Below are 249900 nucleotides of genomic sequence, written 5' to 3'. Positions count from 1 at the left end.
TGAGACACTCGGACTAGGGCCATATGGTGATGGCTAGCCGACTGGGTCAGGGCATCTCCAAAATGCCAGGTCTTGTGAGATGTTCCTGGTAAAACCTAGCAGAATTGGTTCCAGGAAGGAGTGATTCAGTGGTGTCATGGGTCACCAGTCCGAGAGCCTATGCTGACCCCTGTCCACCAGCTATAATGGGCACATGAACATCAGAACTGGACCATGGATCAAGAAGAAGGAGGCCTGGTCTGATGAATCATGTTTTATTCATGTTTCATCATGTGGACACCCGGGTTCATGTAGGTCTCTTATCTGGAGAAGAGATAACACCAGGATACACTATGGGAAGAAGGGAAGCCAGCAGAGGCAGTGTGGTGCTCTGGGCAGTGTGATGCTCTGGGCAGTGTGATGCTCTGGGCAGTGTGATACTCTGGGCAGTGTGATGCTCTGGGCAGTGTGATGCTCTGGGCAGTGTGATGCTCTGGGCAGTGTGATACTCTGGGCAGTGTTCTGGGAATCCTTGAATCCTGGCATTGATGTGAATGTTACTTTGAACATTCCTGAACAGTTTTTGCAGTGTGACAGGGTGCAGGCTTAGATGGTGTGTTTTATCAGAGACCTGTGAATGCCTGTTTTTATTGTGTTCATGTTCAGCATTGAATTTTTTCATGATGTCACACTCCATAGTGCTGGTTAATGGCTTGTATGAAAGCACACACTCAGGACACACTCTTATTTGTAAGTATTTCTGTTTTTAGAGTACTAGACTACAATGTCCACTACTACTAAACATCAAACCCATTTCTGCTCTCTGAAATGCTCCAAGTGTTCTGTTCATAAACATCTCAAACGTGGTGTTTGGGGTAAGGGGTGTTCTGGGTAAGCTTCTCCAACAGAGGGAAAACACACATCTCACACTGAAAGTCGTGACTCAGACTCACAGAGAAAAATAAAATCATTCATTCCTTTATACTGATTGGAAATCTCCGATAAGTCAATTTCCATTCTGCTGAAGATATCTAACTGTAAAAAGAGTTAAAAAGCTGACGTCGAGTCAAGACAAAGCCTGAGCGTGTCACACCATGAAACTTGGGATTGGTGTCAGGGCGGTCATGTAGTCGAGCAGCTGCGATCCTGTGGAGCGTCAGTAAATTAAGGACAAAAAAGATGAAGAAGATGATGATGATGTATAATTATTTGTATTAGTATTAAAGTAATAGTACTAGCATTATCTGAGTTTTACTAGCTCTAGCTCTGTACACAGCACTCTTCTTTAAGCTGCAAATTAATGGCCTGCTTCTAAGTGCAGCCAGGAACAGCATGTGTTGTTCGTAACATATTCCTGCCTGAAGCAACAAACAGTATTAGTTTTTTAACACACGTGAATCACGACATAAACAACACCTACTGCTGTCAGAGCGGCCCGGTCAGAGCGGCCCGGTCAGCATGGCGCTATTACTTCTGCCGGAAGTTATACCCATAATAGTTTTTTACGTCCTCAGGAAAAAAGGTGGATCAGGACGGATGGTTTTATTGTGATGGATATTAAGAGCAAGTAATTATTTATGTACAGATCATATCATGTATGTAGCTTCTCAAACCAATATCTCTTTTTATATATATATATATTTCTAAACAAATGGTTAAGATTTTTTTTTTGTTTTCAACACTGATATTTATAAAGAAAATAAACATAAACTAAACATGTAAAAAAAAATATTTTATTTTATTTGATTTATTTTTTATATATATTTTTCCAGAAAATGTCCTGAATTTTAACAACAGTAAAACAGATCAGAAAATTAAAAAAATAAAAATATCTACAATTTCATTCTTGTTAACTAATCGTTAAAAGTTTTTTGTGCATTTTTTTTTTCCTTTTTTCATGCTATTAATATTCATCTTTATTAAAAGACATAAATTGCATTTTTATCCACATGACACATTCTCATTATAATTTGAAAATAAATAAATAAATAAATAAATAAATAAATATTTGGTTATTTAATTTTTTTAATAGGATGTGATTCTTATTGGATGAAAGTGTCATAAACAGATAGATATTTTTTCTTTCAGTGTATTGTCCTCTTATCTCTCTGATCCTCTGCTCTTATTTATGAGCTTTTTTTGCCACATTATTCTCTTTTGTGTATTACCTCGTCTTTACGAAGCTTGTCTAGTTTAATGGTTTAAGACAGAATCTGAATGTGTGTGTGTGTGTGTGTGTGTGTGTGTTTGTAGGTGTGTGTATGTATATGTGTGTGAATGTGTGTGTTTGTAGGTGTGTGTATGTGAGTATGTGTGTGCGTTTGTGTGTATGTGTATGTGTGTGTTTGTGTGTTTGTGTGTATGTGTATGTGCGTATTTGTACGTGTGTGTTTGTGTGTGTGTATGTATGTGTGTGTGTTTGTGTGTGTCTGTATGTGTGTGTGTATGTATGATGTTTGTGTGTGTATGTGTGTGTGTATGTGCGTTTTTGTATATGTGTGTATATATGTATATGTATGAGTGAATGTGAATGTATGTGTGTGTGTGTGTGTGTGTGTGTGTATGTATGTATGTGTGTATGAATGTATGTATGTTTGTGTGTGTGTGTATATATGTATGATGTTTGTGTGTGTGTGTGTGTGTGTATGATGTGTGTGTGCGTATATATATATATATATGATGTTTGTGTGTGTGTGTGTGTATGATGTGTGTGTGTGTGTGTTTGTGTGTGTATATATGTATGATGTTTGTGTGTGTGTGTGTGTGTGTATGATGTGTGTGTGTTTGTGTGTTTATATATGTATGATGTTTGTTTGTGTGTGTGTGTGTGTATGATGTGTGTGTGTGTGTGTTTGTCTGTGTGTATATATGTATGATGTTTGTGTGTGTGTGTGTGTGTGTGTATGATGTGTGTGTGTGTGTTTGTCTGTGTGTATATATGTATGATGTTTGTGTGTGTGTGTGTGTGTGTATATGTATGATGTTTGTGTGTGTGTGTGTGTGTTTGTATGTGTGTGTCTGTATATGTATGATGTTTGTGTGTGTTTGTGTGTGTGTGTGTGTGTTTGTGTGTGTGTGTGTGTGTATATGTATGATGTTTGTGTGTGTGTGTGTGTGTGTTTGTGTGTGTGTGTGTATATGTATGATGTTTGTGTGTGTTTGTGTGTGTGTGTGTGTTTGTATGTGTGTGTGTATATGTATGATGTTTGTGTGTGTTTGTGTGTGTGTGTGTTTGTAAGTGTGTGTGTGTATATGTATGATGTTTGTGTGTGTTTGTGTGTGTGTGTGTGTTTGTATGTGTGTGTGTGTATATATGTATGATGTTTGTGTGTGTTTGTGTGTGTGTGTGTGTGTGTTTGTGTGTGTGTGTGTGTTTGTGTGTGTGTGTGTGTGTGTATATGTGTGTGTGTTGGAGGTTTCTTTTGTGTGTCTTTCAGTAGTGACATTAAAATTGTGGATACCATCATTATTTTATTTATTTAAATAAAAAAATATATATTTAAATTATTTTTTCATCAAGGTGAACAAGCAAATTTCAATCTACTTACATGAGAAGGCAAAAAGAAAAATGTTTCAGAATTGACTTGAAAATGATGGAAACATTATTTCTTTTTTATTTTATTTTAACTGTTTGTTTATTTACTTATTATTTTTATTAAGAGCAACAAGCTTATTTCAACCAATGTGTATCATTAATAAGTTTCATCATTAGCATGAAAAGTATGGACAACCTCTTATTTCATTTATTTATTTTTTATTAAGGTGAACAAGCACATTTCAACCTTAGTATTAGTAATTACGCAAAAAAAGTATATTTTATTAAAATATATATATAATATAATATATATTTTAGACGTTAAACTCTCAGTAGAAAAGACCTGAGATTCAGATCTGAATTTCATCTGATCGAAGTGCGCTGTGTTTAAAACCAAGCTGCTTCACTTCCATGAAATTCAGCCATGCTTGCTCTGTTGACTCTTCCTCTTTTTTTTTATTTTACCTGAGGCACTGCACTCTTTTTTGACTTGAAAGACTAAATAAGACAGGCTCACTGCTGCTCTGCTCTTCCTGACCTCTATATTTGGGCTTTCTTCAGACTGGTGTCTGCATTTCCAAGCCTGCCATGTCTTCCCCAGCTCATCTCCATGACGCCTGCCATTATTACCGTCTGCTCTTCCTGTCTGTAATTTTCCAGCATGGCCGTCAGTCAGCTAGCAAAACCAGCAAGGGCTAATAAAAGCGTGAGCTCACAACTCTACGGCCGATCCACATCCTATCTTGCAAGTCAGAGAAGTAGAAAATTGTGTTCATCAGAACCTAATGATGTAAAGAAAGCATACTGGTGCACAAACCAGCGGACTTGACAGTAATTTTGAATGCATTCGTGTAATTCGGAAGCTAAAGCATGCTTTGTTTGAATAAATTTATTTGACGCCAAGTAACTACAACGAAAATATAAAAAAATCCACAGAAACACTGATTACTTCAACGCAAAACGTTTCCATTCTAAACCCGTGCTGTGAAACGAGACGTTTGTTTCCTCTTCAGCTCTAGGGTTGTGTGCTCTGTGGCTCCCAGAGAAGGACTCTAATTAGAAATCCTGTTTTTATCATAGTGTCAACGTTTTCACCCCTTTGATGGCAACATCTAAGAGGAGCCCTCGTGATAGGTAACCTCTCACCAGCAATTACATCCATCTCTAAATTAAAGACACCTTCCCTGATGCCCCTCTTTATACCGGGCCGGTTATAAAAAGTCGTCGAAGGACTATTTCCTCACGAATCTGTTCCTGAATCTGAAAATTAAAAAATTAGAGGGCAATCTGGGAAAAAGCAAATAGGAAACCATTTAAATGGATGATAGGACTTGTGGAAAAACATCTGGAAGTACAAAAGGTTTAGATAAGAAGAAGAGCTCATGGGTGAAATCAAGCGCCTTTAGATAGATATGAAGAAAATGCGCCTCATCTGCTTCCTTCTGTCTTTATTAAGTCATGAAATGCCTTGTTGAACATCTGGAACATCTTCTGACAGACATTAAGACGAAGAAACATCAAGGGATACCAAGCAATACCCTGGGATAGATTCTTGTCTGTCTCTAAATCTCTTTTTGACCTAAAGAGACATTTTTATAAGCAAGACTATGAAAAATATTTTTCATGATCTGGGGTCATATCTCCTCAACAATGTTTTTGTTTTCCCGTGTCTTCACTCTGAGCCGCACTGAAGCGTTATTATCAGATATGGGCTAGATATTTATCCTATAGTGTGTTTTTAATGAAGTCTCTCAGGAAGCTTAACTATTTGTTGACAAAACCATGAGGGGAAACCCTTGTGTCGATTTCACTGTAATGCCTGCAGATTAGTTATGACTAAATGCCACAGACGTCCTTTAATAGCCTCTTATCCCCTTAAGCAAAGAACAAATTGAATAGTCCTGAAACTGCTCCACAATTCACGAGATGCCTGCGCGGTTGCCCGCAAAGGAATTAGCCACCTTGCTTGTGTGCTTAGTCGAGTGTCTGTTTGCGCAATTGTTATGATTGGGATTCCGTGCACAGATGTTTTCGCTCTCTGAGCTGTTGACGGTATTCACAAAAGAAGAGGGACAGCTTCTCAAACAGCAGCCAAAGCACATGCACCAGGACAATGTCAGTGTGTATATATCCTGTGCTTTGAAATGTCTACCCTACTGCTTTGTCTCCTTTGACAGATCCAAGTAAAGACTTCAAACCCTCAGTTTCCAGTTACTAAGAAGGAAATGCAAAAAGGGACACTCTGCGCTCAAAGAGGACAGGCTTCTAAAAAGGGACAGTGGGTTAGCAGCGGCGGGATTTTGTGCTTTTGTGATATCGCAGAACTTTCTTTGAATTCTTCTGTTTAAAAAACATGCACCTTTATGCTTAGACCCCCCCCCCCACACACACACACTCAAACACTTTGCTTCACCGTATATGAACTATTGCACATGTCCATCATCTCTAGTTTATATTCTACAACGTCATTTCAGCATCCTTAAACCTTTAAGACTTTTAACAGCTCAATAAAAACATTTTGAAAAGCGTGAGCACCAGAATAAGCACTAAATTTATTTATTTATTCCTGTATTTATTTATTTTTGTTTACTCACGGTCACACTGTTGTCAGCCATATGCCCAATTGACATTTTCATAAAGCATTCTATTGTATGGAAATCAACAGGAAACGTGACTGTACAGCTTTGTACCTCATGTTAATCAAATAGCTTTAAGCAACCTTATTAAGTACATAAACATAACTATTAGCCATCTGTTGGCTAGCCTCGCTTGCACCCATTCATCCACGCACACACACACACACACTGATAGGTTTCCTCCATATATATTAACTATCAGGTACTGTCACGTTGCTACCTTTAGTGTTAATAATCAGTATAAATGAATGTAGCTGTTATTCCACTAAAAATTCATCTTTGGTCGTTTATCTTTTTATTAGTGATTGTAACAAAATATCTGCATATCATAAGCTATAACAGATATCATCTACCAGATCCATCTTTGCATACGTAGACACGGTCCGAAACATAAATATCGTTACACTCTTTATTTACAATAAAAAATAGACATATATCAGACTCTGTATGATTGTGAAAATCTGTATATACAAAAGGGGGGTGATGCATCCTCTGTGTGTTGACAAAAATCAGAGTTAAGTGCCAACTTCCTAATAGTATTTACAATACAGTAATGTACTGCAACCATCAAATGCCAAGTTCCATAGAGAAACATTTATATCTACTCTGCGATGTTGACACACACAACTGGAGATGGAAAGAAATAAGAACAATAAAAAAAAATTCCCATTCCATATCCATTTCTGCTGGTGACGTTTTTCTATGTTCTTTCAGACACGCTCCCGCTTCCCAGAAACATTCGGGAAATAATCCTTGAATCCTTATTGAGCATCTCAGTGTCTCTGGCATGTATGGAGGCTTCGTGAGGCCTTGCTGTGATCTCCTTTCTGCATCCTGCAGCTCAGACCTTCTCCGCAGTCACAGCGCTGGAAGAGCTCCAGAGCATGAGTACCTTTCCTCTTGTGCTTGGTGCACACCTGACCCTCTTTCAGCACTGGCTTACATATCCTGGACCAAAAGTGGCGGGCACAGCACAGACCCTCCAAGCAATCTGAAGATCTCAGGCAGGTAGCTCCTTCCATACCTGAAGCAATGCACACACACACACAAGTCAGACTTCCTGCTACACAGAGTTGAAAGAGTAGGTCATTTGATTGTAATAATGGGTTTTACCTTTAAGGATTAGAGGTGCACCTTGAGTTGCTGCTGCTGCTTTGGATTGCTGGACCACAGTAGCGTTCTCCTGATGTAGCGTGCTGATGGGCACAAGCTTTTCTACTCCAGCTTGGAGAACCAGGTCTGGGTCGTTTGCTTGACACACTCCTGTGATAGATGTTATAGGATCATTAAAGTTTCTGATTTACTGATGATACATGATGACAAGAAACAAGAAACACTGTTTTGTTTGTTTGTTTATATACGTTATATATATGTTTATATATATATATATATATGTTAGTAATAAAGTCCTCTTACCGTTGCTACAGTGGTTGCCTGGGCAGCACATGGCGTCCCGAATGCAGCGCTTTCGGCGCTTCCTGCACTGAAGGCACGCGCCACGGGACAGTAAGCAGAATTCCTCGCGGCCGCACTCAGGGTCAGCTGTGCACACGAGTGGCTAGAAGAGGAGAGAGAAAGAAAAAAGTAAACATCAAGACAAACACGGGCTAATTGCGCACAACAACAAACTCGTGCAAACTGATGCAACTTACCTGCGCTGTATCGATAGCTAAGTTCTGCTCCCCGCCGTCCACCGGCAGCACATCTGGGTTGGCGGTGCCCGCAGCTGGACCGAACTTGATGGCGTTGGAGTTGTGTAAAACAACGCTCGCGGCTGCAGACGTGATCAGAGTGAGGCACCAGGCGGAAAACGCCACGAGCGACATCATAGCTGATATTCCTTCAAAGCAACAGGCTTCAGAAAATTCCTCTCTGGAGATCTCTGAGGGTTTCCAGGCTGCCGGTCTGCAGCTCGTGACGCTTCATTTATACCCCAGGTTCGATGTTTGCGTTCCCCGCCCCTCGCCGTAAGTCACAAAGGGAGGTGGAGGACGAGGAGGAGGAGGACGGGGAGGGGGGATGAAATTTCAAAAGCGCCGCTGCCGGTGTGTTTGGTGTGTTTGGCAGGGCAGGGCGCGCATTGTGGCCTTTAAGCCTCGCGCCGTGTTTGTGCGCGAGCTCACATCAAACGCAGCGCGCGGCGCTCTGTTAGCCGAGCTGTTATCCCTGCTTTAACTGGAATTAACGCGATGTGTATTGGGCAGCATTCTAATCAGCCGGGATTATTGTGGAAGTTGGACGCATTGTGCATCCCCGAAAAGTGCGTTTATAGCTTACTTCACCCTCGTTTGCACTGCATCTCTCACTTAAATAGCCTACATCAGTAAATATGGGCTTCATTACACCCAGATTTAGTAGGTTGTTATTATTTATGTAGAGGATCTTGCATTGTGTATGAAATGATATGAGACAATAAGACAGTAGCCTTCTTAGTAGATTTCTCTTCTTCTTCTTCTTCTTCTTCTTCTTCTTCTTCTCTCTTTCTGCTTCTTCTTCCATTAGCCATATTGTGATGGAGGGACTTTGAAATGCAGTCGATAAAACAAAAGTAAGCAAAGATCAAAGGCGGAATGCAAATGAGAAGGCGGGGAAAGTTTACCGAATTAATTATCATTCAGTCTGCGCTCGCGAGTAAATAGTGGCTGATTAACACTGAGGTAAGTAAGTGGTCCTGGGCTTGTGAAGCTCAACTCTACAGACAAGAGGGCTGGCATTTATTTAAACTGTTTGTGTTATCTTAAAGGCAAGGGGGATGAGAGGGGAAAAAAGAAATCACACACATCTCTGTCTTCTGTGTAAAGCTAATTGGTTTCAAAACGGTGGATTTAATGAATGTGTCAATTGAGTTTTTAGACATGGATCAACAGGAGTGACGTACAGATGTCTTATTTGATATGACGTCATCAAATCAGGCTTGCTTTCTGAACAAAAAAGTGGGATCACAGACATATAAACTCTACAGCCTAAAGTTCTGAAAGTTCACCTGATCTTTACATCTATATGTTTGCTTAATGAACATTTCATTCCGGATTTAGTTCCTCTTCGCTGTTATCATAAGCTCCGCTCTTCTGAGAAGGCTTTCTGGAAAGACTTTGAAGCAAGGCTGTGGGGATTTGTGATCATTAGTGAGATCTGATGCTGGATGAGAAGGTCTGGGGTTCAGTCAGCGTTCCAGTTCATCCTAAAGATGTTCAGTGGGGTTGAAGTCCAGGCTGTGTGCAGGACACTCGAGTTCTTTGACTTTGACATGGAAGCTCACTTTCAGTGCTTGTCATGCTGGAACATGTTTGGCCCCATTAGTTCCAGTGAAGGGAAATTGTTATGCTGCAGCATATAAAGACATTCTATACAATCTTGTGCTTCCTGAGGTTACGAGTGTGATGTCAGGTGTATACAGTAGCATATCATACAGCCATTACTCATGTTGTATTTTTGTTATACTACTCTTTTTAATTATCATCACCAAACATGCTCCTTAACACTTTCCTTTGACTATTAAATATTTATCTTATTTCATTCAGCTCGATAAAATTTGTCATTGGCATAATATCCTGTTTATTTCTCTAAGTCTCCGGATGAGACGCTTCTTGATTAAGGATTTAACAGTTTCACAGTGTGCTGAATACTGTGGGATAACCTTCCACGGCGAAGCCCTTTGATGTGGCCGACACAGAGGTCACTCATAACTGCCGACGGCAGGACAAACGCTCAATACACTTCATTAGATGCGAACTGGCAGCTTTTCGTCCTCGCACTCTTTGGGCTTTGTTTTAACTGGACAGCACAAAGCTCAGTGTAAAATGGAGGTTGTAAGCGGTCTTTGATGAACACACACATCAAACAAACCCTGAGCGCTGAGTCTTAATCTGGCTTTATCTAAAAACACCCTTATCACAACAGGCCACTTTTAGCGGCTTTCTTTCTGTGCTAAGAGTCATTGTTAATTATATAACGACAAATTCTGATTTTAAATGCCTGGATGTGGCTTAGAGCTTGTCTACATCTGCCAAGAAACAGCACACAAAACAGCTGCCTACATGCCTTTTTGGTGTAAATGCTAAATTAGAGATAAAGTTTCAGTTTCATTGAATATGCAGAAAAAAAAAATATTGTTTTATGGAGGAAGCCAAATCTTTTCAGGCGAAAATAGCTGTTTAATGCCAGCTTATTAAAACTGGTGCTAGAAGTCATTACATCAAAGTTTCAAAATTTTGATATTCCCTGTAATCATTTATATATCAAAACACATTACATGAATTAAGAACATTCACATTTTGAAGATATTCTCTCAGAACAAACAATAGATTGATTGAATGACTTTCTATAGACAGACAACACATATTCTTTACATATTTAGAAGATGCTATAATTTCAAAAAAGAACCCAAACTGAAGCCCTGGTACTGAGGAAACAGACACAAACACAATCAAGGTTTCTGATGGAATGATCAGATCAGATGGAAAATCAATAACATCTGCCGGAAAAAGCACTAGATTTGCTGTTCAGATTCTTTTGATTTTAAATGACGTCTATAATAAACTAGAGGTGAATTTAGCGCAGGAACGAGATGTTCGGCTGGTTTCAACCCAGCATCATGGCATCATTGTGGTGACATTATGTAGAGGATTCGCTCACTGTGTCGTGTACTTGGCAGCTGGGTGAACTCCCTGGATGAACACGCTACACAAGTCTATGATTAATCATTAGTAGTTAGGTGTGCCCAAGCTGATTCATTCAAACCCCAATGACCAGAAATGTCCAGGAGGAAATTGTCTTGAAATTTTAATAAGGCCACCTGCAGCCCTCTAAATGCAATGAACATTCCAAGAGCTTGTATTGTGGTTTCGTCTTTGTGTGACTCTCAGATGTCATCTTTTAAACTATAGTAAGAAGTGATGTTTGTTTGTTTTTTCCGAATCTCAAGAAGACCAGACCTAGACCTGTCTGCATTCTCCAACTCAAACCCAGACTATTTAATTGGTGTTGGAACTCTTCATGGAGTATCTAAGCATCGTCATTAAGCACATCAAAATATTAGGTACGCTAAGATGCATTTTTGGATGCAGCCCTCCATTGTTCTGCTTTCAGGAACTTGATGCCCGTGTACTCAGTCTAAAACCGTCTCTCTGATGAAGCTCCAGGACCAGTATCTTTGCTGACATGAAGGCACGCCGTTGACGGAGAGATTGTCCATGTTTGGAGTGCTGTGCAGATTGGCTCTCTCACCGCTCTAATGGACCCCAGAAGTTCTGCTTAATATAAACTGACTGGCACGTCACAGTTTGGAGACAAATAACTCAAGCATTTAATTCACCGTCTTCAGTGTAGAATAGGAAGAAAAGAACAAAATACTGGAATTGTGAAATTTAGAAGTGGAATATAACAATAACCAATCTCTCACGAGCATTTTGCATTTCGTTAATCAAACTCATTCATGTGTCAAATCCTGAACCTCCTGAAATGGTCCTCACAGATTATTTCTTTAATATATTAGGATAAGATATACAATTCAAGCAGGAGATTAGAGATGAATGATGTCATCTGCACCTCCAGTAATTACGCCTTTTGATGTCTGAGACAGTGCCTTTTTGGGGAACGGTCGTTTTTCAAGTTTATCTATGTCGGAGAGGGCAGGGAAGATAGCTGTTTACAAACCATTATCACTCACTGATATGAGTCAGAGTTAAGCCAAAGCTCAGTGTTTAGCCCTGTGAGGTCATGATGAGCTTCTTACCAAGTGGAAAGACGTGATCACGGAGCAGCAATACGGTCCTGATAGGACAGACAGAACAGCAGAATGGTAAATTAAGACTACTAGGTCCAAATATTCTTGATGCTTTTATTGTAAGAAAAAGGCATATAAATCGCTGAACTTTAAAAAAGCCACAAACGAGTAAGGATTACATATTTGAGGTGTTCAACTAGTCATGCAGCATCAGTACCAACGTAGGGTCTATATTGAATGCCATTGAATTAAGGCACTTCCCATAATGCCAGAAAAACAACAAACAAACAGGAAAAAAAAAACAATAAGCACAAACTGTCCATCGTGAAGTTTTGGACACAAGTTTTTTTGTTTTGTTTTTTTGCACAAAAAACATTTCTACAAAGTACCATACAGATAAAACATATTCCAAAGAAATTAAATAACAAAGCCAGCTTTACTCTGACATTTTTTTTCTTCTACAAGTATCACAAAAATATCAGCACTGAATATGTACATAAATATTTACCTCTGGTCCTACAATAAATAAAAATCCCTAATTTGTTTTCCAGCACAGTAGTTTGTGTTCAAGCTATTGTCAGCCTTCAGGCAGTCGTCTAGCCATCAATGATTGTGGTTATGGAGTCGGCATGGACAGCGATAAGGTCAGGGCGGATCGTATAGCAGCATATAAGCGATGATTGTTTGCTGATTTGTTTGTCTTTCTCTTTATGCACTCGTTCGCATCAGGTAGCTTGTGTTTTGTCACAGACTGCCCTCTGGTGGTGTAAACCTGCAGACGCTGACCCTTGCCTAAGACACGTTCAGTATAAGAGTGGATTTTATTTTTAAAGAATACAGAAATGTGAGCTTTTGTTATGAATAATCATCCGGCTATAAGCATGGAGGAGAAGCATTACAGTGGAAGGGCATTTCAGATGTCATATTAAAGACATTTTCCCCCTTGCAACATTTATTATCTATGATTTTACTGTATAATGAGACTTTCCAAATATATAACAACCATACACACACAATCATGATATACTGTTACACTGGTTAAGAAACTAAAGTTCAGAGAAGCAAGTGAACAGCATGACCTCCGCTAGAAAATTCTGTCCCATCCAATCATGTCATTAAGTTTAACTCATGCTCTGTCCAATCAGCAAAAGGCAAATAGAGCAGAAGTGTAAAGGTGTATGAATGGACAGAAAGAGAAGGAGGAATAATGAGATGTGATAAAGCTATCAGAGTGTGTCTTCAAAACTCAGCACGCAGGGTGTTAATGGAACTGGGGCATCCCAATGGGGACAGCATTGGGGAAGGCATCATGGTGACCCAGAGCTGGACTCTCTTTCTTTTTTTTTGTTTAATTTTGCCACCGTGAGCAGCAGTCTCTAAACTCACTCAACACAACCATGTCCTGAAGGTCCTGACTGACAGTCAGACGGGTAAATCGGATCAGAAATCCGTGTCCCAGCCTGAGTTGTCGTCGGGTGGCGGGTCCTCGTTGTCCTCAGGGAAACTGTCAAAGTTACTGGTGTCGGTGGGGGATGACACCTGAGTGAGAAAAGCACAACTCTAATAAGAATGTTTAAGTAAATTCATTAAGTATAATTGTGTTGCATCCATTCATCCGTCCATCCATCCATCCAAATAAACATATATCCATCAATCCATCCATCTATTTATCCATCCATCTATCCATATAAACATATAAAATATATCCATAAATCCATCCACCAAATCATCCATCCATACATCCATATATCCATCCATCCATTCATTCATGCATGCCTTGATAAATCCATTAATCCACCCATCCATCCATCCATCCATCCAACTATCCATCCATCACTTCATTTATCCATCAATCCATGCCTCCATATGTCCATCCAGCTATTCATTCACCTATGCATTGATAAGTCCATCCATCCATCCATCCATCCATCCATCCATCCATCCATCCATGCCTCCATATGTCCATACTTGCATATGTCCATCCATCCATTCATTCACCCATGCATTGATAACTCCGTCCATCCATCCATTAATCCATCCATCCATCCAAACATCCGAACATGCATCCATATTAATATATATCCATTAATACGGCCATCAGTGCAGCCATATGTCCATCCATCGATCCATCCATCCATCCATTCATCTATCCATTCATCCATCCATCCTTAAAAACATATACCCATCAATTCATCCATTTATGCATTAAGCCCATCAGTCAATCCATCCATACATCCATTTACTCATCTATCCATCCATCCACACATTCATCATTAGTAGAAACAGAAGAAACTTACTTCAGGTATAATAGGAGGAGTAAGAGTCCCTTTACGCAACCCTTCCCAGTTAAAGCCTTCAAACCATCTGTGTTTAGGAGATAAAATGATCAGGGATAAGATGAGAATTGTTATTTACTATTATTTATTATTTATTAAATACCATTATTATTGCACACCACACCATTTTGCATACTACTTACTTGTGCTTTTGGATGTCCTTCACCCCATTTTTTAAGTTTCCGAGTCTCTCAGATGGATTGTCCCTGTATAAAACATGAAATAAATTAAAAATGAATTAAAATGGATCACTAGACAAGAGTAACATAAAAACCAGTGTTAATTAACCAACATAGCCAGTGTTAACTAAGGGTTACACAACTACTCCTTTTCCTAAGGACATGACTATCTGAGATTTTAATTCATGCAACAAAGAAATGTGCTTCATTGAATTTCAGGCTACACAGTTAACAAAGAAAAGTAAACAAACCCGCAATAAATAAAAATTATGCAAACTAATACACTATTTTGTCGTACAAATGATTAAAGCGCACTTGATGAGCTCATGGCTTGGCTGAAATGATTTATTCTGGAGGACATGGTGTCTACCGCAGCATCTGAAAGGGTTTTGTTTTTAAAAAATCTTTAGTCACGTCCGAAATCGAGTCCAGATCGGTTTATTTGAGCTGGAATGTTCTGCTGACCCGACTGGACTGGAATTGGATAGTGATGTGAAACTGGTGGCTTTACAATCGCTCTTTTGCACATCACTGGTCATAATGGATTTTTACTGATTTTACTTAGCCACAGCGCAGTGATTTAATTGAAATTTTATTTAGCCTTTAAGGACAACAGCAGGAGAAATTCCTTCAGGAGTGTGAGAGAAAAAAAAACACAGTCTGGCACTGACCTCTCCACTCCATGCAAAGTGATATCAAAATGTTTTGAAGCCAATTAAAAAGACTTTTCCAGCACCGTCTTAGTGTTCAGTTTACAATGTGCCTGTATCTTCTTACTGGTTTTTCCACCAGCCCACCTGCTGACATCCCCACAGTGATGACTAATGAATGTATTAGTTAATAACTCATTAATTAACTAGTCTATACAACCCCTGCTATTAACACAGCACAACACTTTAAAAATCTCCTACCTGCATAGCTTCTTTATTAGATTGGCAGCGTTTTTGGTGATCTTCTTTGGGAATTCGATCATGTCAATACCTCTTAAGATTATATTGTACGTCTTCATTGGATCTGGCCCTGAGAACGGCGGGCTGCAAAATGGAATGACAAAAAGTTTTAAAGAAAATCTTATATTTATTTGATTTTGTCTAAATTTCTAGCTGCACACTGGGCACTTTACATGGCTAAGACAATCTTCTGTCCTAGCTCTGTGGTGGTGTTTTGTGTTGAACTTTGTTGTTGTATGTTTATGTAGCACCAGGTCCTGGAGAAACGTTGTTTCATTTCACTATGTACTGCATCAGCTATTTGTGGTTGAAATGACAATAAAGCTTCTTGAATCTTGAAATCTTGAATCTATGCATCTATGCATCCATATAACTACATCCATCCATTCATATAATTCATACATCCCTCTACCATCCATCCATCCATCCATCCATTTAACCTTATATCTATCAATCAATCCACCCATTCATATAATCCATCCAACCTTCTATCCATCCATCCATTTATCAATCCATCCATCCATTTAATCTTATATTTATCAATCCATTTATCCATTCACATAATCCATTCATCTCTCTATTATCAATTCATCCATCTATACATCAAACCATCCACCCATTTAGCCTTATACCCATCAATCAATCCATCCATCCATCCATCCATCAATCCATCCATATAACCACATATTTATCCATGTATCCATCCATATATCCATATAGTCATCTATCCCTCCATCCATCCATCCATCCATCCATATTTAATATGCATTATATACTGTATATGGATATCTTTAATCTAATAAAAATCTCTTATTTATTAGATTTTGTCTAAACTTCTCTTTAAACACCCAATTATTTTTTTTTTTTACCTGCCAGTCAGGAGTTCATACATGAGGATACCAAGTGACCAGTAATCTGCTGAGATGTCATGACCTTTATTGAGAATAATTTCTGGGGCTACATATTCCGGTGTTCCACAGAAAGTCCATGTCTTCTTCCCGAATCCAATCTTTTTGGCAAAACCAAAGTCCACCTGCAATGAAACCGAATGATGTGAAACCCCTCAGATTCATCATCATTATATTCAGCGTAAGATCATAAAGGTGTCAGAGATGGCATCTCACCAGCTTGGCATAGCCTCTGTGATCTAGGATGAGATTTTCCGGCTTGAGATCTCGGTAAATTATTCCTTTGGAATGCAAATAAGCGAAGGCTTCTACTACACAGGCTGTGTAAAAGCGGGTCGTGGAGTCTTCGAAAGATCCTCTGGAGATGATGAATAAGGTAAAAATGTCAGAATTTGGACTAAGACATGTCGTACTGCAGTGACGTAGAGCTGTAATGGAGCTGGTTACCTGTCTCTAAGAATGGTCCAGAGTTCTCCTCCCAAACAGGCTTCCATCAGCATATAGAGATATTTGCTGTCTTTAAATGTCCTGTATAATCTGAATTAGCAAAGTGTATAAGAGTTATTTAGCAGTCATAATGTTCTAACTCCAGTGTAAGTGTAAATGTAATAGTAAAGGATGTTGCTTGGATTGTTCACTACCTCACTATAAAGTCTGAATGAGCCTCCTGCATGATGTGCTTCTCGGAGCGGATGTGTTCCTGTTGCCGCGTGTCCACTATGTGGCGCTTTTTCAGAATCTTCATGGCAAATGTTTTGGTCTCCTCGCTTTTGAGCTGCACCTGGAGGGAAAAGTCAACAAGAGATAAGAGGACAAGCGAATAAGATCTTGTTGAAAGTCCAAAAAAACCCAAACAAACACATCAATAGTCTATTGGATGGATTTTAATCTTAAATCGTAAAATCAAATTTTGAATAAAAATAGGATAAACTCATTAAAATGATAGAATTCTCCCAACAGCCAGTAAGAATTTTGTCTGATAATTTTTAAATACTCATCAATTTACATATCATTAGCAGCTAATTTGATTTTTTTCCCTCTTCTTTCTATTACCTATTTCACCGTTTGAAATATCTGCCACCTCATTGGCTAATTATTGTACAGAACAAATTCTTGGTGTAGTACAACAACACCAGCTGCTAGATGTTAAGGAGATTATTATTATCTGGCAGCTTTACAGGAATATAAAAAACCCAGGATATAAGTGATAAATTTATCTCTAAGGAGCAAGAGGTGATGGTGGTGAGGAAAATCTCCTTGTGGGCTGAGGAAGAAACCTTGAGAGGAACCAGGCTTAAAAAAAGGAATCCTGCTAAGTACAGTGGAACCTCGGTATAGGCATTGAATCTGTTCTGGAGGCGAGTTTTTAAGGTGAAAATGTGTATTGTGAAAGATTTTCCCATCAGAAATAATGTAAATGCAGATAATCCGTTCCAGCCACCCAAAAATATGACCAATATGAGCAATAGGAAGCGTATGTAAACTGTATGGCTGCTTACAAAGAACTGACCCAAGCCAAGCATTCCATGTCAAGGCTCCTCACAGGAAGTCGTGCCACCAAGCTTGGGATAAAAATAGAACAGACCGCCCACACCACCAATCTGTCAACAAAAAAATACCCCAAAAATCACCTAGCTTTTGAATGCATGACGAAGGTATCATTGGTATTGTGGGTTGAGTCTTTCCTAACAGCTTTCACTGACTGAAAAAAAATTTGGCTTCACTTGGCTTTTTTCCACTGATGCTAATGATTTTTGAACGGCTCCCAGACGTACATGCAACTTAGCCAGCGTTTGATTCAAGTCAAAAATGCTTTGTATGCCGATGCTACAAAGGTGAAGAGTGCTACAGGTGAAGAGTGATGGCGTTCATATGCCAAGGTTCCACTGTATTCAATGTAACAGAACATCATGATATCATTAAACTATATCGACGTTGAAGCTTGCTGGGCAAAAATGAGTTGGTCGACCGCAGCATGACTTGCTGGACTGTTTCATCTGGACATACAGCAGTCTTATGTGGCGCTCTTGTTGTTCACGTTGTTTGAACCCAGGGTTACCACTTCCGTGTACTAAACTTAGTTTTGGGAACCTGAACACAGCTGGACAAGAGTGCTCAGATATTTCACATATTGTACACGTCAGGGGTCATTTGATCGCTCTACTCGAGGCACAAGATCTGGCACGTTTGGCAGAAGGCCACTTGTTTTTAGCATCGAGCTACACGGCTTAAAATAGTTTTGGTGCATGGGGATTCCTCTTTAGGCCAGACTACTAGGCTTTTCCTTTTCCTTACGATGCCGCAACAGGAATCTGTAGCTCTGCATTGCGACATGCTCCCTGACTTGCTCAACTCCAGCCTCTGGACATATAGTACAGTTAGTATAGGCTTATTCTGGAGGACTTTTCTACACATTTTTCTGCTTTTCTATTTTCTAGAAAAAATATCCCGCTATAGTTTTAACACTTTAATTTAATAAATAAATTTATAAATAGTTGTGTAGATTGTACTGCAGGAAATACCTAATGTTTATGTTAAAGCACTGGACGTTTTAACGCTCTTATATTTTAAAATGTTTCTACATGGTTATTACCCTACTTAAGAATTCACACAATAGGTTTTAAGGTTAAAGATCTGGAGATGGAGAGAGTTGTTTTTGCATCACGGATCTCTTTCTGTGCTGCTTTATGTATATTATTAATCAAGATCTATTTGCCAATTTCATAACCCAATTTCAATATAACCCAATTTCAGAACAGTTTCAGTTTCTAGCTGTAAAAGAGACCAAATCATCATATATATATATATATAACAATTAACTGATTGTTTGTGGTTGTCCCCATGGTGCTGGATGATTTTAGGGATTGTACACATGTGGAACATCCTACTTATAATCCAGTAGAACAGGAAGTGGTCACAGGTACCAATACAGCTGATGATTAAGAGTAATTGTAATGAGTTTGGTTTGCAATGATTTCTACTATTCTTTATAGGGTGCCAATACTTTTGTCACACATGTTTTTTGAAAAGTGAAATACCATTAGTATTATTATTATTATTATTATTATTATTATTATTATTATTATTATTTGTTTTATGAAAGATATTCCTCCTGGTGTTGGAGCAGAACATCCTCACAAGTAAGATCTATTAACACAGGTCTAAACTCGTACTGGAAAGTTACCCTGAATAGAGCTGTAATTTTTCCTAGACCTGACCTGGGCAGCACGCCTGCATCCCTGCTGCTGTACATCTCAAAATAACACACTCAGAAAAAAAAACCCAAACACAAATATATTAATTTGTAGTAAAGTATATAGAAGTATTGTGTTAATTGTTTCTATAGTTTTATACAGAAATAACGATACAGTAAATATAGCAGACATAAATAACAGAAAGAACATTTATAAACATCTGGTTTTCTGGCCATCCTACCAGCTCGACTCGTCCGAATCCTCCCACCCCTAAGGTGTCGATGATGTTGAAGTCCACCAGCTTCAGGTTGGAGAAGAAGGCATTTTCTGCCTCGTATCTGCATTTTTTAAAGTGAAAAAAGGGGAACTTCTTAGAGGTTTGAACAGAGTACGTAACAGGGAATGTGAGCGGAGCAGGAACGGAGGCAGGCAAACTGTTGATTCGCCCTCTCGCTCTCCGCTCCCGCACTGGAACAGGAAGAAGGTCCCGCATTCTGCCTTCCTCTTGGTCCAGCCAAAAGATGTAATAATACAGAACGGTCAAATGGATCCCTCTCAGAAGGCAAAGCAACACTGCTTCGGTGATCTTATAGACCTTGCTCGTGGGAAGCGCTTGCTTCTTAAGTTTATGAGAAGGTTCGGCAGAGTGTTCGCAACAGCCCGAGCTCAAACGTTGAGTTACAGCGCCATGTACAGTTTACATTTTGAACGGTACACAGCAATGTTGCCTGTGTATGGAGAACGAAAGACTTGTCCAGATCCCTGAAGTCTCCCTGCATGAAGCTCAGCCTCTGATCACTCGAGTCTCTCTAATTATCAAAGTGAATCAAAAGCCGGTTAAATGACCGAGTTCAGAGAAGTCTAATCTAAAGCAGCGAATATGTCCTCCCTCAAGGCTGTATCACTGACCAGGGCTGCAAGTGTCCTCTCAGTGATAGAGCCAGTAAATAGTGCGAGAGCAGTCCTTAATGCTTAAAGGTCAGTCGGCATGCCAAAACACTGTCCATGTGTGCCTCTCTATGAGCAGCAGCCTCCACCAGCTCTGTCTGTCTCTTGAGTATTTTTAGCCTGTGAACATGGGTCAAGGTTATTCCAGTTAGCAAGCCTTCTACACCTCTGCCCTTTCTGCAAACAACTCCTGTCAATCATCACTTAACGTTCACTTTCCACCAACATGGGGCTCATGCTTTTGTCCACACTGGTCTCTGGAACTGGAACTCTGTTTGGGTAGAACAGCTGTAATATGGTGCTGCTGAAAACAGAATTTGAATAAATATGAAGATAACATTTAGACTAAACAGATATTGTGTTAAAGTGAATACAAATAACAGGAGCACTGTTTTTAATTTATTTTTTAGTTTATTTTAAGCTCGCCATCGAGTTGCCAGTGGGACAGGGATCCTGCGGGATGCAACAAAAAATGTTGTGCACTTTGACCTGAGGCAGGGACAGACATGAGAGACACAAGCAGGACAAACACACACTATGGTCAGATATGTAGCAGTTTAAATAACTTGACTAGTTTATATTTTGGGGAAAAATAGCCAGCTTAATGTGTTAGCTGTAGTCTCTTTGGCTGCTCCTTTGGCACAGGCTATACGCCGGATTCCCTTCCTGATGCAAGCCTTCCCAATTTAGCCGTGCTTTGGCTTGGCACTGGGAGAGCACCGTCTTGTGCAACCCTGGTGTCTGGGGTTTAGTTTCCCAGGAACTGAACCCAGGCTACGGTGGTGAACACATCAAAGCCTAACCACAAGTCCTCCAGGGAACCTGCATAAATTTAATGTGGATTTGAGATAAATTATTGAATTAGTTTGATGAACTGAAGAAAAAGTGATGCTTTGTTAGAGCCAGAATTCACTCTGGATCTAACCCTGATTACAGATACATATGAATAATTGGGCCACTAAACAGATACAGATAACTATAGCACAATTATGATAAGCGTAGTGCTACACCTACACCTGAGGTTCTTTGGGGTTCTATATAGAGCCCTGGGGGTCTGTATTTGGCCAATAGAACATTCATTCATTCATTCATTCATTGTCTATACCCACTTATTCCTAGGATTCCTAGGGTCAAGGGGGTCTGCTGGAGCCTATCCCAGTGCACATAGGGTGAAAGGCAGGGGTACACCCTGGACAGGTCCAATAGAACATTTTCCCAGAAAAACGTTTCTACGCTATATTGCCAAAAGTTGTTTTTTGAGACAAAAAGGTTTTCTATGGGGTTGAGGTCAGGAGGCCAGTCAAGTTCCTCCACACCAAACTTGCTCATCCATGTCTTTATGGACCTTGCTTTGGTCACTGGTGCACAGTCATGTTGGAACAGGAAGGGGTCATCCCCAAACTGTTCCCACAAAGAGCATAAAATTGTCCAAAATGTCTTGGTATGAAGCTGAAGCATTAAGAGTTCCTTTCACTGGAACTAAGGGGCGGAGCCCAACCCCTGAAAAACAACACCTGAACTCAATGATTTGGAGGGGTGTCCCAATACTTTTGCCAATATAGTATATGTAAAAACCTTGGAGAACAGTGAAGTTTTTATATTAAAAGGGGTTTGGAGAGATCAGAATTCAGACCCAAGACATAAGTGCTATTAAACATTTGGGTATGTGGTAGCTTAGTGCTTAAGGCATTGGCCTACTGATCAGAAGGTTGTAAGTTTGAATTTTAGATCCACCAAACTGCCACTTCTGGGCCCCTGAGCAAGACCCTTAACTTACAATTGTATAAAATGAGATAAAAAAAGATAAGTTTCTATTGTCCATCCAGGGCACAATCACACACCCCTCCAGACTACAGATAAGTTAGAGATATCAATGAGCCTATGTCTTTGGACTGGGGGAGGAAACCGGAGAACCAAGAGGAGACCCCTGAAGTACAGGGAGAAGATGCAAACTCAGGGTGGAGGCAGGAATTGAATCCACAACTCTGGGTGCGAGGCGAACAAGCTAACCAAAAAAGATTCTTTTTTATGTAAGAAATTAAACCTTTGACCTTTGAGCAGAGCAGATGATTATTTGGTCAGCTTGTCCTTCAAACCATGACCATGTTCTTTCATAGATGTGCAAATAGAATTAACCACAACATTAGCTTTGATAAAGGCTTAGAGTTTAATCAAAATCACAGTTTTCTATTTAGTTGTTTATTAATTTATGTTAACTTATTTTTTTTAATCAAATGCGGTATATTTAAATGCAGTGGCATGCTTACCTGTGCTAGAAAATGCATTTAGGCAAATATTAGGATGAAGCATTTAACAGCACATGCCTAGTAAGCATTTTGCCAACTAATTATAAGTTATAATTAGTCTTGCCTGTGAATATGACTCTCAGGATGCTAATAAAGAATGAATGCTAACAGGAGACAGATTTCATACATTTTTTAATTCAGTAAAAAGTTTCCTAAGGTCTTGACTGGACTAGTTCAGAGTGGCGGGAACGAGTGTGGTAAAGGATCTCCAGATGAGTGAAAACACCTCAGGGATCCCCAGCGTTATCTGACCACAGCAGAGGAACACAGCATCAGCAAAATGCTTCTGGTTCGAGACACGCGGTAATATTTCATTAGAGGTAAATAATTTCTGGATGACATGAGCAAATCCACTCCACACTGTAAGACGGGTGTACTGTGCCTGCCTTGCGTTTTAGGTAGGTGACACGAGTAATTCTGATGCATATAGTCATTCCTCGGTTATCATCATTCCTGGTTTGTTTCCTGTCGCCATGGATACCAGCGAGGCCTGCTGAAAGTGTCAGCTTGCATGGGGAATCTCTGAAGTCCATAAGAGGGAAGAGGACCACCGTCATATGTTCCAGGTTGTAAATGGATGACAGCTGATATGTAAGACGAGGGCTGTGCAGAGCTCTGATACTGATTTTCCACTGAGCTGGCAGACTGTATGTGTAACAGCTTGAAGTAAACAAGTCCAACTCCATCACAACGAGTGAGGGGAAACCTATACCTGTTTATTAACCTGATATTTGATGGAGCTTTACATTTCTCAGCATTCAGTCTGTTTTAATACGTTTATTAACATGAAATGGATTATAGTTTAGAAGATGTTCATGATGTAATACTCAATCCAGATTGCATATAGGTCACTCACACACACACACACACACACACACCACTTCTGCTCACTACCATTTTTTTCTGTCCAGAGGATTACTTGAATGACCTCTAACCTTTCAGAGAGCCACTGCACAATGCCGTCGCATTCCGTCGTACTGACATGGCCGTTTCTCGATATTTCCACCTCTGAGGAAGCAGCTGTAAAAATAAGCACTAAGTCCAAAATCCAGTATAAACACAGCCAGCTTCATCAGGGGTCAGTGATTAGCTAAAGCTCGTCCAGGTGCAGGGCTTGGCCTCATGCTCGAAGATGATCAGAAGAGAGAGGGAAAGGCCCCTTGACCTGAGAAGAATGGCTTAATCCTCGGTCAGCACATGCTGTTTTATTATTATTTGTTTTTATTAATATATTTATGAATTGAATTAAAGTGAGATGAAGCGTAGAAGGTGGACGCTTGGCCAGCTTATCCTTCAAAAAATGTTCTTGTTACAGAACACATTAATTTTACTGAATTTTCACAAATAAAAAACATTTGATCGATGAAGTCTAGCTTGGTGTCATTATAAATGTAGGTGTTTTGCATATTATAACCTTTGAACTATACATGGACACTTGACCATCACAGCTGTATGTCTTGTGGACATCTCATTCCAGATTTAGTTCCTCTTTGCTGTTTTAAAATCATCCACTTTTCTAAGAAGGCTTCCACTAGAATAGATTTGGAGTGTGGCTGTAGGGATTTCTGCTCATTCAGCCACAAGAACATTAAGAACATCTATTTATATACCTGCCTATCTATCTATCTATCTATCTATCTATCTATCTATCTATCTATCTATCTGTCTGTCTGTCTGTCTGTCTCTCTGTCTGTCTGTCTCTCTGTCTGTCTGTCTGTTTGTCTACCCATCCATCTGTCTGTCTGCTTATCCACCTGCTTGCCTATCTATCTATCTATCTATCTATCTATCTATCTATCTATCTATCTATCTATCTATCTATCTATCTATCTATCTATCCTCATTCCTGAGGGAAACAGCTGTTCAGAGTGTTTTTGTTCCACAGCCCTGACTCTGTAACTATAGACTGATTAAAAGAGTTGGAATTGTTCTCCACTTCACTCTCCTCCTCATTACACCAACCTTGCATTGATTATTTTCCTAAAATAGTACACCCCTTCAGATTTTCTTCCTTATACAACATGACTTTGTGAACTGGCTGTCGCAGAGAGAGTAATAAAACAGAAGATTTTATTAGAGCAGGAAAAGTCAAGCATAAAAATAGCTCAATGTGCATAACTGTCCATCAAGGCTGTGTTTCTGTTTCCTGTCACATTAATACTGAGAATTTAGAAGAAGAACTCTGTATCTGTGTGAACATGTTATGTACAAGTTATAGATTTTAAGAAAATAACATGTTGAACAGATATTTCTTTAAGCACAACAACTGGACGTGAGCTCATGTCCTTGAAGATATGAGCTCATAGCCAGCCAACCACAAATCAAGTGCTAGGTCACATGGTTAGAAGATCCACTAGCTTTTGGAGGTTGCTGTATATAGACTCTGTTTCTGACAGGAGAATCTCTTAAGGAACCGGGAGGAGGGTTCTGTGTTCATCTGTGTCTGTGTCTTTTATCTACAACTTGAGCACATAAAGATATACTGCTGAAATCATCAGAACAAACAGAGCTTCAACATCATGAGCAGGACACTGGAGTCAATGTAGGACTAAATCAGTGGACAAGTGGTCTGTCCGTCTGTCCATCTATCTATCTATCCATCTATCCATCCATCTGCCTTACTATCTGTCATCTATCTATCTATCTATCTATCTATCTATCTATCTATCTATCTATCTATCTATCTATCTATCTATCTATCTATCCATCCATCTGTCTATGAGCCCAATCAAAAAAGCATCATTTGGCTTGAAATATCTCTTATTTGATTTAGAGAAATGAAAAAACAGCTATGAAAATGTGTCTGCAAGTTTTGACACACATTTAGATTTGGAGTCCAGATATTACATAGTTATCCAGACACCATGTATTGTACTGATGATCCCTATCTGTAAATACCTAGCATGTATTAGTGCACTACGTCCAGCAGGTGGCAGTAGAGACATGCTAAACCAGCTGTACTCTCCTAGATGACTGAAGCTTAGAGCTGCTACTCTATAAATACCTGAATCTATACTTGTTTATTAACACCGGTGGCCTTTACATTCTACTATTTATCTGAAGTGTACCAGGATTAGTGCAGGGGAAGCTGATATATTGACCCCACAGGCTATTATCTGCTTTGGAAAGTCATTTTGTGCGGCACAGCAAACAAAAATGAAAAGAGCATGTATAATTTATTCAGATTTATTCATTTGGCTGATTAGGCTCTTTAAGGTCATGGCTTTAAGGCTTTGCATTTTAAGGTTCTCTTAAGTAACACAATGTTTTAGCATTATTTAAATCAGAAGTCATTTAACTACAAACTGATGATTGTTTAAATGCATAATAGACATGCGCTAGCTGTTTCTGACCAAAAAATCTGAATAAATTAACTATTACAGCGCATTAATTGATGTTAATACCTTGGTGAAAACTCTACATCACTAAATTATGGAGCTTTCTCCAGTTTCAGTTTTTCACTTTACAACCTCAGACATGTTAATAAAGGTGATTATTTGGTACATATATATATATATATATATATGTACCAAATAATCACCTTTATTAACATGTCTGTGCTCTGACCACAACTTCCTAATACATATGTCAGATATGACACAGCACCCTGGAGTAAAGAGGGTTGAGGCTCTCGCTCAGGGGCAGTGCAGAGATCATGTGGTCAGTAACCCAGAACCACCGATCCTCTTTTTTTTTTTTTAAGGATGAACATCACACATAGTGACAGCTTTACAGTGTGAGATTTTGGTTTGTACTTTTAGGTGAACACAGACCAGTTCATTCCCACCATATGGCAAAGCTCATAATGAAACCCATGCAATGTCTGCTGTGTGTCTCTGCCCAGTTTTCACACATCCAGGACAGAACATCGCTAATTCCCCCTGGCCAAGCACAAAGGTAACTGATCTGGGTCTCCTCTATATTCAGACAACGATCCGAGAATCGCCCAAGCGGTAACATGAGGTCATCGCCGAGCTTTCCCGAAAGTACTGGATGTGGAATTCTAAACCACACTGACAGGTGGATGTGGGTGTGGATGTGGGCGTGTCTGTGTGGAAATGATTCACTGGAAACAAACCCAGTGGTGGTAGTCTGTGACACCCTGTAAACATGAAACCTACAACAATGACAACGCTGTTCAAAAAGGAAAACGCAGGCGTGTGTCCTGGTAACTAATGAACCGAATGAAAGATAATCAGCAGCGCTCCTGAAGGCTGTCTAAACACTCATGGGTACGAGCGCTGAAGCAGCAGCGTGTTCATTAACACAAGCATATTGCACTCACTGCATGCATCACTCCAGCTCTCGCACAACACTGAGCTGGTTAATGAGACAAGAGGAGCTGAATAGACACACACACACACAAACACACACACACACACACACACAGACAAACAGAGAGCCGGCTCTGATGACCACTACGGCAACTCATCTGAAGAGTAAAAGGAGAAATGATATGATAAGCAGCTATGATTACGTACATTTGGGATTAGTTTACATATAAATGTTACAGTATAAGCTTCTTGGCAGAATTTAAATATTTTTTGCTCTTTTTGTTCTGTCTTGACAGTTTACATACAGTATACACTAAAGTAAAAAAAAGTATACCAAAAGTATTGGGACACCCCTCCAAATCACTGAATTTAGGTGTTGTTTTTCAGGGGTTGGGCTCCGCCCCTTAGTTCCAGTGAAAGGAACTCTTAATGCTTCAGCTTCATACCAAGACATTTTGGGCAATTTCATGCTCTTTGTGGGAACAGTTTGGGGATGACCCCTTCCTGTTCCAACATGACTGCACACCAGTGACCAAAGCAAGGTCCATAAAGACATGGATGAGTGAGTTTGGTGTGGAGGAACTTGACTGTCCTGCACAGAGTCCTGACCTCAACCCCATAGAACACCTTTGGGATGAATTAGAGTGGAGACTGTGAACCAGACCTTCTCATCCAACATCAGAGGAACGGTCAAAAATTCCCATAAACACACTCCTTGTGGAACCTTGTGGAAAGCCTTCCCAGAAGAGTTGAAGCTGTTATAGCTGCAAAGGGCGGGACAACTCCATATTACATTCATGTGCATGTAAAACCCAAAACTTTTGTGTAAGACATTACTGTTTTTAATATTATTGGATTATTTTATATGACATTTTCAATCACTGTAAACAAATCAATTATTTTATCACTGAATATCTGTTATCTACATTAATCAGGACTCTGTTGGCTTTCAGTATCTTGCCAGAATGATGAGAAAGGGGTGGAGTTTGACCAAATAATTCACACATCACCACAATAACACTGGAGCTCAAGCCTCAAGATTTATCAATGATCACTTTCTCAAATTTGAGTCATTTACAGTTAAATAAATCACAAATATTATATAATCCATCATATAGTCATATAATCCAATATGTTAAGAAAATTTTAGCCACTGGTAAAAAGAATGCACCTGTCCCCTGAAATGACCCCTAGCTGACCTGGCTGTCCCCTCCATGCACACTTCCATGGCTTTGGCGATTGTTTTGAGACTTTAGTACGTTCCATCAACATTCAACGATCAGGTTTCGACCTGGAATCATGAGCCACTACATTTAGTGACATCAAATCTGAGCTAAACCATATCTAGTGATTATTTCACTGAGAGGAAACATGGCCAATGCTGTTAAGCTGAAAGAATGAGAAGAAAAAGTTGGAATATAGATGGATATTGAGAGAGAGATCTCCTGAGATGGAGACGATGCTCTGCAATGACCAACTCTAACCACAAGGGGGAGCATTTGCACCAATTTCCACACCTTTATAACGTGAAATTATATAGGAAATTCAAAATCATGATTAAATGATCAGTCTCTAAAACAATGCTGCATGGTTTTTAACAACAAACAACAAAAACAGAGTTAAGACTTAAAGCTCCAGTGGCTCTGTGGCTTCAAAACAAAGTATTGGAGAAACCCAGTAGAAATGGATCCAAATATTGGAGACACAATGTTTATTTTATTTATTTTTTGATTATCATTATTGTTTTATTATGTTAGAAAGCTTACAAGAAAGGTTAATATAGCTGAGCCTAGAGTTTGTGTATCAGTTCTTGGAATCTCAAGTTATCAAACAGTAAAGAAGTTTCCAGAACAATCAGAACACTTTCATATGGTCATGTACAGCATTCATACATTCTTACTAACAGCCTGGTCAGGGTTACGCTGGGTTACATAAAGCTACATGTCTTTCTATTTTGGGAAACAGAACCAAATAATCTTTCTACAACATTTCTTTGGACCAGAGGAGGAAAGCGGAGTACCCAGAGGAAACCCTCAAGCATGAGGAGAACATGCAAAGACACTCAGAGGCAGGATTAGTACCCCTAACCACAAAGGTGCGAGGTGATATTAGATATTTTTCACATATCTACTGCAGAATAAACGTAAAACTTACTTCGCTTTGGCTCCAGCGTCCTCGTAGCCTTTGTTGGAGACGTCATCCAGACCTCCAATCAAATGCTTAAATGAACTGCAAAATTCCAAACAAGGAAACATGAGTACAATGAAACAGCACAGAGAACAATTTCATTTCTCAGTTGTTTTGTCAAGTTGTTTACATAATTGTGCAACATGAAGCATACGGCACATGCCATCAGGGATAAAACAGGTAGATATTATTCAGCACAGGTCTTAATTTGGCTTTATGCTAAATTAAACCTGCAGCTCAACTGAATTCCCAAATTCAAGAAGAATTTCAAGATGTTGAAACAGCTTTAAGAAAAACCACAGGTTTTTGGAAGGAGTCTCCAGTGCCAGGGCTTTTTAGCTGTACATTAAGTAGCTTAAAATTTTCCAGCAATGGGGAAGTCCTCAGGACAGGGTTGTGGATTTTCTAAACATGAGAAAACAACAAACTAAAGTAGAAACAACTGATTATAGCTGCTGTGACAGATGCAATAACAGGAAATAACCTGATTCTCAGATGTTCTGCAACATTAAACCAAACTAGACTAGACACAATGTACAGCATGCCAGTTTTTAATAAATGGGGCTGCGGTATAAGAGGAATAAAATATTTCAATTCAATTGAATTATATTTATGTAGCACTTTTAACAATGGAAACTGTCACTGTGTTCCATTATAAAGTTATTCTTAATGAGAGAGTAAAGTCCAAAACTTCCTGAGAAGATATAAGGAAGAAACCTCAAGAGGAACCAGACCCAAAAGGGAACTCATCCTCATCCACATCAGATAGTCTGATTATTATTTTCTTTCTGTAACTGTTTACTATATGATCAAAACCAGGAAATTCAACCAGGTTTTAACACAAACTGTTGACTGAGAAAGACTTGAGTGTTTGTATCAAGTGCCATCCTCATGGTTTCTATCATAATTGGCAACATCCACAGTATCTCCAGGCTGTCCACATCCTCAGCAGCCTCCAAGTGATGAGACTCCAAACAGTAGTAGGGTATCAGGGTGGATCCGGCAGGCCCAGAGAGCAGAAGAAGTCAGAAGATAGTCCTGTTGTCTCAGGAGGTCAAATCCATTAGAAAGCCTTGACCCAGTGACCACAGCAGTCTCTAGACCTACAAAGAGCCTGTGCTGCACAGTTCCAACAACACACTGTAATGACCGCAGAAGAGCATTGGATGCAATAAATGCATCTGCGTTTTCGTAAAAAGACAACATTAGATTTCAATCTTGCTGTTCTTTTATTTTTGAAGCCCTCCACAAATATAAACACATTTATTTATTTACTTATTTTTTTGTGTAGAAAAGATCCATCTTTCAGTTAAATGAAAGATAAAAAGGATTCATTTAAAACTGACAGCGTGTCAAATGAATCGTCTTCAAAATGCTTTTATTAAATTCATATTAAACTAGGATATTACTTTTTTTCTTCTCCTTCTAACTGTCCTTGTGGAATTAAGGTACTGACCGAATAATAGGTCAACAGCATGAGCTGCTTACTTAAATAAGTCCTTAAAATGACAACAAAATGACCCATAATGGTGATTGAAAACGGTTCATGCACTTAAAATCAGATAATCCGTCATTGCCCTTTTCAGGAGCAGCGAGAGATTACGCAGAAGCCAAACCCTGGAGATAAACAGTGGCCATGTGTATGACAAGCTGAAAATACTCTTCATTTCCTTTGATGCTGGAACCATTTATCAGAGTTTGGGAAGTCTCGTGTATCTGGAAGGAATTTTTTTTTTGTGTTCCTGCCATCTGTTCCACTCCACACCATTATGTGCATCAGTGTAATCTTTGGAGTCTGTGTTTGTAATAATATATTTATATATATTTTTTATAAGGAAAGATATCATTCCAGTCATGAAGACATACTGTACATCATGCACCAATCACATTCAAACCACCTGCCTAACATTGTGTAGATCCACCAAGACAGCTCTGATCCCTCAAGGCATGGACTCTGAAGATGTGCTGTGGTTATGAGGCACCAAGACGTTAGCAGCAGATCCTTTAATGCTGTAAGTTGTGGTGTGAAGCTTCCATGGATCAGACATGTTTGTCCATCGAGCTCTGATGAATTTGCAGGCCACACCTCATGTTCCTCAAACTATTCCAACACTTTTTGCAGCGCGGCAGGAAGCATTATCCTGCTGAAAGTTGGTCTGCACAACGTTTAGGTAGATGCTACATGTAAAAGGAACATCTACATAAATCCCAGGATGCAAAGTTTCCCAGAGGCATCATACTACCTCCAGTGGCTTGCCTTCTTCCTATGATGCATCCTAGTGTCATCTCCTCCACCAGAAGATGGTTCATCAGAGCAGGCCATCTTCTTCTGTTGCTCCATGGTCCAGTTCTCATGCTCACATGCCCATTGTTTGTCCATGCTTTTGGAAGTGGACAGGGACACTGACCAGTCTGTAGCTACTCAGCTCCATACACAGCGATGCACTGTGTGTTGTGTCACCTTTCTATCATTAACCTTTTAATTAATTTGTGCTACACTAGCTCTCCTGTTGGACCGAAACAAAACATTTATACAGAATGTCTTATTCATGTCAATGATTTAAATGTTATGGTTGATGGGAGTGATGCCCTGTACCACTATTTTTCTAATACTAATTTTGTTTTAGATGTTTATTTTATGCCATCTGCAACTTCCTGGTGGTCCAGCGGCATGATCCTGCACTCTCATTGCTGCGTCCCGGGCTCAATTCCCAGGCAGGAAATCAACCCAGCCACTGAGGGGTTAACTCTCAGTGCCATTCCCAAGCCTGGATAAAATGGTAAGGTTGAGTCAGAAAGGGAATCCTGTGCCAAATAAAATATGTGGACCAAATAATCCAAATCTCCAGAAGAACTGTGTCAGATTCTCCAAGATATACTACAATCCAATCTACAAGCCAATTTCCATATAAAATGACACCACATATAATATCAGAGACTACTGATGTCCAGATTAGCTTATCACACCAAATACTGACTTTGTTTAGTTGGATTAGCTGTTATGCTTTTTATCCAAGTTTTATTTTATGTAGAAAGTGTTTAAATTTATCTTTACTTTACTAACAGACTTTTCACAGCACTGTGTATCAGAAATACGGGTCATCACCCAGGCAGAATGTCAAAATGATCAATCAAAATCAAGCAAACTCAGCGCGGAGCTTTGAGCCAAAAAGGTTTGTGTGACATGGCAACATGCATTCTGCCGAAAAATAGAAAAAAATGTTATTCCTCTTCGATTTTATGGGCATCAAACATGAGTAAAGCTATCGGAGAAAATAGTTACACGTGTCTTCACTGGCAGAAGGATAAAAGAAGAATTCCAGTGCTTGGAATTTCTTTAATTTAAATGTTTTTCCTAAAAAAATGGATTTTTTAAAATTTGAAAAAAAAATGCAAAAAAAGAAAAGAAAAAGTAAAAAAGAAAAAATAAATCATTTTAAAAAAACATGTCCGAAAAGCATTTTTTTGGCCTCAACAATCACAAAAAAACCTAATTAATTAAATTCAATTCAATGAAAAAAGTTTAAAAGAAGTAACCTGTGCTTTGAAGTTCATTAATTCAGGTGTTTTTTATAAAAGAAAAATAAATAAATAAATAAATAAATAAATAGTAATAATAATAATAATAATAATAATAATTGGGGGGAAAATATAAAAATTGAAGAAAAAAAAATCTGGAACATTTTTTTAAAAACATTTTTCACACTGTGAAAAACTTATCCAAAAAGCTTTTTTTAGCCTCAACAATTACAAAACTTTAAATGAATTAAATGAAATTAAATTTAAAAAAGGTTAAAAGAAGTAACCTGTGCTTGGAAGTTGGTTAATTCAAGTGTTTTTTCAAAAAGATATTTGAAAAATGTTTTGAAAAATTTGAAAACAAATAATAATAAAAATTAAAAAAATAAATAAAAATTAAAAACATTTAAAAAAAACTAAATTAACTAATTTAAATTAAATTTATTAAACTAAATTTTATAAGCAAAAAAACTGCTACAAGGGAAAGTATTTCAAGCTTTTATAGGAAAATAATTCATGTTGGTGGACTCTTTATGGCAGGATGCATCACCCCACTCAGGAGTGGATTATTTTCCCATAACAGCACATCACACCCTGCTCTATTTAATTGAATTCTCCTTAGTCCACTCTTGCCAAGATATCAGGATCAGATCAAGCCTTGAGAAGTGGCTGTACTGCTAACAACTAAACCTCATTGTAGGCAATACATTTGAAAGTAGAAGTTATTTTTATACTAAGAACAATTTTCCAAATTATTTGCTCAATGACATATTTTGCAAGACTGATATTAAGAAAATGACAGGTGTAAATTTTTGGATTTGTTATTATCTTTTATAGGCTCAGGTCAGGTACTGCTGGATGAGTTCACGTTGTATTCTTATGAAGCACCGAGTAACACGAGTAAAATATTATCTGTAAATGTAGGTCAGGAACACGACGTCTGAAGTCTATTCACTATTCACTATTCATCTTCTGAGATATTGAGTTTATTATTATTTTAGAGGAAACAATAAGCAGGCTCACTGAGGTTCCATACGCACTAGATGCCAGACTTGAGAGCTGAGGTGCGACTGTGCTTTATATCAGCACACTGTGGACATGTACAGACTCAACATCTCTCAGACTTCCCACGGTTCTGACATCAGACCAGATCTACAGACCAATTCCGCTCATGCTGAGGAATCACCTCAGGGCTAAAATGCCAACACAGATATACAGCGTCCAGAATAAAAGAATTGTACTAGCCAGTGGGAGCACATTTCATCGCTGCTCTGCTGTACAGTAGACGTTCATGCTCCACGTGGGTGGTGGGGTTGAGTATTTTTAGTAGCACACACCCCAGAGTCAGACACACTAGGGATGGTTTTTTTTTTTGTATCCCTGGAGATTTAAAACCTGGAGATCTATGATACACTATATTGCCAAAAGTATTCGCTCACCTGCCTTGACTCGCATATGAACTTAAGTGACATCCCATTCCTAATCCATAGGGTTCAATATGACGTCGGTCCACCCTTTGCAGCTATAACAGCTTCAACTCTTCTGGGAAGGCTGTCCACAAGGTTTAGGAGTGTGTTTATGGGAATTTTTGACCATTCTTCCAGAAGCGCATTTGTGAGGTCACACACTGATGTTGGACGAGAAGGTCTGGCTCACGGTCTCCCCTCTAATTCATCCCAAAGGTGTTCTATCGGGTTGAGGTCAGGACTCTGTGCAGGCCAGTCAAGTTCCTCCACACCAGACTCTGTCATCCATGTCTTTATGGACCTTGCTTTGGTCACTGGTGCACAGTCATGTTGGAAGAGGAAGGGGCCAGCTCCAAACTGTTCCCACAAAGTTGGGAGCATGGAATTGTCCAAAATGTCTTGGTATGCTGAAGCATTCAGAGTTCCTTTCACTGGAACTAAGGGGCCAAGCCCAGCTCCTGAAAAACAACCCCACACCATAATCCCCCCTCCACCAAACTTTACACTTGGCACAATGCAGTCAGACAAGTACCGTTCTCCTGGCAACCGCCAAACCCAGACTCGTCCATCAGATTGCCAGATGGAGAAGCGCGATTCGTCACTCCAGAGAACGCGTCTCCACTGCTCTAGAGTCCAGTGGCGGCGTGCTTTACACCACTGCATCCGACGCTTTGCATTGCACTTGGTGATGTATGGCTTGAATGCAGCTGCTCGGCCATGGAAACCCATTCCATGAAGCTCTCTGCGCACTGTTCTTGAGCTCATCTGAAGGCCACATGAAGTTTGGAGGTCTGTAGCGATTGACTCTGCAGAAAGTTGGCGACCTCTTCGCACTATGCGCCTCAGCATCCGCTGACCCCGCTCCGTCAGTTTACGTGGCCTACCACTTCGTGGCTGAGTTGCTGTCGTTCCCAAACACTTCCACGTTCTTATAATACAGCTGACAGTTGACTGTGGAATATTTAGGAGCGAGGAAATTTCATGACTGGATTTGTTGCACAGGTGGCATCCTATCACAGTTCCACGCTGGAATTCACTGAGCTCCTGAGAGCGACCCATTCTTTCACATATGTTTGTAAAAACAGTCTGCATGTCTAGGTGCTTGATTTTATACACCTGTGGCCATGGAAGTGATTGGAACACCTGATTCTGATTATTTGGATGGGTGAGCAAATACTTTTGGCAATATGTGTATGTGAGGTATTTCATTAAAAGTGGTCGTACTCTCTCTCTACACAAGGACACATTCTTTCTGTGTTTTGAGAAGGTGTAGTTTGGCCTTTATACTTTCTAATGAAGTCCCAGTGGCATTGAGAGCACAGACGTGAACACACTGAGAGACGAACAGAAGGACTGAACTCACTCTCTGTCAATGACCAGGCAGGTGACGGCCCCGGCGGCGATGACGTTGGCAGTCCTGATGTCTTCTCTGCGGAAACAGAAAACGACAACGCGTCAGTCACATGCCGTCAAACCTGTTCAACACTCTCGATTAATTTATGAGCCGGAGTGGCGTGCGGATATCACTTCATTAGAGCACAGAGAAATACGTGGTCATGTGATCCTGCCGGGAGGAGATGGTTTTATGTACCACCATGATCCTGGAGGAACGTGTGTACTGAAAATGACAATAAAAGCTTCTTAATAAATAATAGAAAAATTCATAAAATGGGGATTTTTAACAAAGAAAGACAACCAAAAAGGAATTTATGATTCATGAAAGTCGTTAAATTATATAATAAAATAATACTTAGTCCATAAATTTCCACCTTTATTCTAAAATTGTATTTTGTCTTTTCTTGCTATATTATATTAGACTGATAATATTTTTTTTAGAATTTATTCATTAACAGAGACTTCAAAACACTTCTATAATCCGCTCAGGATAAATGCATCTGCCAAAATACCATTAATGCATATATAAAAACGTTATTTATATATTATTAACCTTTACCTCATAAATGGTTAACACGGTTCATGCGTTCAAGCCAACATAATAATTTAGACAAGTCATCCATCATTCTCTGAGCACAGGCGGTAGAGCAGCAGTAATATCGGTGAAATTACTCTGTATAGTTCGCCTCGGTGTCACTGAAGTCCTCCTCGCTGCAGGAGCCGAGCTCAGATTTAAAACAGAAAGCAGAAGAAGACTGAAGCAGACCTTTGAGATCCTCCATCACTGAGATGCTTTGTGGGATTGTGCTAAAGTGTGGAGCTCTGGGTTTAAGGGAAATGTACAGAGAGGAGGAGAGTACTCTGGAACAAGTTCTGGACTCAGAGATCTCTTCGAGCAGCTGCACTCTGCTAATGCACTGAATACAGGTGGGTATACACACACACACACACACACACACACACACACACACATGAAACCCTGCAAGGATTTAAGCCAATGTGAGTCTAGATAAAATCTTCTACACTTTAAAAATATATGTGAAGACAAAAAAATGAAGTGTCATGACCATAATGATGTCCAGACTGCATGTACAGTAAACAGTGACACTCCAATGTGGTTTAATGAGTTCTTGATTGCTGTAATATTTGAAATACAGTGAAGTGTAATGGTGGTATTTGCTATCAGAGCCGGATCCTGGACTGCTCCATGACTCTGGACTCTGGACTCTTGTCAGTACAGAAGAACTTCAATACTTCATCACAGTCATTAGTGTAAGTGCACTTAATCCCCATCCCCATGAAAGTCGTTATTTCTCCATCGGGAATTGGAATAACTGCATCCCTAACTGCAGGTAAGATTTTACAAAGCGATTTTACTATGAGCAATCTCAAAGCGTGTCTCCTGGTGCTGCTAAAAATTCACTATGCAATTCGAAGCCCTTTCCAGCCAGGGAGAAATAAAAAATGATTTTGTTTTTTTTTCATTATTTTTGGAAGCAGTACCATGTAGAATATTTTACATATCTTAAAATCTTTACTTCTCTCAAAATGTTGACATCTCAAAATAAAAAAAATTGAATTTATTATCTCAAATATTCATTATATCACAATTCTGGCATTATTTTTCAGAAAACTGACATCTTAAATTCTGACTTATTTTAAAAATTGTCTTATCTGAAATGTTCATCATCTAACAGTTATTGCACTATTTCAGAATTTTGACACCTCAGAATCCTTACTTATCTCAAAATTATGATTTATTATCAGTATCTATCAAAAGTGGTCCAAGGAAGGAACAGTGGTGAACCGGAGACAGGGTCATGGGTGGTCAAGGCTCCTTGATGCACGTGGGGAGTGAAGGCTGGCCCGTGTGATCTGATCCAACAGACGAGCTACTGTTGCTCAAATTACTGAAGAAGTCCAGTGCAGGACGGGTCAGGGCTGATTTGGAGGCAAAAGGGGGACCAACACAATATTAGGCAGGTGATCATAATGTTATGCCTGGTCAGTGTATCTCAAAATTCTGTCATTATTTGAAACATGTTGACTACCCAAAATTCTGACACCTCAGAATTTGACTTGGTATACAGCACATGAGATGAATCTTATCTAGCCAATAACTCAAAGCTGTTTAGCAGGAGAACCTCATTAACTAGCTTAGAGAACACAAAACCTTTTTCTACACACAATCCACCAAACAAATCCTCAGTTAGCTTCATCACTCCCATTCCTATTGTGAGTGTGACGTCAAGCCAAATGATCAATATCTCAATCAAAAGTCAGTGGCTATCTCCTACTGACCAAAAATACGAGGTCACTGTGCATTCATAATGAGATATGAAATAAAAATGAGATCGCTCAGAACTCAGAATATGAGATAATAAGTCTGCTGCTGAAGCCAAAAATACAGAAAATAAAATGAATTTCTTCTCCTTTTTCTTCCTGGTCTTTGAGACAAACTGAGTAGAGATACTGGATCTCACGTCTCAATCGGTATGACATATAAAATATGGTATTCATAAAAAAATGGTGTGTACATTTACACGTACGAAGAATAACTCACATAAACCTCCTCTTGATGGATTTCAAATGCACAGATTTTGCATAGATTACTGCATATAAACATAATAAACAACATAAACAGAAAAAAACAGGTTTGTCCATTTACAGGGCACAAAAACGTGCAACTTTCATATATTCCATCCTGATTTCATTGTTTTCAATCCATTTATAGATATCAGGATGAAGATGGTGGCTCAGGTCAGCTTACCATCAGCTAGATTTCATCTCCCATTCACTCACATACACACCCATTCACACACTACCAGTGACTTAGAGATGATTTAGAGATCAACTTACAGCTTTGAAAGGAGGAAGAAACCAGAGAGCCTGGAGGAAACATCTGAAGAACATCCTAGTTCCAACATGCAAGGTGTGAAGCAAACATGCTAACCAAGAAGTGACAACACCACCCTTTTATTAATCCCCATTATTAATATTATACATAATTAGCCGGCCCGGGTTCGAGACCTGGCTAACTCGCTCTCATTGCCGCGGCCTGGGTTCGAGACCCAGTGTTGCATCAGAAAATGGCATCCGGTGACCTGGTGACCTGACCAAAACACGTGGACCAGATGATCTGCCATGGAGACTCAGAACAGGGGTTCATTTTGTCCTCTCATCTCCATGTCCTTTTATGGAGTTTTGTGGGTGTCACCAAATGCAAATGAGCTGTGTCACTGTATGGAACACACCCTTTACCCCTCCACACAACCCCCCACATCTTCTACCATCATTACCAGGAGACTGAAAAACAGCACATGATCCCAGAGGTTATTAAAATAACAATTACAAGTGTAAAGCCTTCACTTTATATTCGTACACATGCTTTAGCTGTTGTGTATTTTACAAAAACCTATTAACATGATTGTCAGTAGATTTATAAGATAAACGTAAACAGAATTATGGAAACTTGGAGCATCACGGATGTGTCCGTTATATATATACCAGCAGATATCTTCACCCAGATGGCAAGACAATCAGCATCTGGATGGGCTTCTTAATAATTCATAAGGAAAACACCAGGAATTGAATCATGATGGCTGTAATTATGTTAATCGTGTCGTGAATCAGCTTTTAATTCTCTTGTTCCGTACAGACGGGAATTACAGGATGATGGAACAAACCTTGTGGTTTATGAGAACCAGTTATTGTTTGGGCTCAAATTAAGAGATGGAAGGTTTTTTTCTACATGAATTATTTGCCATTGCACAAACACACACATACTTTCATCACATGACTGACCAGCATGTTAAGTTTGTTTGGTTCAAGCTGACAGCATGGCTGTGTAACAACACTGCCGGTTGTGTGAAAACGCCTGGAACACACCCACATAAGTGTTTGTGTGTAACTCTTGCCAGTTGTACGCCAAATGCCAGGGTTTTATCTCCTGATTATTTCACTGTAGCTCAATTCATTTTGTTATATGTTATAAAAGCTTCTCCTTTTCTGTTGAACTAACTACAGAATTGAGAATTTGCCTTTGAATTGAAGAAATTTGCATCGGTGTACAAAGTGTTTTCGGCTTAGACCTAGAAAAAAGGACCTGGCGGTATGCTCCGGTACTCTGATATTCTTTAGTTAGTTCAAAAGTTTATAGAAAAGGAGAAAATCCAGACAACCACAGAACGCTCAGGAGGTCATTCCTACAAGTGGCCATCAAACTCTATAACTCCTCCCCTTTCAGTATGGAGCAGAGCTAACACAATCAACAGTGACTGTATTACTGTGCTATTATATACACTATCCCAATTTCACAATATGTACAACACGTATGTTAATATCTGACCATGTGCAATATCACATATTATATCACGTGCAACATCATCTTAATTCTCAAGCACCTTTTTTTTGGTACATTTTGTCTATGTAGAATATTTCATTTATATTTATTTCCCTTGTGTAATCTGAAGCAGTCTCTGGAAAAAGAATTTCCTTCAGAATCAAAAACTAAAGTTCTAGCTTATCTTATCAACTTCCTGCTCAAGGGACATTTTTGTTGCTTTCTGCAAGATTCCAGTCCTGATCCTGTACCAGATGCCATGTGAAATTTCATTATTTCAAATAAACAAACAAATAAATAAATAAACAAATAAATAATTTGTGTGCTCATGCTAACCAAAAAGTGACCACACCACCCTATTATTAATCCCCATTATTAATATTATACATTATTAGTCTTCTGGTGGTCCAGTGGCAGGATCCTGTGCCGTCATTGCCATCAATTAATCAATCAAATAATCAATTAATGTCAATTGCAATTGTCGTTAATTGATTAATTAATTGATTGGTTAATAATAAATAAATAAATAAACTTCTTTTGTGCATAATAGTATTAATAATAATAATAATAATAATAATAATAATAATAATAATAATAATAATAATAATTATTATTATTATTATTATTATTATTATTATAATAAACAAACAAACAATAATACTATTTTATTTTAAAATTAAGGACACTTTCCATTCCAAGCTCATAGACACCAACAAGAACACCAATAAACAACAACAAACAAACAACAGATGAAATGAAGACAAAATGAGATGAAGATAAAACAAAAGATTTCACCTGTTAGGGGAGGAGCCAAAGTACTGAAGTGTGAAATGTGTATAAATTTGTGGTTTTAAAAGTCGAGGTAATATGATGGAGATAATCAAGAGGTTCTGGGGAATATGATGACGGCAAAAGGAAAAAAAACGTGAGATGTGAGGATGGAGGATCTCAGATAGGTAGATAAGGAAAAGCAAGGCTATGGAGCGCTGTAATGGTCAGAAGCAGGATTTTTTACTGGATCCTGTATGTGTTCTGTTCCTCCTGAACACCATATTCCCAACATATTCACATTCAGTTACTATTTTAGTGTGTAACCATGGTAACAAAACAGGAAACAACCATCCCTCTATGTCCAGTCTCAATCCAGTGCTGCTTTTTTTATGAGATAAAGTCAATAGAGTTCACTGATTAGTTGCTGGCAGAAGGACAGGAGGATAAAAAAGCATTAATCCAGGAAGAAGACACGGATGAACACATCATATGTACCTTCAACATGCTGGAGATAAAAAAGCAGCTGTGAATTCCTGGCCTCTATCAAAGATTCGAGATTTCGAGATATCGAGATTGCGTTTGTGGTCATCAATCTGCCATCTAGAGACATGTCTATTTTTTTAATGTGTGAGGACGTTCCTGAAGCTCTGCTGCATCACGCTGGTCCTCTCGTGGTATTACGTTTCACATCATCAAACAGCAAGAGTGTAAAAACTTAAGACTCACTGTGGTACACGTTACCCAGCCTTCATCATACATGGAATTTCCTTCACATGATGGTCAATATGCTACAAAGCCAATAAATCAAACCCTGTAGAAAGCCGTAACCTTGTCGCTGATCATTTCAGAGGTTTAAAACTAAGCAAAGTGAAAGAGCAGGAAGAAAAAAAAAGAAGAAGAGAGACTGAGCTGAACAGCAGCATGCATCAGTGATCTGTTAAACGTCTGGCCCGGGTCAGAAGATACCACAGCACCAGACCATCAAGAAAAGGTCAAAGCTGTCAATCTGCCTGGAAATAAATGCATGTGGTGTGAGAAGAGAAGTGGAAGACTGAGTAGCACAGTAACCGAGACCTCACACGGTCGGAATCCGTGTCCTTCAGAGCTGGGGAGGAAAGCGCGCCTACAACAAACCAATCTTAATAAAAGTCCTTGAGGTTATTCATAGATCTAAATCCATTAACAGAGGAACAGCTGTACATAGTCTTCAGAAAACAGTGACCTTTGCTGCGGTCATTAGAGATTTATGATGTCATAATTACTTTAGCTCAAACCTTTTACAGCCTTTTCGTCCCTGCTTGCCTCTTCACGCCTTATCTCACCAGCTCTAAGTGACCCGATAGCGTTTAAGATGAAAGACTCGAGTGTCGGACCCAACGAGTACGACAGAGCGTGATTTGGTTTGCTAACAAACACGCTAACAAAACCGTTTGCTAATTAGCACAGACGCAGAAAGGTGAGATCAAAGCCAGAGGGATCAAGAAGAGACGTTTGGAAGAGTAACACCGTTTCAGCCTTAAACGAATACACCACATGGCCTATTAGCGTTCCTCGTCAGTGCCAGGAAGCTTAAGATGACATCAAAGAGCTGGAAATTTAACAAGACACCAGTTTTACATACAGAGAGAAAAGTCAACAGGATTATACTGTATTTACACTCACAGACCTCAACTGTTGGGTAGTTTTCCATCATGGGGAAGAAGAACAGAACCTTAAGCTTTGTTTTATTTTATTATGTAGAGCCTGATGTTATGTAGACTGCTGTAGTGTAAGTGATAACAGGAACTTTACATCATAACAACAATACACTATAAACCTATAAATTCTAAAAAGCATTACGGTGGCTAAGTTGCACAAAACACAATAACAAATCCAAAAACACAAGGAGAATTCAGACAAAGTGGAAAAGTTCGGTATAGTTTGTGAACAGAATTCTTCCCTCTGATTGGACAAGACATTGGTCACCCAGGATCTACAGAAAGTAGGGAATTGTGTATCTAATTTTATTTCTTGCACATGTGCGGAGTTCTGCCTTCACTTTAAACCATTTATTAACAAACATATTTATCTTTATAAGAAAATGGAGTTCAATCAGCGCTACTGTGAGGAAGGACGTTCATATGGTGTGATTTTGGATATACTGATAGCGTATCATGGAGTAAAGTTTATCTCTAAAAACACACCAGGAATGTTCCAGAAGACCAAACTATTCCAGATGAAAGGATGTAAGGAGCGCTATAAGAGCAGAGCTGTGTTCATACACACACCAATCCACTTTCTACTGCTGCAGATACTGCTGGACTTCCTGTAGATCCTGAGTGACCCATGTCTCGTCCAATCAGAGGGAAGAATTCCATTTGCAAAACTTATACCTACCTTTTCCACTTTGTCTGAATCTTCCTTGTGTTTTTGGATTTGTTATTGTGTTTTGCACTTCTCGGACACCGTAAAGCATGATGTCATGATGACATTTTCATAAATAAAAGTCTTTAGAAGAAGTCTATGCTAACTCAAATAACAGGAATCTGAAGCTGTGTCTCAAATGACGTACTACACACTAAGCACTTACACTGTGGACTATGTACCCTAGTGTCTAATGGAGGAATTTTAGAACAGGAAGCCATTTCTCACTCGATGGCGGATGATGTCAAAAAACAAACAAACAAAATGTATGGTAAAATTTTAACATAAATCATGTTAAAAATTAGATCCAGTTTATTTAAAAGATACGCTGATCAGGCATAACATTATGACCACCTGCCTAATATTGTGTTGGTCACCCTTTTTCTGCTAAAACAGCCCTGACCCGTCCTGCCCTGTGTATTCTGACCCCTTTCTATCAGAACCAGCATTAACTTATTCAGCAGTTTGAGCAACAGTAGCTCGTCTGTCGGATCGGATCACACGGTCCAGCCTTCTCTCCCCACGTGCATCAATGAGCCTCGGCCGCCCATGACCCTGTCGCCGGTTCACCACTGTTCCTTCCTTGGACCACTTTTGATAGATACTGACCACTGCAGACCGGGAACACCCCACAAGAGCTGCAGTTTTGGAGATGCTCTGATCCAGTGGTCTAGACATCACAATTTGGCCCTTTTGGTCAAACTCGCTCAAATCCTTACACTTGTCCATTTTTCCTGCTTCTAACATCAACTTTGAGGACAAAATGTTGACTTGCTGCCTAATATATCCCACCCACTAACAGGTGCCATGATGAGGAGATACTCAGTCTTATTCACTTCAACTCTCAGTGCTCACAGTGTTATACCTGATCGGTGTATTTGTAAGACGTCTTGTTCAACGGATTGTCTTCAGCCATCTTGAAAAATGCGCCTGGTAGCCCCACCCCTTTTCTGGTTTGAGTGCATGAAGTGTCCAACATTCCAGGCTTTGTTTTTTCAGTTGAATAATAGTGCATCGTCCTGGTTCTTGAATTGCATTCCTTCTTTTTGGAATTGTCGTTAATGACGTTTATGCATTTCACACCTAGGCCTTCACTGGTGTTCTTCCTGAATTAATCCACCTCTATACCATCATTATGACGCCACCATAGATGTCGCTAGGCTATTTTCTACTCAGTTCTCCTAAAATTCTGTGATTCTCCATAAACTCTACACAAATTGGTGATCTCGTCAGTCCCCTTTAAATTTCATATGAAAATGGCGGCAGATTTCGGCTCCTCCCCGTCTTTCAGCGCGTTCTTCAATCCACAGACCGCGGCGTCGCAGAGCGAGGATCAGAGGACAAGTGTGTGTGTGTGTGTGTGTGTGTGTGTGTGTGAGAGAGATCTGGAAGACTCGTATTTGGCTTGTTCAGTACTCAAATGTTATACACATCTATGCAATACAGTGGAATGCTGCAGTAAGTTTACCATCCTACCCTGTTAGTCAAACCTTTATTTTATTTTATTTTATTTATTTTTTTTACCATTGTACCCTCATTGGGGGCTGAGCCCCCCTTAAATGAAAATTCTAGACTCGCCCCTGGACATCACGGCAATAGATACTAATAAAAGTTAAATAACAAAGTAAAAAAGAAATTAGTCTACAGTATTTCACACCTCACAAGGAATAGTCCATTTTATTACAGTTAATTTTTTCAAAAAGACATTTTTGATGCCGTATGCAGCAAACTGCAATCTCTGGAGGACGCAGCATCCGAAATGAGACATAGAGAATATAGAAACACTGTATATGGGCGGGTCGCTGCCTCTGACTACTCCAATTATCCAATCAAAGGATGGGAAATTGCTGATGTAATCATATGCCTGCTAGATGGCCCCAGAGACGCCAACTCGAAATCTGATTGGTTAATGGAACAATTTCATTGCCACTTATTTTAAGCTCCAGGCGCCTGCATTATTGATTCTGAAGGCCTTAAGGCAGACTTTCACTCTGGGAACACATGATGTCATCCACTGTCTGAAATATGATTGGATAAATACTCTTATCATAAATATACACTACTGGAAGCAGCGCAACTGAGAGAAAAGCTATGAAATGTAGAGAATAGACTATTGGGAATAATTTAATACACATTCATGGAAAAATATATTAAAATGCAAGTCAGTGATTCAGATCACCGCTGTTTAGGCCAGCAGAGAAGGACTTACTGACCCTGACGGTCCACCACTGCGTGAGAGACACATCTGACTTAAACAACCACGTAACAAACACTGAGCTCCCATTTGATCCTAATTCTGATGTTTGGTTTGATCTGAAGCTCTTGACCTGTATCTGCCACACGACTGGCTGCACATGAAGATCCAAACTTCTCATGCAATATGAATAAAAAAAGCGAAATAAAATCGTCACTCCAGAAAACAGGATTCCCAGACATGACTGCAGCAAAGCATCATAACAAGCTTTTCATAATCAACTTCCCATCATCCTTTGCAGAGTCGACAGAACAAATGTCAGATCTCCCACATGCTCCTTCACCCACATGTGCCCTGGTTCTGGTTCAGAGCTCACTTTTTCATCTTAAGAGATTAAAGCCGAGATTGAGAGAAGCTCATCGTCTCACATATGAACAAACACACACACACACACACACACACACAGAGGAGTAAACAGGTTTCAATAAAAACGAGAAGATACTACTACTGGTACTGTTATCCTACTACTGGTTGCCATAGTAACATTTTTTTAGTGCAACTAGCTTTCCACAAATCTTAGCACTTAAACAGAACATTCTAGAAGGAGATCTGGTGTTTGTTAAGATCTAAAATTCCACTGTAAGTCTTCAGAGTTCAGGGTTTGAAAGGTTTCGATTAAATTTCACCTAATCAGTACCAGAATCAGAACCAGAATCAGCTTTATTCCCACGTACTCTGGGTTTCACATGTACAAGGCATATCAGTGCACAAAGCAAGAGAGCTTTAAATATACACAACCTTGAGAATAAACATAAAAATATTAAAGAAAATCTAAGAAACCTAAACAAAAAATACAGCTCTCAGAGAAACCAGTGTTCCCAGTGTTCCTGTTACTCATGATATGGTATGATAACACCACTGAGACATCGTGTTAGCAGACTCATCCGCGTCGTGTTCAGTCCCTGGGTGCATCACTGCACCACACAACCACCGAAGGGCTGATCAAAATAAAGTTAAAAGCAGTCATTATCCGTGTTTACCAAAATCCTTCCCCAAATCCATTACTGCAACGGCATCGCTCAGGCATCATTAAACTGATTACCCGTGTTGCTACGAGCACACGCACGCACAACCCTCGTCTTCCACTAGGTGTCCCTGCTACGTTTCCTCTTCACCGTACTGAGAATCACGTTCCATAAAGAGAAAACACGGATGAGTCCATTTCACTGATCTCCTGCGACTGAGGTGACATTCGTTATGTAAAAGGGTTATCTGGACAGATCGAACAAGCAGATTTCACATAATTAAATAAAAAAATGTTCATCAAATCTCTACCACTAAAACAGATTTCTACACTTTACTTAAAATATGATGATGAATACTTCAAAAATGAAATATTTTTTGCATTAACGTGTTTTAAACATGCTTTTCCATGAGTACAAGTGATAAAAAATGTGCATTTTGGTCCACTTTCCTCAATAAAATATTAAAAATATTCAATAATCAAGCGTGCTTTTCTCACAGATCAACACAACGCTTGTCACAATTGTTTAAACCATCATCGAAACTGAGAAGAGCTTTTATTGTACGTTCAGGTCCTCCTGGGAAGTTTGTGTTTACGAGTCGTAATTACGACATCAAGTGCATTCGAGTCATCAAGTCAGAGCGTCTTACTTAACTACAAAAATAAACTCTGAGCTCCAGAGCTTCGCACTCGTAATTATGACTTTGTGACGGTTTTTCAACTAAATATGAGAAATATGACATAAATATGACAAAACAGACATTTATCTATTTTTTCACAATTATATTATAATATTATGCTACTGACTGGTGAAGTACAATCCTGTTATGCAAATTATAGCTTGAATGGACTGTAAATGATGATTAAAATAAAATCATACATCAGAATAATCATCCTTTGTCACAAGTCTCTAATAATCACAAACTCTATTTCATAAAAGACACAATTCCATCCCTTTGTGTCTGTTAGCTTTTTTGTTGATCATCTAACTACTGCTTATTTTTTTGGACACCGAGCATTTTTGGAGCCTGATAGAGGATAGCCTGTCCTCAAAGTTGATGTTAGAAGCAGGAAAAATGGACAAGTGTAAGGATTTGAGCGAGTTTGACCAAAAGGGCCAAATTGTGATGGCTAGACCACTGGATCAGAGCATCTCCCAAACTGCAGCTCTTGTGGGGTGTTCCCGGTCTGCAGTGGTCAGTATCTATCAAAAGTGGTCCAAGGAAGGAACAGTGGTGAACCGGCAACAGGGTCATGGCCAGTCAAGGCTCATTGATGCACGTGGGGAGAGAAGGCTGACCCATGTGATCCGATCCAACAGACGAGCTACTGTTGATCAAATTGCTGAAGAAGTTAATGCTGGTTCTGATAGAAAGGGGTCAGAATACACAGTGCAGGACGGGTCAGGGCTGTTTTAGGAGCAAAAGGGGGACCAACACAATATTAGGCAGGTGGTCATAATGGCATGCCTGATCGGTGTAGATAGATAGATAGATAGATAGATAGATAGATAGATAGATAGATAGATAGATAGATAGATAGATAGATAGATAGATAGATAGATAGATAGATAGATAGATAGATAGATCTTATTGACCCCATGAGGGAAATTCTTGACACATGGTTTATATTAAAGAACTGTTTAGCAGCAGTTGCATCAGTTCTTCTCATGACATCCTTAATATCCGTAATGCATGGAGTTCCTGAATGTTATTTAACCTCATTTACTCATTCTCAATCCTGTTACTCATTTAAGTGTAAAAAATGGCTCACCATCAGCAAAGAATAGCGGTTTTCATAAACCAGAGAGACGTTTGAAATGCTTACACACAACTTTATTTTTCAGGGCTAAAATTCCCTCTATTGATAAATTCCTCTAGAAATGACAGGAGTCCGACTCTCCTGACCTGCTCATCTGTCCAGATCTTTTAATAAGCAGTTCCTCTTTTAGTCCCATGCCCTTAGTGCCATCAATATACCCTCCTCACTGTGAGCTTCTAGTCAGGACAAAGACCTTATGTTTTCCCTCTGTGTTTGCGCTCTTTCTGAGAACATCTAAAAGCTTCGATAGTTCAGGTCATTATTTCTGCAGTTAAACAATCCATACAGCTCCAACCTTGAAGACATGATTGCTGTTAATTGTGAAAGGCTGACAGGAAGCTACAGAATTATGGTGTATCCAGTCGATCTATACAATCCAGTACCATCCACAGTTAAGGCTTTTTTTTTAGCAATGATTGATATGGGGAGCAGGTTCAAATTGTAATAAAATTGTATACACCCTCTACCCCTAACTAACTACCGCACCCTACTCCAACCACTAGCCTCTATTCATGTTCGATCTCTTTCTAAAAACACAAAAGCTCAGATTAGATCATCATTTCTCCAGTTAAACAATCCAAACACCCCAAACCTTGAGGAAACTATCCTACTAAACACTTGATTGCTGTTAGTTCTGAAAGGCTGACTCGGTCATTAGCAGGAAGCTACAGGATTACGGTTTATTCAGTCAATCCAGCTCTACAGTACACTCCTGATGATCTGTCGGAGTCGTCATGAGGTGTTTTGGGAGCACTCGGAAATCCCAAATCCCACATTATCGTTCCGACACGAGGTGCTTGTGCTATAAATGTTGTGAGAATGTACAGGTGTTGATCAGGTGTTCAGGACTGGGACTGCGTGATGACAAGCAATTATCCGTCCTAATTATAGTTAGCAGTTAGCGTTTAGCGTTTCTCATGATGAATGCAGATGATGTTTGTGGCATTCCTGAGAAAAAAAAGAGAGTTTTTCTGCCTAGATGATGCAAGTTTGACAATGTATACTTTACAAAATGATTAAATAATAATCATTTTGCACACACACACATACACACACATACACACACACACACACACACACACACTATGGACAATTTACAGATGTCGATCAACCTATGACATGTCTTTGGCCTAGGTGAGGAAACCGGAGTACATAGAAGAAACCCCTGATGGAGAACATTCAAAACTACACACACACACACACAGACACACACAAACACACACACACACACACACACAGGAGCCAAACCTCCAAACCTGGAGGGGTAAGACAAATCCGTTTGCCACTAAATCACCATATCCTTCTACTTAAAAAATAAATATATTTCACAAAAAACAACAACATAGAAATGTTTTTTTTTGTTAAATAATTGTTATTTTATTTACTTTCTAAACTTAGATCGGTGTCTGTATAGCGACGACGTGATTATGAATTCCTCATTGCAAGCTTATTACTCTTTAAGCTGAGATCAATTTAAAATCAATTTTTTGCTAGTAAACAGATTCTAAAATTTTAAAATGCATGCAAAAAAAAGAGAGATATGTTTCAATCGAGGTAAATGTGCAGTTTTCATGTTAACACTCCACGTTTCAGCATGTCAAGGCTTTTCCCCAAGCTGCCACTCATATTTATTTCATCTCCCTGACACCTCTCTCTGCGGGGGTTATGACGTGACGTACATGTTCACTTACCCTTGAAGAGCTTTCTCTCCAAACCAGTCCCCTTTCCCCAAGCCACGCAGATGAACGATGTCATTGGGCGAATCCTCTCTGGTAACGTTCACCTGTTATCACACATCACAACATTTTACTACAGTCCTGAAGATCTGAATTACGGCGTGAAGAACGTCAAATCTCAGGAAGTACACGGTCTGTGAAAGAATCCGTACCTTTCCTTTACTGATGATGAAGAAGGTGTCTCCTCGAGCGCCCTGTCTGATGATGTATTCTCCATCACTGTAGTGAGTCTGAGGACAGAGAGAAGGAGAAGGAGAAGGAGAAGGAGAAGGAGAGAGAGAGTGTAAGTGTTAGACATTGACATGCTTAACACACCACCTCACACACATTCCAGAGCTCGGTGTCCTGCCACACAACCTTATAAACCTTTTAACAGCTTTACTGCAAATATCATCCTGATGTTAAACCTTAAGTAGTCCATTAACACAGAATAATAACAAGCAACCTCAAAGCCGGGAGGCTTGAACGTACGCAGGAGTCAAACTTTACTTCATCGAAAACATCCAAAACAGATACGCGGTTAAAGGTTAGTCTGTTCGGTTCGTCCATTTTATTTTTCAGTTCGTCAAGTTTTATTTTTTTTATATAAACAAGCATACAGAGGAGGACAGGGCAAACTACGGCATGTGAAGAAAATGACTGATACAGTGGAACCTCAGAATTTTCACCTTAAGAATTGAAATTAGCATCAGATTACAAAGCTTTTTCGGCATTCGAACGAACCAAATTGAATGCCGGCTAAGTTGCGTGTACGTCCGGGAGCCGTTCAAAATTTGTTAGCGTCAGTGGAAAGCCAAGCAAAGCGAATTTTACTCTTTTTTTTTCAGTCAGTGAAAGCTATGTGAAAGATTCAAAAAAGCTCAAAAGCTAGGTGATTTTTGGGGTGTTTTTTTGTTGACAGATTGGTGGCGTGGGCGGTCTGTTCTATTTTTAGCCCAAGCTTGGTGGCATGACTTCCTGTGAGGAGCCTTGACATGGAATGCTTGGCTTGGGTCAGTTCTTTGTAAGCAGCCAGTTTACATACGCTTCATATTGGGAATATTGGTCATATTTTTGAGACCTGGAACGGATTATCTGCATTTACATTATTTCTGATGGGAAAATTCATTTCTATACAAATTTTCACCTTAAGAACTTGCCTCCAGAACAGATTAAATTCTATTTTATATGAATAAGTGTAAATATTGCTACACACCGCTCAGATGTTTCACTAAATACTAGACCTGAGGAGGGATCAAAAGTTTTGGCTTCTTCATGTTAATTGAACTCAAGCTACTGGATGAGTTTCACCTAAAATTCATTCCTCAGAAAGTTTTTAATCCTGCTCAGGGTCATGGTGGATCTCTGGAGCCTGTGGTGAGAAAACAGACAATAGGATGAGATGGCAACGCACCCACACACACAGACACACACACACACCATTCTATCTTCATACCCTTGTAACCTTCCCCCTAACATTATTATTAATGCTGCTCATTATTGCTGTTACAACTAAACCCTAAACCCTAACCTCACTCCTCACTCTAAAATAACTGTATATATATATATATATATATATATATAAATCAGTGACTAGTGCATATATTTAATTATACACCCATTATCCACTTTAATAGGAACACCTCTACCCCTTCTCATTCATCCAATTAATTATTCAATCTGCCTGTGGATAAAAACCATGTAGATACAAGTCATGAGCTTTAGCTGAGGTTCACATCAGAAAAAATGAAAAAGAGAGAAGGTAATAAAAAATGGAGTGTTTGGAGGTAGATGTAGAGGAAGTAGAAATAATTTTTTTAAAAAGAGAGAGAGAGTGTTTGGAGGTAGATGGATTAGTTTGAATATTCCAGAAACACACAAAAGACGGTCCAAACATACAAAAATAAAATAAAACCACTTCAGTGAGCATCAGTTCTGTGCATGGAAACACCTGGAGAGGTCAGAGGTGAATGACCAGACCACTTTGACAGGAAGCCTATAATAACTCAAATAAGCAACCATGCTGAAAAGAACGTCAAATCTTCATGGGCACATGAGCTACAACAGCAGAAGATCACACCAGGTTCCACTCCGGCAGCCAAGAACAAGAATCTGAGGCTTTTATAAGCACAGATTCACCCAAACTCTGCTGACTAAACTGTTCCTGCATATTTCTGCGGCTCGTCTGTGACCGACGTACTTCTTCTAATGACACAGAGCCTCGGAACATCAAACAGATCACGCAGTACATCATCACCTAGAGCAGGGGTAGGCAAGTTCGGTCCTAGAGAGCCGCAGTCCTGCAGATTTCAGCTCCAGCCCTAAAAAAAAACCTCACCTGCCTGTAGCCTTGGTAATCCTGAAGAACTTGATTAGCTTGTTCAGGTGTGTTTGATTAGGGATGGAGCTGAACTCTGCAGGATTACGGCTCTCTAAGACCGAACTTGCCTACCCCTGACCTAGAGTAAGTTTTATCCTTAAGCCAGTAGCCATTTGTTCGGGGTATAAAAACAGCATTGTGTGCTAAGACATGACTGCAGAGATGGAACATTTGCCACTTTTCTGTTTTGTGCATATTTTTCTAAATAAAAGCTCTTTCAAGTTTTAAGTTAGCAGCACAGGGGTGGGGGGGGGGTCATAGCTGGAGGTAGCAGAGCTGAAAATGTTGAGGTTGAGGGGTGTGACACGGTTGGACAGGATTAGGAACAAGTCCATCAGAGGGACAGCTCATGTTGGACGTTTGGGGGACAAAGTTAGGGAGGTCAGATTAAGATGGTTTGGACATGTTCAGAGGAGGGAGAGTGAGGATATTGGTAGGAGAATGTTGGACATGGAGCTGCCAGGCAGGAGGAAAAGAGGCCAAAGAGGAGGAATATGGATGGAATAAATGAGGATATGAAGTTGGTGGGTGTAAGTGTTGAGGATGCAGAAGATAGGGATAGGTGGGGAGAGATCGCTGTGGCCACCCCTGAAGGGAAAAACCCAAAGAAGAAGAAGACTTAAAAGACATAGCCTGAAAGATTCCCGTAGCACATCAAGCCATCCGTCGAGCAGCATAAGGGTCAGCGGCTTACTCCATCTTCATCTGAGTGATTACCCGGTGTGTGCTGAGGTCAGCAGCTGGTGAGCTCCAGCGTGAAAGGGTTTACTGGTGGAAGAGCAGCTCAGCAAGATGAATTCTTCCCAAAAGGGATCCTATTATTATCTGTTGCACTGCAAGCGGTTCTGCTTACGGAAAACCAAACGCGTGAAGATGTCGGAAAGACGTAATGCCTGATACAGGAATATTATAGATAATAATTTACTCGCATCACGGAATATTAATGCCTTGTTGCTGTTTAGACGCTTGTGGAGGTGGATACAGGTGTGGGTGAATGTTCTGTCTTTAATAATAATATTAATAATAATAATATAAGCCAAATCCTACAAGGTCAGCTGACCAACAAACAGAGAACAAAACAGGAACTATGGTCAAACCCACAAAAACAAGTCGCACCAAACAAAATTCAAGCGAAAACAGATGAGTCTAATCACGACCCGTGAGAGTACAGTATACAGGGGCGGAGCCAGGACATAGGTCGTCACAACCCGTGAGAGTACAGTATACAGGGGCGGAGCCAGGACATAGGTCGTCACAACCCGTGAGAGTACAGTATACAGGGGCTCCTGTATACTGTACTCTCACGGGTTGTGATTAGACTCATCTGTTTTAGACTGTTTTAGGGTTGTGATTAGACTATGGGCAGAGTTAGGATCCGAATCAAAACAATACTTCGAAGGCAACGTAAACAAAACACGCGAACAATATGGAAACGATCGCCACAGCAACAAGTTCTATTAATAGTCTATTTATGTTTATTCTGTTTTCATCGTTTGAAAATGAAAGAAAAGCTGACTGCGTATGAAACCAATAGTGTCCCTGTCTGGAGTTTTTTCAGACATCGCTGGCTAATACAGAAGTGTTAATACTGAGGTTTCGCTAGTCATCATCCTGGCAGATGAAGCAAAGCTGCTATTATTACTGAACTGCACTTCAGTGCCTCACACATCAGATGGAAAATGCTGACCTTCCGACTGGCTCTGCTCCGTCCAGAGCCCAGGGCAGTATGGGAACAGCGTGTAGTACCCTCCCACTCCTGCACTCCAGCACATGTGTCTGAGATGGAAGCCAAACATCTTGTCCTTCTGCAGAGTTCGAAATCCTCTTCAGGGGCTGATTTATTTAACACGGCTCGGGCGGCTGGGGCACGCTGAACGTGAGCGTGGATGTTTATGTTAGATGAACGATCTCGGCATGGAAGAAGACTTCGCTCGGGCTCACGCTTTTATTTTTAGAAGGTGTGAGTTTATATGAAGCTGTATTTACCAAACAGCCTGGAATCACAGATCTAGCCACAAAGGGTAAATGCAGCTGAATAGCTTTCTCCTGTTTTTTTTCTCGCAGATTGAAGACATCACGTCTGGGTAAAAGCTATTAAAAGGCCAGAGGAAAAACAAAAAAAATCAATGTCGATCCAAAGGTCACTGCAGAACTCTGTCAAAGTTTTCTAGATTAGAACAAACTACGCTTGAAAAATACGACTAACTGAACGACACAATCCTGAAATTAGATCTTTCGAATTTCAGTTAGGTTTTGATTTTATGTTGAAAAATGAAAAGACTTCCAGGGTTCTTTCCTGTGTGACCCGGCAAAGCTCGAACATTCGGCTTTAAAGAGTAAAAATGATTTCCAAAAAATGATGACCAGGAAGTTCTGAAGTAGGAACTCTTCCATACGCAAACTGAAAATCTTAAAGAAAAAAAGGCTGCTTGAATAATAGAGGGGGGGGGAAATCATTCAGAGAGAAGGTGAAAATGTGATGTTGGAGCTACTGACAAGGTGCAAATGAAATGTTGAGTCTCTGACTGACCGAGCTGCTCAGAGCGGTCATGTCCTGTCATTTCTGAAGGCTTGTGTGTATCAGTTCTTCCTGCAGGTCTTTGACAGGAGTTGCCAGGAGAAACCAGAAACCCGGACGAGTGAACTCACAATTTTGAGGATTTATCTTTGAATACTACTACAGACTCGTTGGAATAACGATGCAGACACCAGCGCAGGCAACTAACTGAAATAATTACACATCAACAAACAAATGTTTGGTGTTTGTTATTGCAGATGAACTTGAAACTCTGACCCAGAAATTTTTTTTTAGATTAAAAATAAGGAATGGAAAATAAGATTTTATTTTATTTTGTAATATTATACATTTTTATATTTAAATTTTTAAAAAATAATATTATACATTTTTATATTCATTTCGTTTATATATATATATATATATATATATATATATATATATATATATATATATATATATATATATATATATATATATATATTTAAATTCATATTTTATCTATTAGACTTGCTTGTAATAGAAGGGATAAAATATTATAATATAAAAATGTAATAAAATAAAAATTATGTCGATTTATTTCTTTATTTAATTTCAACTGGCAGCTTTAATTTACATCCATTGAATTATGGTCCATAATTAATGAATTAATAAAACAAAAAATGCCTCAAGTAATATATGTATATACATGTATATATATTTTTAATAATTATTATTATTATTATTATAAAAATAATAATAATAATTATTATTATTATTATTATTATTAATTCTTTGTATTAAAATTTTCTCACTTATCTCTCTTCTCTTTTGGAAAAAAAGAAAAATATTTCAACAAAACAACAAGGAGCTGCTTTTTATTTAGTGTTTCATCTTGCCTTGGTGATCTCTTTGTGAGTGTCTCCCTGACTCATCCCTACACTCACACTCACACCGTTTTAACTGAGGTCATCTCTTAACGATCGGCTTGAATGATTCCTCAGACCAGTGCGGTCAGACATTTTTTTTTTACTTTTGCTCCTATGTACAAGTCAGTCATCTTCTTTTTTTTTGCTTGGAAGAGGTTTGAAAATGATAATAATTTAAGAAACTGCCATCATACTGTATTACCCCTGAGTCAGGCAGTCAGTGTAAAGAAAGCTGTCAGTCTTTCACTTTCTGTATAATAAAACGCATACTAATGTGAATGTTCCGATTTTTTTTCACACACTATTGAGGTTTTCTCTACATTTCGTTACCATGGCAACATTTCAAATAACATTTCTGGGAAATTATAAATCCTGTTCCCGGGTCGAACGATTCCTCAGATCGATCCTATAGCTCATGTGGTCCGATAGTTTGCTTGTTGCTTGCTACTGCAGTGTGAATGCTGGGTTAAGGAGAAACGGTCAGTTTGTTAAAGATCATGTAGGGGATGTTATACTGTGATCGAGCTGCTGGACAGAAAAACAGATATGAAGCCTCAGGCATCTGATTAGCTGATAGTTCTCTCTGTTGTGGTCAAGGAGGTGATTCTGACCTTTGACAAGGGCCAAATTATGATGGCTATGTGGGGTTTCCCGGTCTGCAGTGGTCAGTATCTATCAAAAGTGCTCCAAGGAAGGAACAGTGGTGAACCGGTGACAGGGTCATGGGTGGTCAAGGCTCATTGATGCACGTGGGGAGTGAAGGCTGGGCCATGTGATCCGATCCAACAGATGAGCTACTATGCATAATGTTATGCCTGATCAGTGTAGTTTTTATTTTTGTTTCTTTGCATTTTTCCACCAGACTCACCTCACCTACACTCACCTGTTCTGTGTTATTTGATTAGCCATATTATTACAGCTCCATTATTTCCCCGTGTCTTTATTTAGCTCCTGGGTCTCGTGCTAGTGTTTGCTTTGCTAGAGTTATTACTACATTACATTATTCATTCTTGTAATTAAAGTAATTCTGCATTCGCCTTCTCCATCTCCGTATACAAGCGTTTAAAAGATAAAGCAAAATTTTAAATCAATTTTAAAGCATTATTTATTCCAGCTGTCAAAATGTCTCTCTTTTTCAAAAGAATCCTTTACATATAATTTTTTTTCTTTACTTTTTGCATTTTAAAAGGCTCGGATTTGTGCATGAAAAATTCAGCCAAAAGGAACTTCTGGTCAAATAAATAAATAAATAAATAAATAAATAAATAAATAAATAAATAAAGATGTCTCTGTGTGAAGCCTTTTAAGGAGAGAATGTTTCTCCATATTCACACGCTTTCATAGATCCAAGATTATAACGAAACCTAAAAGTGAAATAAGATGAAAAAAAATAAGGCACCCAGGAAGACAATCCCAGGAATATCAGTGATTATAGTCTCCAGGTTCCAGGTAAGTCATGCTGCATCCCTGGAGCTCTCCATCCTACTTCCCTCCATGAGTTTTAGGTCATGCTTCATCTCCTCTCAATACACGAGCGGCTCGAGTTTACTGAAGCAGTCTAGATTAAAGGAGTTTATCAAGATACAGTGGGAAAAAAAAGCAAAAGTAGAACAGAGTGAAGTGATTCAGAGTCAGTGTGGAACTGACTCAAAGTCTAAAACGAATCTTCTTTCTTTCTTTCTTTCTTTCTTTCTTTCTTTCTTTGTATTTATTTATTTATTTATTTGTCTGTCAATTCTTTTTTATTTTATTTTATTTTATTTTATTTTATTTTATTTTATTTTATTTTATTTTATTTTATTTTATTTTATTTTATTTTATTTTATTCTTTCTTTCTTACTTTCTCAATGCACTCAAAAATGATTCTGCTTTACATCAATGTTTAAATGACATAACCGGCCCATTTTTTGCCATCACGTTAACCTATTTATCTATATTTTGTTACCATGGCAACATTTCAAACGACAAATTCCGTTCCCAACGCGAAACAATACGGAAGAGCTAATCCGAGCGACGTGATCATAATTAATATTAATCCCCCTGGCAATCAGACGCATTTCCATATCACACCAAATAACAAACAGCTCCTTTCCTCGATCTTTCCGCGAGGGTCGATATTGTTTCGGTTGCTAAAAGAAATTAGCATACAGAGTGTTGGAGTGTCGGAGAAGGGCAGAGAGATGGCCACTCATGAGTGGATTTGCATCATTAATAACCTCACTCATCTCAAGTGGATCTGGGATCCTGTGGTTCAGGGGGAAAACTTTCTCATGAATGTTTTCTTCTTTGAACAAAATGAATCGTAGATTAGAAGCGCTTTTCTTTAGGCTCTTTGTGCACGGTATGTTTGAAAGCTAAACTACTCATTTAACAGATTGATTGAATAATAGTATAAATATTAAACAAATTTCATATTTCCTATAGCAACTGTCCCAAAATTGCTACCAAAATATTATTTCTGGCTCAAATCAAATCCAAATACATTGGTTAGAAAGCTAAAAATTCTCTTTAATTCCTTTTGTTTTCACTCGTTCATTTCATACTGATGAAGTTCATTAATGATTATGCTCAAACCTGCGCCGTGTCATGAATCTCCCCCTCACGCTGCTGCGAGCCGAGCTGCACGGCGGCCCACAGCACTGCTGCGCTCAGTTCTGCTTCTGCTTTTGTTCCACGTTTTCATTCTTTCGTTCACATAGCCATGTGATTTTGTTTTGATTCATGTCTGATCTCTACTTGTCGGACTTGTCATTGCCTGATTTGCTCATGTAGCTCAATTAAGCTCACCTGGGTTCAGCCTCTTGTATGGGACGTGGTACCCTAGCGGTTAAGGTGTTGGATTAATGCATGGAAGGTTGTGAGTTTAAATCCCAGGACCACCAAACTGCCTCTGCTGGGCCCCTGAGAAAGGCCCATACTCCGCTGTATAAATGAGGTGAATGTAAGTCACTCTGGATTTCTGAGTTTCTGTCTATTCTGTCTTGTGAAGTATAAGTTCTGTCTTCTCTCTAATCACGACGTCTCAGGAAACCTCTTATTCTGTGTAAGAAATTCCTACTGTTGACCACAGCCTGATCGTTTGCCTGCTGTTTTTTTTTTTTTTGCCTTTGCCTTTGCTCTATTTTTTTGCATTTATCTGCTTCTGGGTTTGTATTTAAAGCTCTCCTGCATCCTTTTGTGTCCTCACAGCCTGCCTCTGTTCCTGTGTGGTTATGATAAAGGTTAAGGATAAAGAAGAATTAAGAAATAAAGAAATTAAGATTCAAGATTCTTTACCCTCACATACTGTACATATTATATGCGTTTCCTGTGCCACATTGCTATAATAAAAGATTGAAAAATAAATGTAAATAGAATAAAATAAATTATTAGCACTCTGGGGTACGAAAGAAAAAAACATGCTTTCTTTACTCATTTAATTTTTTTTTAAAAGAAGCAAAAAAAAGTGTGTTTTGTTGTGTTTATGTTCAGCATTGAATGTTTTTGTCATGTTTCACTCCACAGTGAGGGTTTTTGTGAAAGGAGAACATTCAAACCCCCAAACTCGGAGATACTAAAAAACCCTGCAACGTAAACGTGACAAATAAAGGCTTCTTCTTCAGATCATGTGCAAGAAAATCCATTGAGCTCTTCAGGCTCTTCAGGAGTCGAGGAATCTGCTGCACCAAGTGTGCAGCATCAAGGTTCTGACATTTACTGGATTTGAGTGTGAAGCCATGCTGAAATGGTGGTGAGCATCGGCTCATAGAATAATTACTACAACACTATATATGAAAGAAATAAAGATGAGAACAGCGAAGCAGAACAGTTCACCTCAATAAATCCCAATCCCATCGTTTTGCTAAAGGTGCCTGCTCACCTTAACGGCCCCAAAATAGAACCCTCTCCTGAGACAGCCCGTCTCTAGCGCTTCGAGCACCGCTGATGCTACGGCTTTAACCATCCAGGCTTCGGCAGCATGACTCAATCTTGACGCGAAGCCTCCGAGCCATAACCCGAACACAAAGGCACAGGAATGTGAAAATATCATTAGGTATGAATTCGTGAATGAGCTGGAGAAGTGAAAAAAAGCTAGCGGTCGAATAGAAAATGTGGTTTTGCGCGTAGCGACACGGTTGGTCACGCGGAAATTGCTTCACTTGCTCACAGTCAGATTGTAATGGAGTGGAAAGGAAGTGCAGCGCACGTAATTCAAACCAATGTGCCTGGTGCTGTTCCGAACGTGACTGTGAGGAAGATGATGATGATGATGATGATGCATGCTGGGAAAACACAATGCATTTGTAATCTGGACCGCTCTGATGTAGGAGAAATGAAACACGATGTTCCTGATAAACAGTCGAGGAGAGAGCGGTGTAATGAAGAGCAACATGATGCTGAGTTACCATTACAGCCTCAGGCTGTCTGCCTGTTTTCTTTCTTTCTTTCTTTCTTTCTTTCTTTCTTTCTTTCTTTCTTTCTTTCAAACACCACTGATGCTACAGCTTTAGCCATCCAGGCTTCGACAGCATGACTCAATCTTGACGCTTTTTTTCTTCAGTTTCAGCAAATACCTCGTTTACTTCCGTGTTTTAACGTGTTTGCTTTTTTAATTGTCTCGTCTCCGTCCCTGAATCCTGTACAGTCACTGCATGTTGCCCTCATCAGTCTCACCAGTTTACGTCCTGATTCAGGTGTCTGTTACACAGAATACACAGAAGTCTTCGATCTTGCTGGTTTAACTGGTTCTGACTGGTTGCTGACGTGGCTATTGCCTCTCTCTTTTTTTTAATTCTGAAAGCCTGATATTTTATCCGCACTTGCATCCTTATTTTATCTCTCTAAAAAAAAAAAACTTTCAACAAAGACCATCTTATCAAAAAAAATCATTGATTTAACTTCTTAATTCTTGAAAAAAAAAATTCTGATAAGAAGTTAAATGAAAGAAAAAAATAGAAGATTAAATTTGTCAAAGTTGAATCAAGGACTTTTTTTTTTAACAAGATGGTCTTCATCCAGGAATTGAAATGAAATCTTATCCGATTCCTGAAGCTTTGCATTTTTTCATTTGAATCTTATTGATATTATAGTATAATTTATTAGATCCTGGTTACACACACACACACACACACACACACACACACACACACAGACACACAGACACACACTAAACGCCTGTTTGGATTCTGGAAACACTTCTCCTCATTTCTAACATCAGCTCTGGTGATGTCGATGTTTTAGTTAAGGGAATTATGTTATATATTTTGACCAGACTGCTTTGGCGTGGTTTGCTGAGCTAATCACCAGATTTGGGGACATGCTGATATTAAATACGAGGCTAAAATCTATTAATGAAGCTATTAGGATTACACAATGCATTACACCATGAAGAATAACAGATAAATCATGTTGGGTTAAACCAAGTTATATGATTTCTGGGCTATTTTTGAATTCTGGAGTGAACCCATTCTGATATGTTCAAATATAGCAAATTATCTATATCTATTTATATATCTTCATCTTCTGTTCCGTATCCGTGATTCCCAAGAGAATGCAAATCTACAGTAATGAGTATTTACAGTATGTGATGCGATCATTTCTGCACTGGATCACTGGTTAAAGCGCTTGGCTGTGATCAGGTCAGGGAATAAGCCACAGTTGGACCCTTGAGCAAGACTCTTAACCCAGGGGCTGAACTAATGATCCTACAGAGAGAATGGAGTTTGTCCTAGGGGACTCAGGCACAAGGCATGGGACACAATGGACATTTAATGATATGGGACACATTTTAAAGTGATACTCATAGTTTTGCTGTAACAACTTTTTTTTTGGAAACGTCAATTGCCAGTGGAAAAGCTCTCTAGTGAATTTCCTTTGCGCAATACAGTAAAACCTCGGTATAGGTATTTAATCTGTTCTGGAGGCAAGTTCTTAAGGTGAAAATTTGTATTGTGAAGCAAATTTTCCCATCAGAAATAATGTAACTGCAGATAATCCATTCCAGCTCCCAAAAATATGACCAATATTCCCAACTTGAAGCGTAGGTAAACTGTTTTACAAAGAACTGACCCAAGCCAAGCATTCCATGTCAAGGCTCCTCACAGGAAGTCGTGCCACCAAGCTTGGGCTAAAAATAGAACAGACCGCCCACGCCACCAATCTGTCAACAAAAAAACACCCCAAAAAATCACCTAGCTTTTGAACGCATGTTGAAGACAATGTCAGGATCGTGGGTCGACTCTTTCCAAACAGCTTTCACTGACTGAAAAAAAAATTCAGAAACATTCGTAAACTCGCTTCATTTGGCTTTCCACTGACGCTAACAAGTTCTGAACGGCTCCCAGACGTACCTACAACTTAGCCGATGTTCAGTTCAGTTTGGTTCATTCGCATGCTGAAAATCCTTCATATGCCAATGCTAATTTCTTGTAAAATTTCAACTCTTAAGACGAAAATTCTTAAGGGAGGGCATTCGTATGCCGAGGTTCCGTTGTATTTTAACATTTCCAGTTTGTCCAGTCACCCAAAAAGGCTTTGTAAAAATGGAGCTTGTATTGCTTCCAATAGAAATGGAGCAGAATATGGCCTGTGCCCAATAACAGTTTAATCTAAAAGACTTGAAACCTACCAGGTATAATATCAGCACATGGCTATAATTCAGTTAGTTTCAGGCCCTAATTGATGTTCTCAGTCTTTTGTAATCTGGTAAATTATGTTAATTTAATGTCTTTCTATCATCCTTTAATTTTTTTTTTATTTTCCTGTGGTTTCATTTGAAGCGACGTGTAGCACTTTTATGTTTGGGGCAGAAACGTCCTAGATTGGGGAAAGGGGACTTTTATTTTATTTTTTAAGGCCTACTGACGTATAAGAGCCAAGTCAGGAAGTAGCACATGGCATGAATGTTAGGAATTATCTGTGTTTTGAGAACTGGTTCCAGATTGTTGGTTTTAATCTTTTCATTTGAAATTGCTTTGGAATTAATTTCCCATCCAGTTCCAGGATTGAACTTGGGATTGGTGTTTATGGTTGGACTTTCATCACGTTTGGTGGTGGGAATTTTTCCTCCTTTATTTTGGACTGTTTTCATTTTTGAGGCTCCAGGAGTAAGGACTTGAATAGAAGGACAATACATCTCATGTACTGTGACTGACCAAGGCTTTTTAAGAAAGTGTTTGTTTTTCTGATTTGATTTCGGTATCGGTACGTACTCTTCTAGCGTATATAGTATATAGTTTGCTCTTCCAAACATTCCTGCGTTCTTCTGCTGTATTTTTAGAGATGGCAAACTAATCTTTACTCCATGATACGCTATCAGTATATCAAAAATCACGCCATATGAGCGTCCTTCCTCACAGTAGCGCTGAATGAACTCCATTTTCTTACAAATATCAATATATATGTTTTTTAAAGTTGCACTATGGAAAAAAATGGTTTAAAGTGAAGGCAGATCTCCACACATGTACAAGAAATAAAGTTAGATACACAATTTTCTACTTCCTGTATCTCCTGAGTGACCGATGTCTCGTCCAATCACAGGGAAGAATTCCAATTTCCGCTTTGTCTGAATTATTGTGTTTCCGGATTTGTTGTTTTGTTTTCAGATCCTTTGTCTGTCTGTTCCTTTGTGTCTGTTTGGTGTCCCATATAAACCTTAATAACCTGCTGCCTGATTTGAGAGCATTACAGCATTATTCTCTAATGAATTCCGATGTAGCTTCTTTAGTCCTTGTTCCTGAATGGATAAAAGACGATGGATGATCGTTGTCACTCACAAAATATAACAGGAAGTTGTTTATCAGAGCGACTTCACTAGATAAATCTCCACTGCTGTTCCTCAGAGAAAACATTAACGTGTGGTTTATGTATTTTTATTTCACTTTAATAAAGAGCTTAGTGCTTATTGTTAATGCAGTTTCCACTTTAATTTGACCTTGTTAACAGATAATTAAGAAAGAAAATCCTGACTAAATGATTGCAGCTACAGCCGAAAAGTGAACATCTTCTGAACACTGCGATGGCATTACACACAAGACACGCAAGTATATCTGGCCACAATGATCGTATTGTTAATCAATGAAAGGGACAAGCCTTCCTGCCAACCCTCACACATTTATAGTATGTCGGAGCTCCAGGAACTAACATTATAATAGTATAAATAGTATAAGATAGTACAAGTTGTCCCTCCATGTAACAGGATCTCTGTGGTGGTAGTCACAATCACCCTCGTGAAGCAAATCAGACCCACATACAGTAAAAAAATAAAAGCAATGCTTTATTAACAAAACTAAAACAGAATTAGACAGAAAACTGGACAATGTGAGTAACAAACATAGCTATAACATGGAAACCTGGAAACAATGACGTTTGACCGAACAACAAACAAAATGACTTACAAAGACATACAAAAGGGCTGGTGTGTATATATAGGACAAAATATCAGGGTAAATATGGAACAATACACAGGTTAAGGTGAAACTGTCCCAGTAGCTCCTGACATTCCACAAGAGCGTTATTTTACTTCACATTAATAACAGGCGACGATCCAGATCAACATGTTAATATAGAATTCTCCAATATTAAGAGGCACAGCATGATCAGAAGTGGCAAGCCCCGCCCCCTTTCCCCATTTTCACATGCTTGTGGTATTCCTTCACTTCCTGTTCATCTTCGGAAATTCGTCAGTGTATGTTAGCTAACATTACAGTAGGGTCCAGAAGTCTAAAAAAGACAGCATTAAAAGAAAATCTGGGATTTCATTTTCACTTCAATCTGTCTGAAATGAAAAAATGTTCGAGATGTTGTGGAATTTTTAGATCTCTAGGTCTTAAATGAGTGCAATTGCCCATGCTTTGCACAAAAGGTCAGATTTTCCTCATGCGTAATCTCTTCTAGTGAAGCATGTGTACGACTAACACTCCGGATGGATTTGGTCGGAAACACAAAATCTTAATCCTAATAAAGATAACCCAGTCTTCATCACAGAGTCAAATCCAACACGTCACTGGTTTTTTGAAAGATTTTTTGCTCTCCTGTACAGCTCTCAGCAGCATGACCAGTGAAAAACGCCGTCCATGTGGACGATAAACAGCTGATTTGTACAAGGATCATGTCAAAAATGCTTTTTACTGCACGTTATTGCAGAACCACCTCATAATCCACCATCCAGCTGAGTTCTTGTGATTGTAAACCGTTCCCAGCTGCACAACTGATAATACTGAAATGCAGGAAATGCTTGTGTCTATCGGTTTTGTCAGATAACATTCTTTATCGAGGTTTTTTTAATAGTAAATCATGACCAGGGAAAAAAGCCAAATTTCTAATCTATTTATTTTTTTATTTTTCAGTCTGTACAACGTGTGCAAGAAAAAGAAACTGCCATTGACGTAGTTCTGGAGAGGAAACTTGTAAGACTGCCTGATTTGATAATGTTGAATTTGTGCGTGTGTGTGTGTGTGTGTGTGTGTGTGTGGAGGGACATGTTATTGGGGAAATTGTGTGTTGTATAGTTTCTGATAACTGAGTGAAGAGGAATTTGTGTAGCAATAAGCTTGCTTTTGTTTACTGACATACCAGTGTTGTGTTGTGGTGCACATGCAATAAATTGGTGAAAATATACATTAATAAAATATATACATGCATACATATAGAAATGCACTATATGTATTTATTTTAATTATTATTTTATTATTAATAAAAATGTATTATTTTTATTTACAGCATATATATTTTAAATTATTTTATAATAATTATATTATAACATTTAATTACATTATTACAAAATATATTATATATTTTTAATGATATATATTTTTATTTATTTATTTTTTATTTATGTTTGATATATTTACACACACACACACACATACACACACACACATATGTATATATATATATATATTTTGTATATATATTTTGAACGAGCATCTGTGTGTGTGTATGTGTTGACTTCAGGAAAGCACATACCTCTTCCAAGACATCCGCGAGTTTGCTGAGTATTTCTTCTGCAAGGCCTTGGAATGTGGGAACGCTGCATAAAGGAGACACGAAAACACAAGTCTGAGTATGAAACACATGTGAAACGGACCATAGAGAGCCAGCAAAACTCACTCTGACCTGGTTTTCTATCGAAATCATCTGTGTTTCCAAGCATATTTATTTCACAGTTATTTTAAAATGCTACAACTATTTGTTTTTGCCTGATATTAAGGGCATGGAAATGTCACAACAGTTGCAGGAAAAGAAACATCAGTTAAAAAGAAGAAGAAGAAGAAGAAGAAGAAGAAGAAGAAGAAGAAGAAGAAGAAGAAGAACTTTAAAAAAAAAGTCAGAAACAAATGAAGAAAATATCACTTCAGTTGACAAGATAAAAAACATTTTAGGATCAGAAAGAGAAGATAAAACCTTTAAAAGTAGCTTGTGTTCCTTATTTGCATAATTGTTATACTATTTCATGAAAGAATTTCTTCACAATGCAAATCAGAATCTGGTCCTGCTCCGGAGATGTGGGCAAGAGAGCTAAGAAACGTTGACATCTGGAAGAAATAAAATGTGCAACAAAGGATGAAAGAATCTTTTCGTCAGCGTATTTAATATAATATTTATATTCCGTAGAGTGGAAATTCTTCCATATTTGGTGGAGGAGCTTATCGGATAGATTTAACTGTTTATTTCAGTAATTAATAATGTGTGAAGTTGTAAGATCTGGGGTTTGGTTAATATTTGCGTATTTTATGAGAAGATTTATTGACTTCAACGTAAACCCCATGTACTTGTCACTAATGTTGTACATACAGGGTTAAAACAAAAAAAAGTTCAGCCACATAATTCTTTTTTTCCACTGAACACTCCAGGATTGCGTTCTGCCTCGAGTGGATCGTCCAACTTATTATGTACGATAACAAGTGGAAAAATCTCCCCTACACTTTACATGCACATTTATTTATATATATATATATATATATATATATATATATAAAAATGACATGTTGTTATTATATAATGATGTAACACGCAAGGGAAGAAAAATCACGCATGGACACGCCCCGCCTTCCTAATTCGCTAGAGGTCAAGATCAATGAATGGATTAGTCTCGGATAAGCCGGATGAATTTGCAGAAACCGTCGGCGGTAATCAGCACCTCCTCTCTGTGTATATATAACACGTATTCTGATTTCCCATGAGACTGAAGGAAAGGGGAAATCTCCCATAAAAAATGACTGAGGGTAATGAGACAGGTCCTGATCTGTGTGACGTTGAAGTACTTTCCAAAGACGAATCTAATCACAGCTGAACAAATAACGCTGAGAGAAGAGATCATCTAGCACAGGTTTCTGTTTCTAAATCAAACCATCTATGTGTTTAATAATTGTATTAAGGACTATTCTAATGTTTTCCAGTTACAAGAAATCCCTTTGGTCTTTTATACAGCAATTTATTGATTATTTACACATCTGATGTGTTTAGCGTTAGGGCAGCACAGTGATTTAGTGGTTAGCACTGTTACCGCATAGCAAGAAGGTCCTGGGTTCAAATCGCAGGTTTGAACAGCCAGGGGCCTTTCTGTGTGGAGTCTGCATGTTCTCCCCGTGCCTGTGTGGGTTTACTCTGGGTACCCCGGTTCCCCCCCACAGTCCATGTACATTAGATGGATTGGTAGTTCTAAATTGCCTGTGTGTGTGGCTGTCTGTCTATATGTGATGGACTGGCAACCTGTCCAGGGTGTACCCCTGCCTTTTGCTCAATGTGTGCTGGGATAGGCTCCAGCAGATCCCCGTGACCCTAATTAGGAATAAAGCGGATATAGACAATGGATGGGTGTGTTTAGAGTTAGTTGTGATCATCCATGACTTAGTTAACTGGAAACAGTTACTCGCTCATTTTCTCTTGAATAGATTCAATAAAAATATACAAGTACAAATATTCAAATATAACAACCTAAAGGAGTCTCATAACATTGTATTGTATTACGAGGCGGTGTTAGCTCAAGTGGCTATGGATCGTTAACCAGAAGATCTGGGTTCAAGCCCCTTCACTGCCAAGCTGCCACCAATGGGCCCTTGAGTAAGGCCCCCAACCCTCCCTGCTCCAGGGGTGCTCTGACCCCAACCCCCAAGGATGGGATATGCGAAGAAAGAATTTCCCTGTGCAGTATTGTATATGTGACAAATAAAGGCTACATAACTTATTGGCCACATAACATTAAAAACAAGCTCATTAATGCAGACCTCTCTCCAAGCTGCTGTTACAGAAAACAAATCAACCTTCTGACCAATCCGATTCAAGAACAGAACCTCGCTTTGGGTGGTATAAAATTATAGGACACAGCTCTGTAATTATCTTCCACCACTAGAATATCCTGTACAATACACTGCTCCGCTTGAGTGCACACATTTCCAGTGAACCTCATTTGTTTGGAATAACAAGAGCAATAAATCAAGGCAATATCTTTTGTATTTATTAGCAGCAGAAATGCCAATCATTTCAACGTGAAGGTTGTCACTAATAACTGCAGTAAGAGATAATAAGCAGATAATATAATGAAAACAAATCATCAGTGTCAGTTTATATGGTAATCTCGCTCATTTCTTCGCTAATAATTGTGCCATTCCATCAGGTAAGGCTGGCACTTAGTGTCCTGGGGTAATACACTATAGCCAAAAGTATGGCCACCTGACCATCATGTGCATAACTGTGCAGGAGATCTTCTGCACCAGTCTGAGGATGTTCAGTGGAGTTGAGGTCAGGTCTCGGTGCAGGAGATCTGCACCAGTCAAAAGATGCTCAGTGGGATTGAGGTCAAGGCAGAAGATCTTCTGCACCAAGCCCTGACCTCAACCCCACTGAACATCTTCAGGATGAACCAGAACACCTACTGCACCCCAGGCCTGCTCTCCTACCATCAGACCCTGATCTCACTAATGCTCTTGTGGCTGAATGACCACAAATCTCCAGAGCCGCAATCCAACAGCTAGTGGAAAACCTTCCCAGAAAAGTGGAGCTGATTATAACAGCAGGAGGACTAAATCTGGAATGGGACGTTCCACAAGCACATGCCAGAGAGATTGTTCATTTTTAACTCGTACTGATGGTGTGCTGGACTTTGTGGAGATTTTATTTTGGGTTTCTAATAGTCTGTTTCTAATAATCCCACTTTATTTCACTGTTCTATAAGATTGAGATCTGGCCATTTTGTGGTCCAAAATGCTTGCTGAACAAGTCTTTCTCTCTCTCTCTCTCTCTCTTTTACATACACACACGCACACACACACACACACACACACAGCCCTGAACACTCTACAGTCCAGACCTTTTACACTAAATGACCAGACCACTTTTACACTAAATGACCTTCATCCAGGTGACCAGCTTGCTGATATTAAACAATAAAGCATTCCTTTTTTTGTTAGAGGAGTTTTATATCATCATGATATTTTAAGACTATTTCATCTCTAGTCTGCTCACTGGACTTGTTGACTTTTCCTTTAAACAAATCCAGATCATCGATTTAATCGTCTACCTAAATGACCTGAAAAAGCTGCTAAGTGCTTCCGTGTCATCCCACGGTCGATCGCAGCAGAAAGAGCTAGAACAAAGCAACAGCTTTAGACATTGATTTCTGTTTCAGGACCTGCTGAGTGTTGTGGAGCTCCAAAGGCTGGCATTAAATACCTAAATAATGAGCTTAAAGAATAAACTATTAAAATATCAGATAAAGGACAAAAAGTGATTTTTTTAAAAATGCTTAAAAATGCAGAAAATTTTTTTCACGTTCATCTACAGCAGGTATTATTATTATTATTATTATTATTATTATTATTATTATTATTATATTAATATATTATTATCAATGACGAATGAATTCTCTTTTCTGATTGGTCAGAAGATGATTTATTTTCTACACAGCAGCCCTGACAGTCTATAAAATCACAGGTTTTTTATTAATGTGAAACATGTAAACTGATTTTATTATTTATTTAATTTTTCTATTGTTGCTATGGTGACGTTTTACCCAAGGAGACATTTATCTAGAAATAAGCCTCTCTACATTTAGGTCTTATATAAAAAGCTCTACCTTGAACTTTGCCACCAGAAAGTCTTTATGACTGAGAACTTGTGGTTGTGGTTTCTCGAAAGAAAGAAAAAAGAAAAAACATGACATGCCACACTTCTTTGTTGTATTAACTTCAACAGATAGAGAAAAGTGAGAAAGGCTGGGTTAGGGAATGAGCTTTTCCTGACTGTAGCTGCTGTAGTGCAAGTGATAACAGATGCAGATGTTCCCCAACATGAAATGTAGCTATAAACAGATATAATGTACACTATGTTGTGTTTTTAATGATGAGTTGACTGATTTGCTGTGATATAAGAGGAATTAAACATTTCATGCCATTCTGTTATTGGAAAATAATCAACATTGGGTTGAAAGAGTAGCTCCATTAAGCATCGTCTTTGTATTAGGGCTTTTCACACTTTGAAACATTTCCCTGGATGATTATAAACTCAGAATAAACACCATCCTGGGTTATCTTGTTCGAAGTTTCATAGTGCTCATACTTAACACTGAATCCTGACTCTTCATAATCTGACCTTTCACACTCTTCATTCCTAAACCCTAGTGCAACCTTCTCATTTGCATATTTTGCACACCTTCAACAACCCTGATTGCATACAGTGCAAAATCCAGCGTGTGACTGCTTTAAATAACGGCTCGTCTCACAGGTTCACATCACTGTGGAAAAAAAGTTCAGATCTGCCTTCCTGCACCTGAGCAGGTATCCTTCACAACTTTCTGATCTTTTAAAAGTTTTCAGTGTGATGTATTTCCCCCTCGCTACAGCGTACACTTCCGTGAGGTTCAGTGTTTTGCCATCTAACTCCACCGAGCTGTTTTTGTGTGTTATGAGTTATGTTGTGTCTCCAGTTTCTGACTGGGTTTCTGTCGCTAAGCATCTAGCCGTAACACTACATCGTTTCAGATTGTACTCATTTGCCACCGCAAGCCACACTCCAGAGCAGTTCCCAGCACACACACACACACACACACATGTTGCCAATCTTTTTGCAGACCTTCGGTCTCGAATTTAATTTCGGGATAACAAAAAATTCACAGAGAGATCTGGCAAATTCTGTGGATGTGAATCGATAATCACAATGGTTCCTGATAAAAGAAACCGCCTTGAATGATATTGCAGTGTCTGAGATCCAGATTTTGGTCTCTCTTTTTTAATAGACAAGCCCATTAATATAAAAAAAACTCAATCATTACTGCTTTATTTTTTTTCGGGGGGTTCAGAGGTCAGGATCAGGATGTGAAGGTGTTGAAAATCTTGCTCTTGCTTTAGCAGCAGAAACAAAATTTCACTTAAATTCAATTTGCTTTTTAAAATCTGGCTCGGGGATCGAAGAACAAAACTCACATTCATCTTAGACGCCACCCTTCAGACTCTGAGCATTTACTATCTGGTGATAAAACCTGATAAAAACAATGTGTTCAAATTCTGTGTTATTTTTTATTTCTGTATATTTCTGTGTATTTTATGCCAGCAGCAGAAACCCACCTTTTGAGGAACTCCATGTACTCGGCATGTTTGATGAGTCCTGTCCTCATCATGATGGTCTGGAAACATTGGCGGTCAATGGCCCAGAGCTTCACGTTAGTGAGAGCTGAGAAACACAATCAAACAAGAAGAATTAGATTTAACGTGAGAACATATTTTATATGCATATTTTATACCTGTAAAAAGTCTGCTGTCTTTATTCTAGCATTTAATCCAAAAGTACTAGACACTACATTTTATCCATATAAGCACCTGTCTAGCCTAAAGGGCTTTATTGCTTTTTAAAGAAGACAGACATGCCCTATACTGCATTTCTCTTATACAGTGGAACCTTGACATAGAAATTAAATTCATCCTAGAGGCGAGTTCTTGTATTGATTTGTATTGAAACGAATTTTCCCATCAGAAATAATGTAAATGCAGATAATCCGTTCCAGCTGCCCAAAAATATGACCAATATGACCAATATGAAGTGTAGGTAAACTGTATGGCTGCTTACAAAGAACTGACCCAAGCCAAGCATTCCATGTCAAGGCTCCTCACAGGAAGTCATGCCACCAAGCTAGGGCTAAAAAAAGAACAGACCGCCCACACCACCAATCTGTCAACAAAAAAACACCCCAAAAATCACCTAGCATTTGAACACATGTTGAAGGCAACGTTGGTATCATGGGTTGACTCTTTCACACAGCTTTCACTGACTGAAAAAAAATCATAAAATTCTTAAACTGGCTTCAGTTGGCTTCACTTGGCTTTCCGCTGACGCTAACAAGTTTCAGATGGCTCCTGGACATATGCGCAACTTAACCGCTGTTCGGCTCAGTTCGTTTTGTTCATATGCCGAAAATGCTGCCGAGGTTCCACTGTATTAGATTTTTGCTTCAGGTTATTTAAAAAATTCTGCTGTTAAGCCCATACCAGTTGAATAATTCTTCAAAGCTGAGTTTTGCTCATGCTGGTGATGGTGAATAGAAAATCACAAGAGGAGTTCGACTCCATGATGAATAGCCTTATCTGCCTCAAAACAATCCAAAGTCGGATTCTCGCTCACAGCCGAACTGTCATAATTCACTTACGTCTACCATAAATCATTGCGCTGTCTGGAATGTTAGCAGAGCCCAAAGAATTTTGGTGAATTTATCTGTCGTGCCCGTGACACGAAATAGTCTGTAGCCTTGTTTCTAGGCAATAATAAGCCACTCAGACATGCTGTTAAGATCAAAATTATTTTCTGAAGAAAACAGTTGGAGTCTTCTGCCAAGACAGCTCCGCAGGTTGCACCTGGATGGAAGATTAGCCATGTGGAGCTTGTTTTGGTCAAAAGCCCCGCTTTTTTTTATTACGCACTGCTTAAATGCAGCCATCAAAATACAAGTTCTGGAAAAAGCAATATGTCAAAATATTTCACACTGAATATGAATAAATATGATCTCACATACTATATATACTGTATAATCTTCATTATTGTCATTTTCTTTCTTTATCTTTACTTTAAGCCTTCCTTTATCCATCATGTTAAATTGTTAACTGTTAAATATGATCAGAAATTGTTGCACATGAAAAAATAAAAAATAAATAAAAATAAAATTACAACAGATAGTAGTTTTAATGTTCTTTTGTTTTCAAGTGGGTTTCAAGGTGACGATGTAGAATCTAACGAGCCAGGCAGCATGATGTACAGGAAGGATGTAGAGGTTGATTTACATCCATAATGATCAACCTAGTGACTAGAAAAAAACTCAACCAATGTGGAGGAAGAAGAAGAAGAAAAAGAATGCCCTCTTCTGAGATAGTTGGATTACAAATCAGTTCTCTATCAGGAATACAGAGAAAATAAACGAAACCTTTTTGTCGAACCATGTGTTGAAAGGATAAAGAGTGTATTCTAGAACTAGTGTATATTTATGAGTCTTAGCATGAGCTCAGGACTGGCTTTATGATCACAGCAGGAATCCAGGTGAAGCAGGAAGAGCTTTTTTTTCTCTGAATTGAATTTAGGATCTGTTGGTGCTCTCAAATGCCAGACCAGACGTCTGCAATCCGATGTCAGTGGATTGAACCAAGCAGAGTGGCAGAGCCAGTGAATATATGAAAAGAAAATTCTGTAGTCCTTTGAATAAACAGTGGATTTAAGTGGTTAAGGCTCTGGGTTGTTGATTGGAGAATTAGGGTTCAAGCTCCAATGTTGAGCAAGGTCCTTAACCCTCTCTGCTCCAGGGGCACTGTATCATAGCTGCCCCTGTGCTCAGACCTCAGCTGGGATATGCAAAGAAAAAAAGTCCACTGTAGCAATAATTAAGGCTTCTTGCCCTCAGTTCTTCTTTTTCTTTTTAAACACTTAAACCAGTGATGAGGTAGCTGAAGGTAGCTCACTGGACCAGAGTTATGGAGCTACATTAGATCAGAATTTAACCAGCGTTTCATTTTCTCTCTGGTCTGGTTAATGAACTGTCATTATGGTGTGATTCTGGATATTGGGATTGTAAATTAGGATATGGGAATAAACAAGGAAATGTGCCATCCATCCATCCATTTTCTATACTGCTTCTCCTGCACAGGGTTTGCGGAGAACCTGGAGCATATCCCAGAGCACAGGGCGGGTTCAACCTATTGCAGGGCGCAATCACACACACACACACACTCAAACACACACACTCAAACACAACAGACAGTTTAAAGATCCTAATATGTCCACCACATATCTTTGGACTGGGAAAGCAAACCAGAGGACCCTGAGGAAACCCCCAAATAATAGGGAGAACATGTATACTCCACACCCAGGATGGATGGGTAATGACCCGCAACTGCTAACATCTGAATAGACGTCTGTGCTATAGGTGTAGAAGAGTGGAGGAAGCAACCATCTGAAGAAGGATTTCAGATACAAGGCAATTATCATGTTCAGTGAATCAAATAACCACAGCCTTCTTCCTTCATGATCCACAAAGACAATTTGCTCCAGTCTGGATATCATCAAGCTGGTCAAGCATCGACCATGAAGTTAGACAGTGATCATTTTTATTTTATTTTTTTAGAAGACATGTCCAGGAAATGACTCAGTAACATGAGTACTGCAAGTGCCCCATAAATGAGCAAGACTGATGTCTTTTGATCTCTCTGTCTGATATGCAGGTCAGATCAGTGGAGACTACCTCTCATTCTGACCTTCTCAACAGCCTCGCCTGGACTGAGACACTCACTCTTAATAGAACTGAACACAGACGTTATCCATCTTGTTTCATCTCAGCAGCCTAGAGCACCAAAGTCCAAAAAGACATTCAGTGATAAGGATGTCCAAATACCAAATAGTAAATCATTTAATTTCAGGGATGCCATGTGGTTTTTTTCAGGAACACCATTCATTCAGTTATCCAACCAATCATGTGGTAGCTGTAGAATGCATATAATCAAGTGGACACACACTGAGATTTTCACACTGGATTGTTACTACTATTTCTATTATTACTATTCTGTGGGCCGGTGGAAATGCCCTGATGAGAGACATCATCTCCAACACACTTGTCTGAGCTACTGTTTCTGACAGAAACAGTAACTCTTTACAACAATGGTGAACAGAAAGGCATCTCAAAATGAAGTAGATGGGCTCCAACCATCAGAAAACCATATTGTCTTCCATTTTTGTCAACAAAGAACCAAAATATGAGACTTCACTCAGCACAGGCTTACAGAATCTGTACAAGTGAAACGAATCTCAATTTCTGAGTCCAGAGACTGACCCGTCCGTGTATCAACAGTCCAGGCTGGTGGAGGTGGTGTGATGGCGGGGGGAATGGTTTGGGCTCCGTAATATCAACCAATCATCACTTGCTTTTTGAGTATTGATGCTGACCATGTGCATCTCTTCATGTTTCCATCTTCTAGTATGATAATGCACCATCATAACCACTCATAACAAAAAATAACCACTCCACAGCATCACAGATCCTTCAGTTTGATGCTAAACCTAACTTTCTTATAATAAAGTGCTATTTTTGGTCTCATCTGTCCATCAAAACCGGTTGTGCTACCTTGATTTATGAAGGTCAACATGCTGATTGCTGATGCTGTCTCATTTCATTTGCACAGTCTCTAATCATCCCATTCCTATTCCTCTTGCTCACGAATTATTAAAAGAAATTGAGCTGTGTATCACCTCATGTATAAACCCCAGTACAAAAGGAAGATTTACAGTCAGGTGAACCTGAGAGAAATACAAATGAGAACATGCTTCAGCGATGGATCATAAGAATGCAGGGGGTGCCAATAACTGTGATTTTCTTAAAATATATATACACTTTATACCACTCACATTGTTTACCTCTTTACAATTTGTATTTCCCAGACACCTTTATCCAGAGCAACATACAGTTTTGTCTCATTTTATACCACTGAACAATTGAGGGTTAAGGGTCTTGCTCAGGGGCCCAGCAGTGGCAGTTTGGTGACCTGGGATTCAAATTCACAACCTTCTGATCGGTAGTCCAGCACTTTAACCACTACACTACTTCATTCCCAATGACCAATAGTACCTGTCAAGAGGTGGGATATTTTAGGCAGTAAGTAAACAGTCATTTCTCAGAGTTGGTGTGTTGGAAGTAAGAAAAATGGGCAAGCATAAAGATCTGAAAGACTTTGACAAGAGCCAAATAGTAATGGCTAGACCACTGGGTCTGAGCATCTTCAAAACAGCAGGTCTTGTGGGATATACAGTATACTCCTGGTATATGATGGTTATAGCCAAAAGAGGTCCAAGAATAGGGCCATGATCCCCGAAGGTTCATGCACATGGGTAGTGAAGCCTGTTCCGATCCCACAAGTTCCGGTTGTAGGAATTGCTGTTATAGAAAGTAGTCAGAACACACGGTGCATCACAGGGGGACTTACACAATATCATGTTATTGCCTGATCAGTGTATATCATATATTTAGTATCAGTTACATTAATATCATGATGAAAGACTTTCTTACTATACAAAGTTGAAGCTGAAACATTTAAAAGATTTTTTTCTATCAATAAGCGGTCAGTCACCACCCCCATACTGAATGGACAGGCAATTAGAGAGGCACTCGAGCCCAGCGAGATTGTCCACACGGCTGGAGCAATAGCATACTCACTCTGCCACATGCTTATTTTCTTTTTTGCTGTTGTGATCACTGACAGCAGCTTTGACAGCAAAGACGCCTAGAATCAGCATCTTCTTTGATGGCTCTGAACTAATGACTATCATCTCGAATGGAGAAGTGGAGGAGAAACGCAAGAATCGAGGAATGTGAATCCTGGAAAATCTCTCTATTATATTTTTTGACGCTAAAGCTATGGCAGTAGAGGAAGAAGCTAAGTGAACTGGGCAGCTGTGAAAGGATCACATAAACACACTATAGTTTGTTCAATGATTTGTACAATGTATGAGTGTCTAGAAATATTTCAGTACCGGTCAATCAGTGTCCACTTTATATTCTGCTTTCCTTAATGCCTCTTTAATAAGGAAAGACAATTTGTGAAAGGCTAGCATGGATGTGGTCATTTAAAGGTTACACTATAATAGACATGACCAGAGTGTCTTCCTGATTAGCTACAGGCATACACATGTCCAGTCTTGGCATCAGGTCATCAACAAGAGCAGAAACAGCATTGTTTTACTTCCAAAGACAATCGACTGAAACAGCAGTTTTGAAAGGTGTATTTATTAGCAGTGTAACAACACGGCGTATCATATTGTATTGTTTGATTCTAAGCAGACGGGCAGGAGGGATTCAATAAGTAAATCCAGTTAGCTTTTTTTAGTGTATTAGCTTATTACAAACAGAAAAGGCTGTGGTCAATCCTTCAAATCCTTAAGTGTTTTTACCAGACGCCAGAAAATGGAATTTGCGCCTGTTTTGTTGTGTCCATGTTCAGCATTTCATGTTCCATTCCAGCCCTGTGATGGACTGCCGACCTGTCCAGGGTGTAGAAAATGGATGGATGGATGGATGGATGTTCCACTCCACAGTGGTGCATCATGGCTCATAAGAAAGTAAACACTTTGGGAATTTAAGAATTTGTAGTATCATAACTAGATACTCAGTTTGTTTCCACCTGCTAGGGGCAATAAATTCAGTCAATAAGTTCCAAAAAAAAAAAAAAAACACAAAACATTTTTTTTCCCACCAAATCAGTAAACGGTGATCTCAAAACCATTTCCGCTCTCTGAGATGTTCTTGCTCATTAAAATTTGAAGGTGTTAGCTTCAAACACTAAAATTCTGTGAAAGGTTATCCGAGCAGAGATAAAAAAATGTCTCATACCGACAGCCAGCTAATGAAAGCTTGAGTAGTTTCATATCAGATTTGCAGCATTAAAATAATTAGTTTCTTTATCCTGACTGAAAATGTCCCATGAGTCGAATTCCGAAAAGTGTTTTTTGTATGGAATCACTGACCTCTTGGTCAATTAGGACACTGACACTGACAAAAAGTTGGGTATGAAAACATGTTGAATCAGAATTTTAGCTAATATTTATGTATCCCAAGCAAAGATCACTTCTAAAACTTTTAGTATGCCGGAAAACCTTCTGGAAACACATCCCCAGTTAACATGGAAGTGGAACCAGGAACTCCAAGATTGCGTTAAGGTTCTGCAAGGTTCTGTTTCTACACAAACCTCTCTAAAATGATTCCCGTGCCAAATATCCACTCAGGTCTTGATCATTTATTTTCCCCTCAGCACAGCTGAAGGTCCCGAGAAATCACAGAGCTATCAGAAATCAATTACTGTGTTATTTTAGTCTAGTATTAACCCTTCATGAGGATCCAAATATTCAGCCTTACATACACAAAGTGTGGGAGAACAGTCTGGATCCACATGTAGAACTAATATCCTCAGCAAAAAAATTAAAATATTCAGAATAAACCAAAAGAAGAATCAAAAGCAAAAAACAAAACAGACCAAGCTAAAAACAAAAGACTGACAAAATAGACTGACAAAAGCAAGGAACAGATGGAGTGGTGTGAGAGACTGTTAACAAGGACAGGAAGCAACGACCAAATAAGGAACATCGGAAGCTCGAGAAAGGGTATGAATGCTTGTGGAGACCGTGGGAAGACACAAAGATGTGAACTAGAATAGACGTCTCACTTAAGGAAATCATTCAGCCAAAAATGTGTCACATGACATCTGTACACACTCGAGCAAATAACTGAACACTGAAAGCGACTCAATTGAGGAATCATGCAGATTTTATAAAAGTGAAATTCATTTTAATTCATGTTCATGAGCTCATTCAGAACAGTCCAGATGTAGCTTAGTGTCCAGTTTCTGATCCAACCAAAATCATCAAAATATTTTATTCTTCCTGTTGCTTTCAATGTGTAACATGATAATGGATAAGTTTCTAGAATAAAGATTTTTCTGCTTTTTGTGGTATTGTTTTAAATTCTTGTGACATTTTATTTTACACTTTTATTAAGAGTCCCAATATTTTTTTAGACACTGTATCCAGATATTGCCAAAAGGCAGCATGGAGAAAATAATATAAATCATCTGAGCTGTCCAAATTTTTTTTACTTCTTGTTGCCAAGAAATATGTGAAGCAGAATGGACATTATATTTAGTATTGTTGAAAAATAAACTTTCTTATTTTCTGGCATTATGCATTGTTAAGTTAAGTAGACTTTATTTGTCACATATACATTACTGCACAGTGAAATTCTTTTTTCACATATCCCATTATTGGGGGTTGGGGTCAGAGTGCAGGGTCAGGGTGGGTTGAGGGCCTTGCTCAAGGGCCCAACGGTGGCAGCTTGGCAGAGCTGGGGCTTGAACCCTGGTCCTCTGATCAACAACCCAGAGCCTTAACCAGTTGAGTCACACCCCAACTTATTAGGAAATTGGGGTCAGAGCACAGGGTCAGTCATGATACGGCACCACTGAAGCAGGGAGGGCCTTGCTCAAGGACGTAGCTTGGCAGTATTGGGGCTCGAACCCCCGACCTTCTGATCGGTCCGTGTGAGCCACCAATTCCCTACATAAAACTACCTGATTAACGAACAGACATAAAATAAAACATATTACTGAAGGTCAGTTTGTTTTCTTTGATTCAAGAAATTGTTAACTGGTTTATAATGTAATAAATAAAGTATAGAAAATGAACACAAATCATTTCGGATTTTATTCCTTCTTAACAGAGGAAAACATGGATCACATAACAATATTAAACGTTCTTGAGGATATCTGGCCTGCATGGGAGGGCTGCAAGAAGAAAGGCTTCTGTTAGGGAATAGAAGGTTCATACAAAGACACCTGAAGCAACAAACTGGTAGAAAGTTTGGTTGTCAGATAAAACCAAACCAACACCATCTCAACTGTGAAGCACAGCCATGGAAGCATCAATTTGTGGAGATATTTCTCATCTGGAGAGACTGACGAGCTCGTCAAGATTGAGAAGAAAATGAATGAAATAAATAAAGATTCTGGGAAAGGAACCTGAAGAAATCTGCAAGATGTGGAAATGGGACAAGAATTTCTACTCCAACAAGACAACGATCCCAACATAAAGCTAATTTATCATTAATTTTGTTACCAGTCCAAAGTGTGAGTTATTTACTGCTTTATGAATACAAAGACCAAGTGTATGTGACCGCACTGTGTGTTCTGACCGCACTGTGTGTTCTGACCTCACTGTGTTCTGACCTCACTGTGTGTTCTGACCTCACTGTGTTCTGATCTCACTGTGTGTTCTGACCGCACTGTGTGTTCTGACCGCACTGTGTGTTCTGACCTCACTGTGTGTTCTGACCTCACTGTGTTCTGACCTCACTGTGTGTTCTGACCTCACTGTGTCCTGATCTCACTGTGTGTTCTGACCTCACTGTGTTCTGATCTCACTGTGTTCTGACCTCACTGTGTGTTCTGACCTCACTGTGTCCTGATCTCACTGTGTGTTCTGACCTCACTGTGTCCTGATCTCACTGTGTGTTCTGACCTCACTGTGTTCTGACCTCACTGTGTTCTGACCTCACTGTGTGTTCTGACCTCACTGTGTCCTGATCTCACTGTGTGTTCTGACCGCACTGTGTGTTCTGACCGCACTGTGTGTTCTGACCTCACTGTGTCCTGATCTCACTGTGTGTTCTGACCTCACTGTGTTCTGATCTCACTGTGTTCTGACCTCACTGTGTCCTGACCTCACTGTGTGTTCTGACCTCACTGTGTGTTCTGACCGCACTGTGTTCTGACCTCACTGTGTGTCCTGACCTCACTGTGTTCTGACCTCACAGTGTGTTCTGACTGCACTGTGTTCTGACCTCACTGTGTGTCCTGACCTCACTGTGTTCTGACCTCACTGTGTGTTCTGACTGCACTGTGTTCTGACCTCACTGTGTTCTGACCTCACTGTGTGTCCTGACCTCACTGTGTTCTGACCTCACTGTGTGTTCTGACTGCACTGTGTTCTGACCTCACAGTGTGTCCTGACCTCACTGTGTGTTCTGACCTCACAGTGTGTCCTGACCTCACTGTGTGTTCTGACTTCACTGTGTGTCCTGACCTCACTGTGTGTTCTGACCTCACTGTGTGTTCTGACTTCACTGTGTATTCTGACCTCACTGTGTGTCCTGACCTCACTGTGTGTCCTGACCTCACTGTGTATTCTGACCTCACTGTGTGTCCTGACCTCACTATGTGTTCTGACCTCACTGTGTGTTCTGACCTCACTGTGTTCTGACCTCACTGTGTGTTCTGACCTCACTGTGTGTCCTGACCTCACTGTGTGTTCTGACCTCACTGTGTGTCCTGACCTCACTGTGTGTTCTGACCTCACTGTGTGTTCTGACCTCACTGTGTGTCCTGACCTCACTGTGTGTTCTGACCTCACTGTGTGTCCTGACCTCACTGTGTGTTCTGACCTCACTGTGTGTTCTGACCTCACTGTGTCCTGATCTCACTGTGTTCTGACCTCACTGTGTGTCCTGACCTCACTGTGTGTTCTGACTTCACTGTGTGTCCTGACCTCACTGTGTGTTCTGACCTCACTGTGTTCTGACTGCACTGTGTGTTCTGACCTCACTGTGTTCTGACCTCACTGTGTGTCCTGACCTCACTGTGTGTTCTGACCTCACTGTGTTCTGACCTCACTGTGTTCTGACCTCACTGTGTGTTCTGACCTCACTGTGTTCTGACCTCACTGTGTGTTCTGACCTCACTGTGTGTTCTGACTGGACTGTGTGTTCTGACCTCACTGTGTTCTGACCTCACTGTGTTCTGATCTCACTGTGTTCTGACCTCACTGTGTGTTCTGACCTCACTGTGTTCTGACCTCACTGTGTGTTCTGATCTCACTGTGTGTTCTGACTGCACTGTGTTCTGACCTCACTGTGTGTTCTGACCTCACTGTGTTCTGACCTCACTGTGTGTTCTGACCTCACTGTGTTCTGACCTCACTGTGTGTTCTGACCTCACTGTGTTCTGACCTCACTGTGTTCTGACCTCACTGTGTTCTGACCTCACAGTGTGTCGTGACCTCACTGTGTTCTGACTGCACTGTGTTCTGACCTCACAGTGTGTCCTGACCTCACTGTGTGTTCTGACCTCACTGTGTTCTGACCTCACTGTGTTCTGACCTCACTGTGTGTCCTGACCTCACTGTGTTCTGACCTCACTGTGTTCTGTTCTCACTGTGTGTTCTGACCTCACTGTGTTCTGACCTCACTGTGTTCTGATCTCACTGTGTGTTCTGACCTCACTGTGTGTCCTGACCTCACTGTGTGTTCTGACCTTACTGTGTTCTGACCTCACTGTGTTCAGATCTCACTGTGTGTCCTGACCTCACTGTGTGTTCTGACGTTACTGTGTTCTGACCTCACTGTGTGTTCTGACCTCACTGTGTGTCCTGACCTCACTGTGTGTTCTGACCTCACTGTGTTCTGACCTCACTGTGTTCTGACCTCACAGTGTGTCCTGACCTCACTGTGTGTTCTGACCTCACTGTGTTCTGACCTCACTGTGTTCTGACCTCACTGTGTTCTGTTCTCACTGTGTGTTCTGACCTCACTGTGTTCTGACCTCACTGTGTTCTGACCTCACTGTGTGTTCTGACCTCACTGTGTGTCCTGACCTCACTGTGTGTCCTGACCTCACTGTGTGTTCTGACCTCACTGTGTGTCCTGACCTCACTGTGTGTTCTGACCTCACTGTGTGTCCTGACCTCACTGTGTGTTCTGACCTCACTGTGTGTTCTGACCTCACTGTGTTCTGACCTCACTGTGTGTTCTGACCTCACTGTGTTCTGACCTCACTGTGTTCTGACCTCACTGTGTGTTCTGACCTCACTGTGTGTCCTGACCTCACTGTGTGTTCTGATCTCACTGTGTGTTCTGACCTCACTGTGTTCTGACCTCACTGTGTGTCCTGACCTAACTGTGTTCTGATCTCACTGTGTGTTCTGACCTCACTGTGTTCTGACCTCACTGTGTTCTGACCTCACTGTGTGTCCTGATCTCACTGTGTTCTGACCTCACTGTGTGTTCTGACCTCACTGTGTGTTCTGACCTCACTGTGTTCTGACCTCACTGTGTTCTGATCTCACTGTGTTCTGACCTCACTGTGTGTTCTGACCTCACTGTGTGTCCTGACCTCACTGTGTTCTGACCTCACTGTGTTCTGATCTCACTGTGTGTTCTGACCTCACTGTGTTCTGACCTCACTGTGTGTCCTGACCTAACTGTGTTCTGACCTCACTGTGTTCTGATCTCACTGTGTGTTCTGACCTCACTGTGTTCTGACCTCACTGTGTGTTCTGACCTCACTGTGTTCTGACCTCACTGTGTGTTCTGACCTCACTGTGTTCTGACCTCACTGTGTGTTCTGACCTCACTGTGTGTTCTGACCTCACTGTGTTCTGACCTCACTGTGTTCTGATCTCACTGTGTTCTGACCTCACTGTGTGTTCTGACCTCACTGTGTCCTGACCTCACTGTGTGTCCTGACCTCACTGTGTGTTCTGACCTTACTGTGTTCTGACCTCACTGTGTTCTGATCTCACTGTGTGTTCTGACCTCACTGTGTGTTCTGACCTCACTGTGTTCTGACCTCACTGTGTTCTGACCTCACTGTGTTCTGACCTCACTGTGTGTTCTGACTGCACTGTGTTCTGACCTCACTGTGTCCTGACCTCACTGTGTGTTCTGACCTCACTGTGTTCTGACCTCACTGTGTGTTCTGACCTCACTGTGTTCTGACCTCACTGTGTGTTCTGACCTCACTGTGTTCTGACCTCACTGTGTTCTGATCTCACTGTGTGTTCTGACCTCACTGTGTGTCCTGACCTCACTGTGTGTTCTGACCTCACTGTGTTCTGACCTCACTGTGTTCTGACGTCACTGTGTTCTGATCTCACTGTGTGTTCTGACTGCACTGTGTTCTGACCTCACAGTGTGTCGTGACCTCACTGTGTTCTGACTGCACTGTGTGTTCTGACCTCACTGTGTTCTGACCTCACTGTGTTCTGATCTCACTGTGTGTCCTGACCTCACTGTGTTCTGACCTCACTGTGTTCTGACCTCACTGTGTTCTGACCTCACTGTGTGTTCTGACCTCAATGTGTGTTCTGACCTCAATGTGTTCTGACTGCACTGTGTGTTCTGACCTCACTGTGTTCTGACCTCACTGTGTGTTCTGACTGCACTGTGTTCTGACCTCACTGTGTTCTGACCTCACTGTGTGTTCTGACCTCACTGTGTTCTGACCTCACTGTGTTCTGATCTCACTGTGTTCTGACCTCACTGTGTTCTGACCTCACTGTGTTCTGATCTCACTGTGTTCTGACCTCACTGTGTGTTCTGATCTCACTGTGTGTTCTGACCTCACTGTGTTCTGATCTCACTGTGTGTCCTGACCTCACTGTGTTCTGACCTCACTGTGTTCTGACTGCACTGTGTTCTGACCTCACAGTGTGTCCTGACCTCACTGTGTTCTGACCTCACTGTGTGTCCTGACCTCACTGTGTTCTGACCTCACTGTGTGTTCTGACCTCACTGTGTGTTCTGACCTCACTGTGTGTTCTGACCTCACTGTGTTCTGACTGCACTGTGTTCTGACCTCACTGTGTTCTGACCTCACTGTGTTCTGACCTCACTGTGTGTCCTGACCTCACTGTGTTCTGACCTCACTGTGTTCTGACCTCACTGTGTGTCCTGACTGCACTGTGTTCTGACCTCACTGTGTTCTGACCTCACTGTGTGTCCTGACCTCACTGTGTTCTGACCTCACTGTGTGTTCTGACTGCACTGTGTTCTGACGTCACTGTGTGTTCTGACCTCACTGTATGTCCTGACCTCACTGTGTTCTGACCTCACTGTGTTCTGACCGCACTGTGTTCTGACCTCACTGTGTGTCCTGACCTCACTGTGTTCTGACCTCACTGTGTGTCCTGACCTAACTGTGTCCTGACCTCACTGTGTTCTGACCTCACTGTGTGTCCTGACCTAACTGTGTTCTGACCTCACTGTGTGTCCTGACCTAACTGTGTCCTGACCTCACTGTGTTCTGACCTCACTGTGTTCTGATCTCACTGTGTGTTCTGACCTCACTGTGTTCTGACCTCACTGTGTTCTGACCTCACTGTGTGTTCTGACCTCACTGTGTTCTGACCTCACTGTGTTCTGATCTCACTGTGTTCTGACCTCACTGTGTGTTCTGACCTCACTGTGTGTTCTGACCTCACTGTGTGTTCTGACCTCACTGTGTGTTCTGACCTCACTGTGTTCTGACCTCACTGTGTGTTCTGACTGCACTGTGTGTTCTGACCTCACTGTGTGTTCTGACCTCACTGTGTGTTCTGACCTCACTGTGTTCTGACTGCACTGTGTGTTCTGACCTCACTGTGTTCTGACCTCACTGTGTGTTCTGACCTCACTGTGTGTTCTGACCTCACTGTGTTCTGACCTCACTGTGTGTTCTGACCTCACTGTGTGTTCTGACCTCACTGTGTTCTGACCTCACTGTGTTCTGACCTCACTGTGTGTTCTGACCTCACTGTGTTCTGACCTCACTGTGTGTTCTGACCTCACTGTGTTCTGACTGCACTGTGTGTCCTGACCTCACTGTGTTCTGACTGCACTGTGTGTCCTGACCTCACTGTGTTCTGACCTCACTGTGTGTCCTGACCTCACTGTGTTCTGACTGCACTGTGTTCTGACTGCACTGTGTTCTGACCTCACTGTGTTCTGACTGCACTGTGTTCTGACTGCACTGTGTTCTGACCTCACTGTGTTCTGACCTCACTGTGTGTTCTGACCTCACTGTGTTCTGACTGCACTGTGTTCTGACCTCACAGTGTGTCCTGACCTCACTGTGTTCTGACCTCACTGTGTTCTGACCTCACTGTGTGTTCTGACCTCACTGTGTTCTGACCTCACTGTGTTCTGACCTCACAGTGTGTCCTGACCTCACTGTGTTCTGACCTCACTGTGTTCTGACCTCACTGTGTGTTCTGACCTCAATGTGTTCTGACCTCACTGTGTTCTGACCTCACTGTGTTCTGACTGCACTGTGTGTTCTGACCTCACTGTGTTCTGACCTCACTGTGTGTCCTGACCTCACTGTGTTCTGACTGCACTGTGTGTTCTGACCTCACTGTGTTCTGACCTCACTGTGTGTTCTGACCTCACTGTGTTCTGACCTCACTGTGTGTTCTGACCTCACTGTGTGTTCTGACCTCACTGTGTTCTGACCTCACTGTGTGTTCTGACCTCACTGTGTGTTCTGACCTCACTGTGTTCTGACCTCACTGTGTGTTCTGACCTCACTGTGTTCTGACTGCACTGTGTGTTCTGACCTCACTGTGTGTTCTGACCTCACTGTGTGTTCTGACCTCACTGTGTGTTCTGACTGCACTGTGTGTTCTGACCTCACTGTGTGTTCTGACCTCACTGTGTTCTGACTGCACTGTGTGTTCTGACCTCACTGTGTGTTCTGACCTCACTGTGTGTCCTGACCTCACTGTGTGTTCTGACCTCACTGTGTGTTCTGACCTCACTGTGTTCTGACCTCACTGTGTGTTCTGACCTCACTGTGTTCTGACTGCACTGTGTGTCCTGACCTCACTGTGTTCTGACCTCACTGTGTGTCCTGACCTCACTGTGTGTTCTGACCTCACTGTGTGTTCTGACCTCACTGTGTGTTCTGACCTCACTGTGTTCTGACTGCACTGTGTGTTCTGACCTCACTGTGTTCTGACCTCACTGTGTGTTCTGACCTCACTGTGTTCTGACTGCACTGTGTGTTCTGACTGCACTGTGTGTTCTGACCTCACTGTGTGTTCTGACCTCACTGTGTTCTGACTGCACTGTGTGTCCTGACTGCACTGTGTGTTCTGACCTCACTGTGTGTTCTGACCTCACTGTGTGTCCTGACCTCACTGTGTGTTCTGACCTCACTGTGTGTTCTGACCTCACAGTGTGTTCTGACCTCACTGTGTGTTCTGACCTCACTGTGTTCTGACTGCACTGTGTGTTCTGACTGCACTGTGTGTTCTGACCTCACTGTGTTCTGACTGCACTGTGTGTTCTGACCTCACTGTGTTCTGACTGCACTGTGTGTTCTGACCTCACTGTGTTCTGACCTCACTGTGTTCTGACCTTAATCTGTGTTCTGACCTCACTGTGTTCTGACTGCACTGTGTGTTCTGACCTCACTGTGTTCTGACCTCACTGTGTTCTGACCTTAATCTGTGTTCTGACCTCACTGTGTTCTGACTGCACTGTGTGTTCTGACCTCACTGTGTTCTGACCTTAATCTGTGTTCTGACCTCACTGTGTTCTGACCTCACTGTGTGTTCTGACCTCACTGTGTTCTGACTGCACTGTGTGTCCTGACTGCACTGTGTGTTCTGACCTCACTGTGTGTTCTGACCTCACTGTGTTCTGACTGCACTGTGTGTCCTGACTGCACTGTGTGTTCTGACCTCACTGTGTGTTCTGACCTCACTGTGTTCTGACCTCACTGTGTGTTCTGACCTCACTGTGTGTTCTGACCTCACTGTGTTCTGACTGCACTGTGTGTTCTGACCTCACTGTGTTCTGACCTCACTGTGTTCTGACCTTAATCTGTGTTCTGACCTCACTGTGTTCTGACCTTAATCTGTGTTCTGACCTCACTGTGTTCTGACTGCACTGTGTGTTCTGACCTCACTGTGTTCTGACCTCACTGTGTTCTGACCTTAATCTGTGTTCTGACCTCACTGTGTTCTGACCTCACTGTGTTCTGACCTCACTGTATTCTGACCTTAATCTGTGTTCTGACCTCACTGTATGCAGTAACATTTAGCTTTTCCCCCCTTATTTTCACAATCCTGGAGGCTAGGTGTAATGGAGTTAGCATGTACTCTACGTAATTATTTAATCATTGGAAAAGTCACAGGCCACTGCTCATATGTCTTGAAGAGTTTATTTGTTACTTCAGTAGATGAGAAATTTAACTACATCCCTAACCTGGAAATATTCAGTCATCTCTACAAGCCTGAGCTCCAACCATTTCCAGCCAACTACTGATAGATTCCTGCTCATGGATTTCTGACTTAATCCACCAGCTTTATACAGAGCATGACTCCAGATAGTTGATTAACACAATCCACCAACCGTCCACTCAGTGGTCACAGCTATAATGAATCTGAACTCCAAAATGGCGAGAATGATTAGCAACACAATAACGTAGCTGGCAGATGCTCACCATCATCATCCAGGCTAATAAATATTCAACACCAGGACATCATCTCAGATCTGTTATCAAACAGGTGACTGGAACGCAGGATCAATCACAGCCATTTACGGCATGTTGAGAGACACTGCCAAAGCAGGAAAAACAAAGGCTACACGCAGTGACCAGAGAACGATCGCTCAACTTCAATTAAGTTTCATCTCATTATCGATCAGAGTCTCTTAATGTTACTGTCACTGGAATCAGATGAGACGTGAGAAAAAGAGGGGAGAATTTTACAGCTGGGAAATTCTGATGATCATCAGGTCAGATTCAACTGTAGAAAGAGAGAGAGAGAGAGAGAGAGAGAGAGAAAGAAAGAAAGAAAGAAAGAAAGAAAGAAAGAAAGACTTTATTTAGAAAGATTTTTATTTTAAGTCAAAAGCTATTTTCCTGAAATATATCATGATCATGACATCGAAGTCTATTGAGGTAACAGTTTCTAAGCAGGAAATGGAGTTTCTGTGGTGAAAACAGATGAGTGGAGCACAGTGTGACATCCCAGTGCCTTACAGGAAATGTTAGAACTCTTGGAACGATGCTCGACCAATCAAATTATTGATCTGGAACCAAACCAGTTGAACCAAACTGAAACAGGAAGCCATTCGTAAAATAACTAGAAGAAGGTGAAATTTTGCTCGGATAACGATTACAAAATGTAAGAAAACATTATTACGGCTAAAATAAAAGAGGTCTGAGACGTTAGATAGAAAAGTTTTCAGCTCCACCCTTGTTAAAACCATTACACACAAATGTCTGATATGTGGTAGTGCAATGAGGCTAATCCTCATCGTTTAGCAAACCTAGCAATACAAGACATGATAATGTAATATTTCGCTAACAAGATCTTTAATCCTCTGTTCCGCTACTGCAAATACTTAGCAATGGAAGTCCTGCTATCTATTTATATTTATTTGTCAATATTACTAGCATGGCAAACAAGATTAGCAAGCATGTGGTGTGGGAGCTTAAATAAGAACTGTAGAGAGTATTACAGAAGCTAAAATTCGTTTTAATTTAATTTGAATTTATTGTTTTTATGTAAGCTGTAAACTCTCTAAGCGTTGCTTCATAATTCAAGCAGAAATAAAAGAAAGAAGAGTTAGCATGCGTTGCTATATTTTTGTTTCTATAGAGAGAAGAAAGATGTGAGACCTCCTTTCGGATTAGATTCTGAGGTTCTGCTACAGTACGCTTCGTAAAAATTGCTAACTGTAATAAAAAACTTTAAAAAATCTCTTTTATATCAAGTATACTGTAGAGGGCATATAAAAGAGGATTTGTTTTAATAAGAAAAAATTGACTCAAGCTGCACTTGGAAGGTTATTCAGATCCTATTATTCAAAAAAATAGTGGCTGCCTTAATATAGTCACTGCAATAGATGCTTCCAGTTTTCCAATTAAACAGCAAACAGGAGTCGGATACACTTCAGGCAGATTACAAAGATCCCTTGAGATCAGCCGCTCGCTGTGCAGAGAAATCAGACTCCATGAAGTGAGTTAAGCAAGATACTGAGTTAAAGATGATGATTCTCTGAAGGACCGGTAACTGATTCACTTCTTCTGTGATTTGAATATTACTTGTGAGCGACTTCACGTTAGACTGCATCATTTACACTGTAGCTGTGGCCCAAATAGCGTACTATACACTATGCACTAGAGTGTCGTTAGCCATCTTGAAAACATTTTCTCATCCAGATACCCTCCAAAGTGCCTGGAAGCCCCACCCCTTTTCCACTACATAAGCAAAGCTGCAAGAATTAAGCATACAAAGTGTCCAATATCTTCCATGTACTTGAAGTGCACTTCTTGTTAGTTAGTTAGATAGATAGATAGATAGATAGATAGATAGATAGATAGATAGATAGATAGATAGATAGATAGATAGATAGATAGATAGATAGATAGATAGATAGATAGATAGATAGATAGATAGATAGATAGATACTTTATTCATCCCAAAGGGAAATTCACAGTTTCCAGCAGTATCCACAAACACAGGTAATAGATAAAATAGGGAGGAATATAACAAAAATACTAAAATACCCAAATTAGGGTACAAAAATATACCAAAAAAATATATCAAATAACAAAAATATAAAATATCAAATGTTGGAACAAAACAGTGCATAAATGTTCTGTGCGATTTGAGACACCTTCATAACTCATGCTCTAACAAAACGAGAAATAGTCAATAGGTCTGAATCTGCTTACTATTGCAGCAGCAGTGTGAAAGTGTGACGAAACTGTGCACCAAGGTTTTAGGATTACGATCGTCGAGGGTCTCATGTGTTGCATCATCTGCTATAGTTTCAGACCCACAGTACATGCTAATATATTGGTCTTGGGAAAACTGGAAGATTGTAACGAAAGCCTGCGAGCTGAACCTCAAACTATTTCTGGATATTTGCAATAACTGGGAATGACAGGCTAAGCTAATCTGAGACTAGCGCTGTTTCTGTGGAGGTGTGTATATAAATGAATTCACAGTAAAGCTGCAGCTTTTCATTAACATAATCAATTACAGTGGGACCTCGGCAGAGGAATTTAATTCATACTGGAGGCAAGTTCTTAGGGTGAAAATTTGTATTGTGACTTTTCCAATAAGAAATAATGTAAATGCAGATAATCCATTCCAGCCAACCAAAAATATTCCCAATATGAAGTGTATGTAAACTGTACGGCTGCTTACAAAGCACTGACCCAAGCCAAGCATTCCATGTCAAAGCTCCTCACAGGAAGTCGTGCCACCAAGCTTGGGCTAAAAATAGAACAAACCGCCCACACCACCAATCTGTCAACAAAAAAACACCCTAAAAAATCACCTAGCTTTTGAACGCATGCTGACGGTAAGGTTGGTATCATGGGTTGACTCACACAGCTTTCACTGACTGAAAATACATTTATAAAGTTCGTAAACTTGCTTCAGTTGGCTTCATTTGGCTTTCCACTGATGCTAAAGTGTTTTGAACGGCTCCCGGACATAAGTGCAACTTAGCCGGCGCTTGGTTCGGTTTGGTTTGCTCATATGCTTTAAAATTCCTTTTATGCCGATGCAAATTTCTTGCAAAATTACAATTCTTAGGGTGAAAATCTGTAAGTGAGGGCATTCATATGCTGAGGTTCCACTGTAGGCAAAATTAATGACATGATTTCTTTTTTTTTTCTTTTTGGGCAGAATGGCTTAGCGGTTAGAACAATAGCTGCATGCGTCCAGGGCTGGGGGTTTGATTCTTGCCTCTGCTCTTTTGAATGTTTTCCCTGTGCTTTGGGGTTTCCTCCCTCAGTCCAAAGACATGTGCTGTAGGCTGAGTGGTATCTAAACTGTATCTGTACTGTAAGTGTGTGTGCAGTGTGTCCAATGTGTCCCCCACCTTTTGTACCGTGTCCCCTGGATAGACTCCAGTTTTCCTGGTTCCAGGAAACCTTTGTAGGATAACTGCTGCAGAAAATTAGAATTGACTATTAATATATATATATATATATATATATATATATATATATATATATATATATATATATATATACACTATATTGCCAAAAGTATTCGCTCACCTGCCTTGACTCGCATATGAACTTAAGTGCCATCCCATTCCTAATCCATAGGGTTCAATATGACGTCGGTCCACCCTTTGCAGCTATAACAGCTTCAACTCTTCTGGGAAGGCTGTCCACAAAGTTTAGGAGTGTGTTTATGGGAATTTTTGACCATTCTTCCAGAAGCGCATTTGTGAGGTCACACACTGATGTTGGACGAGAAGGCCTGGCTCTCAGTCTCCGCTCTAATTCATCCCAAAGGTGTTCTATCGGGTTGAGGTCAGGACTCTGTGCAGGCCAGTCAAGTTCCTCCACACCAGACTCTGTCATCCATGTCTTTATGGACCTTGCTTTGTGCACTGGTGCACAGTCATGTTGGAAGAGGAAGGGGCCAGCTCCAAACTGTTCCCACAAAGTTGGGAGCATGGAATTGTCCAAAATGTCTTGGTATGCTGAAGCATTCAGAGTTCCTTTCACTGGAACTAAGGGGCCAAGCCCAGCTCCTGAAAAACAACCCCACACTATAATCCCCCCTCCACCAAACTTTGGCACAATGCAGTCAGACAAGTACCATTCTCCTGGCAACCGCCAAACCCAGACTCGTCCATCAGATTGCCAGATGGAGAAGCGCGATTCGTCACTCCAGAGAACGCGTCTCCACTGCTCTAGAGTCCAGTGGCGGCGTGCTTTACACCACTGCATCCGACACTTTGCATTGCACTTGGTGATGTATGGCTTGGATGCAGCTGCTCGGCCATGGAAACCCATTCCATGAAGCTCTCTGCGCACTGTTCTTGAGCTAATCTGAAGGCCACATGAAGTTTGGAGGTCTGTAGCGATTGACTCTGCAGAAAGTTGGCGACCTCTTCGCACTATGCGCCTCAGCATCCGCTGACCCCGCTCCGTCAGTTTACGTGGCCTACCACTTCGTGGCTGAGTTGCTGTCGTTCCCAAACACTTCCACGTTCTTATAATACAGCTGACAGTTGACTGTGGAATATTTAGGAGCGAGGAAATTTCACGACTGGATTTGTTGCACAGGTGGCATCCTATCACAGTTCCACGCTGGAATTCACTGAGCTCCTGAGAGCGACCCATTCTTTCACAAATGTTTGTAAAAACAGTCTGCATGTCTAGGTGCTTGATTTTATACACCTGTGGCCATGGAAGTGATTGGAACACCTGATTCTGATTATTTGGATGGGTGAGCGAATACTTTTGGCAATATAGTGTATATGCATGCATTATTTTTTTTCTTCAATCACCTTGAGTCAGTTTATCACAATTGGACATATTTTATGATCTGTATTTTGATTCCAGTTCTTCCATTTTCACTACGATAACAATATCTGAACTCTGATATCTTCGTCGTAACCAAGCCAGCAGTCTACATGCTTCTGCCATCAAGTCATACAAAAAAATACCACAAGATTTACATGAATGTCAATCAACACCATATGTGTCCACTTCCATGTGCAGATCAGGACACAAAATATGAACGAGTGCTTCAGGCAATACTCTAAATCAGATCAGTGCATCCTCAATTGTTTAAATCATTATGTATGCATATTTATTTTCAATAATTCTTATGAGTTATTGAACAAATGTGTGCGAAAACACACAAGAAATGGAAATATAAACTGCTCAAAAGCTGTTGTGATGATCAGATCCTCCCTCTCATGCAGAGCTTGCCAAAGTGAACCGCAGAGGATTGGCAGCAGCAATAGATGTGCTTTCTCGACTAAACAGACATCTAAGAATTATATTTCATGCCAAGGCAAGCACTACATTTGGTGGACTTACTGGATGTCAAAGTCGATTTGAAGTAAATTAAATAAAAAGGAGGGAAAAAAAGACAGAAATGTTGCGTCTATGGAAACTGAGAATGTTCTTTTCAGTGAAAAAAAAAAGCAATTCAACTCTTCAGCTGATTTGAGTTACAGAGACAGAAATGTATTAGGAAATACTGATAAGGGCATTAGGATTGATGTATATTGAAAATCTCTGCTGTAAGAAAACATATAAGTATATTTTTTCCAATGTTTTTCTTTATACTACTTGCTAATCTTGCCTTTGCATCCATCTGCAGTAGTAGTGGTCATTTCAATCCGAGTGAAAGTTTTGATCCTATTCACTAAAATAGATTAAGATTTGTTTATCGATTCTTTCAGTAAGCACTTTAATCATTACACCAGTAGTTGGCGCCAGTGAGTGTCTTTTAAGATCTCGTGAGCAAGTCATTGTTTCATTCACTCAATTCAAATGGAAAGATTTCCAAAGGCAAGTTTTAATATTATGTTTTACACTGGTTAGCCATAACACTGTGAGCAGTGACCGTATCTATCAAAAGTGGTTCAAGGAAGGAACAGCGGTGAACTGGCGACAGGGTCATGGGTGTTCAAGGCTCATTGATGCACGTGGGGAGCGAAGGCTGGCTTGTGTGATCTGATCCAGCAGACGAGCTACTGTTGCTCAAATGCTCAAGTTCTGATAGAAAGGTGTCAGAATACACAGTGCATGCTGCCTGTTTTGGCAGCAAAAGGCGGACCAACACAATATTAGGCAGGTGGTCATAATGTTATGTCTGGTCAGTGTATACTGAATCATTTGTCAGTGATTCAGACTCAACACAAAGTCTCCTTTAGAAAGGGGCGTATTCTTTAACAACTCCAACCAATGACATGCTCCTTCACAGCCCACACTCTACTACAGTCAGGGGAAAAGCTGCCAAAGCAGTCACAGGTTTTAAATGAGTACATTACTTAAACGATTTGTTGAAAAACACTGATTTGTTCATGAACTAGAAAGTGTGGTTTGTTCAGCTGTGCGTGAATAGTGTTGGGGGATAAGTTCAGTGAGTGTGAGTGCAAAATCAACTCTCATCATAGAGAGGCCATTGTCTTCTCTAATAAAATGCAGCGATGTTTAGGAAGAATGCTCCCAGATGAAGAAAATAGATCTCACGAGCAAACAAAAACAGCAGACATGCCCTCAGGAGGATGTGAGGGGAAAAAAATCCACTTCCCCTCACTATACTCGCTCTTCAGTGGTGATTTAGTTTAGATGGATGGATCGGCTAGGTGGTTACGGCTGAAATGACCATATAAGGCGTTTATTTGTACTAAATTATACACTGCGTTTCAGGTCACAAGAACAGACGGTCGTATTAATGAGTGTTCATCAGAGCAGAGCACATTTCTAGGAAACCTTTTCGAGGAGATCTTAAATTGCTGTAAAATTTGCAGCGGGACGTTTCTCTCCACTGAGCTGCTGTGGCATTTCCATGGTAAAAAATATATATACATATAAAACTATATATATATAAAAAAACAGGATCTCTGCCTCCTGGAAATATGAATACCTGATTCAAACGTTTCAGCTGTCAAATAAGCCCTTAACTCTCTGTCCATCTCTGCTACACACAAAAAAACCCACAAAACCATACAATAATTTTCTGCATTCAGCATTTAATCCAGTGGATAACATGAAAATGAGAAATGTCCATATCTGTCCTAATAGCCGTGTAAGAGATGGAGGATGGATTGTAATTAGTCAGGCTTTGTGTCAATCCCATCAAAGAGAGAACTACACCTTTCATCTCCAGCACCAAAATGCGTCCTCCAGGTCACCATGGCAGCTAAATGACTCGCTAAAGAACTGACTGAGCTTTTTATACCTCCATTCAATTGTCATTCAAAAAGAGAGATGATTAACCCTTTAACACTATTTGGTCTGGATTAGTTTTGTATGAGGAGATGTAATTATTGATGAAGGAGCTCAGAGTATAGTCGACTGCTTGATTTTCCCCAGGAGGATATGGTGACCAAGTGGTTAGCATGATTGTCTTGCACCAGGAGGGTTGAAGGTTCAATTCTAGCCTTCACCCTGTGTTTTTGTCCTCCAGATACTCAAGTGTCCTCCCCCAGTCCAAAGTCATTTATGGTAGGCTGATTGACATCTCTAAACTGTCTCTAGTTGTGATTGTGACCTGTGTCCCTCACCTTCTGTCCCATGGGATAGACTCCATGATCCCCAGTGTAGGATATATACATGCACATTTTCTTCAGTATAAAGACTGACTTGTTTGATCTTCTCCTGCTACAGTAGACAAGCATGAGATGTGGGTGTGCTGGTGGACCAGTATGGATTGTTGTTTCCTGGTCCCCAACATGGGATGTGGGTGTGCTGGTGAGCCAGTATGGTTTGCTGGTTTGCTGGTCTCTAGCATGGGATGTGAGTGTGCTGGTGGACCAACTTCACTAGTTCCATTTTCCTTGAGTGCAGCATGACTATGACTATGCTGGTCCACCAGTCTGACGCAACATGGAATTCAGACTATTTTAAACAGGATTTTTTTTAGGCAGGTTTTTGAGTTCCTAGCATAGCTAAACACTACATATATGTTTCAACCAATAACACTATATTTATGCTAATGGTCAAGAACAACTTGGGCTTAGACTGTATATATGAAAATCCTGTCTGTATAAGTCTTGAATCATCATAATTCCTAGTGATAAATTTCATAAGATTACATGACTCGCCCAAACAATGAAGGCTGTGTGGGAATGTCTTTGTTTTCTGATTGTGGTGTGAAGCTGGAACAGAAAAGAGACATTGTGTGGTTTTGGTGCTGCAAGGCAAAACATGTCATTGGTGAAAAGGGCAAAGATACCCCTGCTGGGAGCACAACTGGTGGAAATTAAAACACATATGTGAACTTAGACCTTTGTGTGCATGGGAGAATTTGTAAAACAGGCCCCACAGAGCCACATATGATGTGTGGGTTGAGAATAGTTCACATATTTTAACATAGATCTTCTGACCTGTTGGCACTGAAACATAGCAAAACAAAAGAAAATACTGTATATCAGAGCAAGGAAACAGCAGACTTAATTGAAAAACTAGTTCACTGTACAAAAGGACTTTACTCCACAAGACTTCGGTTCTGTTTATGTTCCTTGTTGTTCTCTGTTTGTTTACTTTGCCATGTTTTTTTGTTTTTATTCACGTCTTGTCTCCGTACCTGTCTTGTTACTGGTTGTGATTAGTCTGTGTATTTAAACTCTTTTGTGTCAAGTATCAGTGTTGTTTTCTCGCCAACGCTCAGTACCAAGCCTTGTTTCTCGTTTCTTGTTTCTATGTCACCTGTTTCATGTTTAGATCTCGTTTTCTGGATCTGTTTCTGTTTCCTGCCTGCTGTCTTCTCACCCTGCTTGTCTATGCCTGTCTTCTTTCTGACTTTGCCTAGTGTTTTTTTTGTTCACCAGTGTGTCAGAGGTCTCAGTAACTCAGTTCAATGACAGAATGGATGGATGGACGGACGGACGGATGAACAATGTGCTTTCAGCTAATGTATCAAACTCATAGTACAAAATTCCTTACGCAAAACAAGTTATAATTTTTTCATTTTCTCCCTACTTTAGGTTTTATGACATGTTCTGTAAAATAAAATGCAGATCTCTTTGGATTTTCATCTCTCTAGAGTTCACACATGATGGTGTGAAGAAAAAAAAAAACATCCAGTGAGCAGACGTTCTGTGGGTGGAAAAGCCTTGTTGATGAGAGATGGAGAGAGGTCAGAGGAGAATAGCCAGATGGGGATTGAACAGACAGGAAGTCAATGGTAACTCAAAGTGACACTCTTTACAACCATGGTAAGAAGAAATGCATCTCAGAAATCAGGAATCAGCCATGCGGCCCCATCCGTGAGCTACTCATAGAATCTCAATCACAGCATGCCGAAAGTGCAGAGAGCAGATCTGAGCACAAAGCTGAGCATTTCAATCACTTTCGAAAAGACCTGCAGCAGGCTTCTTACTGATGATAACATGAACAAAGCAGAATCACATTCCTGGTGGTGACTGAGTTGGTAAAATAAACATAGCACTTCAGACTGTTTATGGTACACATCTTTCTTTCTACATGTTCACCTGAGGAATACGTTACTCAGTGTTCGCCTGCCTCAAGTCATGATTAAAGGTGTTTTCTTTGGACCACACTAGTCTACCTTCATGTGTTGGTTTGATGCTCCAAATCTGGCTATCTACTATGTGGGCTTTTAAGTGCAGACTCATTTTTCAGCAGACTGCTTGTGTGTGAGCTTGTGTTATTTTGGTACATTAGTGTTAATTCTCCCCGCAATAAGCTCCATTAAAACATGGCCTGCAATCACTGTTAAGGATGTTAATCATTCAAACAGAATGCAATGAAGCCGATCACTTTAACTATCTCTCTCTCTCTTTCTCTCTCTCTCTCTCTCTCTCTCTCATTTCCTGTTTGTGCATACCTACTAAGTAAATATCACTGTGCAGGGACCACACTAATGGCTCCATTTGTAACTAATGTGCTGAAACTTAATTTATGGATGCATCTCTGAAATGCTTGAGGGAAATTCCAAATTTTACTGAAGCGCATGCAGAGAGAACACAGGCCATTACGTCCTCTAACAGCAGGTGCTCTGTAATCATGGTCTGCACTAGGGTCACTGTCACCATGCCAGAATTTTCATTTTAAATCCAATTCCAGTTATGGTATCTAACCTAGAAACAGTAAGCAAATATACAAATCAGCAGCCTGGGTGACTAGGACAAGCAGAAACCCTAGTTGATTTTTCATTTGGTTTGTGTTCCTGAATTTCTACTTGGGGATCCATTCATCCATCGTTCATCCATATGTACTGCAAAAAATGACATCCTTGCAAGTGATATCTTGAATCTATCTATTGTTTCATACTATTTCTAGTTACATTTTACTATTTTTAAGCTTGAAAGTTTCTTATTCTATTATCATACATTTTTGATTCTTTCTAAAAATGAATGCTTAACATTAGCAAAATTATCTGCCAACAGAACAAGAAAATTTATAGCTTAAAAAATCAGTAAAAATGCCAGTAAATAAGCTTAATAATCTTATATTTGGTTTATTGTAATTATATGGAAACACTGACAAAGAAAGTAGAAAGCAAAGCAATCATAAGTTTTGTGACAGACCCCTCCAAAAGTATTGGAACGATTTCACAACCACTTCTTTTTTAAATGTTTGCATATAGATGTTTTGAAAGAAACCCTGTTTCACAGAGAGCTGTGTAAGGGAGAAATATTTTCTTTGAGAAAAAACTATATACAGCACATTTGCCATTTTAAAAGAATTGGGCATAACCAATACAGCAATGCCCTGGAAATGAATAAAAACCAAACACAACAGCAGTTGATGACAGAAACATTGTGAGAGATGTGGAAAAAAACTCAAAAGCGACAGTCAATAACATCACTAACATCCTCCACAGGGCAGGGGTGAAGGTTCTACTGGTAAAAGAAGACCTTTAGAGCAGAAATACAGAGACCATAACAACAGATGCAAACCTCTCATTAGTGGTAAAAATTCCGATGGCCGGAGGAAATGGGCTCACTACTGTTGAGGGTAGCGGAGAATGAATTTGGAAGTCTACAGAGACATTCTGGCTGCCAATTTACAGAGAAATGTACACAGTCTAATTGGGAGGAACTTCATCATGTAGCAAGACAATGACACAAAACACACTGCCAACATAACAAAGGCCTTCATCAGGGTCAAAAAAGTGGAATGACTGACTGGCCAATTCAATCACCAGGCCTTGACCAATTTGAGCATGTAATGAAGAGAAGCGACTTACCCAAAACAAACAACAAGTGAAAGGGGCTGTGGTAAAAAATCTCAGAAGAAGGATGCAGCAGTGTGGTGATGTCACTGAGTCACAAGCATCATGTAGTCAATGCTAGCAAGAGATATTGAATTACCAAGCAAGAGAGTTAATTTCATTTACTTTAAGACTAACTGTTTCAATAGGACTAGTTTTGATCAAATTTGGATGTTCTGGAATTCTGATCAATCATTTCATATTCATCTTTTGATCTCAAAACCCAAATGTCTTTAGTTTATACCAAAATAACAAGAACTCCCAGTTCCAATATTTTTGGAGGGGACTGTACTTAGTCTTGAATGATATTTTTTACATGCAATGAAAAGACAAGAACAATATATCTTATATCCAATATGTCCAACATGATGTGCAGCATAATAATCTTTAAGATTAAATAATATTTGAGAATTAGAACAAGCCTTTCTTTATCACATACACATTACATCACAGTGAAACCCTTTTCTTCACATATCCCAGCTTCAGAGATTGCGGTCAGGGCCAGTAATATTTCATTGCCCCTTGAGCAAAGAGGGTTAAGGGCCTTGCTCAAGGGCCCAACAGTGGCAGCATGGTAGTGCCTTGACCTTCTAATCAACAACCAAGAGCCTTAACCACTTGAGCCACCACTGCCCTGACTACAGATACACATTCTCCCCCTGCTCCAGATTCTTATACTATCTAGCTCTAACTCAATATACATTATATAATGTTAGCTGCCACTTTTTCGCCTAGTCATCATGGAACTGGGTAAGGATGCTGGAGCATTAACCTGCCCGGAGGTCTAGCAAATTTACTTGAAAATGCATAGACTGAATTGGAAATCCATGCTTTCAAGACCGATAGTAAGCCTGGTAGATATGTCCTTCAAGCATACCATGTCCCTCATGTAGGGAGTAAAGCTGACAGTATAAGTCAGGAGACAACAGAACAAAATGAAAGCAAACCACCACCAAACACGTTCAAAGTATACTCTGAAAGAAGCGGATGTCTTTCTGAAACACTCTGTACCCTCTCAGGGGAGCAGAATGGATTGAGAAGATGTAAGTCACGTTGACATTTTTGTGTTTTCAGGTTTTTGCTGTGAACTGCTTCCATGAGTAAAATGTGTTGTGTGTGGGTTGGTAGAATACTATGTGTATACTACTTGATCATACAAGCATCAGTGAATTGGTTTACTTATTAGAAAAGTGTTAGTTATGATAATAAATGTAATTGTATGAGACAATTTTAGGACCTTGGTTCAAGTACTTGATCCAGCTCCCTCTATGTGGGTGGAGATAAGCAGAGCCGAGCCAAATGGGGATGGAGAGTGTTTCAAGCTGGATAAATGTGATTAATATGTTGTGTGCTGTACAGTGTTGTGTGGGTTCGAGGATAGGTTTAGGATTAAAGGTGGAGGTCGAGCTTATCCCGCTTCAACCTTGTCAACCTTTGGTTCTGCAGCAAGGGCTACTTCCTTTGGTAAAAGATCTGTCACAGATGTTTATAAGCATCCTCAGCTCAGGACACTTTCCCTCTATGCCAGCAGAGGTCACCTGAGCATTAGCCCAATCTCTAGCAAATGCTTCCTAGCTACTTCCTGGTTTTTAAGCAGTTTACCTTATCAATAAAAGCTCACTCTGGTTCTGGATCATGTGTAGCAGTAGCCTCCCATGGTCAGCTATTTGGAGCTCTCATACATAGCCCCCGCAAATTGCTACGGCAAGGCAATGTCTGCTAAGGCAATGCCACTGTACCTGAAGTTGTCTCTCACCCTAAGGCCAAATCAACACCACAGGTGTAAATACACAGAAGACATGTATGCGATGGACCCTGGGGTAAATCCAAGCGATTCCTAATACAGTGCTCTCTCCTGTTCACAGTGTAAACAGTGCCTTGTGTTGGGGTGTTGTGTATTTTCAGCATCGGACTACTTTTTAACGAGAGATTTTGGCTGTTATGTTACAACAGATAAGATATGAAGAAATATGTGGTATGATTCCGTTTTTCTTAGAGCTCTTTACAAGAGCCAACAGAACTGGGATTTAAACCGTGGCTTCATGCAGTGATGCAAGAGATCATGGACATGTGTTGTATGCTGTTAGGCATCTCTAAATTGTCTGTAGTGTGTGAATGGGTACATTTGTGTGTGTTTGTGCAAATGTACCCTGCGGTGGGTGGGGACCCCATTCATGGCGTTGCCTGCCTTGTTCCCAAAGTCCACTGGGATAGACTCCAGGCTCCCAGTGACCCCGTGTAGAATAAGCAGAGGAGAAATGGATGGATGGATGGATGGATGGATGGATTAACCCGAAGAGGTCAGGATACCTCTTGCTTAGGCATGTTGCTCGTCTTTCCTAACTGGCAGTGGAGAGATTTACAAGAGACTAGTTTTCTGTGTGTGTGGGCGGCCTGTGTTTTATTAACAAGCATAAAAAAAGCTCAAACATTGTTTCTTGAGTCTCACTTTTCCACAAGTTGCAGACTCAAAATAACTTTCCTATAAGACATTCTCTTTGCACGTTTATAGCACCAGTTGTTTTTCACCTACTCAGAACATATTTTAGCATACTGTTGGCCTAAATATGGCACTGAAAGCATTCAAAGTGATAACACTGAACTGTAATATTGAGAAGTCTGTACCACAACAAATCCTGCTTGATGGTAAAATGCAACTGCACTTCTCACACTAATAAAAGATCCCTGCTTACACAAGAATGCTACACGGAAGAGTTCACCATGACATAAGCCATGTCCAAGGAATGTTAACTGAAGAGATTTCAAGTGGAATATGATATTGACAATATCACAGAACACACCAGTTGTTGAAAAATGGCGAGCTCGGGCATTCGGGAAATCAGGTTACAAATCTAGGTTATTCGGGGGTTTCGTTTTATTGTACTCGGTCCCATGAGATGCTGATATACATAATACATCATGTATTTTTTTCAAGAGAAGAAAATACTACTTCCCGTTAACTTTCACAAAAACAGATGTTTGATGTGTAGCTTTAAACCTAATGAACTAATCAGAGGCAAGTCATTGCTGTAACTATAGCAACTTGCAGGTATGTAGATGGAAGCAATGATGGAAACTACATTTACAGCATTTGGCCCTTACCCAGAGTGACTTACATTTTTAACTGAGCAATTGAGGGTTAAGGACCTTAATTAGGGGCCCAGCAGTGGCAACTTGGTGGACCTGGGACTTGAACTCACAACCTTCTGATCACATCCACAAACTACACTTGTAGTAGTACACATGATGCCACATCATTCAAGCAAGAAAAATCAAGTCAAGGCCAAAATATTACTAATGTGAGATGGGGAAGGGGTTATCAGTAGGGTTAGTTATTATCGGGATGTTCACAGCTCCTATGCAATCAATCATTCCAGATCTATATACTAACTGGTCAAAAGGTCACATCACATTGTATGAACACCTGACTATCACATTTTCACATGTACTTCTTAAACACCTGATTTCAGAGTTGATCTTCCCTCCTCATGGAACACTTTCAACTAGATTTTGAAATGTGGTTGTGGGGATGTGTGATCAACCACAAGAGTTTTAGCGAGGTCAGGAAGTGATGGGCGAGTAGGCCTAGGGGTCAGTCAGTGTTCCAGTTCATAACACACAACACAAAGGTGTTTCGTGGGGTTGAGGTCAGGGCTCAGTTCAGGCCACTCGAGTTCTTCTACACCTACCTTGACACACCATGTCTTCATGGAGCTTGCTCTGTGCACAGGGCATTGTAGTGATGGAACAGGTTTGGGGGACTTGTGAAATGAATTGGTAATAAAATTAAATGTTTTTCCAACAGCTTAAAGTATGCTTACATATGGGTGCAAGAGTCAGATATCCACAAACCTTTTCGTTATGCTACCAGTGCCCCCTTGTTTTTGCAAATTTTGAGTGATGAATGATGCCAAGGATGTTCCAATGTTAAAATTTGGAGTACAAAATGCGAAAAATTTGGTAGGTCTGCCTCACAGTTAAACATATCAAGTGAAAATAAAGATGTTATCTACACTCAAATATCTTTTACCAGTTATGTGAGAAGAGGACATCACATATCAAAGCTGAAATTTTGGCCAACAATGATTTTTGGCGAGTACACAAAGACAATGTGCTGTGTTTTTTTTTTTGGAAAAGGATAAGAATCCAAATCCTGGTCTGTATTAATGCACTTCACTAGCTACAAGCTCACCATGTTATTACATTGCATTAGCAACTGTTTTTAGCCTAATCATTAAGGTTTCCAGGAAACTAACATATGCTACTTGTCTGCTGGACTAGATAACACATTTGCTATGACCCTGATATGGGCATACATAGCACTCATAAATGAGAGCGGTTTGCTTTAACCATATGCCTAATGCAGATGGAGTATGAAGCACCTGTTGTAAGGCTCTTAGAGGCAAACACGTTACTGAGATCTTAAAAATAAATGGCTAAATTCTCCACCCACACTGCAACAAATCACCCAGTTTTATTTGCTATTCCTGATTTGCACCCTAAACCCCCGGCTGTTTACGTTTAAACCAGCCCTATCACCAGAGGAAATCTCTTGAAATTTGTGAAAAAAAAATTTGTCTGATCCTCTCTAAGCTTCTAACCTGTTAACAAAAGGGGAAACAGACCACTTTACACAGCGCTCTCCACATACAGAGATAAAGTAGCTTCATTATGCAATGCTGTGTGCATATACTGAATATATTGTACCACATCCAGGACATTAGAGCTGTGGGAGAGCAAGCTTGTTGAAACTGTAGCAACTGTCAGGACCTGATGACGGGCATGGGAAACAGAAGGGGTAATTATGCGAGAGCTGTCACTACCGGCACATATCTAATAAAGGAGCGAGTACACCCCTGAACATCTATAGACCAGAGGGTTTGCCTGCCGCACCGAGATAATTACAAGCAGCACACTTTTACACAGCAGCCGGTGTATCGAGCAAACCAAACACAGCCTGCATTATTAAAGCTGATAAATTTCAAAAGTCTTACAGGAAAATAACTCATACAGCTCAGCAGCTATATTTGAAAGCTGGGAAGTGTGAAAGGGGTCCATTGTTAACAGAACGTATCTAAAATGTCGCTCTGTTTCAGTTAGACACATCAGATACCTCCCCCATTACATTACTAAGCAAAGGCAAGTGTAAGAAAGCACCATGTTTTGAAACGCCATGCACAGGATTTCCACCTGTTACCTAGCACGTTTTTGTATCTTCTGACAATCAAGGCAGACAAAACATTTTGCAGGTAGCAATTCACAGGCTCAGATCACACTCGGGTCATTCTGTGAAAAGCGAGTCGGCAGCAGGAGGATGAAGCCTTTTTATCCGGTGTGGTGAAGTGTAGAGGCAGGCTTGCGGAAAGCTAACCTCAATCAAACACAACAAAGGCTCGTTCACTGAGGACTGTAGTTGCGGAGGGCCTAATAACATGGCTCCATTTATACATCTACATTTGGTAATTTGGCTCTTATTAAGAGCCACTTACAGGATGTGCAAAAGAGCTGAAAGTACAACAAGGCAAACACTTGGAAAATTTAAATGTATTCATGGAATGGAAGACTAAAGATTAATGGTAGTGCTGAAGAGATAACAAAAAAGCAAGACCTAAGCAATTGTATAAAAAACAATGTTCAGAAAACCGAGCATTAATAGAAAGAACAATCAAAAAGATGATGAAGACAAAGAATACGTAATAGCTCAGATTAACAAACAAACACATCTTACTGAATGTAAAGACAAATTATGTCTCAAAGGTTCCATATTCTTCTTGTCAGCAAACTGGGAAGACTTCAACAAAACATTATTTTTCCATAACTGGTGACTGTTAAGGGGTGGCAGAGGCCTCACAGCTCCAGCCCCCTGAGCTTTCATTACTGTCTATGCAGAGTTTTGTATTTTTTTCAGGTTTCACACATCAGCCAGGTTCTTGGTTACCTCCCCTCTCCCAAAAACATGCCGATATAGGTGAACTGCCCCTAGGTACACCCTCAACCCTGACCGGAATAAACCAGTTACTGAAGATGAATAGATGACTATAGTCAGGTACTTGGTGTATTATTTAATGCCTCCTATATGGGGCAATAAAGGGCATCCTCCGCAGCTGTCTCATTGTTTGTAATGGCAATCCCATGGTCTGCCCAACTGATGAATCCCACTGATGATGAGAACAATAGAGAAGATCAGGGTGTCTATACTTACTATTTCCAACACCACTGCAATTACTTCCTAAACTACCAGCATTGTGGAAAACCACCCACAACCCTCTTCACTCTTCAATCTGGTAGAAGGTACCTGAGCATCTCCGTCACCACCACCAGACTCGGCAAAATCTTCTTCCTATTCATCTTCCCAACAACCACCTGGATTCTTCAAACAATTCAAACACCGCCAACCAGGATACAGCCATCATTTAACCTTTGCCTTTTCTGATGCTGCTTACGGTTACCAGACTTTAACTGGCATTTCTCACCAAACACTGGTTTGTTGTCCAGTTTAGTTTGCAGTATTGTGTAGGCCAGTGGTCTATTTTGCATCATGGACCTAGAAGAACAATATTTTTTCCGATTATACGAGTTCTATAGAAGAATGACAATCAAAGCCCATTTGAAGCTTGACTACATGGAAAGAATATGTAGAAAAGTACAGTCTTACAACACTGGCAGGTCTGAATCACAGTCAAGGATGTCTGGAAAATAGATAGCAGATGATATAAATGGAACTAGGCCAATGTTTTTCCAAATTTGCAAACAAGCTGCACACAATGTGACTAAGAAATAAATTGTATACATTAGTCTGTAATCCAGGAAGTTGAACAAAATCATTGAGGTGTGTGTTGTTTATTCTTTTAGATACTGTAGATCATTTTGAAAGGAATAGAAACATGAAGCCATTTGGAGCAGATCAGAAAGCACATTCCATCACTCAGGAAGAAGAACACTGGAGAACTCGGTTCTCACCTTATCAGCATGTTCCAATCTCAGAGAACAGCATGCCAGACAGCTTGATGGATCTGAGCTGGTGAGCAGGTGTGTAGTACTTGACCAGGGTCATTATTGTGATCTCCTATGATGCCAAGAATGTCAGAACAAGGTTTTCCAGTGGATTAGAGAAGATATAGTCATTTTTACGGAGACTAAAAGTAGAGCGATATGGTTTGATATTTAAAAATATCACAGTGTCATAGTGTCACTATAATTGAGCAATTAAAAATACAAAAGCCAGGGGAAAGAATACAGAAAATCTCAAATGAATTTGTTGTACAAAAACCTCTACACGCCTTTGTCTGTATAGTAAAAGTGAAAAGGAAACAGAATATCAAATATCCCAACCTTCTCTTAGAAGAAGTCCAGGGAAGAGGTTGTAAAATTTTCAGGGAGTCGCAGCCAGACACAAAAGGGATGAGACCCACTGGGGCAAGGAACTTGCTCAGGTACGAAATAGGTAATAGGCAGAAATGCCTTATAATCAATATTTTCGAAGAAATCGTTGGAAAGGTAACCATCAAATCATACTGTGTGACTGACTGTCAAACTTTAACAACCCTATTACCACAGTTGAACCACAGCGTAAGGGTAGAATGTGACTTCAAAATTCAGGGCAGGGGTTGGGAAGAAAAAGTAGCCTGGTAGTATTTGTATCATGCTTTTCTTTATTCTTCAGCGCTGACACAACAAACAGGAAGCTACAATATCAGCTTGGGACCCAAAAGACTCCTACCTCACTCAGGGTGGAGGAGTCAGGTTCGAGGTACACTGATGTTTATTTCTGCTTAGAAGATCTTCATTTTATTACACTCGATCTTCCTCTTGAAGCCAAACCACAAATGTTAGTGGTGTCTAGCCACTTTTGAGAGTCCTTCCAGCTCTGCCCTTTTTGCCTTACCTACTTTATAGCATTCAAAACAAAAGAAGTGTATTTATACACTTCAGAGTGTCAGTTTGAGTGCAACAATTCACACTACAAGTTTGAAGGACCATTGTGGAGAAACTGTTGGAAAACAGATTGAATAATTAACAGAACCCTTGAATATCTGTTCATGAATGAGCCAGCCAAGAAACTGGTCGATTCCTCCACCATTCAGCCACCCTGCTTACACAATTCCAGCATGAACTTGTAGATAAAAGAGGTCTTACAGCAGAGATCCCCAGGGGTTTGTCGCTTTGTGGAAATACTGCTGTAGCCATTGTGCTCAAATACGGTCCATCTCTGCTGACTGGTCAAATCACAAAAGGTTACAGAAGCGAACATTTCAGTCAGAGGCTGGAAGATTTAATGTTCGATGTTGATTCATTTCAGAAAGCTGGGAAAATGCCTTCAACAAAAGGGTAAATTGTAGAAATTGCTCTAGACTACCACTAATCAAATAGCATCCTGGCTATTCAACGTCAAATAACACTGGGATAAAAACCGTACCAGGGCTACTAACCACTTCTATCACCAAAGAACCCACTGATAGTGAAGATGTTGATGACTGGTTGAAGTTCTGCATTTCTTTGACAAATATCCATCCAATACTACTCAACTATCCAATACTCTAAACCTTTTGACAGGATACAGTTGTCTACCAAATACTTCCAAAAACCCATTGCCTTGTTAAACTGGACCATTCAGAGTAGCTCAATCCTTGACTCGTAAAGGCAACTCTAATACCTCATTGATTTCTGAACATTTCTAAAGTAGAAAGCAGCAAATCTGTCAGCAGAAAACAAGATTATAAATGACATTTCCCCACTTCTGTAAATGCCAAAAACATTTGACAATATTTAAATGCTTCTAATATTAGAGGTTTTACCATTTTAATAATATTTCACCATATGTACATTAATATTTTATTTTAATTCACCTATAGCACACAGTACACTCACATTATATATATTAATATTTATTTATTTTATTTTTTTTAATGAATTGTAAGGCTCAAAAAAGTAAATATAAAATTTCTAAAAAAAAAATCAGTAAAATGTTTAATAATATTGTCTGACATTTCAGATACTGATTAAACAAGATACTGATGAACCAGTTTGCAGGTTAGTTTCAGAGTAATAAAATGCCAAAGGAACCAATCTTGAGTTCCTCTAATCAGAAAACTGAGTATTTTATTGAATCTCAGCATTCATTCCTTCATCTTTAGTGACTGCCTCATCCTGGTCAAAGGGGGGTGTCATGGTGGATCCACTGCTTTTTCTATCTGGGAAACACTGGTTACAAGGCAGGAAGATATTCTCATTAGTATGGCAGTACAACACACACATACACAAGGTCAGTTAGTGCAGCCAATCCACCAGTTCTGGAACGCTGGAGGATACGAGAGAATCCAAGGGAAACCCACACCAACATGGAGAAGATACAAAACTCAGCATAGTCTGTAACCGGAGTTCAGGACCAAACTTTGAACCCAGATTGGCAATGCTACCTCTCACCACCAACAACAAATGTGCCAACCTTCAAGCCATGGTTTTAAAACAGAAACAAGCAAATGACCCATTCTGGAACCTTTCAAGGAACTAAACTACCCCGAACAAGAACAAGCTGAATGGTTGTATGTATTTGGCTAATCTAGCCACAATTTAACATTAAGTATATTTTTTGTGTTGGGTTTCTACGGCACTGCAGGAATCTGAGGAATTGTAAATTGGTGAATCTCTAATATCTCAGTAGTTCAATACAGCAAACATTGAGCAAATCAAAACAAGTTGCTTGTGCTTTGTGAATTTTTCCTAAAGTGAACGGGGACCAAAAATAATTTGGATCTCTATTTTCCACCTGCTGTGAGTGGTGTGAACTTAAGAATGTCTTTGATGTTTTTTTTTAACAAAACATCCGTGATATCATTTTGCTTTCCTGGTTGTAGCACAATGTGCCTCTAACATAAAAAAAAGCTCCAGCTTATTTTTTGACAATTATATCTATTGGTCTATGAAAAAGGACACTTCAAAAGAAGCATGGATTTATGAAATCGCAAATCGAAGATCAGACACTTTTAAGGGAATCCTTTATCAAGTCTTATTGAAAAGTTTCAGCTGTGATGCACTAAGAAAACCTGATGCTTAAAGAAATATTTAAAGAAGGCTCTTACGTGATCAAAGAGCATCGCCCATATAAAAGGTGTGTGGGATATTGGCCCCTGGTTAGTTTGCTTTAGACAGAGATGTATACGGAGATAAAATGAAAATAGTCACGCTGAGAGCCGAGCAGGATATCTCATTAAAGTAAAGTGAGCTCTGAGGGAAAAGGCATCGGTAGCAACAAATGAAATCTGAGAAAAACTTCAGACGTGTTGTATAACAGCAATGCAATGGGGAACCTAATGCCAGGGTCATTTAAGACACAGAGCAGAGGATCAGACTGCTGCCAGTGGATTCATAATGCGCAGTAGCCTTACAAAAAAGACTGTAAAAAGCCAACATTAGCTTCATACCAATTACAGAGAAAGCTTGTGGCTAGAGGGACACAAATAAGCAGAATTATAAAAGCCATAGTTCCGAGACAGCAGCCAGGCACGACTCCAACAATCGCAGCCAAGCACCAACAAAGACAAAGAACGCAGAATTCTTTCCTCTTTTCGCTCATAAATTAAGAAGCTGGCACTTTTAGAAAAAACTGTGGTATTACGAACCTATTATTTACTGTAATAGTTTCACTCCATTGGTTGGGTGCGAGAGGAGAGGGGGGATACACACTCTCCCCAGAGAATTACAAAATCCTCCGGTCTCTATGGCAACGAGGCACTCGCAGCACTTAACACATGAACGGGCAGCTGGCGATGCATCTCTTTGTCTCTCTAAACTTTGGCTGTTAATGCCTCAAATGTAGCCCACGAAGAGTCAGAAAATCGAAGGAGGTGGCTTTGTGTGGCTCAGCGGCGCGAAGTCGCTCCTCCATCCCTCAACTCCTAATGAGCGAGAAGACAGAGAGACGGGAGGAAAAAAAGGCCGGTAATCACTACCCTCGCAGTTCTACCTGTGCAATTCATTATGACAAAACACTCACTCGCTTAATGTATTGGAATCGCCTGCTGGGTTCAGCAAGCTGCGCCATCACTTAAACATTTTATTACCGAGCTCTCAGCAGTGCACAAAGAAAGACGGCTTCACTAAAGTAAAAATTCACTACAAGCATTCATGAATCTTCCTGCACAATCTGAACAAACTGCTTCTCAGGTTTGTTATGGAGCTTGTCATAGCATCACTGTTGGATCGCTGTTCAGGCACGTTGGAATATTGTGTAGATGATTATATAGTCAGCTGTGTGTCACCTGTTGATGTCATTACAACCTCTCTCTCTCTCTCTTTCTCTCTCTCACTTTCTTTCTCTCCATTAGCCATGCCTACTCACTGATCTATCCCATGGGTGTATTGATTGCATACACCTGTGGTTCATTTGGTTTCAATCAAATTCTCTTTATATATATATATATATATATATATACAGTATTGTTCATGTGAAAGCTGTTGTGAACCCGAAACTACCTCTGGAGGTTTGTGAGTTCGGCTGCACTGGAATTGTGCCACAAACGTGAACGTAACCTCATACTCTTGTACACTTGTTCATGAAAGTAATGTAATCAACGTGTTGCAGGGGAACGTATTTGGACACAAGTGAGATTCCTTAATGCATATAATAAAAAATTTTTAATAAAATAACATATACTGAAAAACGATGAGTCTATATGGTTGTGTCCATTTTGGGTGTTTGTGATGACGTAAGATGAGCACAAATGCCCTGGTGGTTCCAGACCAACGCTGCATGGGGGGATGGCAGAAATCATTAAACATTAAACATTGACTCTTTCGCACTTGGATTCGGTTCCTAGCGTGAAATCCACCATAGTCTACCTATTTTTTTATTCCTTCTTTTCGTTTGCTATTACATGTCTATAAAATCTTTAATCTGTATTGTTGACTTGGTTTTAGTTTGCAAACACACTGACTTTGAACCCTGGTCCCAAAGTGTATGTTTTGTTGATTAACCATGGGTGGAAGGATGTCTGAAGAGAACAAAATCAAACATCATAATCAAGGAGGTTTAAAGAAGATAATCAAAAAAACAATAAAGGAGCGTTGACGTTCTGCTAAACTGACAAACAAGCTGCTTGCGATATCACTGAGACATAAATTGCGCACACATTTTTGTTGACAGATGTGTGCTAAATGTTAACACAGATAGCGTGGGACGAAGCAAAAGGGGTCTCGCTAGAACGAAGGCACAGGGAGAAGAACAAAGGCAGAAGAATCGAAGGACGAGAATGCTGGCCATTTGGAAACAGAAAATGGCTGCAAAGGACCAAGAATAACTAAACAGGTCACTCAGCAGGTCATCAATAAGGGCACAGAGAGAAGAACTTAACAATTTCATAGAATTTCATAAAAGCAGAAATTAGATGATTTAAAGAATAATCACACTATATAACAAATACACAAAGACAGATGTACATTAACCCATATAGAAAAGAGTACATGATGAGCTAGTGATGAGTGGTGTATTGTGGTGTACTGGAAGTGTATTGGGAGTGTATTGTGGTGTATTAGGAGTGTATTGTGGCGTACTGGGAGTGTATTGTGGTGTATTGGGAGTGTATGAGGAGTGTATTGTGGTGTATTAGGAGTGTATTGTGGTGTATTAGGAGTGTATTGTGGTGTATTGGGAGTGTATTGTGGTGTATTGGGAGTGTATTAGGAGTGTATTGTGGTGTATTAGGAGTGTATTGTGGTGTATTAGGAGTGTATTGTGGTGTATTAGGAGTGTATTGTGGTGTATTGGGAGTGTATTGTGGTGTATTAGGAGTGTATTGTGGTGTATTAGGAGTGTATTGTGGTGTATTGTGGTGTATTGGGAGTGTATTGTGGTGTATTGGGAGTGTATTGTGGTGTATTGGGAGTGTATTGTGGTGTATTGGGAGTGTATTGTGGTGTATTAGGAGTGTATTAGGAGTGTATTGTGGTGTATTAGGAGTGTATTGTGGTGTATTGGGAGTGTATTAGGAGTGTATTGTGGTGTATTGGGAGTGTATTAGGAGTGTATTGTGGTGTATTGGGAGTGTATTGTGGTGTATTGGGAGTGTATTGTGGTGTATTAGGAGTGTATTAGGAGTGTATTGTGGTGTATTAGGAGTGTATTGTGGTGTATTGGGAGTGTATTGTGGTGTATTAGGAGTGTATTGTGGTGTATTAGGAGTGTATTGTGGTGTATTGGGAGTGTATTGTGGTGTATTGGGAGTGTATTGTGGTGTATTGGGAGTGTATTAGGAGTGTATTGTGGTGTATTAGGAGTGTATTGTGGTGTATTAGGAGTGTATTGTGGTGTATTAGGAGTGTATTGTGGTGTATTAGGAGTGTATTGTGGTGTATTGGGAGTGTATTGTGGTGTATTGGGAGTGTATTAGGAGTGTATTGTGGTGTATTGGGAGTGTATTGTGGTGTATTAGGAGTGTATTGTGGTGTATTAGGAGTGTATTGTGGTGTATTGGGAGTGTATTGTGGTGTATTAGGAGTGTATTGTGGTGTATTAGGAGTGTATTGTGGTGTATTGGGAGTGTATTGTGGTGTATTGGGAGTGTATTAGGAGTGTATTGTGGTGTATTGGGAGTGTATTAGGAGTGTATTGTGGTGTATTAGGAGTGTATTGTGGTGTATTAGGAGTGTATTGTGGTGTATTAGGAGTGTATTGTGGTGTATTAGGAGTGTATTGTGGTGTATTAGGAGTGTATTGTGGTGTATTAGGAGTGTATTGTGGTGTATTAGGAGTGTATTGTGGTGTATTAGGAGTGTATTGTGGTGTATTGGGAGTGTATTGTGGTGTATTGGGAGTGTATTAGGAGTGTATTGTGGTGTATTGGGAGTGTATTGTGGTGTATTGGGAGTGTATTGTGGTGTATTAGGAGTGTATTGTGGTGTATTAGGAGTGTATTGTGGTGTATTGGGAGTGTATTGTGGTGTATTGGGAGTGTATTAGGAGTGTATTGTGGTGTATTAGGAGTGTATTGTGGTGTATTAGGAGTGTATTGTGGTGTATTAGGAGTGTATTGTGGTGTATTGGGAGTGTATTGTGGTGTATTAGGAGTGTATTGTGGTGTATTAGGAGTGTATTGTGGTGTATTGGGAGTGTATTGTGGTGTATTAGGAGTGTATTGTGGTGTATTGGGAGTGTATTGTGGTGTATTGTGGTGTATTAGGAGTGTATTGTGGTGTATTAGGAGTGTATTGTGGTGTATTAGGAGTGTATTGTGGTGTATTGGGAGTGTATTGTGGTGTATTAGGAGTGTATTGTGGTGTATTAGGAGTGTATTGTGGTGTATTAGGAGTGTATTGTGGTGTATTAGGAGTGTATTGTGGTGTATTAGGAGTGTATTGTGGTGTATTAGGAGTGTATTGGGAGTGTATTAGGAGTGTATTGTGGCGTACTGGGAGTGTATTAGGAGTGTATTGTGGTGTATTAGGAGTGTATTGTGGCGTACTGGGAGTGTATTGTGGTGTATTAGGAGTGTATTGTGGTGTATTAGGAGTGTATTGGGAGTGTATTAGGAGTGTATTGTGGTGTATTAGGAGTGTATTGTGGCGTACTGGGAGTGTATTGTGGTGTATTAGGAGTGTATTGTGGTGTATTAGGAGTGTATTGTGGTGTATTAGGAGTGTATTGTGGTGTATTGGGAGTTTATTAGGAGTGTATTGTGGTGTATTAGGAGTGTATTGTGGTGTATTAGGAGTGTATTGTGGTGTATTGGGAGTGTATTGTGGTGTATTGGGAGTGTATTGTGGTGTATTAGGAGTGTATTGTGGTGTATTGGGAGTGTATTAGGAGTGTATTGTGGTGTATTAGGAGTGTATTGTGGTGTATTGGGAGTGTATTGTGGTGTATTGGGAGTGTATTAGGAGTGTATTGTGGTGTATTGGGAGTGTATTAGGAGTGTATTGTGGTGTATTAGGAGTGTATTGTGGTGTATTAGGAGTGTATTGTGGTGTATTAGGAGTGTATTGTGGTGTATTGGGAGTGTATTGTGGTGTACTGGGAGTGTATTGTGGTGTATTGGGAGTGTATTGTGGTGTATTAGGAGTGTATTGTGGTGTATTAGGAGTGTATTGTGGTGTATTAGGAGTGTATTGTGGTGTATTAGGAGTGTATTGTGGTGTATTAGGAGTGTATTGTGGTGTATTAGGAGTGTATTGTGGTGTATTGGGAGTTTATTAGGAGTGTATTGTGGTGTATTAGGAGTGTATTGTGGTGTATTAGGAGTGTATTGTGGTGTATTGGGAGTTTATTGGGAGTGTATTGTGGTGTATTGGGAGTGTATTGTGGTGTATTGTGGTGTATTAGGAGTGTATTGTGGTGTATTAGGAGTGTATTGTGGTGTATTAGGAGTGTATTGTGGTGTATTAGGAGTGTATTGTGGTGTATTAGGAGTGTATTGTGGTGTATTGGGAGTGTATTGTGGTGTATTAGGAGTGTATTGTGGTGTATTAGGAGTGTATTGTGGTGTATTGGGAGTGTATTGTGGTGTATTGGGAGTGTATTGTGGTGTATTAGGAGTGTATTAGGAGTGTATTGTGGTGTATTGGGAGTTTATTAGGAGTGTATTGTGGTGTATTGGGAGTTTATTAGGAGTGTATTGTGGTGTATTGGGAGTTTATTAGGAGTGTATTGTGGTGTATTAGGAGTGTATTGTGGTGTATTAGGAGTGTATTGTGGTGTATTGGGAGTTTATTAGGAGTGTATTGTGGTGTATTAGGAGTGTATTGTGGTGTATTGGGAGTGTATTAGGAGTGTATTGTGGTGTATTAGGAGTGTATTGTGGCGTACTGGGAGTGTATTGGGAGTGTATTAGGAGTGTATTGTGGTGTATTAGGAGTGTATTGTGGCGTACTGGGAGTGTATTGTGGTGTATTAGGAGTGTATTGTGGTGTATTAGGAGTGTATTGTGGTGTATTAGGAGTGTATTGTGGTGTATTGGGAGTGTATTAGGAGTGTATTGTGGTGTATTAGGAGTGTATTGTGGTGTATTAGGAGTGTATTGTGGTGTATTGGGAGTGTATTAGGAGTGTATTGTGGTGTATTAGGAGTGTATTGTGGTGTATTGGGAGTGTATTGTGGTGTATTGGGAGTGTATTAGGAGTGTATTGTGGTGTATTGGGAGTGTATTAGGAGTGTATTGTGGTGTATTAGGAGTGTATTGTGGTGTATTGGGAGTGTATTGTGGTGTATTGGGAGTGTATTAGGAGTGTATTGTGGTGTATTGGGAGTGTATTAGGAGTGTATTGTGGTGTATTAGGAGTGTATTGTGGTGTATTAGGAGTGTATTGTGGTGTATTAGGAGTGTATTGTGGTGTATTGGGAGTGTATTGTGGTGTACTGGGAGTGTATTGTGAGTGTATTGTGGTGTATTAGGAGTGTATTGTGGTGTATTAGGAGTGTATTGTGGTGTATTAGGAGTGTATTGTGGTGTATTAGGAGTGTATTGTGGTGTATTAGGAGTGTATTGTGGTGTATTGGGAGTTTATTAGGAGTGTATTGTGGTGTATTAGGAGTGTATTGTGGTGTATTAGGAGTGTATTGTGGTGTATTGGGAGTGTATTGTGGTGTACTGGGAGTGTATTGTGGTGTATTGGGAGTGTATTAGGAGTGTATTGTGGTGTATTGGGAGTGTATTAGGAGTGTATTGTGGTGTATTGGGAGTTTATTAGGAGTGTATTGTGGTGTATTGGGAGTGTATTAGGAGTGTATTGTGGTGTATTGGGAGTTTATTAGGAGTGTATTGTGGTGTATTGGGAGTGTATTAGGAGTGTATTGTGGTGTATTGGGAGTGTATTAGGAGTGTATTGTGGTGTATTAGGAGTGTATTGTGGTGTATTGGGAGTGTATTGTGGTGTATTAGGAGTGTATTGTGGTGTATTAGGAGTGTATTGTGGTGTATTGGGAGTGTATTGTGGTGTACTGGGAGTGTATTGTGGTGTATTGGGAGTGTATTGTGGTGTATTAGGAGTGTATTGTGGTGTATTAGGAGTGTATTGTGGTGTATTGGGAGTGTATTGTGGTGTATTAGGAGTGTATTGTGGTGTATTGGGAGTTTATTAGGAGTGTATTGTGGTGTATTAGGAGTGTATTGTGGTGTATTAGGAGTGTATTGTGGTGTATTGGGAGTGTATTGTGGTGTATTGGGAGTGTATTAGGAGTGTATTGTGGTGTATTAGGAGTGTATTGTGGTGTATTGGGAGTGTATTGTGGTGTATTAGGAGTGTATTGTGGTGTATTGGGAGTGTATTGTGGTGTATTAGGAGTGTATTGTGGTGTATTGGGAGTGTATTGTGGTGTATTAGGAGTGTATTGTGGTGTATTGGGAGTGTATTGTGGTGTATTAGGAGTGTATTGTGGTGTATTGGGAGTGTATTGTGGTGTATTAGGAGTGTATTGTGGTGTATTGGGAGTGTATTGTGGTGTATTAGGAGTGTATTGTGGTGTATTGGGAGTGTATTAGGAGTGTATTGTGGTGTATTAGGAGTGTATTGTGGTGTATTAGGAGTGTATTGTGGTGTATTGGGAGTGTATTGTGGTGTATTAGGAGTGTATTGTGGTGTATTATTAGTGTATTGTGGTGTATTAGGAGTGTATTGTGGTGTATTGGGAGTGTATTGTGGTGTATTAGGAGTGTATTGTGGTGTATTGGGAGTGTATTGTGGTGTATTGGGAGTGTATTAGGAGTGTATTGTGGTGTATTAGGAGTGTATTGTGGTGTATTATTAGTGTATTGTGGTGTATTGGGAGTGTATTGTGGTGTATTAGGAGTGTATTGTGGTGTATTGGGAGTGTATTGTGGTGTATTGGGAGTGTATTGTGGTGTATTGGGAGTGTATTAGGAGTGTATTGTGGTGTATTAGGAGTGTATTGTGGTGTATTATTAGTGTATTGTGGTGTATTGGGAGTGTATTGTGGTGTATTAGGAGTGTATTGTGGTGTATTGGGAGTGTATTGTGGTGTATTGGGAGTGTATTGTGGTGTATTGGGAGTGTATTGTGGTGTATTGGGAGTGTATTAGGAGTGTATTGTGGTGTATTAGGAGTGTATTGTGGTGTATTGGGAGTGTATTGTGGTGTATTAGGAGTGTATTGTGGTGTATTGGGAGTGTATTGTGGTGTATTAGGAGTGTATTGTGGTGTATTGGGAGTGTATTGTGGTGTATTGGGAGTGTATTGTGGTGTATTGGGAGTGTATTAGGAGTGTATTGTGGTGTATTAGGAGTGTATTGTGGTGTATTAGGAGTGTATTGTGGTGTATTGGGAGTGTATTAGGAGTGTATTGTGGTGTATTGGGAGTGTATTGTGGTGTATTAGGAGTGTATTGTGGTGTATTGGGAGTGTATTAGGAGTGTATTGTGGTGTATTAGGAGTGTATTAGGAGTGTATTGTGGTGTATTGGGAGTGTATTAGGAGTGTATTGTGGTGTATTGGGAGTGTATTAGGAGTGTATTGTGGTGTATTGGGAGTGTATTAGGAGTGTATTGTGGTGTATTGGGAGTGTATTAGGAGTGTATTGTGGTGTATTGGGAGTGTATTAGGAGTGTATTGTGGTGTATTGGGAGTGTATTAGGAGTGTATTGTGGTGTATTGGGAGTGTATTAGGAGTGTATTGTGGTGTATTGGGAGTGTATTAGGAGTGTATTGTGGTGTATTGGGAGTGTATTAGGAGTGTATTGTGGTGTATTGGGAGTGTATTAGGAGTGTATTGTGGTGTATTGGGAGTGTATTAGGAGTGTATTGTGGTGTATTGGGAGTGTATTTGGAGTGTATTGTGGTGTATTGGGAGTGTATTAGGAGTGTATTGTGGTGTATTGGGAGTGTATTAGGAAGAAGGAAAGAGAATAAACAAGATACTGAAAGGAAATGCAAAAACAAAAATTCTCTCTCTCTTTTCCATCCACTCTACTAAATGTTTAGGATACTCCAGAAGAGAACTGGACGTGACGTTAGGATTGGTGGACAATAGGAATGACATCACTGTGTTAAAAGAATATTTACAATTGCATTTCAGGCATTTGGCAGACGTCCTTATCCAGAGCGATGTGCTTCGAAGTCTCTATGAGTGAATACATAAACACAGGTGCATTGGGTGGAAGACTCAGGATACCATCAGCCTAAAAACAACTGGAAAATAAGCGTTAGCTGAAGTGTTTCAGAAAAAGGAAGATCTTCATCCAGCATTTTAAGGCAGTCAGTGACTTTCAGAGCTGTTCTAGGGGAGGTTCATTCCACCACCTCGGTGCCAGAACAGAAAAGAGTCTAGATGTAGACCCTCTCAGATGGTGGACCAGTCAGGTAGTGCTAGTGGATCTGAGAGAGCAAGGTGCAGTGTGAGGAGTAATAAGAGCTTTGGGTCCATTCCTTCTTTGTAGGCAAGCATCAGTGTCTTGAATCTGATGCAGCTACCAGACCCCAGTATAAATATACAAGGCGAAATGCAGAGTCTGGTATGAGAGTCCAGTTTAACAGCCAACACCAACAGTTTTAGATTTCACCTTCACTGTACTCCCGTCCTTTTATATAGCATCATATACACCTTAACGATAGATTAGTGATTGTGTATACTGTATAAACTCCCTGTATATGAAACTTGTGTAATGGCAGACATGCAATGTAATCATTTATAATCAATTATTTATTAATAGATGCCTGGAAACTCTGCCTTTTCTTTAGCAGATGATTTTTCCCCCTCCTGGTTTTGCTTATGTATGGAAAAAAGGAAAAGGAATCATTTTTCATTTGTTATGTCTGGAATAGGTAATGTAGTTTAAAAATCTCCCTGACAATATTTCATGTATTATTTTGCCATCATTCACTTCAAAGCACTTTTCTTCAGCAGCAACCTTCCTTTTCTAAATATTTCAATACATTTGCACCAAAACAATCTGGTGTCTAGACTCTTTGATTTATTCTATGATCCGGGTTTCCCACTGGCACAACAGCCTGATGTTTTAACTTGTTTTTTTTTTTTTTGGAAAAAAAATAAAAATAAAAATCTTTTTTGCTTGTGATCATCTCTACAACCCAGACAAAATACATATGACTTGGATAAATAATAAAATAAATGTTTAGAAAAATAAAACCTGTCCTTGTTCTTCGAACACATTGCCCAGTCCTGTTTCCATAATGAAACTGGAAAGGATATATAAAAAAAAATATATACTGGATCTGTGATGGCTGTAGGCGTTTCACTTAATGAGTGCAGTAAATAGTTTGTGATGTGTGTAAAGATACCCAAGAGCTTCATTATATTCATTCAAAAAAGTGCTTTTAGGCTCAGTGTTTATTACATAAACCCCCAAAAGTGATTACAGCATCTTTTAAGATTAATAATTGCTACAGATTATACATCCATCAGGCATAACATAATGACCACCTGCCTAATATTGTGTTGGTCACCCTTTTGCTGCCAAAACAGCCCTGACCCGTGGAGGCATGGACTCCACTAGATCCCTGATGGTGTGCTGTGGGATCTGGCACCAAGATGTTAGCAGCAGATCATTTAAGTCCTGTAAGTTGTGAGTTGGGACCTCCATGGATCACATTTGTTTGTCCAGCACATCCCACAGATGCTGGATTGGATTGAGACCTGGGGAATTTGGAGGCCAAGTCTTCAGACCAGGCCACCTTCTTCCTATGCTCCATGGTCCAGTTCTGATGCTCACATGCCCATTGGTGGCGCTTTCGGCAGTGGACAGGGTTCAGCATGGGCACCCTGACCGGTCTGCGGCTATGCGGCCCCATATTCTGAGCTTCTTCAGCAATTTGAGCAACAGTAGCTCGTCTGTTGGATCAGATCACACGGGTCAGCCTTCATATCTTATCTTATCTCTGTCCTGCGACAGACGATCATCATGGCAGCAATCGGTCTGACAATTGAATCGGAAATTCCTGACACTGCTAGAACGTTATTGTCGGCTCTCTACGGTTGAACCGTGAGCTTGTTACAGTATGCCATCAAAGACCTCTAACGTCAACTCACGACGTGTTCATGGATAAAATTTTTCCGTGAGAGGAAAAAAACAAAAACACACGGTGTAATCGGACAGCCAGCGTGATATCTGACTAAAGTGAAGGTTTCAGATATAAACGAATCAGCTGTTATGACAGTAACAGTGTAAACCTCCACTGCCACACTGCTCACCCTGTAAATATACATCATCTCTGGCAGACTTTACAACAACACAAGATAGAAGACCACTCCAACAGACAGAAGACAACGGAGTCCCGGAATCAGCCAGGCTTGTGTTTTCTTAGCTAAAATGCAAAACTCCATCAACCCACATGCTGCGATACAACCATATACGGTACGGGAAAAAAGCTTCAAGGATTAGACGAGCAAACAACAGAAAGAAAGTAGATCAGTGATGATGAGCCAAGTTTAACCATCTCAGAAGAAGCTGTGTAGTGATTTCTGATGGATCCTAATCCTGAAAGAAGAATACAAATGTACCTCCATTTTTAAAAAAAAAAATGGAATTAAAAGGATTAGAAGATCTCAGGCTCAAGGAAACTTTTATTTTTTAAGCTGTGACTCCTAATCACAGAAAATATTTCAACATTTAAAAAATAAATAAATAAGAAATAAATTATTTAAATGAATGAATGAATGAATAAATAAATATATTAAAAAAATTAAATCAATTAATTCATTGGTTGATTAATTAATTTAATTGATGAATGAATGAATACAAATAAATAAAAATACAAATTTATTAATATAAATAAATAAGTAAGATAAATAAATAAATAAATAAATAAATAAATAAATAAATAAATAAATAAATAAATTTATTGTAATTAATTTTTACTATGATGCAGAATACACAGCTCTAAGTCAACTGTGTGATGAGATAAAGTTTACAAGTAAATAGCGGCCATGTTGGGAGCGATTTCTAATTTATAACCGCATTAATCACATCACAAGTAAACCACAAGCAGCAAACAATATGCAAATTTGTATTTTGCGTATGATAATGGTTCTCTGGAGCCATGGCGAGTTCTGATGTCAAGGAAACAGAAGCAGAAAGTAAAACTCAGGAAAAAATAATTAAAAAACATGCTAAGGGCAAGAAGATGTTGGAAATATGAATAAATGAATAAAAGAGTGTAGACATGAGTGGGCTGTGTGTTAATAAGGTATACGTGAAGGAAACCCTTTTTTTAAATGGTCTGTTTAATGCTGCAGGCATCGGAAGAGAGCGCTAAGTGATCCGGGGAAGAGTGGGAGCGATTGTGCCGGGAATATCTAATATGAAGCCAAGTTTGCTACGATAGTCATAATTTTACACACTTTAGTGTTTTATTTCAGATTGTTATGGGTGTAGGATTATTTTATGTAATCATTTAAATCCAATTCAATGAGATATGTACGAGTATCTGTTTTGTTTTTTGTTTCTTTTTTTGTGCTTGCCCTTTGTTTTTTACATATTTACATTTTACATTTACGTTTATAGCATTTGGCAGATGCCCTTATCCAGAGTGACGTATATTTTGTCTCATTTTTATACAACTGGCCAATCAAGAACCTTACGCAAGGGTCCAGTAGTGCAGCTTGATGGACCTGGGATTCACAGTCCAATACCTTAACCACTAAGCTTCCACATCCCCATGCTTTTCATGCTAACCCTAACCCCATATTAGCATTTGGGATCCAAGATCCTTCGCTCTTAGTTTTCTGATTCTTCAGTCATCTCACTTCTGGTGAAACTCCAGTGTTTCTGATCCTCAACACAAATTTCCAGAAAAAATGTAATCCCTGTCCTTCATATATAATCAATTTCACAAGCAATTACCGTAAAACCAATCACATTGCATAAACATCACTCTGTAATTTGCATATTTTAGCAGAAATACTCCAAACTACCTTTTCAAGACCTGCTAGTTATTCAGCTTATAAAGTGACAAAATATAAATGTACATGTATATGAGAAACAAAATATACATGTATATGAGAAATGTTCAGTAGAAAAGCTTGAAGTTTGCTTCTACTCCCACATACCTAACTATATGGAGTTAATCAGCATTTAAATGCAATTTCAAAAGCTTATTTTGCATAACAAAGGTCTTCTCATGAATGTATAAGACGCATTATATTTGCTTGTATAACTGTATACCACAGAAAGAGCTTTATTATGACTGTCACTCATCCATTTTCTAGATTTGTGCAATATAAATGATAAAAATAAGCATCTTCACGAAACCGCTTTACTTCTTGCAGTAGGTTCCGGTACCGAGTTTTTTTGCTACGAGAAATTCCTATTTTCCAGTTCTCTGACTAAAAGAATCAGGTACGGTGATAGAGGAAGTACAGCTGCGGCAAATTTTACGGTCTGATATGTTCGCGTGATGAGAGTGTGATATTAAAATGAAAAGGGATCGGCTGTAATGGAAACTGTTCATCGCAGCTGGACAGTCAGAAGGGCAAAGATTCATGAAAAAAAATCTGTATATTAAAGAATTTGTAAAAATCTACGACTATAAACTGTACAAATTGCCATTCAGAGAAATTATCATCTTATGTAAAATCACAAGTAGGTCATTCTCATGAGGCATATGGTTTAGTAAACCAGGACTACAGCAAGATCACCTAAACATTCAAGTCAAACATGGTTAAAAATAGTTTTATAAACCTAAAATAACTGGATTTTGATAACCATCTGGATTCCTTCACGTGTGTGTGTGCTAGCACATCCCGGAACCTTCCACCAAAGTCACAACTTTATCACATGACATGGTATTTGATATGAAGGCCGCTCTTATAATATTAAGTGACTGAAGGCAGGACTCAAGTGAGGATTCTTAGAGTGACATTTATTTAAAGAGCTCCATGAGAGTGTTCCATTACAACGACAGAAAGCAACCAGGATATTCCATATTCAAGACAAAGAAACTGTATTGAGACAAAGGAACATCAGTGTACAAAAGGGAACTGGTGCACACACATGAAAAACAATGTGATGGAAAATCTGAGGCTGAAATACAACTAGAGCCAAAACAAAGCCATATGGCGAAGCGAAACCAAGCATATGAATAGCAAGGATCAAATGCGAGCTCTACTTGTTACACTCAGAGCTTCACTGCACACTGAGGAGGAATTTGTCTAATTTGTCATACAGCCATCATTTCCAATGATGCCATGAAGAAACAGGATAAAATGCATGATGCCATGAGGAAGCAGGAATACCTCAGTCTCTGTCTGTGGTATTTGGGGTCTAGTTGAAGGGATGATAACCCACCTCTCAGTCTCTCAGTTCCAGCAAACCCTAGGGAATTACTACTGCTGCTATAGCTACACTATATTGCCAAAAGTTTTGGGACGTCTGTCTTTCCATGCACATGAATGTAATATGGAGTTGTCCCGCCCTTTGCAGCTATAACAGCTTCAACTCTTCTGGGAAGGCTTTCCACAAGGTTTAGGAGTGTGTTTATGGGAATTTTTTGACCATTCCTCTAGAAGTGCATATGTGAGGTCAGACACTGATGTTGGATGAGAAGGTCTGGCTCACAGTCTCCACTCTAATTCATCCCAAAGGTGTTCTATGGGGTTGAGGTCAGGACTCTGTGCAGGACAGTCAAGTTCCTCCACACCAAACTCACTCATCCATGTCTTTATGGACCTTGCATTGTGTACTGGTGTGCAGTCATGTTGGAACAGGAAGGGGTCATCCCCACAAATTTGTTCCCACAAATTGGCCAAAATGTCTTGGTATGAAGCTGAAGCATTAAGAGTTCCTTTCACTGGAACTAAGGGGCTGAGCCCAACCCCTGAAAAATGATATGGAGGGGTGTCCCAAAACTTGGCAATATAGTGTATATGTTGAGGTCAGTATCCTTTGAAAGAGCTGATACCACACATACCATCCTGCCTGAGTCTGACTGCCCCCAACACGTTGGGGTGACAGGATAGCATTTACGATGAATCAAGCTTCATACCAATGAATTTGGGGTGTTTCCAGTGCTAGGAACCTCTTACAAAATTCCCCATGAGAATAAGTACCATAATGTGGGATAATGATGTGCTTGACACATAGGAGCCACTCGTCCAGTTACCTGCTCATCATAGGCAAGATGACTGCTTGTCATATATACACTATATTGCCAAAAGTATTCGCTCACCCATCCAAATAATCAGAATCAGGTGTTCCAATCACTTCCATGGCCACAGGTGTATAAAATCAAGCACCTAGGCATGCAGACTGTTTTTACAAACATTTGTGAAAGAATGGGTCGCTCTCAGGAGCTCAGTGAATTCCAGCGTGGAACTGTGATAGGATGCCACCTGTGCAACAAATCCAGTCGTGAAATTTCCTCGCTCCTAAATATTCCACAGTCAACTGTCAGCTGTATTATAAGAACGTGGAAGTGTTTGGGAACGACAGCAACTCAGCCACGAAGTGGTAGGCCACGTAAACTGACGGAGCGGGGTCAGCGGATGCTGAGGCGCATAGTGCGAAGAGGTCGCCAACTTTCTGCAGAGTCAATCGCTACAGACCTCCAAACTTCATGTGGCCTTCAGATTAGCTCAAGAACAGTGCGCAGAGAGCTTCATGGAATGGGTTTCCATGGCCGAGCAGCTGCATCCAAGCCATACATCACCAAGTGCAATGCAAAGCGTCGGATGCAGTGGTGTAAAGCACGCCGCAACTGGACTCTAGAGCAGTGGAGACGCGTTCTCTGGAGTGACGAATCGCGCTTCTCCATCTGGCAATCTGATGGACGAGTCTGGGTTTGGCGGTTGCCAGGAGAACGGTACTTGTCTGACTGCATTGTGCCAAGTGTAAAGTTTGGTGGAGGGGGGATTATGGTGTGGGGTTGTTTTTCAGGAGCTGGGCTTGGCCCCTTAGTTCCAGTGAAAGGAACTCTGAATGCTTCAGCATACCAAGACATTTTGGACAATTCCATGCTCCCAACTTTGTGGGAACAGTTTGGAGCTGGCCCCTTCCTCTTCCAACATGACTGTGCACCAGTGCACAAAGCAAGGTCCATAAAGACATGGATGACAGAGTCTGGTGTGGAGGAACTTGACTGGCCTGCACAGAGTCCTGACCTCAACCCGATAGCCACCTCAACCCGTTATACTGAACCGTAGGGATTAGGAATGGGATGTCACTTAAGTTCATATGCGAGTCAAGGCAGGTGAGCGAATACTTTTGGCAATATAGTGTGTATATATATATATATATATATATATATATATATATATATATATATATATATATATATATATATACACCAGTCAGGTACAACTTTGTGAGCAGTGAGAGGTGAAGTAAATAAGACGGATGATCTCCTCATCATGGCACCTGTTAGTGGGTGGGATATATTAGGCAGCAAGTGAACATTTTGTCCTCAAAGTTGATGTTAGAAGCAGGAAAAACGGACAAGCGTAAGGATTTGAGTGAGTTTGACCAAAAGGGCCAAATTGTGATGGCTAGACCACTGGATCAGAGCATCTCCAAAACTGCAGCTCTTGTGGGGTGTTCCCGGTCTGCAGTGGTCAGTATCTATCAAAAGTGGTCCAAGGAAGGAACAGTGGTGAACCGGTGACAGGGTCATGGACGGTCAAGGCTCATTGATGCACATGGGGAGAGAAGACTGGCCCGTGCGATCCGATCCAACAGATGAGCTACTGTTGCTCAGATTGCTGAAGAAGTTAATGCTGGTTCTGATAGAAAGGGGTCAGAATACACAGTGCAGGACGGGTCAGGGCTGTTTTATCAATATATATATGTACATACTTTAAGGTGGAAGTTCTCTGGAAATACAGAATGACTGAAAAATGTTAGGAAATATTTGTATACTTTTTGGATCAAGTTACTTTACATGTTTTTTGTATTTCTTAATGGATGGGAATACTGCATTGTTGTATCTGTCCCTCTGGAATTTTTGTAGCTGAAAGTGCTGATTTTCCTCTGGCATTCTTCAACATTTGCAACTTAGCTTGCAGTTTATGTGCTTTATTTTGCAGAAAATTACTTTGACGTCATAGCGCAGGTTCTGGCCCAAATCTGTGGAAAATCTGTGGTACTTAGTAGTGTGAATAAAAAATAGTGTGTAGTTTGCTTAATTTTGCGTTAATGTCTCTGATCGCAAAATAGCAATAATGGGTATTTAGGCGGAATTTAGGTGGCAGGGACATGCTTCTTTAATGATAAAGAAATCTCTAAAATATAATATTCTCTAAAAATAAGTCAAAAATGAACATCATCAAAATTGAACATCATTGAACAAGAAAAATCTTCATAAAAGACACAAAAAAGTTTTCAGATTGGATTTGTTTTGCTTGCAATTCATTTACATTATGTAATAAATTATATTTTAAAGAATATTTTAAAGAATATATTTTAGTCTCATTCCAATACATCAGGTCAGTTTGTTTATTTAGTTTTACAGACTCCCTGACCTGTAGAAGTAACACCAGGTAACATATGCTATCTCTTATCAAAATTGACACAGGTTCATTTTCAATCCTGTGCTTTCAGTCCTCTAGAAAGTAGGCTTGGGTTTAGACTGACAAAAATAAACAGTGTGCTACACATATTTTCAGGGGTTGGGCTCGGCCCCTTAGTTCCAGTGAAAGGAACTCTTAATGCTTCAGTTTCATACCAAGACATTTTGGACAATTTCATGCTCTTTGTGGGAAAAGTTTGGGGATGACCCCTTCCTGTTCCAACATGACTGCACACCAGTGACCAAGGTCCATAAAGTCCTGACCTCAACCCCATAGAACACCTCTGGGATGAATTAGAGTGGAGACTGTGAGCCAGGCCTTCTCATCCAACATCAGTGCCTGACCTCACAAATGTGCTTCTAGAGGAATGGTCAAAAATTCCCATAAACACACTCCTAAACCTTGTGGAAAGCCTTCCCAGAAGAGTTGAAGCTGTTATAGCTGTAAAGGGCGGGACAACTCCATATTACATTCATGTGCATGTAAAGGCAGACGTCCCAAAACCTTTGGTAGATAATAATCCAAATATTAAAGTGGAATTCATCTCTGGGAGAAATGTCAGGACTCACACCTCATTTATAGGTGGTTTATGGTGTCGACAAACATATTTACAGCTGCTATAGAAAACCAGATGTCCAGATATCACCTGGAAAATGTCAAGCTATTGTAAAACATTCATTAGAATCTCTCTCTCTCTCTCTCTCTCTCTCTTTTGGACCCGTGTGTGGGTATGTGTCATGTAGGTTGTCTTGATTTTTCCTTCTTGTCCCTCTTGTGAATTGTGATTAGCTGACAGCGTGTGTATATTTATCCCCAGTATACACATTTCTTTGCTTTGGCTTTCTTATTGTGGCATTTCTGTTCTGGAATATGAACAGAAACAGCTGGAGGAAACAGGAAATAAAACCATTAGAAAGAGAGAAAGAGAGAGAGAGAGAGAGAGAGAGAGAGAGAGAGAGAGAGAGTAGAAAGAGGAATAAATTCAAATTTGTCTTTTTCAGCAGAGAGCCATCTGAGAAAAAACTATAAAATCTTCATCTCCCATTGGCAGAATGTACTTCCTGGTGCTAAGCTGATGGCTGCGTTGGGAATTCCCATCATCACACAACACACTGTCATGTTACAAAGACACACACACCGTGATGATCCACACACTCCGTCTCCCTTCGACACACATTTTGGAGCGAGTAGTTTAGCTTTTATGTCTGTTAATCATGAATGTTTCATGCGCTGAAGTCGTAACTGATTTGATTTAAAGAACAACAATGTGAACTGAGCAGACCGACTGAAATATCTGACAGCCCTGTGTTTGGTGTAATGAAGAGAAAAAAATCAGCTCCATTGTGCTGCACTGATGCTAATTATTCGTTTAAATAACACGGGTGAATTAGATCATGTGTCTGATGAGCGTGTGCAGCGCAAGTGGATAAGCAGAATTCACTTCCTCTGGCATTTGTATGTTTGTATATTAAACATATTAAAAAATACATTAAATAAATTAAATAATTTAATAATGATGATAATAATAATAATAATAATAATAATAATGTCAGTGCATGAACTGTTAAAGCTGTGTGCTGAGGAATTCAGGCCATTTCCTTCCAGATGTTATTATTTCTAGTAGAATGCAGAGATGTGCTTGGTGATGTGTGTGTTTGTGTGTGTGTGATCTACATTACTAAAAGAACAGCAAAAGGATATGCACAGGTTTCCATGGTGACAGAGTCACTTTATGAAGTTGTACAGGGATTTTCAGTGTGTGTGTGTGTGTGTGTGTGTGTGTGAGTGTGTGTTTGAGTATGTGTGCGTGTGTGTGTGTGTCTGTGTCTGTTTGTGTGTGTTTGTGAGTGTGCGCTTATTTGAGTGCGTGGGGGGCTGTGTGTGTGTGTGTGTGTGTGTGTGTGTAACTACATTACCAAAAGAACAGCAAAAGGATATACGCCGGTTTCCATGGTGACAGAATCAGTTTATGAAGTTGTAGAGGGATTTCAGTGTGTGTGTGTGTGTGTGTGTGTGTGTGTGTGTATGTGTTTCCATAGTTACTCTCAAAATTGTCTGCCAGAAATACATTATCAAAAGAACAGCAAAAGAATAAGTACAGGTTTCCATGGCGACAGATGCGACTGAAGAAGTTGTAGAGGATTTGAGTGTGTGTGTGTGTTTGTGTGTGTGTGTGTGTGTGTGCTTCTTTCTAAAATGTTATCTTTCTTTAAAGCCTCTTCCTAAGAATAACCCTGTAAACAACGAGTTCTTGCATTTATAATATCACACTGCCACATAGCTCAGGGTTTACACTATCACTCTTATACCATCTCTATACATGCTAGGAATTCTGGGTAATGCATCAACATGCCGTGTCCACTCACTCTGAACGGTGGCCGTACGGGTGCAGTTGTAGAGGATGGCCAACTCGCCGAACACTTTGCCTGGTCCCATGGTGCACAGCTTCATGCCTTCCTTGGTCACTTCCACCTTGCCATCTGAAAGTAATCACAGAGCACATTCGTCAGGAAAGGCCAGCATTGCAGCCTGGAAATAAGAGCATGCCACTGCACTTAGGGGTGTGAAAGGACAATCAGGAGAGTAGGACAAATCTCGGATCTAAATATGTGTCCAAAAAATAGATGAGATATTGTTTTTCTTCCAAAAAAAATCTATCAAATTATGAAAATTGTACTTGGAATTTTGCTCAATTTATTTGATAATAAAAATATATAATATAATATAATTATATAGTTATTAGAATTATATATATATATATATATATAAATTTATTAAAAAAATATACATTTATTATATATATATATATATATATATATATATATATATATATATATATATATATATATATATATATATATATGCAGTGTTGGTCTGGAACCACCAGGGCATTTGTGCTCATCTTACGTCATCACAAACACCCAAAATGGACACAACCATATAGACTCATCGTTTTTCAGTATATGTTATTTTTTTTTTTTTTTTTATTATATGCATTAAGGAATCTCACTTGTGTCCAAATACGTTCCCCTGCAACACGTTGATTACATTACTTTCATGAACAAGTGTACAAGAGTATGAGGTTACGTTCACGTTTGTGGCACAATTCCAGTGCAGCCGAACTCACAAACCTCCAGAGGTAGTTTCGGGTTCACAACAGCTTTCACATGAACAATACTGTATATATATATATATATATATATATAATTATAACAAAGAAAACAATAAAGTTGATTATATTTAAATGACAACATGCCCCGAAGTGCTTCCTCTTAAGCCACATTAATTTGCAGGTTATTATTTTTATTGTATTAAACAAACAACACATCACAGGTGGTATCAGATGTGGCAGCTATGAATAATTATTCTCTGTACCCAGTCTCTCATTTTTGTGAAACATAAAATGCTGAAATCTGAAAGATCAGAAATGAACAAATGAACAAATAAACCGGTTATTTTTCACAGAAAACCTCACAAAAGAGAAGAAATGTAATGTAAAAAATGAATCAAACCTTTGTTACCCATTCAGAATTGAGAATATAACAGTGCTTTGCTCTAATACAGTGCTTCACTAAAGAAATATATTGAATATTTAAGCCAGTCAGGTTGTAAAGGCACTGGAGCTGCTCACTGACCATCAGTTAAACCTCAGCTAGACTCTAATATAAACAACAACTAAGCAACATGGCTATTAATTCCCCTGACCCATAAAGAGGGCAGAAAGCAGACACAGAATGTCAAACATACACACATTATCTGGCATGATGCTATCAGCAGAGCTAATCCAAACATTGTATAGCAAGTCTGAGTCAGAGTCTTCGCTCCACCGCCGCTGGCTTTCTGGGCTATAATTCAAAACAGTTATAGTTATAAACCTTCACTGTGTCAACACAGAAAAGCAGAACACTTTGCTTACAAAGTGCCCAGTGGACATCTGAATGCTAACAGCAGGGTAGTAGAGCTCTGGGTAATCCATCAAATGCCACCTCCTCAGCTAAACCCCCGTCGACCCCCCAGACACCCCCCCCACCAACCTCAGTCCACCCTCTTTGGGCTTTTCCTACTTTTATTAGATTCCTGTCATCAGCTGACAGCTTTATCTAAGAAGATTGACAGGGTGATATGAGCACAAAAAAAGGCATGAAGTGTTTTATTTTTTATTTTTTAAATCCCGGAGAATCCAATACTACTTCAGAACTGCCACAGAAATATGTTCATTCAGATAAAATGAAGCAAAGTCATAGATGTTTATTTAATTGTAGACTTGTTTAGGGAATTGTTTAAGGTGTTGCAGGAAAAAGACACGAGCATTTCATTAGATGAGTCAATAATATCTGACAAATTGTTACATGGCAGATTCGATGAAACTTGACATGCCTGAATGCTCAAAATTTTAATAAAAGAATGCAATTAGAAATACAAGGCAAGTGGAATGGTATAAATGTGTGACATATGACAAAAGCAAGAAACAAGGACCAAAAAGCATAATGGCCAAGGGTAAAAACAAAACATTAGCACATAATCAATGCTTGCTTTTCTGGAAAACACAATGCGCACCGAGAGAGGGAACTGATGGGCAGAACTGAGGTTACCATTCAATACACGGTTGCTCTGATATATAGATTCTAATACAGATGATGTGGACATAAAGGATGTCCTGGACCACTAAGAAAACATTGTTCACATGTGGCAAGAAGACTGGAGTTTGGCATCAGGAGATTAGGAGATTTGATCAGGGTTCTCAGTGAAAATGGAGCATTCATTAGAAACGGCATGACAATGTCCTCGGTTGGTGTGGGAGGGAAAGCAATAATTTCCTAGGCAGAAGTAAAGCTAAGATCTCGTCAAGGGAAGCGGGAAGCAGAACAGTAATGTTCTAGGTGATAAGAAGAGGTGAAGCAACAACATCCTAGGCCAAGGCAGAGCTACAATGTCCTCAAGGGAATCAGGAGGCAAAACAACATCCTCAAGGGAGGTAAGAAGCAGAGCAACAATGTCCTCAAGGGAATCAGGAGGCAAAACAACATCCTCATGGGAGGTAAGAAGCAGAGCAACAATGTCCTCATTGGAGACAAAAGGCAGACCAACATCCAAGGCCAAGGCAGAGCTACAGTGTCCTCAAGGGAATCAGGTGGCAGAGCAGCATGCTGATGAGCAACAATGTCCTGAAAGGAAGCATTAGGCAGGATAAAAATCTCCTCGGCATCAGTAGGAGGCAGAGCAACAATATCCTCAAGGGAAACAGGAAGCAAAGCAACAATGTCCTTGGTGAAGACAAGAGGGTAGAGCAACAACATCCTAGACAGAGGCAGAGCTAAAATGTCCTCAAGGGAGGTACAGTAAGAAGCAGAGCTAAAATGTCCTCAAGGGAGGTACAGTAAGAAGCAGAGCAACAATGAACTTGGTGGTGACAAGAGGTGGAGCGACGTCCTAAGAAGAGGCAGAGCTACAGTGTCCTCAAGGGAGGGAAGGAAACAGAACAACAATGTCCTCGGTGCTGACAAGAGATGGAGCAACAATATCCCAGACAGAGGCAGAGCTGCAATGTCCTGAAAGGAAGCATTAGGCAGGGTAAAAAATGACTCAGCATAGGCAAGAGGCACAGCAACAATGTCCTTGGATAAGAAGGGAGGTGGAATGACGACCATCTTGATGGGGGGTCGAGAAAAACCGGAGGCAGAGCACCAACATCCTTTGCAGAAGCAAAAAGCTGAGCAACATCATCCTTAGCGTTCTTGTTTCTCTCAAGTTATGCATTTTGCTATCCTAGTTACCATGCAGGTATTCTTTGTTCCGTTATCCTCAGTGTTTATCTTCTTACCCATCTGTATTACCCAGTTATCAATATCACATGAGATGCCTGGCATGCGGTGTGTAAATGAATGGACTTGTTTTCCCACATGTGCCAAGGGGGATGAGAACAAGACTGACCTCCCAACCCCATGTGGCCTTAAAGGACCCTGCAGGGGGCACATCTACGTCTAAGAAGAGCAGCACCAGTCGATAAAACAGTGCCCCATGCACGCTGAGTACACTCATAAACTCCATTTCCCAAAGCAACAAGGCTCATGTAAGTCTACTTTCCATGCACACATGCGTGGATCCACACAATCGCACAAAGTACACACTCTTGAAGCTTTTAATCAGCGTAGTGTGCTTTAACAGAACAGGAGGACGTGAAGCTGCACAAACCATCACAGACGTAAAGAGGGTACATTTCCAGACAAGTACACCTACTTTAAGATTAAGTGCATAATCAATAGAAAACGCACCACTGCTCTTGGTTTGGGCCTTTTCAAAACCTCATTTCACCGAAAACATGCAATTCCATGAAAAGTTATTATCAACTAAATAAGGTCAGCGTAGGCTCTGTCATGTCTGAGCTCACTCAAAACTCCGCACAGTCTCTCAGCAAAATGAAAAGCAGTCCAAATACCCTGACACCCTGGCTTCTTTCATACAGAGCTCTGCTATTTCCTGCTTCTGAATGACTCTGAAGTAGTCTAAGAGCCTAGTATTCTGAAAAAAAACCCTTTTATATAGTCAAATTCTGACTTTTCGACTATATATAGTTTTCTGTACAGAACTGTTTCTGATGGCTGTTTAAGAACTGCCTCAAATATAAAGGCAAACTGTTTATCATTTAGATATGTGGGCATATAAAGCCGGTTATATATGAGCCAATGTTTTCAGCAGAATTCCTTTATTTCATCACCATCAAAACACACCAGAGTGTAATATAGTGTCTTACAAAAGTATTGGCACCCTCAGTGAAAATGTCATCATTTTTGGCATTAGACAGACTGATAAAGGAATAAATAAAAACCAGGAGCATTATAGGTTTCAAAACTATCTGCACCCTTACCATTAATATTTTATGATGTCAGATATTCTAACACTTCCTGTAATGCTGCACAGCACATTCCTGTAACATTTAACAAGATTGTCAACTACAAGTCGGTACTTTATATTCCTAAGTTTGTGCATTTGGACTTCAAACTATTTTTATACTGATTTTGTGGAAATATGTTTGTCTCACCATCTGCTTGAAAACCCTATCTCTCACCCACCAGGTTCAGGGCTGAAATTCCTTTAGGAAATATTTAGTTTCTTCTCTTGCTTGAGTGGAAATATTTTATTACTGTGTGTAATGTTCATGTTATGCAATCATTTTTATGAAGGGTGCAATAATTTTGTGACCTTCCAAGGCACATTTGTTGTTATTATTGTTGTAAGGAAACATATTTAAATGCATAGGTTCATAAATCCCACCTACAGACACAAAAATATGCACATATCCAGGAGCTCCAGGTGCCAGGTCACTCCTCCACCCTGGAATCGGTTCCTGTTTCCCAACAACCAAAATGACCACTACGAACTTGTTTGATGTAGCTGAAGTTGAGGAGGTTCTCACATCATCTCGACAGTGCTGAGAGATTTTTTCCAGTATTTCAATATAAATAATATTAAGGTTCATATACATTTTTTTCTTAAATCCCCTTTCCGATTTTGGTAAGGTTTAAATCCGAATACTGGTACAGTTTCACTCGTGAGATTAGCTGACAGACTCTAAGCAATAAGTCTAGACAGGCTTGCTCACCTCGACTCATACTGACTCAACGTCTGGAACTAATGCCCAGCTGTTTCATTCCTGTTTCAAGCTGTCAGTCACAAGGCCTAATATCCCTGCTTCTGGTGCCTCATACTGGAGAACACTTTCACAGTCTTCTTTCCATCAAAGGCTTTGAAAAACATTATGAAGTGGCAGCGGGGGAAAAAAAGCTAGTATCATCTACAGCAGGGATCGTTTCAGCACGCCAGGCTTCCAGCAGAGCATGTAGCAGTCGTCCTATCATTACTCATAATGCTGAGACAATAACGTTTACAACTCATAGACACGTCAGATGGATTCCCGTTTCTTGGCTGAGGCGTAGAGCAAGGCATAAACAATATCAGATCAGAACTAAACAGATAATGGGATGAAGGTTTAGAGCATTCGATAGTGTATTTTTTCTAGCATCAACGAAGACAACGCATCCTAATGTTCTTCCGTCTCATGATCATGATGATACTTTGTCAAATTATCAACACAAACTTCTGCACAAAGAGACAGATTTGCTTTTTTCTAAATATAGAGACGACACCCTCACTTCCTGTTGGATCCCGCGAGCCGAAGTGTGACCGGCGATGCAAATCCTGGCGGGTCCGTTTTGCACGTTATCTGATCGGCTAAAAAAAGCAAGCAAGAGCTGAAGCTGACCCAGTGAGGCTTGTTAAATAACAGTGAAGTTAAGTTCAGAAAACTACTTCAGACTCCTTGACTGGTTTGGTCGAGAAGAGCTCGAAGATATATAAATAAATCAATAAATAAATCTAAAAGGCACACAAAAAATAGAAATATGATTTCTAACTGTAACATTTTATACTTGAACTGAAACTTCTCTATGGCTGCTGATCTTAATGGCCGTATTACAGATCTGTGTTTTAATAAATTAGCCCCAGTTTACACAAAATCCTCTCTATATAATCAGTTGAAATGGCTGTCAATAATCCGGGGCTGAAGAAAGCCATGATCTCAGGGAAGAGACAGTATACCATCCCTTTCACCTAGTCTCAGAGAAATAAATCACTAGACATGAGCTTTGTGAGGTTATGTATGTGGAAGAGGGCAGAATGCATTTGTTTCAGTGTGTTCCACTGCCCTGTGTTGCAGCAAGAGCAGCAATTTTTGTGGTGTTCTATGGGGTTGAGGTCAGGACTCTGTGCAGGCCAGTCAAGTTCCTCCACACCAAACTCCCTCATCCCTGTCTTTATGGACCTTGCTTTGGTCACTGGTGTGCAGTCATGTTGGAACAGGAAGGGGTCATCCCCAAACTGTTCCCACAAAGAGCATGAAATTGTCCAAAATGTCTTGGTATGAAGCTGAAGCATTAAGAGTTCCTTTCACTGGAACTAAGGGGCGGAGCCCAACCCCTGAAAAACAACACCTGAATTCAATGATTTGGAGGGGTGTCCCAATACTTTTGCCAATATAGTGTATATCTATAGACCTAAAAATTTGGCCACAGCCTTAATTATGTTATGTAAGTTGAGTGACACATCTCAAATCAGATGCATGAACATGAATTAATTTCAGATTGACTCTAGCAGGCAGTTCTGAATAACCTGTGGCAGCTTGCTGTGGCATGTCGTGTGACATGATAGGGACAAAAATATTTGAAAAGATATTTAATCAAGTTAAATACAGGGTGGTTTAAAACCTTGCATTAACAATTGCATTAACACACTACTGTACATGCAGGCCAATTCTTCTTTTCTGTACCAATTCCTTTTGTCCTACAGTACATTCTCACTCCCTGTTGTTTTTCAGCACTCATATCATATCTAATAGCCAAATAGTGTTTGTTTGTGTGTTTCACTCTGTGGTTCTGCTCTAATGACATCATCGTTGGTTTGTTTGTCACAGAAACTCCTATTGGAAATGCTAAAAAGTACAATGAATCATACAGAGTAGAGCTAGGATCATGCAGAGAGTTGTTATTTTCCTTTCACCCCGGCACAAGCTAGTCGCCAGATATGAAGCTTTCAGGACAAACAGAAGACGTTCGTTATTCCTGAACACAAACATGCGTGATGCAGTTACGGTTTTCGTTCATCTTTATATATTTACAGACAGAACCAACCAGAAAATAACGCAGACAGGACAAGACAGGAAAAAAACAATCCTGCACATATCTCTAGTTGAGAAGAATCGTAACTCGAGGGACGTTGCAGAGGTTGAGGAAGTGTCAGAGCCAGAAGTCACACAGCATCCTGACATCCTGTGCTGGAATTTATCCAGGGGCAGTGACAGGGTTCTTATATCATTCCGAAAAAAGAAAAAAGAAACCTTTTCAGGTTTAGGCAACACAACAGACGCAGGCACTGCATTGAACATTTACAAACAATACAGTGCTGTGGAACATTATTGGCCCCTTCTGATTAATCACCCAGATGATTAAGAGGTCCCCTTCTGAGCCTGGTTCCTCTCAAGGTTTCTTCCTCAGATCATCTCAGGGAGTTTTTCCTCACCAACATCACCTCAGGCTTCTCATTAGGGATAAATGTTAGAGAATTTAATCTGAAAATTTATACATTTTTTTCCTATTTTTATTCCTATTCACATTTTTATGTCCAGTGTTAAAAGTGCAATGCATATAAATTGAATTGAAATTGAATTGATTTTCTTTCCTTCTCTTGGATGGCTGGATGGATGGATGGATGATGGATGGATGGATGGATGGATGATGGATAGATGAATTGACAGCCTAAATGATGGATGGATACATAGATGGATATATGGATGGACGGACTGCTGAATGGATGGATGGATGGATGGATGGACAGACGCATGGATGGATATATGAGTGGATGGATGGACGGACAGATGGATGGATGGATGGATGGATGGACTGGCGGATGGACTGGCGGATGGACGGACGGAGGGATAGATAGATAATTGATTACAGACTAGTTTTGTTATTTTCTTGAAAGATCCTATTCTTTCTTTATGTTGTACATCGTATAAAAAGGAGATGAAATAATTAATTGTGACAAATATAAAAAAAGAAATCAACAAAGGGTAGTTATATAAAATGATTCGGTTGCTTCTCTATCACTGAGTAATAAGTGATGCTGAGCCAAAAGGTGAAAAGATAATAAGATGTGGCACAAAAGATTCACTCAGAGATGAAGCAACGCTGTGATCAGTCCATCCAATCAATCATTAAACCCATCAGACATAAGTTAATTGACAGCACACACATCAAAATGAATTTCCTCTGGAAGCAATTTCATCAATTTATCTGAAAGCTTGGAGTAAAAAAAAAATTTGGAATTGTATTAAGCTTTAGCTCTGGTCAGAAATAACTGCACATGATGTGTAGAGCTGGTCACATGTTCACATCAGACCAGGTTCTTGTCTCCATAATAAACAATCTATCACGCTAAAATGTCTCCCTGCTTACGAGCGGGATATTGCTCTGGACGTCAATCTATGATTAAGTAGGTAATTAGACCTATTACGCCTCGCTGTTACTGGTTGGACGTTTTCCGTGCATTTGCATGAGCTTGTTGTTATGCGCTGTGCTGAACACCTGGGTGCTTCTTCCCAGAAACAGACAATTTACTGCCACAGCCTCTTGTGGCTCCGAGCAGGGGAAGAAAAGCAAAAAGCAGACAGCAAATGCGACACATACATTCTATGGTTTTGCACATCTTTAAATAAAATTCTGATTGATGTAACTGCTGACACTAAAGCCAAGACTAACAATATTTCATTTTTTAATAGTCAATGAACCTAATACAAATCCAATTTTTCTTTTCTTTAAGTGGACTTATCTGGAAATCAACTGGACTTCTTTGTGGTTAGATCGAAACGTTTCACTTCTCATCCGAACAGCTTCTTCAATCTGAGAGCCGAATTCCAATCATTTATCCTCCAGGGTCAAGGATCCTGCCCTCCCTGGATTAACGGAGCAATAGGAAGGTGAGAGTGTTAAGAGTCAGGGAGAGCCGTTAGGATGTAACGACCCCAGAGATGGAGTAAAAGAAGAGCGTATTGAAGTATTAGGGGTAAAGATCAGAGAATAGCATTTCCTTAACGAGCTTATCCAGGAAGAGGAGGAGCCTTGACCCTGGAGGATACATATTCGAGGAATTCCCTCAGACTGTATACGCCACTCGGATAACTCTACATCCAGATATCCTCACCTGGATGACTGTGAGAATCTTCACAGATTGTTTATTTTTTACAATGTGTTTTAAATAAATCTAAGGACCAAATATCTGCACAAAAGTATTGAATATCTGACCTTTTGGATGTTTGGACATCTGGTTCTAAAAAAAAAAAGAAGAAAAAAAAACTGAAAGCAGCAAAAGTTTTCATTTTGCTTTCATGGCTTCGGATCCAGTCTCCGTGTCAGAGAGGTCTCCCATCCGTAAAGCCTTTCTAATTGACTCTTAAGCTTTAAGCAAGAAGTCCACAGTGAGCCTAAGAAATGAAGTGATAAATAGTGCTGGAGCGGTAAAGGAGTGGCTTCAATCCAACCTAAGCTGGCATTATCCTACACTTATACTCATGCCGCATGCCAAGCGCCGGCCTTTTAACACAGCTGGAAATGTTTCGGATAAATATGAGAGGTGTAAGCAGATATGAAATAAAAAATATGACTCAGAATTATATTTCAGGAATAAAGATAAGGGATGGTGTGTGGTGTAGCACTAGTATTTACAAAATTCTTATTATTAATTTATTCATTTACAGTTAGCTTTACTGTTGTAGCACGTCAACAAGAATCACATATGTCAATAGGTTAATAAACGTCAGTATGACAGACAGTCTGGGTTGCCAGGTTAATATGAAATCAGACAGCCCCCCTCCCAGGCTGAAGACTTTCCAGTGTTAGAAAATGCAATGTTTTATTATGTTTATTACGTTCTATTCATTTTCAATAACAACTGATGACATCCGGAAACATATGTATGGTATCTCTGAGGCTATTTCCTTTTTGTTTGGCTGACTGAGCGCACCGAAGTATGAACCGTTTTACGGGTTGTCAGATTTATGTGCTTTATTTGTCACTATGAAAAGTTGTATCAAGTATGTATTTAGAGGGGGTCAACCCCCCCACTATCATTCACCACCCACTGCAACACATACATATACACACACCCCACATCCTGCACAGTTTCTTACTACAGCAGCACTTCATTACTGCTCTGCTGTTTCACCAATATGTCAGGGAAATGATGTAATACACTGGTTTGTCCATATGGATAATATTTTATGCTTAACGTTCTTGTGTAGTGTATAAACGTTAGCTTTAGATCACTACTGAGCAAGCTAGCGATCACAGAAGTGAGAAAAAAATGATCTGAGGAAAAAACCTTGACAGGAAGTAGAAATCCATCCTCATCTGGGAGACAGCAGATTATATGATTATTAGCCATTACACTTCCTGTACAAATATGATAAAGTCAAACAGTACTCCTGAGTGTGATGAAAGAATCTTCAGTATGAACATCTGAGGTGTTTTAGTCTTTAAATTTATAGTATGAAGTATGAATGAATAATGAATGAGAAATCAGACTAAAATACAGCGCAGTCTTCAGCCCGTTGAAGTCGGGTCATAAACAGCTGTCTTTAATATCCGCAGCAGTTGCTGTTCTTTTTCTGTCCATTTTCATAACGCTTCTCTTTGCCTTGACTTAAAACACTGGTTATGTGTTTTTTCAAATACATCCATGGATTGGATCCAGGGTTGTATGGATGGACGGACGGACGGACAGACAGACACATGGATGGATGAATGCCTTTTGAAGACAGTCAAAGTAGAAGCAGAAGTAGAATTCTCAAATCTGTTTGGACACGTTAACCAGCTTTTGGTGTTTCATTTCTACAGTGCCAGAAGTTCCAGTTTTCTGTTAAAGTCCACCTCAATCCTCTCCATCCAGCCTTGAAAAGGATTTCAGGATGTTCCACAAAAGCATTTTTAAAATCCATCTGGAAAAAAAAAACTTCTAGTAAAAAAAAGTGTTCTCTTCCTCTATGAATGGAGACTTCTGGGACATCCTGTACTGTGTGAACATCAGTCCTTACGGAGGATTTCTTTTATTGTTATGGGCAAAAATGTACAAAATCTGTATAGAAAACTTGTATTTAAACTCCTACTAGTGAAGAGACGTATGCAATTACTCCACTGATAGCTAAATGGATGAATGGAAGAGGGGAAGCTTTGGTTCCACGTGATGACGTCACAAGTGTTGGCTTAAATCGGTGGAAAATCTGCGGTAATCCTGAAAAATCGCAAACTTCTCTGACTTTTGCTTGATTTTGCATTAATATCTGAGATTGCAAAATCCTGGAGGGACTTAAGTGTGTGTGTGTGTACGTGTGTGTATATTTTGCAAGTCCCTTGTGGTGGATCGACAATATTAGAACCAGATATCTGAAGCTCTGCAGAAACACTAAACAACCCATGGCCTTGTGCCGAGCTCCTGGTGTTTATCAGCAAAAAACCCTTTATTTTTTTCTTCTTTATACTTTTTTTTTAATGTGAGCTTATTTCCCTGAAGGAAGCCCTTGGTAAAAGCAAGGAATGAAATAGCCAGCCATGCCGTGTGGGCTGCACGAGTATACAACTGGTTGCACGCCAAGCCGAGACAGAGATGTTAACAAATGAAGGAATAAAAACGACTCGCTGGAAAAGGAGCACCTGCCTTCAGCCAGGTAGATTATCAGCACTGAGGCAGATGCTGCATAGCCAACGGTAATCAACAATGGTATGCTAAGCATTTCTGAATGCGTTTTTAGTGAAAAAAAAAGTAAATTTTTACTTGTTTACTTCTAAATCTGGACATGATACTGATTTTTTTTTCTTTTTATTGCCCAAACATCTTAGGAACAAACCTCTGTATTCAATGGACAGAGAATCAACACTATCCCGGAATAATCCAGTGGTGAACATGTGTGAAATGTGAAGCGGATTTTGCCAAAATAACATTCGAACACTCGATAAATTGTGGTTAAAGTAAGTAAGAGATTACACCCTAGCGCTTTTGGTCTTGTTTAGCATTGCTTAGCGTTCAGCGTCTGTAATCACATGCGCAATTCTTTACGCGAGTTCTTTGTAGAACAAAAGCAGTGTGTGGCGACTGGGTAATGCTTGTGGCATGTAATTTGCATCATGGTAATTGCAGCCTGTTGCCTTTCATTTCTAGTTAGCAGCGGTAGCATCACAGGTCCAAATGCTACCGGGAGAAACGGCGGAGAGACACAGGGAATGAATTCGGAACCTGTTACGGCTGATAAGGCACAGAGGACATAACAGGCAGCCGTAACAGGAACGCTTGTCAAAATAATGAGTCTGGACAAATTATTCCGTTAGACGTAGCAGAGCAGACGGCTTCTCGTTTGAAGTGTTTGTGTGGACGCTGTGATTTTAGTGCTTATGGTGTCGGTTAACTCTAAAAACACACACACTCGGGTTCTCATATGAAAACATGAAAAAGAATGAAATAAAAGTTCAAATGCTTTAGCAAAGACGAAAGGAGAAACCATAAAGTAGCAACCTGGTGAGCAGATATGATCAATCATACACACACACACACACACACACATATAGACAATGTGCTAGTGTGACACTCCATTTTTATAACGCTTAATTTTTCCTTGACTTAAAACACTGGTTGTGTGTGATTTTATTTTTTTATTTTTTCAAACTGTTTATACCAGTTATTCCATAGCAGCTCCAGCAGAGGTGACTGCACCGTGAGCTCGAAAGGTTCAGTATAAGGAGCTTGAAATGAAGAGAGAGAAGCACAGTGGATTAGTGGTCAGCACATTAGCCTGGGTTTCGGGATTTAGTGCCTCAGGGGTTTCTTCCAGGGTTCTTCCAGTTTCCTCCCTCAGTCCAAAGACTTGTACTGTAGACTGATTGGCTTCTCTAAATTGTCTTTAGTGTGTGAACAGGTGTAAGATTGTACCTGTGATGGACTGAGCCCATGGAGCCTGTGTAGGATAAACACAAGAGAAAATGGATGGATAGAGAGATAGATGGATGCATGCATGGATGGATGGAAGGACAGATGGATGGACGGTTGGACAGATGAATGGACACATGGATGGATGGATGTATGGATGAAAGTTTAATATAAAGGACAGACAAATCTCTAATATTGTCATGATCTGCCCATCAGTTATTAAAATGTGAAAATTATATTATATATAATGGATGGATGGATGAATGGATGGATGGATGGATGGATGGATGGATGGATGGACGGACGGACACATGGATGGACGGACGGATGGGCACATGGATGGACATATGTATGTACGTATGTATGTATTTATGGATGAATGGATGGACAGACGGTTGGATGGACAAATGATTGGATGGATGGATGGATGGAAGTATCAATTATCTGAACAAATGAAGCATTCTTTTCTTTTTGGTGGCTTCAAAAGCTGTGCTGCTATAAAATCTGACCAGAGTTAGTGTCCTTCAAAAAACGTTAGTGCTAAAGCTAGCAAGCTCACTGCAAGGCTATATCAGAAACAATGCTAGTGCTAACGCTAGCAAGCTCACTGCAAGGCTTTATCAGACTTACTGCTCAGAGGTTCATCTAAACATCATTTATGGCAGTTAGCAGGCGCCATTATCCAGAGCAACTAACACACAACTAAGCAGCTGAAGGGTAAGAACCTTTTAACTGCCATAAACATTTCTAATTAATTTTGCCTATATATATATATATATATATATATTATTCATTGTTGTTTTTTCTTTATTAACATTAGGAAGAAACTAATCTGCGTTCTGTGTCAATCACGGACATTTTTTTGTCATCATTTTTTATCTTAGACAGAAACTTGAAGCTTACTGAACTATTTTAGAAGTTGGTTCTGGTGAGAATTTTTACAATTTTTAAAAATAATGGCAGTAAAATTGTAAATATATAATTGGTCAATTAGACCAATTTTACTAATATTGTGCTCATTTCTGTTTTAAAAGATCAACACAAAAGATTCAGCAAAGAAAATTCAGGTGTATAGAATAGAGAAGTTTCTAAACCTTTTTAAAAAAAGTCCCTAGTAGGTAAAATAGGTTTGCTTAGAACTTAGAACTAGACCCATTATTTGGTGTCCATAACGGTGAACCTTGTGCTAAAAATCTCCAGCAGGTTTTAAGCTTTAAATCTCATGTGAAAAGTGCTTCAGGATGACTTTATCATGTCAATAGAACATCCAGCTCAAATATTAGAGAGAATAAGACGGATACAGCTGATCTGGTATTTCTGAGAAGCGCATCAACTCTGAACATGAACTCTTACACCACCCCCAACCTCTGCCCCCAACCGCTAAATAGAAAAACAAGTGGATTTTGTGACATATTTCTATCTGAACATCTGAACATGGGGATGTAGAAGCCTAGTGGTTAAGGTGTTGGATCCCAGGTCCTTCAAGCTGCCACTGCTGGGCCCTTGGTCAAGGCCTTTAAACTCTCAATTGTTTAAAAAAATTATATAAAATGTCAGTCGCTCTGGATAATGGTTTCTTCCAAATGAATAGCAGTGTTTGGGAATTCCAAGTTTTAGATTTCATTCGTAGCCTCAAATAAGTCTGAAGACATTGATGTAACCAACATTTTGGAGTTTGGTGTAAGTGGCAGCTCAGTGGTTAAGGGGTTGGGGTACTGATCAGAAGGTTTTGAGTTTGAATCCCAGGTCCTCCAAGCTACCACTGCTGGGCCCCTGAGGGCCTTAATGCTCAAAAACACTAATAAGACAAAAAGTTTGTGGACTCATGACCATAGCGATTATATTTATCTTTTAAACATCCTTATCCAGATTTAGTGTATTAGCAGAAACTCAGCTTTAAAAACACACTATTCACTCAAAGGGCCACTAGTTTTATCATTTAGACAAACAAATGGAACTATGGATTGCTTTCCAAACAACTTACAGTCATATAAATTTTTATACAACTGAGCAATTAAGGGTTGTTCAAGGGTCCAGAAGGGGCAGCTTGGAGGTCCTGGGATTCAAACTCATGACTTTCTGATCAGTAGTCCAACACCTTAAGCACTAAGCTACCACTTCCCTATGAGAGGAGAATAAACAGCCAAAGTAAATACATGGATTTTAACAGTTTCTGTATGCTAGCGGGGTTTTCTTTGTTAATTAGCATACTTAATTGCTTTCTCTTCTCTTGAATAGCGAACAATTCCTTCAAGTGATCTATTTCACTTTCTAACAATTTCCTGTCTTGCTTTGGGCCATTTCTTATTTAATTCTTTTATCATATTGTCATTATTTCACCCTTTAGCTGAAGATATCCTGAAGATTTCACACACCTTCTTTCTGCACTAGGGTTTAGACAGCAGATATGTCACTGGCTGTGTAATTTCAGAATTTCCACCCTTCGTGATCATTCAAGGCTGTTTATGAAATTGCATGTTATGTAGCTGATTTTGAATAGTATTTTGATGAGAAGAGCACCTCTGTCACGGCGTGCAGGTTTGAGGTAGAGCATTGTAAACTAAAATTTAAAAAATCACAAGATTTACAGCACCCTGTGGCATTGTGCGTTATTTTCCACATTTATTCCAGACATTTCTCTTCAAGACTTTTCTTTTTCTAATGCTTTTTTAATGTGGCTCGCTGAAGAAAAAGCAAGAAAATACATTTTTTAGTAACTCCAAAAGACTGAAAAGAAGACAAATCCAATTCCTTCCCATAAAAACCCATTTCACGCACAGCACCGCTTTCACATGCTGTATCAGTTTCTGTCTTTCTTCTCACTGCTTCAGTAAATACAACACGCAAATACTGAGCATCAGATTAATAAAAGCATGTCACTGTGCTGTAACCCAATGAGATTTTACTGTGCTTAAAACTTCATTAAGTTCGGATTTCAGCTGATGCTCGATCTACAGGCTACAGGCTGGAGAAATCGTACTGACATAATGCTTTTGATGCGTCTTTAATATTTCTGTTCATTATTTTTCAATAGAAAAGCTGTCAGATGCATTAAAGCCTGCACCACCACCACTGATTTAATGAATGGTGGAAAATTATATTTGACGCTATTTTTCTCTTCCTGGTTATTCAAATGTTGCACTCATTAACTCTTATGGATTAAATTAGCAAGAAAACACAGGCCGATATAGATTTCCTAACTGATTTCCTAACTGGTGGATTATATTACAGTGAAAAAATCAATTAATCAAGCAATAAATCAATCAATCAACCAACCAATCAATCAATCAACCAACCAACCAATCAACAATCAATCAAACAATCAATCAACCAATCAACCAATCAACAACCAACCAACCAATCAATAAATCAATCAATCAATCAATCAACCAACCAATCAACCAACCAAGCCTTTCATTCATTCATTAGCAATTGCCTGGGCTGTGGTGGATTATATTTAAAAAATCAATCAATCAGTCAATTAATTGTATAAATAAGTTTTAATTCTGATATAATCTACACCAACCCTGACCAGGCAATTAGGCTCACTGTTAGTTTAAATCTAAACAGTTATTTGTCTCATTTCCATCAGGTATAAGAAAATATTTTGGAGGTTTATCTTGTTATTATGACTTTTTTATTCCTGCAAATTCTACTGTACTTTTTTTTTAATCACTAACCGAGTGACACTGAAACATCTCTCACTACGTCCCTTTTAAACAAAACATCATACAGTCAATAGAAAGTAAATGATTTAATCTCACTCTCTGGTGTCACGAGGATGAGGATGAGGTTCATCTCTGAGTCTGCATCCTCACAACATTTCATGATCTCAGGGAGTTTTTCCTCAACACTGTCACTTTAAATTTTAATTCTGAGTTTTTAGATTTCTTTCCTGTTCATTGTTAATATAAATAAAATTATATTTTGTCTCTATTTAATGCTCCTGTGTAGAAATGTAAAACTATATCACAAGAATTGCATTTTATTGTACATAAATATTTAAATCCCTCTTTATATGTTCGACAATAAACTTGAACCTTGAAACTTCGCCCTGATCCTGCTCATCATTAAAAGATCATTAAAAACGTCAGGGATCGACCCGGGGCTGTTTTATTTCAGCTAGCCTGTATATGAGCTTTAATGATGTTGCTAAGCAACCCCCATCATCCGGTGACAGTTTGTGGTAGTTTGGCAGATCATCTGCTCGCATCGCTATGTGCAAATCCATCGCAGCTGTGCGTTTTCCCGAAAGGAAGCGTGCCGACTTTCACGCCTGTCTATTTACACACTCTCACATGGGTTAGACAGAGCTCGGCTTTATCATTAGCGGTGCTGACGGAGTTTACATCACATCACTCAGGGTAAATTTCTAAATGAATTTATTTTTGTTTGCCTTTCTGTATGTTGTTACTGCTGAATTTCCTCCAGGATCAATAAAGTATCTATCTATCTGTCTATCTGTCTGTCTATCTGTCTGTCTGTCTGTCTGTCTGTCTATCTATCTGTCTATCTGTCTGTCTATCTATCTATCTATCTATCTATCTATCTATCTATCTATCTATCTATCTATCTATCTATCTATCTATCTATCTATTTGTCTGTCTGCCTGTCTATCTATCCATCTATCTGTCTGTCTGTCTGTTTGCCTGCATTATTGGGAGGATCTGTTCATCATGTTGTGTGAGGAGGGAATGCTGTGGAAATTCCCTAAGAGGTTTTTTTATACAGCAATAGCATTGGAGGCAAAAACACTGGGAAAGCAAGAGGCCTAAAAGTGAAGCTAATGGGAACGGAGAAAAACAGAAAGAATGGGAAATTAAAAAGCTGAAACCTAATGGGAAAATTTTTGAGCAAAGAATCTAGAATAAATATGGGAGGAGCATCATGAAATAGTAGATATTAAGGGGATTGATCTCAGATTGATTGCTGACTTAAATAAACAATAAACTCTTCTCTCATCCATGGCTCCTCTCTTTTTGCTAAAGTATTTTTAAAGTGAGGTGAATAGGTTGATAGAAGTGACCGCATGCTCTGTTTCGGAGTGTCCATGCCGGTGGAAGCAGTTCATCGTCTGGACCAGAACGACACCGTAGAATGTCACGGCTTTCAATTTTAAGTGTGTGTGATTTCAGTAGAGACAAAACAAATGGCTGCCATTTTAAAGCATCATTAATCACATAAATACTTCCATCCATGTTGTAGGCTAATTTCTCACATCACAAATATTCCACAATTTTGACTTTCTCCCTCAAAACTATTTGTCAGAATCTCACAGTAATGACTCAAATTTGTTAATATATTACAAATATCAACAGTTTGGTGTAAACAAACCTTCTCATGGTGTCTTTATTTAGCAGGAACTGAACACTCTTGGATGAAGTGGCCGTGTTGTGATGTTGAGCCCGTGGTGCGGTGGTATGATTTTGGGTAGATGATATTAGGCTAAAAATTTACAAATTGCGGGATAAATCTATGCAAAGTTTTTTCACATGTGGCAAAAGATTTTCAGATAGTTTTCCAGAGATATTTAGAGACTGGGTTCGAGCCCTAATGTGCACAAAATCTAACCAACAAACACCTCTGAACTTTCAAACCTTTAAATATTTAATAAAGGTTAGTCCTAATTGACCCGAAGATCATTAAGTGTGATTCTGCCCCTGACCGTGAGATCCCACAGGATGTTATGGCAGATCTGTGGTATATCTATCTGGCTCCCACTGCTGTCCTGTCATTTACGGCGTCTTCTATATAAGCTTGAATCATTTCCTCACAAAAAAAATGCGGGACCTGAGCACTGATGTGTTTCACCCTGACTCCCTAATTAATTAAAATATGAGTCAAATGTGCATGGATTAATTCAGAGTGCGCCTAAATATAGCTTTGGGACATATCAAGTAACCCTGTCTTAGCAAAGCATCCAGGAGACAACAAGGAGAGAAAAGTGTGGGATCTGAACAAGCTGTGCCAATTGAAAACCCTGTTAATGCCACAAGCACTGGCTGCTAGATTCTGACCCCACTGCTTGAGAGTGTCAAAGCCAGAAAGAATCTGTATAGCAGCCTGAAAAAGCACAGCAGGACGAAAGTGTGGCTACGGTGCTGCCAAAAAGCCAAAGAGTGGGAAAAGGCGTCCGGGTCTAAAGGGAAATAAAACGTTTGTGAGTCAGCAGGTTGTCAGTTTGAGTCTGTGACAAAGGAAAGTAAGTCCATGGCAAAACAATGAACCCTGGAATTGAGGGCTGGAAGTCTAGGAGCTTGTGCAATAAAGTGAACACCTCCTACAGGGCTGTTGTTGAACGCTAGAAAAAAGGAGTCCGTCAGATCTAAATCAACTCCACACCCTGACGCAGCGAGACGCCGCAGCAGAATGTCATCTCCGCTGTGGCAGGACCTACGGTTCACGACAATTTGGGCAGATGCCATTTTAAGGTGCCGTTACTTCTTCACAGCCGGAAGAACGAGCAATGAGGGTGAGTTCAAAGTCAAAGCCAATTCCTGTCGATCAAGATCGCTTCAAGATGACCTTCGTTGGAGAAGAATACCTCCACCTCAGCCTGGGAAGTGCTACGCAGTTGCAATAAGGGAATTTATCTTGCCGAAGTGCAATCAGCTGCCAGGAGTGACTCGATCTCGGCTCATGACCTCGACAGGCACTCTGAAATCAGCACCAGTATCTTCTCCCAGTCCACTCTGACCCCGGACTACATCACTGAATACCAATAAGTACAACAACTATGTTGTCCATGTCCCATATCTAAAAAGGAAGTAATTCATTATAGCTGGTCAAATTAGCAGGACACCACTTCAGGAGGCGCTTTAGGAGAAGAATTAATACCAGGTGGTGATATGACAACTATGATGGCAGGAATTTATTCCTCAGCTTGCATAACAACGATTTTTATGAAGATACACAATATGCTAGTTTTATATTGATTGCTGTGGAACATCCCAGATAAAATTGGCTCCAGTTCTTGTAGCTCTTCTTTGCATTCTTTAGGTTATTCATAAAAAAAAAACTGGTCATGAAACAGAGAAACCTTTAACACATGGTCATCTTAAAACTAGAATACATTTCCTGGACGCACTTTTTGAGGCTGGTGTGAGGAGATGTGGTAGATTAGTAGTTAAGGTGTTGGTCTACGGATCAGAAGGTTGTAGGTTCAAGTCCCAAGACCACCAAGCAGCTATTGCTAGGTCCCTGAGTAGGGGGCAATTAGCCTTCTATTGTATAAAAGGGAAGTCCTTCTAGATAAGGATGCCTGCAGGAAAGGTTCCTCTGCAGGTTTCTTCTTCATATCGTCTCAGGGACTTTTTCCATGGTCACCTCTAGCTTGTTTATTAGGGATAAATTTTAAATTCATCATTAATTTCAGAATTTTTTTTATATTCATGCTTTTTGTCTATTCTTACAAGTGCTACATAAATATTATATATAATAATCAGCCTAGTTATCAATGTTGTAACTTTCAAACGTCAACAGTTTTTAACTTCTATAGTTCTATAGTGTTTAATGATTTTAGCCAAGGATCCTGTTTGAAGCACCATGACAGAAATCTTAAATCAGATATAAAACTGTTTTTATGTTTGGACTGATTATAAATGGAGTCATCAGTGTCCCAGTGTCCACCCGGCCACCATCTAGGGAGCTAGAGAGCCGATTGAGATACGCCCTCCTTTATAAATATTAAATAAACCTCAAAGCATCTTGGAGAAAGTATGAGTTCGCCTTAATCCTCTTTTGCTTGGTTGCTGTTGCATGTTTTGCTAGCTAGCTTGCGAATTAGCAAATTGGGAGGAAAAATAGAGAATAAAAATAGGGGACAAAACGTGCAGATTTGAGAATTCAAGAGCACTATGTTGTCATTTGTTAGTATTTAAGTTGAAGATATTTTCAAATATTAATTAATAAGACATTGCTGCTTTCGTGTCCCAATCCACTTAGCGTGAACACGACTCGTGTGAAGTACCAAAGCATCTGAAAACCTGCTTCTGAGGTTTGAAGAAGAAATTCGTATTCCATTAACATGAAGCGAGTGACATTTTCCTTCACGACTAACCTGTAATAAAAACGGATGAAAGGTGAGAACTGATGTGTGTCTAATTCTTTCTCCACTCATTCATGTCATGTGCAAAGCTAGTAATGTCAATAACACAAGCTTTTGCCGATAATAGCACTTCTAACAAGCATCGCTGATTAATTATCATTATTATTGATTAGGTTTGGAGGCATTTGCCTAGTATACCTGGCTTATAAACGTCCTTAACCTTTGACTGCGATCAATTCCGTTTCAAGTCATTAAAAGCTTTAACGGCTCAAAGAGTTCCCACGCCAAAGAATCGACTTTTTAACGATTAGGTTTTAATTTGCCCCTCGTCTCTTACCTTCCATAACGTAGACAAGCGAGCCCACGTCACCTTCTTTAATAATGCAGCTCTCTTTGTCATATTCCACCGGGTACATGCAGTCCACGATCTCCTGGATCTGTGAGAGCTCCAGGTTCTTCATGAAATCGTTGTCTAGAATGGCCTCCTTGATCAGCTCCTTGGACCTGTGGATGAAGAGAGCGTAATGGATTTGGAGCTGTATATAAAATCCAATAGAAAATCAATGACTAAGACATAAAAGCGTATAACCAATTCAACACTGTGGTGATGGCTCCAGGCAGGAGGATTATATGGTCTCGGGTAAGCGTGGAATTTAATACTCCGTTCAGATAAACAATGAGATGGCTTCACATCACATCATGGAGTCTCTTTCTGACACTCGGAGAAGAAGAAAGTGGCTATTTCTTTTACGGAAATAATGTCACATGGACAAAGAGGTTGAGAAAGCAATCAGCGCTGCGACTCATCAGTGGATGGATTCTCGTTTAGACAGAAATAAATACGAAATCACAGCTTCATCCTTATTGATTGAGGAGCTGCGTGGAACGTTTCTTTTTTATTTTTATTTGTCATTACCGCCCGTAGATGCCCTTTTAGAAGCCACTATTTTCCATCCATGCTCCGGTTGACTTTAATTATTTTATTATGCCGATAATGCAAAAGCGAGACGCTCCGTCTGCTCAAGATAAATCAGAACACTTTCCTTCAATTTGTGCTCTGGGAAATGAAACATCTGCTCGGGTGAACTTGCAGTCTTGTGCAGGCCAAGAGGTCTCGCAAATACATCTGAACTGCGCTTAAGCTACGCTTGACATGCATGCTGAATAAGAATATGTTCTAATAATAGGTTATTATTGTTTTTGAAGCTCCTTCTGTTCAGATACTCCTCTTCTGGGCTGTGGAGTTCGTAAGGTCTACAGACAGGTCACTAATCCGATCATCAAAGGAGAGAATATCGTTCAGAGGAACAGTTCATCATTTTCCTGTACAGATCCAGAGATTCTGGAGAATCAACACTGAGCCACGTTAGGAATTGGCGCCTCATTGGAGGTGAAGTCGTAATTCATCACATTAATGATATAATCATGATCAGTTCAAGTTACACTGTAAAATCTAACGAGAATGTTGATCCTCATGGCATCCACATTCTAAGTACAGTGGATCCTCAGCATAGAAATTGAATCTGTCCTGGAGATGAGTTCTAAAGGTGAAAATTTGTATTAAAATGATTTTTCCAATAAGAAATAATGTAAATGCAGATAATCCGTTCCAGCCGCCCAAAAATGACTGCTTACAAAGAACTGACCCAAGCCAAGCATGTTAAGGCTCCTCACAGGAAGTCATGCCACCATGCTTGGGTTAAAAATAGAACAGACCGCCCACTCCACCAATCTGTCAACAAAAAACACCCCAAGAATCACCTAGCTTTTGAACGCATGCCGAAGTCTTTCACACAGCTTTCACTGACTGAAAAAAAACTAGTAAACTTTCTCGCTTGGCTTTCCACTAATGCTAGCAAGTTTTGAACAGCTCCGGGACGTACGTGCAACTTAGCCTGTGTTCAGTTCGGTTCGTTAGTATGCCGAAAATGCTTCATATGCTGATGCTAATTTCTTGCAAAATTTCAATTCTTAAGGTGAGCATTCGTACACCGAGGTTCTGCTGTCTAATACTAAATTTAAGTGATTAATGGTAAAACTGTACAGTGATAATATTAGTGTCATAAAACACACACTCAAACCATGCTGAATGTACAAAAGCTAAGTGTGATAATGTCACACAATTCAGTCACAGAGCTGAATGATGTTTCAGTGCTGGAAGCTCACAGTCACCTGCCTCCAATTTCATGTCCATTGAAAACCAAAATAAAATGATCAGAATCATACACTATATTGCCAAAGGTTTTGGAACGTCAACCTTTACATGTACATGCATGTAATATAGAGTTGTCCCGCCCTTTGCAGCTAGAACAGCTTCAACTCTTCTGGGAAGGCTTTCCACAAGGTTTAGGAGTGTGTTTATGGGAATTTTTGACCATTCCTCTAGAAGCACATTTGTGAGGTCAGGCACTGATGTTGGACGAGAAGGTCTGGCTCTCAGTCTCCGCTCTAATTCATCCCAAAGGTGTTCTATGGGGTTGAGGTCAAGTTCCTCCACACCAAACTCACTCATCCATGTCTTTATGGACCTTGCTTTGGTCACTGGTGTGCAGTCATGTTGGAACAGGAAGGGGTCATCCCCAAACTGTTCCCACAAAGAGCATGAAATTGTCCAAAATGTCTTGGTCTGAAGCTGAAGCATTAAGAGTTCCTTTCACTGAATTCAATGATTTGGAGGGGTGTCCCAAAACTTTTGGCAATATAGTGTAGCTCTGAACCTGTTTCAACTACATCTCTTTTTTATATTTTCTATTCCCCGTGCTAAACTTTTACCTGTCAGGCCTGCGGGAGAAAAATCATGCGTATGTGTGTTGAAAGTTTTAATGACTTGTCGCGTAATGCAGCACAGATCCAAGCCCCAGTGGGTATTAATATGAAGATCCACTCTTAATAAAGATGACATTTGGAGCAAACGACGCTCTGCAAAGTATCAGGCTTCGATCTTTACTACCCAATTATGTTATCACCAAATGGAAATTTGCCCTGAATGACTCACTGTACTCGGAGTTAATGGAGGTTTTCAGAACACGTAGCTTCTTCCATCACCCTCCAATTTTTCTACTTGACAAAGAGATTGCATTCAGAAAACCTTCTATTTCCATACAGGCTCTGTGACTGTGGATGCCAATAACAAGAACTATAAAAGAGATAAAGCAGAAGGGAAATTATTCACTCAGCATTTATTCTGGATATCAGAAGAAGGCATTTTGTCCAAAGCGCTCTATTTTGTCTTACATTTAGTGCTTGAAATGGAAAAATACATTCCATGCTTACAAATATTCAATAATCTCGAGTCAGAAAGGTACACTCTTTCTAAAAAAAAAAAAAAGGTTCCTTGGGGTTCTATAACTTTTCTCAAAGGTAAAACCCTTGGAAAGGGATAATGCTTTTATATTAATAATAGAATTCAAGAAGAAATCACTGCAATTTTTTGCATTGATTCTATACAGAGTTCTGTGGGCCTCATATATTTTAGGTTCTATACAGAAGCCGTCCTTTTAAGAGTGCATCTTTCTCTCAAACCAAGCTCGCAGTCGTTCTCAAGCTAATACTCCCGCATGCTAGCATCCTAGTCAACACCGTCACATTTGTGCTGAAATCACATAGATAACAACATAAACACCAACTCTCTCTCTCTCTCTCTCTCTCTCACAGGCTTTAAATCCCTTCATTTCGCCGCACTACTGCACTTTTCTATACAGATTACTCTGCCAAATTTTTAAATAGCTTCGGTACATCATTGCACGCACAAATGAAATGAATATTTTGGAAAAACCCAGTGGTTTTATATCCATCATTTTGAGTAAAGAACGATTAAACAAAACCGGCATTAAACAACGGTGAGATTCAATTCAATTTATTTGCATAGCACTTTTAACAATGCACATTGCCTCAAAGCAGCTTTACAGAATTATAGAAACATAGAGAAAATGATAAAGTTTAAAGTTGTTAGTATTTATCTTTAAGATTTATCCCTAATGAGGAAGCCTGAGGTGACGGTGGTGAGGAAAAACTCCCTGAGGAAGAAACCTTGAAAGGGACCAGGCTCAGAACGGAACCTCATCCTCATCTCATTTTGTAATCGTCTGCCTGCCTGTGGTCAAATAAAACTACCCTCCACTTGCACCTGCATGTGTCTCACCTCTAATTAAAGGCTTTCACACTGCGCTTAACCCTATGCGGGTTCTCATGGTTCTTAACCCTGGAATTTCCGTATTGCCTTTCTTTTACTTCACTTTTCTTCTTTTAAACTCCTACCAGTGAAGACACATACACCAATCAGCCTGGTCCATCCAGGGCTACTCACATCGTCTATGCATCGAGTGAGTGTGTACGGGAAGTGTTTCAAATAACATCCTTGGTCCTGGATAGTAAGTGACCTAATATAGACAGATAAACTGGGATTTTGACCAGTCATTGTTTAAAAACAAACTAACAAAACTTATAAAGCATTTAGGGAAGTGTTTATCTTTCTGCCTTCCCACAAACAGAAAAATGGTCTATATACCGTCAAAATAACTTCCACGTCCACGCCTGAGAACGCTTTTCTTTTTGCTTACACATCACTGCGGGCTTTGTCTTTTTTTATTCATTATGATTCGTGAGTGTCACCAATGTCAAATACCCGGGACATCTGTTTTGTAGTAAACAATGCCCCAAAATAAATAAATAAATTGGATTAAAATATATAGAAAATAAATGAGCCAATGGATCCTGGGAGATACAAAATGTCAAATATTTTGAATAAAATTAAAAATTGAAATTGAATAATAATAATAATAATAATAATAATAATAATAATAATAATATAGCAATTATTAAATAGTAATTAATCAATTAATCAATTAATTATTAATTTCTTAAGTGTTTTAACGTTCTGGCCCACAAATCGGTTAAAAAAACTTTTTACAATGTGTTTGTTGTTTTGATTTTTCTGAAGTTTTTTGTGAAAAACAGATCAATTTGAGATAAATCAGCATCACCATGTGCAGGCTATCTGAACCCCTGAGGTATTTTTACCCCAGCATCAAGCTAAATGTAGAAATAATGTTGTTCTGTGAAAGAAAGAAAGAAAGAAAGAAAGAAAGAAAGAAAGAAAGAAAGAAAGAATTCAATTCGTTTACGTTTGTACAAATTGAGACTCTTCTCGCCAGAGCGCTTCATCGCAGGTTTGAAATGCAAGACACAAACAAGGTCGAACTTTAATTACAGATAACGATATATATTATAGAAAAAAGCATTATTATCTCTCCTTTAGAAGATGATTTTTCTTTTTCTTGCTTATCGCCTGTGTGCTGTAAGATAACCGAGTGGCAGTATAGATAAGAAAAAAAAAGACGGTTAACTTATACCATGTGTTGAATTGTTGGTAATTAATTTTCTATAATAACAAAATCAAATCACACGTTTATATTAAAAACATGTGCACATATTTCTACAAATCATCATATCAGACTCTCTGAATGTCATTGGACTGTATTTATTATGTGCATTAACTCCATAATCTACTGAATATGTGTGATATCTCCTGATATGCCGCTTTATGACATCATACATCGATTTTCTTTTTTGCACTGTGTCTGGGTTGGAGTGTCGAAAAGATTATATAAAGATGCTTAAGACAATAAACTCGATGTGTCTTATATATAGCTGAGGTTATTAGACTACAGTATAATTATGGATTCATTTTAACACTAGGAAGAACAAGAAGCCTTTCGTGAAATTCTTTCTTCACATATCCCAGCTTCAGAAGTTGAGGTCAGACACAGATACAGCACTGACAGAGAAGAAAGGGTTAAGGGCTTTGCTCAGGGACCCAACAAGGGGCAGTTTGATGGTGTTGGGGCTTGAACCCCACCCAAACCTCTAGTCAAAAACCCAGACTTGAGGTACCCATTCAATATACAGTAAAGATGTGGAATTACTAGGACAATGCCCATTTGCAGACATGATCCGCCACAGGAATGGATCATTTAATTGTTCATAGATATGATGAGGATTTCTGAAAAGAGAGATTTTTGTAAGGAGTGTCCAGTGTGAAGAGGCTGTTGCATTATAAGAAACTCGTTTCGTTTAGCTAAACACAACAACCCAACCTCTGTGGTGCGGGACAAACAAGTTTAAGAGTGGAATGTCTGATGCATCCACACACACAATAATGTGGATAATGAATGATGTTCTAAGCTCCTGATTGGCCCAATAGAACATAGCCATAGCCAATCAGTTGGAAAGGAAAGATATCACACTAGCTCACACCTGTCAATCACAACGATAACCAGTCAGGGGCATCTGGATGCAGAAGAGGGCAGAATGCCTTCCTCTGAGTGTGTTACATGAGCGTGAGCACCGGTTCCACAACACATGGCTGGTTCCAGATATTTCAGAAGAAGCACATGTAAGAGGGATGGGAATTAGTCAAGACTAAATTAGGAAGAAAATGAGGGGAGGACTGCTATTGTGTGTGTGTGTGAGTGTGTGTGTGAGTGGCTTCTATACATTCCAATATTTAAATAATGCTTCACTTCAATACTGACAGTTCTGCCGATTTCCCGACTTTTCTCTCGAATCCAATCCACAGTGTCAATAAAGGAAATCGAAATTTTATTCAAACGTCCTGTTATAAAGATTGAGTGTCAGAGATTGTGCATATGATAGCATGCTTTAAATTGCAAATGGCATTTCCATAAATCATTTAATCACTAATGTCCTGGAGAGATTGTAATCAGAATCTGGGCCCACGTGTTAGACTGACCTGAACGAGGGCTAGCTGGTGATTTATGGGTTTATTCTGTTCTCAGTGCTCTCACTGATAAATTTTCTTATTATAGCCTCTCAGTGAAATACCTCCCAAATCCTTGGAATATCGTTGACGCTAACAGCTAAAGGCGATATATATATATATATATACTTTTTATGATGAAAAGTTGCATGTGCTCCACCAGTCCTGAAAGATTACATGCATGCAAACACTCGATAAGCACCTGCAAAACAAGCTGGCACAAACTGGCACTGGTGCTTCATTAGGCCTTTGTAGACGTCAAAGATTCTCCTGTTCATTAGCGAGATCAGAAAGGACAGCGCAGCCGAGTGCCAAAGTTTCCTCTTTGAGCTGGCAGCCTCATGAGGTGGCTATCGTTCAAGACCAGCTCCGTGTGAGCCTGTCCAAACCGAGACGAGTGTGGCCATGGAGACGGCGAATGAAATGCCACCTTTCGTCAGGCTCCACAATATCGAATGAAAGTCTTTGATATGAAGATGCATCATTAGAGCTCGGAGGAATGCCGACGCTGTATTTCGGCCGTACGGAGTCTGGCTTTAATAAGCGAAACCGAATAGTTTCAGGAATTCCGGCGGATGCTCACGGCCGCGCTCTGTTTGCCTGTCCACTCGTGTTCAGGGTGTATTTCTTGACCTCACTTCCACTCTTTTGTTTGAAAAGATTTGTGTGCGAAGCCTGAGAGTCAAAGTCAGAGCAACGGCCTTATAAGGAGAAAGTATGCTCTCAGGGATAGACACATTCCGAGGGGAAAAAAACCTTTCCAGAGGCCTCGAGAGATCTTACGTTGAATACTTTTTTTTCCCAAGGACTCCTTTTACTCTCAATGTCATCCTGTACTATAAAAGGTTAGATGAATGGCATTAAAACCACAAAGCCAGTCTCTAAAAAAAAAAAAAACATTAAATATATTGTAAAGTAATGCACATGAATTCAGCATCTGAGAGTCCAGTCCCTCGGGAGCCTTGATAAGCCTCTGACTGAGCGGGGGGAAAAAACAATAGCCTCTGAAATGGTTCACACTGTTGCTTCAGGCATCGCAGACTGATGCTGTGACACTAGCCGAGGAAAAACTTCTGATATATTCCAACCCACGCATTTTCAAAAATAGTTTCAAAGATAGATGATGGCTGGGAAAAATAAAATCTATGCAAAGACATTAAAATGTCCTGGGAAAGATTAGATGCACGATGCTATTAGGCAATTATTATCTGCTTCAAAAGGTGCATATCCATCCATCCATCCATAAATCCATCCATAAATCCATCCATCCGTCCATCCATCCATACATGCTCATTTCCATCCACACTTCATAATACTTTGTTATTATCTGCTGGAGTATTTCACCAGACAGGAAACGTCTGCACTCTTCGATGTTGACTTCCACTTTAGTGCAATCATGGATATTTAGCTTCATATCCTTGTTTGTGTACCTTGCCTTAACAACAGCCATGACATCACCCGAAATCTAAACACACATTAACCATGCTTTCCAGACCATGTGCTGTTCACACCATTAACAAAAAAACAGCAGAACAGATTGCATTCGCCCAGAGCTGAAAAGAATATTGCTTTCCACTCTGTGCTGGAAGTAAGTATCTGTGTCATGCAGGCACAGAGAGTTGTGAAAATGCTCTCTCACACACAAAGAGAGAGAGAGAGAGAGAGAGAGAGAGAGAGAGAATGCAAAATTGGGGAATGAAGGAAGTAGAGGAATGAATGCAGACAGAGGCTGAGTAATCCTGCTCCAGGAAAATATTTCTGTCTTGCACATCCTGCCTGCATTTTTTATTTTTATTATTCTTCTTATTATTATTCATCCATTCATTTTCTGTAGCACTTTTCCTACATATGAAACCTGGAGTCTATCCCAAGGGACTTGGGACTCTGTATTAGGCAGGAGACACCCTAGATGGGGTCCCAACCCATCACAAACACACACTCACACACTACAGAGGTGAATGTAGAGATGGCTTTAAACTTTAAATGAAGGAAACTCTAGAGCCCAGAGGAACATGCAAGCTCCGCCCACAGAGGGTGGCAGCAAGAATGGAAGGCCCAACCTCCGAGGTATGAGGCAATCCACTAAGCCTGCATGAATATCCAAGCACTTTTCTCTTTAATCAGTGTCATTATAATCCACCCACTTGAAGAGAAATTTCAGTAGTCACATAATTTTCTGAATGATGCTACAGTATCTCATAAGATCTATGATATTATTCGCTCTTTAAAGCTGCATTTAATCCCATATAGCTGTTTCGCTTCGGAGGAGCTGAAGTGGGAAGATGACACTCGTTCGGGTCGCGCGTTGTGTACGCGGATCAAAAACGCAGTTCTATCGACGCTCGATGAGTTCGTTCATGTGCTCCGGAGGTCATCGGCAAAGCGGGCCGAAGCACGAGGCGGACGTCAAAAAAATCCCTGTTGAAACTACGCCTGATATTTAGAGCCGTGTGCATGCTGACTGAAACCCAGGAAGAGTGTAGCTGTCACAATGGAGTCCTAGCGACTGAGAAGAAAAAGAGCTGACGTCAAAGCTACAATTATATCTCACTAAAAAACACACCCAGTGCTGAATGGACACTATGTGGACATGCTTTATTCATTCATCTTTAGTAGACATTTTATCAGGAGAGCCTGTTCTGGAAACTTTACATATGAGGCTTCATGGGCTACGAGCAGATGAGAGATCTGTCACCTAAAGCACTTTGATTTAAAGTGGCTCTCAAACCTGTTGAAGGTCCTCTTTATTTGCTCAACAAATTCCTTCAGTGCAGTACGTTTGTCTGTACAGCTTAAACCTGCAGTGTCGCATGGAGACTCAGGAACACCTCGGACTCATCACTGGTCAGTCTAACACACTCACTCACGAGCATTTAGAGATGCCAATCATCCTACAATGCATGTCTTTAGAGCAGTGGAGGAAACAAGAGTGTCCAGAGGAAACCCTGAAAACACACACACATGCAGAATGGAGACAGGAACCTAACAAATCTAATTCCCAGCTTACGTCCTGAGCTTTTCAGATCCAAAATGACCTCATTTCTAGACGATATCCTGTTTCTGAGGTTTTGACGTTTGGATTAAATCCTTATTGAAATGACTAATTAGTCAAACTGGATCATGAGTACAGCGTCTTCGATAAAAATAAAAGAACCTCCAGGAATCAATAGGAATAAAAAAATAGTGATGAAGCAGTGTAGAAAATGTGCAGTGTACAGTATCTCACAAAAGTGAGTACACCCCTCACGTTTTTGTAAATATTTGTATTTCTTTTCATGTGACAACACTGAAGAAATGCCCCTCTGCTCCAGTGTACAGTAGTGAGTGTCCAGCCTGTATAACAGTGTAAATTTACTGTCCCCTCAAGATAACTCAACACACAGCCATTAATGTCTAAACCGTTGGCAACAAAAGTGACTACACCCCTAAGTGGAAATGTCCAAATTGGGTCCAATTAGCCATTTACCCTCTCCGGTGTCATGTGACTCGTTAGTGTTACAAGGTCTCAGGTGTGAATGGGGAGCAGGTGTGTTAAATTTAGTGTTATCGCTCTCACACTCTCTTATACTGGTCACTGGAAGTTCAACATGGCACCTCATGGCAAAGATCTCTCTGAGGATCTGAAAAAAAGATTTGTTGCTCTACATAAAGATGGCCTGGGCTATAAGAAGATTGCCAAGACCCTGAAACTGAGCTGCAGCACGGTGGGCAAGACCATACAGCGGTTTTACAGGACAGGTTCTACTCAGAACAGGCCTCGCCATGGTCCACCAAAGAAGCTGAGTGCACGTGCTCAGCGTCATATCCGGAGGTCGTCTTTGGGAAATAGACGTACGAGTGCTGCCAGCATTGCTGCAGAGGTTGAAGGGGTGGGGGGTCAGCCGGTCAGAGGGGTGGGGGGTCAGCCGGTCAGTGCTCAGACCATACACCACACACTGCATCAAATTGCTGCATGGCTGTCATCCCAGAAGGAAGCCTCTACTAAAGATGATGCACAAGAAAGCCCACATACAGTTTGCTGAAGACAAGCAGACTAAGGACATGGATTACTGGAACCATGTCCTGTGGTCCAATGAGACCAAGATAAACTTATGTGATTCAGATGGTGTCTTACGTGTGTGGGGGCAACCAGGTGAGGAGTACAGTACAAGCATGGTGGTGGGAGTGTCATGGTCTGGGCCTGCATGAGTGCTGCCGGCACTGGGGAGCTACAGTTCATTGAGGGAACCATGAATGCCAACATGTACTGTGACATACTGAAGCAGAGCATGATCCCCTCCCTTCAGAGACTGAGCCGCAGGGCAGTATTCCAACATGATAACGACCCCAAACACACCTCCAAGACGGCCACTGCCTTGCTAAAGAAGCTGAGGGTAAAAGTGATGGACTGGCCAAGCATGTGTCCAGACCTAAACCCTATTAAGCATCTGTGAGGCATCCTCAAATGGAAGGTGGGGGAGCGCAAGGTCTCTAACATCCACCAGCTCTGTGATGTCATCATGGAGGAGTGGAAGAAGACTCCAGTGGCAACCTGTGAAGCTCTGGTGAACTCCATGCCCAAGAGGGTTAAGGCAGTGCTGGAAAATAATGGTGGCCACACAAAGTTTTGACACTTTGGGCCCAATTTGGACATTTCCACTTAGGGGTGTAGTCACTTTTGTTGCCAACGGTTTAGACATTAATGGCTGTGTGTTGAGTTATTTTGAGGGGACAGCAAATTTACACTGTTATACAGGCTGGACACTCACTACTGTACATTGGAGCAGAGGGGCATTTCTTCAGTGTTGTCACATGAAAAGATATAATAAAATATTTACAAAAATGTCAGGGGTGTACTCACTTTTGTGAGATACTGTATATGTTATAAATAAAGTATACATAGTTTTATATTATATCTTTGGATGACTTTCCGGACACTCTGTCAAAGTAAACTTAACAAACTTTCATAATCCAATGCTATACAAAAAATGTCAACGAACCTTACACCTGGTAAACAAAGCAGCAGAAAGATCTACTGGAAGGATTTCGGGGAGGTAAACAAACAGAAGATGCACCCGAGATCAGGCTCAAACCCAGACACCTGAAGCTGCTCCACCTGTAGGATTCCAGCTAGACCTCTATACTGTGAACTGATGCTGGTTCAAACATCTGGACAGAGTAAGAAGTGCTGTAGGAGTTCACCGAACAGCGGCGGTCGTCATATTGTCTGACTTTAATCTTTGTAAAACTTCAAAACAACTTGTAGAATTTATGTACATACAAACACACCACATATATAATATATATATATATATATATATATATATATATATATATATATATATATATATATATATATATATATATATATATATATATTTATACCAAATATAAGGTTTATTTGGAGACCTACTCTGGGCTCTTGGGGTAGAAGGGCAGGGTGACTTGGCTGAGATCCTGGATGTCCAGGGCGGTTGGCTCAGCTGAGATGGCTTGCCGTTTGGTCCTCTGCTGCTCCTGCAGCTCGGTCTGTTTCTGCTGGACCTGCTGCGTGGCCGGTCTGATCACAGAGCGGTACTTATCCAGCTCGGTCTGGAGTTTCTGGATCAGCTCATCTTTCTGATCCAGCTCGAGCTCCAGCTCGTCGATCAGCGCGTCCCTCTGCCTCAGCTCCTCGATCTTCTCCTGCAAGGCGTACTGCAGGTCGCGCAGGGTGCCCATGTTCACCTGATGCTCTCCGATCTTACAGCTGACCGTGTCACGCGCAACGAAAGCTGTCAAGGTGCCACAAACCCACGCGCACGTGAGCACTACTAAGGAAATAAACGCAAAAAGTCACGGGCGCATACGAATTCCCGATGCATCGCAGACGGAAAACACACACACAGGCGCGCGCGCGCGCAAAGTTGGTTTCTTTTTCTCACGCGCTTCTCATCTTGCAGAACCGCTCAGAGGCGCGCGCGCTCCCGGAATGCCGAAACACTTCGTTTTTTTCTTCTCCTCCGTCTGGAGTAACGCGTTCGCGCGACTCTCCTCCGCGAGGCGCTCAGCCAATCAGAACTCGCACGTGGACAGCAATAGGCCAATCAGAGCTCTCGGGTACTTGAGTCTGTCTGGAAAACCTGTTACACTCACGAGCTCTCTCCGCAACAGATGCTGAAGTTTGGGATGCATCATGAAGCTGCTGGTTTAAAATAAATCCCAAAAGATGAGTTCAGGTATCACTGGGACACCTTTATTTTGTTTTGTTTTTATTTCCAACTTGTCCAAATTACCCCCAAACATTTAATACATGTAAAATATTTCTAAAGTTTTTTTTTTCTTAAATCTGACTGGACACTATTTTTTAAGGACTTTTGGGAATTTGGGAGAAATATTTTCATTAGGTCTAATCCTTACTTTCATCCTCAATTTATTTGTTCAAATAGTAAGTTTAAAAGTTTAATAAATAAAATATGCAAATTCATTATTAGCATATTCAAATTATTTATCACGTCACAACATGTTGACCCGAGTTACATATCTTATCACAAGAACATCAACACATTTACAAAAATTTCCAGATTTCCATGTTATAATGTCCTGATATTCCTAAATATTGTATATATCTTGATGACTGAATGAACACACACATCAGTCCTCAGTGAACGAGCGTTGCCAGATCTCACAGCTCCATGGACTTGGGTTTGATCCACAGCTCATGCCTGTACAGAGTTTCTATTTCTACCCTGTGTGTGTGTGTGTGTGCATGTTCTTCCCAGTTTCCTCCAGGTACTCCCAAAGTCCTCCAGGAAGACGTGCATTGTAGACTGACTGGCATCATCAGTTGTGTGAGAATGGGTGTGTAAGTGTAAGTGTGTGTGATTGTGACACTGTCCAAGGTACGGGGTGTCCATCGGCTGGTGCCAGGGAGAGGCTTCGGGTTCCATGAGACCCTGTAGTGTAAGCGCTACAGAAAATGGATGGATGGATATATTATATAATAAAATTAAGTATTTACAATTTTTGTTCCCAATATCGTCTTAGTTGGTTATTGATGATTATAGCTAGATATTTCAGCTATTATAAAATAGAGAATCATGGAATATCAGACTGATATCAGTCTTGGATTCTGTAGAGTGTGTTTATCCATCACACTGAATACTATACTGGAATGGAAAAGACATTGGGAATATTTAATGCCCCTTTGTTGTAATTTAACCTTATCAATATATCATGATAGATAGATAGATAGATAGATAGATAGATAGATAGATAGATAGATAGATAGATAGATAGATAGATACTTTATTCATCCCAAAGGGAAATTCACAGTTTCCAGCAGTATCCACAAACACAGGTAATAGATAAAATAGGGAGGAATATAACAAAAATACTAAAATACCCAAATTAGGGTACAAAAATATAACAAAAAAAATATCAAATAACAAAATATAAAATATTACAAAATATAGCGGAATATAACAATATAAGAAAATATATCAGAAAAATACTAAATACAGAGATTTGGGAATAAATATAGAGAATTGGATGAAAAACAAGTAATGTGCAAGACAAGTGACATATCATCTGTATGGTTAAAGCTCCTATCTGGAACTTCATCTACTGTCTGAAATGAAGACCATTTGAGGCAGCGTATGGTCTGCCCTTACCCACCCACCCCTGGGTGAAACATTGCGCTCACCAGCACTACACCAAAACAGATGGAGTTTTAATGATCTCCAGCACGCTGAGGATATGTCCAACACAGCATCTGTGCAAGAACCATCAAAACCCACCAGGTTCATTTCAGAGCTTTTCTGTGAAAGAGACTGAACAAGTCAGGATATGCTTCAATACGCTTCATAAACAATGACTAGAGATTGCTGTAGGAAGTGTGTGACTGAGTTCTTCCTGTTCTCACATGGGTTTCATTCAGGTTCATCTCATCTAAAACATGCTAGTCGGTGCTGTAAATTGTCCCTAGGTGTGAATCAGTGTGTGTGTGTGTGTGTGTGTGTGTGTGTGTGTGTGTGTACAAAACACTGTACATGTGCAACCTGCAAATCACTGATTTAATTCTCACTATAGAAGCGTATAGAAATGATTTCCACAAATAGCGTAGAATTACCATATCCTGTAGGACATAACAAATCAGAGCATATAGTATGAAAAAAGGATCAAATGCTCCCTCTTGGGGTATGAAGTGAGTATAACAGCCTTATTGGATTAAAACTGCCCTCTTAGTGCTGACAAGCCACCACTAGTGACAAAAATATTTTTTCTAATATATTAGCATTGCAGATTTACAATCAAGCAAATTAAATTTACATTATCAGGATGGTGATACTGTATAGTCATTTTAATTTTTTTAGGAAGAAATTTCCAGTTTTTTCAAGAATTACACATGCAGTGCTCCATCTTTTTAGTCCCAAATGAGGGCCCCTAGGAAACCGTTGTCCTTCTGAACATGATAAACATTCCCAAACCTTTCCCAAATAATCTTCCAAACTGCTAAACTGACCTGCAAATCCAACGTGATTGATGTGGCAATAATTTGCTGTGTCCATTATAACAATTTAGTGCATGCTGGATAGTATAATGTATTTTTAATCAGCAATATTTCAATTTCTTTCCTAGAATTGTAGACAGCCTCTTTTTTTTGCATCTCATTTCCATAAGAGCTCCAATTTGAATCTATCCCATTCATTACGGTGAATTACGGACCAAATTAGGGCGCCATGGCGTCCCACTGAAGACGCACAAGGAGTCTAGGGAGCACATCAAAGTGTCGGGACAAGATGTGATGTAAATTCAGCGAGGGCCGGCGTGACTGACCCAGGAGCCTTTTATCTGTCCCGGCGAGATAAAGCACTGGCCACGCTCAAGTGCTTTTGAAGGAGCTTGTGGATTATATTGGGAGAGCTAAATTCAAACACATGGGGCAAGTGTGGGAGGCGGAGTCTTCTCAAATGCAAACACCTCTTCTTTAGTGACAATACTGTGTTTACTTGTCAAATTACAGTTTATACTAAAGCTTTATTAGCACTTTTCTATCTCACCTGAGTTTTATAGGTGCATCATTGATGCACGTGGGGAGCGAAGACTGGCCGATCCACCAGACGAGCTACTGTTGCTCAAATTGCTGAAGAAGTTAATGCTGGTTCTGATAGAAAGGGGTCAGAACACACAGTGCTGCACAGTTTGTTGTGTATGGGGTTGCATAGCTGCAGACCAGTCAGGGTGCTGACCCCTGTGCACCACCGAAAGCACCAACAGTGGGCACGTGAGCATCAGAACTGGACCACAGAGCAATGGAAGAAGGTGGCCTGGTCTGATGTTTTCTTTTACATCACGTGGATGGCCGGGTGCGTGTGCGTCTCTTACCTGGGGAACACATGGCACCAGGATGCACTATGGGAAGAAGGCGAGTCGGTGGAGGCAGTGTCCTGCTTTGGTCAATGTTCTGCTGGGAAACCTTGGGTCCTGCATCCATGTGGATGTTACTTTGACACGTACCACCTACCTACGCATTGTTCCAGACCATCTACACCCTTTCATGGAAACTTTATTCCCTGATGACTGTGGAAGCAGAAATGGTTCAGGAATGGTTTGATGACCACAACAACCAGTTTGAGGTGTTGACTCTGCCTCCAAATTCCCCAGATCTCAATCCAATCCAGCATCTGTGGGATGTGCTGGACAAACATGTCCGATCCATGGAGGTCCCACCTCACAACTTACATGACTTAAAGGATCTGCTGCTAACATCTTGGTGCCAGATCCCACAGCACACCTTCAGGGATCTAGTGGAGTCCCCTAACCTAGCTGCTTTTAAAAGCTCTCTGGTTTGATAACACGATTTAGGCTTCATGGTTTTTAGACTGCGATTCATTTCCGCAAGAATTTGTCCAAATGAGTCAGAGAGGTTTCCAAGAACGAACCCTTTCACTTTAACACATCAGCCACAGTCTTAGAAAAAAGCTTGATTGGGGTTCCATATAGAACCCTGGGGTTCTTTACATAGCTTCAGGAAAACACTTCCTGTCAAAAAAAGGTTCTATAGAGACAATAAACTGGGCTAAATTCTTTATGCATGTATTTACATAATTCTGCCGTATTTTGTAATTATCTTAAACATTTTCTCGGTTGTGTAGTAAAATTTCTAACTTTTTTGGGAAATATTGTTTAATATGTTAAATATTAGTCGTGACTGCTTTAACATTAAAATTATGTTTGGAAAATTACAATTAATAATAATTCTTATAGTTAACACATTTCACTATTAATTTAGGTGTATTTTTTTTAATAATTTTTATTATTTGGGTAATATTTGTGTCAAGTTTACAGTCACTGAATTCTCCCCATGCTACTTTTATTAAAAAAATTAAGCTCACAAGATAAGTTAAGTAAATATATCATATTATATATTTAGTTTATATTTTATAAGATATATTTAGTTTATTATAATATATATATATATAGTTTGCATATCTAATATTTATAGTAAAGCAGAAAGCAACAATAAATTAAATCTATGAAAATGAACAGATATAGAACCAATATTTTCACAGGCTGTAAAGCAATGTAGGGTTCTTTTGCTTGAAAAAAAAAAAAGGATCTATGCAGAACGTTGTAGAAGTTCCAAATATGGCAATAAGGTTCTGTACAGAACATGTCTGAATTTTTAACGGATGGATAATTGAGTCTTGATGAATTTTATTTCTAATGATAGCGTGTTATTGTAACTGGGTGATTAAAAAGAAGAAAGGAAAAACAAGATATCTCTCATCTTTCGCTTTTTAGCCTGCTGCAGTACCGAGATGTTAGACAGGCACGTGAGACTGAATAACATCACAGAGGTGATGGGGTGTTGAGGCATGTATGAGTTAACTATCAGGATTTTACAGGAAGATATTGTAAGATATGATAGAGTAATGCAGCCTGGAAGAGACGAAAAACATGTCAAGTCATTTTTCAGCATCAGGTAATAGATAAAAGATGTCTAACTATAGCAACATTATACAAATGAAACAGGAAGACGTTTCTGTGGTTAATAGATCAGCTGTTTCTATAAAACATTTCATTCGGTCCTGATGATTTCCTTATGAGAACCAGAAAACATGACCAGAACAAGCTCTCTAAGACAAAACACTGCACAAAAAGACACACTTTTTAGATTTATTGTCTATTAAATGGACACACAAGTTTATTCTAGAAGCCCTGTATAACTTCTATATAGATGGTCACTTTCTAGCCTCTATACAGACTCACTATAATTTGGTGACATCTAGTGGGGCTAATATAAACTAGCATGAACTGCCTAGCATGAAATAATAAATATGAAGGAGAACATTAACTCAGGATTATTTTTTTTTTAGCTCTGTCTTTCATACAAACTGTCGGACGAGCTACTAATTACAGGTTCCTGTGTTTTTTTACAGTTTAATGGCCATTGTAAGCTCATACCTACACTATACAGCCACATGGGACACTGGGACACCCCTCCAAATCATTGAATTCAGGGGTTGTTTTTCAGGGGTTGGGGGGAAGGGGACTCTTAATGCTTCAGCTTCATACCAAGACATTTTGGACAATTTCATGCTCTTTGTGGGAACAGTTTGGGGATGACCCCTTCCTGTTCCAACATGACTACACACCAGTGACCAAAGCAAGGTCCATAAAGACATGGATGAGTGAGTTTGGTGTGGAGGAACTTGACTGGCCTGCACAGAGTCCTGACCTCAACCCCATAGAACACCTTTGGGATGAATTAGAGCAGAGACTGTGAGCCAGACCTTCTCGTCCAACATCAGTGCCTGACCTCACAAATGCGCTTCTAGAGGAACGGTCAAAAATTCCCATAAACACACTCCTAAACCTTGTGGAAAGCCTTCCCAGAAGTCCATATTAACTCCATATTACATTCATGTGCATGAAAAGGCAGATGTTCCAAAACGTTTGGCAATATAGTGTAGCAAGCTGACGCAGAATATATAAGAAAACCTTCTATATCTTTAATCTGTTAGTTATTAAACGTTTGCTCTCGGCTCTAAATGAAGGCTTTATTAAAGCCAGGAGAACAGACAGGAGACAGGAGAACAGACAGGAGACAGGAGAACATGGACAGGTCTATTGAGCAAACACTCAAATACAGTGCCGGTATTAAGTGTAAAACAAATACATGGCACGGGCAACGAGCCTAATTTACAGCCATAATGATTTGACTTTTAGGTTAGACTGAGTTCAAGACTCATCTAGAGTATTATAGTCTAGAGACTAAAGCATTTTATTAAACATTCTACGAATAATGTCCAAACAGCTAACAGTGTATGTTTAATAGAAAGATTTACACCAACTGGAATCCAGGTTGCGTATGAGGCTAAGGATAAAGCCTAAAACAAATTGCACAGGAAGTTCATCTGACATTAAATATGTAACAGTGAGCATTAAATATTCAGCAAGGTTAGGATCCAGGAGGTAAGCTGTGCATGAGTAGGGAGGGAGGGAAAGTGAGGGGAAGGGAGGGAGAACTGCACAAAGACTGCTTTCACATTTCTGAAAGAGCATCCATCTATAATCTGTGGCCAGTTGCACCGGGCACTGAAGGGAGATGTGTTGATATTTAGCTAAAATTGGAGCAGGACCTGAGTTTTTCATATGGAAAAGAAATGCAACTTTATGCCACGTAAAGCACATTTCCTATAAGTCCAGATTGACACTAGTGAATGTCAAAGGTGCTACTGAAAACTTTATCCAGCCGTAGAAACGATGCAGTGTGTACAGTAATTCTCGGAAAAATAACTCTACCGAACTTGCGCTTTACTGGTGATACCAGCAGCTTCTTTCTGTTCTGCTTGTAGCTTTTACCTTTAAATGTGAACATAATGTGGACTTTTCAAACATGTTTAAAAAGCTTACACCATACTAATAAATGAATGATATTAGACAAGTTATCTTGCTTTATACACCAACCAGGCATAACATTATGACCACCTGCCTAATATTGTATTGCTGCCAGAACAGCCCTGACCCGTCCTGCACTGTGTATTCTGACCCCTTTCTATCAGAACCAGCATTAACTTCTTCAGCAATTTGAGCAACAGTAGCTCGTCTGTTGGATCGGATCACACGGTCCAGCCTTCTCTCCCCACGGGCATCAATGAGCCTTGACCGTCCATGACCCTGTCACCGGTTCACCACTGTTCCTTCATTGGATCACTTTTGATAGATACTGACCACTGCAGACCGGGAACACCCCACAAGAGCTGCAGTTTTGGAGATGCTCTGATCCAGTGGTCTAGCCATCACAATTTGGCCCTTCATCAAACTCGCTCAAATCCTTACGCTTGTCCATTTTTCCTGCTTCTAACATCAACTTTGAGGATAAAATGTTGACTTGCTGCCTAATATATCCCACCCACTAACAGGTGCCATGATGAGGAGATACTCAGTCTTATTCACTTCACCTCTCACTGCTCATAATGTTGTGCCTGATCAGTATAACAGTCACAGTAAAGCAATGTCATATCCCTAAATAATAATTATTTTACAGAAGAATATTTCCAGTAAAATATTATTAATTCCATCCGTGCATTTCCTGCACTTATCCCACACACAGTCACCGAGACCTGGACACTATCCAAGGGGACTCAGGGTACACACACACACACACACACACATCTATTCCCATACTAGTGATGCAAGTGAGCCTACAACGCAGTCTTTAGATTTAGGAAGGAAACCAGAGAACCCAGAGGAAAACCCCTAAAGCACAGGGAGAGCATGTGAACTCCTACACACACAAGCAGAGGCAGGAGTCAAAAACTCAACCCCTGGAGGTGCAGGGCAAACATACTAACCATAATAACCACTATCTGCCATGAAAAATATCGTATAATATTGTAAAAATATGATCAAGTCTGTTCTCCTGATGCAGTACAGCTGAGCAGAAGGGCAAAGATCTTCCTCAAGGACTCGACCGTGGCAGTGCTGGATTTTAAACACATGACTCTCTGAGCTGTAACCATTCAACTGAGGCAAGTTTTCCCAACTTAAAACTCAAGGTCAACACAGGAGCATTTTGACCATAGTGACCTTTTAAAAAAAAAAAAACATAAGTATCCCAGTATGCATTGCATTTTCTGATGTTTAAGAATAAACTAATGCTTTAAGTGCCCTGTAAAAATAAATAAATAAAAATAAATAAAATAAAACAAATAAATGATGATGATGATGATGATGATTATTATTATTATTATTATTATTATTATTATATAATAATAATAATAATAATAATAATAATAATAATAATAATAATAATAATAATAATAATAATAATACTTCTGTGAAGAATTCTGAACACAAATTGAGAACTTATTAAAATCTCCTACATGATGATTTAATGATCCAGGATGTTTTGCTGTGCTACTGTCAGCACAACCCTGGTGTCTATGAGCAATCAGACTTGCCTGTCAGACTTGGGGATTTTTCGGAAAGCCTCCCCGGTGAGCTCGGTGAGCTCGGTGAAGCTTTGCGGTTCTGCTGAGATGCCCTGAGCTCGCCTGGTCCTCGGTCCGATCATCTGCGCGCTCGGTAACACCGACTGACATTTGTGCAGCTTCCTCTTCAACTCCTGGATCTCCTCTTCCTTCTCACCGAGGCGTCTTTCCATCTCCTTAATCCGCTCATCTTTTATCACAAGCAGCTTGGCCAGATCCTCGTCCAGATCGCTCATCTTGGAACTTTGGTGCTCGCGAGCAAGAAAAGCCGGTGCCGGTGGTGGTGCGTGCGTGTGAGCGCGCGCGCGAGAGAAAGAGAGACAGAGTCTTCAGCGTCCAGATTCACTTAATGCAAATGGAAACAGGGGATGAAATGAACTGCAGTGCTCATCTCCACCAACACACACACACACCTGGTTAATTAACAGCTGTGTATGTGTGTGTCATTAAACAAAGAAGAAGCTGTACTGTAAAGGCTACTGTACTGAGTGCTGAGTGTGGAGAAAAAAAACTAAACCGACTCGTGCACTTGGAGAGACTCGCCTGAAATAGCTCGCTTTAACTTAAGACATGAAGGCTGACGTGCTTCCGCGTAACCCGACTCTCTGTACTTGGAGACAGAGCTTTGTGGAGGTGATGCTGCTGTAGAGATGCTTCGTGTCTCTGCCAGTGATCAGTACACCCTGAAAGCTTTGGCACGTGCAAGATATAAATCGATCCACAGGAAGCTCAGTGGAGCAAATGTCATCTCTGAGAAATCGAGGGGGCGCAGTGTACTTTGGATTTCTTGTCGCATCGATAAGTCTATTTCTATATCTTTAAAATTTGCATAATTAAATGAATCAGCAAGTGAAATATATGATATACAAATTCTACCCACATTATATTTAATTGTTAATATTAATAACACCAGCATAAAAGAAATACATGGGATGAAAGAGGACAGTGTAAATTTATAGTGTAAATGTTCACAGCATGCAATCTGGTACTTTTATTTCTTAAGTACAATATATTGGCAAAAAGTTTTGGGACATGCACATGAATGTAATATGGAGCTGCCCCGCCCTTTACAGCTATAACAGCTCCAACTCTTCTGGGAAGGCTTTCCACAAGGTTTAGGAGTGTGTTTATGGGAATTTTTGACCATTCCTCTAGAAGAAGAGCATTTCTCAGGCACTGATGTTGTGATGACTAGAAGGTCTGGCTCTCAGTCTCCGCTCTAATTCATCCCAAAGGTGTTCTATGGGGTTGAGGTCAGGACTCTGGGCAGGACAGTCAAGTTCCTCCACACCAAACTCACTCATCCATGTCTTTATGGACCTTGCTTTGGTCACTGGTGTGCAGTCATGTTGGAACAGGAAGGGCTCATCCCCAAACTGTTGGTATGAAGCTGAAGCATTAAGAGTTCCTTTCACTGGAACTAAGGGACTGAGCCCAAACCCCTGAAAAACAACACCTGAATTTAATGATTTGGAGGGGTGTCCCAAAACCTTTGCCAATATAATGTATCAAAACAGTCATGAATGTAGATCATCTAGAAATTTATTTAGAAGAGAATTCTGGGTGTTGAAATGTGGTTTAATGTTTCCACTGCAGTCAGTGGAATTCCCACCTCCACCATGGAGTTGTTGTTGTTCTCATACTTCCAGACTCAGTCCAAAGACATGTTTTAGGTTGACCCTATGCAAGACAAGCAGTACAGAAAATGGATGTATAAATGAACTGAACTTCTTTGACTCTGGAAACATGGGGAAACAGAAACCCTTTAGTTGGCTCTATTTCCCAAACTATAAACAAACTACTGGTATTTTAAATTACCGCAACCATGACCTGCCAGTTGGAGTTATGTAAAACCTGGTGCGTCCCATGGGTTCCTAGTCCTGAGACCTGAGGTAATCTCTACCTTGTATCCTGTGAATCTTTATGACAATAAATGAGTGCTTCCTGTTCATATCTGTGTTTGTATTCATTTAACTAAGCCATTCAGGGAGCAGCTTAGTGGTTAAGGTGAAGCACCATTGATCAGAAGGTTGTGAGTTTGAATCCCAGGTCCACCAAGCTGTCACTGCTGGGCCCCTGTGCAAGACCCTTAACCTTCAGTTGTATAAGTTGAGATAATTTGCAAGTCCCTTTGGATAAGGGTGTGTGTGTGTGTGTATATATATGTATTGTATGATGTGGGTGGAGCTTTAAGGCTTCTTAAACACTTTTCTGTTGAGATTGAATAATTTTGTTGCACCAGTTTAAGAGACGATATGTTATACTGTAGGTGCAGTTTATCCAACAATTTGGAATTCATCAACAGGGATCAGAAATCGATGCTCAGCTCTAGGTAATGTCATCGCTGTAGAGGAAAATGCTAAACTGATTATCTTTCTAAGTAGCCAGCTTCTTTTAACTATGTATTTCAGCCTATTCTATTCATACCGTGGGCACCGATGTTTATACGAGTGCCTGAAATCCTCTAAACATTGACCGAAGTTAATCTTTACAAACTCACTGGTATGGCGAAATCTTCCGTCTCATTTCCCCATGTGACCTCTGAAAAATAGCTCAGCGTAAAGCCTGAGGCTGGCTTTTGTAACACCCTGGACCTGAGCTCCTTTAGTTGTGTCTGATGCTTCAATAACAGGGACTTGACCTGTTTTTTTGTAGTTGTTGTTTTTTTCCTGTTTGGTGGCTGCGTCCTTATAAGCAGGTCACATTGACTCTGATTCACAAAAATCAAGTGCTGTTTGCGGCTCACAGCCTATATGTGTGTGTGTGTGTGTGTGTGTGTGTGTGGTGGTGGTGGTGGGGGGTGGGGGGGGTTCTGGGTTCTCCGGGGAGTGAGCTCAGCTTTCATTGGCAGCCTGGCAGACATTAGTCACCGGCCTTCCTGTAATGCATACAATTTCTCTTGTCGGAACTGTGGAGGGCCTCTAATGCGAAGACAGGATGCTGAAAAATCGATAATGTTTATCTCCATCCGACCATCTAGATGGAGAGGGAGGATGAGGAGGAGGAGGAGGAGACAGTGGGAGCATTAGCTGCTTGGATGCTGCTGAAAGGCAGTGTGTGTGTGTGTGTGTGTGTGTGTGTGTGTGTGTGTGAATAGAGATTTACAGGCATGGGTCAACAGCATGAATGGAGTCATAAGTCTACAGTACTACAGAGTTAATGAGAAATAAATGAATGTTCCTTCTATATTTTTATTTCATCTTGATTCATTTGTGTACTATTTTTATTTCTATTATTATATTTACACTACCATCTATTACACTATCATGGATGCCATGGTGGTTCAGTGGTTAGCATGTTTGCCTCACACCTCTGCATTTGGGGGTTTGAGTCCTTACTCGGCCCTGTGTGTGTATAGGTGGAGTCTGCATGTTCTCTGGTTTCCTCCCTGTGGGCCAAAGATATGCTTTGTGCTCTGTGATCCATGGTGTGCCCTGTCTTGTGACCCCACCCCCCCATCTTTTACCCCTGGGATAGACTCCAGGTTCACCACAACCCTGTGTGGTGAGTAAGTGGTTCAAGAAATAGATGAATGGATATTATATTATTATTTCTGTTGCTATTCATTATATTAGCAGTTATGTGTCTTTATATTGTTGCTCTGCTGACAGTCATCATGTACACAACATTTATTATTTTCAGCACCTGAACACACTCAGGGACTTTATTTTTAGGGCCACTCTGTCGTCCCTTTTTGTTCTCCCTCCACTAGAACCGATAACTCCCGCACTTGGCATAATTACCAGAGGATCATGTTCACGTTTTCAACACCTCTCCTGTCTGCACGCACCACATACGGGAGTTTACACTCGTGTCTGACCGGTGGTCCCCAGAGCTTTTCCCAGCCAACTGGCAGAGACAGGAAGCTGCTGACAGGCTGCACATGGGACAACACTCCACCGTCTGCTTTGAACGAATTCATGCAGTGGTCCGGTTACTTGACTCCAGCAGCTGTAACATGCACATTCTTTCCTGACAGTTCAGGAACTGCATGAACCAAAATGGTGCTATTAATCCAAACACCACAATCTTCAACATAACACAAACATCAAACAATAAATCAAATAAAAATTATTTTTGTATTTCAACCAATTATTTTTGTCCTCACAGATATTTGTCCCTCATTCTCCTTCTGCTTTGTGTCTACTGTTTCTTTCATTTTTTTTCCATTTCTTGGAGCAAGCACTCATGCAGGAGGTAAGGACATGGATGAAAAGGTCAAGGCACTTATTCTAGAACGGAATAAGAAACTGTCAGAGCAGATAAGTTGTCGTCTGTAATTCTGGAGGAGAGGTTGAGGAGGGGAAGATGGCCAGAGAGAGAGAGAGAGAGAGAGAGAGAGTGACCAAGTGATGGAATGAAAGCAAACAATATGAGTTATTGATTACATCACACTGAAAAAACAAATTATTCAAAAGGACAGGAGAGATTTCTTAGATTTTATGTAGCATCAACATTGGTTATGGGGTGGGGCATGTGGTAGCTCAAGTGGGTATGGCTCTGGGTCATTGACTGGAGGATCTGGGTTCAATCCTCAACACAACCAAGCTGCCACTGTTGGGCCTTTGAGCAAGTAGGCCTTTTAACCCCACCTGCTCCAGGGGCGCCGTATCATGGCTGACCCTGTGCTCTGACTAGAACCCCCAAGGATGGGATATGCGAAGAAAGAATTTCACTGTGCAGTAATGTATATGTGACAAATAAATGCTACTTAACTTCATGTAAAATGTAAAGTTGCAGCTTTACATCTGACTCTTAGAAAGCATTGACACTGGAAAATGATCATAAAGTTCTTACAAAAAAAAGTATGAATGTAGAAATAACCTGCTTGACTTTGCTCAGATCAGTTCTAAGGAATAGAAAAGAAATTGCTCTACAAGGCTCTTGACGTGGCTGCTATCAATCACAAAATTGGATGGACTTTAGTTTGTCTGTCATAACCTGAACTTGATCATGTTTTCTGATATCTCTGCAGCAGCATCCCGACTGTCTTGTGTTGCTTGGCAGGAGATTGAATTTGCTTGGCTGCTCTTTCTAAATCTCCCAAAAAGACTAAATGTATTTTTTGGCATTGTGGATATTCTACAGAAAATAGCACTTGCTGGGGCTAATGATACATTTAACCCAACAAACCATTGTCTCAAGTAAATTCATGCAGCAACTCAAACTCTTTATAAACTTATTTGGAAATGCAGACTGAATATAACACAGCATAGTTTTCATCCATGGATGGCAAGCATGAATCTTCTTCTCTGTTCTGGCACCTAGGTGGTGGAATGGACTTCCTGTAGTCACCAAACAGCTGAGTCACTGACATTCCTCATACAATGTCTAAAGACCCACCTTATCCTGAGGTAAAGTAAGGTAATAAGGTAAAGAAGGTAAGGTAAGGAGGTAAGGTAATGTGAGGTGAGGTGAGGCAAGGTAATGTAGGGTAGGGTAGAGCAGGGTAAGGTATGGTTAGGTAGGGTAAATTATCATAGGGTAAGGTAAGGTAAAGGAAAGGAAAGGAAAGGAAAGGAAAGGAAAGGAAAGGAAAGGAAAGGAAAGGAAAGGAAAGGAAAGGAAAGGAAAGGAAAGGAAATGAGAGGAAAGGAGAGGTGAGGTGAAGTGAGACAAGGTAAGGTAAGGTAAGGTAAGGTAAGGTAAGGTAAGGTAAGATAAGATATGGTAAGGTAAGGTAAGGTAAGGTAAGGTAAGGTAAGGTAAGGTAAGGTAAGGTAAGGTAAGGTAAGGTAAGGTAAGGTAAGGTAAGGTAAGGTAAGGTAAGGTAAGGTAAGGTAAGATATGGTAAGGTAAGGTAAGGTAAGGTAAGGTAAGGTAAGATATGGTAAGGTAAGGTAAGGTAAGGTAAGGTAAGGTAAGATAAGGTAAGGTAAGGTAAGATATGGTAAGGTGAGGAAAGGTGAGACAAAATAGGGTGAGGTGAAGCAAGATAAGATAAGGTGAGTTGAGGTGAGACAAGGCTAGGTAAGGTAAGGTAACGTATGGTAAGGTGTGGTAAGGTGAGGTAAGGTATGGTAAGGTGTGGTAAGGTGAGGTAAGGTAAGATAAGGTATGGTAAGATGTGGTAAGGTAAGATGTGGTAAGGTAAGGTAAGGTATGGTACGGTGTGGTAAGGTAAGATAAGGTAAGGTGAGGTGTGGTAAGATGTGGTAAGGTGTGGTAAGGTGAGGTAAGGTAAGATAAGGTATGGTAAGATGTGGTAAGGTAAGATAAGGTAAGGTGAGGTGTGGTAAGGTAAGGTAAGGTGTGGTAAGGTAAGATAAGGAAAGGTAAGATAAGGTAAGGTGAGGTAAGGTAAGATGTGGTAAGGTAAGGTGTGGTAAGATAAGGTAAGGTAAGGTATGGTAAGATGTGGTAAGGTATGGTACGGTGTGGAAAGGTAAGGTGGGGTGTGGTAAGGTAAGATAAGGTAAGGTAAGGTATGGTAAGATGTGGTAAGGTATGGTACGGTGTGGAAAGGTAAGGTGGGGTGTGGTAAGGTAAGATAAGGTAAGGTAAGGTATGGTAAGATGTGGTAAGGTATGGTACGGTGTGGAAAGGTAAGGTGGGGTGTGGTAAGGTAAGATAAGGTAAGGTAAGGTATGGTAAGATGTGGTAAGGTATGGTACGGTGTGGAAAGGTAAGGTGGGGTGTGGTAAGGTAAGGTGAGGTAAGATGTGGTAAGGTAAGGTATGGTAAGATAAGGTAAGGTAAGGTATGGTAAGATGTGGTAAGGTATGGTACGGTGTGGAAAGGTAAGGTGAGGTGTGGTAAGATAAGGTAAGGTGTGGTAAGGTAAGGTATGGTACGGTGTGGAAAGGTAAGGTGAGATGTGGTAAGGTGTGGTAAGATAAGGTATGGTAAGATGTGGTAAGGTAAGGTATGGTACGGTGTGGAAAGGTGAGGTGTGGTAAGGTAAGGTGAGGTAAGGTAAGATAAGGTAAGGTGAGGTGTGGTAAGGTGAGGTATGGTAAGATGTGGTAAGGTAAGGTGTGGTAAGATAAGGTAAGGTAAGATGTGGTATGGTACGGTGTGGAAAGGTGAGGTAAGGTAAGATAAGGTAAGGTGAGGTGTGGTAAGGTGTGGTAAGATAAGGTAAGGTAAGGTATGGTAAGATGTGCTAAGGTAAGGTGTGGTAAGGTAAGGTGTGGTAAGATAAGGTAAGGTAAGGTATGGTAAGATGTGCTAAGGTAAGGTGTGGTAAGATAAGGTAAGGTAAGGTATGGTAAGATGTGGTAAGGTAAGGTGTGGTAAGGTAAGGTGTGGTAAGATAAGGTAAGGTAAGGTATGGTAAGATGTGGTAAGGTAAGGTGTGGTAAGGTAAGGTATGGTACGGTGTGGAAAGGTAAGGTGAGATGTGGTAAGGTAAGGTATGGTACGGTGTGGAAAGGTAAGGTGAGATGTGGAAAGGTAAGGTGAGGTGTGGTAAGGTAAGATGAGGTAAGGTGAGGTAAGGTAAGGTAAGGTGAGGTAAGGTATGGTACGGTGTGGTAAGGTGCAGTAAGGTAAGGTGAGATGAGACAAGGTAAAGTAGGGTGTGGTAAGGTAAGGTGGGCTAAGATGAGTTGAGGTGAGGTAAGGTGCAGTAAGGTAAGGTGTGGTAAGGTGAGGTAAGATAAGGTATGGTACGGTGTGGAAAGGTAAGGTGAGGTGTGGTAAGGTGAGGTGTGGTAAGGTGAGGTGAGGTGAGTTAAAGTAAGGTAAGGTAAAGAAAGATTTTTTATTGGCATTGTATACAGTACTGTGAAATTTAATGAGTGTTTACTTCACACTGAGTGAGTGTGAGTGTTTGTGAGTCCTGTTAATGGACTTTGGTGTGACTGAAGACAGCTGTGTGGGATTAAACGTCCAGAGTCTGTGAACATGACAGAGTTCTTGTGTTTTGGGAAGTTATGGGGTGACAACGACACGGAAGTTATGGGGTGACCACACTGTGTGTTTTGGGAAACAGAGTTCTTTGTGGACGTGAGTGTTGACCTGTCATGTGTTTGTGGATGTTTCCGTAAGTACAATGCTTACTGATTTTTAATTATCAGTGAACTTGAACCTTGAACTTCTTCTAAACAGATTGAGGACAGTAGCCAAATTAAAGATGACAGCTGAAGTAATAACACCTCACTAATGAGAGAATAAATACAGGGATCATGTTCAAGGAATGATTACTGAAGACACTGAACTTATTTCTGAAAATTTTTAATTCCTAATCCTTAATTCTGCATTTTAAATTTGTCTATAAAACGTCTAGGAATAAAGTCCTGGTGTATGACCCACAGTATGATTTGCTCTCACTATAATCCATAATCCGTGTAAATGTTATTCTTTTCCGACTCTAAAATGCAAACACGGTCGCATTACCATAGTGATGGATCCCAAGTCTTGCCTGTAGTCGAACCTACAAAGCCAGGAGCCTTTATAATTAAGTGTAATACCAATCATTCATTCATATGGATGAGTGGAGCAGCACTTCAGGCTCCTTCTTGTTGTCGTTGTTTTTAGCACCTAATTACTATTCAAGAAAGATGGAGCTGCTTTCACCCCTAATGTTTTCTTCTCGTTATCAGGGTATAGACTGTCAGAAACCCAAACCAGGAGATGCAGCAGTTAGACTGAAGAAGGAGTGGAACAGCAAAGCACAGACAAAGAGAGAAAAAACACACAGAGACTAAAAGGAAAAGTGGTCTCATCATGAAGCCTGGTCAAATCAATAAACTCAGCAGGAAATGCTGCACCCTGTTTCGTCAAATGAGTCTTCTTGGATGTACGCAGCTGTAGTCATGATTTGCCTTCATAGTCTGAGAGATACAGAATCACCGTCTTCAATTTTCAGCTTTTCACAGTGGTGGAAATTTCCATTCTGGGTAAGTTTTTGGTCTTTAGGTTAGATGAAAAGATAAAATCATAACACTTATTAGTAGAAACTATTCAGATTGAGAAATCAAGGACTTATCAGTGATATTAAAAGAAAGCTGTGGAGCAAATTATAAAAAAAAACACACATTAAAGGCAGATTGGGATTTTTTTGTGATTTGGAATTATTTTAAATGTTTCAGGGCTAAAATACATGCGTTTTTTCAGAATAACAAACAAAACGAAGAGAAAAGTTGTAACACTTTCACTCAAAAACAAAAAAAGTCCACTAAACATACAAATCTATCAAGTGTCCTTTTGAATAATTTCAGTGTGATGTAATCAATAATATTGTTTGCTTTCATTCCATCACTTGGTCACTCTCTCTCTCTCTCTGTCTCTCTCTCTCTCTCTCTCTCTCGCTATATGTCCCACTCCCAATCTCCTAGTGTTCTGAGTTCCCAGTGTGACCACTTCTTCTTTCCTGCCTGATCCATCCAGATGCTCTGCCCCTGGTTGGTGTCTCATCACTTGGTGGTGGTCACTGTTGCTGGGGATAGATCTGAGTGGACAGCCTGTGACCCAGGGGACTGCTGTGGATAAAACCACTCGGAGACCGTTAGCGCTAAGTCTATAATGAAGTCAGAAACTACACTGACCTGTTAGTTCCTCAGGAGCTCCTGGTTGCTGTTGTAGAAAGGACATTATCAACATTTACGTTATTTACTATCCAGTGTCACCCGAATGAGGATGAGGTTCCGTTCTGAGCTTGGTTCCTCTCAAGGTTTCTTCCTCAGATCATCTCAGGGAGTTTTTCCTCACCACCGTCACCTCAGGGTTCTCATTAGGGATAAAGGTTAAAGTTAAATAGTAGCTTAATTTGAAATTTTATTGTTTTTTTCTATATTTCTATACTTTTGTAAAGCTGGTTTCAGACAATGTCCATTGTTAATAGTGCTATACAGATAAACTGAATTGAATTAATCGTGTGACATGACCTGAGGAAGTGTCAGAGATATGAAGAGTGTGTACACCATACAATAAAAATACTTATTATAATCTGTGAATCCTCCATCAGCCTATGATATGAATTACGAAGGGATGCATCAAAAACAGAACCAACAAGATGGAGAGTATAAACTAAAAAACAGATTAAGAGTAAGGCTATGGAAGGCAACCAGCAACACAAACAAGATCAAGAGAAGATAGATAGATAGATAGATAGATAGATAGATAGATAGATAGATAGATAGATAGATAGACAGAGAGATAGATAGATAGATAGATAGATAGATAGATAGATAGATAGATAGATAGATAGATAGATAGATAGATAGATAGACAGAGAGATAGATAGATAGATAGATAGATAGATAGATAGATAGATAGATAGATAGATAGATAGATAGATAGATAGATAGATAGATAGATATACAGACAGAGAGACAGATAGATAGATAGATAGATAGATAGATAGATAGATAGATAGATAGATAGATAGATAGATAGATAGATAGATAGATAGATAGACAGGAAGATTTAATTTCTTGGTCTTCACACTAGCTCAAACATAAAGACATGATTCAGTCATCTAAACTACAGAAAAAAAAAACTTACAGGAATTCCAGTCTCCTGAGATAATGTTCTGATGTATCAGATATTTCCTTGCTGAAAAAAATCCAGTTTGGTCTGACCAGTTACTGGACCAGCCACTTAAACACAGGATGAGGTAGACCAGTTTAGCAGCTGAGAAGTTTTCCAGATTTTCACTGATTCATTATTATGTGATTAAACCTATGATTTCCCTTTTTATCAGCACTTCCAGACGGAAACCTCTCGAGGTTATACAGTAGGTGCTATGGTTCCTTGACTCATGAAGTAATCTGTTGTCTGTCATAAACATTTGCATCAGTGTTGTATTTTACAGTAGGCTCTGACAAATAGAACTTCATAAATGTTTCCATACAGTACAGTGTGTTAGCAGTGTTAAGGCACACATCTGTTATAGTCCCTGGAAGTGAATAAGACTGATGACCTCCTCATCATCGCACCTGTTAGTGGGTGGGATATAGTCCTCAAAGTTGATGTTAGAAGCAGGAAAAATGGACAAGCATAAGGATTTGAGCGAGTTTGACCAAAAGGGCAAAATTATGATGGCTAGACCACTGGATCAGAGCATCTCCAAAACTGCAGCTCTTGTGGGTATGTTCCCGGTCTGCAGTGGTCAGTATCTATCAAAAGTGGTCCAAGGAAGGAACAGTGGTGACCTGGTGACATGGGAGACCTGGGAAACCTTGGTTATTTTGACACGTACCACCTACCTAAGCATTGTTCCAGACCATGTACACCCTTTCATGGAAACAGTATTCCCTGATGGCTGTGGTCTCTTTCAGCAGGATAATGTACCGTACCACAAAGCAGAAATGGTTCAGGAATGGTTTGATGACCACAACAACCAGTTTGAGGTCTTGACTCCGCCTCCAAATTCTCCAGATCTCAATGCAATCCAGCATCTATGGGATGTGCTGGACAAACATGTCCAATCCATGGAGGCCCCACCTCACAACTTAGAGGACTTAAAGGATCTGCTGCTAACATCTTGGTGCCAGATCCCACAGCACACCTTCAGGGATCTAGTGGAGTCCATGCCTTGACAGGTCAGGGCTGTTGTTCTGAAACATAATTTTAGATACCTCCAATTAAATTTTAAATCATAAAGCAAATCCAGAAACAGCCACTTTAGTTCTCCATAGTTCTTCAAGACACGATAGACGGATATCTTCAGCATTTTGTTAACTAGACTGCTCTGATATCATAGCTGATCAAATATATCTTCTCGTAGCTTTATTTTTGTGCAGTCATGTTGATTCAAGCACTTGATCTTACTGATTGCTGTTGCAAATAGAGCCATGATAAGCTCTTTCAGGATCTTTGTATTTTCTAACATGCTAGCATTTTTTTTCCAAGAACAGCCAGCTTAATTCTAGCTGATTGCTCAGGATGCAGTTTAAAAGCCCTGGATGAAATGCATCATGGGATGCACATGGTTTATAAAGTTTATGAAAGATACACACATATATGACGTAATGGCATTTGCATTTTTATAGCAGGAAAGACATGGGATACATGGCTCCAGGTGAATGTGTCGAGTGGGAGGAGTTACATTCTTTTGTATTAGCTTATGAATGGATGAAATTTATATTTTTTTCAAAATAATGAATGATAATGATTGACAATTCTTTTAGCCAAAATCAACATTTCTATCTGTAATGTCTTGCTTTAAAATGAACGAACCAACCAGAACATGATATTAATGAAGGATGTCACGTGGTAAGTCGTGTAAAAATGATCTCAGTTATATTTTAATTAGTCAAATTGGTCAGACTGTAACCTTCTTTTCATGTTTTTCCATAAAGACATGGATGAGTGAGTTTGGTGTGGAGGAACTTGACTGGCCTGCACAGAGTCCTGACCTCAACCCCATAGAACACCTTTGGGATGAATTAGAGCGGAGACTGTGAGCCAGACCTTCTCGTCCAACATCAGTGTCTGACCTCACAAATGCGCTTCTGGAGGAATGGTCAAAAATTCCCATAAACACACTCCTAAACCTTGTGGAAAGCCTTCCCAGAAGAGTTGAAGCTGTTCTAGCTGCAAAGGGCGGGACAACTCCATATTACATTCATGTGTAGGTAAAGGTAGGTGTCCCAAAACTTTTGCCAACATAGTGTATTATCTTGTATTTTTGCTGTCAAAATGAAAATAAGGAGACTGCTGAGGTGTACTTAACTCTTAAGATTTTTTTAGCTAGCGTATCTGTGGAGAAAAAAAGCAACAGCAGAACAAGCATCAAGGCATGGGCTCATGCACGCCCCCTTCAGTAAGGCAGAGGTACTGTCTACCTCACCTCCTGCTTTTTCAGTTCAGTGAGACTAAATATGTTATAAACATACAGTACGTGAAATACATGAGCAACTGAAGACATACAATAAAGGTGTTTACAAACATTATATTGGTGACATAAAGAGAGATAGGAACAGGTACGTGCCAAATACACATGCCCTATCCAGTGCGGGAAGGATTGCACAATCTAGGCTAAACTCGTCGCTGTCTCACATCACGTTTCCACTGTAATAGAACACAAATTCAACAATTTTGATTATAAAAGGATTGAAATGATCGGAATCATACAGAAATGACATTTATAGCACAGATCAGTGAATAAAAGCTAATATTTATCTATCTTTTTTTTTTCTTTTACTTCATGATGGTCCCTGCTTCTTTTCACGCTAAAGTTCATTCAATATTCAATTCTTAACCACTGTAATGGGATTATACTTTATCGCTTGATGTCATCATAGATAGAGATTAGTGAGAACCAGGGCAGTGGTGAAGGTCATAACCATCCATGATCTCCGAATGTCATGCAGTTCTCGTACCAACAGCAGCTCGTAGCTTATCAGCTTTCCTGGCTGGTGTAGAAGTCTTTCCTCTTGCAGGTGGTTTCTGATGCCTGACCTCCGATCTATAATCTTATTCCTCCTTCAACAGGATGCCGACATTGTGGGGGCAACTGACATGTACTTCCTCTGGCAGTGATTATTTTTAGAGAAAAAGGCATTGTTTTTAAAGGAAACTCTCTCTAAGTTATCAGACCTGACCGATGGGAATGAATCAAGTTTATTATTTGGCTCAGGGTTACGAACATGTTTAATAATTTGTGTTAGAATAGGCTAAGGATTAAAATCAACATCTCGATTTCTTTGTGGTTTTGGATATAAAATAATGTTGGAAGTGGTCTTTAATACATTCTGTAATGGAGTAGTCCACTATACAAATAATTTCATGGTTCTAAGGTATACTAAAGTTATAGAGGATAAAGCAACTAATTATACATAATAACATACACTACAGTGCCAAAAGTTTTGGGACGTCTGCCTTTACATACGCAACTCTTCTGGGAAGGCTTTCCACAAGGTTTAGGAGTGTGTTTATGGGAATTTTTGACCATTCCTCTAGAAGTGCATTTGTGAGGTCAGACACTGATGTTGAACGAGAAGGTCTGGCTCACAGTCTCCGCTCTAATTCATCCCAAAGGTGTTCTATGGGGTTGAGGACAGGACTCTGTGCAGGCCAGTCAACTTCCTCCACACCAAACTCACTGATCCATGACCTTGCTTTGTGCACTGGTGTGCAGTCATGTTGGAACAGGAAGGAGTCTGCAGTGGTCAGTATCTATCAAAAGTATCCTTTAAGTCCTCTATGTCCTTTAAGTCCTGTAAGTATCCATTGCAACCTACAGGACTTAAAGGATCTGCTGCAAACCTCTTGGTGCCAGATACCACAGCACACTTTCAGGGATCTAGTGGAGTCCATGCCTCAACAGGTCAGGGCTGCTTCGGCAGCAAAAGTGGGACTAACACAAAATTAGGCAGGTGGTCATAATGTCATGCCTGATTAATGTATTCTGCATTTTTCACACAACAATTGTCTTTCTTTAAAGAGAGAAATTTGGCAACACTTCATCCTTTATATGGAAAATACACCAACAGACCAGATGGATGTCTTCCGTTAGGCTTCACAGTGTACTGAAATTGGACTGTATTAGTATTGTTTTATATTATACGGCTTTACTGATACCTTTGATCACCCTATAACCCACCCCTCAACTCCCACACACCCGGTTTTGTCTTGTTGTGTTGTATATTGTAATGTATTGTGAGGTGAGTTACAGAGAAATAGAGAGAAACGGCCTATGGGTTGAAGGATATGCTGACCAAATCTGTCATATTTATGTATAATACTGGCCTCACATGGCATTAGACTAGTTTTTGTTATTGTATTTATTTACAGCATGACATATTACATTTACATCAAACTGTTATATAATGCTCCTCACTTCTAGTTTATCTTCAGTATATGTGCTTTACTTAGCTCTATATATTTTGTGATGACTGTAAATCATGTCATGGGCTCATGGACATATCTGATGCTATCTGAGGAGAAACAGGTCACCAGGCCAGTAGGACTGCATGTACCCCATGTGCTTTTGTTTACAAATGTGCTTTTTTTATGCGCTTAAAATACGTCTCTAGACATGATCAGTTATCAGAAAGAAAGAAAGAAAGAAAGAAAGAAAGAAAGAAAGAAAGAAAGAAAGAAAGAAAGAAATTAAAGTAGAAGTTCACTTTCAGAACAAAAATCTACAGATCATTTCCTCACCCCCTGGTCATCCAAGATGTTCAATTTTTTTTATTTTTCTAAGAAAATGCGCGATGGTTTGTCTAGATAAGAGCCTTCTTCCTGGGCTGGGATGGAGGTTTAGAGATCTCTGAAGCTGCATTTAAACTGCATTCTGGAAGGTCAGACTTGCGGGCACCATTGAAGTCCACTATATGGAGAAAAATCCTGAAATGTTTTCCTCAAAAAACATCATTTCTTTACGTCTGAAGAAAGAAAGACGTGAACATCTTGGATGGCAAGAGGGTGCCATAACAAGATGCCATCCAAAAATTATTTGTAGATTTTTGTTCTGGAAGTGAACTTCTCCTTTAATGAGATATGAACTGTTGGTACTCGTAGCCAGATATGATGCCTCTCTGCATGCAGCCTGCATGATTAATTCAAAAATAATTACGTAATGCAGCTCACAGTTAAAAACATGAGCTCTGTAATGCTTCAATCAGATTGGGTTATTAAAAACCTCCTGGTGTGTGTGTGTCAGAAATGCATCTGTATTTCTGAGACTCCTTGTATAATCATCTTTTCAGTTGTGTCCACATTCAGGCATTTGCATTTTAAAGGGTGTAGAATGATGGGATTTGAGTCAGTGATCAACCGACTCTTTCACAGTTTGAGTGTAATCCTGTTAAAAAGTGAGATAATTACCCAGATATGAGAGTTACACGCCACATGAAGTGTCACATTGCTTTCAATATTCTATACATCACTGTGTTCTGATCTGTGACGCACTGTCCATTAGCCACTCAATATTTTCAAATATTTTCTAATCTTTATAAAGTCCTGATTTACAATGTCATACAAATTCTGTTGATATATTAATTACTTCTTTGGAGTCAGCAATGACTTAAAAATCAATAACTGACCATTAATTTCTACATGTTGTGCAATCAAGGGGCCCCAATCTGCTTCCATATAGTTATATAACACAGAATAACAATACAGAATGGGCAAAACATTTATACCAAAATATGCAGATGGACTGGGTTTGAGCCTCAAATACATTTTACTGGTTTAGTGTAAAAATGAATTAAATAATAATTAAATAGCGTGTTTCAAGCATTAGTGCCTCTCGACTTAATATCGTTTAATGTCATTATTAAAAGGTAAGAGATCAGCTTTGGGATCGACGACCTGTGACCCAAGGAGAGCGAGTGAGTTCTGTTGTCTGGCCTCAGCAACTCTGAAGAACCCTAAGCAATTCAATTTCATTGATTAGAAATAAACATTAGATTTATACACTATATTGCCAAACGTTTTGCCTTTACATGCACAAGAATGTAATATGGAGTTGACCCATCAGGAGGTCAGGAGGCCAGTCAAGTTCCTCCACACCAAACTCACTCATCCATGTCTTTATGGAGCTTGCTTTGTGCACTGGTGTGCAGTCATGTTGGAACAGGAAGGGGTCATCCCCAAACTGTTCCCACAAAATTGGGAGCATGAAAGTGTCCAAAATGTCAATTTCAGCCCAACCCCTGAAAAACAACACCTGAACTTAATGATTTGGAGGTTTAACGAATCCCTAACAGGTGAGCAAATCAGGGGTTTTTAGTAGCAAGGAGAAACACCTTGAGACAACTCCATGAAGAAGAAAACCCTGAGAAGAACCAGGCTATATCTATCTCAAATAAACTAGCTAATCAGAATCTCAGCGTCACACAGCACAACATGAGCAGTAACATGTTTACCTGGTCAATAGTTAAGCTGACGTCACTGAAAGGAAAATCACATTTGGGCTAAAACTAATCTATATTGTGAAACTCTGCAAATAGATGGACATATTGTGTACAATTTTTGCCTTAAACACACTTTAACTTTCACCTTCCAACCTCAACAACACCAAAGAAACACAACCAAATGAACAGGCAGGTAAAATATAATGTCTTTGGAGATATATCACAGGAGGCCTTGGCTTCAGGGGGTCAGTAGGCAGGAGGCTCTAAGATCTTTCTGTTCTTGGACAAAGGGCTTTAGGTGGACACACAGAAAGAGAGAGAGAGAGAGAGAGAGAGAGAGAGAGAGAGAGAGAGAGAGGGGCAGTAGATAGGGCTGGTTAACGTTTAACCCGCCCAGCTTGTAAAGTAGCTCCAGGACAGTGAACCTTTGGAGTTTGATATGATGTGATTACAGAATCACCCCAGTGACATGTTGCCCAGTTCACCAGAATGAAGGTCTGAGTCTTCCATGAGGTGATCTCTGAAAATTGCTCAGGTAAGTCCACACTTTCTAGCTCACAGACTTTTAGTTTAGTTTAGGAAGATGTCAGAGTGAATAATTTCCAGGATTTGCTTTTGTTTGTCACGTGTGAACTGATGCTAAGCTCCATAAGGATTGTAAAAGTAGGAAGATCAGGGTGAGGCACTTGACTGGCCACCATAACAAATCAACTGGACTCACGATAACAGATGGGATGTAAAGAAAAGGAATCGATACGTCCTTTATGGTGGCTGACCGCTGACGAGCGCACCGTACGCCGCTTATTTGCCTAGTTCTGCTGATAAAGCCGAGTATAGCTGCTGGTCACAGTGGACGTGCGTGGTTGATCCTGAAAAGCATTGTGCTGTGTGTTCACTTCTTGCTAATCACTTCTTGAATGGAAAAAGATACGCGCCCAATACAATCACTGTGAAATGAATGGATTTGTTTGGGAACATAATGGCATTAGGCTTGGATTTGACTTCCTTGAAAATTCAATTTTCACATACAAATAAATGAGCTGCACGATTAAAACGAAAAGCATCTTCATATCACTAAAATGATTCGCTACGCAGAGCAAGTGTTGCTTTTTTTGGCCATACAGGACGAAGTGGCCTTCAGTTCTGTGTGTATTTAAGCTTTGGTCAACAAAGCCCCAAAAAGCAAGTTCTGATCTATGCTAGATAAGGTGCCGGCTAGTTATCTTGTTTATGCAAACAGTAACCAAGCTAGAGTGGAGAGGGCCGCAGATTTCGCTAATGGACCTTTCTCCTACTGTATTATGTCCATCTCTGTAATGTGCAGCTTAATGCTTGGCCACAAAACAGACTATTATCAAAGGTGTTTGCTTACATGGGTTTTTTTTTTACGGTCAATAAGTGTGTTTATTGCAGCCGTCATAATGATTTTTTTTTTTTGCTTGAATCAATTGCTAATTGCCAGCCTACGTTTTTTTTTTTCTTTTTTCTCTTAGTCATGAATGATCTCGAGTGTGAAAAGTGCTGCTTTTAGGATGAGTTCTCATCGACATGTGTATTAACAATGCTGTCCTATTAGCACAGCTCATAAAGGAGGATCACTGTGTCACAGTGTTACGGCAAGGTGAAAGACATGAGCTTTTTCCTCATATCATGAATGGAAGTCTTGTGTCATCTGCCCCTCATGCTGGAGGAGTGTCCGGTCCTCACTTCCATGTCCTCGCTTTGATCAAGTAAAGAAAGAAAGACAAGGCTCTTCAGTGATTATTAGGAGCAGTCCATCTTCAGCACAATGTGATTCAATCAAGCTGGTTATGCAACAGGCAGTCAGGGTTGATAAGGTTTGATCTGATTGGCTAAAGGAGCACTTCTGGGAGCGATCACCAAGATATTTCATAGGATTTATTTTCCTAATGCGATTTTTTGGGGGTGGGTGGGAGAGGAGCACAGTGTTATACCCTCGGTTTAAACAAATACAGTTGTGCTGGTTCACTTCAGTTAATAATTACACAGCGGTCCTTGACCTGGAGCTGAGAAAAATGTCTCTGTCTGCACTCATAATGCTAATACTAGTCATTAGAGACAGAAGCAAGATGTTCTTTTTCAGAAAAATCTGAAAGGCAGAGTAAAAACTGACACAGTTGCAGGTACATATCCTACCTGATGCTGTGTACAAACTGTAGCTTTTCATCTCTGTAAGGTGGATTTATCTTTATTTCTTCATTTAATTGCAATGCCAGTAGATTTGCACTGATATTTAAAACTAAAGTTAGAGAATTATCAGTACGGAATAAGGCGAAATAAAGAGCTGGCATGGCTTCTGAGCATGAATCAGCTTCTCTGCCTTGTCATTCACGTGTGTTTGAACTTTGATTTAATTTCAGTGAGCACCCCTAATTTTGCTGATTTATTGCTGATAATCACTCACAATGGAAACCAATCAAAAATGTGGGGATGGACTGACTGGCACGCAGAAAGAGGCTGCACTGCGCACTCTCATCCAGCGCACAGGATATCAGTTGCACCAGGTAGGAGCCACTATGACAACAGACTACAATACCCAGCATGCCCTGCTTCAGGCCAAAGTCCAGACAGAGAGAGAGAGAGGAAGAAAGAGAGATAGGTTTGAGATAGCGGAACTGTGAATTTCTTTTTGCACAGCATGCAGTATAATTTTACAGTTAACTTTAGCAACCATACTTCCATATTCTAAATACATATTCTAAAAACAAAGGATGTAATTCAGCATATTTTAGAAAAATGACCACCTGCAGGTTTCTCTGCATCAAATGAAATAACAAAAATAGCACAAAAATACCGCACAAATGTAATGTTGTATTTCCATCTCACGGTGGAAAGAATAAAGAGAAATTTTAAAAAATTTTAATAATAATAATAATTTAATTTTACCTGCAGCTCTGAAAAAATTTCATAAAGTGAAGATGCAAAAAATAAAAAATAAAATAAAATAAAAAACAGAAAATGCACTTATTATTTATAGCAATATTTATTGTTAACATTTTAAGTAGATTTTCTGGTTTGTTCTTTTTGTTTTTTGCTTTTTATTAATTTATTTAACCCAGCACTACAATTTAAAACATTTACTTTTTTTGCAGACCCACAAATGTAATTGGCATAAATTCCAGCTTGTTTGGGTTTTTCTAGCTTATATAAAAGATATTTTTAAAAAATGTATATAAAGACAAGATTGCTAGAAAAACCTATTATATGTGGGGGAAAAAATCATTAGAATAAAACTTCAGTCATAATTCATCCAATAACCCATGATGTCATGAGAATATTCCCATAGATGTAAATCCAGAACAACACTGCAGGTCTAATTTTCCGAGTGGAAATCTACAGGAGGTCACTTCTTCACACAATATTTCACTTACAAAAAAACTGACTTTTAAATCTAAAACATTTTTCCCTCTGTGTTGAGAAACCTGTGTTGTTCATGAACGTTGAGCACAAACACCTCTGAGAGCCATAGCTTATTCAAGAGTGCTGTATTTATAGCTGTAGCGCCACCCTGTGCTGAAACATGAGCACTGCTGTCCATATCTGTCAAACCAGAGCATCTAAGTATGAGCTACAGAAGATCTATAGAAGATAATATTAACATCAGTACTTTCTACACTCTATAGATTCACATTAGTTCCTGTTTTCTTTTGGATTACTGGGACAGGATTTAAAAAAAAGCAAAATTATCTCACATTTGAAGATATACACTATATGGCCAAAAGTATTGGGACACCCCTCCAAAATCATTGCATTCAGGTGGTATTTTTCAGGGGTTGGGCTCGGCCCCTTAGTTCCAGTGAAAGGAACTCTTAATGCTTCAGCTTCAGACCAAGACATTTTGGACAATTTCTTGCTCTTTGTGGGAACAGTTTGGGGATGACCCCTTCCTGTTCCAACATGACTGCACACCAGTGACCAAAGCAAGGTCCATAAAGACATGGATGAGTGAGTTTGGTGTGGAGGAACTTGACTGGCCTGCACAGAGTCCTGACCTCAACCCCATAGAACACCTTTGGGATGAATTAGAGCGGAGACTGAGAGCCAGACCTTCTCATCCAACATCATTGTGGGGAGTCCTGACCTCAACCCCATAGAACACTTCTTCTAGAGGAATGGTCAGAAATTCCCATAAACACACTCCTAAACCTTGTGGAAGGTCTTCCAAAAAGAGTTGAAGCTGTTATAGATGCAAAGGGTGGGACAACTCCATATTACATTCATGTGCATGTAAAAGCAGACGTCCCAAAACTTTTGGCAATATAGCATATATAGCTGATGCAGTACAGAGAGAAATAAAACAATGTTCCTCTAGGTGCTACAGAAAGACACAGACAACACAGAATTAAGTGCTAAAGAGTAAAAAAAGAATAATAGTGATAGTGCGAAGGCTTATTATGTAAGTCATCAGTGACCTGGATGATGTGAGGGACTCCACTGGTGATATCTCAAATATCTCCCTTCATCACTCCATCCTTGCAATTATAAATGGTTTCTATTAAAGCACTGTTCTGATGAGTTGATCTCCACCTGCTGATCTTCAGTAGACCTTCGGTCTGGTTTGGATGGCTGTCTATATCACAGTTCTTGCTCTGTCCCTATAGGAAAATGGCCAGAGGAGATACGGAGGTCCACCACCTGGTTGGGAAGGCCCACCACCAGAGAGGGGCAGCGAGATCTTTGTGGGCAAATTACCTCGAGACCTTTTTGAGGACGAGTTGGTGCCTCTTTGTGAAAAAGTAAGCCTTTTATTAAAAGACATTAAACCAGGAGAGACCAAATAGAAGGTCTGGATATCTTCTGAAATTAACGTGTGGTACAAGGAGCCTGGTATTACCGTAAATGGAGAATCGTTATAAGAGGTAGTTATTCGTTCTATTTCTGTTTACAGTTTGGCAAAATCTATGAAGTACGGATGATGATGGATTTCAATGGGAACAACCGTGGCTACGCTTTCGTCACCTTCGGCACTAAACAAGAAGCCAAGAATGCCATGAAGCATCTCAATAATTATGAAATTAGGTACATATGAAACAAAATCTGATTGATTTAGATAGAGATCGCAGTTCAAAGCAAACTTCAAGTCATTTCCGGACTTTGTTTTAGGAACGGTCGACTGCTGGGAGTGTGTGCAAGCGTGGACAACTGCCGCCTATTTGTAGGAGGCATCCCAAAAACCAAGAAGAAAGAGGAGATCCTGGCTGAGATGAAGAAGGTAACGGATGGCGTGATGGAGGTGATTGTTTACCCCAGCGCAGCTGACAAGAGCAAGAACAGAGGCTTTGCCTTTGTGGAGTACGAGAGCCACCGAGCTGCAGCCATGGCCAGGAGGAAACTTCTGCCGGGTATATTAACTCTTCTTACAATTCCAAAAATGGAAATTCCATTTCAATGTCCAGCATTGAATATTGTTCTTCTTTGTATGGTTTTATTTGAAGTGGAAGACTTTAAGAGGTTCATCAGAAAGCAAATATTTCTGTAATATAAGTGTTTGTATCTACAGGTCGCATCCAGCTGTGGGGTCACGCCATTGCTGTGGACTGGGCAGAGCCAGAAGTGGAAGTCGATGAGGATACAATGTCCACTGTGAAGATCCTCTACATCAGGAACCTGATGCTGGCTACGACAGAAGAAACCATTGAGAAGGAGTTTAATGCTATCAAACCTGGTAAATACCAAAAAATTCACTGTCTGAATTTACACATACTGTAGCTAGTGACATGGCAGTGTAGTGGGAACCCATTCATCTTCAGGATCTTTGATTCAATCCTGGGCTTGGATTACTATCTGTGCATGTTCTCACCAAGTCCATGGGATTTCTCCAGGATTTCTGGTTTCTTCCCGCCTTCCAAAAACATGACTACCCTAACTGTGTGAATGATTGTGTAAATGGGTGTGTGTTTGGTGGCTTGCCCTGGACTCACATCCCATCCATGGTGTATTCCCAACTCATGTCCAGTATTCCATCCACAGTGACCAAAGTGGTTACTGAAGATGAATGAATAAATGACATCCCTGTATTTGGCATTAAATTACTCATAAAATGTTCTGTTTTTATTTCTTCAGTTAATATTTTTAATTGGAAACCATAAAAGGATCTTCATGGGATTGAAAGCTTTATGTGACATCCTCACAGGTGCTGTGGAGAGGGTGAAGAAGATCAGGGACTACGCGTTTGTTCACTTCTCTCAAAGAGAGGACGCCATCGCAGCTATGAACGCCTTGAACGGAAAGGTGAAGAAAATTCTGCATCATTCAATCTTCATCCTATTTACTTGAATGGCACAGTACATAATAAACGCTTTAATCCCTCCTTCAGGTGATTGACGGCTCTCCTATAGAAGTGACGCTGGCCAAGCCGGTGGATAAAGACAGTTATGTGCGTTACACTCGCGGCACAGGGGGACGAGGGGCGGCTCTGCTGCAGGGCGAGTACACCTACACACTGGGTCAGATGTATGACCCCTCAACTGCATATCTGGGTGCCCCGGTGTTTTACGCACCTCATGCTTACGCAGCTCTGCCCGGACAGTTCCGCTTCCCCGCCGCTAAGGGCCATGTGAGCACTCGGGGTCTGGTGCGTCCACCTTCTGTCAGAGGTCAGTGTCTTGACAAATTCTCAGCAAGCTGATCCATGCAAATTATGCATTGAACAAAAATCCAAAGGCGAGTGTAAATTAATGAACATTATACAATATTAATTACAATGTTATTTATTAATAATAGCATTTTTAGACCAATAGACAAGCACAGATATCCAGAATAAGCTAGATGTTTCATTGTACTTTGTTGCAGCACTTTTGTTTTCCTTTTCAATTTGTTCTCCATGCCTGCATAATACAGTCATGTGATTACTAGAAAATGGGACATCAGCATCAATCTTCAATTAAAATGACATGACAAATCAGAGCTACTTAGACGCCGTAGCAGAGCCTGTACTGTGCTGGCTTGGAGCTTTCTGAATCTTGATCGAAGCTCAGGTGATTTCTGGTGATTTGATTCGATTCAATGCCTTCTTGCATTCCTAGAAATTTACATGAATATGCCTGTAGGGGCGGCAGGTGTGCGCGGGCTGGGCGGTCGAGGCTACCTCGCCTATGCGGGTGTGGGCCGTGGCTGTCCCATGTATCAGCTAAAGTCTGACAAACACCACGACGACAAACTCTATGACCTTCTTCCCGGCATGGAGCTCACGCCCATGAACCCTGTCACGCTGAAGCCGCAGGGAATCAAACATGCTCCACAGGTAAACAGACGGAAACATGAAGCATCACCTCACTATTTTAACCTGTTCAAACTGGTGGATTGACCATCATTTGATTTTTTCAGGCACTATGACATCAACAATTCCACCAAATTGTAATTTACCTAGCCTCTTTCTTTATGTAAAATGAACATAAAGTATGGATGCATGTTCTCCACATGCCTCAGGGGTTTCCTCTGGGTACTCCATTTCCCTCTCCTAGTCCAAAGACATTTGTTTTAGGATTATTTGTAAGATTGTGTGAATGTGTGTGTGTGTGAGTGTGTGAGTGTGTGCATGCATTAGACTGGTCTCCAGTCCAGGGTGAACCCTGTATTCCCTGAGTCTCCTGGGATAGGTTCTGGGGTCCCTGTGACCCAGTTGGATAAGTGGTGTAGAGAATGGATGGAAGGATTGATACAGAATGATAAAATTCAGACTTAGCTAAAAAAAAATTAAATAAAAAACATGCTACATTTTCACTTTACAGTATGATATTTGCATCTTCATGGAATAGTTTAACATCAGGGCTTTTCACACTTGAAATATTTCCCTGAATGATTGTAAACTCTGGGTGAAATTTTCCTGTGTGACGTATTTCTTTCTCGCTACTTCCGTGAGATTCACCGGTCCTGGTTTTAACATGATAGGAGGCAAGAACTGATTTCTGATTGGGTGTCTGTTGCTAAGCAACCAGCCGTTATGTTACGCTAAGTTCTATCATCTAGAGAGAGAGTTTATGAGGGAAAACAATTGTAATATGGAAATGCAAATTAGTTTTTTCATGAATATTCATCAAGCCTGTATTTCCTGAAAAGGATTAAGATATAAGCTATAGGCTAAATGTACACACACATATATAATTAACTCCCTTCATTTTACAGATTTTGGAGGATATTTGTCAGAAGAATAACTGGGGACAGCCGGTTTACCAGCTTCACTCCGCCATTGGACCTGATCAGAGGCAACTCTTCCTCTACAAAGTGACCATCCCTGCTCTGGCCACTCAGTACCCTAACATGTAAGAAAAAAAAATCTTAACCTATGACCAGTGTTTTGCTAAAACTTCACAATTTTGATTTTTTTTTTAATAAAATCCTATATGCAATATTGATTAGAATAATGTAATGTATTATACAGATTATAACAATAACACTGCTTATTATTTCAGTATTATTTTAAGCTCAGACATATTTGTTCCACATTCACCAATTTATAAGGAACGCCTCTAGATCTGTTTTGTTCTTACGGTTCTTTGATAAGCCTATCGTAAGGCAGCAGCTCAGTGTATAAACTCATGTAGGCATGGGTCAGGTAAGATTCATAATATTGTTAATAAGAGGTAGGTATACGTCAGGACTCTTTCCACCGAGGTGGTGGAATGAACTTTACTGACTGTCTTCAAACAACGGATGAAGACCTACCTCTTCCTAAACACTTAAACTTAGCTCTTATTTTTCCCTGTTTGTTTCATATATGCTATATTTTCTTTCCAACACAGTTTTTAGGCTGATGGTATCCCAAGTCTGTGACCTACTGAACCAGTGTTAATGTATTCACTGATAGAGACTTCACAGCACTTTTGTATGTCGCTCTGGATAAGATCATCTGCCAAATGCCAGAAAAGTAATTGTAAATTCTCAGTGATCTTGACCATGGCATGCACATGAGGAGCAAAGGCTGGACCATGTGATGCGATCCAACAGACGAGCTACTGTTGCTCAGATTGCTAAGGAAGTTAATGCTGGTTCTGATAGAAAGGTGTCAGAATACACAGTGCAGGACGGGTCAGGGCTGTTCTGGCAGCAAAAAAAGAGGGACCAACACAGTATTAGGCAGGTGGTCATAATGGTATGCCTGATCAATGTATTTAGCCTTTAGGGGTAATTTACGTTTTTTAAATTGATTTACAAACACCTAACCATGAAACCTTCCCCTTCTTTATTAACAGACATCCGTTCACCCCAACTAAACTGTGTGCTGCAGTGGATGAAGCTAAAATCCATGCTGCTGAGCACACACTGCAGACTCTGGGGCTACACACAGAGGGCGCTGACGCTTCTGCCGCCGCTGCTGCTGCCACTGCCGCCGCCGCTGCTGTGGCATTCCCAGGTATGTAAGGTCTGTAATGTACTTTTTATAACTTTATTGACGATACATTAATGAGTCAAAGCCACTTTAGGACCTCAGGATTGAGCAGGTCTTCTAGATTAATCAGACTGGAACATGTATATCTTAAAAAGAGAAAATAGAAAGAATCAACCCTAAGATGTATCTGGGTTCGCTCTTTAAATTCTGGGTTTCTGGTCATCTGAGAAAGTTTTTCAACCTAAAACAGAAGAAGAGGTATAGCCAGAACATTTACAAATGGGGCTAAACCCAGTGACTTTACTGGGGTGGCACTAATTAATAGAAACATTAATAGAAAATGATATAATGTGGTCAGTCTGTGTTATCACTGTATGACCTTAGCATCCTCATCAAATCACATGTAAAAGGCTTGTCAAGTCACAAGTCTTTAAAACCATACACAGTCAAAAGTATGTGGACATCGCCTGTCCATCACACTCATATATGGACATTCCCCAAACACTGTACCCCAAAGTTCTTTGTGTGCTGTAGCATTAAAATATTTCCAGACCAGACATTACAAAGCACCTGTGCACAAAGTCAACTCTATGAAGATATGGTTAGTTAAGGTTGGACTGGAAGGAAATGTTAATCTAATAAAAAAAATGTTGACCAGTTTGTTAGTGGTCAGTGTGTCTAGAGTGTCTGTATTAGCTAGCTAAACCTGTACAGCACTGGACAGTGATGAACTGACCTCTTAAACGTCTCTAAGTGGATAATTCTGTTGCTATTGAAACTAGCCTGTCACAGTGAGCCCGATTAGCATACTCTAGCATACACTAGAAATTTTCTAGTTCACACTGGATCGTTATCCTAAAACTTGTTACTGTTTTGTTCATAAAAAATTCTAATAGTTTTTGGGTGCGTCTCAATTAGCTCTCTACCTCCCTATGTCCTGAATCAGTATATTGTGTAGCTGAGACTCTCATGAGTCAAGTACATCATGTTTCAAGCACATCATGAAAAATACTTTCTGTCATACTACTTCAAGCAGGATTGTAGGCTAGCTAGTGGATGACTAGTGAACTAGGGAGCTGATTGAGATGCACCCAATTCTCAAAAGAACTCTCACATAACCCCACCCCAACATCATGACTCTCGATACATTACACTAATAATAAGAAACCTTATTAATGTCACTTGAGAAAACATATGAACCCATGAGATATGTTCACTGATCAGCCATAACATGATGACCACCTGGCTAATATTGTGTTGGTCCCCCTTTTGCTGCCAAAACAGCCCAGGCATGGACTCCACTAGATCCCTGAAGGTGTACTGTGGTATCTGGCTAAAAGATGTTAGCAGCAGATCCTTTAAGTCCTCAAGGTGGAGCCTCCATGGAGGATACTTACAGAGCTTAAAGGATGCATTTAATACATAGTGACCACTGCAGACTGGGAACACCCCACAAGAGCTGCAGTTTTGGAGATGCTCTGATCCAGTGGTCTAGCATCACAATTTGGTCCTTTTGGTCAAACTCGCTCAAATCCTTACACTTGTCCATTTTTCCTGCTTCTAAAACATCAACTTTGAGGACAAAATGTTCAATTGCTGCCTAATATATCCCACCCACTAACAGGTGCCATGATGAGGAGATACACAGTGTTCACCGGTCACTGCTCAGAATGTTATGGCTGATCGGTGTACATACTCATAAACACTTAACTCTTATTTCTCTCCATTTCCAGGTTATGCCATCGCCAACACCACCGGCACCGTGGCTGCTTCTCAGCTCAAACAAACTCTGTCTCTGGGGCAGGACCTGGCGGCTTACACCACCTATGAGGGTTATCCAGCGTTTGCTGTCACCGCCCGCGGAGATGCTTATGGCGTGTTCTAAAAACCCAGTAGGAGCCCAGTGTCTGGTGCGACACCCATTCTGTTAAAAGCTTATATTACTTATCCAGTTTGCCTTTCATTATATAATACAGTTTTTGTCTGAAAAATATCTTTTGTATATGTGGTTAAGGGGAAAATAAAACATTAGCTAGCATCGGTACAGCTCTTGAAAGAGAAAAGAAATGGAAAACTTAGCCGTGTGTGAGATCAGGTCTTTTAATGTTATCAAAACTGCCTTGAAATGTACAGTTAGGATTATAATACTACATTAAACACACTGCCCTGTTCCTAAGGATGTCATACAGCCATACAGCTTTGATATTGATTTCTTTAGTATTTAACGTTTATGCTAGTTGTGCAGGTGTGTCAGTATTTACTTTTAAAAAAAATATATATATATCAGGAATGTTTAATATAACAAAAAGAAAACTAGACATACTATACACTTTCATGTTGCTATGCATTTGGTCTGTTTTTCTTTTATTTTTAAGTTTTATTTCTTAGATGTTTTTTTCCCCCCTCTGTGCTACGACATTTGTTAATAATATTTAAGAGCTCACTACCTACCTACCTACTAACGACCTTTAAATATCCCACCTCATCTTTTTGTCTGATGAAGAATGTGACATTTTGTCAGATCGTGAACAGTGACAGTATTAAAGTGTGTTAAGCACTTAGAACTTATTTTTTTATACACGATTTTGTTCCAGCTCTATTTGTAAGATGTCGTTTTAGGATATTGCGAATCATCTGTCTCAATGACTGGCGTTAAGAGCTAGAAGTGGGAAATCAGAAGAGGGAGGCTGGTCAAATTCGAAACATCATTAACATGCTAATGAATAATGGGAGAAGGACAAATGGGATGATTTTGGATGTGTCAACTGGACATCAATAAATTCTCTTCAATTCTGTGGCAATTCTGGTTGGTTTTGTGTGTGTGTGTGTGTGTGTGTGTGTGGAAAAGAATGCAGCATTTATTCAGATTTTTGGAATAACCACAAAGCATTTATTTCATAGAGTCCAAACATAACTTTCATTAACACAGGAAGTAATATAATGGTTCTGATCAGGGTGAATATGAGGCACAGGGGCAGTTGGTTGAGCATTCAAAAGGAATAGAGTGTTTTGGTGACTCGGAATGTATCTGAAGTGCCCTCATATGGAGTCAACACAGGATTGGGAAAACCAAACTTTTTAGAGTGTCCGAAATGACGAATCCTGTAGGTGCCGGTCTGGGCTGAGAGAGGGATATGCCACTCCACTGTTGCATTGCTCTGACCTCCTGTCCCTTTAATCCAGTGAAATCTGTAAAACACACACAGACACACACAGAGCTTACTCAAGATCCAATCGCTCTGTCATCACTCTTGACCTTTAAACCTGTCTGAACTGTTCAGAGAACCAATTTCATCAATAGAACCACTTCCCTTCAGATACTATGGAACCTACTGAACTTCAGGACAAAAACTCTGGTAAGAAAGAGAAATACATCCATTTGTGGTTCAATTTTAACATGAGCACGTTAAATTAGCTGAATAGCTCTACTGAGTCGTGGTCTCATCTCCTAACAATAAGCCCAACATCAGCTGTATGTCTGATATTTCACAAAAAAATAAAATAAAAGGATCTGAACTATATTTCCCATCAGCCCCAGAACATCATCTGCACTAATCACTTGCTCATGTGTCTCATATTCACTCTGATCAGGACCATTATATAACTTCCTGTGTTTTATTGTTAAGTGTTTTTGTCGTCATGGTGATGGCCTCACTTATAATCTCTGTTTCTGCCTATGGTTCGACAGTTTATGGTTCTTGTTTTTCACCTTATGGTTTGTTTTGAACCTTTTAAAAATCTGCAATTACATTTAAACAACATGTATATCAGAACATAGAAATGTAGTGACACAAGTACATGAAGATAACACGATGAGTCCTTCCTGAATTTTACATGTTGTTGTTCTGCTTCCTGTTTGGGGTCACCACAGCAGATCATTTGGTTCACATATTTAAATTTGGCACAGGTTTTACCCCAGATACCCTTCCAGACGCAACCGTCCCATTTAATCCAGGCTTGGGACCGGCACAGAGAGTTAACTCTTCAGTGGCTGGGTTAGCTGGGAATCAAACCACCAAGGGGCTTCCTTTCTGAACTTTCTATACATTACAGAATTTCAAGCTCAAGTTACGCTATATTGCCAAAAGTATTGGAACACCCCTCCAAATCACTGAGTTCAGGTGTTGTTTTTCAGGGGTTGGGCTCGGCCCCGTAGTTCCAGTGAAAGGAACTCTTAATGCTTCAGCTTCATACCAAGACGTTTTGGACAATTTCATGCTCTTTGTGGGAACAGTTTGGGAATGACCCCTTCCTGTTCCAACATGACTGCACACCAGTGACCAAAGCAAGGTCCATAAAGACATGGATGAGTGAGTTTGGTGTGGAGGAACTTGACTGTCCTGCACAGAGTCCTGACCTCAACCCCATAGAACACCTTTGGGATGAATTAGAGTGGAGACTGTGAGCCAGACCTTCTCATCCAACATCATTGTGTGACCTCACAAATGTGCTTCTAGAGGAATGTTAAAAAAAATAAAAAATTAAAATACTTAAAAAAATAAAATAAATTTTAAGTTATTATAATTGATTATAATAAAGAAATAAAAATAATTAAAATAATTAAAAATTGAAAAAATAAAAAAATAAATTTGAAGTGTGACATGACCAAGAAAATTCAGAGCTGATCATGGACACTGTCTGGTAAAAAAAAAAAAAAAAAGTAAATAAAATAAATTTTAAGTCTGTAGAATTTTATTTAAGATGTTTGTCCAGCATTTCTGAAAGGAGGTAAAGCTTCACAGGAAAGTTGATTTCAACTGATTGGATAACATGTTTTTTTTTTACAGTTACTAAATGCTATAACATCATTAATAACAGCAACCAGTTAAGATGTCCAAAAAATGTAATCCTAAACTGATTAAAATGTAAGATGTACTGTTCTTTAATAAATAAATAAAAATGTCATCATGGGCAAATTGCTGTATCCTAAAAGGAATAAAACACTTCAGGGCATGACGTTAGAGGAAAATAATCAACTTTTAGTTTGTAACAGTAATTGTGAGTATCACATCACCTGGATACTGTTTAGTTTCCTATAACAGAAGAACATTTATTCATTGCTTACCTTCTGCCATGGGTATTTTTTATTCTGGTTTCCTAATTACATCGAAAGCATCATATTTATAAACTGAAACCTTCTCACCAACGTGTTAAATACTTCTGTAGACAGTGTAGAAAACATTTCAGTCTAGCTGGAATGTACGCAAACTCTCAGAAAAGTCTCCGAGGTTCCTTAAGCGTTCTGCTGATAATCTTTCTGTGGCCTTTGTTTATTAGTGGTGCAGTGATATCTCCCAACATGGCCCTTACTCAGCTTTGGCCTTATCAGCGAGTATACCTTGTAAGATAACTCCGTCTCAGAGTACAGCCTCTCTATCTCATAAGTGACCATGGTTATGCTTTTAATCAAAACTCAAACAACACATTATATAGGATTAATATACACCTACGCTAACCGTGCCCCTACCTTGTCTCCCATGATGCATCTGTATGAACAACCTCCCATGTGTTGCTAGCCATGAGAAACTTCTCCACTGTGACAAAGGTCTTGTCTCTCTGCAATCAGAAGGATCATGGATCAGGAGCTGGATTGCAGGCTGGAGGTTAATCATGTATAACAAGTGTAGCATTAACTTGCTATTGCCCCACCATGTCTCCAGAGTTCCTGGGGTTTCCAGCGATGAAAGTAATGGATGCGACCTCTCCCTGCACAAACACAACATTCACACATCCATCGATGAAAGCTATGTCTGAACCAATTAAGCTACGTTCACACATACAGTGGATTTTATCTCTGCAAGTCGACACTCGCTGTACTGGGAATTCCTACTACTGGTTGCCATAGTAATAAAAGTAATAGTGGATATATATTTAAAAATATAAAAGGAGCCAGATGAACCAATAAATAGTTTTTGCACCAATGGTATAGATGAACCATTTTTGGTTCCCCAGAAAATTTAAGTTAAGTTGTCTTTATTTGTCACATACACATTACTGCACAGTGAAATTGTTTCTTCGCTTATCCCATCCTTGGGGGTTGGGGTCAGAGCACAGGGTCAGCCATGATGCAGCACCCCTGGAGCAGGGTGGGCCAGACGCCTTGCTCAAGGGTACAATGGTGGCAGCTTGGCAGTGCTGGGGCTTGAACCCCGATCTTCTGGTCAACTACCCAGAGCCAGACCCAGACTTCTCATGCTTCTTAAAAGAACCCATTTTTCTTAGAGCTATAAAAGATATTGTCACCAACACCCTCTGTCATTCATGTCTCCAGAAATCATAAGCTCTCCCTGAAAATCAAGTCTCCGATCGCTTTGTGTGTGAATGTAGCATAAGTCTGTGTAAATAGTTTGAGTAACTGAAATTGGTCAAACTCACCACTTTATAAATAGGATTGACCTGCTCCAGGACTTCACCGAAGGTAGTGTTAGTTGGTGTTCTATCCACAGGAACAGCTGGTACCAGTGAGATCAGCTGACTGTCTTTGAAGAAAGGAGGCTCGGGACCTTTCAGTAATTCTCCAGTCTTTCCCTGTTATACAGAAAAGTATTCCATTCCAAAAATGATAAACACACAAATAAAAAATATGGTCAGAATTCATCTTTGGTAATTGCCTTTTTTGTTGGGTCAAATTGGATTAGTTTGGATCAAACTGGAATCTATCCCAGGAATGCTGAGGTAGGAATAAAACCTGGATACCAGGCCAGGGCAGTATACACACACACACATAAGGAAGGGACCCCACATGGAGACAAGGAGAACATATAACCCAGACAGTCTGAACATTCTGACAACCCAGGATGAGACTCTTATCACAAAAATCTCTTGAGACTTTTTTAATAGCGATAGTAAGAGTGTCCATGCCTCTGCAATAGCTTTGGCAAGTCCTCTGAAGTGCTGAATGTAGGCTGAGAGAGTGTGAGGGCCGTAGATGGTGGAAGCACCTTCATACCTCTGCACCTAGAAGGGAACATTACCTTAGAGTTCATGAGATAATACACAAAAATACAGCAGGTATAATGATGAAAACTTGAAAGAGCTTATATAAGGATACTTCATTACTGTACATAACCATAGGATAATTTTTCCAGCTACTATGTCAGATATCAGTGCAATGAGCGAGCTATTACAATACAATACAATACAATACAATACAATACAATACAAATACAACACAACAAAATACAAACTTTATTTCTATAGCATATTTAAAACAACTACCGTTGACCAAAGTGCTTTCCAGGAACCATTAAAACAAGAATAATAAAACCAGTCACAAAAGTCAATATAAACCTAAACACTCTAGCCAGTTTTATTTGCCTAATGGTTTTATTAGTTTTATTAGTCTAAATGGCTACTTATATATTATAAAAATTTATCGAATCATTTCTTTGAATTGGAATTTTCAACATCATTCAATTTCCTATAAAGTCCTATACAGAGCATTTTAAACATCTATTGTCTATACAATAAAAATAGTGCTAGAGTACATGTACACGTCTTAAGCAATAAAGTGACATCTAACTTTCAAAAATGATTTCTAAACGTTTTGAAATTAACACCTACTCCCACTTCCACTAAAAACAAAACACTTCTCCTAAACAGCTACTTCTGCATCATTGCACATGATTGTAACATGAATTTCACCATGAAAATATTTCAACATCCTAAAGTCCCAGTGTGAAAACGCAAAAATAAAACTACTGATACCTGGTATTCTTCGTAGGTAGTGATGTAGTGTGTGTAGATGTTACAGAGGCCAGTAATGATCACTTCTGGGTTGGTGAAAGCATTATTTGTCTCCAGTTCCTAAAGCAGTTGAATAGAAAACATCATTATCTCCATAATTGGTTAATATCTCTTTGAGTGAGAAAGTGTATGACATCAAATGTTCTGACCTGTTTGACCGCCTGTCTGATTCTTCTTCCTGACATAGTGCTAGAAAAACACAAAAAAGGTAACATCTCAAACCATGCCCCTTGCTAGTTTAACACAAATCTAATGTCAGTGTGTCTTTATTTACCTCACTTCTCCAGGAACTGCCACTATGGCCACTGGTCCAATAGTGATGATCTGGACATCTACTATCTCTGGATGCCACGGGAGTGGCCAGTTCATCTGGAAACAAACTATTTCTAGATGAAAGATGTATGGAAAGTGGTCTAGATATTATTTGGTTAGAACTTACCTCTCCAGTGCTAAACAGAATTGGTTTGGGGTTTTGGCAGTCCTGAATTTCTTGAGAAGGTTTACCCAAGAGGGCGTCTCTAATTCCGTCCCAGAACGGATCTCCTTCAATTGCCCCTGTACACGTCGATATCAAGAAACAACACCTTATAATATAAGCAAAATAAAAACAAGTGAGCTAACAAGGTGAGTTTGTATTGAAATTGTGCCCATGTTTGTTCTCTTGGTGAGTTTCCTGCAGAAAACATGACATCTTTCTTTCAGTCCCGCAGCTGAAGCCAAGTTCTTCTACTACAGAGTGCTGAGTCACCAAGCTTCATATAAGGAATTATTATCAGAATCTATAGGTGCTGCATCTTTTCCATTCCTGATTGGAAGACCGGTGGATTGTGGAAATGGATTGCTGTTTAGTAATAAAACCCCAAATCTTTCTAGTGCTTTGTACACTTTGTCAAACTCGCTCAAATCCTTACGCTTGTCCATTTTTCCTGCTTCTAACATCAACTTTGAGGACAAAATGTTCACTTGCTGCCTAATATATCCCACCCACTAACAGGTGCCATGATGAGGAGATACTCAGTCTTATTCACTTCACCTCTCACTGCTCACAGTGTTATACCTGATCTGTGTATAACCCACTATCAAAGACAGACAGCACCAAGTTATCCCCAATATAGGAGTTTCATGATGTGAAATTCCACTTGGAATACTGGGGAAAAAAGGTTTTGCAGATTCTCAAGTCTAGAATTAGCTATAAATTTAGTTTCCACCAGATAGTAAAAGGGACCTCTTCTAACAGAGATAATTGCTTTAGAAAAGTCATGAAAAATGTCAACACACTTTCTACTTCTGTCTTCCATTACCATATCGTGCTATATCCATTATACATTGAGTTGGAGCGTTGATATTTTTTGCTTGAAAACTCTTAAAGCTACATAAAAGTGTCCTCGGTCTGGGTCTTATTTCTGAGAGAACAGTCTGTATTTCCATTCTTGGTCAATAACTGCATCCTGCTTCATATATACTGAAGATAGTTATCAAACAGAAAATTTTCACATGAAATCAAATATAGAAGTTTTGTATCTCCTGCATTTTTGTTTGTTCTTTCCTAAATTTACCACCATAAGGGAAACATTGCAATTTATTTACAATCTGACATTTTTAAATAGTTAGATTGGATGCTCTTTCAGCTAATTAGTTATTTGAAATGAAAAGAATTTATAAAATACAGCTTTTTCAATCATATTTTTGGTGAAGGTCTGAGCCTTGTGTGGAAATTGTCTGCATCTCAAACTTAAACGGACAAGTTTGGGTCTCAACACGATTGTCATGATTTATCTGGATCTCAACCTTGATCTTGTCTATATGTGGATGTCAAACCTGAAGGGACTGGCCTAGGTCTGGGACAGAGACTTCAGAAGACTGGTCTGGGTATCAGATTCTCAGTTTTGAAAGGATTTGTCTAGGTATTTTGTCTTGGGTCTTGGTCTCAGTCTAAAGGGGAATATCTGATGTCAGTCCTGAGGGAATTGATCTGATTCTTAGTCCTGTGGGGACTGGTCTGGGTCTCAGCCTTGTGGGTTATGGTCTGGGTCTCAGTCTTCTAGGGACTTGTCTGGGTCTCGGTTTTGACAGTAGTCTTGGTATTCTTAGTCTTGTGGGGACTTGTCTGGGTCTCAGTCTTCTGGGGTCTATGTCTCAGGTTTCATGGTACTGGTCTGGGTCTCAGTTTTTATAGTGATGGTCTGGGTCTCAGTTTTGATAGTGATGGTCTGGGTCTCAGTCTTGTGGGGACTTTTATGGGTCTCAGTCTTATGGGGACTTGTCTGGGTCTCAGTCTTACGGGCTCAGTCTTGAACACACTGGTCTAGGTCTTAGTATTTAGGAAACTCTTATGTTTACTAGTCTTGGTCTGGATCTAGGTCTTGAGTGCAGTGGTCTAGGTCTTGGGTTGATTCAGCACTGCTAAATACATGAACTGGCTAATAAAATGGAGATTGATGTACCTTGTGTGAAGTTAAGGTCTCCTCCTCCATCTATTGTTCCTGCAGCAAAGCTGTGGCCAAGTGCAGGCTTACAAGTCTTGACCTGATAATAGTATAAATCAACGACATTAATGCTAATTGTTTTGACAAAAAGATTGAATGTATGGCCATTACAAGTTTTACAACCACCTGGGTTAAAACCAAGGTACTCAAAGATACTGTGGTTCTTCTGGTTACTCACACTCTGGGTGGAGGAAAGCTGTACAGTTACATCTGTCATGTTGACCCACTGATGTGCAGTATGGACATTGCCATGTACCTCCTGCTGAGCACTGCCATAAAGTTCCTGCATATCAGTGCACTTTGTTAGTTTGGAAAGTAAGCACATTAAATAATAAAACCATTAAAGTAATCGGAACACCTTACCTTTGCTTTTGAGTAAATACTTTCTCCAATAATCCTGGTGCTTTCAAACATGTCATTACCTGGTCCAAATGCAGCACACATTTTATTCTGTGAACAAAATCAGGAAAAAAGTTGAGACTGACCACCAAGACAGGGTTTGTTTTGTACTAAGAACTGAACAGTAGAAGCCAGGAATGATAAACAATTACATACTTATATCTATGGTAACTCACCCCACCAATGGGACAGGAGCTGTTGACAAAATCACACTTCTCTCCAGTGTTCATACAATGTGGTCCACGAGTATTTGGAGACACGTCTCCACTGTTACTGGTGGGAAACGCTGCGACAAATGGGCCCTAAATAGCGATGACACAAGACACTCTGGAAATGCTTTCCCTTTTGTTTGATTATATGTGTATTTATTATATAGAAAACGAGACATCTCACCTGACCAGGCAACGAGCCAATGTTCTTTTCTTGTTCGAACAGATAGGAGGCATAACCAAGATTGTCTGAGCTCACCATACGATTGGTATAATTCATACTGACTGGATGGACGGCGAACCAGCTGAGAGGAATCCCAAGATAAGGTGTTCACAGCATTTCAATACTTAACTTAAATTTGTGTTTCGGTTTGTATGAAACACTAGATGGAAACCAGCATACCTGAATATTCCCAATCCATCCCCATCCAGGTCTGTGAACTTCAGGCTTATGATCTGCTCGTCTGTATTGGTTTCATAGCTGTAGATCAAATCTTAACTGATTACCACCTTACTGGACATACCTATTTATGCATCCAATTATTAATCAACCAACTAATTGTAATTAGCTGCATAAGTAAGGAATAAAACAACATGGGGCTTATAAGACAAGATCAAGCCATATCAACTTGTCATTAATTCTTTTCGTATAAAACCATATCCTGAATTGTTTTATTTTTCTCATACAACATTAATTTGCCACTGATTTTATTAAAAACTTAATTAAAAAGTGAGACATTTATTTTTTTATTTTTTTTTTATTTAATAGCTTATAATAATATAAATATACTGTATTCTTGTTACACATGGTACCTTTTTCTTTCCTCCTCTGGGTTGTTCATGTATGAGTATGGACTCCTGTTGAGGTTACTGTCCAAAACATTGCCTCTGTTCAAAAAGATCCTCCCAGGCCTCATGTTTTTATGTGCCTCATCGATGCTCTGTCGAAGCAGACAGTGGACATTGTCTCAAAGCAGCTTTACAGAACATAAGAAATATAGTACAAACAGTTCAACATTAATATTAGACAATTTATTTGTATTTATTCCTGATGAGCAAGAGGAAGAAACTTCAAGAGGAACCAGGCTCAGAAGGGAACCACATCCTCATTTGGGCGACACCAGAGAGTGTGAGTTACACCAGACATTGCATAAACATTAGACAATCAGTGTGTGTTATGCTTCATGATGATGATGATGATGAGGGAAATTGGTTTTAATGAACAGTAGACAAGGACAGAAATGATGAAAGTTATGAACAAACCTTAACAATTCCATTCACCAGAGCTTGCATAGAAGACTTGATGTAGCCTTTACTGGTGATCATAAAGAGGGTGTACTGGAAATACCCTGCTGGACCAGAGTGTGTGTGTGTGCCACTCAGAACTACATTGTCTTGCCTGTAGAGATTTCCATAATTCACCTCCAGCGCCTTGAGCACCTGCAAGAGCCCCAAGAGCATGAGATATGAACCAGCTGGTGTTCTAATGGAGATTGGAGATTTTTCTTTGTGGATTTGAATTACCTCCAGTCTCAGTCTTTGTGAGACCATGCCGATTTCAGCGCTCACAAACACCACTCTCTTGCTGCCATCATCCACAATGAAGGCCCTGCTGTACAGGCGAGTGTGGATTCCTCCTGCAGTCTGGTCAGGGTTGCCATAGCCCATCTTTACCAAAAAAAATACAAATAAAAATAAAAAGGACACTTCTGTAAGTTTGGACAGCATTTTTTAGTTAGAACACCACAGTATTCGGGTGAATGCATCTTTTATTGTATTGCTAACAGTGTTTGGAAGATTTTAGACACTTAATTATACTATATACTACATATGCTATACTAACTACTACATACTATATTGCCAAAAGTATTGGGACACCCCTCCAAATCATTGCATTCAGGTGTTGTTTTTCAGGGGTTGGGCTCGGCCCCGTAGTTCCAGTGAAAGGAACTCTTAATGCTTCAGCTTCATACCAAGACGTTTTGGACAATTTCATGCTCTTTGTGGGAACAGTTTGGGGATGACCCCTTCCTGTTCCAACATGACTGCACACCAGTGACCAAAGCAAGGTCCATAAAGACATGGATGAGTGAGTTTGGTGTGGAGGAACTTGACTGGCCTGCACAGAGTCCTGACCTCAACCCCATAGAACACCTTTGGGATGAATTAGAGCGGAGACTGCGAGCCAGGACAAAACTGTCTGCCTTTACATGCACATGAATGTAATATGGAGTTGTCCCGCCCTTTGCAGCTATAACAGCTTCAACTCTTCTGAAAAAGGCTTTCCACAAGGTTTAGGAGTGTGTTTATGGGAATTTTTGACAGTTCCTGTAGAAGCAGATTTGTGAGGTCAGGCACTGATGTTGGATGAGAAGGCCTGGCTCACAGTCTCTAATTCATCCCAAAGGTGTTTTATGGGGTTGAATGTAATATACTTGAATTAAAATATTCAAATTGCAAAATAACCACAAGTAAAAATGTGTCTTTTTTTGGAGGGACTGTATGTTATGTGATATATTTGTGGATGTATCACAGCCTCCTGATTTAAACCAATATCTATTCAATCTTAATTACTCATAATAAATCTAATCTATATGGCATGCTAAGCTAGTCAGTTAGGCAACACTAGCTAAGACTGGTATGAGTATTGTTATGTACAGTGTAATTATTTGGTTCACAGGCTGACACACCCTATTTTGTGAACTGTGAAAGCAGCCTGACTCTTATACAGCTTTGTTCCAGTCCAAAACCAACAAACGCAGCAGAAAAACTCACTCTTAGGGAAGATACTGGAAATATAAGTCACCAGCTCACCAGAGGAATGTCTGCTACTGGTCCAGTACAGTCTGCTCGACCCACGCCGATCAGATAAGGGTTTTCTTCAGGTTTTACAGAGGCAGTGAGATGTTCTGCAACTTCTGTGTATTATATTTATATGTCATAATAATTAGACATGATCATACATAGTTAAAAAAAATCCAAGCTCCAAGAAGACTCACTTTTCTCTTTGGAGTTCATGTGAAGACCTAAAATGGCCATAAGTCCCATTGCGATTCCAGTCATCAAAATGAACAGAATTATGAGTATGACCTCCAAACTGGTTAATTTACAGCATACAGATTTACGAGCCATGATTCTGCCCTGGATGAAGATGGAGCCTCCTCAGGTGGGAACGGGCTGCTTAGATAATTTCGAATAATAATAGAATAAAATTCCAGCTAGATCTTTGTAAAAGAGTATAGGAAAAATGTAGAGTAACTGATATCACTTTGTATAATGTATATTTGCTAAAAAATCGTATGGTTTACAGAAGTAAATGACTTACCGTGAGTGAGCAGGTACAGCAACCAAAGCGATATCTGTGATGTGAAATCCAAATGGCTCTTGCTCTGATAAAGCAAAGATCTTATGCTCTCCTGGGGCAAAGGTAGCTTAGAAACACTCTCTTTTATAGCTATTATTCAGTTCCTTTTGAGTGTACACCATCATGTTTTTTGTGCTCATCCTATACTGCAAATGTACATCAAAACAATAATTTATTCCAACCTTGTGACAATTAATCTCCTATTTAATAAAGAAAAAGAGAGATCTCAGATATTATTGATAAGATGGATATATTTGCACGTCTGATACACAGGGTTAGTGGTGGCTCAGTGATACTGATCAGAAAGTCGGGGGTTCAAGACACTGTTTAGAGTGGAGACCTTCTCATCCAACATCAGTGCCTGACCTCACAAATGCGCTTCTAGAGGAATGGTCAAAAATTCCCATAAACACACGCCTAACCCTTGTGGAAAGCCTTCCCAGAAGAGCTGAAGCTGTTATAGCTGTAAAGGGCGGGACAACTCCATATTACATTCATGTGCATGGAAAGACAGATGTCCCAGTTTTGGATTGGCTTGCAGTCTCCGCTCTAATTCATCCCAAAGGTGTTCTATGGGGTTGATGTGCAGGCCAGTCAAGTTCCTCCACACCAAACTCACTCATCCATGTCTTTATGGACCTTGCTTTGGTCACTGGTGTGCAGTCATGTTGGAACAGGAAGGGGTCATCCCCAAACTGTTCCCACAAAGAGCATGAAATTGTCCAAAATGTCTTGGTATGAAGCTGAAGCATTAAGAGTTCCTTTCACTGGAACTAAGGGGCCAAAACCTTTGGTAATATAGTGTATCTTTCTGTAAAGCTGCTTTGTCCATTGTTAGTCCACTGTTAAAAGTGCTATAGAGAACTGGAACAGTTTTTATATAAAAATAAATTGAATATTAATAAGTATCACCAGCAGCTTCCACAGGAGTTTTGGTCATCGGTGTAATGTTTGGATTTATTTCAAATAGACATTGAGTTTTTAAATACACTTTAGAGTTATAAATATAAGACCTGAAAGCAATGAGTAACCTCTACCCTGTAGCCATATCTGCTGAACATTTCCTGTTTTCTGTTATACAGCTTGAGCAACAGTGAGCAAGGTTCTTGAGCTGGTGCTCTACAGCTCTTGGTCATATGCATACAATAGCTTGTTTGATCATCCATCAAGAAAAAGTGTTTTATTGGCTGATCTAAACCATCTGGAGTGCTCTGGTATGAATGGAGGAGTGAGAACATTTTTTGGAAGTCGTGTAGGTGGAGTAATTCAGTACACTACAATATTCTGTGTGCTGTGTCTCTTAAACATGACTCATGTGAATGAGAACTGCTCCTAAGATCATCTGAAGTGAATGATTTAATACTGATATTGATATATGATTTAATATTGATCATATTGGTGAATCACAGGAGAGCTGTTATTCTTGGATTTGTGGAAAATTTCATGGGTTTTCCGTCTTTATTTGGTGATAACACGCCACAAGGCCCTGACTCATGTCCTGCAGTAACCCTGACTACACCTCCAGATATAACTCGAGCAGTGCGCAGTAGTCTCCATGCATTGAGCCAGGACAGCCTTTTACGCTACTTCTGTGCCGTAAATACACCTGAACAGGTCATTAAAAATCAGCGGCGAATCAATATGTGTATAAAATCGCTTATCTGTGATGTAGGTCTTATCTTGCTGATGGCAGAATAATTACAGATCAGACGCTGTGTCCAGCAACGGAAGTGACTGAGGCAACGTCCTGCTACACAAATACAACTGATCCAGTCACATTACTCCAGTAACCAGCTCTGTAACTTAGTCTGGTTTAAAACTCTGAGGTGTTTAGATTAACTACTGCACTGCATATTGCACAGAATTTTAACTTAGTGTCACTCTTACACACCCTCACTTTATTTAGGACTGAATTCTGACCACTGGTCATTAAGTTTATACCCACACTAACACACTGCTCTCTATATCTACCTGTACAGACCTCAGATTCAGTATGTAAATAAGATGAAAATGATGTACATGTATATTCATTCTTGTTTATGTGTGATATTTGTGAGTTAAGTCATGTGCTGCTCTTGTATTAAGTCCTAGTCCTCACTGTTGCTTGTGTTTTGACACCAAATTTCCACCTGGGGATTAATAAAGTAAAATGAAGTAAAGTAAAGTATTCTAATCTCCTTTATACTAAACTAAACTAAATTAAAATTGAACTACTTTAAAGTACTCTAAACTTTCTAATCTAAACAAAATAAAACTACTATAAATTACTCTACTTTAAAGTAAAAGTCAAAATAAAATAAACTACACTAAAGTATACTAAACGTTTTCTGCTCTAATCTAAATTAAACTACTTTAAACTAAACTGAACTCTAAAGCACTCTATTCTATTCTCTATTCTACTCTACTCTATTCTATTCCAAACAAAACTAAACTACTCTAAATGACTCTACTTTAAAGTAAAATAAAGTCAAAATAGAATAAAATAAACTACACTAAACTATTCTAAACTTCTCTACTCTAATCTAAACTAAATGAAACAAAACAAAACTAAACTACTTTAAACTACTCCGCTCCGCTCTACACTACACTAGACTAAACTAAATTCAACTGAAGTACTCCACTCTGAACTACTCTAAACTATTCTAATCTAAATGAAACTAAACTACTCTAAATTACTCTACTTTAAAGTAAAACTAAAAATAAAATCAAATAGACTACTTTAACTATTAAATTTCTCTCCTCTAATCTAAATTAAAACTAAAAACTAAACTAAAATAAAATAATCTAAACTACCCTAAATGAAACAAAACTAAAGTACTTTAAACTAAACTGCTCCATTCTAAACTAAACTAAAATAAACTAATATCTTTTATACTAAACTAAACTAAAAGAAACTGAACTACTCTAAGGCACTCTAAACGATTCTAATCTAAACGAAACTAACCTAGTCTACTGACCACATTTGGAGGCAGAAAATCAAGAGAATCTGATCTGCTTGTGAGATCAGACTATATGCAGCTACAGTTTAAGTGGACCAGACTGGTCAGGAGATCACTGGTCAGATCATTCATCCAATTTCTGTAAGCATTTATCCTACACAGGGTCACAAGGAGGGTCACTGTTAATGCATGATGTGGCAGCAAATTTCCATCCATCCATTATCTATCCATCCATCCTCATCTATCAATCCTCATCCATCTACATTCATCCATCCATCCATCCATCCAACCATACTCACACATTTCTTCTCCATCCTCATCCAACTACACTCATCCATGCATCCATCCTTATCCAACCATCCATATCCATCTACATTCATCCATCCATCCATCTATCCTCATCATCTTCATCCTTATCCAACCATCCATCATCATCATCATCCATCTATCCTCATCCATCCATCCCCCAACCCAGGAGGTGTGAGTCAAACACACTAACCACTTAAACCACCTGAACTGTGATGTGAAGAGAAATAGTAGTTGATAGGGAACTTATTAGTGTCTCCAAAACGCTACACACCAAATGACGTCTCGTTTGAAAACCACATCTTCTGCTTATGTTGTATGTTATGTTGCCTAGCAACCAAATCTTACTACACGGTGTAGCAAGAAAATTTCTATCCATCCATTTTGTCTACACGGGGTTTTTTAGAGGGTTCAGGGCAGAAGGTGTGTGAAGGAAACCAGAGAACCTGGAGGAAACCCTTGAAACCCAATCTTTACACACGTTTATTATAAATATACCGTACCATTATTTCTCATGGATCTTGTTCTCTTCTTCAACACACTACTCCACTACTGTGTGCTGCTTCCTAGTGCTTCTAGGAATCTAACTCCATCAGCTGAGTCCAGCAGGTCAGGGACTGGGCTGCATTTTTCCCACACTCACCAAGTCAGATGGGTCCTGGGATGATCAGCTGCTGTTTTTCCTGTCAACAAAGCTGCTGGGAGTTGGACTTAAAATTGTGGAAAGAACTGACGAAGGCCAAATGAAATATCCTGTGGGTAACTTGAGGCTCATACACTCATACACACATTTTGCTTGTCCACTTGCCCATTTACTCGACATCCTACATCTTTCAGGATGACTCCGCCTCTCATCAGTCTACAGGACATAAGGGCTTAATGAACAATGAGTAAGTTTTTTCACCTAAGAGATTTTACATATAGACACAATACGAACCGGATTTACACAAACAAACCAGTTCAAGCGTTTACACACGCTCAATTCACAACACTGTGTTGTGAGAGTTTTTTATGAGTCTCTGGTTGGTTCTGAGCACTTAAACTTCACAATTTCCTTCAGAAACATTCTTCAGCTGCTTCTGCACATTCGCAATATTTCTGAAGAAGTGACCGTCAAGAAGGGAACAGGATGCGTTAAGATTCAGAGGGGTAATGTTGGTGTACGAGATGTGCTTCGGTCATCCTCGTTGTGACGAGACGGTCTGGAAAGGGCTCAAATGTCCAGAAGATGCTGGAAAAGTAGAGTGTGCCGAAGCTGAAGGTTTTTGTGCTCCGGACAAACAAGAGACACATGAACAACTCGCACAAAACATAAAATACTCATCCAGGTAACAACACACATCAACACACATTAAGAATCGAGCGTGTGTAAACATTTAAACTGGTTTATTTGTGTAAATTCAGTTATTATTGTGTCTTGTGGTCTTATGTGACATAAAGCCATATAAATAATAATAATCATAATTTTTATATTATTATTAATAATATTATTATTATAATAATGATAAAATAAATGCTATGTCTTTCTGATCCAGTATCATCTTTGAAATGTTAATATTTTGCAGATAAATATAAACATTTTATTTTAGGAATGTTAATTCACAAAAAATGTTTTTTAATTTTATTTAAAAAATATTTTAAATATATTTTAAATATAAATTCTAAATATATTATATTTTATATTTTATTATATAAAACTATTTATTCTTTAAATATATGTTAATATTATTTTATATATAATTTATGAAATAAATTATAAATATTAACATCTGCAAAATATTATTTTTTAAAAACATTCTTAAAAATATGTTTATATTATTTTATATATAATTTATCAAATAAATTCTAACTATTAACATCTTCAAAATGTTCATGTTTTGAAGATAAATATCAAGATTTTATTTTATGAATGTTAATTCATAAAATAAAATGTTTTTATTTTATATAAAAAATTATATTTATATAAATGTTTATCATTTATTTTAGAATATTTACATTTAGAAGATGCATGAATGTAAGGCATGTGTAAACTTATGACCTTAGCTGCATCAGCCACCACCATCATCCTGATCTTATCATCCACCCAGTTGATTATCTGTTCCACGGCTCAGCACTTTTCCTTTAATTTGTCGGCTGCGTGAACCTGAACTGAAGTATTACTTGGGGAAATATTTAAACAAAGTGCTCAGAATGATGAATATGATTGCCTCACGCAACTTTTTCAATCTAGCGCATGTTTTGAAATAATAACCACAACTTTTGTATCGGTTTAGTTATGTGCTAATGGTTGTAATTTTTATTTGCCAAAAAAAAAACAAAAACAAACACAAAAACAGTGTTAGCAGCTTTTCTCATCATGTGTTGTACAGAACAGCTCAATGTTTAGTTATCAGCTTATGAACCAAGTACGATCCTGCTCATTAAATGAACCACGCTGGACAGAGCAGGAGACGTGACAGGACACGCTCGCAGCCATCAGTGTGCAGGAACGCCTCTCCTGTCCGAGAGCAGAGAACTCCAGCAGAACCGACGGCAGACACGGCCGTTTGTCTTAGACAAAATAACAGGACGTGAAACGTGTTCCCATATTCCGTGTGACTGGAATACTTATAGACATATGACAATAAATAAGTTTAATACACATTAACAAGTAACAACAAAACCGATTATGGACCCTGTGGTCATTATTTGTTGAAAAAACCTCCTTATAGAGCATGCTAAGTTTTGGGAATTTCCTAAAACCGATATGCTTTGCTGGTAAAAAAGGAGGATGAGTAAAAAAGATAGTATTTTTTATACATTTTTAGTATTTCTTATACTCTGACTACATGTCTAGAGGCAACTGCACTGAACTTAAAATAAGTCAAAATGATGAAACAGCAGCGGTCCGAATTTACCAATAAAACTGAATATTAATACTAACGTCTTTACACTTACCGTCAATTTCTACCAGCAAGAGCTGAATATTTCCTTGGGCTAAATACCTCCAACTTAAATGCTACGCAAGGAAGATTCAAAACTGTCGTGTAGTGATATTTCTGCCTAGGTTTATAGGGTTTTATCAACGTTAATGTACCACTGAGACCACAAAAATACAAAAAAAAAAAAATACATACACTGACCACAGGATCACCGGACAATCCTGGTGTGAAAGGCACTGAGGAAGTTCGTGTCACGAGAAACAGTCATTTTTTGTCCTTTTGCTCTCCATGTAAAAAAAGGTGAGGGGTTTACTCTGAAAAATACATTTCTTATAGAAATTTTCCTGTTGGAGTGGATGAGCTACAAAACTGCACTTTTCCTTGAACCTCCTCCTTCCCTGCAAGTCATTTTGTGGAAAAAAATAACAGGATTTTTAGTTTAAAGGGACACTTCTACGCTCGGGTGAAGAGAACAGTCGCTGCAGATTCTGGTCGGATTTAGATTCCGCCCTGTCGAGTAGGTCGGTCGTATAAACATGGCACACTGGCTCAGTCTGTAAGTGGAAAATATCTGGTTCACTTTACTGTGTGGTCAAGGAACAGAGGACAGATCGTACACCGAATTAGTTAAAGATCACGTTTGACCACATTTGGCAGGTGGCTGAAGGCATTCGTTAATATCGCTCTGGCCTTGTATACTTCACCCCACAAACACGTCCCGGAACACCAACGCGGAGGGAATGCGGGCAGTGAGTGAGGAATGAAATGCTCCGGACGGAAGATGTTCGGACGGACGGGCCGCGCCTCGCGGCCGAGCGCTAAAGGGATTGGCTTGTTTTGTCGCATGACCTGGCACTTAAGGGAACTCTAAGAGTCTTCAGATTGAGCTTCGACGATCAGTCCGAGTCGATCCTGGTGTACTTCACCGTGCCCCACTGGATCGATCGCCACGAGAAGGGGATGTGGTAGCTGCGAGGGACGACGCCTTGAACATTCCGCTCCAGATACAGGAAAACCCAATACCACCACACGCGCGACAGGAAGTTGCTCTGAGATGCAGCCTTGAGTTCCTGCGCAATCAGAAGAGATGTTTGGGTTAATAAACAAGTTCAGTCAGACATCTGCAACAGTATACATCATATCTATATAACATTGTGACCAGTGCCAGGTGATGTGAATAAGACTGAGTATCTCCTCATCATGGCACCTGTTAGTGGGTGGGATATATTAGGCAGCAAATGAACATTTTGTCCTTAAAGTTGATGTTAGAAGCAGGAAAAATGGACAAGCGTGAGGATTTGAGCGAGTTTGACCAAAAGGGCCAGATTATGATGGCTAGACCACTGGATCAGAGCATCTCCAAAACTGCAGCTCTTGTGGGGTGTTCCCAGTCTGCAGTGGTCAGTATCTTTCAAAAGTAGTCAGTATCTATCAGAAGTGATCCAAGGAAGGAACAGTGGTGAACCGGCGACAGGGTCATGGGTGGTCAAGGCTCATTGATGCACGTAGGGAGAGAAGGCTGGCCCGTGTGATGCGATCCAACAGACAAACAGCTGGTTCTGATAGAAAGGTGTCAGGCCTCCACGGATTAAGGGTTTTTTGGCAGCAAAAGGGGGACCAACACAATATTAGTCAGGTGGTCATAATGTTATGCCTGATTGGTGTACATGAATGTTCTTCACAGCACTCCTAATATAAAACACGGTCTGTTCATCCACAGTGTAATGGAGGAACGAATATATGTGAGCATTAATAAACGAAGCTGTGTGTCAGATTTCTCTCTATAAAGACAGTTTACTTACTGACTGGTTAGCCATGGTGTGGTACCACCAGAAGAGGCGTGTGGTGATGAAGTAGGCAACGACCACGTCTATGGTGTAGTGATCATGAGCGAGGAGGATGCAGAACACGCCCATGACGCAGAGGGTCCCACATCCCCAGTGATAGCACCAGAAGCGTCTCGGAGAGTCTGTGAGACAAAAAGCATTCCAGATCAGTCAGTTTATGATTGTTTAGATGTATGGAGTTTATATGTTACGCATATACAGAAATCTAAACAATAAGTGAATCTCCATGCGACGACTGACACTTTTTTTTTTTTTTGGCTAACAGACATGGCTAAGTTCCAGTCTGACACAAGAAGGCTCTGTCGTCTGAGTTTCATTCCCGGAGAGGAACCGAGAAACCGAGGTGGTCTGCTTACACTCTTTAATGAAGAGATAGGTGAGGGTCAGCATGACCGTGTGGCCGCTGTACAGGTAATCCCCACACATGTGATGAGAGCCGGTGATGGTCAAACCTCCTCCGGCGAGCATCTTCATCACCCTCCATATCTGGGACTGCCAGTCTCCATGCAGCTGTGAAGCAGAACAGAAGAAGGTACACTGTTACGTTACAGTCGCTGAGCATTCAGACGAATAAGAAATCCAGCTTAGAGCGTCCACTGACTCATGAACACTGCCCATCGGTTGAAACAAGGCTTTATAGAAAGCTTTAATTCCTTTTATAACACAGCGATTTGCCAAGATTAACATTTATTAAAGAACCACAGACCTCGTCATCTTTTATTCTTTATGATTGCGCTTAATCCTTGTGAGTTGCTATGAAACGAGTCAGTTCCTGTTCTCCGTTTTGTTGGAGCGTGTTTAAACTATAAATCAATCCTTCACCAGGCTCCGTCTTCTCCTCCATGATGATAATAAGAGGGGGAAAAAAATGCAGCTTGTTATGTTGGTGAGAAAGAGCAAGACTTCTGTGTGGTGGAAAAATAAATGTACAGCTTTACACAAGCTACAGAAAAACGTTCACTCACTGAAAACGTCTACACAAACCGTTTCCATAGAAACGATAACATTAGAACGAGTGTGTTAATACAATCCTGCGATCTGAGCTGGAACGAGTGTCGGGGCGGCTTTTAGGAAAATGAAATGGACTTTTTCTGACCAATCAGACTGCAGAGATCCTTTATTAGAATATAAAGTGAAGCTCTGTGTAAGGAAAGCTGTGACAATGAAGCAGTTGTTAGACGTTAATGTTTAAAATCTTTGACTGGGTTTGTGTTTACACTGCATTTCCTTCTCCCTCACACACACACACACTCTCTGAGTCTGTATCTGTGTGTGTGCGCGTGTGTGTGTGTGAGAGAGAGAGACACTAACACACTCAAACTCTCTCTTAAACACACACACACACAGAGTCTATCAGTTTATCTGTCCATGTATTGGTTTGTCTCTCTCACACACAGTCTCGCTGTCCGTCTCTCTCACACGCACTGTCTGTATGTCTCTAACCATCTCTCCCTGTCTCTCTTACACACACTGACTGACTGACTCTCTCTCTCTCTCTCTCTCTGTGTCTCTCTCTTACTCACACACACACAGTCTCTCTCTCTCTCTGTCTCACTGATCCTCTCTGTCCCCGCCCTCTCAGTGTCTCTCTCTCTCGCTCACATACACTGACTGACTGACTCTCTCACACACACACACTGTATCTCTCCCTCCCTCTCCCTCCCTCTCACACACACACACACACACACACACACACACACACACACACACTGTCAGATCCTCTGTCTCTCTCCCTCCCTCCCTCAGCTGTTTTTCAGCAGGAAAGCAGGATCTGACATGTGTAAAGTGCGCCTGTCTCGGCCCCTCTGGTGATGAATGCTCCCTGGCAAGCTGTGCAGTGCACACTTCCTGTCCCATGTCTTTGGGGTGTTGCCCCTGGTTCAGCCCCCTCCCCCCCAACGACTCCCTCACACAAACAGAAACAAACATTAGCCCACACACTGGCCAGGAGGTGCACCACAACAGCGTCATGCTCCAACAGGGTCATGTTCTTCATTACTCGTTCTTCTGCTTTCAGCAGCTTGGCTTAACGAAGGTAACTTTCTGAACCCCGAGGCAGGAAGCAACATGTAGAGCTCTGGAGTCACTTCTGCTGTAGCGTGCAGGTTTAGAAAATAGAGACGTTCGCTAGCTGTAAGGACTATAGCTTCTAATAAAGGGTCCTCTTTTCAAAGAAAGAGCCACGCCAAAACTTTGAGCAACGCATTTCATTTCCTCTACAATCAACAAATGGCTCAGAAGCATCATTAAAGAGGCAAAATATGATAATATAGTACTAGATACACTATATTGCCAAAAGTATTCGCTCACCTGCCTTGACTCGCATATGAACTTAAGTGACATCCCATTCCTAATCCATAGGGTTCAATATGACGTCGGTCCACCCTTTGCAGCTATAACAGCTTCAACTCTTCTGGGAAGGCTGTCCACAAGGTTTAGGAGTGTGTTTATGGGAATTTTTGACCATTCTTCCAGAAGCGCATTTGTCACACACTGATGTTGGACAAGAAGGCCTGGCTCTCAGTCTCCGCTCTAATTCATCCAAATGGAATGGAATTGTCCAAAATGTCTTGGTATGCTGAAGCATTCAGAGTTCCTTTCACTGGAACTAAGGGGCCAAGCCCAGCTCCTGAAAAACAACCCCACACCATAATCCCCCCTCCACCAAACTTTACACTTGGCACAATGCAGTCAGACAAGTACCGTTCTCCTGGCAACCGCCAAACCCAGACTCGTCCATCAGATTGCCAGATGGAGAAGCGCGATTCGTCACTCCAGAGAACGCGTCTCCACTGCTCTAGAGTCCAGTGGCGGCGTGCTTTACACCACTGCATCCGACGCTTTGCATTGCACTTGGTGATGTATGGCTTGGATGCAGCTGCTCGGCCATGGAAACCCATTCCATGAAGCTCTCTGCGCACTGTTCTTGAGCTCATCTGAAGGCCACATGAAGTTTGGAGGTCTGTAGCGATGGACTCTGCAGAAAGTTGGCGACCTCTTCGCACTATGCGCCTCAGCATCCGCTGACCCCGCTCCGTCAGTTTACGTGGCCTACCACTTCGTGGCTGAGTTGCTGTCGTTCCCAAACACTTCCACGTTCTTATAATACAGCTGACAGTTGACTGTGGAATATTTAGGAGCGAGGAAATTTCACGACTGGATTTGTTGCACAGGTGGCATCCTATCACAGTTCCACGCTGGAATTCACTGAGCTCCTGAGAGCGACCCATTCTTTCACAAATGTTTGTAAAAACAGTCTGCATGCCTAGGTGCTTGATTTTATACACCTGTGGCCATGGAAGTGATTGGAACACCTGATTCTGATTATTTGGATGGGTGAGCGAATACTTTTGGCAATATAGTGTAGTGCGACATAAAACACGTACAACGATCCAGACCTTTCAGATCAAGTGATCTAAATAATCTCTACAGCAAATTCAGAGTCAAATGTAAACGTCTCTGATTGGTTCATTTATTTCAATAACACTGTCAGTTCTGATGAAGATCAAAACAACTGAAGGTCATCATGACTGGACAAAAACTGTAACGAAACTCTGATGACAATGTTTTCGAACGATGACTTTCAGAACCTTTCCGTAAACAAACTTGACCACAGCTCAGTTTATCAAGATTGTTTTTTCACTTGAGCCAGAATATGGAAATCCTAATAAAACGTTTTAAAATTGACTGCGGCGACTGGACAGAGAGGTTAGGCTCGAATTTATTCACATCGCATAAGCACGGGATAAGACGAGAACGTGATCGTTTACGGTCAGATGAATAAAGGTGTGATTGAAATCGGCGAAGGAGGTGAAATGATGTCCGATCCTTATCCTTTGATTATCTAGGAGGATAAACCCTGAGTTCAGGTTTATAAACCGTTTTTCTTTCATTTACGTTCAACAGGAATTTGGTTGGTCACTTCAGCCATCCGATCTGGATGACATACCTCAGGTTTCACCCATAAACTCTTCCTGCACAGGCAGTGACTGTACAACAAACTGTCCATAATACCTACATTGTGGTAGAACTGATGATGCCTAATGATCTATTTCATAATCAAAATCTTGGATCACTTTAGGAAGAATCTGTACCTTAGCTGAACACTTAAAGTGCATCCCTGGAACAGGCAGAGTAGTGATGTACATGGTGATACACCGGTACAGGTACAGCGTCCCTACAATGAACAGGAACCGCCGACCGACGATGGACCTGCCAAAGGAAACACTGAGGTCACCTAAGATCATAAGAGTCCAATACCTCTCTGAAACACGAGTTATTTTTGAACACTTACTTGTGTTTCAGGAGACTCCACTGTAAGATCCATAAGATCACCAGGATCATCCCGTTAATCTCGCAGACAGTAAAAGCCCATTCCACGCGGTCGAAAAAGTCAAAGAACTTATCAGGTAACGGAGGGCTCACCTCCTTGGGAGGCACACGCTCGTGGACGACGGAGATCATTAGGGTGGTTAAAATGAAGCAGCAGATGGCATACAACAAGGCCATGGCAGTCTTGCTCCACTCGGTGGGAAACGAAGAGCTAGGTGGACCGGGGATTTGAATTCGCACCACTTCCTTATGAAAACCGTTGACCAATCCGTTACGCGGGGTCTTGCCCCCGGTGCCGGCTGCATGGCCGTTAGCCTGGCCGTTCGGGTGAGTCTCCATGAGTGGCTCGATGGTGATCTCTTCCCTGGACCACTGCGCTGTTTTCTTCATGCCCGTCCCCGACTGACCTGTTGAGACGGAATGGTGTGCTAGAGTCCAGAGACGCACATCGTGCAGAAGGAAACCAGATCTGGATGTCAACTGGACGTCATGTCCTAATGCAGGGTTGTGCCTGAAAAGATAAGACACATTGTTTAAGGAGTAAAACAGATAAAAACATCATGACGGAAAGGATTGTGTCAGCCAGGTGTATCTGCTCAAACAAAATACCACTGTATGAAAAAGAGTTACACTCAAACTGACCAGACCAGAACTTTCTGCTAAATCAGAGGCGACTCCAAGCTTCATTCCACCAAAGCAGAAGCCACACTGAGTTTCAGTCCACTGAAAGCCAAGATCAGCTGATTCGACAGGTGGACTCAGGTGTGTCTCCTGCTTCGGTGGTCAGTTGTTTACATCTGGTTTTTATGCGTTCACTTGTAGAAGTTTTTTTTCGTTAATTAACCCACTGGGCAAGTAAAGGTTCCAGTGAATGGCCCAGTTCCATGTTTTGGTTTCTCTGAATCCTAAATGGAAACTGGTAGCTGATATGAGAACAAAGTTAGTGGATTAATAGAGATTAAGAAAAAATGAACGAGTTAATCTAGCACATTATACACTACGTACAATTCCGCTCGGCCCATTAGTTCCAGCTTCAGCTTCATACCAAGACATTTTGGACAATTTCATGCTCTTTGTGGGAACAGTTTGGGGATGACCCCTTCCTGTTCCAACATGACTGCACACCAGTGACCAAAGCAAGGTCCATAAAGACATGGATGAGTGAGTTTGGTGTGGAGGAACTTGACTGGCCTGCACAGAGTCCTGACCTCAACCCCATAGAACACCTTTGGGATGAATTAGAGTGGAGACTGTGAGCCAGACCTTCTCGTCCAACATCAGTGCCTGACCTCACAAATGCGCTTAAAAAGGAACGGTCAAAAATTCCCATAAACACACTCCTAAACCTTGTGGAAAGCCTTCCCAGAAGAGTTGAAGCTGTTATAGCTGCAAAGGGCGGGACAACTCCATATTACATTCATGTGCATGTAAAGACAGATGTTCCAAAACTTTTGCCAATATAGAGTATAAATAATAATAAACAGCTAATAACTAACAGCTAAAATTTTAAAAGTGGTTATAGAACTCACACCATTGTTCATGTTATAATCACAGAGAAAGATGACATCACCACCCTGGACTGCAGTCTGGTGTATACAACACAGCAGTGAAATAAACAAATCTCTCCAGTTCTTAGAATATCTCCACGGTCATAAGTGTGGATCAAAATAACAGCGTATCAAGTCACGCGAGTAGAACACGAGCTCCGTTCGATCCATAACGGACAAGAGCCTAGGGTTCTGGTGGCCTTATTAAAGTACGTAAGTGCGGGGGGTGGGGGGGCAGAGTGGGTGTATGATGTATGAGGATACTGTTGATGGACAATAAAGCAACATTTAACTCGTTTTTTAAGCTCTCTAATTGAGGAAAGATCTGTGTGCCTCTTGGTTATTGAATCCCCCCCCCACACACACAAAAATTAAATAAAATAAAAATGAAATTAAATTAAAAAACAATAAAATAAGATAATGAAAAAAAAAAAAAAATGAGAAAAAGAAAATGTTTTTCAGTCATCATTATGCAAATTACATGACAAGATAATACCGGACTATGATGCCCACAGTACATAGGAAGTGGGAAGGGTTAAGCAGGTTCTCTGTGTAATAAATAAATAAATAAATAAATAAATAAATAAATAAATAAATAAATAAATAAATAAATGCTGGCTGGTGACCTTATTTCAAGATCATGTGAGACATGGCCAATAAATAAATAAATAAATAAATAAATAAATAAATAAATAAAATTAATTAATTAAAAAAAAAAAAAATAATAATAATAATAATATTTTTTTGCTGAACAAGCTTGTTGAGTGTGGGATTTTGGGATATGTAGTTTTTCCCTCAAATTTGCTCAACCTTACAACCCTGCTATGTAATCCAAGCTTCAATAAAAATATAATATCAATCTCCAGGGTTTGTCTGTGTTTCTTGTTTAAAAGATGAGCTTTAATGATTTCACTGAAATCACACGCACTACGCAGGTTAACAGGATAATGACGGGGACAAATTGGATTCACGGGCTGCCACAAGCCCCGAACCGCCATGCAGACACACGGGGCATGAGTCAAACAGGGAATTACAGGGACGCTTAAACCTGAAGTGAAAACAGGTTTTAAGTCCCACAGGTCATACGGAAGGTGTGCTTTAGTTCATGCAGGCTTACAGGAAACTTTTTTTTATTGCTGAATAAGCTGGAAAAACCAAGGTAAAACTGCGTCCATCAGCCATGGAAGCTCTGACCTCTGTAAGCATGAGAACTGTTTATTAGTTAACCTCCTTTAAGCTGAAGCACATGGCCTCCACTTAGAAGAATTCGAAGAACTCGGGAGTGTGTTAGTCAGGGTGTGGCACGTCTGTTTACAAGTCTGTTCATGAAACAGGGGGAAGGGATGTCTCCCCACCACACATCTGCTTTCCATTACACAGCTCCGGTCTTTATCATCAGCTGCACCGCTGTACCATGTGTCATACACGGGGCGGACATTTTCTCCAGTTTTATCATTAAAAGATTTACTTTCTGTAAAAGTTTCTGTTCTAGCGGTAACGAGAGAGCCCACACCAGCGTTTGGATACCCCGCAGTGGGTGCATTTTTCCATTTAAAGACGAAACAAACGTTTTTTTTCCTCTCTGCAAGAGGAACACCTACGTGATGAAGTTTCTCAGCTTTGCTTCAAAGTGTCTGCGATGCAAGATAGGCAATAAAGCCGCTGTACAACTTGTGAAACAACAAAAAAGTGACAGTGTCTACTTTGTAGAAGATCTCAGAAGACACTAGAGTAACGTCTAACGAACGGTGGATTATTACAGCAGGTTCTCACATGACGCGCGTGAAGGACGGAAAATACAGTGAGAGAACCATGTGTTGTTCCTCCATCACAGGTACGAGAACCTGACGTGAAGGGAGGAATCTACAGACCATCGCTCCTGCTCTAGACTTGAAACCCGATATAATCCTTCTTTCAGAGCTAAATAAACAAACTGTCAGGAATCGACTGAAGGTTCAAACAGGTTTCAGGAAGTTTAAAAAGATGGAAACTAGCTAATAATTTAATAAATTTAGAGACACTGTATTTAGTAATCACACACACACACACACACACACACACACACACACGTGTTTAACGTGACAACAAGCAGTAAAACTTTGAACACGGTCTTATACATAGCGGGTTTCCAACATACCCATCTATCTATATATCTGTCTACACAGATAGATAGATAGACACTTCTCTCACACACAAACTTGAAATATTTTTACTCTCTACAGCTTCTCCTTCGTAAAAATAACACGGTTTCTGCTTGCACTCACCTCAGTCCTGGTTAGAAGTAGTGGTCTGTCGTTCTCCATGTGCTCTAAAACTGCTGCTGGTTCTTTCTTAGCTCACCCCCCCTCCCAGGCCCCACCCCCCTGCTCCGATTGGCCTGCTCACGTTCCACAACGCAACACTTGGCTCTCTAGTCCTGGCCTAAAGCTGTTAGCTAGTTGCCTGGCAACAAGAAATGAGTGAGTGAGTGAGGAAGGGAGGGGTGCATATAAAGGGTATAGCTCTAACGAGTAAGTGAAGAGGAATATATTTATTCACTCTGTTGGAGTCTCTGACTGGAAATATTTACTCTTCTGAGCCTGACTCATGGGTGGGACACTGAAACAGTTCCAAGATTTTGACTGACCAGATGATCAGAAAGGCATGAGGTCATCATCGTAATAAACACCTCTCATCTTCCGTAGGGACGTAATTCCGGCGGGATTTTTTTTCCTCTTACTGAGAACCGGATTCATTTCAAATTCTTCACCTGCACAAAAGTGGGCGAGACCTGAACATAGAACATCGAGCATACACTCTGAACTGTATTGGATTTCACCTGTCCCAGATTATGGGCTCCATGAGCCAAGATACAAATACAGGAAATTTCCACAGAGGTCTAAAAATACTGACTAAAGGACGTCTTTCCTTCTTTGTACAAAAAAAAAAAAATTCTTTTATCATCTTTTTCGGAGAACATTTCCTCACATCATTTCTTACAATGACGTTATTAATCATGTGTCTTTCATGAAGTGACGGACAGAAGACGGCATAATGAATATATATATATATATATATATATATATATATATATATATATATATATATATATATATATATATATATATATATATATATATATATATATAATATATATATATATATATATATATATATATATATATATATATATATATATATATATATATATATATATGAAAAACAACTTGTACAGAACGCGGTCACTCTGGAATTTTGCAATCGCAGAAATTTACACAAAATCAAGCAAACATCCTCAAAGCCCTCTTTCATCATCATAGAAAGTCATAAATGTGTGTCTTTACTAGCAGGAAGAAGAAGAAGAAAGAAAAGAAATCCTTTGAGAAACGGGTAGTTATCTGTAGTTACGGCCGTCAGTGACCGTCAGTGTCTGAGGGTTGGTCATTTAGAACTATTAATACTAATAATATTAATGAAAAGGTGTTTAAAAAAGGTTTTAAAAAAGTCCGTGGTGAGGTAACTGTCCAACATGACTGACCAGAATGACCACAAAACTGTAGTTACGTCATTTAACAGGACACGAAGTCATTCTTCGTGATATTAAATATAACAGGAAGCCATTGATATGTGACACGAGGGCGGAGCCACCAGCTCAATTAGGCATCAAGGCAACCTTTTGTTCGGTCCGGTCCAGCATGAAAGGTGAGGAGTTTATTTCTGACAGGTATTTACATCCCAAGAATAGCTCAGCTTACCCCGACTTCCCAAACCGAGCCCCTCGTGCTCTTCATAACCCTGCACTACTACAGAAAGGAGGAAAGTGTTTATAGGAGCGTCTTTAGGTTGCATAATTAACTGGCCTATTTCTTTTCCTCTCGAAGATGACTTAATTCCCTACTGAGCAGCCGGCTCACATCACTGGCCCTATTTAATGACTAAACACCAGACGAATGCTTGAGATAATGCTCCATTTCTGCAAACAGAGGACTGAGCAACGTGTAAGAAGTCATCGATAGAAATTAAAGATCTGCTGTGGAATAGAAAGCTGAAAGAAGAAGAAGAAGAAGAAGAAGAAGAAGCAGAGGGTCAAGCAGAGTTTGATAACACACACGACGTTGCTGTTGGAGCTGAAGACAAGCCACAACAGCCCCATTCACACTCTGAATCACGCTTCTGTCCTCCACGAATTCCTCAACACACACACTCCATACGGCTGAATCCAATTACCACCACTGAGCCCGAGCCCAAGGACGGTCAATTAGCTACAGAAGAGGACGCGAGCAAGAAAATCGTCCTGATTAGCCGCATGCGGTTTCTTTTATTCTTCTTGCACTTGGTCAAAAAATAAATAAAATAAAAAAATCCCATCAAATTTCATCAAAGTTTTCTTCTGGAGAATAAGTAAATGTTTTATTCCAAGAAAGCTGATTGGTTGTCAGCCGCTCCACCCACTGTGAAATGTTACTAAATTACTATGGCAACCGATCCATAGAAACACACACACACACACACACACACAAGGCCTCATAATACAGCGACTGGAGACTTGTGTGAAACGAAGCGTTACCACAGCGACAAAAACAACAGGATGGAAGTCGGAAGTGTGCACCAGACGCGTCTGCTGCTGGCCGTGTGCAGATTCAATTCAACGTCTGATCGTGCAAACGCGACATGATTTCATTTTTGTTTTTTCCCCCAATCCCATCAATCCCAGAATGTCCAGGTTGTGAGTAGTCCAGTCTCCAGAGTAGCCTCGGATTCTCAGAGGATTTTTCAGAGATACTTCGACTCACCGGGGCTTCCAAGTTATGTGCTTTCCGGTCGGCTCTGGTCATTCTTGTCTAAGCTCCAAGCTCTCTTATCAAGACGGCGTTTCAAAAAATGTGTGTTTTTGTTCCTTAAACACAACTGTGTGTGAACCTTTTTCGACTGTTGTGTGAGTTAATCTCATGAAACACCGGCCTTCTGACCGCCAAAATCCACGCCTGGGGTCACTGTATAATCATTCGCTTTGATAAATCTTCAATCCTCTGGTGTGTTTAGAACCTGGGAGAAGCTGTTGATGTTTTACTTCTCTGCTAAAGTGTTTGTTTTTGTAGTCCTGGACTCAGGACACTGAGGTCTGTTACCTAAAATGACTTTACAGGAATAACAGAAAGCTGTGGGTTTACTGATGCTTCAGAAGTGTTAACTCCAGCTTATTATCAAAAGATAAGCAGCATGAAGTCAAATACAGTCCTTTCTTTCCTCTAATCGGAGCCATGGTTAAAGAGGATGTGAACGAAACAACAGGACGCATGTGGCACAAAGTTCAACGCCCTTGCCTGATTCCCTGGGTGAGCAGGATCTGTTCGGACGCTACGCTAATCTGGGAGTGCGGTGATAGTGGGGAATAAAACTCGTAGCCCGTATGAGGACCGAGTCTTCGGTCTGCTTTTTATTCGCCGCAGTGAATCCTTCAGCAAATAAACACCTTTGTCTCGAGGAGCACAATGATTTCAGAGGGCGACACGCAGCCCACGTAGGATTGTGGTTTCAGGCGTTTCTTTCATGATGTAATCAATTCCCACTTGTAATAATGGACAATAAAAAACTGACCAAAAAAGGGGGCAAGCTGCTCCTTCATCTTCGCTGTTCTTGATTTCTTTGAAACAAAAGTACAAACTCTCTAAACTGACTCAAGAGCAATAGAAATCTTACCTAGTTCTATTAAATGACTCTAAATGAAACTACAGTGTGATGTGATAAGTCTCATGTGACTGCTCTAATTTATAGCATGATTTTCTTATTAGACCTCTCCAAAAGCCAGGAAGGTCCTGATCCAATTCCTTATAAGGAAATTTCATTAGTGTTGCTCGAGGGCCGCGCCATGGAGCCTTAATTACATTCGAAGAGAAATGATCTTATAAACATCACGAGATGTCCGGCTCCGGGTTACTGAGCGCTTCCCACACACATACATACCGCAACTGTCCTGGACCCCAAACATGTAACGATAGTCATGATGCATGACAGGACCAGGAAGAGGGGAAAAAATATATATATATAAACCAAGCAGGCAGACAGCAAAGCATTAAACCACAGACGATGTGAAACAGGAAACCTTGCACAACTTGTTAGAGGCACGTGACTCTTCATGAGCTCAAAAGCCTCACTCTTTCCATTAACACCCCAAAATGATCTAGTGCAACTGGAAACGGTGGAGAAAAGACCACCCAGGAAGCAACTCGGTGTGAAAGAGCACTGGTTTCTACTAAGCAGTGTCCAGGGTTGAAAATTACACAGTGGAGTAAAAACCATCACAGGTTTATTTTATTACTGTATTAATCGATTAAAATAAATAAATAAATAAATAAAAAAGTAAAAAGTAAACTAGGGTGAAAATTAAAGGAGAAATATTTTTTAAATAAATCTTTGTATTTAATTCTCATTAATAAATAATAATTTAAAAAAAAACATTTTTTTCTTTTTTTAATTTCGACAGAAAGTCAGGAACATGCTATAAGAGGCAGCTGAAGGTGTTTCTAGGTGTTTAACAGAAACACAATGGCTTTTCAGACCCCTGTTAAATTAAAGAATTACAGAAACTTTTTTTTTTAATTGAATTAAATTTTTAAAAATAAAAGCGGTTGTTTTGGTGTGATTTAGGGGGAAGACTAGAGGCTGAAGGTTGTTCAATTCAACTTTTAAGTCTGGGGAGGTGGAGCCAGACACGAAAGTAATAAGTACTGCTTTTTTTGTGAAAATAAAATAAGAAAATAAAAAAAATTCAACCCACCACAAAGGTAGACATTATAAACCAAAAAAACAATCCATTTTGATTGAAATGGTATTTTAAAAATGTTAATCCTACACCTTGAATAACCATGACACAACCTCATCACTACTCAAGCTCAGGAAACCACACACACAACCATCCGATACGCTTCGAAACTGACCGTAAAAATCCATAACCTTGAGCCAAAGACAAGAGGTCAGAGTTTAGATATTAACCAGAGTGTGAAGGAACAGCAATAAGAAAAAAACTGGAATATTGTTATACATTAGATTGAATAGTTATACATTATCTTAAAAAAAACTGTACCACACTGAGCTGATGTCAAGGATGTGATGAATGTGACCTGCTCCTAATGTACAGTTACTAATATATACACACTGGTCAGGTATAACACTCTGAGCACTAGGAGGTGAAGTGAATAAGACTGAGTATCTCCTCATCATGGCACCTGTTAGTGGGTGGGATATATTAGGCAGCAAGTCAACATTTTGTCCTTAAAGTTGATGTTAGAAGCAGGAAAAATGGACAAGCGTAAGGATTTGAGTGAGTTTGACCAAAAGGGCCAAATTGTGATGGCTAGACCACTGGATCAGAGCATCTCCAAAACTGCAGCTCTTGTGAGGTGTTCCTGGTCTGCAGTGGTCAGTATCTATCAAAAGTGGTCCAAGGAAGGAACAGTGGTGAACTGGCGTGGGGAGAGAAGGCTGGCCCGTGTGATCCGATCCACCAGACGAGCTACTGTTGCTCAGATTGCTGAAGAAGTTAATGCTGGTTCTGATAGAAAGGGGTCAGAACACACAGTGCATCATAGTTTGTTATGTATGGAGCCGCAGACCGGTCAGGGTGCCCATGCTGACCCCTGTGCACCACCGAAAGCAACAACAGTGGGCACGTGAGGATCAGAACTGGACCACGGAGCAATGGAAGAAGGTGGCCTGGTCTGATGAATCATGTTTTCTTTTACATCACGTGGATGGCCGGGTGCGTGTGCGTCTCTTACCTGGGGAACACATGGTACCAGGATGCGCTATTGGAAGAAGGCGAGTCGGCGGAGGCAGTGTCCAGCTTTGGTCAATGTTTTGCTGGTAAACCTTGGGTCCTGCCATCCATGTGGATGTTACTGTGACACGTACCACCTAAGCATTGTTCCAGACCATGTACACCCTTTCATGGAAACGGTATTCCCTGATGGCTGTGGTCTCTTTCAGCAGGATAATGCGCCATGACACAAAGCAGAAATGGCTTGATGACCACAACAACCAGTTTGAGGTGTTGACTCCGCCTCCAAATTCCCCAGATCTCAATCCAATTCAGCATCTGTGGGATGTGCTGGACAAACATGTCCGATCCATGGAGGCCCCACCTCACAACTTACAAGGACTCAAAGGATCTGCTGCTAACATCTTGGTGTCAGATCCCACAGCACACCTTCAGGGCCCTGACCTTAAATATATCCATACAAGGCTACACCTGACTTGTCATCTGTTTAATCACTGCTTATACAAACACACAAAGCCCATATGACCTCCTACGCCTGTAGTGTAGCTCAAATATCTGGTGTTGAAAGAAGGGTTTCACAAAAGAATTTTTGACTTGAAAAAGAAACAGTGAAACCTATTGACAGTGTACACAGCGTACGGTCACGTCCGAGTGAAAACTGATAAATGTTCCCAGTGCATTGTGGGTAATACACACTGCGACTATGAGGCATGAAAAGAACAACCATCAAGAAAACATGGTTCTTTCCCTGGAGAGGTGAAGTAACGTAATTATCCACAGAGTATCTCTGGGATTTTGGTCCCTACTGTAATATTTTACTCAGTGTACAAGCAGGTGTCTGGAAAGATTGTGCTTCGTTTAACCTTCTAGAAAAATGGACAGGAGAAAAAAGAAATACATAGAAATATACAGAGGTTCCTCAGCATGTAAACACTTCAGCATGTGCTTTTTAATCATCTAAAAGCCAAGACCTAACTTCACTCTGCAGAACAAACCAACAGACACGTGTTATATCAGAAAAGAGAAGTCCAGAGAAGATACTGAGTTTCTAGCACCTGATACTGAGTGATATATACAAGGAGGCTGAGAAGTGCAAAACAATATAAAAGTAATATAAAAGTTAACCATAAAACAAAACAACAAATCCAAAAACAAAATAAAATTAAAAAAATCCAGAAACAAAATTTTAAAAATCCAGAAACAAAATAAAAAATTGAAAAACAAAATAAAAAATCCAGAAACAAAGTAAAAAATTCAAATACAAAATAAATCAAAACACAAAATAAATCATCCAGAAACAACAAAAAAATCTGGAAATAACATAAATCCAAAAACACAAGGACGAATCAGACAGAGCGGAAAAGTTCGGTATAGTTTGCGAATGGGATTCTTCCCTCTGATTGGATGAGACATCTGTCACTCAGGATCTACAGGAAGTAGGAAATCTAACTATTTCTTGTACATGTGTGGAGTTCTGCATTCACTTTAAAGCATTTTTTTCAATAGTGCAACTTTAAATAACAAACATATTTATATTGATAAGAAAATGGAGTTCATTCAGCGCTACTGTGAGGAAGGACGTTCATATGGTGTGATTTTGGATATACTGATAGCGTATCATGGAGTAAAGATTATCTCTAAAAACACACCAGGAATGTTTGGAAGAGCAAACTATTCCAGATGAAAGGATGTAAGGAGCGCTATAAGAGCAGAGCTGTGTTCATACACACACCAATCCACTTTCTACTGCTGCAGATACTGCTGGACTTCCTGTAGATCCTGAGTGACCCATGTCTCGTCCAATCAGAGGGAAGAATTCCATTCCATGCGGGGGCGGGTCTTAGACTTCCTCAGGTGTGGAAAAACGTTCCCATTAGCTAAGGCTTAATCCCAAATGACTTCCTATTAGTGCACTAGAAGTCATCAGGTTATAAGTAGGGTAAGTAGCCATTTGGGATTTAGCCTGAAACAAGTTTCCGTTAGCTTGTCGCGTGTTAAAATCGTTTTTAATTAACAACAGTAATTTAATTAACAATAATTATTATTATCATTATTATAAAAAGACACGACAGTCCAGTTGAACATAAATGGAAACCTGTCGTTAGTGACACGTGGTTAAATACTAATAACTAGTTTTAGATCAAATTTAGCTTCGTGTCATCTGAAGCGTTTTGGCTCGTGCGCAAAGAGCTCGTGAGTGTGAGAGTTCACTTCAAAAACAGATGAAAATAATGGCACGATAATAACAACCTGTACGAGGTTTTTTCTTCTTGTTGTTGGTTGTGGCGATGAGTTGAGGGGAAAAAGGCCAGAGATAACATTTCACCTCAGTTTGGTGTGTAAATAATGTGGTAAAGGTGTGTGTGTGTGTGTGTTACATTCATACAGGTTTTATGTATTTTTAGCTACAGACTCTTTAGGGGAAAGTTAGAGCAAATGATCAACAGCTGATGAAGATGTGAAGTGGAAAAAAAAATTAATTAATTAAATCACACACCGAGCTAGAAAAACATCCCTGTATTTGTCATTAACTATAATAAATTTAAAAAAAGCGGATAAATGGGAGCAAGTGAAACATCCCATAACAACCTACCAGGCGTGAGGATCCCTTCTCTGTCTTTAGGGAGCCTCGGTGGAGAACATGTCTGCCACAGTCCTGCCCTTTAACTTTAAAGATGTCTTGCAGGAGGGGGAGGTGGCTGGTAAAATCCTAAGGCTTCTTCCTTTCCCGTGTTCGGGTCAGTATGACGGACCGAGAAGATAACGTTAACGGAAGACGTTTTCTCGCGCTCTTTAGTGCAGTAGTATGCGGTTTTGGACGCGGCCCAAGATTCCTCGCGCAGCAAGAGTATAGCGGTTTCCAGGGGGCGTGGCTTATTAAACCAACGCCTCCTTCTGTTCCAAACTGCTGTGTGGACTCGCTTCGCGCTGTTCGAGTCCTCCCTCGTTACGTAGGCGCGTTCATGCCGAGAGCGCGCGTAGAGTGACGTGCGCGTTCCCCAGGCGATGAGAGAAAGCCATGTTGAGGACCGTTAGCACGGCGCTGCTGAATGCTCGATTCTGATTGGTTGAGAGACGTTCTGCGGCTTAGATTAAAGTTTACAGATTTGTTGTGTTTTAATCAAAGGATTAGGGTTTCGATTTCAGATTACAGTAGGATTATGATTTGAATGAAATGTTAGGATTACTATTATTTATATGTTTATATGTTTTAATCAGGACACAGAGTTCACATTTTAGATTAGATTGTTAAAATCTAACACGTTAGATTTTAGCTTTGTATTAACGTTGTTTTAATAAGATTGTTGTTTGGATCAACATTATGATGTTTAGATTAAGGTTTATTGTTCAGATGTAAGATTTATAGAATTAGGATTAGGGGTTAGATGGTACGATTGGAGTAAGGATTCAGTTTTAGATGTAAGGATTAGGATTTCAGGTTTTCGAATGAGGGTGTAAAGTTTAGATTTGTGGTTTGGGATTAGGATTAGGATTAAGGTCTAGAAATCAGATTAGGGTATTGGATTTAGGATTAGGATTCAGAATAAGGTTTAGATGTTAAGATTGAGGTCCAAATTATTTTTTAGCAGGTGAGATGTAGGTTTTGGATTAAGGTTTATTAGGGTTTAGAGATCACATTTTGCTTGACAGGTTTGATTTTTACATTAGGTTTTGATGACTTTTTTGTTGCCAGTGAGGCGTGGCCTTAAACTGGACGTGACCTATACAGTCCCTGAGCTATTCATTCACTTTATTCATGCCAAGCTCATGGAAGTGGGGAAAAAAATACTGGAATGACAATAAACATTTTCTAAAATAAATACTTATTTTAGATTATTTGTAATCCTAGATTATTAAAAGACAACTCCTGCAGCATGACACAATTTTGCTGTGAGTATAACTTCATTACTCTTAATTTACTTATATGGAAATGGGCGGGACCAACCACTAAAGGTCCTCACATACATTTGGGGGTCATTTACTGGTCATCTACCAAGTCAGCAGAGAAGTAAAAATGATTCCTTTGAGTTTTTTATTGCTTGTTTGTGTAAATAACCTGATAGAAAAAGCAATGGGTTAAGCCTGAACTTAAGTCAATAAAAAAAAACCATTTGGAAAACTGATTTCAGGTCAGAAATGTTTGTTTATGTTTGTATAAGCTAGTTATGTCATTGTATATATACTCTACAGACCATTGTAGATCCCAGGGGTGAAGTTTTATGAATATTGGACGAAGTTGCCACTGTTGGGCCCTTGAGCAAGGCCCTTAACCCTCTCTGCTCCAGGGGCGCCGTATCATGGCTGACCCTGCGCTCTGACCCCAACCTCCAAGGATGGGATATGCGAAGAAAGAATTTCACTGTGCTGTAATGTATATGTGACGAATAAAGGCTGTTTCATTTCATTAAAAATGAATCTTACATCACGCACAAATAAAATGGAAGTTTAACTTCGCGCACTAATATGGAAATGGGCGGGGCCAACAAATTTTACTTTATTTCCTGTTACAACATTCACGGCTTAACAAAGTTAAACTTGTTCATTCAAGACACGGAGACTACACGTCTTCTGTAATTTAGAGGAAGGATCTATAAAACATTTATTTTCTTAATAACTCAATTAAAAGAACACACTAAATAAAAAAAAACCATTACCTGCTAAAGATATCGTTTCATTGTATTTGGAAGACAATTTGGTGATTCATTTGTTAATTATGTAAGGGAAGTACCCATATAGACAAACAAATGCACACTGCAGGATAAAACTGAAATGCTGCAATACATTGGGATGAAATATAAAAAAAAAAAGTACATGGCTGAGGATTAAACTGGGAGCTTTTATTTTGAAAAATATCTCTCGGCGCCATATTGACTGTCGTTCATTCAGTAACGCTGATCTTCTTCCCGGCTTCGTTTCCACCATATAACATGGCTTTTCAGTGTCAGAGGGATAGTTATATGCAAGAAGTATGCAAACTGTATCCTACGTATTACATATTACGCTTGGATATCAGTAACTGTAGATATGTAGAGTTATTTTAAAATAAACCTCCTCACACACTTCTAGCTAGGCGGCTAACTCAGGCTGTCTGTCAGTGTGTGTGTGTGTTCTGCTTGTCACTACTTGATCGGGTATTTATAATACTGTTGTTATAATATATATATATATATATATATATATATATATATATATATATATATAATATGTTGTTTTGTTGCGCAGAACAACAACAAAAAATAACACGGCTGAGTTTCCGCACATGCGCAGTACGGATCGAGTAGCCACACTGGTTCTAGTTTAAAAGTTTGGTCTTGGCTATTTTGTGTGTGTGTGTGTGTGTGTGTGTGTGTGTGTGTGTGTGGGCGGGCGCCATTCTGACGTTTTGGGGACATTTAGGTGGTCCCCTCAAATAAGACACTCATTCATTACCTGAATCAATATAATAGCTATGGTCCTCTCAAGGATATTAACACAAGTCCATGTGTGTTAGTGAGTCTTCTAGTCCCCCCCCCCTTTTTTTTTAAATGATCTCTTTACCTTTTGCAGTTGGTCACGTCGGTGGTGTCCTGTTCAGCCGCTGAACTGAAGCTGGACAACAATGGCAAGAAAGAAAAAGTGAAAGGCTTTAACGTGATATTAAAAGACACCATTCTCTTCCCCGAGGGAGGCGGACAGGTGACTATTAGTCTACATTTACACACAAAAAAAATTAGGGCTAATAGGTTCTTATATCTGGTGTTTTATGACCTGCATGTACATACTGGAACCTGATTGGCTCTTTACATTTTACGACACTCACCAGTTGCGTGTTCAGTTCAATATAATATTAACGATAATAAGCTAGGAGTGAGCGTTTATGTACAGATCGTATGAGACGAGTGTAATAAAGGACACTGCTGAATTCTCAAATCTGATTGGTCAGAAGGTGCTGATTGATTTTCTATAGCAGTAGCTCTGTAGTGCGTATAATAACGCACTGTTACCATATATTCAGGTGTCTAAAGGAATTTGTGAATTTGTGTGAATTTGGGACACAGCCCGATGACCACGGAACCATCGAGGATCTGAAGGTGTTGCGAGTCTTGAGGCAAGGAGCTGAGGCAGTGCATTTCGTCAGCTCGGCTTTAGAGGAAGGCGGCGAGGTTCGGCTCAAGGTGGACTGGGAGCGCAGGTTCGATCACATGCAGCAGCATACAGGTGAGCATGCAAGCAACACACATAACACTGCAACGTGTAAGGGGACGAACATTACAGCATGAGCTGTTACAGGAAAATAATCAGCACCATGCTAGTGTAATGCCTCTATAACCTCACATCCTGCAGTGTTCTTATTCCTCTTTTATTTACATATAAAGTTATTCCTATTGCTCACGTTGTAGCTGCTGTAATCGGTCCTTCCTTCACGAGCCTTGCAGTTAATCAGACCTAAAATAAAAGAAGCTCCTTACAAAAATGCTATATAAAGAGGAAACTTTAACATATAACTTCAAGTATGCACATTTCTAAATCATTAATGTTGAGTGTTTATCACACAAGCTCAGATCTGCTGTTCTAAATAAAAGATCAATTAATCCATACCTTCTGATTCACAGGCCAACATTTGATCACTGCGTTGGCAGACACGATGTTCGGATACAAAACCACCTCATGGTACGAGCTTCTGTGATTCCACTCTTCAGAATGTAACGTAAAATTTTCACAACTAAACCCACTGAACGAGCGGTATTTATTCTGATGCACCTGACAGCTATGAGGTGTGTGTGTGTGTGTATGTGCGCATTGTGCTGCAGGGATCTGGGCTGTCAGCGCAGCAGTATCGAGCTGGACACGGCCTCTGTGAAACCGGGAGAGATGGAAGCACTGGAGGATGCGGTCAACGACAGGATCCGTGCTCATGTCCCTGTCAATGTTCGCCTCCTTTCTTTAGATGATCCTGATGTGGAGAAGGTAAGACTACAGTCTCTCCTGGGGATAAATCTCACATAAAGACCGACTGGAGATGATCGATTTTCAGTCAGAGCTGGTGACATGACCGATTATAGTAAAGTTGAACTTTATGCAACTATGCAGCGACTACTAACAGGATTAAAGACAGTAGAGCTCACATGAAAGAGCGCACACTGCTTCTCCTTCATCTCGTATAACATGATAACACAGATAAACCACGGTGGCTGAGAAGTGCCAACACAACTACAAATCCAAAAACACAAGGACGATTCAGCGGAATATCCCTGTGTGTGTGAACATTGCATAAGAATAAAACAGGATATAGGTGTGTCTGTTTTTGTTGGGTCTGTATAGAATATTTTGTTTGTTTGTACACAGGTAAGGAGCAGAGGGCTTCCTGATGACCACGCTGGACCGGTCAGGATCATCGATATTGAGGGAATAGATGCCAATATGTGTTGTGGGACCCACGTATCCAATCTCAGTCATCTACAGGTTTGTACTCCGTAATAATTTGGTGGTAATGAAGTGTTCGATTTTAGTCTCGCACTGGAGTTTCCTGCATGTTGTAGCAAAAAATGGTCTAAATTAACACACACTTGCCTCAACTGTTTATTTAATCCTTTTTTTATATCATTTTAAGACTGTTCTTCCTTTACAAGGTGATTAAGATTCTCGGGACAGAGAAAGGGAAGAAGACCAAGACCAACTTAATTTTCATTGCTGGAAACAGAGTACTGAGATACGCAGAGAAAAGCTACAACACGGAAAAGTCTCTGACGTCACTGCTGAAGTGAGTACGCATCTCTTTATAGCTTTTCTATACACCGGTCAGGTATAACATTGTGAGCAGTGACCGGTGAAGTGAATAACACTGATGATCTCCTCATCATGGCACCTGTTAGTGGGTGGGATATATTAGGCATATTATTAAGTCAACATTTTGTCCTCAAAGGTGATGTTAGAAGCAGGAAAATTGGACAAGCGTAAAGATTTGAGCGAGTTTGACGTCTGCAGTGGTCAGTATCTATCAAAAGTGCTCCTAGGAAGGAACAGTGGTGAACTGGTGACAGGGTCATGGGCGGTCAAGGCTCATTGATGTACGTGGGGAGAGAAGGCTGGCCCGTGTGATAGTTCTGATAGAAAGGGGTCAGAACACACAGTGCATCATAGTTTGTTATGTATGGAGCCACATAGCTGCAGACCGGTCAGGGTGCCCATGCTGACCCCTGTGCACCACCGAAAGCACCAACAATGGGCACATGAGAATCAGAACTGGACCACGGAGCAATGGAAGAAGGTGGCCTGGTCTGATGAATCATGTTTTCTTTTACATCACGTGGATGGCCGGGTGCATGTGCGTCTCTTACCTGGGGAACACATGGTACCAGGATGCACTATGGGAAGAAGGCGAGTCGGCGGAGGCAGTGTCCAAGCTTTGGTCAATGTTCTGCTGGGAAACCTTGGGTCCTGCATCCATGTGGATGTTACTGTGACACGTACCACCTACCTACGCATTGTTCCAGACCATCTACACCCTTATTAGCAATATTATTATATGCAATATTAGGCAGGTGGTCATAATGTTATGCCTGATCGGTGTAAGTGTTTACACTGAAAATTGTGTGTAATGATTGTGATGTGTGCTGTTTCTCAGAACAGGGCCAGATGAGCACGTCGTTGCGGTGGACAAACTTCAGAAAACGGTCAAGCGACTTCAGAAGGTAAAACCAAACAGTACTTCAGTTAGTTACTGTGAGACTTTAACAAACTTATAAAACTTGTGATTTCTTGGCAGAGTAACCTCACTATCCTCAGAGACATGGCTGTTCTTATAGCACAGAACTTCAAGATCCAGCCAGAGAGAGGAAACCTCTTCAGTTTGCACAAGTGTGTGTCCCTTTAAACCTTTAAATGTAAGATATCAGGAGCTTTAAAGGGTCTTTCATTTTTCTGTGTTTATTTTTTTTTTTTAGCAAGGACGGTGACAACGAGTTCATGAACATCATCGCCAATGAGATTGGAGCTCAGGTGAGGTATTACTGCATTAAAGCAATAGGCATAAGCAATCACTTTACAGGAAACAAGCATCAAACCCCATAGCTGTGGTTGGCTTTGATTGTCAGGAGGCACATCCAACCACAAACAACCAGACTTTTTCCAAACAAGTTTTCTCAAGAGATTGCAAAATATCAGTTCCCGTCAGTTATAATTTGGCCTTTGTGTGCAGGACACTGTAATCTTTCTGACAGTCGGGGAAGAGAAAGCAGCAGGACTGTTTCTGCTCGCAGGTCCTGAGGACATCATAACCGAAGTGGGGCCATGGTGAGGCGAATGACCCGCAAACGTTCTAGATAAAATATTAAAGTGTTGCACCATAAATAGAATTGATAGTGTCAAGCTGAAGTGTTATTTTAGCGTGCTGATGAGGAACGTTGTTGTTGTTATTAAGACAAATCTGAAGTGTGTATCCGGTGTCCACACACAGCGTAGTGGAGCTGCTACAGGGAAAAGGAGCGGGAAAGAACGGCCGTTTCCAAGGCAAAGCCAACAGCTTGGTGAAGAGAGCCGAGGTCGAGGCTTTGCTTCAGGAACACAGCCGCCGGCGCTCTGCAGGAGAGGAGTGAGGGATGAGCAGGTAGATCCTGGTGCTCTCACAAGGCCTAGAGCACACCAAGCTTCAGCTGGACTGACATCCAACAAACACATCATGACGAATTATAATTCTAGCAATTTAACCTGATAAGTTATTAGTTCATCTGGATCATCTTTGTTGTCTTAGGCAGTCTAAATGAAATCACGCTTATTTATGAATCACACACACAGAAACCAGGAAGTTCAGACAGACAGTTCAATAGATACACTTTTATGAGTTCATGGGTTGGGCTCAGTCCCTTAGTTCCAGTGAAAGGAACTCTTAATGCTTCAGCTTCATACCAAGACATTTTGGACAATTTCATGCTCTTTGTGGGAACAGTTTGGGGATGACCCCTTCCTGTTCCAACATGACTGCACACCAGTGACCAAAGCAAGGTCCATAAAGACATGGATGAGTGAGTTTGGTATGGAGGAACTTCAGAGTCCTCACCTCAACCCCATAGAACACCTTTGGGATGAATTAGAGCGGAGACTGAGAGCCAGTCCTTCTCATCCAACATCATGAATGCTCTTCTAGAGGAACGGTCAAAAATTCCCATAAACACACTCCTAAACCTTGTGGAAAGCCTTCCCAGAAGAGTTGAAGCTGTTATAGCTGCAAAGGGCGGGACAACTCCATATTACCTTCATGTGGACGTAAAGGCAGACGTCCCAAAACCTTTGGCAATATAGTGTATCTGTGTAATAAGATAAGAATTTTGTATGTTACTTTAGCACAGTTAACTCACACCTCTGGGGTTGGTATTTGATTCTTGCCTCCGCCCTGTGTGTCTGGAATTCACAAGCTCTCCCTGGACTTGTTTCCCAAAAACTCCATTTTCCTTCATCAGGCCAAAAACCCCCAAGGAATAGACTCCTGTGATATATACTGCAGGATAAGTGGTACAAAAATCACCACACCTCTGTTGATTCCTAAGATTCCTTAATGCAATCTTCATCTACAGGACAATAATAAATAGATCAAAAAATTGTATTTAATAAAGAAACACCTATAATGGTTGATACGGTGAAGCTTTCTGTAAGGAGATGTTTACTCTCTGTGACGTCACGTTCTTCAGGACAGAGGACTTTGTGCTTTCTTAGAACAAAACAAACCCTGGGGAAGGGGTGATTGTTTAGCGCTTATGTGATAACAGGAGATTGTGCAACATATACGGTCAAAAAAGTGTGACATGTTTGTTAATAAATGAACAAACTGCTGTGGTATACATAAATAAAAAAAAAATAGCACCATTATAATTAATAATTACGTTGATGAATTACGTGATGACTTTTGGTCAGGATAAATCATGACACCCTTTTGATCACTCTTCAGTCCCCAACTGTTAAATATTCTCTTATACTCCTGTATATCAAATGATAAAATCATTCAAATGATCAGAGATCCCAGTTTCTTATGTATGTTTTCAGTCAGAATAGGAAAATGCCCATAAGTGACAAGATTGCCTCATATATTTTGGGAATGTTTTATTAAAAATAAACATTTTCAAAAATAGAATTTTACAGAAAGCACGAGCATCTAGCATTCTCATATACGCACACAGGATAAAAATAATGATTTCACAATACTTAAGCAGCACCTTTCTGTTTGAAAGTACTACATCTCAGTTCTTAAAACCGAACCTCCTCTAAAAGCATCGTTGTGCTTGGGCTAGACGCCAAAGCTTATTCTCAGTACACTTAAAGAGCACTAAGATACCAGTTATGAGATTAAATAAAACAGTAATCTAAACACAACATCATAACATCCTGAGCAATAAAACAGCCTTTTTACAGTGCTTAAGGACGTCTTAAGGAAGCCTAGTACAAGTCAGATGTGTTGTAAAGAATGAAAGCCGGACAATACTGCTGAGGATTTGTGTTTTTGCTACGATCGTCTTTCAGAAGTTCTTTCAAAGGTGTTTCTTGTTTGGTAAACTCAGGGCTCCGGACATGCAGTACGGAATGATGCTGACGGTGACCAGCGGAACGGTGGCGCTCTTACAGAAGGACAGCAGGTAGAAGAGCGCTGCCGTGTGAGTCGGAGGCTTGATGGAGTCGAAAAGGTGGAGCAGGAGGAGAGAGCTGAGCACGCAGCCCAGCCTGAAGGGGGCACTGGTGCTCTTCTTGCTCTCGGTATAGAGTGGTGAGTGCAGGCCCAGGCCCAGACCGAACAAGGTGCCCATGTTACGCAGCAGGCTGGCGAATGGCGTGGTGTCCATGTGGACCCAGGCCGGGTTCACGCACCATTTCTGCGCCTTCTCCAGAGTCCACAGCAGATCCACACCCACAGACTTCAAAAGAACGTAAAATCCCACGGCGAAAACAGTCAGGAACAGAGTGATGTTGAAGTACCTCTGCAGGCTGGCGTAGTAGATCCACGTCTGCCGGTTGAAGATTTCCGCCACGATTATACCTACGAGGAAGACAGGAGATCTTGCATTCATTTTTTTTTTTGGCTAGGAATTTCCCAACGATGTGCACTAACCAGAACTGACCTGTAATTACACCAGCAATGACCTGGTGAGGGAAATGGGCAGCAAGGAAGACCCTGGAGAGACAAACACAGATCTGAACGGTCCAGAAAAGAGTCCAGAGGGTGCCACGCAAGTACCTGGAACATTAAAAAGACAGAACATGGTAACATGAAGGGTGCATCGAAACCAAAACATGTATCAGGTATCTGATATAGTGCTCATTTACTCCAGCTCATTAATGCTCTGATAGCATGTGATGGCAGGAAATACACTACAATAAAACATCTTAAGCATAACACACATGAGGATTTCTTTGCTCAGCTCAGTGAAAATAACAACTCTGAGTATGACATTCTTGAGGAGGAGGACTGGGCAGAAAGGGATTCCGACACAATGAAGGCACTATTTAACGCCAGGTATCTCATGTAGCTAGCAAATGCACATTTTTTGGGAGATCAATACTCCTTTAGCAATTGGTAGCTGATAATAATTTAATTCTCTTACATTGCCTTAGTGGAACATGTCTTCTTACTGCTCAGCATGATGGTGAGGATGGAAGTGACCATGGTATAGTAAACTCCAGCTGCACCCATAGCATGACCCGAAGGACTACCTGCATCGGCAAAATGACCAAAACAAAAAGTTAAACTTAACTCTCACTCATCAGGTTCAATCTGTTTATTTATCTAGTATGTCGTATCTATGGCATGCATCCACAGCTGATGTGTGTGTGTGTGTCATATTCTAGATGTTTATGGTTTAAAGTGTGTGTTAAAGGTGTGTAATATAAGGACACACCTGGCCCTGTCTCACACGTCATGGGGAACTGTTCAACATGTGGAACAGATGTGTTGCTGTAATAAGGCGTCTCGTGGACCCACCAGTAGGGCCGCTCTCCAAATAGGATCCTTCAGTTAACGAATTAGAGAAAGAAATCGGTATTTTATGCAAATTACACAACCTAGCATAGCAATATAACATTATTATTTTATAACATATTAAGTTGAAAAATATTAATAAAATTAAATTTCCATAACAATTCATTGTAAAAAACAATAAACAGTCCGTTAAGCCTTACCATTTGAAGACGAGGTTGAGCCAATCCCCGATAACGGCCACCCAGATGAGTTTGATGCCCACAGACGCCCTCAGGTGGAACCAAATGGGGAAGAAGACGAAGAAGGTGTTGCGCAGGTCAGCGGCGATGGAGACGAACAGGAACCAGCCCTGTGCGTCTTTGTAGTGAGTCTGTAGATACTGTGTGGAGCTCACACCATAGCCTTGCACAGCATCCATCAACGTGTTCATCCTGATGGCTTTCCTCGTCAACAAAACCTGACTGTTGATTAGAGAGAGAAAGAGAGAGGACTGATAGCCTTGAGCATGCTGGTCCTGGGCTTTATATCAGCAGGCCCACCAGCTGAACGCATGGACAACACTGATCTTTGGACCTTGCACATGTGTAATAAAACAGAAGGGGACAGAGAAAAAAGTTAGATACAGTTAACAAACAGCCTGACTGTTGGAAAGCAGACAGAACACAAACAAGTTAAGGGGAGGAAGAGAAACTGGAGTACTTTAAGCTGATTTGAACCCTGAAAAAAATGAGGACACTTTATCAGCCACCATGATGAAGTCAATTTAACATACTAAGTTTAGGAAGGTCATAATATTATTCACACAAAGTCTAGTGTCACACTCGGTGTATCCCACAGACTCTCTGTAATGTTTTATTATTTTATATATTTCTTATACATTTTTAGTTGCTCACTATGTGCACTGTGTAGCAGCAGTTACATCTTTGACCCATATATTTTTACAGTGATAAATACCGTGAATTTCTCTAACTCCTGCAATCGATATTAGATCTTCAGATGTCCTGACTAGGATGTGCAGAACAAAATTTCCCAGAGTACTCAATCTTTAGGGCAGTGCGTTATATTCTTTTAGTTCACATGCTTGCGGTGTATTTCGGTACTTGTGTACATAGCGAAAGCAATCTACAAGAAGTGTTCCTAGACCAAGTGTCTGGTAATCAGTTACTACTGGTTTGTATTCAGGAAGGTTTAAGAAAACAGAGATGGCTGTTTGCAATCAATTTCTAGCGTATCTGTGGTTGCTGAGAGTTTATCAGTTCACAAACAGCCCTTTTTTTTAATTTAATCAACTGTAATATGCATTTTTGTTCATAATTATGCTATATGCAACACAATGAATAAAAATGGACTGCCCTGTATAGCGTAACCTCTCATGTTTGGTTTAATGACGTTAAGCGTCGTCATATGACATCATATTCCGTGTGTCACGACCAATCAACTTACCCCATTTTTTCTTATCAGTCCTGGACGGCTTCACCATTACAGCAGGTGGAAAGGTCATGGACCCTGGAGTCTCCTGCGGGACCCGTGTAAACATGATGATCCAGCCTTGAATAAAGTCCAGGTGGAGGGGGCAAGTGAAATCTGAAAAAGAGGTAAAACCATCGATGCTTCAATCCCCATCATCGGTGCGTCAGTGGTTGTGCTGGGCTAAGCAGCCTGTCACTGAGTCATGGATCTGCTCCATAGCTGGGGGGTGAGTCTGGCAGTCTATTTGCAGACAGAGTACATTGCCTATGAGAGTTGGTTTCAGCTGATTTCCTATATTGCGGACCTCCACACCACCTTCTTCATCTTCTTCCCCATCTGGTTCCACCTGAAAAGGGACGTTGGCATCAAGCTCATCTGGGTGGGTGTGGTGGGGGACTGGCTTAACCTGGTGCTGAAATGGTAAGAAGTTCTGAAAATTGTGTTTTAGAATATTGTTCAAACTGTTCTCGGCGTCTCAGTGAGCATTCGGTTTTGCAGGGTTCTTTTTGGAGAAAGGCCTTACTGGTGGGTTCATGAGACCAGGTTTTATGGCACTGACTCAGCACCAGCTCTGAGGCAGCTTCCCATCACGTGCGAGACCGGACCAGGTATAATGCATGCCACGCTCTGCAACTGTTGTGATTACTGTAATATATCTTCGATCATATCGATTCTTATTGCGTGATCAGTCTAATTTTCTTCTTGTAAACGGTTACGCAACCGAGATGGTAATAAACGTACTGCATGATGTCTTTCTTGTCTTGGGTTATCTTAATACACCTAAGGACTACCTTTGAAATCAGCCCATTGATAGGAATAAATCTTTGACCTGGATTAAACTGGTATGGTTGGATGACTTGAAAACACTCCTTCCTTCTCCTACTTTGGCTCTTTGCATGGCTCTGATCTTATCTTGTGGTCATGTTGTTTACTATTAGGCATTGCCTTGATTATTTGCTAAGAGATAGTAACTGTCTGAAGTAACTGTCCATTCACAACTTTTGCATCACTGTCTGCATGTAGGCACTCATGTTGTCATTTGCATGACCTTATGTTGAGCCCTCATCTGAATAAACAGAATAAGAAACGTGTTTAAAACCTTAGCTGGTGGCTCATGCCTGAGAGACGTGTGCTTGCTTCTTTCTTTTAAGGAAGTCCTTCTGGTCATGCAATGGGCTCTGCTGCAGTGGCGTATGCGATGGTCACGTCATTGCTAGCCATTGCTGCTCAGAGAAAACCTCCTGCTTTGCTTTATTGGTGAGTTTTTACACAAATCAGGCTTATATACAGCCTGTATATACTTTATTACTACAGTCAGACCTCAGCATAATACAGAGATAACATCTGCAAGGGTTGTGTGTCGCTGTTGCATACAAGTGCTTCTGTAACGATGATGGCAAAATTCATGACATGACTCCACAAAGTGTAATGAATCATCTCATCCAGGTGACCTCTGCTTACTCTGAAATTACGTAATGGTTTTTTTTTTTGGGAATTCAGCCAAACATCTCTGCATGAAGTATGCAGAAGTCTTAAGTAGAAATGTTTAATACTGTATAGAACAATTCTGAGACATTGTCTACCTCCAGGCTTTTACAGATGGTGTTATGGATGCTGTTGGGGCTGGTGGAGCTGTTAGTCTGCATGTCTCGTGTTTATGTTGCTGCCCACTTCCCCCACCAGGTTGTATGTGGAGTGATCTCAGGTGGGACATTTCCCCATTGCTTGTTCTTTGGCAGCATCTATGCTGAATTACCCAAGTGGCTTTGACCTATCATTAAACAAACTCTTGTCTCTTGATGCTAGGTATCATTGTAGCTGAAATATTCTCAAGACAGCAATGGATTTATAACACCAGCCTGCAGAGGTACTTCAACATCACTCTGTTCCTGACCGTTTTCGCCGTGGGATTTTATGTTCTTTTGAAGGCTGTGGGTGTGGATCTGCTGTGGACTCTGGAAAAAGCTCAGAAATGGTGCGTGAACCCGGCCTGGGTCCACATGGACACCACTCCATTCGCCAGCCTGATGCGTAACATGGGCACCTTGTTCGGTCTGGGCCTGGGCCTGCACTCACCGCTCTATACCGAGAGCAAGAGTAGCCCCAGCGCCCCCTTCAGGATGGGCTCTATTGCCCTGTCATTAGCTCTTCTTCAGCTCCTGGACTTTTTGACCTTCCCA

At 40.1% G+C, this 249900-nt stretch overlaps 8 protein-coding genes across 17 annotated transcripts in view; 3 read left to right on the top strand and 5 right to left on the bottom strand.

The window, feature by feature from the left end:
* Window positions 1-6545: 6545 nt before the first annotated feature.
* dkk1b (dickkopf WNT signaling pathway inhibitor 1b) lies at window positions 6546-8075 on the bottom strand. The gene is made up of 4 exons (XM_058406792.1): window positions 7803-8075; window positions 7567-7708; window positions 7264-7413; window positions 6546-7174 (listed from the first exon to the last, which is right to left on the bottom strand). The coding sequence occupies exons 1-4, from the start codon at window positions 7977-7979 to the stop codon at window positions 6924-6926; spliced, it is 720 nt and encodes a 239-aa protein (XP_058262775.1). The 5' UTR covers window positions 7980-8075; the 3' UTR covers window positions 6546-6923.
* Window positions 8076-11975: 3900 nt separating this feature from the next.
* prkg1b (protein kinase cGMP-dependent 1b) lies at window positions 11976-172131 on the bottom strand. 3 transcript variants are annotated; one of them, XM_058406776.1, is made up of 18 exons: window positions 171329-172131; window positions 150459-150625; window positions 128919-129032; window positions 71150-71255; window positions 65556-65619; window positions 49981-50058; window positions 49784-49875; window positions 35506-35571; window positions 29125-29199; window positions 19684-19780; window positions 16890-17029; window positions 16696-16785; window positions 16465-16606; window positions 16210-16373; window positions 15302-15424; window positions 14355-14417; window positions 14173-14239; window positions 11976-13414 (listed from the first exon to the last, which is right to left on the bottom strand). In XM_058406776.1, exons 1-18 carry the CDS (start codon window positions 171592-171594, stop codon window positions 13316-13318), a joined length of 2013 nt encoding a protein of 670 aa, XP_058262759.1. In that variant the 5' UTR covers window positions 171595-172131; the 3' UTR covers window positions 11976-13315. The 3 variants fall into 3 exon arrangements, with proteins under 3 accessions (XP_058262759.1, XP_058262758.1, XP_058262760.1); XM_058406775.1 differs by lacking the exon at window positions 171329-172131 and adding an exon at window positions 162292-162870; XM_058406777.1 differs by lacking the exons at window positions 19684-19780; window positions 29125-29199; window positions 35506-35571; ... (5 more) ...; window positions 150459-150625; window positions 171329-172131 and adding an exon at window positions 19433-19611.
* Window positions 172132-188486: 16355 nt separating this feature from the next.
* Window positions 188487-199916, top strand: a1cf (apobec1 complementation factor). 5 transcript variants are annotated; one of them, XR_009206429.1, is made up of 12 exons: window positions 188487-188644; window positions 190491-190634; window positions 192732-192866; window positions 193019-193149; window positions 193234-193472; window positions 193631-193795; window positions 194264-194361; window positions 194447-194726; window positions 195156-195373; window positions 196255-196391; window positions 196872-197221; window positions 197322-197446. XR_009206429.1 is itself a non-coding variant. In XM_058407222.1 (12 exons), exons 2-12 carry the CDS (start codon window positions 190536-190538, stop codon window positions 199341-199343), a joined length of 1791 nt encoding a protein of 596 aa, XP_058263205.1. In that variant the 5' UTR covers window positions 188487-188644; window positions 190491-190535; the 3' UTR covers window positions 199344-199916. The 5 variants fall into 5 exon arrangements, 4 of the variants coding, with proteins under 4 accessions (XP_058263205.1, XP_058263204.1, XP_058263206.1 ...); XM_058407222.1 differs by lacking the exon at window positions 196872-197221 and adding an exon at window positions 199192-199916 and having other exon boundaries at window positions 195180-195373; window positions 197322-197482; XM_058407221.1 differs by lacking the exon at window positions 196872-197221 and adding an exon at window positions 199192-199916 and having other exon boundaries at window positions 197322-197482.
* Window positions 199917-200393: 477 nt separating this feature from the next.
* On the bottom strand, window positions 200394-211438 carry asah2 (N-acylsphingosine amidohydrolase 2). Its single transcript, XM_058407225.1, has 20 exons — window positions 211298-211438; window positions 211113-211216; window positions 209823-209966; window positions 209562-209738; window positions 209112-209239; window positions 208702-208779; window positions 208483-208603; window positions 208266-208391; window positions 208054-208140; window positions 207869-207973; window positions 207649-207730; window positions 205644-205759; window positions 205479-205573; window positions 205354-205393; window positions 205166-205264; window positions 204320-204415; window positions 203834-203986; window positions 203108-203164; window positions 202926-203014; window positions 200394-200647 (listed from the first exon to the last, which is right to left on the bottom strand). The coding sequence occupies exons 1-20, from the start codon at window positions 211428-211430 to the stop codon at window positions 200449-200451; spliced, it is 2229 nt and encodes a 742-aa protein (XP_058263208.1). The 5' UTR covers window positions 211431-211438; the 3' UTR covers window positions 200394-200448.
* Window positions 211439-218029: 6591 nt separating this feature from the next.
* Window positions 218030-236133, bottom strand: sgms1b (sphingomyelin synthase 1b). Of its 2 annotated transcripts, none has more exons than XM_058405417.1 (6): window positions 235904-236133; window positions 223970-224518; window positions 223770-223887; window positions 220032-220185; window positions 219631-219797; window positions 218030-218898 (listed from the first exon to the last, which is right to left on the bottom strand). In XM_058405417.1, exons 2-6 carry the CDS (start codon window positions 224395-224397, stop codon window positions 218725-218727), a joined length of 1041 nt encoding a protein of 346 aa, XP_058261400.1. In that variant the 5' UTR covers window positions 224398-224518; window positions 235904-236133; the 3' UTR covers window positions 218030-218724. The 2 variants fall into 2 exon arrangements, with proteins under 2 accessions (XP_058261400.1, XP_058261401.1); XM_058405418.1 differs by lacking the exon at window positions 235904-236133 and adding an exon at window positions 227819-227969.
* Window positions 236134-238142: 2009 nt separating this feature from the next.
* aarsd1 (alanyl-tRNA synthetase domain containing 1) lies at window positions 238143-247848 on the top strand. 3 transcript variants are annotated; one of them, XM_058405412.1, is made up of 13 exons: window positions 238143-238277; window positions 238858-238986; window positions 239349-239508; window positions 239904-239961; window positions 240102-240258; window positions 240637-240753; window positions 240921-241051; window positions 241916-241982; window positions 242057-242148; window positions 242235-242289; window positions 242489-242583; window positions 242747-242896; window positions 247712-247848. In XM_058405412.1, the coding sequence occupies exons 1-12, from the start codon at window positions 238239-238241 to the stop codon at window positions 242883-242885; spliced, it is 1239 nt and encodes a 412-aa protein (XP_058261395.1). In that variant the 5' UTR covers window positions 238143-238238; the 3' UTR covers window positions 242886-242896; window positions 247712-247848. The 3 variants fall into 3 exon arrangements, with proteins under 3 accessions (XP_058261395.1, XP_058261394.1, XP_058261396.1); XM_058405411.1 differs by lacking the exon at window positions 247712-247848 and having other exon boundaries at window positions 242747-244760; XM_058405413.1 differs by lacking the exon at window positions 247712-247848 and having other exon boundaries at window positions 242711-242851.
* Window positions 244758-246680, bottom strand: LOC131363143 (glucose-6-phosphatase catalytic subunit 1-like). The gene is made up of 5 exons (XM_058405415.1): window positions 246451-246680; window positions 246171-246280; window positions 245877-245985; window positions 245394-245509; window positions 244758-245311 (listed from the first exon to the last, which is right to left on the bottom strand). Exons 1-5 carry the CDS (start codon window positions 246678-246680, stop codon window positions 244809-244811), a joined length of 1068 nt encoding a protein of 355 aa, XP_058261398.1. The 3' UTR covers window positions 244758-244808.
* Window positions 247849-247922: 74 nt separating the features above from the next.
* g6pc1a.1 (glucose-6-phosphatase catalytic subunit 1a, tandem duplicate 1) overlaps window positions 247923-249900 on the top strand; it is a 2999-nt gene continuing 1021 nt past the window's right edge. The window contains exons 1-5 of the mRNA XM_058405416.1: window positions 247923-248140; window positions 248219-248328; window positions 248872-248977; window positions 249310-249425; window positions 249527-249900. The exon at window positions 249527-249900 is cut by the window's right edge and continues 1021 nt beyond it. Coding sequence (XP_058261399.1) covers window positions 247923-248140; window positions 248219-248328; window positions 248872-248977; window positions 249310-249425; window positions 249527-249900 — 924 coding nt within the window. The remainder of the gene's footprint in view (window positions 248141-248218; window positions 248329-248871; window positions 248978-249309; window positions 249426-249526) is intronic.

The sequence above is a fragment of the Hemibagrus wyckioides genome, linkage group LG13 (assembly GCF_019097595.1).
Source record: "Hemibagrus wyckioides isolate EC202008001 linkage group LG13, SWU_Hwy_1.0, whole genome shotgun sequence".
Taxonomy (NCBI): Eukaryota; Metazoa; Chordata; class Actinopteri; order Siluriformes; family Bagridae; genus Hemibagrus; species Hemibagrus wyckioides.
The sequence above is the reverse complement of the archived record's forward strand: the minus strand, read 5'-3'. Positions and strand labels throughout refer to the sequence as shown.

What these genes read in the sequence shown, in the direction of transcription:
- dkk1b (XM_058406792.1), bottom strand. Translation starts at nt 7,979, where the DNA reads ATGATGTCGCTCGTGGCGTTTTCCGCCTGGTGCCTCACTCTGATCACG. An exon ending in TAGCTATCGATACAGCGCAG is followed by an intron (nt 7,709 to 7,802) that starts GTAAGTTGCATC and finishes CTCCTCTTCTAG; the next exon opens with CCACTCGTGTGCACAGCTGA. An exon ending in AGGCAACCACTGTAGCAACG is followed by an intron (nt 7,414 to 7,566) that starts GTAAGAGGACTT and finishes CATCTATCACAG; the next exon opens with GAGTGTGTCAAGCAAACGAC.
- prkg1b (XM_058406775.1), bottom strand. Translation starts at nt 162,599, where the DNA reads ATGGGCACCCTGCGCGACCTGCAGTACGCCTTGCAGGAGAAGATCGAG. An exon ending in CTAATAAAGAAGCTATGCAG is followed by an intron (nt 14,418 to 15,301) that starts GTAGGAGATTTT and finishes TGTTTTATACAG; the next exon opens with GGACAATCCATCTGAGAGAC. An exon ending in AAGGACATCCAAAAGCACAA is followed by an intron (nt 14,240 to 14,354) that starts GTAAGTAGTATG and finishes TCCTAAACACAG; the next exon opens with ATGGTTTGAAGGCTTTAACT.
- a1cf (XM_058407221.1), top strand. Translation starts at nt 190,536, where the DNA reads ATGGAAACCAATCAAAAATGTGGGGATGGACTGACTGGCACGCAGAAA. An exon ending in TGGTGCCTCTTTGTGAAAAA is followed by an intron (nt 192,867 to 193,018) that starts GTAAGCCTTTTA and finishes TTCTGTTTACAG; the next exon opens with TTTGGCAAAATCTATGAAGT. An exon ending in CTCAATAATTATGAAATTAG is followed by an intron (nt 193,150 to 193,233) that starts GTACATATGAAA and finishes ACTTTGTTTTAG; the next exon opens with GAACGGTCGACTGCTGGGAG.
- asah2 (XM_058407225.1), bottom strand. Translation starts at nt 211,430, where the DNA reads ATGGCTCGTAAATCTGTATGCTGTAAATTAACCAGTTTGGAGGTCATA. An exon ending in AGACCTTAACTTCACACAAG is followed by an intron (nt 205,760 to 207,648) that starts GTACATCAATCT and finishes CGACGTGTACAG; the next exon opens with GGGCAATTGAAGGAGATCCG. An exon ending in TCAATCCTATTTATAAAGTG is followed by an intron (nt 203,165 to 203,833) that starts GTGAGTTTGACC and finishes GTGTTTGTGCAG; the next exon opens with GGAGAGGTCGCATCCATTAC.
- sgms1b (XM_058405417.1), bottom strand. Translation starts at nt 224,397, where the DNA reads ATGAAGAAAACAGCGCAGTGGTCCAGGGAAGAGATCACCATCGAGCCA. An exon ending in ACTTTAAGTGTTCAGCTAAG is followed by an intron (nt 220,186 to 223,769) that starts GTACAGATTCTT and finishes TCTGCTTCACAG; the next exon opens with CTGCATGGAGACTGGCAGTC. An exon ending in CTATCTCTTCATTAAAGAGT is followed by an intron (nt 219,798 to 220,031) that starts GTAAGCAGACCA and finishes TTTGTCTCACAG; the next exon opens with ACTCTCCGAGACGCTTCTGG.
- aarsd1 (XM_058405412.1), top strand. Translation starts at nt 238,239, where the DNA reads ATGGCTTTTCAGTGTCAGAGGGATAGTTATATGCAAGAA. An exon ending in TCTCTGACGTCACTGCTGAA is followed by an intron (nt 241,052 to 241,915) that starts GTGAGTACGCAT and finishes GCTGTTTCTCAG; the next exon opens with AACAGGGCCAGATGAGCACG. An exon ending in AACCTCTTCAGTTTGCACAA is followed by an intron (nt 242,149 to 242,234) that starts GTGTGTGTCCCT and finishes TTTTTTTTTTAG; the next exon opens with CAAGGACGGTGACAACGAGT.
- LOC131363143 (XM_058405415.1), bottom strand. Translation starts at nt 246,680, where the DNA reads ATGAACACGTTGATGGATGCTGTGCAAGGCTATGGTGTGAGCTCCACA. An exon ending in GACGTGTGAGACAGGGCCAG is followed by an intron (nt 245,986 to 246,170) that starts GTGTGTCCTTAT and finishes TTGCCGATGCAG; the next exon opens with GTAGTCCTTCGGGTCATGCT. An exon ending in CATTGCTGGTGTAATTACAG is followed by an intron (nt 245,312 to 245,393) that starts GTCAGTTCTGGT and finishes TCTTCCTCGTAG; the next exon opens with GTATAATCGTGGCGGAAATC.